Genomic DNA, 288,358 nt, shown 5'->3' on the forward strand with positions numbered 1-288,358 from the left:
TTAAAATAGCAAAACGAAAATATTTTGCCTTATGCCTGTGGTAATTCTTTTTTCTAAACCATTCTGACGGAAAACCAGAAAATAACAGTCAGTGAAATAACATATATTTGCTGAATCATGTTTCTGTTTTAAAAACAGAAAAGTTTCAAGCACTGTATTTTGCATCAGACATATCTTAAAGATAAGAAATAAAAGTAAATATGTGCCTTTGTATATTCAGTTGATTGCAGAGGTACTGCACTTCATTATACAACGGTTATGTATGAAAAAGAAGAATTGGTTTTTGTACCCCACTTTCAACCACCTTCGCTTCCCCTTCCACAGCACTTTGTGAAATAGGTGGGACTGAAAAAGTTCTGGGAGAGCTGTGACTGGCCCCAAGGTTATCAGCAAGGTTCATGTGGAGGAGTGGTCAATCAAACCTGGTTTTAACTACAACATCACACAGGGATTTGGTATTCACCCATTTGACACGAAAGTTCTCTCACGTAGACACGGAAAAACAAAAAAGGAGAAAAGTAATTAAAGATGTTGTATATAAGAGATTGCAGCCTTTGAAGGATGATGGTTTTTTACAAAAAGCACCCCGAGAACCAGGGCTGTCTCATTAACAGCATTATAGGAAAGATAAACAGAAATGGCATTGCAGGAATCAGTGTGGTGCAGTGGTTAGCATGTCAGACTAGGATCTGGGAAACCCATGTCTGAATCTCTCCTGAGCTATGGACGTTCATTGGGCTTGCCATTCTCAGCCTAACATATATCACAGGGTTGTAGTTGTGAGGAGAAAATGGAGGAACGATGTTGCAAGCTGTTCAGAGCTCCCACCGGACAGAAAATTGGGGTATAAATATTCTCCTCTCTTCAAGGAATATCACAGTTTGTACTTGCAGCCACTATTACATAACACATTCTCTGTTGAAGGAACAGCTTGTTGCAGAATGACTAGTAACCCAGGGGATGGGAAGGTCTTTGGCTAAACTAATGGGTTTACATTGAGTCTCTTCTACATTGCCAATTCAACAACTAGCAGTTCTGTAGTGTGATACTATCTGTGCTGATGTTGACCTTTTCTCCTGGATCAGCTGCAGTTTCTTCTCTCATTTGTTGATGGGAAATCCATGTGTAATCTCTGATAATATCATCATCTCAGATTTCTTCACTTTTGAGAAATAGGACTAGAAATTAGATCTTGGGTTCATGTCCTAACGCTGGCGGAGTGTCCTTGTTCTTTGTATTTGCAGAAATGAGTAGAGATAAGAAGCACTAGGAAAATTGTCACATGTCACTGACTTCTGAGATTTGATAGGCTCTGGCTAGCCTGAACCATCCAAAATTATACTCCCTTATAAAACAGGAGGCGCACAGTCTCTTTGTTGTTGTCAAATCACAACTTGGAAATGAACCAGCCTCTACTATGACAGTGGTGATAGTCAAGGGCATCAGAGTTTTGTAAAATGCAAGAACAATTGAATGTGTTTTCCACAAAAAGTACAACTGTTCTTATGCTTGCAGTGCATTCTACAAGGGAATATGAGATCACTTTATTTGTTGTTTCCTTCCCAGCTATTCGGTATGATGAAGTTCATGTCATTGGATACACAGTTTGGTCACTCATGGATGGCTTTGAATGGATCAGAGGCAATGTTCGAAGGGGTCTGTTTTATGTTGATTTTCAAAGTCATGATAAAAAATTGGTGTCAAAGTCTTCAGCACATTTCTACCAAGAGGTGATAGGAAAAAATGGTTTCCTTCCGTTACCAGAAAACCAGCCGATAGAAGGGATTTTCCCCTGTAATTTTGCTTGGGGAATTATTGAACATAATCTTCACGTAAGTCAAATTACAGAACCAAATCTTCCTTTTCATTTCCTGTGAAATGAGATTATCTCAACATATTTTATAACAGTTTGGTTGGGTGCTTCTGGCAACACATTATCATTTGGACTTATTCAGGCATTTTATGATGGTCATATAACATTGGCCAATCTTTGGATTGTGCACAATTTTCTGGGCAAAAAGTTGCTGTTGAACTCCTAAATGCAATATTGCATTTCTTAAACATATTATAGTTTTGGCAGATAGATTAAAAACAGTCCACATTCTGTCCAGGGGCTGATCAGGTGGTCATGACCCAGTTTGTACAGGAGAGTTTTAAAATCACTTTTCATTTTTCAAATTCTTTACTTCATAAAAACCCTTAAACATTTTGTGCTGCAGGCCTGAAGCTGCATGATTTGCAGGTGCATCATGGTGGAAAAATATTTCTGACAGCATTCCCACAGTGCTTGTGCAAATGCATGCTTTACTACTCTAAGAGGAATAATTCTCCAGAAAAGCTATTTCCCTGTGACATGTTTTTTTTATTGCTGTCCCTGTGAGCCCAACACTGGACTGTCTAGAAGAAACAGCAACTTCTGACTAGCAGCTCTGTTAGAATTCTACAGAGCCTAGAGGGGCTGATTCCTGTGGCTGTATTTTGGAGTGCATTGGCATTTAATGTTTCATCCATATGATATTAATAAAGCAGAATGACAACTTGGGAAAATAACAGGTTATAAAATCGAATTATAACCAGGGCAGCCATATTTACAGTACAGCCCTAGGAGAGTTACTTCTAAGCCATTGACTTTAGTGGACTTAGAAAGGTGTAATTTTGCTTATATTGCATGGTTAGTCTTTTAAGCAACTAGATTAAAGCCAATGTGATGTAGTGGTTAAGAGCAGCCAACTTTAATCTGGTGAACCAGGTTTGTTTTCCCATCTCCTCCAGAAGAAGCCTGCTGGTTGACCTTGGGCTAGTCCCAGTTCTCTCAGAACTCTCTTAGTCCCTTACAAAATGACTGTTGTGGGGAGGAGAAAGGAAAGCAATTGTAAGCTGCTTTGAGGCTCCTTAAAGGTAGAGAAAAGCAGGGTATTAAAACAATCTCCTCCTCTTCCTCCTCTTCCGCTTCCTTCTCTTCTTCTTCCCCCTCTTCCTCCTCCTCCTCCTCTTCTGATAAAAGGTGTTATGATAGTTAGTGACCAAACTATCATAATCTTACAAACTATCATAATCTTACAATACATAATTGGCTAAGGGTTCAAACGTCTGATGACGAACCCTTAGCCAATTGCTGTGCAGGACACACAGGGACCCAAGCCCTGTACATCCTGCCCCCCCACTGGCCATTGTTGGACCCACAGAGCAGCTGCTCCGCAGGCCTGGCAAAGCTGTTCATCAGTGCCCCTGCCCCACCACCCCAAAAGGCCAGCCAGGAAGTGGTGGGGAGGGCAGTCTTCCATATAGGAAACAGCTAGCTCTGACCCACATGCAGGATAATGCTTTCTCTCCCCCCCCCCCACACACTCTGCTTTCCAAGGCCCCCAGGCTTTGGGAAGTAGAGTGGGGAGGTCAATCTTGCATGTGGGATGGAACTAGCCGTGTCCCTCTTGCAGAATCATGCTGCCTTGGAAAGTGAGGTGGAGGGGGAAAACATTCAGCTTGCTGTCTTATGGCAGGTCTCAGGAAGAGAAGTAGGGGCCCCGAGTCCAGCATGCAGGATCGGACATGCTTCTCACCTCACTGTTCTTCGCAAGAGTCGCTGGTCTCTGAAAGGAAGGTGGGGCCCCCAATCCTGCTGAGTCCAGCATGCAGAATCATGCCCACATCTCCCCCTACATCGCTCCCCAAGGTCTCTGGTCTTGGGAAGGAAGATGGGGGCCTGATTGTACTTGCTGGACTCAGCACAGTGAGCCCAGCCTGCAGGATCAGCCCGCTTGCCCCCTCACCTTCCTTCCCAAGACCCTCAGGTTTTGGGAATGGAGGTGAGGTGATGGTTGGAATGTGAGGAAAGCGCTTCTACCCAATGGATGCGCAGGACTCACTTTCCGCCCATTGTGGGACATGCTAACCCTTAGTGAGTTATGTATAAGGATGGATGAGTCTGATTTGTTTGAAATTGAAATTCTGTTACAAAGGTTGCCTGAAATGTCTGAAATACAGCTTTTACATTCCCCTCCGTTCAAATGGCTTTCTTATATTATACACTCACTATGAGAATTCCTTGTCTTTGGGCACACTGGTGACCTTTAGCAGGGAAAGCATTTTTGTTCCCTTAGGTAAGACAAGGAGGTGGTTGAAGAAAAGGCAAGAGAGACTTCTGTGGAAAAAAGAAAAGAGTTCTGAGGAGCAATGGTGAAGAACAATTTTTTTGGGTGCAGAGAACTGCGTAGGCTCATGAGTAGTCAAAATCTGTAGCCTCTGCACCACATATGGAAAGTCAGCCAGCCTGCAGGAGAGATTGTGAGACCCCTTTGGAAAGCTCCTCTAGTTTTAGTGCTAGTTGTGCTGCACATAGATGAGGTTTTTGTATCTGTTTTCCTATGACGATTTCCTGCCCCTCCTTTTAAAAGTAAAAGTAATTAACTGCTGTTGAGTCACAAATGACTTTCCACAATTCCTCATGGGTTTTTCAAGGCAAAAGACAAGCAGAGGTGGATTTCCATTGTCTTCCTCTGCATACCAACACCAGCCTTTCTTGGTGGTTTCCCATCCAAATAGTACTAACTATAGGCAGTTCTGCTTAGCTTCTTTGCTTTGACTAGCTTAGGCTTATCTGAGCTCACCTGTTTTCTATTTATACCCTGTTTATCTTTTAAATGCTATTGGTGAAGGGATATAGTTTACTAGCAGATTTGAGAGTTCATTGTATCATTGTGTTTTCCTTTCTTTTACATACTGGCTATTGTCCCTAGACCTGATCTGGATAGCTTGAACTTGCCTGTTCTCAGAAGCTAAGTGGTTTCTACTTGAATGAAAAGTCAGGTTTTCTATGCAAAGGCAGGCAATGGCAAACCATCTCCGAATGTTTCTTGCCTCGAAACCCAATGGGATTACCATAAGCTGGCTTCGACTTGACTGCAAAAACCAACAAAAACAAAGTACCTAACTCATGAGAAATAGAAACTAGTGTTCTACCTCCACGGCTTCTTCCCTCTACTTTGTTCAACCCCCCCCCCCGCATTAATTACCTTGTTTCCTTTAATTTCTTTCTTCAGTTGGGATTGATAGTGGAAAGTGGGGTCATGTTAATGTCATGTATGGTTCCTGACATTTCGTGCTTTTATACACACATAATCACATTATCCATCCAGCTGGAAGTTCAATATAATCTCCTCCCAAAAAGTGGTGATAGAGAAGATTGTTCAGGCAAAGGTTGAGGAATCCCTTTATTTGCTGTTGCAAGATACTTAATAGTAACATACATTTGTAACAGATTGGTGCTTCAGCTACAGTGAGGCAACAAATCTCCAATTGCCTCTACATCGTATATACTGAATAACAGAGTTGACATCAATTTTTTTGATACCACAAAGAAATAAGGATAACAGATAGACCTTATTCCAGTTATTTTGTGTATGTTGTGGCAAAGGGGCAATCTGTTCTTAAGATGATTTCTTCTGTGCCTATAATGTCTCTAGCAATATTTGATAATTAGTTAAATAATGAACAGTTAGAAAGTTAGCATAATAACAGATCATCTCTTGACATCATCTGAAGATCACATCATGTGGTGGTGGACAGTACTGTCAGGTTGCAGCTGACTTATGGTGACCTTGTAGAGTTTTCTGAAATGATTTTTCATTGCTACCTTCTGTGTTGCAAATCAGGACTTCCTTGGTGATCTCTCAACCTACTAACCAGGGCTGACCTTGCTTAGTTTCTGAGATCTGATAAGATCAGGGCTAGCCTGGGTCATCCAGGCCATGTGCCATACAGTATCTATTCCTTTTCCCCCTGAAAATTTGTAGTTTCCCTTATAGCATAGGTCTCAAACTCGCGGCCTTCCAGATGTTATGGACTACAGTTCCCATCAACCCCTGCCAGCATCATGCTGGCAGGGGATAGATAAGCTGTAATCCAGCCTCTGGAGAGACACCCCTTATAATACCTGTGCCTTATAGCGTGTAGCTGGAAGGAAAAAGAACTGTACTCCCACAAATACTGGATAAATATTCAATCCAAGCATGAGAGTTGTTATGTGAATAGCAGATATTGCTGTAATCTATGATTGAGATTACCCTAATATATGTGAAGAAATATGGATACATGAAATCTGTTAATGCACTGAAATGATATCAGCAGACAATAGCCATGTTCTTGTAAAATCCAGTCAGTTACTTGAACTTACTGCCTGCTTATGTTTTCCCCTTTCTGACTAATTGAATCTATTCCTTTATTCTCCAGATTGATACAACTCCATCCCAGTTCCTTGACCCCAGTGTTTATGTTTGGGATGTCTATCGAACCAAGACCTTAATTAAAGTTGAGGGAGTTGATGCCCCAAAACGCAAGCGACATTGTGCTGACCTAGCTGCCATCAGACTTCAGATTTCTTTACTTGGACAAACACACATCACACACTTCTATTTTTCATTGAAGTGGTCTTTGATTCTCCCTTCAGGTAACCTGTCTTATGTTAACCACACACTCCTGTTTTATTATCACTGTTTTGTTAGTGAACTACTTAGAGTTAATATAACTCCTGTAGTTGCTCTGTGGAAGCCTGTAGGTGAGAATCAAGGACTTCCTTTTTCTCTGGCCAAGCATGGTGGTTGGGAGAACCCTTTAACGGTGCGTGCCTTTGAAGAGTACGCAAGACTTTGCTTTAAAAAGCTTGGCCAGCATGTCAAATTTTGGATCACAATAAATGAACCTTACACGAAGAACCTGACGTTCTCTGCAGCTCATAATCTACTAAAGGGTCACGCTAAAGCCTGGCACCTTTATGACAGAGAATTCAGGAAAATTCAGAAGGGAAAAATATCGATTGCCTTACAAGCTGACTGGGCAGAGCCAGCCTGCCCCTTTTCTGAAAATGACAAAATGGCTGCCAGCCGAGTTTTGGAATTTGACTTTGGCTGGTTTGCCGAGCCCATCTTTGGAAATGGTGACTATCCGGATGTGATGAGGAAGTGGAAAAATGGAGATATATGGGATTTCTACTTACCTTTTTTCTCAGAGGAGGAAAAAAAGCTAATTCATGGTTCATTTGACTTTTTGGCTTTAAGTCACTACACCACAGTACTTGTGGATTCAGTGAACGAAGACCCAGAGAAATACGATCAAAGGCTCAAGGTCCAAATGCTCAATGACATCACTTGGCTGGAATCACCCAGTGGAAGTAGAATAGTTCCTTGGGGGTTACGCAAGCTTCTCCAATGGGTAAAGAGTAAATATGGTGATATGCCAATTTACGTCCTAGCCAATGGGATTGATGACAAGCCAGATGCAGCTGAAGACAAGCTGAGGATATATTACATACAGAATTATATCAATGAAGCTTTAAAAGGTAAGGATCCTAAAAATCTGATCCAAGTTTTATAATGTGTTTTCTGAATTGGTTTGTTTGGTAAGTAATGGTTGCTGGCTTTCATATAGAAAATCTAGGTTTCACATAGCAGCTGTATCCTGCCAAAAGTACAGTGTGGCTAGAATGACGCACTTCAGTAACATTTCAAAATGGAACAAGCATAAAGAACAGTTGGTCCATTCTGGGCTTAGTGTACTCTTCTTACCCAACCTGGTGACTTGTTGGTCCACCACAAGTGCCTCTTGTATTTACAAGTCCTCTCCCCCACAGTAATTTCCCTTGGAATATTCTCACTTGATATCTTCTTTGTCTTTCAGCTTTGGGTTCTAGGAGAATGCTCATTGTTATTCCTGCTGTTACTGAAGGTTGCCATTTTCCTTTCTGTTCCTCTTTCATCTCTTGCTGTACAAAAAGATTACAGGACGTGTAGTCAAAGTAATGCTAGGAACCTGGTGCCTTGTTGCTATGGAATGAGAACTTATTACAATGTTTTGCTCTAGAATCTAGATAAACACTGAAGAACCCCCCCTCCATGAGATAAATATATTAAGACTTCATTGCAAAAGGAGAGATCACCTCAAAAGGTAACTTCTGAGGCTGACCTCTTTGCAAGGTCTGTTTCCTTCTGATGGGAGTAAACACTGAAGGCTCACAGTATCTTTTAGAAATTCTGTATACAAATACTTACATGGACAATAGAAGAATACACAGGCCCCAAGATAGTTGTGGAACAGGGGTTCCCATTGTGGTATCCATTGGAACCATGCTGCCTGCTGCCACCTTTGCTGACACCTGCCAAGTATTTTAGAAATTTGGTGGGGCCAGGTGAGACTTTCCCTGCCGGGGCATTTGATTGGCCTTTGGAGATCTGATTGGCAGTGCAGATGTTAAAAATAAAGTTATTGCTTTGGCAGTTGCTGCTACCATAGCAGAAGGATCTGTGCTGTGTGACTTAAAGTAAGCTATGTGTTTAGGGGTATGCACCATTTTAGTTTTTTTTTTCAGATTTGCATTTAATAGACACAGAACTTTTTGAAAAATCAGGAAAAATCTGAACTGCCATAATGGTATGGGTGTTTCTGAAATACTTGGCAGGTGTCACCAAAGGTGCCAGCAGGCAGCATGGTTCCAATGGATACCATTGGGAAAATTCCTATTTTGAGGGGGTGGGGGTCTATCCAGTGGCGTAGCGCCCAGGATGCTGGGTGGTATGCAGTGCCCTGGGCCTTGTGGGGGCATGGCTGTGACGTGGTGGGGGCATTCTGGGGTGGGGCGGGGGTATTCTGGGGCGCAGAATGAACATGCACCCCTTGCTCCACCTCTGGGTCTATCAGTTTTGAACCTGAAAAAAAACTCCATGACACTCTGAACTCCATGTGAGTCTCAGCGTCTCAGGTAGCACAGAGCTGAATGCTAGGCTCTGTGCTGCTGGCTACTCTCGAAACCCATGTGGAGTTTGGGGACAGCTACACAGAGCTGAATGCTGGGCCTTACCAGACTGAACCCAGCCTTCAGCTATATGCCACCTGCTGCCTCTGAGACCGAGCCAGCCAACAAGGAAGTGAGGGAGAGAAGGAGGGAGGGGGAAAAAGGGGATTCTCCCCCCCCCAGTCATTTTTAAAAATGACAGCAGGGCTGAAGTGACCTAAAAAATGCAGCAAAAAATTGACATTATTTGGGACTCTCTTTTCATCACCCTTAAATCACTGCCATATTTTTTGGGTTTGGCTTTGTTGAATTCACATTTCTAGTGCTGTTAGCTGAGTAACACAGCAAAGGTGTGCATCTGATTGGAGTGTAAATACAAATATTTATTAAGTGTTATAGCCACAAGCCTTAACAACATAACATAAACCGAATCAATAAAAGCGATAAAGTAAAACAAAAATATACAAGAAGATAAAATACAATGATTAATTCCATAGACAAAAACAAGACTGACAGATCTATTTTTGTGCAGTAGAAAGCACAAACCTTTTCCTTAATTTAATGGATAAATGCATAAAAGAGACAATCCTATATGTAATTGCCGGGTTTATACCTGCCAAAAGAAAACAGATGCAATCCTCATCTGACTCCACAGACTGGAATAGCTTGGCTTAGTCTTGATTGAGACTAAGCCAGCATTTTTCCTTTTGTATGTGTATGTTAAATCTATATATAAACTATATTTACTAACTGTGGATTTTCTTTATGCAACCGATGAAGTAGGCTGTAGCCCACAAAATACTGCAATAAATTGGTAAATCTTTAAGGTGCCACATTGTTTTGTTATGTTTTTCTCTTGTAATTTGTCACTTTTTGGTCCTAATAGCTGTTATATCACCACTGAAGGATGCACTTTGTACACACTTAATCCCATGAGTATTTAATCAGTGGATACTTTTTTGTATGCAACATCGCGTCACATCTTCATTGTTAATGTGAAGGAAACAAGCCTAGGTTTGTATGATGGTTAAAGAACTGCTGTTTAAACAAACACAAAACTAATTTATTTTCCTCCCTCCCCTCTTATTTTGTTTTCTTTTGCAGCCTACACTTTGGATAATGTCAACATCCAAGGCTATTTTGTGCATCGTTTCACTGATAGGACTGATCCTAAATATGGCCTTTTTCATTATGTTGTCAACCGGTATGAGCCAAGACCTTCTGTGAAACGTTACAGGGAGATAATTGACAAGGGTGGCTTCCCAGGCCAGGAAACCCCAGAACTGTTTTGTCCAGAAGAAATTGCCTTTGACCCAGACTACATTGCTTTCCAGCCCCGAAGATCTTTTCTTGCATTTGTCTCTTTTATATGTTTTGCTTTCATTGTTACTGTATTTATGATAATTAACTATTCCAAGAAGGCTGACAGAAGATACAAATAGCATGTGTCCCTTGTAGCCTTCTCACCTACATAACCTGGGAAACTGGAAGTAATTCAGTATTCCATGTTTTGATTACTGTTGCACTAAAAAGCCATTTATGCTGCCTAATGCTGTAGTGCACTAAACGTGTGTATGGATTGTGTCCATGGATCTTGCACAACTCCTTTGTGTGTTTGCACTTGTGGCTTGTAGGAGCTCTTGGCCTGCTGATATTGCTATACCCCCACCACAAGTTAAGTGCCATCCAGAGTAATCCGAATTACTTCTATATAAGCCTGTTGATTTCAGTGGGGTTAGAAGGAATTGACAGTAATAGGACTGTACAGATGGTGGACAGAACGCTTCTTTTCATATAGCCTGTGTGAGCCAAATGGCATGTTACTGTTTGTTTGAAACCACTCTGGAGAGGAATATTTGCTGCAATAGGGGACATTGGTGGGTGGGAGGGCGGGAGAGGTCTTTGGGGTTGGGAAAAACACATAAGGGGAATGTTGAAGCCAGATCTGACCTTTGCACTTGGAAAACAAGGTCCCCTGTGTCTGACATCTGACAGTCAAAGAAGATCAGGTCAAGCAAACTGAGAAAGTTTGTGTTACAAATTGTAACGTGTTGTTTGGACTTAAATGATAGCCTAATGAGTGCTAATTTCGAGACCTCAATGAATAGACTGCATGCACTTGTTGGAGGATGTCATTCCCATTTGGGGCCAGTAACTGCTGCATGTGACCACACCTGGATGACAGCCTGTATTTTGAAAATCTGGTGTTCTTTTGAAAATTTAAAATAGTCTGATGTATCTCGTATAGAGTCGTTGATTTTGAATGGCTGTTATTAATATTTGATTACCAATATCTCAGGATAAAATGAAATTTTTGTGGGACCTTTTCTGTTCTACCTGTACTGAAAACTAATTCAATGCTGACTTCAGACATTTTCATACCTGAAAGTGAAAAGTCAGATCACCCCTCTTCTGACCCACATCTAATTCTTTAAAAGAATATATGTATGTGATGATAGATATCTGCACACACACACACACACACCCCATTGGTGCTCAGGGAGCACCTGTCAACCCTTTGTCAAAGGCAGCAAAATTGTATTTCCCTCTGGAATTCATTGCTCATAGAGCTTCCTGGTGAGATCATCCCTGAGCTAATTTTAGGAGATGAGAGAATAGTTAGAATGAAAACAAGCAACAGCATTTTACAGTAGACAGAGGAGAGCTTTGTGGCCAAAGAGGAATTGCTATAATGACATTTTGTGATTCTGTTCTAGTTTTCAGGTGAAGCTATTGGTATATGCATAAGAGCAGGCTGCTGACATGATCATAGTGTTTGTTCTGCTCTTGTTTGATGGTTTTACTGCCATATTAATGAACTGTGGCCTACCTTGATTTTACTATGTTGAATCATGTTCTTGTAGGAAACCAGCATTAATGGCTTCTGTCAATGGGCATAGTCAATGGGACAATAAAGGTAGCAGTGGCTGGGAGGTTTGTAAAGGTCTTCTGATTTAGGCAGTGAAGAAGGACCTAAAGTGTGAGGGTTACATTTACAGGAAATGCATAGGAGTCCAACAGTCAATATAGTGACACCTCTTGTAAAGTGATGTCATTTAAAAAATAAGTTGTGTTGTAGGCAAGAAGAGGGAAGGTGGGAGCTCCACAAATGACTGGCCCAGCCAAAAGTGATGTGGCACAAATATTACATGGGACAGCTGCCTCCCAACGGTGACAGAGATGTATAAAAGGCCTGTATGACTAAGTGGAGCCTCAGTAGGAGCCATGGGGCTGACAGTGAAGGCATTTGCAGCTGTTTTTGGAGGAAGCTCAACATAGAAGGCAACCAGGAGATTCTTTAAGATAAAAGAGGAAATCAGCTGGTGGTTGTTGGCTCCTCGTCCAGTTGCCGCCTCTTATGTCACTCGTACCTCAGGAATGGCAACACTGTGAACCCATACCCCTTAAGACCAGTGTTATCAATACCTCTTACAGAGTTTGTTTTGCTCAGCTCTTTTTTCAGGAACATAATTGTAGTGTCAGAGGAGTGCTGTATTAAATGTACAGTAAAGTAATGAATTTGCATCATTATTTGAAAAAATTGTTCCACATCTCTCCAAAAATCAGAATTGTGAAACCAAAATGTAAATATCTTACAGCAGGAAACTCTGAGGCTTCTTCCACACAGGCCCGGGAAGCAGCGGGGCACTGGTGCACAATGATACTGGTGCAGCTCCGAGGCCCTTTGCACACTTGTGGTGGGCGACCCCGGAGCTGCCGCGGCCTGCAGCAGGGCCTCTGCACAGAGGCGCGCCACTTAAAAAAACCACCTTCTCTTCCCTTTGTAGCTCTGTCAGAATGAGGGGACATGCCCCCATGGCCCTGGCAATGCTCTGGGGGAGGAAGGCAGGAGGTGTGTCCCCTTGTCCCCACGGAGCTACACAGGGAAGAGGAGGTAAGGTGTTTTTTAAGTGGTGCGCTGAAAAACAGCGCCTTCCACCCGGTGCCGTTTGCTCAGCACCGGGAGGACGCTGCTGCTTTCTAAAAGACTCGCTCATTTAGTGAGTCACATCAACACCATTGTGGGGGATGTGTGGCTTTGCACCACCACCAGCAGCTGTGTGAAGTCCTCCCCCACAACAGTGTTTTTACTGACCGCACACTGCTGTATACGGCCCTTGCGGAGTGGGTCTGGGTGTTTCACGTAGGAGAAAAGCGAACTCTTCATTAAAAAGCCAACTTGAGGGTTAGGAACTTGTTAGGTTGTTTTTTTTTTGAGTGACGATTTTTAATTTGTATTTTAAAGTCAAAATCCAAAACATACATAAAAACAAAACATAAACAGGTTATAAAAGTGTTTGGGTGCTGTGTGGTTTCCGGGCTGTATGGCCGTGTTCTAGCAGCATTCTCTCCTGACGTTTCGCCTGCATCTGTGGCTGGCATCTTCAGAGGATCTTCAGATGATCCTCTGAAGATGCCAGCCACAGATGCAGGCGAAACGTCAGGAGAGAATGCTGCTAGAACACGGCCATACAGCCCGGAAACCACACAGCACCCAAGTGATTCCGGCCGTGAAAGCCTTCGACAATACATATAAAAGTGTTTATTTCATAGAGATTTCCAGTTCTCTCTGCACCAAATGTTAATCTTACTATGCAATCTGAAAGGGAGGGCTGAGGCCACATTGGAAGTGGTGGAAGAATTGTGCCAGCATTTGTACCACATGCACAGCCCAAAATGGGCTCAGATGCCAGTGATGAGGGACGTTTGGCAGCTGGCCACAGTGGCGACCAAACCCAGAAGTTTGGCCCTGTGGCAGCAGGTCTCCTGTGAAACAGCCTCGGCTGGGGAGTATTGTGTGGTGTTCCTGTGGGCAGAGCTGACTTTAGTTGGCTCTCAAAGGACTTTCAACTCAGAAGCGTCCTCCTTTAGTGGTGCAGACTTCTGCCACCAAAAAAAGTGGCTCAAGTTATTTTCCACTATGTTTCTCCTCCTTGGGCAGCACAGCATCGTTCCTGGCTACAGCTCTACTTCCCTCTCACTTTTTATTGGACTGCTAAGCCCTAAACTTTCAGCACTTGGCTATTGAACATCAAAATAAAATTAAATATTTAGTCTCTTTATTGCTAAAAAGTCTCACTTTCCTCTATTGGATCTTATTTTAACAGTACTTAACCTTCAAAATGACTAGTCATCACATTTTCTCCCTTTTCTGTCTAGATATTTTTCCAATTGTCCATTCATTGTGAATCTTATTTCAGCAGTCCTTACCCTACAAAACCACTAGTCATCATTTTTTTGCCTAAATATTCTATTAAGGGTTTCCAATTGCTCCTGAACTTGAGTTCTTTAAATAGTGAAGTTAATTTGGCTGTCTCAGCCAGTTCTTCAATTATATGTATAGCTGGAGTTTTCCATTTATGCACATATAATATTCTTACTGCTGCCATATAACAGTTGATAATATGACTGTTATATGTGGTCAACATGTTCAAAAGCAAAGAATTATTGGTCATGGTGGGGGAGGGTGGCCACCCATATTGGGGGGGGGGGGGGCGCAAAACTCAGTTTTCGCCCCGGGCTTACTATATAAACAGTGCCTGATTTTATACAAGCTTAGAGTAATTAGAGGAACATTATTCGTGTAAAAAACCCTCTGTTGTTGGGATCTTGTACCCCTAAGAAGGAATGTGTTAAATGTTCCTTAATAGGCAACCTAACAAACACATTCCACAAAATCTCCCCATTTCACAAAATATTCTGGATAAAAATATACATTTGAGAGTTCCTTAGAAGTGTTAAATTTGGATTTCAGAAAACTGACAATAATCTAAATAATCTAAATTTATCAGAACAAGAGAAAATACATTTTCTTATAGTTGACACATAGCAGCTACATCTGCTGAATCTGCATGCAGATTTGTACAACAGGTTTAAAATGAAACTTTCTTGCACTGCCCATCCAACCAGTGCTTCTATACAAGGGCACTATTTTTAAAGTGCAAAATCACTATTTACTTGGAATAGAATAGAATGTGGTGTCCACAAATAGTGTGGATTTAGCTTATAGGAACATTGCGCCCCCTGCTGGCCAACAAAGTAAAAACACTAAAAATACCAAAAAAATTAGAAATGAGCCCAAATTTTTCCGCGCCCCCAATGGTGTCCCCGGATGTCCCCATTGTAGCTAGGCCTCTGATAGTAAGCAACAAAGAACGCTGGAATGACTGGACATTCCTGTGGTTGCTATAGTGGGAAGACACTGATCCTCCTGTGGATGCACCAGGCAGAAATTCATTATATGCACATGCAGCACATTAGGGAAATGGCACTTGCTGAGTTTCTGCCCAGACTCATCCTCCAAACTTGATGTTGAGCTAAAAGCCCAAGATAATGTAAGTGCATGGAGCATGGAAATGAAGACATGGCTTAATTTATTATTTCCATTCTTTCCGCAGAATGAATACTTTTATAAGTGGTTTAACTGCTCTTAAACAGAAGCTTACTTTGATTCTAGAACTTCCATATTCTTTTTCATTACATCACCTTTACTTAGAAGCAAGTCCTAATAGGTGACTCCCAGCTTTAAGTGTAAATACGTTCTGCCCTGATATACATCTTCTTATATTGGCTAACAAAATGTGAGTTCTTCCTTTGTTCTTATTTTCCTGGAACTTTTCAATAAGAATGTTTCAACTTTGCTGCTACTGATCCTCCTTGCCCCCACTGTCACTCTGCAGTGGTTTCCAGTCCCCTTTCCTTTGGACTGGTTGAGGAGTTTGTGTTGTGGAAGCTTGTTTTCTGATACCCTGGAGGACGAGACATACCTGGTTAGATTAGCTTACAAGTTATTGCTCCTGGTTCCTTTGTGTACTTTCTCAGAAGTGAGGTCCATACAGTATAGATGGATGAACATTGGCTTACAGTCGAAGCTGCTAGAAATCATTAAATTAAGGGCAGGGGGATAAATAAAACTTGCTCAAGCTTACTGAAATCAGTCAGACTATCTCAGAAACCAGGAACACTGGATGAAACATGACATTGTGGAAAAGTTCTGGGGTCTGCGTTTGGTAGAAGCAAGATCTGAAAAAAATGGTTTGTTGGCACTTTAGGACAACTTGTTGACTGCTGTGTGGAACAGGATGTTGGAGTAGATGGATCACTTGTCTGATCCAGCAGGTCTGTTCTTATTCTAATTGGAATTCTGATTTCTCTTTTTCATTCTGTTGCTAGGCCAAAAGCAAACAGAATGTACACACAAGGAATCTTGACACCAAGTCCTCCATCTTTTGTTCTGCCATTTCAGGACATTATCTAAAAGGGTTGGTTTAGGACTTGGGAGACAGCAGTCGCAGTTAGTATGGTGTCTGCAAGGAAACATTCAGTATAAATGTCAGGCATCGGTGTAAAATTATATTGGCTTTTGTGTGTGGCTATATTTGTAGAGCTGAGGAATCATCTTCCTTGGCTGTTGTAGCTGCTTGTTCTTGTGTGTGGTTTTCCCTGCAGCCTCACCCACTGAGAATGCTGCATCCATTAAGGCTGCCTAGCCTTTGGTTACTAAAGCGAGAAGGAATTTCCACGTCATTCTCTGGATAGGTAGCCAGGAACTTTGCAGATTCCATACTTGTACTCGAGAATCATGCATAAATAATGTGTTTGACACACCATGGTGTGACAAAAATGGTACCTAAAGGAATTAATGTACTTTTGTAATTCTGTACTGCGGCAGTCTTTTTCTGAAGTTCTGCAGAGTAGGTTCCTTAATGTGGGCCATTATTAATGAGGTTTGTCACTGTACTGTAGCTCTTGGCTTATCAGTGACCCATACAACTAAATCCAAGTTGACAGAAGGTTTCCACAGCCAGCATTTCCCTGGAATAGTTCTATTTTTGTCTTACAGCATGCATTTCTCTTTCTTTGGGTCCAATAACACTTGGGCTAGGGCTGGTTTAGGGTGTATTATTCAGAGGGGTTAGCACAGGGGTAGGGAACCTTTAACACTCAAAGAGCCATTTGGACCCGTTTTCCATGGGAAAAGAAAACACTTGGAGCCGCAAATAATTTTTGACATGTAAAATAAAGATAACACTGTATATATTGGGTTTTTTTACCTTTTACTCCGCTCATTCTGAGAAGCGCAGGGATGTGGCAAGGATGGGGCCAGCGGCTCGGCCTCGCCGGGCCACCGGGAAAGCGCCCGCCCCGCTCCAACGGGGCAGGCAAGAGGGGAAGCCCGCGGCTGCAGGGTGGGCAAGGGTGGAGCCAGTGGCTCGGCTCGTGGAGCCACAGTGCAAGGGCAGAAGAGCCGCATGCGGCTCTCGAGCCGCAGGTTCCCTACCCCTGGGTTAGCAGGTAGATGGCCACCAGAGCAAAGAAGTCTTTGGATGAGCAGGAGGGAATATATCCTCTTGGGTTTTCAATTTCTGGCAGGGCTGTTGGGTCTTGAACATAATTGGGTCTTGAACATAATTGTTGGACAGTAATTAATTAGGAGAAGCCTTTCATTGTATATAGATGGAGTGATGGGGGAATTGCCTGCTGGGTTTCCACTTGCCTGGTGGAATCCAGCCAGCAAACAGTTGGCAGTTTTAGGAGTCTGGTTAGTTTAATGGTATATACCTATGTTTTGGGAAGACAGTGGAGTAAGGCCTGTATGAGTTTTCAGTTGAACCTCAAACTCTATTACATTGAGATGAGCAAAGCATATAAACACTCCAGATTTTGAGAAGGGGGTAGAATAGCACACTGATTGTTCACTGTGATCTGATAAATGTCAAACCATGGGAAATAAATTTCCTCTTGAATGACAGCCATCTGATTACATTTTGAACTATATATGTTAAAATCATATTACCCTGTATAAATCATATATTGGCTGGAATCTGGATGAGTATCTTGGGCTAAGGAGGAACCTTTGAAATATAGGCCCCCTCTGTCCAACCAAGATACACCATTGGTTGCAGGTTACCATGCAGATAGCCACTGAGATCTCACAATTTAGTGTGGCAAGATCTCACATTCCCTAAAGAAACAAACATTACCTGCAGACTCTAGAAACTGGTAGTTTCATGTGTTTAGTAATTTCCAACCTGTGAAAGGCAGTAAAAGCCTGCAGTTTCTTGGCTAGCACTTTAAATATTTTATTAATAAGGCTACTGTACCTGTGTGACAAGCTGAAATCCAGTCGGTGAATCTTTTCCCAGCAGAAGTCTAATCTGCTAATTTTCTGTTTGTTCTGCAGCTTTTAAAAGCAAATCGCAAAAGCCGTGCGGCAAAAAACCTTAAGCTGTCCTGCTGTAGTATATGACAGTATATACCTGCTGTAGTATATGACAGTATATGCTGTAGTATATGACAGTCTACAGAATCAAACTCACCAGTACATCTCAGTTGAGTTAAAGGAATGAACTAAACACTGAATAAACAAACTGGTTTATTCAAATTCACAAAGCCAATATGAATCTGACTTTAATCTTATCTGTATGAAAACAAATGTACATTTTAAAGTATATTGAGAACAGAAACTGTATTTTTTTCTTGTTGCAAGCTGGCTTTTTTTTTAAAAAAAAAACCTATCTCCATAAATTAGTGTAAAAATCATTTTTCTTTAAAGCATTCTTCCCTGTAGGAAGAGAAGAAGTCCCTGAATATGTTCAGTGGACCCAGATGGTCTTCTTCTTCAGCACCAGCAACTGGTCCTTTTCTCGCTAATTAGAAACGACGTGACATCCTGAAGAACGATGCTACCCAACACGCTTACTTGGAAGCTCAGGAACAAATGACATATATTACATAGGAGATTCATGATCCTGCTGTTTGGTTTAATATTAAAAGCAGATGGGAAAGTGCATACAATTCATACCGGGGCTGAAGCGCTAGAGAATTCAAACTTGACCCTACTTCTCAAGCCAATATTAGCCCAGGAGGGGACAGACAGCATTCTCTGTGGACGATGGCATCTGGGGATGGGGTGAAAAGAAGTACGGGGTGGTGGTGGTGTTACCACAGCTTCTTTTTATGTATTCCAGATCTCCCATACAATTTGACCCCCAGTTCCACCAAAAAAGAGAGACTGCCAAGTCAAGTGTTTGGAGTCAAGGTCAAAGGCCAACGTACAGCAGCAAAGGTGTAGCTCCAAGGGGACAGGGGTGCACCGAGCGTGCACCCTGGTGGGTGTGTGGTGGGGGGGTGGCACATGGCGGGACGGAGGACGCACCAGTGCACCGGGAGCTTTCCCCCCTTGCTACACTTCTGTACAACAGAATATGAAGACTCCTAAGAATATGCTTTCTTCTGAGTGATTACCGTCTGTGAGACCCCTTTCATTTATGAAATTTGTTTAGAAAAGCTTATTTTAAAAAAGTTTAGCATAAAAAGCTTATTAAGACATTTAGTCAATATTGAGGATATGCTGTGTCCAGAAACATGGCTCACCATGATTTCTAGCAGGGCTGTTAGCTTGGTTTATATAGGCAGAATTCTAAAGCAAAATGTAGACCGTGGGTCTTAATATTTGACAACAAAAGACTGTATGCTTACTATTGTTCTAAGGTGTTTGATATTGATAGGAAAAATGTTTCATTTATTACTGCTGTATAATTATTATGGATTGTTACGTTTAATGCTGTAAAGCTAATATAACATGTTTAATGGCACTGGAACAAGTGCTGGTAAGCTCTAAGGCCTTATCCCAAAGACAGCAAGTTATACTAAGTTACATTAAAATCACTGAGAATAATCAGTTGGGCGTCTAAGTGAAGTCCCATTAATTTTACTGAGATCTAAGCTTCTTTGGGTCAGGACCTACAATGTGAAATGATGAGATGGCATATGATGGGGATTTTCAACCATGGCCCATAAACTATTTATTATTTGCTCTACAGCAGTCCTTTGGATGTCAAAGGGACTGTTTGGGGATTAATGGATCAAAGAGCCACCCTTACCTTCCAGTTCTGAGCAACAGTTTGCTGGCATCTGTGTATTTTTGATGACGCACAGACGGCTGACTTCAAAGCACCTTTTTTTTTAAAGCACAGCAAGCCTACAGATTAGCCCACTAGAGTTTAGGAAATATTCTGAATATTGCAAACAGCAAGCTTTCAGTTGATCCCCATAACTTACCTATTCTAATATTCAAGGCAACAGGTGTGGTTTCTGGGCTTATAGCTGCCACCTTTCTGCTTGAACAATGAAAGCTAGCCAAATGATAATATTTACAGGCCAGCCCTGGCAGCCAGAGACACTAGTGAAGGAGGTTCCATGCCACCTTCAAAGGGATTTTGGGTGGTGCAGGAAGGAGAGAAATTCAAAAACCCTTCTGCCACCCGAATAGCCCCATAAGCCAAACAAGTTTATGCCACACATTTGAGTGACATAAGTCTGCGGCTAGGGAGGGAGTGTTCCTGGGCTCAAGCCCCAGTGGAAGTTGACTAAAGTCAGCTTCACCCCTGGAAATACCCCGGCCCTGCTGCACTGGCATGCTCTCCTGTGACTGTGGGCTCTTCTGAGTTGGCATCTTTGCCCTCTCTGCCGGTATAAGTGCCAGTTACATCTGAGGGGTGGGCAAACATGCTGGTGTGGACCCATCCCATTCCCAGGACATATTTCACCCCCAATAGGGCAGATGATAACATCTGGATAGATTTGTATTCTGTTTCTTGCTGCTTTATGTGGTTCTCCCTCCTTTTTACAGCCCCTTCCCAACTTTGTGTGCCTGCCTCTATGGACTTTCTTGTCATCTGTTGTGAACATGGGGACAGCGTCCAGTTGTTGCTAGTCATGTTCTTCTTTGCCCACTGTGTTCTCCTCTGTTGCAGTGCTCTGGTGTGGAGCATCTTTCTCCCAGGGTGGACTCATTGGAAGACTTTGGTCTTACATACACTTCTGAAATGCACTCTGCAATAGAGCAGCAACTCTGCATCAGGACAGTGCAGCAGCAGCAGAAACAGAAGAAAGGGTTAATGCCCAAGCAATTGTTTTCAGAATACAAGGGCCATTATACAACAGCTGGGAGATATGAGCCTAACAAGGTGAAAAAAGGTTTCAAACGGACGCTAGCAGTTTCCTCTAGAAAGCAACAGCTTATATACAATACAAATATACATATTTCTATGTACAGTATACACATATCATAGATATTATATATAGCAAAGTATGTACACTTTTACATCTATTTACACTTTTAAAATAAGCTTCTTAGAAGCTTTTAAATATTAGAATTATTCAACACACACACACACACACACACACACACAGAGGCAATAGTGTACTTTTAAAGTATGAAGAAATGCTTGGCAAAGTGTTCTTCAACAAAGGAAACCAGATAAGGGTCATGGAGGTAAGCGGGCAACTTTTCCAGACAAGGGCAACATTTCCCAAGCAATCCTTGCTTAGCTATTGCACAAATGTAGGTTGAAATCCAGTGGCTTTAATGCATGCAGAGAATTCCTCCATCACTCAGATTTTTGTTTCTGGTCCCTCAGCGATAAGGGGTTGAAATGAATTTCTGATATTGGCAACTTCTGCTGCACAGAGATGTCCAAATCCTTTACTGTACCACTCCAGTGAATGACCTCTGAAGGGAAGGGAAGAGGAAAAGTTATTGTATTCCCCCTATCCACATGATATGTCACAAATGCTAACAAACAGAAATAGAGGTCATGCTCTCATGCCTTCTGTCAGCATTAGAGAAAGCAGTACAAACCCAGACCTGATAGATCTGTTATAACTGCCAGAAATGTATATTCTGAAAAATTCATTGATTGGAACTAACATTTCCACTTTATTCCTCATGCACTGGAAGGAAACATGGACTATAATTTAGATAGTGGGACTTGGGGTTCCAACTCAGATAGCCTTAAATATACGGTCATTACCAAACCTGCCTAAATAACAATAGCAGTGAAGGATATAGTTGGAAATGAAATTATGGATTACATGCACCTTGAATATATCTTTTACCTATTACTGAAAGAGCACCTGTTTACCTTTACAAACAGCTATATTCCTCACTGTGGACCTGATTTCCTTTCTGGACCTGATTTTCATTCTGAACCTTTTCGTGTTCACAGTTTCCATAGTCAGCCCTATCCTATACATGGTTACTTGTAAGAAAGTTCCCATACAGTCAGTTGGACTTACTTCCCAAAAAGTGTGCCCAAATTTGCATGTTATATCATTTTGCTCCATAAGGGACTACTTTCTTCCACGAACAAACAATTTAGGATAGGATATATACCCCTGGAAAAGAATGCATATTCCTGCCAATGCATTTAAAAATCTGCTAGAGAGTACAGCCCATGAGTGAGTGCTTTTTAAAATTATTTCTGCATAGTTATATTGTCTTTTTGAGGCAATGTATTTCATTGATAGAACTGAACCAGCAGATTGTGTTATTAAGCTATAGCATTTGTTCATAACATGAATTGAAAAAACACACACACCTGAATCACATTTTAACAGTTCTGTCCTTGGTGAAGAAGAATCCAGTATGAGCTACTGTTACTATTATGAGCTCCTCTGACTACAAGTAATGTACATCAGTGGAATATAATTTCCCAGTTGGAATGCTTCTAGTCAATTAGAGTTCATGGCTTATAGCATTAAAAGCACTGCTGAACTTCAGACCAAATGTACTCAAGAGGTTTTCTCAGTCTTACATTCATTTATTCTCTATCTTACATTCATTTATTGAAATTCATTTACTGGGGGAAACCAGGGGCATAATGTAAGGAATTCCATAGAAGCAGAAATAAAAGGCTTTTTGGGTGTAAAAGACCGTTTATTCAGACATCCTAGAAAGCTCACGTACACGCCGTGGCAGGAATAATATCTCCCGCCAGAAGCACAGGTTATAACTCTGTCCATCCCATCCCCCCTCCCGGATTCCCATGGGAACGGAGGTCTCATCTCCCTCGCAGAGATAAGGTCTCCGCCGCAGAAGCTGGCCCATCGCCCGGGTTGTGGAATGTAGTCAAGGCCAGGCGGCTGACCCGCTCATCAACACCATTGAATCCTTTACACTCTGCCTCCCTTAAAAAAGACTTCTCCCCAGGTTTGTGCGAGAAGCAAAGGTCACGATTTTTGGAAAGCAGAAATGAGGGCGGGGGCGTCAATATTTGGAATAAACCCATTGATTATACCCAGAGGGAATAATTCCCCACCAAGAGACTAAATATTGCAAGCGTTTGCGATTATAAGCGAGAGTCCAGGATGGCGTCAATTTCGTAAATGCTTGTGGCCATCAATAATAGTCGGTGGGGGTCTCTCCCGGCGAGGTCGTGCCAGGCATCGGAACCGAGGAGCCTCCTTGAGTAAAACCTGGAATGGAAGTACAGGATGGATATTACTTTAGAGAATTAGGCAAGTCCAATCCGGGCAGTGGACATCATTAATCACTTTAGTAATCCTGAAAAGGTCCCACGAATCTTTGCCTCTAGTTTTGAAAATTTATGTACCGCCTCTGAGATTTTTGGTAGACAAATACACCCAGGCGCCCACACGCAAAGGGAAATCCGAGCCGTGCTTATCCGCTTTGAAGTTTTGGGAGTCTTTAGCCTGCTGTTAGGCGGCAGTTCCTGGACCATTTTCCACCCCTCGGCCAGAGATGAAATCCACTGCTGAAACTCCGAGGAGGATCCAGAATGCCTTCCGCAGGAATAGCGTTGTGGCTTAACGGAGGGAAGGACCCGACCAGACACAATAATTCGAAGAGGGTCTTTTTTTTTGTACCTGCTATGAACTGCATTATTATAGGCGTATTCTGCAAAGCGGAATTAGCTCTCGCACCAATTGGTTCTTGGTGAGTAGTTGGTGTAACAAACGTAAATACTCGCTCCAGGGTTCTGTTCGTTCTTCTCTGACTCCACCCTGTCACTTTGAACGTGGTAGGGCGGCAACCGCCGGGGCGGCCCCCAACAAACCTAGAAAAGCCTTCCAAGAACTTTGAAATGAATTGGGGCCCATGCTGTCGGAGAACCACCTTAACGGGGCGGAGTGAATTAGGCCAGGCGATAAATATGCTGAATGAACAGATGCCAAGCTTAACTTAGGAGCTGAGGAGGGATGGAAAGCTACTATGGGATGAAATGGGCTCTGTTTAGAAAATAAGTCCACCAAATTTCACCCACAAGACCGTGTTGCCTCTGACTTTCTGGCAAATCCGTAATAAAATCCATGGAGATGACTTCCCAGGGCGGGAGGCCACCGAGAGGTTTCAACAGACCATGGGGTTTTCCCGAATGTTCTTGGCTTCCTCGCGACAAACATCAGAGCAACCTTTATGCTATACGCCTCAATGTCCTTGCGCGCATCACAAGCGCCACCAAAAATTGACGGCATGGGCCAAATGCAGAGTTTTTAGGAAGCCAAAATGTCTCAGCTGAGCGGAGCATCAGTGACAGGCCTCGAGAACCTGCTTCTACGGATGGGGGAGGCACGCATTACCAACAATCCCCCCGCCGCCAAACACCATTCTTCCAGACGCAATTGGGAGTCACTCCTTCCTCCGGCTGGTGGCTTTCAGCGCAGCCCCAGCCTCCTCGAAGTTCCCGTGAGGGAAAAGGGATGGAGGCACCAGGCTGGGAAATGTCGGGCAGAGAAGGAGGAGTGGACGCCTGAGATCGGGTGACGAGCCAGCCCCAATTGGGAGTGGGAGAGAACAGTGCGCCGAATGTCCCGTAAGGTAGCTCCACCCTCCGGTAGGCGCGAGAGCGCATCAGCCAGTTTATTGGGTTTTTCCGGGGAAAAAATGGACAGTGAAAGAGAAACGAGAAAAGAAATCGGAAGCCAACGAAGTTGTTTTAAGCTGGACATCTTGGAGGGGGGGTGGAGAGGGCGGCCAAGTTCTTGTGATCCGACTCAAACTTCTGAAAGGGGTGTTTAGCCGAGCCCCTCCAGCCAGTGCGGACGCCAAGTGGAGAGTGCTACTTTGATGGTCGCGCCAGTCTCTTTATCCCCAACAGTCCAGTTGGAGCTCAGCACCGGAGTAATTTCTTTTGATAAATAAAGCTACTAACGGAACCAGCCTATCATCTTTATTTCTCTGGCAACAGGGCTGCCCCAAAGCGCTTTTGTCCGAGGCATCCACGTGAACCACAAACGGAGATCTGGCCAGTCAAGGGTGTTTCAGGATAGGTTCGGTAGTAAAAGCAGATTTTAAAAGCTGAAAGGCCTGTCCTGACATTCTTTAGGATTCAGGAAAGGGGGGCCTCCGGCTTCTGGCAGTCTGTGGATCTTTACCCTTAGTGCGTAAGAGGCTTTTTCTGTGAGTGGGAGAGTCAGTTCAGCCGACCATTGAGGGTATAAAGTCAACGATAGAAAATTAAGCAAAACCTAAGGAAAGATTGGAGTTCCTTTCGGTTGGTAGGGGCAGGCCATTGGAGGACTGCATCAATCTTAGCAGGATCCACTTTAGCCCCTACGGGCTTGAGATCCGTAACCCAAATAGTCGATAGAAGTTTGGGTGGAAACAACATTTAGAAAGTTTGGCAAAGAGGGAGTTAGTTGAGCAAACGCTTCTTAAATACTTCGAACCAATGCTTCATGCTCTTCCATGGGTTCTAATAAATTAAAAGCGCCATCTAAAGTATACCACTACCTCCCCTTGTACACAATAAATCATGGAGAACTTCGTTGATAAGGGCCATAAAAGCTCGGGGCCCTGTAATTTTAACCCGAGAATGGCATTATTAAGTATTTCAAACTGTCCAAACTTCGTGGTTAAAATGCAGTCAAGTGTTCATAGCCTTCCGCCAATTCTGACCCTCTGTAGTAAGCTTCTCTCAAGTCCAACTTTAGTAAAGATGGCGTCCCTTTGCCAAATGCGTCTAAAAGGTCCTTGATTAATGGCAAGGGTATTTATTGGACAGGGAGACCGCATTGAGTCCTCGGTAATCTGTGCAGAGCCGTTTGAAAGCGACCCATCCTTTTTTTTAACAAACAATACAGGAGACAGCATGTGTGTGTTTGGTAGCCCAACGTATGAACCTTGTTATAGGTTCTTTGTCTTAAGAAGGCACGAAGTTCCTTCTCCCCTCATTGGGGACTCATCGCGGTGGACTTCTACTCTTTTGGGCAGTTGCGCCCCTGGCTGTAGTGCACGATTTTGCAGTCAGTGTCTCTATGGGGAGTGGCAACTGATCGTGATTCTTGCTCCTGAAATATTCTTCTGGCTTCTACAAATCCTGGTAAGCCGGTGGAATGCCGGTAGAATCGGGAGCATATTAGAGCTTGCATCGCTGATGAAGCCAGGGGGGGGGTATGTCAGGAGAGGTCGGGTTTTCCCCCCAATTCATGTGTTCTCCGCAGGGAGGGTCAGTGAATTCTAAAGATCCTTTCTTTCCAAATGAATTTTTGGTTCATGCAACAACAACCATGGCATGCCCAGAACTATGGAGATGTTTGGCCACTGGCGCCAGAATAAAACTAATTTTCTCCCAATGGTCAGCGCATGCTGAGGAGAACCGGTATGCTTTTTGAACTGGGCCGGTCCTATCGGCTCCCGAAAGAGGACTGCCGTCCATTTGGGTGAATGGTATGGAGGCTTAGCCAGGGGACTTCCCGGTCTAGACCTAGTTCCTCTGGCCACCCAATGGGGCCGTGAGATTAAACAAATGGGGAGCAACCCCAGAATCTACAAGGGCTGAGGCTATAATCACTCGAGTAATGCTTAGCGGGGTTGGCCAGAAACGCTTTTGATCAGAATGGGAGCAGCTGCCTTCACTCACCCGGCTAGTCTGGAGTCGAAACTCCATATCCATGGGGGGCTGAACAGCGAAAGGCAAACAGCTGCTTTCCCCTCTCCTCTGGGTGTCGCGCTTCGGTAACTGCCTTTAGGACGCAGCCTGCTGTTAGGCTGACCCGGATTTGCGTGGTGGCTTGGCAGATGGGGTCTTGTGCGCGGCCGGAGCGCCGTTGGCTTCTGTTTTTTCGGGCAGTTGGCAGCTAGATGACCCGGTCCTCCTCGCAGTAAAGACACAATCCCAGTCGGCGACGGGCGCTCGGAGGTGGTCTCGGTAGAGGCTGCTGGGCTTGGCTTGGTGGTCGGAAGTGGTGGTAAATGAGTGGCGGGTTTTGGGCGGGCGCCCCGCTACGAGCGTGCGCTCCAAACGGGACGCCACCTGGGGATCCCAACTTCGATCCAATCAGCAATGAGTGCGGGGGGATCCGACCTAAAACACCGCTTTCACGAAGTTTGCCATCGGACATTGCATCCGGAGAAGTATTCACATTTCATGCGCTCAGGCCACTCAGGAGGGAGCTCGAGCAGCAGCGCGCCACGAAATTCACCGGGCAAATCTCTCTGGGCAAACGAAGCGGTTGCCTTGCTGAATAGATTTGATGGTGCGAATAGCTTCATTTTCAGCACCCGGATCTTGGAAGGCGAGCTCCTTAAGGCGTTTGGAGGAACGCCCGGCACCGTATGCAGGAGTATCTTCATCTTGCAGGTTCAAAAGAGTCACAAACCAGTCGGCTGCCGCCCCATCCAGGACGGAGCCGATGTCCCGTATTTTTTCGCGTTCAGACCGGTATAAATCGTCATAGTCCTCCATGTGGGCATCGAGTTGCAGGATGAAGTAGGGAAGTTTGGAAGCGGTCCCATCAAAACGGGCAGGTATTGGAGGTCTGTAATATCCTCTCTCCACGGCCCTTGGCGCCCGCTGGGGCGGCGGTTGCGCAGGTTGAGGCAGCGGCGCAGGGGGGCCCGGAATCGGTGGAGGTACCAACGCCGGTGCCGCTGGTGTTCCGGTGGGAGCCGGTCCTTGGAAGGTGGCAGGACCCAGCAGCGTCCTTCCTCTGGCCCGGCTGTACCAGTGACAGCGTAGACTCCAACCGGGGGCATCCTGTTCTGCTGCTTCTTCCGTTCCCTCTCCAAGGCGGCCAGCTCTCTCTCCTTGCGAGTCAATGCATCTTGGTGCGCATGCAAAGCTGCTTTCTCTCGTTCCAGTTTGGCCAATTCGTCTCGTTGAACAGCTGCAGTTAGTTCACTTTCGCGTCGCGCCAAAGGCCTGAACGTTTTCACGTTGACGCTATAAGTCCAGTTTGGAGTGTTCCAGGACTTTATCATGGACTGATAGGTTCTGCACATATTGCCGTTGCAGCCGTCTTTGGCACGGTCCAATTCGAGTTGGATTTCTTAGCTGCTGTTCCCGGTCTCTTTGCAGGTTTTCACGCTCTTGCTGCAGCTGCTCTCGTTCCTCTTCCCATAGCTGGCGTTCACGGCCCCATGCTTCTTGGGCATCTCGCAGTCGGCCTACTTCCTCATCCCAGCTCTCTTTCGATGGGAGAGGGAATAGATCCGGATGGGAATGCAGGCTTTCTTCGGATTCCTCTTCATCTGAGCGCAGGACATCGTGCCCACCGGTGGCTCCACGGGGCATCTCAGGTGCAGCTGCTGGTCCGGGATCTGGGGGGTCCGACCGAAAGCTGGTACGGACACCCCTCCCAATCCCCGACATAGTCCCGGTTTCAACGGTGGTCTTCGGACGGGCCCCAGTGCTATGCCACGGTGGATTCTTGGGAGCATCACCAAAATACGAGTCCAGGAATCGTTCAATGGACTCCTGTGTTGCCGCATGAAAGGTGGTCAGACCCGTCTCCTCCGTGACAGGTTGCATCTGAGGTTTGTAATCCATACGAAAACGGGCAGATATCCGATCCACAGGCGCTCGATCCATAGACAGCGCCCCAAACGACTCATGTAGGTCCCCATGGTCGTCTCCTCGTCCCTCGTCCCAACAAAGTAAGGGAAGACTCGTGTCGATACGAGGACGGGAAAGAGTTACCAGCGAGACCCGTTCTCCCGTCGGTTCCTCCAAATCCAGAAGGGAAAGCTCGGAGCCCTCTTTGGGGGCTACCGCACCTTCCACAGGAATATTCAACCTCTCCATGCCGAGACACCAGAGGTCCACTGCACTAGGAAGATAGATGAACGATTGATTCCTGCCACAATGTAAGGAATTCCATAGAAGCAGAAATAAAAGGCTTTTTGGGTGTAAAAGACCGTTTATTCAGACATCCTAGAAAGCTCACGTACACGCCGTGGCAGGAATAATATCTCCCGCCAGAAGCACAGGTTATAACTCTGTCCATCCCATCCCCCCTCCCGGATTCCCATGGGAACGGAGGTCTCATCTCCCTCGCAGAGATAAGGTCTCCGCCGCAGAAGCTGGCCCATCGCCCGGGTTGTGGAATGTAGTCAAGGCCAGGCGGCTGACCCGCTCATCAACACCATTGAATCCTTTACACATAACAAGGCAAATTGTAGCCCTGGCCAAAACCTGAGTTGGATTGCCCCCCACCCCCCCATTGGCGGCCACTCCACCACGACCAAATTTTTTTGCACCAGGACATTGGTGCCTGCAGGGAGTGCATTTTTAGACATATCAGCACCAACATTTCAGCGTATCATCAGGAGACTGTCCTTATGCTACCCCCCCCGGTTTGGTGAGGTTTGGTTCAAGGAGTCCAAAGTTATGGACTCCCAAAGGGGGTGCTCCTTCCCCCATTGTTTCCAATGGGAGCTAATAGGAGATGGGGGCTACAGTTTTTGAGGGTCCATAACTTTGGCCCCCCCTGCACCAAACCTGGGAGGTATCATCAGGGCAGTCTCCTGATGAGACCCTGAAAGTTTTGAGACTGTGACTTCAGAAATGTGCCCCCCCAGCCTGCAACCCCCATTGACAGCAATACAGAAAACTCAATGCAGAAAAGATTCTTGGGCAAATTTCTGGGATGTTCCTGCAGAGGGTGCATTTTTTTGATTTATCGGCACTAAAATTTCAGGGTGTCATCTGGAAACTGTCCTGATGGGACTCCCCAAGTTTGGTGCAGTTTGGTTCAGGGGGTCCAAAGTTATGGACCCTCAAACGGGTGCCCCATCCTTCATTCTTTACTAAGGAGATGGGGGCTACCCTTTTGAGGGTCCATAACTTTGGACCCCCTGAATCAAACTGCACCAAACTTGGGGGGTCCCATCAGCTGCCCACCTTGCCCAATGGGCATTACGCCCCTGGAAACAATCATTGTATGGTTGTTTTAAAGGATATAGAACCTGAAGAAGTATTTCCCAACCACGTAGTCTCATGGGGATGCCCAGAAGGAAACATGAACCAGTAGACAGGGTTCTATTAAATACTGGGAATCTATAACAGCCTACATGCATGCAGATGATTTTCTTGAACCCAAGTAATCCCAAGAAAGCTCTAAGAATCTGGGAGGTGCACAAAACCTTTGGAAACAAACTAGGGATGATATAATAGCTGAGAAAAAGTATGACAAAGCCTTTATCAGGTGTGCAAAATCTCTTTTATGACCACTTAACATCAAATCAATGGGCAAATGTAACCTTTTCTTTTTTCTTTTTTACAGAAGCAGTTGTGCTTTCCCAATTAAAAACAATGCCCAGAAATGTTCCCTTCATTACTGACCCTTTTCTGGCACCTGCGGTACTTACTTTAGGTCAATCCTGCAGATATGTGTCAGGCGAGATTTCCCGGAGCCACAGGGCTCTATTAAATACTGGGAATCTATAACAGCCGCCCGCACACCTCCCATCAGAGGCGCTTCTTCATGTTCCACAGAAACAGTCACTAGCACGCACATCCCCTTAGGGAAATCTGTTCTCCACGTCCTATTGAAAATGGGTTTTTAAAATAAAATGTTATTTAGAAGAGAACAACATTTTAAAAAGGAACATCGCATAATATCTATCGGTCTTTCATTGGCATACTTGCCCCTGAGCTTTAGAAGGGACTCCTGCATTGAGTATAGTATAGTATGCATTGAATACATTCACAGAAATAATGTGGACTAGATGGAGGGTGGAATTAGGAGCAAGTGCTATTTTTTTATCCTTTGTCCCGATGTAAATGTGAGATTGGTGGTGACACCTGCATAGCAGCTCTGCACTGGGAGCAGCACAGTTTAAGCAAGACGTCGGTGATGGGCAGATTCAAACAACACTATGTTTAAACAAGGAATTAGGTAGCAATTGACAGGCAGATATGTGGAATTAGAGAGAGCTTTTGCCACATCGGCTCAGTTTATTTTGACTATGGTTTATAAAAGGAGGGTTTAAAAAACTCATAGACATAAGCTGAAATCCTGTTTTGCCTCAACCAATGAGGGTGATATGAGGGACCATGCGAAGTATTAAATCGGCGAGTCTGCATTCATACATCAAAGTTAACACCAATCGTGTTTAATAAACCATCTTCTAATTTTGATTAGGCGCCAGCATTTGAAATATGAGCAACATTTGGCATGCATGTCAAAAGAATACACAACAAAAAACACAGGACCCCCTGGCTGAATAATGAAGTCCAACTGTGAACAAGTACAATATTTATGAGAATCAGTAAGGTGCATACAGGTGCAGCAAACACAAACTTTACCCAATAAACAATAAGAAAGTCTCTATTTAGGGATGGCACAGTAGTCTGAAGTGCATTATAGCAAAAGTGTCCAATCCAAGAGAATCCAGAACAAGTTTCCAGGTACGTACTTGTTTTTGTGGAGTCAATATCCACTTCTTCAGCAAGTGCATGTCACTATGCCCATTTCTAAACCTGCAACAATCTTATGAGTTCAAATACACTTTGCCAAAGTATGTTCCATTTCTTGCAGGCTGACATGCACTACAGCCAGTTCTAAGCCCTTGGGACTTTTGTTGTTGTTGTCTTGTTTCATGGTCCATCTTGGATTAATGCTCTCTTTTGGCCTCAGGCAGCGAACGGGGGAGTCAATCACTACCATATTCTACCTTTTTGTTCCCCCGGTCTAGCCAGTGTCTTCTTTTCTCAAGGCTTTAAAGATGATAGGCATGCCCAGTGGCCTCCCTCTTCCAATAAGCAATATGGGGGTGTGGCCAAACCTATAAGGGACAATAGAAGCCTTGGAGCAATCTCTCCCTTGCCACTACCCTTATCTGCTTCCAAGTTCAGCTGCAAGGCAGCTGATTGACAGAGCCTTGCTGTTGAATGGCCAGCTGTTCCTAGTGAACTGATGGATGGATCTTTACAGAGAACTTTAAATAGCCAGTTGGAAGACCAGCCATACTCCAGAGAGGGGGAGCAAAACCATCACACAAACAGCTGCATTTGTGTTATACCCAGCTGGACAAACAACAGCTCTTGACATATACCTGGCCTGAATAAGTAACCTATGTTTATGGTTTTATGTAAGCATTCCTTAAGTTCTACAGGATTTGGAAGGAAAAAAACTGAACAAAATGAAGCCCAAACACAGGTGACATGCTAAATGTTAATATGGTTAAGCAATGAAGCAGCTACCTATTCTCTTTTGTTTCTGCAGCACATAGGCAGTAATTCGAGTGGAAGTGAATTTACCTCAAGACTAAAAAGTCTCTGGCAGGATGGGGAGCCATGCTATTCAGAACATATTGGTAGATCTCAGTCTGCTTGTCCAAGGTTTCAATGACTTTCCATTGCAAGAAATCCTCATCCCACAGATGGCGCTCTCTTAGCACTCTGTTCAGCACAACCGAGGGAGGAGCCTCGACTTCCACAGATGCCTTCCACAACCTTAGTGGATTGCCATCTCCAACCTTGCTTAAGGGATGGGGGAGAGGGAAGAGAAGAGAAGAGAAAATGTGGTTATATGTGCAGAACGGATCATAACCCATACACCTAAAACACTTAAGCATGCATGTTAGAGTCTGTGCTAACTTTCTGGTCAAAATACCTCCTGCTGCATTGAATGTAACTTTGGAATAAGGGGCCCTCAAAGATCTAAGCTGAGATGAAGCTCCTAAAAATCTCTTCGGATACAGCCCAATCTATATATATAAAAAGCTAACCGTGTATGTGTTGATGACAGGGTACCTCAGTAACTGCTGGGCCAATTCCTCTGAAAATTCCCAGCCACTATAGTCAGTCAGGCGAGAGTGTTTTCAGATGTTCACATACCTGAAATTTCATACCTGGCCCAGGTAAAAATGCCTTTTTTCCCATGGCTCCCTGAAAGTGAAGGACAGGGGGAGGGGCCTGTGTGCTAACTGTCACTCTTAGAGATGTTACGTGCCCCTTAGGAGATGTCTTTACTCAGATGGCCAAAGATGAGCGAAGTGGAAACAGCACATAGGCAGTAACTCGAGTGGAAGTGAAACACATACACACACATACACACGAGGGAGAGGGGAGGAGGAGGAGGAGGAGAAGAAGAAGAGGAAGAGGAGTAGTAGTAGTAGTTTGGATTTATATCCCCCCTTTCTCTCCTGTAGGAGACTCAAAGGAGCTGACAATCTCCTTGCCCTTCCCCCCTCACAACAAACACCCTGTGAGGTAGGTGGGACTGAAAGAGCTCCGAGAAGCTGTGACTAGCCCAAGGTCACCCAGCTGGCGTGTGTGGGAGTGTACAGGCTACTCTGAATTCCCCAGATAAGCCTCTCCCTACGAGCTCCAGGCGGCAGAGCGGAGAATCCAAACCCGGGTTCCTTCCAGATTAGATACACGAGCTCTTAACCTCCACTGCCACTGAGAGGTGAGGGATGGCATCAGAGATGGGGATTCCAGCAGTTTCTCACAGGTCTCGCAGAGTAGGTTACTAATTATTTGTGTGTGCCGCAGAGGGGGTTACTAATTGAGTGATTTTGTCACGTGATTTTTGCCTTAGTTACGCCCTTCTCTCAGAAGAGTAGCGGGCGAACTTGAAGCAGTCCTAGCAGGAGATGCACCCGCGTGCGTGGCAGCCACCTAAACGCCATCTGCGATGCATTCATTTCCCACCCAAGGACCCGGCACAGCGGCTGCGCTCCTTGCCACAGCCCAGCCCAGTAATGCCCCGCCCTGGAATGGCCGGCCAGGCTCCCCGGCGTCTGCCCTGCCCAGCCCCATTGGCAGCTACACCCACAGTGCTTGAATCCCCGCCACCATGGGAACTCTGTTACTAAGAATTTTTTTGGATCCCACCTCACTTTGGGTGGGCATGCAAGTGCGAAGAGAGGGAGGGAGAGAGGAAAGGGACGGTGATTAAGGGGAGGAAGGCATGCAAGGGAAGAGAAGTGAGAGAGGGAGACAGTGAGCTGTGTGGCATGCAAGGGAGGGGAGGCAGGGGCCCAGCATCTTGATACATGACCCACCCACACCCTAGCAAAGGGAGAAGGGAAGGGAGGGAGGGAGGAGGGGTGGCATGCAAGGGAAGAGAAGTGAGGGAGGAGAAGACAGTGAGGGGCGACTTGCAAGGGGCCGGGAGGGAGGGGCCAGGCACCCTAAGATTCCCTGAATGCACTGCCGCAGTTACAAGTTAAGAAAACCAGGCACGCATTACTCAGGAGTAAGCTCCAGTACACAGCAACCATGACATACTTTGAATGGCTCGCGTCGCATCCCGAATCAGAGGGGTTTTCCTCAGAGCGACACCCATTGCCACCAACCAAACTTACTCCCAGGTAAAGGATCATGACCAGCCAGCCTAGATGTGTGGGAGGGGTGCCTTTCCATTCCCCCCCCCCCAAGGAATGCGGGCACACACATCACTGACATTGCACAGTATCAGGCTGCATGTTTGCATGAGCATGTACTGCTGGCCTCTGCAATTGATTTGCTGCTACTGTTCCTTTCCCATTTCACCACAATAAGCCACGCTAGTAATCTATATATATATAAAAATCTATCAGTGCGTTTTTCTGCTGACAGGTAATCTCCCAAACTACTGGACTGATTGCTTTGAAATTTTCACAAAATGTCACATTCACGTGCGGCCAGGTTTCCATACTGTTTCCACACCTCCTGTTGTGTACATGTCACAACTGTGCCAGTTATTGTGTACATGCCACACCTGCGACAGTTGGAACCACAGTTCTGTTCCACAACAGCGCCATCTGCTGGCCGTCAAAGCAACACCCTCTGATACAAGGGAAACAACCATGCCTTCCTCGAAAACCGCTGCCTTATGGAGTGAAAGGAATGGGGCCTGCCATCTGGACATGGCCCACCCACCCTAGTAGAGGAAGGGGAATGTTAGGGAGGGACCAGCTGGGTTGCCATGCAAGGGAATGGGAGAGAGGGAGGGGAGCGAGGGGCCCCTTGCCACTCCCCTCCCTTGCAAGCATTGTGCATTGACACATGCTCGAACCTTTGGCTTCCCCTTTTCTTTCTTTTCCACTTCACCAGACTCAACCACAGCAACGCGTGGCCAGGCCGGCTAGTTCTCCATAAAAACAAAGGTTTAAAAACAACATACAGCCTACCAGTTGTCATGCGGAGCTGACGGGCATTTTTTTGGTTGCAGTAATTACCTTTTTGTAGGAGAGGTCTGTATTTTCTATGCTGGAACAAGCGACCCATCCTTTGAATTTCTCCTTGGCTTCTTTACAGAGGTTCTGCATGACACTTTCAAGGTAGATCTGGTAATTTCCACCTTCGTCCTCCATTTGCTTCCCCAGTTCCTCCAGAGTTGGAGAATGCACTTCAGCATCCACGTACGAATTCCGAGACTGGGCAACCATGTCATGAGGGATCTGCTCCAGAGAATCGTGGTGGTAGGGACAGATTAATGGTTTTGAGCAAGACTGCTTCCTAGAAATTCATTTATTGATGAATTAAAATACTTGTACTCTGCCTTTCCTCCTGATTCAAGGGGTACTACAGATAAAAACTAACTATTACAGATTAAAACCAAATAACATTAAACTCTCAAGTACCTCCTTCCCCTCAGGCTGTTCATACCCCATCAAAAGCAGTGGCAAAACAATCAAGCCTTGTCATTCTGCTGTGTGAATGCTTGTCAGGAAAGAACATGTTGCTTGCTATATTTTGCCTAGCACTATTTTTTTGGGCTGCCAAGTCAAAGTGGATTTAGGGTAAACGCATAGGGCAGTGGTGGCGAACCTCTGGCACGGGTGCCAGAGGTGACACTCAGAGCCCTCTCTGTGGGCACGCACAAGTTTACCACCAGGCTTACTCCTGAGTAACGCGCACCTCGGAGCCACCTGTTTTTTCTAAACTAAAACCTCAGTATTCAGGTTAAATTGCCGTGTTGGCACTTCGCAATTTATAAATGGGTTTTGGGTTGCAGTTTGGGCACTCGGCCTCAAAAAGGTCCGCCATCACTGCCATAGGGTTTTCATTACAAGAGATGTTAAGAGGTGGTTTGGAATTGCCTGCCTTTGCATCACGACCCTGGTATTCCTTTGTGGTCTCCCTTTCAAATATTAACCATGGCCAACCATACTTAGAGATCTGGTTAGCCTGGGGCTAGCCAAGTCAGGGCCTAACTCTAATGGACACATTCAAATGAAAGTTAGATCTTCTGGATCTAAATTCAATCTTGTGAATTGCCAAGTAGGATTCTTTTAACTTAAAGAATTCTTGCGTGCACTCAATTTTATTTATTTATTTAGAACAGAGCCCTTGTGGATAGGGCGGTATATAAAACTAAACAATAAATAAATAAAATAAATAAACATTTTTGCGCTGCAAATTTAAATGGGATTTGCTTCATGTTTTCTTATTCAAATAACAATAAAAAGACAACAAAACAGTGCTGTGGAAAGGCTAGGAAGAAATAACACAGAGAAGTTTCTTCTGGAACAATGGAATAAATAACCCAAACCTAAGAACTATTTATTCCATGGCCAAAGTGAGGAAAAAACTAAACTGGTTGACTACTTCAAAGTATGCTCCCTTATGGATATTGCCTTCATGAATAATGCTGTCTGAATCTTTCACTCACCTCGAAAAGTTTATCACATTCTGTTATCATATGAGTAAGTCCCTGAGTTGCTGCCAGGTTTTCACTCAGATCTTTCTGATCTGGCTTCCCGTTTGCATATTTTTTCTGCATTGCTCTGCAAATGAATTCAGAATCTCAAGTAAGATAAAGGAATAGAGACTTTTCTCAGATGAAAGTAAAAGTTGTGAGACTTACAATTTCTGAGTACCAAACTAGTGACAGTTCTTTATACTTGACTTTCATCACATCACAGAGCTGAAGAAAGACCCCTTTTATTGCTGAGGAGCAATGTGCACCTGAAGTAGTCTCATGGCAAAATTATAAAAAAGCAATAAAGGCTGAAGAATGTGCATCATGGCTTCCACGAAGTAAGATGGCAGGAAGACTACCTGTCTGTACAATGAATTAAACCCCCCTTAGACTACAACATTCCTGAGAAAGCTGCTATAGATCAGTTGTGGTGTACAGTGATACCATCAGTGTTTAAATGAATCTCTTTCCCATTTAGTAATGTCTTATCAGGTGTAGTCTTCCCTGGAGGGGAGAGAGAAAAAAGAAGAGGAGGAGGAGTTTGGCTTTATACCCCCCCTTCTCTCCTGTAAAGAGACTCAAAGGGGCTTACAATCTCCTTTCCCTTCCCCACCCCCACAACAAACACCCTGCGAGGTGGGTGGGGCTGAACTGCCACTACTGGCCCCTGTTCTGTCTGGAGCATAGGTGTCAAACTCGTGATCCTCCAGATATTATGGACTACAGTTCCCATCATCCCCTGCCGCGAGTTTGACACCTGTGGACTGGAGCATGGACAGCTGTCTTGGAAGCAACTGCTTGTGCCCTCTCTGCTTGAAGTTCAGGTATCTTGCTTCAGGTATCTTGCTTCCTGTGGCAACCCACCTCAGTGCCTGGGGCAAGTGGGAGTGGCAGTGATTCTGGGGTCCCATCCTGGACTTTTACTCAGGGCCCCAGAATAGCTATTTACCATATTGTTTACAAAATCCATGTTGCAAGTTTGAAAGTGGGAGAATGATACTGCCAGATTAAACAAAATCACTACACAACAAGGCAGGTTTTAGGGTTTCCAGTTCTATTTAGGATTCCCAGCTATGGGTTGGGAAAATCCTGGGGATTTTTTGGGGTGGAACCTGGGCAGGAAAGTCATAGAGACCACTTTCCAGAGCAGCCATTTTCTTCGGGCGGTGGGGGGGGGGGAGGGGGCTGATTTCTACCAGTAATTTCAGGAGATCTCCAGCCACCACATGAAGGTTGGCAAGTCTAGGGATCAGAGCTATGATGTTTCTGATTCAGAACGAGAAACTGCACAGTTGTGACTATTACACCTTTTAAAACAGAATTTAGATGTTATGCTGCAGTAGTCTTTAATTAGAAGACTCAATTGTAACTTTGTTGGGGAATCCACAAAAATTTACTCCTGAGCTTCAACCCTGCACTTCCCTGCCCCCTCCCTCTCCTTCCCTTGTATGCCGCCCCATTCCCTCTCTCCCCTCCCCCTCCCTCCGCTAGGATGGGTGGGCCATATCTAGCTGCTGGGCCCGCTCCCCCTCCCTCCTGTGACTGGGCTGAAGGTCTTCTCAAATGAAAGCTTAGTCACTTCTGAGGCTGGAGAAGTGGTAGCTTCCTAGATCTGGCACTCTCAGTGATCAAGATGGAGAAGGTCTGCAGGTGAATAGATCTGAGGCAGGTGTTGGGATAATAAGTAGACTGATGAATTGTGAAAATAGCTGTGGTGTGCATGCAAAGGGCCATCAACTTGGAGCTGACTTGAGGTGACCCCTTCTGGGGTTTTCAAAGCAAGAGATGAACAGAGGTTAATTGGCCATTGCCTTTCTCTGTGTAGTGACCCTGGTGGTCTCCCGTCCAAATACTAACCAGGCCTAACCCCAGCTAGCATAAAATCAGGCTCACCTGGGCCATTCAGGTCAGGACAAACCAGCTCACAATTCGGTTCAGTTTATTGTGCACTTGCTTCCACAGCCAGGAGAGCTCCCATAAAGGTGAAAAAATCCTGTATGACTCAGCCTTTTATTCCTTATAGTTTTATGTTATTCGTGCCCATGTTTTGAGGCTGTCAGTCAGTTTAGCAAAGGACTGAACAGATGCCAAAGCAAAAAAAACAACTCCAATTTATCCAATAATCAAATTACTTAAGCATTCAACTCCAGCCTGCCAGAATGGAAAAGGCAAAGTGAACAAGCAAGCAAGTGCTTACCGTGGTGAGCTTTCTTTCTTTATTATATTGAGGTGAAAAAGAGAAGGCGCCAGACACACAGCGATATTCATGGGGGTCATCTGATTCTCTTCCACTGAGGTGACATCATTCAGGAAAAAGAGCAGGGTCTGCAGAACTTCCCTGTTTTCATCCGACATCAACATAATGGCAGCCTGTACCGTCTGAAGCTGCTGTTCTTTTGGAACATCTGAAGAATGATAGGTTCTGTTTTTAAAAAGTTGATCATAAATGAAAACAAGGATGTTGGAATGCCATATAAAATTAACTTCAGAAGTCTGGATTACCTCTGGAAGACGACTGCACTTTTCAAAGAAACACACTTTCTCGCTTTATTCTTGTTCCTTTATTGTGAGGCTTTCTGGACACTGCTGTTTAATTGGCTTGGATCAGAGAATGGCTACCTGCTGCCCACTGCACAGGCTTCACTCCTGTTTAGTCAAGTGGGCAACGGTCTGTGTTAAAGGCTTAGAATTCTCATTTGGTGCAGAATTAATACGGATGTGTAACCCGACTGTCTGCAACTGAGAAACGACATGACACTTCTGGATTGGCCAAGCTTGGTACCAGAGCAACTGGCCCAGTCAACAGAAATATCTTCTGCCAGTTGCTGCTTCCAGGTCAAACTTCCAATCTCATGCAGTTGAACACAACTTTTAGATCTATTTTGGTTACCGTAGTTTGAGATCTTAGCCTAATCTTGGCAATTAAACTGCATTCCTTTAACAGATATTTGCAGCCCTTCTGCAGCCAGTGCTATGAAAATAGTAATCAGCTAACTCTAGAATACAGCAAGCAGTTCAGCAGCACAAGTACCGTATAAATGCAGTCAGCAATAGAGACTCCAAATAAGCCTGCCAAATCAGCTCCAGTGTCTGGCAAAATAAGGTTTTAATAAGCCTTTCCGATCCCTGCAGGATTTGTCTTGAGCGTTTTACTACTGTGCTTAACTCTTAAGGAAGTGGAGAAGGTGCACAAGTGAAAAGGGACCTCATTTCCTTTTTGAGAGTGCAGATCCATAACTTCGCATGCTCTATTCAAAAGGCTGCTCCTGGTCTGTTGTCACAATGGCAGACTATAAAAAAATCTGCACAAGTCAAGGAAAACTTTAATCAATGGACAAACAGAGGAATCCTTCAATATACTGCTGGATATAAATTACTTCACAAGCTAACTGTTATGCTTGCTCACACTGTGTTGGAGGTTCCCCTGGGTGAATCAGACACTAAACTAAAGAAAGAACAAGATAAACAACTTTATACTACACTGTTTCTAATTTCACTTTGCTTGAAGGTTCATGGAACACTTTATTTGAAGTTTGTAGGAGTGGGTGAAGTGAATATATTGCAATTCCAAATTGCTAAGCTGAGGAAAAAGTTAAGTGCTTTGGAACAGGGACTTGGAGGAATTCCTCTTTTGTTGGAGTTATAGAGCTCACCAACTAAAGCCAACCATAAAATGGTGGATCAGGGAGCACAGCAGGTAATAATTATCTGCTACCACCCATAAGCTCTATGATATACCTAGGAGACTCATATCACCTTCATGTATCATGTTAATATTTATGCTTTGCTTCAATTCTGATTTTAGCTCTCTGGTTGATTCTACAACCTGAACCATATAGCATGGTTTATTTAATGTCCCATCCTGCTGATTGTATTGATTCACTCTGTGTAATCTACCTTGCATCTGAGAAAGGTGGATCATAAAGAAAACAATAAACAAACACACAAATAAAATTAGGAATCCTAATTAATGACCCTTGTTTATGAAGATATGCACTGCCTTGCATGTAATATGTAATATGTATGTCTCATACAGTTTCCTACAGTGTAGGGAAAATTATTTCAAATAATATTGCATTATTCAAATTACAGCTATAGCATGTGCAAGGGTGTATCCTATGTTCCTTGATTATTCCTGCTGGGCAGCAGCTGAATTTGTTCACTGACTGGTCACCATAACTGAATGGCTGCAAGAGATTTGGGATGGGGGAAAGGCACGGCGACACGGCTTATAGGGTCACATGCTTTAAACAGATTGCATTAAATGCTGCTGATCATCTGCTGAACCAATGACTGATGCTATTTAGCATGATTACATCCCTGGCTTTGGCTCTCAGTGAAGGGATGTGTGTTGCCCTGGGATGTGTGAACACTTTGTACAGTGGAACCTCGGTTTTCGTCGTCAACTCATCCGGGGAACCTCTGTGAAAACCGAAACCAACGAAATCCGAAGTTGACGAAAATTGAGGTTCCACTGTATTAGTTTGGGACCAGTAATTTTATGAGTCTGTCAAGATTCTTCCCTGTAAGATGGCTGAGTTATTTTGTTTAGGTTGTTGCTATGGACTAAACCAACACATAAAGCCAGTATTCATTAATTTTAAAGGCCTTGATTTTCTATTTATTAGTTATAGCTGAAAAACAACATACAAATAACAATAATAAATAAAACAATAGTACTTACATTGATAGATATGGAGGAAAGTTTCTCCTAGTTTGCTAGTGAGAAGAGGTTCTGGAAGGTCCCTGAAAAATTGCTTTACCATATCTGCCACATCATATGCTGACTGGTCTTCATAGCTGACATTTTCAGGGGAGCTTTCATTCATATGACGTAGGGCTTGTATTCGAGATTTCACACCTGACTTCCGAAAAAGGCCCACCTAAATCAATTAGGCATTTTGTCATTAATATCACAAATAAAAAATAAGAACATAAGAAAGAGCCTGCTGGATCAGACCAGAGTCCATCTAGTCCAGTACTCTGCTACTTGCAGTGGTACACCAGGTGCCTTTGGGATCTCACACGCAGGAGGTGAAAGCAAGGGCCTTCTGCTGCTGCTCCCAAGCACCTGGTATGCTAAGGCATTTGCAATCTCAGATAAAGACTGGTAGCCATAGATCAACTTCTCCAAAAATCTGTCCAAGCCCCTTTTAAAGCTATCCAGGTTAGTGGCCATCACCACCTCCTGTGGCAGCATATTCCAAACACCAATCACGTATTGCATGAAGAAATGTTTCCTTTTGTTAGTCCTAATACTTCCCCCCAGCATTTTCAATGTATGCCCCCTGGTTCTAGTATTGTGAGAAAAGAGAGAAAAATTTCTCCCTGTCAACATTTTCTACCCCATGCTTAATTTTATAGACTTCAATCATATCCCCCCTCAGACGTTTCCTCTCCAAACTAAAGAGTCCCAAATGCTGCAGCCTCTCTTCATAAGAAAGGTGTTCCTGTCCCTCAATGATCCTCGTTGCCCTTCTCTGCACTTTTTCTTTCTCTTCGATATTCTCTTTGAGATGTGGCGACCAGAACTGAACACAGTACTCCAAGTGTGGTCGCACCACTGCTTTATATAAAGGCATGACAATCTTTGCAGTTTTATTATCAATTCCTTTCCTAATTATCCCCAGCATAGAGTTTGCCTTCTTCACAGCTGCCATGCATTGAGTTGACATTCCCATGGAACTATCAACTAAGACACCCAAATCTCTTTCCTGGTCTGTGTCTGATAGCACTGACTTATGAATGAGCCGTCAGTTTATTTTGATTTTCCACATGAACATTTACGTAGTTTACTTAGTTTACGTACGTTTACATACAATTACGTTTATGTAGTTTACGTAGCTTACATTGTACATAGTTTATGTAGATCCCTGTGCATGTGCAAACATTCCTATTTTTCTGACGTTCTGATTGGCTGTAGCTGTGGGGCAGGGAGATCAGGTGGCGAGGTGGGAAAAATAAACTGGTCAGTCTCCTGCAGGGTTTGCATGGGAGTGGGATCAGCCAGGGCTTTTTAACCTTCAATGTTATTTTTTGAAAGCCTCGGGATAAGAGAAATCTTGCGGGGCGGGCCTGATTTAGGCCTGGAAGCCATGTGGAAGTCATGGCTGAACCGGGATGTCTCACCTCCTTATCCCAGGATATACTGGCCGTGCGGAAAATGCCTATGTTTATCTATGGTATCATATACTGTACAATTCTGTATCAAGGTGGATTCTCCAGTATACTCTATATAACTATTATCCACTGCATTCATCTAGAGTTCTATGCTGTTGGCTTTGCTATATATGTTTCCTCGAGGACCTATTCCTTTTTCTTTCTTTCTTTTTTGCATGTGTGAGTGAGAAATAATGGTGTGTGGAGTGAGAAAGAGACAGACAGCATGTCATTGATGTGCATAACAGAGATATTTTTGTAATTCTCATCTATTATATGGGAAATGACCTTTTAGAGAATGGTATTGGTTTTCTCATGTTCCAGTAATCCACAAAAGAACGCCAGTTGTTCAGATTCATTGGACTATTGCCTCCCCTCAAAGACTCACACAGCTAGAAAAAGATTTCCATGGTAGCTATTTCTCATAGAATGGGATGACACTCATAGTTATCCTCATGAATATGAATAATTGAGAAACCTCCTATAAGCTGAGGTAGGACTAAGGCTGGGGAGATGTGATTGAAATCTCTACTATGGCATGAAGCTCGTTGGCTGAGGCTGCATGTTGGATTTAACTCAGCTGAAGGAGGTTTATTACATTTATTTCCTCAAGGCAGTCACACAGGCGAGAATTTGCAGTAACAATTTAAAACAAAATGGGAAAAATGGAATCACAGACGACATTCTGAGATTCTTGGAGGAAGGTTCAGATTTTTTTAAAAAATCAATAAAATAAATCTGCTTCTATAGTTGTAACAAATCTGAAGAAAAGAAAAGCGAAGACTGATCAGTGTACTGTCCTAAGCCCTTTGGAGGGCTTTCTGGTGGGGTTGGGGTGTTTCTTGCACCACTTGAAAACCCTCTGGTGGCGGCAGGGCGGTGCTACAGAAACACCATCCCCAGCTGCCTCGGGCTGAGGATTGGGCTGTTAAGTCAATATCATTTCCATGTATATAAAGGACATAAGTCAATATCATTTCCATGTATATAAAGGACATAATTGATATAAAGGACATAATTTCCAGATAGGTTTCTCTTGTCCTTCTTGTTTCCTCCCTCCTTTTCTCTCTTGTTGCCTAGAGTGGGAAAGTGAAGATTGTAGAGGGAATATTTACATACAGTTTCTGAGATGTATTTTTATCACATACTTTTTTTCAGCAAGGAATTGAGAATCATTCAAATGAGCTGTCTGGTGTATTTGCAGAACGCTGTCCTTTTACAGCGAAATGGAATCCCCTCAAGGCAAATTCCCTTGCACAAACAGCATTTTTTATTCCCAAATGAAGTTCTGTTATAATACTTGGAATCTATTAGTGATGTTTCCCCTCATTTCACAGTGTAAGAAATGATGTAATGAAAGGGGGGAAAGATGGAGAAAAAAAACCCAGTTGTGCTTTAAAATTACATGGCTTGATTTCTCTGTATTTCCCATATATGCTTATACCATTGCTGGACTCTTCTCTTACTGCAAGTTTCATGATAATTTTTTAAAGAACCCTCGTTTCTTTTTCGAAACGAATTCCTAATTGATCTGATTACAACCAATTTTAACAAAAAAGCTCTAAATTAATTCGGCTCACTAATATCCAGATATATAATCCACTAACAGGCACTCACGGAGGCACCACGGAGCAAAAATCCATAATAACTAAGTGCAAACCCAGATGTATTACAGCAAATGACAAGCCGGGAGCTTTAATGAGCTCTCCGGAGCTTGAGCAGGCTAATTTCTCTCATTCTTTTAGACTGCTCGTAACACTCCCTGATCCTTGAGTGCACTCAGTTCTCAGCAGGCCTTTTTGTTTTGGCCTTTTGGTAAGCACACAAAGTCATATTGTTCCTCATAGCTGGGGTGTTCTCTGAGAATGTCATCTCTGGAAGTCTACATGTTTACCTGGAATTATCACCTGATTATTCTGACAATTCTAGGTAATCGGTATTTGGTATTTGGGAGGTATTTGGGAGGTATGATATGGTGATAAATAAGGTCCCACACATTTTTAGCTGCAACGGAGTAAATTCAATTATAGTCTGAAATGAAAACTGTTGTGCCAAACCTGTAATAGGTTTAAATTCTGCATCTAAAAGCAACAAGTCTGTAATAGTTCTGTAAAGTCTATCTAAGATTTCCATTCAGACCGTACCCACCAAAAACTGGGGGACAGGATATTAAAAAAAATGGGGGAGGGAGAGAGGTTTTTCAGGGGCAAATCTCGATGCAGACCACACGATCCCTATATGCAACAGACTGCGCAATACCTTATCCTCACAAATAAATTGTAGAAAACCTAACATCCTTTATGTTACCACTAGCCAGTGGAAATGCCAGTATTTTTCCTTGTTACTGAGTTACTCAGCAGTTCCTTTCTCTCCAACACATAAAGCTTCTCAATAAACTTAAATTTAATCCAGCACACAACTGGAAATAAGTGATCTATGTGCAGCTAGGCTTTTAACTGTCACTTCCAAATAATGGCCCCAGGGGAACGTTTACAGAACTGCTTGTGATGAGGGACAGGAACAGGGCTGTTGTTTGGGAATGACAGTGAACTAAGCTTGTCTGGGTTATGGCCAATATGCATACACATGTTGGCTCTCGTTCTCTTGTCACAGTTTCAATGTTTTTTCCTCATCTGCCAATGTCAATAATAGAGGAAAAACACTAGCCTCATGCACAGCCAATGTTCTGAGGTGCTGGACAAAAGGTCAGAGCACAATAAGGCAATAGATGGTTATTGATAAAAGTGTCCCTGAGTAAAAAGCTTTAATGCTTCCGCACTACAATCAAAACAAGACATCATAGTGCATTAAGACAGGGTAAGATCCTGTGAAGGATAACTTTCAGACGCTGCTAATCAGCCATTATTTAGTGATGTTGGTCTGACCTTTCATCTTCTTGGACAATGCTAAGCTACAGCCCCATGTAGAAAACCAAACCTGTAACTATAATGAAACCAAGTGGTTTCACTTGACCTCTTCAACACATGGATCGCAATTATTACTGTAATAGGTTTGATTAGGTCAGAAGTCTTATCAGACATATGCTATTGGTGTAGTTAACTCTTTTTTTTAGTCAGGAACATCCGCTGCAACCAGATTTCAGAGATGGAAGTTCACTGCCTTTCAAAACAGACATTGCCCCCCATTTGTGAAGACACTGGTTGGATCTGATGAATGGGCATCAGATAGTCCCTGCAAAAGAGTGTCTTTTTTCTTCCTCTAAATCTTCTGTCTGCATAAGATCAACGGTTCTAATGGGCTGTTGTGCAAAGAGAAGTTTTACAGGAAAGATGAACTGTGCTCCTCATCAGAGACTATCTAATGTACAGAGAACTCATTCATAGGATCCAGTCCATAGAATCCAGTGCTCTAATCTTTCTTAGATTGTCCACTTTATTTAAAAATGTCTACATCCTCTATATAAGACTGAACTTTATGGTGACTAACATTTAATTTTAAGCAAAGAAAATATACATTAAAATTGGATTAAAGCAATATAACAGCAGCTGAAATAATCAGATGTTATGTATAATTTGCTACCAAAGATTTGAGAAAACATGTCAGTGTTGGTGCCAACTAATGTGACAGTGGAGGGCGTTCTACAGTCAGGGCACCACCTCAGAAGAAGACCTGCCTTTTTAGGAGACTTTTGATTTGAACATAGAGGAACATAGAGATCAATTTATCAGCATGCCCACGATTAAATTTTGTAAATTTGCTTAATTTTATGTTGTATGATCTGCTGTTGGGAACAGCCATGTTGGGAGCCGCCTCAAGCCCTTCGGGGATGAGGTGGCCTACAAATTTAATAAATAAATAAATGAATAAATGAATAAATAAATAAATACATACATACATACATACATACATACATACATACATACATACATACATACATACATGCATGCATACACACACACACACACACCCCACCCACACACAGGAGCAATAACTCTTCTGTATACACAAGATTCAAGAAAGACTTGGCTGTACTTCTCTAAATAACAAGGATGATGCTACAGAGACCTCTTATAAATGCATAAGGAATGCATACCCAGTAGGGAAACAATAGTATAGCTCAAGGACAAACTAGATGACATACTAAAGTGCCATATTCAGAATTTCCAAACATTTCCTCAAACAAAAAGGAGCTGCCTAGTTCAAATTAGGAACAGTCTGGAGCTGCTGTTTGCCCCCTCCCTCCCCTCCTTTGCACTGCTCTCCTCACTCTCTCCCTCCCCTTCCCTTGCATGCAAACCCCCCTCCCACTGCTAGGGTGGGTGGGCCATGTCCAGATGCCGGGCCCTCTTCTCCTCCCTCCCCTTCCCTTGCATGCCACTCCTCATTCCCTCCCCTCCCTCCCCCGCTTCCCTTACATGCCAACCCTCCCCCTCCCCTCCCTCTGCTAGGGTGGGTGGGCCACATCCAGATGCCGGGCTCCCTCCCCCTCCCTCCCTTGCATGCCTCCCCTCCCTCTCCCTCCGCTAGAGTGGGTGGGACATGCCCAGATGCCGGGGCCCCTCCCTCCCCTCCCTTGAATGCCACCCCTCCCCCTCCTTCCCTCCCTCTCTGCTAGGGTGGGTGGGCCATGTCCAGATGCCGGGGCCCCTCCCTCCCCTCTCTTGCATGCTACCCCTCACCCCTTCCCCTCCCTCACTCCCCTTCCCTTGCATGCCACCCCTCCCTCCCTTCCCTCTCCCTTCGCTAGGGTGGGTGGGCCATGTCCAGATGCCGGGCCCCCTCCCTCCCCTCCCTTGCATGCTACCCCTCACCCCTCCCTCCCTCCCCTTCCCTTGCATGCAAATAGCAGTTCTGCATCATTAATTCTGGTCAGGAAAATGACACTTCAAAAAAGTCAAATGCTTTCATTCCGATCTAACCAGTTTAGAAAGTGGGGAGACATCAGAATACTAAGGATTATGTCTAGCTGGACTCTATAAACAAATGATACAGAACAGTTCTACAAAGCTTTCTGAAATGTGGAAATGAATGTTCATATTCCACTATATGTGGATAGTTAATGAACAGTGCAATCCAGATTGGGGCGGGGGCAGCGCTGTGGTGGCAGGGGACTGTGCTGTGCGGCTTCGAAAGGGGATTTGGGTGGCATGGAAAGGAAACCCTCCTATCACCTGAATCACCCTACTGGGGAAACAGATTTACACTGCACTTTTGTGTGGTGTAAGTCTGTGGACTTGGAGGGTAGCATTCTTGGACTGGAAAGCTGGTGGAAGCTGATTACAGTCGGCTGGACCCCCTGTACTAGTGTCCACTCAGGTACCAGTGTAGCTCCCAGGAGGTACCCACTTCTGGGTTCAGCCACTGTGGAGCTGTGCAGCACCTGGCATATTTGCTCTCTTTGCCGTTGTGGTGCTCCTTACACTGGCAGAGGGGGCAAATGCACTGGTGGGGTTCTCCATCGCTCCGAAATGCCATTCCCCCTATCTGGATTGGGATGTAAACCAGTGAAGATTGGTCAAAAAGGTTTCTAGATTCTCCATGTGCAGATCATGTATCCTTGGCATATGACACCTATGAAAATGAATACATACTATGAACTCTCTACCCACATCTTTGCGCAGGGAAGAACACATGTCTGTCCTCAGAAATGGGTAGGGCAAAGCAGTAATTTTCAAGTACGTAACTGAGAGCCTTTTGTGCCAGACTGACATTTTCAGCAGGGTATTCTTACCTTCTTCTGCAACTGGAGCCTACCTTAAAAGTTGGGAAACTTTCAAAAGAAACTTGGAGAAAGGTAGGTGGGGTGGAAAGGAGGAATGCTGGTGCATTATGAGAGATGAAAAAGAACCAGCGTGCACAAGGTCATTTAATGCAAGGGCTCAGGGTCATTATTTCTAATTTAGAGTAAAAACAGTTCCAACTAGCTAACAGTCTCTTTCCATAGGTCAGACTAAAGTTGAGTCCCTAGATCTAGGTATGAGCACCATCTCTGCCATGGACTCACTGTGTTGCCTGACCTTTTATCTGTAAATAGGATAACAGTACCATAGTCCATAGATAGGTTCTGACAGCATACTTAGTAAAGATCACAAGCATTTTGCAGGTAAGATGCCCTGTACCATTACTTACAAAGGGCTGCATAGAGACCGTGAAGAAAGATAATAAGGTTATTTGTTGTTAAATTTTACAATCCTCAAAATGTCAAGGCCTCTTAGCAATGGGATCACGATCATCATTGCGCAGTTCTTGTGTAACTAGTTCCTCGCCCAGTGTTTGACAATGATAAACGTCTGCAGCATTGTGAAGTTGGCAAAACAGAGTGCTTATAAAGTAAGTCTTTCCAATGTGCGCATTATATTTTATGTGCTGCGGCTATACTAATCACTGTCAAACAGAAGCAAAAGCAAAACAATAAAACCCAAAGTCATAAAAAACCATCATTTGGCATTTGAGCTAGGAATAAAACTGCCCGGAAGGTTTTGCACAGCTATAAACCTGCAGAAATGAAAAACCTACCTGATCCAAGCAGTTGTTGCGTAAATAGCATAAGGCTTGCTGGATGCTTTGTGGAAGGGGTTGTCCTGTTCTCTGCACATGGACTATTAAAGGCACGCCAAAAACCTTCTTGTCTTTGTAGTCTGGAACTTTCATTCTCTTCATGAATTTTGGCACTGACCTGAAATGTGTACAAATATGCTATTAATACAAATGTGCGCATACATTCTCGTTCTACTGAAACAACTCAAGTAAATGTTATTTAGTATTTATTAATTTATTCTGTTAGATTGCTGTACCACTTTCCAGGAGTATGTGGTGATCTCCAATTGACATAGATGATGTTCTGTCATACATTTTCCCAAAACATTGTAATTGTAGTTCTCAATAGCCCTCAATAGCTTATGTCCACCTTTTCCATGAATGAGGAGGGGGAGGGGGGAGTAATGGGGGAGGGAAAGCAGAGTGAGATAATATTTATTTAGGCTAGTTCAGGGGTTTGCAACCTGTGGCTCTCCAGATGTTCATGGACTACAATTCCCATAAGCCCCTGCTAGCATGGCCAATTGGTCATGCTGGCAGAGGCTGATGGGAATTATAGTCTGGAGAGCCGCAGGTTGCAGACCCCTGGGCTAGTTTATATGCAGCCCTAGATGAAAATTCTAACTCCAAGGTCTCAAATTTCTATCCTGCTGGTACCTTCTCACTTTGATGTGACATTTGAAGAACTCTTCCTCCCTTCTGTGCATTTTTGCTTCTGGCAGCCCATACTCTTTAACCTAATCATGAGTGGCAAATCACCATAAAATAATGAGTGACACACTCCCCCTGCCCCCCAAACATCTGGATGCTTCTTCAGCAAACCTACCCAGCCATCTCACCTCCCCGCCCCGCTGTCCGCCCCCCTGATCTCCCCACCTGACATCATGACAGTTTTCAACTCTGCTCAGCTGCTGACTGTTGCAGCCTGCTCTTCCCAAAACATTCCCCCAAGCACATTTTCTGCTCATGGGATTGACAGGGTGGCATTTCGCCTGGGTTAATAAAGAGTGGAGTTCCAAAATGTCCCCATTTTCTTTAATAAACATGAAGAAGAAGAAGAAGAAGAAGAAGAAGAAGAGGAAGAAGAAGAAGAAGAAGAAGAAGAAGAAGAAGAAGAAGAAGAAGAAGAAGAAGAAGAAGAAGAAGAAGAAGAAGAAGAAGAAGAAGAAGAAGAAGAAGAAGAAGAAGAAGAAGAAGAAGAAGAAGAAGAAGAAGAAGAAGAAGAAGAAGAGGAGGAGGAGGAGGAGGAGTTTGGATTTATATCCCACTTTTCTCTCAAGGTGGCTTACAAGCTCCTTTCCCTTCCTCTCCCTACAACAGACACCTTGTGAGGTAGGTGGGGCTGAGTGAGTTCCAATGAATTGTGACTAGTCTAAGGTCATCCAGCAGGAATGCAGGAGTGCGGAAACACATCTGGTTCACCAGATAAGCCACTCAGGTGGAGGAGTGGAGAATCAAACCCGGTTCTCCAGATTAAAATTCACCTACTCTTAACCACTATACCACTGGTTGCATAGCTAGGGAGATGTGCACTTTGGGCCGAATGTTAGTGAGCATTATCATAGGGCGGGGGGGGGGGGGGGGCTCTTGTTTTCCACAAAAATATGAGAACATGAATGGGAATGTGATGTGTTGCTGTGACCCATTGTTTTTTGCGCCGCTTGCCAGGTTCATTCAAGTTGCCGCCCAAAAACAACAGCCAATCAGAACGTGGGACACTGAGAATGTTTGCGCTTGCGCAGATACTCCTGTGGTGAAAATACAAAAGGCCCTGGCTTATGCGAAACAAACTGGAGTATTTTCTCCTGGTCTTCACTCTATTCCTTCACAGAAACAGGCAACCATGCGAAGGGAGAAACTGGGATAAAATAGACCCGAATTGTAAGATACTGATTGTAACTCGGTATGATTGTCCTGTGCGGAAACGGTCATAAAGGCATAAAAAGGAGCACGTTTGATTCAGGAGGAGGACAGATTGGGAAAGAAAAGGGTTAACAAGCAGCAGATGTTCCTTGTTCCTATGGAAGGATATAAGAGGCTTTATATTGTGCACAGTTTTATGTCACCAATATATTGCCACTGGCAACCAGACGTTTACTAATAATTTGTTCTACAAGAAAACATTCTCCTCAGCATAAGTTTCCACTAGCTCAGTCCAATACATCTTCCTTTAAAAATAAGCTTGAGAATTCAAAAACACAATAAATAATGGCAGAAGATTAAACTTTGTAAGCACACCGAGTTAGTTTCCTTAGTGTGACCCATTATGTCTGTAATCTCAAATTGCATGATTTATCATGACCATTAATTCACAATATCACAGCAAGAAAACATCCCGTGTCAAATTCATCTCTGGCTGGAGCTCTGAGGAGGGATTATGATGTTCTCCAATGTAGCAGTTTTAATTTCTTTAGCAAATAAATGTGAGGGAAGAAGAATGATTTACGTGAAACTGAAGCACAAGAAAATGTAGGTTGTACGAGGTAGGGAGCCCAACAGGGTGTGGTGTAATAGTTGGAGTGCCAGGCTAGGATCTGAGAGACCCAGGTTCAAATCCCCACCCTGCCATGGAGCCTTCCGGAATGACCTTGGGCCAGTCACGCACTCTTAGCCTGATCTGCATGATGGGTCTATTTTTGTGAGAATAAAATGGAGAAGAAAGAGTTATGTAAGGCACTTTGGGTCCTCTCTGGGGAGAATGGTGGGGTGTAAATGAAGTAAATAAACCAAATGAATAAAAATGACCAACATTATTTGTGTGGTGAGTAGAGGATGTTTGCCTAGGGCAGCTTCAGGTAATGGCAGTGCCAGGGAATTGCTGAGGCGTGGAAGATGAGCCATCACAACAAATTATCAGCCTGCAGAATAAAACTATAAATCCAATGAGAATGTCTAGGTTCTTCTATGACCTTTAATGAGGGATCCCACGTGAGGCAAGCAAGTGTACTATCATCCATCCATCCATCCATCCATCCATCCATCCATCCATCCATCCATCCATCCATCCATCCATCCATCCATCCATCCATCCATCCATCCATCCATCCATCCATCCATCCATCCATCCATCCATCCATCCATCCATCCATCCATCCATCCATCCATCCATCCATCCATCCATCCATCCATCCATCCATCCATCCAATTTGTTTGTTTGTGTGTTTAGTTAGTTAGTTAGTTCCACTTCTAAACCACCCTACCCCCAGATGGCTCAGGGTGGCGTACATTCACATAAAACAATTCACACTCATATGAAACAATAAATATAATAAAACCACTTAATATAACTTAATTTAGAAAGGTCTCCTCTGTGTTTCAGATCCCATTCATCAACAAGACCTATATCTGTGGCCAGTGTATTACCGGTAGTTCTGTACGCTAAGTGACCATTGTTGTAAGCAATTAAACTAGGTTGCTAGTTTAGGTATGCATGCCAAAGGCACACACCTCTTGGCTTTTAAAAAAATTGCTACACTTTGGTCTGAGTTGCTCATTGCTACAGCTCATATTTTAGGAGAGTGAGAATAACGGATGCCATTAGTACAAACTGCTAGTTTGCAAATGCACTTAGAATATTTGTGAAAGCAGTGATTTTCCCTTCCTCACCACTACTAAATACAAATTGGTAAGGAACCAGAAGGTTTGTGTCTGCTGCAGGCACTGAGAAAGTGGGAGAAAGATAACAGCAAGTGGAGGTTAGTACTCACTGTACCAGTATATCCTATTCTGGTGTGGAGAGAAGAGCGTGACAGCTTAAGAGGACAGAACCTGTGAAATCTCTTTGGGTTCTGTGAGCACTGCCATCACCATTAGTCCTGCTCTAGTTTTTGGCACTTCCTTTTTCTCTTTCTCTTCGCTAAACTGGATGGTTATTTCTTTTTACAGAGCATACTGTACATTTTCTAGATAGTTAATACCTAGAGCCAACTTTTAGGCATTCCTTACCAGCTGAACAAGTGCTACATGGTATGTAATTAAAGAAGAGTTGATTTGAAACATACTTTGACTTCTTATGACTGTTTTTTTGGACAGAGCTTTACGATTAATGCACCCCAGGGAATCTCCTGGCAGTGCCCAGCATCTGTTCTCCTGGATTATGTTGCTCTGCTTTGTGAATACAGACTTTAAAAGTAACAACTTTGCTGCAGTTACCTTTGGCTGTAAAATTAGAATTACAATTTTGGGCATCCTCACGTGGGCTCTTTGGAAGCCGACTAATGCTACAAGGTACTCAGCGGGAAGATGTCATGTTGATAAAAATCCAAAAGTAACAAATTTGCTATCTGTTTGGTTTCTCCCACACACCATGCGCAGTACTCACCATGTCCAGCCATGCTTATTTGTCATGGAGTATTTTTCCATGATAGCAGTAAGACGAAGCAAGGAGAATTTTTGAAGCAGATTTAGCTGAGCAGCTGACTGATTGCTGATCTGTAATGATCCTATGGTATGGCTCAGCTGGTGAGGGATCTGGAAACTATGCCAATGTAATCGCCTGTAGAGAAAAATACAACAATGGTGCATAATAAGCTGGATCATGGCAATAGGAGTGATACCTGTAAGAGCCTGAAGACAGTTTCTGTATTTGGTGAACAAGTCCTTGTGCATTTTACACTTTCAGGAATACATTTTCTTCTACAAGGTGCTTGTTGTCAACATTTAAGTAATATAATACCAAAAACTCACACGACAACTCTTATGCCTGAAAAATGTTACAGATATAGGTAAGATGGATTAAGCATAAAACTGCCACCAGCTTTTGCTCAAATAAATCCAATTAATATTTATGGCTCCTGTGTATGAGAAGGACACACAGAATCAGAGTTTAACTGTACAGTATTGGCATGAACCTTGGCAGTATCGGCAACCAAGACCTAACAATGTCTGGGCTGTATATGGGGATATTGACAAGGTCAAAGTGAGAAATCAACATAGAAAAAACCCTCAGAATGGGCCATGTACTACTGCTAAAGTGGCTACTTGCCCTCTGTTGGGGTGTATGTATGTGTGAAGGCTATGATGTCATACAGATTGAGGGCAGTGGTTTCCAGCATTAGGGCATGATTCTATGAACTTACCAAATATCCTAGGCCTTCTAATGTAAAAACGTTATTGGGTAAACCTGCTTGATTTCTATATTTCATCCTTTCTCATATCCAGCTCCCCTACAATTTGCTTTCTATTTCCCATTCTCTTATCCAGCTTCCTCATAGCTTCTGCTAATGGTTAGTGGAACCATTAACATTTTTTTTGACCTAGCACACTTAATACAGACATGATATAGATATTGTGACAAATAGGTACTCTAGAGAATGCCTATGGTTACAGTCAATGCCTATGGTTTTGTTCCATCAAGCTTGTAAGAAGACTCAGCATCACCATCCCAATGAACAACAGATAAGACATTTGTATATTTAAACAGGGTTGTTGTTTTTTTTTGCAAAACCTGCTCTGAAACTTAATATATACATATCAAATAAAAACAGTGATATTACAGACCTGTTTGGCCTGGTGAGAGATGCTCCAACACCAGAATCTCTTCTGTCCCTAACACCTGTGGCTTCTGATTCATTCAGAGAGGCCCCATCTCTGTCCATATCACTAGGCGTTGTCCGTCCTTCAGACACAGAGTTCTGTTCAAAGTCTAGTGCAATCTTACAAGGTGATTGGAATGGTAAGGTCCCATGCTCACTAACTGATGAATCATTATTTTTCAGCTCTGGCAATATATTTTTTGACCAGTCGTCCACAGATTCCTGAAGCCCATTGACATGATGCAAAATATCATCCAGATGTGGGAAAAGGTTTTCTCTTTCCAAGTCCAGAAGATCTCCAGTGCTGGCATACAAGTGAGAACCTGGAACGTTGTCGTAAATGCTAACCCGACTCTCTTTGGGACAGGAAGCAAGAGGGCTAGCCTGTCTAGGTGTTGAGCACTTCTGCTTGGTTAACGAAATGCTGCCTGTCCTCCAGTTGACACTGCTGCTATTGTCGGTAGGAGAAAGACTTTCAATGGAAAGTGCCTTAGGAAATGTTCCAGGTTTGTGGTCTTTGGGAATATGAACAACTAGGTTTTCTTGTGAATGAAATTCATTTTTGCGATTTTGGTCTACCCCTTGCCTGAAGACTGTTCCTGCAAGAACATCCAGGTCCTCCAGGTACATGCCACCTCGTTTACTTGCTTCATAATATTTATGTTCTTTGGAGCAAGGAGTGCTTATTCCACTACTGCTGATCTCTGATTGGCTGCTCTCACAACTGGACTTAGTGGAGAAGTCAAACCCATGCTTAGCGGCATCTAAGTTTATCACACCTTGGAGGTCTCCATTCTCTATTTGCACACATTGCATATCCTTCAGGGATTTTGGTTCATGCTGAAGAACAGGCTGACTTATTACTAAGCCACTAGTCCTTCCAGAGCTTTTCAGTTTTCCATGTGTACCTTTGCCTTTTAGTGTCTCCATGCGCTTTAGAAAGTTTTTAGCTCTGGTCCGTGTTGGTCTCTCATTCCCAGGGTGAACAGAGTCTTCTGGAGGCTGAAGGGGAGTACTACCTACTGAAGCAGAGTCATGGGCTATCGTGTTTTCAACACAATATTGTCCTGAACAGTCAAAAGTTTCCCTGAGAAGGTTGCTGAGTCCAGACTGACTCCTGTGGTCACTTCCCCCACTACTTTCACTGTGGACAGAGGAGATCTCAGGCTCACTCAGGTCAGTTAGCACACTTTCACTGCTAGTTGTGATTTTCATTTTAATGTCCCCGGAGGACCCATGTTTGTCTGACTGATGAATTAAGGTGTCAATGTCATCTACCCGAGACCATCGTCGGCTTGTCCTTTGGAAAGTCCATTTGTTACTGATAGCACAAAGATCTTCTTCATCAGAATCTTCACCCTGAAGAACAGCATACAAGGTAAGTGAGATGTATCCTTGGCTTAGTATTATAAAATGGCAATGCAATAAAAGCTTTATGGGCTAATTAATAATGTTCTTTTTCATGGCATAATGGAAAACAGCCTTTCTTTACTCACTTTTCAGAATGCCAATACAGTGTCCAACATGTACAAATGAATATAACTGATTTCTAACAAATCAATTTCCCTTAACATTAGCCCATTCAAAAGATTCATCTAAAATATATACTCTCTGGACTAAGAGGCTCACAATCAAAAATATCAGAGACAGTTACCAAATAACATCACTGACAATTGAAATGAAACAATGAATTACAATGCATCACTCTACAAATCACAATTAGCTAGTCATCCATATGACCAAGTGACATCATGTTTTTGTGCAATCTACTATACAATTAATCAACAGGTTTTCAATAATGTGATACCAAACCTTTAGAAATGAAATTTGACAACTAAAAGCACTAATGAACTCGTCTACAAAGTCATAATTGGGAGGCCCTAAGTGGCAGTTTACTTAGGTTCTGCAACAAGTCTAATTGTTATAACTGGATGCTCTGTTCAGGACACATTATGCTGAACACAGACACACACAATCTCAAGTGTGCACATTATGAAGGCTGGTCACACAGTTCCAGACAAGTAATATTTGTGGATGCTGAGAGGATTATAGCAATATTCTAAAAAAAAAGGCTTAAGAAAAGCATGGGTTCTTAGGAGGATATTATACCTTTGATAACTGACATTCTGACAGAAGAGTTAAAAACAATTCTGGAGTGTGTGTGGTTTCTGGGCTGTATGGCCATGTTCTAGCAGCATTCTCTCCTGACGTTTCACCTGCATCTGTGGCTGGCATCTTCAGCTGTGCCAAGATCCTCTGAAGATGCCAGCCACAGATGCAGGCGAAAGGTCAGGAGAGAATGCTGCCAGAACACGGCCATACAGCCCGGAAACCACACAGCACTCCAGTGATTCTGGCCGTGAAAGTCTTCGACAATACAAAAACAATTCTCCTGTGTTTTCCAAGCTTTCTCTAAATGCAATTTGTCTCTGTTTTATAAATCATATCTAACAATAAAGAACACAAGTCAGCTTCTATGAGCGATCAACTTTCTCTTTCAGCAGAGAAAATTGCAAAAAAAAAAAAGACAGTAATTACTGTAAAGAATAACGATCTGTTTGATTTTGTTCACTAACAACCCAGCAGAGACAAAAATAATTTATTTTCATACTGGACAGTGGTCTACCATCTTATAGTGGCAATTCTTTTTTTTAATAAATTGGATAAATGGCCAACACACAACAGTCGATTTCTACAACAGTACAACAGCGTTTCAGCCCAGCTTCACACAGCATCACTGTCTTAAGCCAAATATTATGGTGAGGTTCGAAAAGTGCACCTGCAGGAAGATAGCCATGTTGGTCTGATGTAGTCAAAATAATAAATCTCTAAAGGCAAAAGATTTTACTGCGGCATAAGCTTCCTTGAGTCAAAGCCTGCATGAAGTGTTATATTCAGTCAGAGGAGATAAAAATACACAAAGTTACATCCAGCAGAAAGTGGGTGGGGAAAAGGGGTGAGAAAGTTCAGCCATCAAATCTTCAGCCAGTGTTGGCTTTCATCCACACTGGGTTCTTCCTAAGAACCTAGGATGTCGTAAATTATTGGCACAATATATGTGTGTATCGAAGCCTTTTGTAATTGATAGATGGAGATTTTAGCTCAACTGCTGTCCAAGGTTTTTTGGTGTGGTACCCAGTATGCCAACAACAACAACAAGAATAATGATACTATACTTCACTTATAATCTCATTTCTTTCTAGTGGGGATCCCAAATGGCCCAATATTGATCTCCTCTATTCTACTTTATCCTCACAACAACTCCGAGGAAGGTAAGGCTCAGCCTGAGAATGTGTAACTGGCCCAAGAGCACCTATCAAGCTCCTGTGGCAAAGTATTAGGAGTTTAGAAAAGCGCGATGTGTTTCGGTCCTTGAGATCCCTGTACAGTGGTGGCGAACCTTTGGCACTCCAGATGTTATGGACTACAATTCCCATCAGCCCCTGCCAGGATGGCCAATTGACCATGCTGGAAGGGGCTGATGGGAATTGTAGTCCATAACATCTGGAATGCCAAAAGTTCACCACCACGGGACTAGGATCTGGGAAACACACGTTTGAACTCTGACACTCTAACCATTATACCAAACTGCATCTCAAGAGCATGCGGTATCACATTGCACATATATGAAAACAAGATCAATTCAAAACAGTAAATGGTTTACTCCTAATGGATTCAGACTGCTTATAACTGCTGCTGCATTTAGCAAAGTAGGATGAATCTGGATACTGAAAGAAGGGACAATTACTTTTTTGAACTGCCACAAACCCCCACTGAGTCCATGTCTGCTCATATGTAGATGTGATATTAATTCCAGCACAACAGCTTCTTGTGTGCATATTTGAAAATAAAAGCCTTCCGGAAGGTGGTACTATAATTTTAGATTCCATTTACTAAGAAATACACCTCTGTATCAAGGTTTGCTTGAGCCTACTGACAATTTCACTATATTTCAGTCAGTTTACCTCCAGCAGAGCTTGCAAGAGTGATCTTGGTGTGTAAAGGCAAATCTAAACGATTCTTTCCCATGTTCCCAGCAATGCAATTTAACATGCAACAGAAACTATCTTAGGGAAACAAAAATATATTTAACCCATGGGACCCCACATTCAGGGTTTTTCAGCATGCCTGACTTATTCCTGCTTTTCTTAGCAATTGACCCACTAGTATTGGAATTGTGTTGCAGATGGGGGGAGGGGGGAGGTCCTACCTAGGCATATCAAGAGAGCCAGTCACAAAGGCAAAGAATAAGGGCTGAGTGGCTGGAAAGAGAAATGAGGTTTCCTGTCCTGAAAGCATAAGAAAGCAAATGGCTGCAGCAAACAGGATTTTTTTTTCAAGGCAGAGAAATAAAAGGTATCACTTGGTACAAGTATGTAGGAAGAGCAATGATTGCTCCTGTGCCTCCTTACACTGATACACTTCTATCAGTTGAGTGTCTTTTTGCTTAAAAATTTTGGAAATTTGCTGACACAAGAAATGTTCTTGTTTCAGAGGAAGAAAAAATAGAGAAGATGGCAGGGTTGTCTCTTTCAATTAGACGGTATCCAGAAAAACTACATGTTTAGAGTCCTCCGTGATGAATGAGCAGAAGAATTTAGTCAGAATGGATGCTAGTGTTTGCCCAATGGAACGCTTTCTATACTTAGGTTTCATTAAAAAGAGAAGAAAAGTCAACTAGAAAACATTATTTCTTACGGATGCCAACTACATGATCAATGTAGTTTTATTTTAATGGATGTTCCACCATTTTTTACTCACCAGGGGTATGACCCCACAACAGCAGAAGACAGTTCTTCCAATAGCAACTCTATGTCTATCAAAATAATAAGGCTATTTTCTCCCTCGCAATCTAAATGGAACTTGTATTTTCAAAGGTAAAGGCTTGCTTATGTGGAAGTACATGTGAATTTTGCCTTTGAATTCCGTTTGTATCTTCCATTTGAATCCCCCCAATGCCTCACAGTTGTTTCCTCAAACCTGTCACTTTTTGGGTGGGTATCAAGGATAATCCACTGCGGCAGCTAACTTGGCTGTTTCTTTTCTGAAATGCTCAAGAAAATGTGGAATACAAGTGTGCCAAGCTTTCTAACTAAGCAATGTTTGTTTGGCTTTGAGCTCCAGGCCTCATAAATGACAAAAGTTGTTAAAAGAAGTAACAACCACTGGGTGAGGAAACATTTGCCAGTTCTGCAGTTCTACAGTGGATATATTTTATTAAGTCTGATAAACTTCACCAAAGTGGAACAGTTTTAACATGTTTATAGAATTATTTATTGATATTTATTGAAATTGTATATGTTTCAAATAATTCCAAATGTTTGGAATAATCTTACTTGCTAGCCACCCTGAGCCTAGCCTCGTGCTGGGAAAGGGTGGGATACTTATCTAATTTTTTTAAAGTGAGAACTGCTATCTATCCAAGAATTGGTAGCCATCTGTCTCCCATCTGACTCCCAACCTGCTGCTGACTTCCAAGACTTTCTCACCCAAACGATAGCTTCTTCCTAGTTGCTGCAAGCATTAAATATCAAGGAAGAAGCACCCGATAGCAGATAGATCTGCATATGCTACCACATTGTTCCACCTGTACAGATTGAGATGGTCCTCGTGGTTGCATCTTTTGACCAAAAGATACTCACAAACCTTCCATCCAGAAGTACCATGCGTACCCTACAAGCATTTTTATTCTAGCCCTCTTTCTATTCCTGTAAATTTATTTAGACTTGTTTTCTTGGGTACATTGTAAGCCTAACAATATAACCCTGCTTGATTTTATCTTGCTAGCCATGAAGAAGAGAAGAAGAGTTTGGATTTATATCCCCCCTTTCTCTGCTGCAGGAGACTCAAAGGGGCTTACAATCTCCTTGCCCTTCCCCCCTCACAACAAACACCCTGTGAGGTAGGTGGGGCTGAGAGATAAATGTGCTGAGTAATACTTTTAATATAGTTGATTTATGAAGAGTATTTATACCCCACCTTTCTATAGTACGTATACAAGGCAGCTTACAAAATACAATAAAATCCAATATAAAACAAAAATTTAATAACAATAACATCCAATACAACACAAAATAAAATCACACAGTACCATAAAATGCACTCACAAAACCTAAATTGCTGCTTGCTAAGATCTAAATGTTAGACACTGACAATAAAAATGCCTTCACCTGGTGATGGAAGGATAACAAGGGAGGAGCACACCAGGTTTCCATAGGAGGAACGTTCCAGAATCTAGGTGCCACCACCAAGAAGACCAAGAGATAGCCCCTCGTGGTTAATCTTAGTAAACAGGCAGTTTTATACAGGAGTAGGTGGTCCTTCAGATAAGCTGCCCCAAGTTATATTATTAACTACTAACCTAAGTGAAGAAAGCAGAGTACTGAGTTTCCATGACTTGTGAATGATTGCCTGTGAACGACTAAATGCAGAGGAATATGTACCAGTATGCTTGCTTCTTGTACACAGCTGATTTCCAGCAAATGATCTTGTAACATTTTTACAATCAATTTTGCAATGCTTTTGAAGTCTAAAGATACTTCGGTAGTAGAAGGGTCACAAATGAATAGCAGGACTCACATATTCTGTATCTTGAATAATCAAATTTGGGGTACATTTCCTACATAGATGCCCATGCTTGTTCAGTGCAGACTTTCCACACCAAGGATGGAGGAATTGCTTCTTTGGCTGCAGAGGCATAACCTTGAAGATTTGGTACATTCTGAAGAGGATGAAGCACCTCCGTAGAATCTGGCTGCTCACTAAAGGGCAAAGCCAACTTTGTATTGGAAAGTAATTGTAGGTACCACATCAAACACAATTGGGATCATGACCACACCCTTCTACTATGTTTTATTTCAATTAAAGACCAGCATAAGACAAAGAAATCTGGAAATGTTGGCATGGATCCTAAGTTGCTGTCTGGTTGGTGTGACAGCAGTTCTGCTGACAGATGGCATTTCTGTTGGCAGAGAAGAAACAAGCAACTTCTGCTTCTTCACACACTGCCACTACAGGCGCACTTTGTAGTGTAGGGAAGGATAGGGGCAGCTGTTGGCAAGCATGGAGGTAAATGGTAAAGGAATGATGACCATGAACCACTGTATGATTCACTTATAGGCTCATAGGACAGTTTAATTGTTAGTTTGCAGTATTAGAAATGTACTGAGACCTTTCTTAGACGAGCATTTTGTCTGTATTCATCATAAGCATACTTAGGATTGCAGCCTTAACATGCCAATGGATTTTTGAAACCACTGATAGAATTAGTTAAGCATTCTAAAAGAGTGTCATAATACACAGAATGTTTTAAGGCAGTGGTTGGCACCACATGTACTGATTAGAAAGTGTCCCTGGGGCAAGAATATCTTGTAAACAGAATGTTGGCTTGCTCTGTTAACAAAATTCTCCTTATCAAATGGCATTTTCCGCATTCCCTGTTGAAACCCCTTAAGCCTTGCATAATGCCTTACATTACACAAGGCAGCTATCAACATGAGAAGACTTATTAAAATAAGTCAACACGAAACGGGATAAAGATTGTTGCATTTGAACAGAATGGAACTTCTCTTTAGATAGGCAACATGTATCACCTTGTCTGTATATTTTGAGAAATTTTTGCTTGTAATCTTTCCCTCATCACATACTGTTTGCTGCTATGTAACTGTGTTGGAGCCTCCAAACTGTTATTTGGGTGATGTCCAGAAGAGGCAGGAAGGAGTGGGTAGAACGACAACAGCCACACTGTGATAGTAATCGTAATGTCATTGGTGAACTTCCAGGTCATTTCACACACTTTAAGTGGCCACTGTGCTATTAAGTTACATGTGCAATTTCTGTTGTGCATTCCGGACAGTTTTCCTTTTGCAGCTGAGCCAAATAATGGCTAGTTATCTTTTTTCCTCTCACTGTCTGAAATCAAATCACTTGTAGTGGTTACACCAATTCTATCTCAGATTTCTGGAGATCTTACAGTCCTGGTCTGTACAAAGGGCAAACACCTATGAGTTCATGTATACTTGCCTTTTTCCTTTGGAAATTCACATCGAGTTTCATTGAGGCACATTTGTTCAATGTGTTCAATCGCCTAGAAAGCAATACAAGATCGAAAGATCAGCAGCTTGTTAATCAACTCAACTGGCAGTTTACAATTTCAGATATTGTTCCCTCTTTCATTCATATGGATAGAATTTGAAATATTTAAACAGCAATAGTGGGGAATAAAATATTTATTCCTATACAATAAACGGGAACTAGAACCAGGTTTTTTTTAAAAAAATCTTTTGATCCCAGAATTGTTGTTGGCATTTAAAAAAGTGGATATCATTAAGCCCAAGTTAGAAATGGGCTTCTAGACTAGATTTTAGGGGTATATTCTACTCTGTGTCCCCTTGAATCTGATTACTTATAAGGGCATTTATATAAAAATAAAATAAGTAATAAGCTCAGACTCAGTAACTAAGAACAAGTAAGAATAACAATAGGAATGTTTTGCCTTTTAGAAATATTGTGGATGCTTCCATCATTCAACAAATATCTACATAATTTATTACCCATAACTATAGTAAGTGATATAAACAGACGTGATTATTTTGCAGTGGGACTAATTTTAAAGACTGCAACCTCTAAAAAAACCAGTAGTGATTTCGACATTACCTCAGACCACAAGCTGGAGAAATGATAGTTTGGAGTAACACTGCAAGTTAAATGAGTGAAATATTTGGTGTCCACATGTATCTTTTGTCTCTTAATCATCAGTGGTCATAGGATTAGCAATTTTTTTAAATTCTACATATACTTATTTATTGAAGGTGATACTGGAACAATTGTGTATTCTCATAAACAACAAAGTCTGCTATGCTCACAAAACACTTTCATACTCTTTAAATACTCTTTAAGAAAACCCCACCAGCTGTCTTTACCTCAGTGGGAGAACTATTTGCTGTTGCAGAAATATTGTACGTGCATCAAAGATCTGCAGAGCACAGAATCAATATACTCTTTCCTCTACAGACCTCATCAGTGAATATCATGGAACTGATATCATCAAGATCACACATTGCAAAAGTAATTTCCTGACTACTTTACAAGGTAACCCTTTTCCAAGTTCCAAGATTATCTTTTAATATGGCCAGTGATGAAACCCCAGATTGCTGATTTAGCCATATGAATTTTAAGCAAGAAAAATGATGACATTTTCTGTGGCCCTTCCAATATTTTGAAACATATTGTGCCAGTGAAGTGAGAGGATTAATGATCATCTTTATGAGCTCAACTGTCTCCAGAGTCCCCAATTAAATACAGTCTGCCTGGATTTCTCACAACCTCATGATGTGCCAATGGTAGAAGACAGAGCTCTCCATCTGCTTACATCTGTCATTGATTGGAATGAGAGTCAAAGCTTCAGCAAGAATAATTCCAAGATGGAAACAATAGCCAATGACATTTTGATCAATGTTCGTAAGGACTGCTTTGTGTATTACATTTTATACTCAGGAATCTGTCTCCCAAGGAGAAAATATACACAAGCATTAGCATTCATGTATTGTACAAAATAGGCAACTGTGCAGAACGCAGCCCAAATAGGAGCCTGTTGTCTACATGCAGTTTGCTTAGCAAAATCTATAGATGTGTGTGTTCATTCTTGCAGTCTTGGAGCTTATTTTTAAACATTGGGAACATGTAATGGTTCAAAGGTCCAAATAATTGTCCACGGAGCAAACTCTTGGATAGATCAAACTATCTAGAGAAAGGTCTTAATACTTCATTTCTCTTTAACACTTCTTGACACATGTTAAATGTAAAAAATATTGCAGAGTAAAAGCGCCTAAACCAGGTTGTCTTCTGGGTGGGCCTTTGGCCCTGTTTCTATGTTATCTGTGACATGTTAATATGGTTCAAAATCTCAGCTCCTTATAACCAGTCTGCAGCTGTTATTGAGCAGCTGCAAAGGAATCCAGCCAAGGGTCAGAGGCAACAAATGCAGTGATATGGCAGCAATACAGGAAGTTTTCTGCATTTGGGTAGTTGTACAATCATAAATTGTTCCTTTCCACCAAGACGTGATAGTTTCCGGAAAGGTCTCTTGGTCCACTGACTCCTGCAATGGTTTAATTTACAAAATAAGTCCTTCATGGAACCAACTGCCAATCTCATACTATAGGATTTAGGCCTTGTGGTAACTTTGAACACACAGTGACATTCCAATGTCAGGTGAAAAAATTGTCTGAGAGCTCTATCTTATGCTCACATTTCTTCTGAATCCACAATGAACCATGTAGAAACTCCCCAGTACTAATGTACTACAGGATGATTTTTTTTACTTTATCACTGTCCTGAAAAACCTAGGAATCATCTAAAAAACCCAGCAAGGAAGGGGATAGTGAATCAGTACCACATATCACTTCAGCTTTAACTAGGTTTGCAACTGGTGGGAGTCTGGGGTGGGAGAACAGGGGACATTATTTGTTTATTATTTCTTTCCAATATTTCGATGCCAACTCTTCAGAATTCTGCTCAAGTTGGTTTATAATTAAAAACTACAGTATATAAAAACGAACCATTAAAAAACTAAGAAGCTGAACATAAGTGGCATACAAACTATCCGTAAAAGACAAGCAACCATTAAAAACATGGTAAGATAAAACCCCTAATTAAAAGTCTAAGGCCCCTTCCGCACACGCAAAATAATGCATTTTCAAACCACTTTCACAACTGTTTGCAAGTGGATTTTGCCATTCTGCACAGCTTCAAAGAGCATTGAAAGCAGTTTGAAAGTGCATTATTCTGCATGTGCGGAATGAGCCTAGGTTAAAAAAAAGTGGTTTGTGCTGACAACTAAAAATAGGCACCAGGTGAGCCTCAGGGAGGAGGGGTGTTCCGAAAAAGCGGTGCCCCGACGAAGGATGACTTGTCTTTGGTGGCTACATGCCTCGCCTCTGAAGGCTGGAGCACAGAGAGCTGGACTTGTTAAGGTAAATCTTAACTACTTCTTGAATATGGGAGAAGAGGTTCTGTCAGGTATTCTGGCCACTAGAGGTTTAGAACCTTAACAAGAAGAACCAGCAACTTGAGATGTGCCTGGAAACAGATGAGTATGCAGATCCTTCAGTGCAGGAGTGACATGGCCCATGTAATCAACCCCTGGCTAGCTGCTGTCCTGTGGACCAGGAGGAATTTCCACTGAACAATTGAAATGCATGATATTCAGGGGAGAAATAATAGGGAGGGCTTAATCCTTGCTCTCCTACTACTTTCCCCCATGCACTCTATCCCTCTCCAGATCTCCCATGCAGTAAGAACATAAGAACATAAGAACATAAGAACAAGCCAGCTGGATCAGACCAGAGTCCATCTAGTCCAGCTCTCTGCTACTCGCAGTGGCCCACCAGGTGCCTTTGGGAGTTCACATGTAGGATGTGAAAGCAATGGCCTTCTGCGGCTGTTGCTCCCGAGCACCTGGACTATTAAGGCATTTGCAATCTCAGATCAAAGAGGATCAAGATTGGTAGCCATAAATTGACTTCTCCTCCATAAATCTGTCCAAGCCCCTTTTAAAGCTATCCAGGTTAGTGGCCATCACCACCTCCTGTGGCAGCATATTCCAACCACCAATCACACGTTGCGTGAAGAAGTGTTTCCTTTTATTAGTCCTAATTCTTCCCCCCAGCATTTTCAATGAATGCCCCCTGGTTCTAGTATTGTGAGAAAGAGAGAAAAATTTCTCTCTGTCAACATTTTCTACCCCATGCATAATTTTATAGACTTCAATCATATCCCCCCTCAGACGTCTCCTCTCCAAACTAAAGAGTCCCAAACGCTGCAGCCTTTCCTCATAAGGAAGGTGCTCCAGTCCCTCAATCATCCTCGTTGCCCTTCTCTGCACTTTTTCTATCTCTTCAATATCCTTTTTGAGATGTGGTGACCAGAACTGAACACAGTACTCCAAGTGTGGTCGCACCACGGCTTTATATAAGGGCATGACAATCTTTGCAGTTTTATTATCAATTCCTTTCCTGATTATCCCCAGCATAGAGTTTGCCTTTTTCACAGCTGCCATACATTGAGTTGACATTCCCATGGAACTATCAATTAAGATGCTCAAATCCCTTTCCTGGTCTGTGACTGTTAGCACTGACCCCTGTAGCGTGTATGTGAAGTTTGGATTTTTTGCCCCTATGTGCATCACTTTGCATTTTGCTACATTGAACTGCATTTGCCATTTCTTAGCCCACTCACCTAATTTATCAAGGTCCGCTTGGAGCTCCTCGCAATCCTTTGTGGTTCTCACCACCCTACATAATTTGGTATCATCTGCAAACTTGGCCACCACGCTACCCACCCCTACTTCCAGGTCATTTATGAATAGGTTAAAGAGCACTGGTCCCAATACGGATCCTTGGGGGACACCACTCCCCACATCTCTCCATTGTGAGAATTTCCCATTTACACCCATTTACAGTAGGCCAAACATGCATTAGAAACCCAAGTCAGACTAAACACAGGTGACATTGCAATTGCAAGGTGACATTGCAAGGTGACATTGCAATTTGGTTAACCACCAAATCATGCCCATTGCTCTCCCATTTCAAATCTCTCCTACTGCTATGCAGCTGTTCAGAAGATTTCTGGAACTGGGTCTCCCTTGAACACATATTTTGCCCTTAGCCTTGCCATCCAGCTCACATGGTTGCTGTAAGGGTAAAAGGGCAGATAATCAGTCAATAGCAGAATGTTCAATGTATTTTAAAAAATGCCTTACCTACAAAGAGGTTCTACAAGATCCTTGTCAAGAAAATCATGGTCTTTCTTGACAGCTTCAATGTCAATAGGAAACTGGGAATCTTCAAGAGAAGAATCAGATAATTCTGGAGTTACATTTCTTTTGCCACCAAGATGTAGAGTACAACACAAACGTTCCTTACAACATGATCTCTAATATTACTTTATTTTCTAACTACGTGTAAGATCTATCAACAAAACTGAAAACATGTCAGATTCTGAATACTACCAGACCTCAGAATGTTCATTTTTCAGTCTTGTAAGAATCTTGAAACAATATAATCTGAACAGCATTAAAAAGTGTCAAAAGTATGTTATTTTGGTAGACAATATGGGGATTCTTTCTGTGTTCGTTTCCATGTTTCCTTTCCCAAACGGTACAGTTAAATTTAACATGATGCACAAGTGTGTGCAGAATGGAATCATACCAAAAGTTTTTGAAGGTTTTTTTAATTCTATAAACTCAGTTTTCACACAATACTGTTCTACTATTTTTAAACTCCAGAAATGCAAAACAGCCCCCCTTCCTTTTGAACATTCCTCTATTCCAACTTAGTAGCTTCACTCATTTGTACAGAGTCTATGGCCCTGAAGTTGTTCAGGTGGGCTTTTCTTTAAAGGCAATAGGGTTATCCTACAACAGAATGGTTCGAAAAGGACATTTAAATAGGGAAAAGTATTGTGGACTATGCCACAATGTACACAATGTGTATTATCTATATGCTACACATATTATCCTGTTGTTGCTGCATTGTTTTTTACTGATGCAGTACGCCTTTTCTGCATTGTATTTGTATTCTGATATCATGTCTAATAAACTATATTTATTCAGATTTCTGTAATCAAAGTCCGAGTACGTCACTTATTAGATGCCTTGTACTGGTTGTACCAATTTAAACTGTGTAATCCACTTTGAATCTCCTTGAGAGAGGACAGCTATAAATATAATAAATAATTACATGAACAAAAATAAAATAAAATGACCCTAAAGTCTCTTCAAAACAGTCACTTTGTTGTGCTACTAATTCAGCATTATGACTGATTTGTTGAGGATCCAGATCTCTTTTCTGAGGGTGCTCCTTCTATTGAGAGATTTTGAATTTCTGTTACACCCCAAACTCTATCTATATAGTGTCATTGGAGAAATTCAAATCCACTCCTCCTGTAAACTGCAGCTGTAGGCACGGTAGAAAATGAGATATAAGTGTTTAAAATAAACATGTTGTGGAATATAATTGCATAAGCATCACGGACTCTTCGCATTATTAGCAAGGAATAACACAAATCCACCCCTTCTCTCCTTCATAGGACTGCAGCACAATTTAATTATACTTTTCAGAATTGTCCTTCTGCTTAACTCAACTGGGATTCTTAATATTTTAAAAGACATGAACCACCTTTGTTCAGCAATGAGGTGATTATGATGTTCCCCCTGCAATACTCCTACTAGCACAGTCCATTATATTGAAACAGGATTTTGAATTCCCCCTTTGACATACCTTCATAGAGCTGTGTATATTGTGGAAATCCAGCAGCTTGCAACCAGTCACATGCTGATTTTGCTTCAATTTCTGAATAATTAGAAAAAACAAAACAAAAACAAAATTAGTTTAACAGATTTTCTTGCCATCAGTTACAAAACAATGGCCCAAACAGTATTCAAAATACACGTGATTTGCATGGAAAAGAAGGGTTCATTACAAATGTTACAAATACAGTGTGCTGACAAATGTTACAAATACAGTGTGCTGATAATGTGTGTGTATGAAGATGTTAAAAACCATGGTTGTGTTAAAAAAAACACCTGGCTGTCCCTGCCTCCAATTCCCTCACGTTTGGCTGTATATGAAGATATTGGGAGTAAACTAACAGTGATGATTCTGAAGTTTTTAATATTTACCTGTGCCTTGAGTCTACAAGTTTTCGTACTTAATCCATCAGCAACATCTAAGTTAAGAAAAGCTTTGCCAAAATGTATGGTACTTCTGAAAACATTTTTGATTTTTTAAAAGTCACACAGTGAGGTATTTTTATTGTCAGTTCCTCTGAAAATTGACTCAAACCAATAATTTTGTCACAATTTCAGTCACTTGAGGAAGAAATACTGTCAACTGCTAAAAGTAGAACTCGTCTATGGTAATTCAGTAGCTCAGTATCAGAATGGCAATATTTGGCCATTTAAAAGTACTTTCATGGATTCTCTGCCAGGTCATTTAAAGTCATTAGAATCAACAATGGTTAAGATGACAGCTTTCCTTGTGTCCCCAAGCCATTTGAGAGAACTTTTAGTTCTATGATGTACATGACAGAATGACAGGGTTGCAAAAATATGGCTTTTAACTGCTACAAATCTGTATGGTGGAAGGATGATAGCTCTATTAAAGCTTTATTATGCCATAATATTTTCATTATATATTTGGGGGAAAGGTGCATTGTATTTCTTATTAAACACAAGCTCACAGAACAATGTATTGGCCATGCTTGACAAGTTCCAGTAGGAAGATCCATACTGTTTATTTAATGCCCCAGTTCTTGCATACATAAGGGATTCCTGCAAAGCTCTCCTGTAACATGAGCAAGTATTGCATTCATTTCAGACATGTGGATTCAGCATACCCATATATGGCTCAAAAGTAGATATTTTCATATGAGCAATTGGTAGATTTTAAGACTGTAAGATTGAAGTCACCTGTTTCTTCTTTTGTATGACATAAAGTTTAACAATAGGTGAGATATATGAAATATAAGAGGATGTTGAGTTGCTAGACAACTTTGCAGCTCTTGACAGATGTCTCTTAAACCATTTTTAGTATACCAGGATAATAATATGACGTCCATTCTCAGTTAGCACAATGTGAATATTATTTGCTTGTTTATTTTGCAAGCCACCCATCCTCAATCAGGCTTAGAGTAGTATACAACATTAATTAAAACATCACTAGGTCAATAAATTTCACAATGTGTCTTATTGCCATTAATTCCACTGATACTGCTTTGTCTGTTGACAAGCCCCAATCTCTGTGCTGATCAAAAACCAACTGTAGGGAAACATTTTTGCAGGTAGGATCATGGTTGGGTCAACTAAAATGTGCCACAAACTGAAAGCAGGAACTAAAACTGCATGAAGATAGTCAGAGGTGTATTGGGGGGGATGGCGCCCAGGGACAACACCTGCTCTGGGTGCCCCCCCACCCCCTGTATTGGGAGATGGGGCTTGAGGGCAGCTTCGATGGGCACCGCAGCATCAGGTCGGCTCCTGGGCCAGCCTGCTGCTAAGGCACCCATCAAAGTCCCCCTGCCTCCCTGCAGGCTGCCTACTGACCTCCCCAGGCCCTGGAGAAGGCAGAAGCCAGCCTGCAGGGAGGTGGGTGAGGGCAAAGCACTGAAGCAGATACCTGTCGGGGGAGAGTCCTCTCACCTGCGCAGTTGGGCCCAGCCTCTCCCACAGCATGCAAGGCCTCTCCCCCACCAGGGGATTGCGCCGGTGTGAAAGGCCTCCCAGCCGCATGGCTGAGCCCAGCCTTGGGAGCTGGCGAGTGGTGCCCCAGCATGGGGGGAGCCTCTGGTCACCGGCTGGGTTGCCACACCGCAAGAGAGGTTGGGCGCGGGGACCCGGCCAGTGTCCAGTGCCCAGCGCCTCCCACATGACCCAAAGGTGTGCGCCTGGGGACATGGGTTACCCCATGTTCCTATAGCCGGTATGCCGCTGAAGATAGCTTCATCTGACAAAAGTAATGATATAATCCAAATATTGATAAATTATAGATGTATAAGCAGTATATTGCATTGCTAACATTTAGAGGAGATCGTGCTCCTCAGCTGTAAAATGTAAAAAAGGACCAGGCACAGTCCAACGATAAGCTGTGTATTGCTGACATGGAATGGAATGGAAGTTTTAAGCAGGTAAGTAATACTGAAGTCTATGAAGAATATTTTCTCCTCACTGCTTCTGCATTCACAGATTCCATCTATAAATGTTTTAAATAGTTCAAAATGTATTGTTGTTTTTATGTTCACCATCTTGGGAAAGGTGGCATAAAAATGTTTCATAGTATAGGACTCACAAAGACTTACAATGGGCAACTCCTTGCCCCCTCAGCCACTATTCCTTTTTCCCCTTGCTGCTTACTTCTCTCTCCTCTCCCAGCTACTTTTATCTGCCCTCCCCCATCTTCAGTATTCTTTGCTTTCCTCCTTCAGGCAGGCTCTACTTTGGAAAACTATGGCCAGGTGTATGGTGTGGGCTGCAGGCCTGACCCAGTTTTGTGGTAGGGGACCTGATTTTCCCTGTATCCCCTTCTCCACACTATTTCTTTTTTCCTCATACAGGCAACTTCCATATCCCCACTTTTCCTTGCTTCTTTCTCTACTTTTCACTCACCCACCAATTTACCTTTATCCAGAGGTGGAGCGAGGGGAAACTGCGCCCAGGGCATGCGCGCACCCTGCACTGAAGCAAGATTCTTTGCAGGAAGATTTCTTGCATCAAAGGAGGTCGCACCATTAATGGAATAGAACTTTTTGAAGCAACCCCAGATCAATCGGTTATGAGGCCAATATAGTCACCACTAGAAAGCAGTGACTCTTGTTTATGGGTAAGTCTACACATAATATCTGTTTTTGTGAAAATGCTTTCAGAGACAAAACGAAATTGGTTTCTTTCATCATTTGGACCACATAATCCTTTTTTGGACCATGGAGATTTGCTAACAGGTCTGGCAGAAGGTCATCATCTACAGACCAAATATGGTTGCATTGTGATTCCTAAAGTATTATTATTATTATTATTATTATTATTATTATTATTATTATTATTATTATTATTATTATTATTATTATTATTATTGTTGTTGTTGTTGTTGTTGTTGTTGTTGTTGTTGTTGTTGTTGTTGTTGTTGTTGTTGTTAATTACATTTGTATACCGCCCTACCCCCGAAGGGCTCAGTATTTAAGATAGGGTACACTTATTTAAGATAGGGTACACTTCAAGAAAGTAAACACAAGGAGATTTAAAACTATCATACATACTATAGCCTACCCATATCACCTGTGCTTTCTACACTGCAAAACTGATTTTCCAACTCAGGTAGCAAATCTGAGGTGAAAAGTGATATCCTCAATAAAATAGCAACCTCAGTAAAGTAGCAGCAACAAGGCAGAACCACATCAGCATGGACTGTGAAAAACCAGGGCAAACAGAAGTTATGTTCAGAGAGGAGAAGCAGCAGCAGTAAGTGTAGGTGAGAGTGCTTGGGCTCGAAATAGACTAATATGTAACAACATTTTGAAAAATACGCCTTGGATGACTGAAGTATTATTTAATTGTCATTACCAAAACTTCTTGCTCCATTGTCATTTCTTGAGAGTGGAAGGGAACAACAGATGTTAAAGGGAGGTATACAACTTGCAGCATAGCCTCATTACTGGCCGTTGCTGGGGTGAATAATAACATTCTTTTATTAATACCTAATTCCATGTGCTGCCAGCAATATGGGAATAACTTGGAATTAAGAAAAAAGTGCTTTTCTACATCCTGTCCTTGTTTGTTTGTTTTTTAAAAAGAAAATTAAGGAAGTTCCTCACACCCTTGGCCGGTCTGACCACTCTTGGCCATCAAGTAAGTTTTATCACAGACCTCAGAATGGGAAGAAGATCGGGTTCCAGCACCCAGCTTCTCTTCCTTCTCAGAACTGGCTATCTCTAGTGTTCTCTCTCTTTGTCCCAGATTCTGTTCATAGTCCTTCCTTCCTCACTGGTCAGAGTTTCCTCTTTTGTATGACTTCTTGGACCTGCTCCTTTCCAGGCTTGGACACAGTATGACCCTAGTACAAACCCACCTGGTGGGGATAAAACAAAAGAAGATGGGCTCTCTGTTTCCTTGAGCTGTTCTGCCTTCAGATCCCTTATATGCCAGCCAGGAACTGAAAAGAATGGTCTCTTCCTCCCATTTCACACTCTGGTCTGCCAGTGCTTGGCCCTGACCTGTTCCTACCCCCAGCAGTCACTGCCAGGTTACCTGGTATCCTTGTCTGCCTTTTTGAAGTTACTGTTACCTCTGGTCTCCCCTTTTCCCTCCCTGTCAGGCCTTTTCCTGCTCCCCACAGTCTCCAGCACATGGTCACCAGGTGATGGCATCAGCATCAGCCTTGCCAAGATGCCATCTTGCTCATGGGAGCCATCACTTCCTTTGCCCAGTCACCACCGCTGCTGACTCCTTGCTTGGCTCCTACTGGCAAGTGTGCTGTAGGTGACTAGGAGGCTGACTCTCATCCATTGGGAATTGGGAATGTGCTAAGCCCCAGCACCAGACACATATGTAACCTAGATTGATCATATTGCTCACCATCACAAAAAAATTGAGAAGAATAATTCTCTTTGGAAAGTTGCACTTCCTCATCAAACAAGGTAAATTGCTTGGCACTTCAGCGGTGCCCCTCTCTGGGCAAATAGCAACTTCAAGGGATTATTTAAGACTGGAAAATCAGCATTGGGAAAGGAGAGCGTGAATACAAATAGCACCAATACAAGCAATGGCCATTCCTCTATTGCACACATTTCCCAGCATCTTGCCTAATCTAGCTCACAATTGTAGAAATCAAATGTTTGTCCATTCAACAGACATACTCTTAAGAACATAAGAACATAAGAACAAGCCAGCTGGATCAGACCAGAGTCCATCTAGTCCAGCACTCTGCTACTCGCAGTGGCCCACCAGGTGCCTTTGGGAGCTCACATGTAGGATGTGAACGCAATGGCCTTCTGCGGCTGTTGCTCCCGTGCACCTGGTCTGTTAAGGCACTTGCAATCTCAGATCAAAGAGGATCAAGATTGGTAGCCATAAATCGACTTCTCCTCCATAAATCTGTCCAAGCGCCTTTTAAAGCTATCCAGGTTAGTGGCCATCACCACCTCCTGTGGCCATCACCACCTCCTGTGGCAGCATATTCCAAACACCAATCACACGTTGCGTGAAGTATGACCTCCACTAAATACCAGGATTGGGACACAGAGACAGGTAATGACAAACCACCTGGCTGAACGGCTGAAGTCTCTTGCCTTGACAACACCACCAGGGGTTACCATAACTTGATTTGATAGCGAAAAACAGAGGGCAAGTTTCGCGATCGGACAAAAAGGAGCCGCATTACGATGATGTCGTAGAATAGCAAGCGCGATCCAGCAAAAAAGCTGCTCTTCGCACAGACAGGTGGAGCTGCGTGTGTCAGGCGCCCCGCAGACATGTGACGGTTCACACGGAAGCGCTGCGGAAGCGGCGTCTCGGCACGCTCCGTTGCAGCTGCGCACTCGCGAAGCAGCGCGATTGGCTGATGTGACTGCCCTGATGTCCGGCCCGTCCCCCATCTGTCATTGCCTCCCCTCCCAGCTACTGTCAGTCCCAGTTCATGTTACCTGTGAGACCAGAGTGTGTATGGGCAGCCACCATTGGCACAGGCGACATGGATCTGGGAAAGCTGCTTGACCATGCAGGGAAATCACACCAGGGACAAACGTGTGTGTGTGTGGGGGGGACGGTGACCAAGCTTTGGCCTTTTGGCGGTCGCCACATTGTTGAGAACGGCTCTGTAGGGATGGCGGCGGTCTACGCGCGACTCGCGGCGTCGGTTAACGTCACATGTGGAAAAAGAGCCGCTTCCTGGCGTTTTGAATACGGCGTCTTCGCGCCGATTAAGTGTTTTCGCGACGGCGCGACTACGCACCTCCGCCGCTATGCGTGCGAATGCTCTCGCTCTGACGTTTCTTTTCCTGTTTCCACGACGTCATATTTTGCCCGTGCGGAAACGGCCAGAGAGAGCATAAGTCAGTCTTTGCTAACCTGTACCATGCATTAGAGCGCATCTAAATTTCTGATCATAGCAACACATCAGCAAAATTAAGAACTAGAAGCACCTTGTCCTATAACACAATGTTGGAAAATGAATATTGGAACACTATACTGGCTTAATACCAAATAAGGGGTTTGTGCATTGAAAACAGGTCTATAAAGAAGGACTTATGATCCAATAAGCCAAGCATAGCCACCAGCCATGTATTATGGCAAAATCGGGTTTATTGAGCCCCTGATGACCAGTAGGATGGGTATGGCTTACTGAACGCAAATGCTGATTATCTAATTTAAGTCATTTAATCATAGGGTTGTGCTGAATATCTCCTGGAAAAAGAATAAATTAAAAATTGGGAATGCAAATGAAAATTCCCAGCAGGTGGATCTTGCCAAGAGAAACACAGGTAAAAGACCCTGATGACCCCAGAGAACCAATCTGAAGCTATGCTACTGTGAAATAGAATCTGGCTAGTAAAACATGCTGAAGACGTGAGGAATTCTGTCTGCAGTGGAGTGTGTACCTAAGGATTAATAAACTACTTGGTGGGGCTGACAGCCTGGAGTATGGCCTCAGGCTGTTAACCTACAAATGACTGCTAATCCCCAGGAACCTGTGGCAAGGTTATTAACGATGTTATAAGATAGGCAGAAGGCAAGGGCACACAGTGAATGTAACAGATGGGCATGACATTTTCTCTCAGGAGGTAACACTACTGGTTAGTACAGGTAAGCTCTTTCTATTCAGCAGGATTCCTGGAACAATTTCTCAAACAGGATGTTTACATTTCTCATAAATATTATTTAAATTAAGAGCATGCAATTAATCCAAAGAAAAACGTTCTTCCTATTCTCGACATTCTTCAAACGGACAGCTGCATAAACTGAATTAAACCTGAAAATCCACCCACTCAGAAGTCTTATTCTTCCCCTTCTCCTGTTTCTTTCAATTTTTGGTATTGTAAGCCACTGGGAGTTCTTTCAGGGGAGAAGAAGAAATAATGTAATAGAAATAATTTAATTAACTAATTGAGTTACTGTTGTCTTCTGAACGACCCAGAACCAAGAAGATTATAGCCGTCTTAGACATGTAAGCTCAGCTGGGATTGCCAATTTGGGTTGGGAAATTTCTAGAAATTTGGGAGTGGAGACAGGTGGAACCTGGAGCCGGTAGAATTTGGGGAGCAATCTCAGTGAGGCAAAATGCCATAGATTATACCCTATCACTCTCTTCTAATCCTCCCAAACAATCCTTATTTCTTTCATTTTATCAGAACCGATGGGGAGACTGGGAGGTGGCACGGATATGGGGGGCACTGCCAGCAATTGCGTGACATCACTGCAAAACCTGAAAGAGAAGTGGCACATTCTTAGGAATTGCTGGAAATGCTATAGTAAAACTTTTATGGCAAAACCTTAGAGTTTCTGACAATTCCTAGAGAGTACTAAAATCATATCCAGGTTGTTCCTGGAATTAATATCACACTGTTGCCAACATTTTTAAAAAATATTATGTTTCTTAAAACAGGAGCTGAGGGGAAAGGATTCCCCATCCCTGGTGGACTTGGCAGTCCTATTAGAACCTGCACTGACCTAGATAGTACTGGCTGTGTTTTCTGCTACAGTCACTCCCTCTATTTAGCTCTAGTTGCTACAATATAACACTTTTTTTGTAGAATAATAATTTGCTACGCCTCATTTCACGCAGTTGTTGGTAAGCACAGCCACCTGTCAGAGTAGTATTTTGTAATATAATTTTAATTTTATATTTCTATTTATACCCCGCCCTCTCCATTTTAAGGGCTCAGGGCAGTGAACAATAACAAATGTTTACATAATAATAAAACAGCAATAAAAAAAATCCCACAGGACCCCTGAACTCACACACTTGCACATACAAATATACTAGATTGCCAGCTTTTTAAAAAAAGATGGTGAAGAAGCCAACAAGTAGTTTAAAAAGGATGAGACAATACCCAATAGAAACAAACACAATAAAGTCGTCAGTAAAAATGAACAACAGCACTATGCTGCGTACATATTGTTGGAATGATACATATTTCCTGAAAGAACAGTTTAAGACAAAGTGGCGGAAGATTCACAGGATAGGTGGCACTTTGATACAGAAATGCAACGTCTTAATTTAGATCCAGGGGTCTTCAAACCAATGGCTTCCTCAGATAGTTCGGCGAACTACAATTCCCATCAGCCCTGCTACTTGGCCATGCTGGCAGAGGCTGATGGGAATTGTAGTTCTTGAACATCTGGAGGGCCATAGTTTGAAGACCTGCGCTGGTTCCTGTTCGATCGGTGCCTAGGATTTGTTCCGGAAGCGTAGCACCAAGGGGGTGGGGCGTGCATGATGCACCACACGAGTGCCGTGGCAGGGACACAGGGCGCACGCATGCCCCAGGCGCAGTTCCCCCCTGCTACAGTCCTGGGATTATCTCATAATGAAATGAGAATTATGAACTGATGTGGCAATCCATAAAAAGGAATTGCAGTGAAATTTGACCAACGTTAGAGGAAAGTTTGCAGACACTGTGGACGGTCAATAAGACAAATAAGTGGATTTTCGATCAGCCTGAACTCTCCCTAGAAGCTAAAATGACTAGACTGAGATTATTGTACTTTGGTCACATTATGAGAAGACAGGAGTCACTAGAAAATATAATAATGCTAGGAAAAGTGGAAGGCAGCAGGAAAAGCGGAAAGTCAAACATTTGATGGATTGACTATATAAAGGAAGCCAAAGCCCTTGGTTTGAAAGACCCTGAGAAAGACCTGAGAAAGACCTGCTAACTATAGGATGCTCTAAAGGACATTAATTCACAGGGTCACCACAAGTCGGAAGCAACATGCAGCATTTAACACACACATACAACTCCTTAGGGATACTGAGGGGAAGAGAATTCCTTAAAAGGCTAAGGAGGTTTCTTGGTCAACATTTGATCAGTGTTCGATCAATGAAAGTCACACAACGTTCCATGAAAACAAAAGGTTACATTGTGCATTAACCTTCTTGCTGGAAAAATCTGATTTCAACCCATTTAATCGGAATTATTTATAGTATGATTTCATACTCCAGCCTCTGAGTGAGCATTATAACCCCTTGCTAAAACCTTGGTCTGAGTAATGTGGTCCCTCTATTTACCACACTTGGCTGTTGCTTCAGACCACCTTTCCCCTAATGTTAGCCACAAAAGCAAAACACTGAATACCGAACATTCATGACCATGGCATACAGCTTAATGAGTGTTGTTTTTCTCTCCAATTTGAATTCTTGTAATTCAGCCATATTTTTTTTAAAAACCCAGAATGATACTTAATTTCCAGGAAATGAATTTTACTGAGAGCTGGAATTATTGCTTAATTTAAAAAAATAATTGATGATGTGTTTAGTGGCCATTTGCTCATCCATTCTCCTCACCTGTATCATTTTTTCTTCCTCACACTCCCATATCATTCTTATAAATGCTCCTACCTTACATGACAAGGTATTCCTGTACTTTTAAAAATATTAGAAGGGGCAGAGTACAGCCCTATTCTGTACTTTCTGGAAAGCATCCGTAAATGTTCCCTGTATTGTGTTTTTCATTCTGAGCTAAAAAGGCTGGGGTAAATCATGAGGTAAATGGAGGGCAAATGTTGCTGCTTGGCTACTTGCATCTCAGATGAGCAGGAAAGTACCAGTTGGTATGTCTGATGCTGATAGTCATTTTCCATGAGGTAGACTGCAGGACAGGTAAACAAGATAAGAACGGCACCTTAAGGAATGTTTTTAACTGCTAAAAATCAGATTTACAGCATTCGGAATGCTTGATATAGATTATAATGTTTAATTAAAAAAAAGAAAATGTCAAAGATTCAAGTGAGTTTGGATGTCACATGCTTTAGCCTGAATTTCAGAAGCTTGGAGGTACTCCGCATATCTTAAAAGGCTACATTATTATGTGGTCAGCGCTACTGCAAAGTGCTTATTTGCTTACACTAGAGCTATGTACCAAAACAGTTTGCTTTGATCTAACAAGAACACCTTTTATATTTGTAGATCAAAGCGAGCTACTTTCCTATACTATCCACCCTTTGAATAGCCTTGCCAAGAACATCATTTAGGAAATTAAGTAAAGGTGAAAGGAGAACAAAGGCAACAACTGGACACCACAATTCAAAGCAAGGAGGAGAGATATCAGCATTAAAATCTTAACTTTCTTACTTCAAGTAAGAGATCTGGTGACACTCCGATCTCTTGTGTTGATTGAGTAGAAGTTGACAACTTTGAACCAGATTAAAATGGGGGAGAAAAGAAGGTGCATATTCACTGGTTATACAAACATTTAGATTTGTTTCCATGATAGAATGTATACCACATTTTCTTGTAGTATAATTATGTGAATAGTAACAGGTTTGGTAACTTGAAGTATGGTATGCAAGTAAACCAATTACATTGGAGTTCTTGAACTTTTCACGTGATATTTTATAGGTTTTATTAGAACAGAGTTTACTCTCAAGTGAATGAGTACTGGATTGCAGTCGTTCTGCTGAAATCTGAATCATAAAGTGCTGGATGTACAGTGATGTAATACTGAATCAACTACTAGAGGGAACAAAACATGTGCAGAAAAGGGAACCCCCTCCCAAAAAAAACATGGGACACAGAAAATGAGAATGGGGAGGAGCCACTGAACTGCACTGTAAATATTCTGTAAAGCATTATTAATAGTTATATTCACTTTATTTTTTATTTAAAATATTTGTTGGCCACCTTTCTACTCAACTTATGGTCCACAAGGTAGCAACAATCAAAATATTTAAACAGTATATAACATCCAGATGTATATATGTCAAATATTTAGAACAATTAAATAAAACAGGAATTGGGGCGAGGAAATTGGCCATCCTAAGTGTATCACAAGTGTATCACAAATTCAATCCAGGGATACACTGTGCCATAGAGAGAAACACATCTTATCGTGATATGCCTCTGAAGATGCCAGCTATAGATGTAGGTGAAAAGTTAGGAGCAAGAACTACCAGATCATGGCCACACATTCTGGAAAACCCACAACAACCAGTTGATTCCAGCCATTCCAGTACATATTTGCAGATCTACTCACATACCTGTGATTCTCAGAATTCTATAAGAGGATGCCATGACAGTTAAACCAATTTAGAAAACTGACCTGGATTTTTTAAAATCCCTACTTCATAATTGTTTCAGTTTGCACCTGACACTCACACAGTTTCCAGCAATAATTTCAGTCTTCCAGACTTACGACTCAAAGTTAGTTAGGAATGCATTCCTGAAGGAACAGTTTTTAAATAGTATACTGAGGGAGCTTGCACTTCGTCATTTATTCTGTAAGTACAATTACGTTATTTGACGGCACTCCCTACAAATCTTGCGGAAAGCATCATCCTTAGGACTGCAGCCAGGGTATATTGGTATTCTCTTCTCATATTTCAGTGCCTCCTTATCACTCCAGTATTTGAACTATTTTTTAAAAATTGATTATTAGAAGCACACATACCTTACCTTCTACAGGTTGTATGATTGGCATTTTTTAAAACTAATTTTCAGCTAAACTTTAAGCACTCCTAAAGGCATATGGACTTTGATTCAAAAGAGGCAGAGGCACTGTGCTGATGCAAAGCTGCATGTTCTGAAATAATCTGTCCATTTCCACAGGCCCCTCACTTCACTGTTGCGGTTGTACGTTAAAGCAGATATTTGTTATACACCAACTATTTCCTCAGATCCTGACTTTGACGTCACTGGAATCAGATTGCAGCATTTTCCAATGATGAATTGACAAGCACTATGCAGCACATGTATGTGTGTTTTGCTAATTAAATGTGTTGTTTCTATATTCAGAGGAACAAGAGAACAGCAGTATTTTCCCTCCAGGCTTAAATGGAAATCGCTCCATCGGAAAGTCACAAGCTAGAAGCTACAGAACACTTTGCTCACATAACTTAATAAAGCAAAGAAAAAGTAGGGGAAAGTAGAATAATGTGGCAATCTATCACACTGTTGTAGAGTGCTATGAATCAGCTCTTGAACATTTTAACAGTGCAATTCTTAACAGAGTTATACCCTCTTTCAATGGACTTAGAAGGGGTACCTCTGCTTAGAACTGAACTATAAAATACAGTTATTTCATGGCACTGATAATATCCCCATGATTCTGTGAGATATAATATTTATTCGTTATTGAGAGTCAAGTAAGTAAGATATAGTGTATTGTCGAAGGCTTTCACGGCCGGAATCACTTGGGTACTGTGTGGTTTCTGGGCTGCATGGCCGTGTTCTAGCAGCATTCTCTCCTGATGTTTCGCCTGCATCTGTGGCTGGTATCCTCTGAAGATGCCAGCCACAGATGCAGGCGAAACGTCAGGAGAGAATGCTGCTAGAACATGGCCAAACAGCCCGGAAACCACACAGCCTCAAAATAAGATATAGTGGCTAGGGCCAGAGTCTAACATTTTTGAGCCTGGTACCCATGCTATGGTATGGCATGGTGGGCACAGTAACAAAATGGCTGCCACAAAATAGCTATCACAGAAGGCGGAGCCAGCCACAAAATTATTGCTACAACTCAGCTTCACTAATACAGTGCAGATCCTTGAGCTGACGTGACAACTACTGCCAAAGCAACATTTTTTAAAAATCAAAAACATCTGCACAGCTAGTAAAATCTCAGTATCAATCAAAAGCCTTGCTGGGCAAAAGCCCTACCAGGCCTCACCCACTTCCTAAAAACACTTGGTGGGCACCAGAAAAAGGTGCCAGCAGGTGCCATGGCACCTAAAAGCTCCATATTTGGACCTTTAGGTCTAAGGCAGGGGTAGGGAACCTGCGGCTCTCCAGATGTTCAGGAACTACATGTAAGGAATTCCATAGACGCAGAAATAAAAGGCTTTGGTAGTGACCCCACCCCCATGCACTCAAGGTTACTTCACCATCAACACCATTGAATCCTTTACACTACAATTCCCATCAGCCCCTACCAGCATGGCCAATTGGCCATTACCCCCCCCCCCCCCCACCCCCCCCCCCCCCTACCTCTCCCCCCCCCCACCCCCCCCCCCCCCCCCCCCCCCCCCCCCCACCCCCTCTTTCCCCCCCCAACCCTCCTCCCCCCCCACCGTCCCCCCCCCCCACCCCCCCCCCCCCCCACCCCCCCCCCCCCCCACCCCCCCCCCCCCCCACCCCCCCCCCCCCCCACCCCCCCCCCCCCCCACCCCCCCCCCCCCCCACCCCCCCCCCCCCCCACCCCCCCCCCCCCCCACCCCCCCCCCCCCCCACCCCCCCCCCCCCCCACCCCCCCCCCCCCCCACCCCCCCCCCCCCCCACCCCCCCCCCCCCCCACCCCCCCCCCCCCCCACCCCCCCCCCCCCCCACCCCCCCCCCCCCCCACCCCCCCCCCCCCCCACCCCCCCCCCCCCCCACCCCCCCCCCCCCCCACCCCCCCCCCCCCCCACCCCCCCCCCCCCCCACCCCCCCCCCCCCCCACCCCCCCCCCCCCCCACCCCCCCCCCCCCCCACCCCCCCCCCCCCCCACCCCCCCCCCCCCCCACCCCCCCCCCCCCCCACCCCCCCCCCCCCCCACCCCCCCCCCCCCCCACCCCCCCCCCCCCCCACCCCCCCCCCCCCCCACCCCCCCCCCCCCCCACCCCCCCCCCCCCCCACCCCCCCCCCCCCCCACCCCCCCCCCCCCCCACCCCCCCCCCCCCCCACCCCCCCCCCCCCCCACCCCCCCCCCCCCCCACCCCCCCCCCCCCCCACCCCCCCCCCCCCCCACCCCCCCCCCCCCCCACCCCCCCCCCCCCCCACCCCCCCCCCCCCCCACCCCCCCCCCCCCCCACCCCCCCCCCCCCCCACCCCCCCCCCCCCCCACCCCCCCCCCCCCCCACCCCCCCCCCCCCCCACCCCCCCCCCCCCCCACCCCCCCCCCCCCCCACCCCCCCCCCCCCCCACCCCCCCCCCCCCCCACCCCCCCCCCCCCCCACCCCCCCCCCCCCCCACCCCCCCCCCCCCCCACCCCCCCCCCCCCCCACCCCCCCCCCCCCCCACCCCCCCCCCCCCCCACCCCCCCCCCCCCCCACCCCCCCCCCCCCCCACCCCCCCCCCCCCCCACCCCCCCCCCCCCCCACCCCCCCCCCCCCCCACCCCCCCCCCCCCCCACCCCCCCCCCCCCCCACCCCCCCCCCCCCCCACCCCCCCCCCCCCCCACCCCCCCCCCCCCCCACCCCCCCCCCCCCCCACCCCCCCCCCCCCCCACCCCCCCCCCCCCCCACCCCCCCCCCCCCCCACCCCCCCCCCCCCCCACCCCCCCCCCCCCCCACCCCCCCCCCCCCCCACCCCCCCCCCCCCCCACCCCCCCCCCCCCCCACCCCCCCCCCCCCCCACCCCCCCCCCCCCCCACCCCCCCCCCCCCCCACCCCCCCCCCCCCCCACCCCCCCCCCCCCCCACCCCCCCCCCCCCCCACCCCCCCCCCCCCCCACCCCCCCCCCCCCCCACCCCCCCCCCCCCCCACCCCCCCCCCCCCCCACCCCCCCCCCCCCCCACCCCCCCCCCCCCCCACCCCCCCCCCCCCCCACCCCCCCCCCCCCCCACCCCCCCCCCCCCCCACCCCCCCCCCCCCCCACCCCCCCCCCCCCCCACCCCCCCCCCCCCCCACCCCCCCCCCCCCCCACCCCCCCCCCCCCCCACCCCCCCCCCCCCCCACCCCCCCCCCCCCCCACCCCCCCCCCCCCCCACCCCCCCCCCCCCCCACCCCCCCCCCCCCCCACCCCCCCCCCCCCCCACCCCCCCCCCCCCCCACCCCCCCCCCCCCCCACCCCCCCCCCCCCCCACCCCCCCCCCCCCCCACCCCCCCCCCCCCCCACCCCCCCCCCCCCCCACCCCCCCCCCCCCCCACCCCCCCCCCCCCCCACCCCCCCCCCCCCCCACCCCCCCCCCCCCCCACCCCCCCCCCCCCCCACCCCCCCCCCCCCCCACCCCCCCCCCCCCCCACCCCCCCCCCCCCCCACCCCCCCCCCCCCCCACCCCCCCCCCCCCCCACCCCCCCCCCCCCCCACCCCCCCCCCCCCCCACCCCCCCCCCCCCCCACCCCCCCCCCCCCCCACCCCCCCCCCCCCCCACCCCCCCCCCCCCCCACCCCCCCCCCCCCCCACCCCCCCCCCCCCCCACCCCCCCCCCCCCCCACCCCCCCCCCCCCCCACCCCCCCCCCCCCCCACCCCCCCCCCCCCCCACCCCCCCCCCCCCCCACCCCCCCCCCCCCCCACCCCCCCCCCCCCCCACCCCCCCCCCCCCCCACCCCCCCCCCCCCCCACCCCCCCCCCCCCCCACCCCCCCCCCCCCCCACCCCCCCCCCCCCCCACCCCCCCCCCCCCCCACCCCCCCCCCCCCCCACCCCCCCCCCCCCCCACCCCCCCCCCCCCCCACCCCCCCCCCCCCCCACCCCCCCCCCCCCCCACCCCCCCCCCCCCCCACCCCCCCCCCCCCCCACCCCCCCCCCCCCCCACCCCCCCCCCCCCCCACCCCCCCCCCCCCCCACCCCCCCCCCCCCCCACCCCCCCCCCCCCCCACCCCCCCCCCCCCCCACCCCCCCCCCCCCCCACCCCCCCCCCCCCCCACCCCCCCCCCCCCCCACCCCCCCCCCCCCCCACCCCCCCCCCCCCCCACCCCCCCCCCCCCCCACCCCCCCCCCCCCCCACCCCCCCCCCCCCCCACCCCCCCCCCCCCCCACCCCCCCCCCCCCCCACCCCCCCCCCCCCCCACCCCCCCCCCCCCCCACCCCCCCCCCCCCCCACCCCCCCCCCCCCCCACCCCCCCCCCCCCCCACCCCCCCCCCCCCCCACCCCCCCCCCCCCCCACCCCCCCCCCCCCCCACCCCCCCCCCCCCCCACCCCCCCCCCCCCCCACCCCCCCCCCCCCCCACCCCCCCCCCCCCCCACCCCCCCCCCCCCCCACCCCCCCCCCCCCCCACCCCCCCCCCCCCCCACCCCCCCCCCCCCCCACCCCCCCCCCCCCCCACCCCCCCCCCCCCCCACCCCCCCCCCCCCCCACCCCCCCCCCCCCCCACCCCCCCCCCCCCCCACCCCCCCCCCCCCCCACCCCCCCCCCCCCCCACCCCCCCCCCCCCCCACCCCCCCCCCCCCCCACCCCCCCCCCCCCCCACCCCCCCCCCCCCCCACCCCCCCCCCCCCCCACCCCCCCCCCCCCCCACCCCCCCCCCCCCCCACCCCCCCCCCCCCCCACCCCCCCCCCCCCCCACCCCCCCCCCCCCCCACCCCCCCCCCCCCCCACCCCCCCCCCCCCCCACCCCCCCCCCCCCCCACCCCCCCCCCCCCCCACCCCCCCCCCCCCCCACCCCCCCCCCCCCCCACCCCCCCCCCCCCCCACCCCCCCCCCCCCCCACCCCCCCCCCCCCCCACCCCCCCCCCCCCCCACCCCCCCCCCCCCCCACCCCCCCCCCCCCCCACCCCCCCCCCCCCCCACCCCCCCCCCCCCCCACCCCCCCCCCCCCCCACCCCCCCCCCCCCCCACCCCCCCCCCCCCCCACCCCCCCCCCCCCCCACCCCCCCCCCCCCCCACCCCCCCCCCCCCCCACCCCCCCCCCCCCCCACCCCCCCCCCCCCCCACCCCCCCCCCCCCCCACCCCCCCCCCCCCCCACCCCCCCCCCCCCCCACCCCCCCCCCCCCCCACCCCCCCCCCCCCCCACCCCCCCCCCCCCCCACCCCCCCCCCCCCCCACCCCCCCCCCCCCCCACCCCCCCCCCCCCCCACCCCCCCCCCCCCCCACCCCCCCCCCCCCCCACCCCCCCCCCCCCCCACCCCCCCCCCCCCCCACCCCCCCCCCCCCCCACCCCCCCCCCCCCCCACCCCCCCCCCCCCCCACCCCCCCCCCCCCCCACCCCCCCCCCCCCCCACCCCCCCCCCCCCCCACCCCCCCCCCCCCCCACCCCCCCCCCCCCCCACCCCCCCCCCCCCCCACCCCCCCCCCCCCCCACCCCCCCCCCCCCCCACCCCCCCCCCCCCCCACCCCCCCCCCCCCCCACCCCCCCCCCCCCCCACCCCCCCCCCCCCCCACCCCCCCCCCCCCCCACCCCCCCCCCCCCCCACCCCCCCCCCCCCCCACCCCCCCCCCCCCCCACCCCCCCCCCCCCCCACCCCCCCCCCCCCCCACCCCCCCCCCCCCCCACCCCCCCCCCCCCCCACCCCCCCCCCCCCCCACCCCCCCCCCCCCCCACCCCCCCCCCCCCCCACCCCCCCCCCCCCCCACCCCCCCCCCCCCCCACCCCCCCCCCCCCCCACCCCCCCCCCCCCCCACCCCCCCCCCCCCCCACCCCCCCCCCCCCCCACCCCCCCCCCCCCCCACCCCCCCCCCCCCCCACCCCCCCCCCCCCCCACCCCCCCCCCCCCCCACCCCCCCCCCCCCCCACCCCCCCCCCCCCCCACCCCCCCCCCCCCCCACCCCCCCCCCCCCCCACCCCCCCCCCCCCCCACCCCCCCCCCCCCCCACCCCCCCCCCCCCCCACCCCCCCCCCCCCCCACCCCCCCCCCCCCCCACCCCCCCCCCCCCCCACCCCCCCCCCCCCCCACCCCCCCCCCCCCCCACCCCCCCCCCCCCCCACCCCCCCCCCCCCCCACCCCCCCCCCCCCCCACCCCCCCCCCCCCCCACCCCCCCCCCCCCCCACCCCCCCCCCCCCCCACCCCCCCCCCCCCCCACCCCCCCCCCCCCCCACCCCCCCCCCCCCCCACCCCCCCCCCCCCCCACCCCCCCCCCCCCCCACCCCCCCCCCCCCCCACCCCCCCCCCCCCCCACCCCCCCCCCCCCCCACCCCCCCCCCCCCCCACCCCCCCCCCCCCCCACCCCCCCCCCCCCCCACCCCCCCCCCCCCCCACCCCCCCCCCCCCCCACCCCCCCCCCCCCCCACCCCCCCCCCCCCCCACCCCCCCCCCCCCCCACCCCCCCCCCCCCCCACCCCCCCCCCCCCCCACCCCCCCCCCCCCCCACCCCCCAATTGTAGTTCCTGAACATCTGGAGAGCCGCAGGTTCCCTGCCCCTGCGCTAGCCGATTATATGAATGAAAGTCAAGAATAGCCACTGACTGAAATGAAGAACAGAAATTTACTGAAAGCCCCATGAACCAAGCAGGAGTACAAAAAAAGGTGATTAAAATGAGGACTAAAAGCTGCCACAACAAAGCATTGCATGGTCAATTTCTGAAGAAGATTAAGGACAATTAAAAGACCTGGCTATGGTTAACAACTGGAACTTTGAAAAAGGAAACTGAATCACTGATTTTAGCCACTCAAGAGCAGGCGATTAGGACAAATACAATCAAGGTCAGAACTGAAAAATCCTCTGATGATGCAAAGTGCAGATTGTGCAAGGAAGCCGACACAATTGTAGATCACGAACTCAGCTGCTGCAAAAAGATTGCCCAGACTGAGTGAAAACAAAGGCACAACTCAGTGGCCAAGATGATCCACTGGAATTTATGGAAGAATTACACATCAAGAGGACTAAAAACTGGTGGGAACATCGTTCAGAGAAAGTCTTGGAAAACAAGAAGGTCAAGATCTTGTGGGACTTTCAAATCCAAATAGACAAAGTGTTAGCGCATAATACTCCAGATACCACAGTGATTGAGGACAAGAAAGTGATCATCATCAACTAGCAGTACCTGGTGACAGCATGGTCGATGAAAAAGAACATGAAAAGGTCACTAAACATCATGATTTGAGGATCGAGATTCAGCGACTATGGCATAAACCAGACGAGGTAATCTCAGAGGTAATCGGCATCCAGGGCACCATTCCGAAAACACTAGAGCTGCACTTGAAACACATTCAAATCGACAAATTTACATATGTCAAATTAAAAAGGCAGCACTGCTGGAATATGCTGAATACTACATCAATGTCCGAGGTCTCTGGGTGCAGCTTGAATTGTAACGAAAGGCCAACAACCAGCTAAAGAATGGGCAGCTGTGATATTAAACAAAATTAAATGATGATGATGATGATGTAAAAACCATATGCCTTTAGGTTGCTTGGAGTTTTAAAAAACAGCCAAACTAACTATGATAATTTAAAGCTCCACGTGTCATGCACCCATGCTTGGTTGGAGATGCAACCTCTTCACAGGTATACTGCATAATATGAACACCTTGGAAAGCAAAATACTTACCTTAGAAGTCTTTGAATGCAAATCAGAGGACACTGCACTGATAAAACAATTTCTTTTTTTCCCCCTTTCCATTGATCTGGTTAGTAAATGACCACTAATGCTAGTAAAACCCTTTTAAGTGAAAATAATTGCAAGGGAAAATCTAGGATCCTTGGCTCCCTGGCTCCCTAAGTGGAAAAGAAAAGTGCAATTATATGTTTTATCGCTAAGCAGCAATCTGTTAGATCTATGCAATTGTCAGGAATAATAGATAAATGTGCCAAAAGTTTAAAAAGAACAGTACGTTAGGGACACTAGGCAGGATCAAACCCACAATGTTCCCACTGTTAGTATATGGCATTGAGACAGTACCAGGAGTATGATAGTCCCTAATTTGCCCAGTCATCAATAACAGGACTCCATCTCCCTAAGTAAATGACATCAGTCTGCAGGGAGTTCTGTAAAATGCATAAAACAGTCATCTAACAAACTCTACAGAAGATAAATGATTCCAGACATTGGACTGCAGCCATTTTCCCACACATGCTATAATGTTTTGTCATCCATATTGGGCCATAATGTTGAGCGTGTGTGCAGGTTTTCCCCCTTCTTCTTCCTAACAGTTTATAGCTATAGTTTGTGCTTCTGACTGAGAGGAGATAGCGAATTACAATAAATGCAACAAAACAGCACTGCTGTTCAAATTGTGGTGTAATTATCTGATGCCAAACAACTTCTAGCACAGTACAACGAACGACATCTTCTGCTTGTTATCTTCACCTCTTTCTAGGAAGTCCCATGCCATAAAGAATTAGACACCCACCACTGAACGTGGTATAATTTATGTTTTGTAGCTTTCACCTGCCACTGTGAAAATGTAACATCAGCTAACATCAGGTTGAGAAGACTGAATGCCCTCTGAATTTCAACTGTACCAAATAAAACAACACAATTATTTCTTCCCAAACATAATCAAGAGATTCCTCTTGATAGTAGTCACAGGAATAGTCTCAAGAAGGGCCACAGAATGTCTTTTGAAATAGCATATTCCTATCTTAAGATAAGTGAAGAAATAACTCAGTCCCAGGTCTCTACGTGCTGTAGCTTGAATTCACACATATTAGCATGCTATACCCCTCCATACCACCACCACAAATGACATTATTCTTTACACACACACCAGTCATGCTTCTGATAATCAATACCAGTGAGATCAACCACAGAAATATTCTTTTTGCATGTGGGAAAGTGGCCGTCAAGTATGATAATCAAAACCGCCCCTACAAAATAGACTGCCAAAAGTTCAAAAAGTTGTTTGCACATAATTTGAACAAGCAGCTCAAGATACGCTTATTTGCCTGTTGAACGTGAACTGAGAGGTTTTAAAGTAAAACAATACCAAGAAGATAAAAACAGACTTTCTTTCCCTGAAAACCGAAGAGCACTTCAAACACCATTAGTTACCGTACTAATAAACACGTACTATAGGATGTAAACTTACTTTGTGCACAAATATATTCTAAGATTCTGCTGTTCCTTGGAACAAAATCTCTTCTTTATTTCATTTTCTGCTTTACTGAGGTCTGTTTAGAATCTGACAGATGGTTTCTCTCTGCCACTGAGCATTCCCTCCTCCTTTTGGTTATCTTTGCCAGCTAATATTTCCCCGATGCTGTCTGCTGGGTTGTGCTCTACATCATTTCTGGTACGATCAATGCCCTGCCTGATTTTAGGTTGGTCTCAAGTCCCGCCTCCTGCTCTTGAAGAAATGAAACTCACAGCTGGACTTCTGCAAACCATCTCTCTTACTACTAGCTGCACGGCTCGGGTAAATTATGCAATTATGCTGCGAAAAGACCTGCCACTCCACTTGAAACTTGAAAAACAATTACTCATCTTAATGAGGTGCACATGAAAGTCGACCTTGTAGTCAAATCAATAATACTGAAAGGTAATGACAGGAGAGTGGTGACCTTCAAGGCTGAAGAGCTGCATCAATGTAATACAGCCCTGTTCCACCCTAATGTGAACATATGGCAACACACACTGCACATTTCATAGTTTGTTATCCTAGAAGAATCTTATACTCTCTGTGCAAAGAGCGATTGGCAATTATTGTTCTGAACAGGTACGCCCTTGCTCTGCTAACAGATGAATCTGAGGATCATTTGCCTTGCCTACTTTTGCCTATTTATAATTGCAGAATGTTTAAAGGGAACCACTGGAAATAGTTGAAACAACCAGCTGGCTGCTTCCTGTTCTGTTCTGCAACTATCCTGATGAGTAATTCAGCCATTAATACATGAAAACAGGAACAAAAGTCAGAATGAGACCACTGGTCCATCTAGCCCAGTACTGTGTACCAGAGGCATAGCAAGGGGGGAAAGCGCCCAGTGTACCAGTGTGTCCTCTGCCCACACCCTGGAACGGCCCTGGAACACCCCCACAGGGGCGTGCGCCTGGTGCGTCATGCCCCCCTTCCCCTTGGAACTATGCCTCTGCTGTGTACACTTAATTAGCAGAAATGCTCTCAGTGCCAGCACTTGCTTCCTGGAATCTTTTCATTTTTGACAATGCGTGGAAATGAACATGGGTCCTTATTTGGGGAAAGGACTGGCAGTACTACTAAGCTATGGTTGAAGAAACCTTTCTTTGTATTGGGAAATTCCTGGAGACTTTGAGGGTGGCAGCAGCCATTTTCTCAGATCTCCAGTCCCTGGACAGCAGCTGAAATCCCAGGAGAGCTCTAGCCACCACCTAGACCAGAGGTGTCCAACTCTGGTGCTTCAGGTGCTCATGGACTACAATACCCATCAGCCCCTGCTGGCATGGCCAATTGGAAATTGTAGTCCATGAACATCTGAAGTGCCAGAGTTGGACACCCCTGACCTAGACATTGGCAGCTTTTGCAGAGTCTAATCTGTAACATGTAAAGGAGATGCCATATCTTGGTGAGTACACACATTCTTTGCATGAGGAAAGTTCCATGTTCCGTTCCTGGCACCTTGAGTTAAAGCGGTAGTTATTCTCAAACTTCTGGAGACCAAGACCCTCTTCTAAACTTACTGTACTTTTTGTGACCTGCTTACAAAGTAAACTCCACATTACTTCACTCCTCAGTATACAATGCAGGAATCCTACATTACCTAGCATAAAACAAGAGCATCCTTTATTTCTCATCTTTAGTATTTATAAATATATAGCATATTTGAGCAACAGACTGTATTTCCCACGTTATTTAGCCCTGGTTAGTACTTGGATGGGAAATCACCAACTTAGCCCAGGGTTGATACACAGTGGCAGGTCATGGCCCACCGCTGTACATCTCTTGCATTGAAAATCCCATGAGGGGTTCCCATGGGTTAGTGGAGTCTCGATGGAATTTACTACTACCACAGAGCCAGACTCAAATTTGTCATCAAGAATCCCAGAATTCCCTATTCCAAGTTCTCCTGTTCCTACTACTCCTTCCTGCCCTTGTGATCCACCAGTGAGAATCACGAGAAACTTTTGGGTCCTGATCCACAGTTTGAGAACAAGAGTTTAAAGAGTCTGTGTTTCAGGGCAGAGAGGGAGGGGGAGAGACAGGAGGGAGGGAGATCTCTGCCTAAGGGTTTGAAAAAGAGACTATCAGTCAGGGCAGACATTTCTATGCTAGAGAGATAAATAGCCTGACTCAATGTAAAGCAAATTTATATTTGCTGTGAATCTTTCTGAGAATGGTGGAGTATAATTCTGGTAAAATAAAATATACCAGATACATTTTTCGTATTTACATTTGTTGCCATGGTAACATTGCCTTTACCCACTTTTCAGGATACTTCTTTACAAGAAAATTACAGGAAAATTAAGGTGGAAAGAAGCCCTACATAAGGCCATGTACAGTACAAGCCAGCATTTCTCTCTACATGAACTCTTCTCACATAACTTTCTCATATAAAACACTGCACCTATGATCAGCAGCTTTATAATTATAGGGTACATAAGAGTGTCTTGGGGAGGGTGTGTGTGACCCAGGCACACTTGCCTCGGTCATATGGGGGTGCATTTGGTCACCAGCTCTCAGCCTTTCCCTTGCAGGCCAGGAAGGGTAAGCAGGGGCCAAACAGGTGGCCACGTGAGAAATAGCTCGCAGACTCCTCTCTCCTTCACAGGCCTGGAAGGGCAAGAGGGGGCTGGTGAGAATGTGCAGGCCGGTGATTGAAGACCGAGAATGGCAAGTGGGTGAGCCGCAATCCGCAGCAGGACCTCCCTCTTTCCTCCCCCACCACACAGGCCAGGAAAGGCAAGAAGGGCCTGGTGAGAGTGCGCAGGCTGGCAATTGAGTGAGAAAGGCAGGCAGATAAGTCTCAGCCTGGTTTGGGCTGTCCCTTCATCATTTACACAAGGACTCCCCTCTGAATGCGCATCTCAACCAGGGCTGCTGCTGGGGCATTAGCCAGCCTGGCCAGACAGAGGGAGGAACAAGCCCAGGAAGAAAGGGGGCAGGGAGCAAACCAACCCTGCCCACCACTCACAGCCAATCAGGGGCCCACCCTGGACCAACTGTTCCACTGCCAGCCTATCCTTTCCAGCATGCCAGGTTATGGGGGGAGGGGGACGCAAATTGAGAGTTTGCCCGGATGCCATTTTATGTAGCTACGGCCCTGATAGGGCAATCGGCAAACATTCATCCAGTGTATCCTCTTGTGAGCAACTGGAAAGTGTTCTGTAAAGATTAATATATGGTCCTTAAAACAGATTAATTCATTATTGTCGAGAGTGAACTGGGGGGGGGGGAGTTTCTAGAGAAAGCTTTGCTTAACTGTTTAATTACTAATCAAATATTTATGGCTTTTAGTATACAGGGTGCTTGATAACCACACATGGTTATAATGCTGCCCCCTTCCACCTGGAACAACTGGAACATGGCCTAGTAGGTGTTGTAGGTCTACTAAATGCTTGCTGGTCCCCAACTATTCATTCTGCTTGCAAATCAACTTCAAGGGCTTTAATTTGTGTTCATTTTTAGATTCTGCTAGTTTCAATGGCTTTTCTCTGACATGGTTAATCATAATAATAAGCCTTTATTTGGCATAACAATAATCATAATACAAGACATGGTTAATATTACCAGTGTATGAAATAATAAATACTAGGACTTGTGCAGGACATGATGGGTTCAGTTTTCTCTGTCAACAACCTTAGCTGTAGCAAGTTTGGAATTTTTTTGGGGGGGCGGGGCGGCAGCAGGGACCTGGGGAAGAACTGTTTCATACAAATGCGTCTCCATGTGAATATGAGGCAGAGGTTTTTTATGTGCACTGGCCACTGATGACTTACGTTTTAGAAAATTTGACCTGACCTGTGGCAGCCTGCCATCTTTATTTTATACAGCCTCACAATTTCATCCACATAGTGCAAGCAGAATGGAAAGAGAGCTGAGGAGGGTTAGCCCAAGAATTTGGAGCCCTTATGTGAACGTTGCTGCCACTTGTGATGCTTCTTACCTCACAGTGGGCAAGATACCTACCTGTGGAGGGGAAAGGGAGTAGAGAAAGTTCTTGCCCCTCCCCCCCCAACAACTGAGGGAAGAATGGATGGAACAGGATCACTGAAGACTCCCCTCTGGGGCCAGGGGAGTTGTTGAGGCTGCAGCTTGTGGCAACTGACTCTGACACCATGAGTGGGTGGTGATAGGCTGGTTTTGATGTCCAGCCATCCTCTGGCACTCTAGGCAATGCTTAGGCCCATCTAATGGATAGGGCCAGAACTGAGACTGATGGTAATATACCTGACATGTTCACACCCAAGACCATACACTAGATGTCAATGAAAATTCTGGAATGCATTCTAGGTTGGGTAAGCAGAGCCTCTGCTCATAGAACCAAACTCCCCTGCCCTGCAGCTTGCTTGCTGTGTCCCTTGATACACCCCCAGGAGCAGTGCTGGGATGCGGGGAGTGAGGCTCTATAGTGGAAGGAGAAATTGACAAACACACCTCCTCCCCATTTCTGATGATTGGAAGTGCATCATCCATAAACAGTAGTAGGATCAACCCCTATTGTACTGAATCCAGCCTTTGAGGCCTATGTTGCAGTGGTACAGGTTCAACTCTGCTTTGATGGAGCTATTAAGGATTTTTTTGGGGGGTGGGGGGGAGGGTTCCTCCTAATATGCCATATCGGATGAACACACAGAGAGATCAGCATCAGAAACCTTCCCATGACTCCCCGGCAAGCATATCAAAGATCAAAAAATCCCTTTTGCTTTCCAGGTGTCCTAATGGAAAATAATGTCTACTTTGGAGCTTGGATTGTGCATTGAGAGAGTAGTGGGCTTCTGCAAAACTGATGCTCCATCAACTGCAAGTTACAACCCTCCTGCTGAGGCAGACACCCATGCTCCAGGTTTTAAGTGCAGCAGCAATAATAGTACTCCAAGGGGATGTGATGTCTAATCGACAGCGGTAGTTTGATGACAAAGAAATAACTGCAAAGTACCTATAAAAGGGTCTATTCCCAGTTTTTGAAGCAAACCTGAAACATTTTATCAGTTTTTCTAGTGTCCTTATTGATTTTTCCAATAGAACAGCAAGTTAATAATAAAGGAAAAAGTCAGAATTTAATGGTATGACAGAGCAGACTGCAGTTATGTTCTCTGCTTATGATACCCCTCTTTGGGAAATAGCCACATTGTTCAGAAACAATGAGCCGCTCCAACTGGAAATATCCTCAAGGGTATGTCACACAGAAGCCAGCATAGATGCATTTACTTGGTGGCTTCTGGGACAACAGCACCTCAGAATTGCATGTTACCCATGGAAAATACCTCCTTTCTGTGACTAACATGCCAGGAAAGACTAACATACCAGAAAAAAGAGATCAACACTTTCCTTTTCACACAGGGGACCATTCATATACTGGGCATACTCCAGTTTTACTCTGAAGTTGTCCTCCGGACTCAGAAGAACGTTTTGCCATGTTTTTTTTTTTTCTGACTGTGTAAGAGCATAATCAAGAGTAGCCCAAGCACACACACACATTCTGTGATGTCTACAGTTGGATTACTGTAAAATGTATTGTCGAAGGCTTTCACGGCCGGAATCACTTGGGTGCTGTGTGGTTTCCGGGCTGTTTGGCCGTGTTCTAGCAGCATTCTCTCCTGAGGATCTTCTGAAGATGCCAGCCACAGATGCAGGTGAAACAGGATCCTCTGAAGATGCCAGCCACAGATGCAGGCGAAGAGTCAGGAGAGAATGCTGCTAGAACACGGCCATACAGCCCGGAAACCACGCAGCACCCTACTGTAAAATGCTCTATGTTAGGCGACCCCTGAAGACGACCTGGAAACTGGCCAGAATGAGGCAGATCAACTATTATCAGGAGCTTGCCCAATTTGAAACAACCACATTGGTTATTTGTTTATAATTCAAGGTGCTGATTATGAATTTCACAGCCTGGGCCCAGCATATCTGAAGGACTCTCTCTTTCCATCTGTTCCTGTATACCAACTATGATCTTCATGCTGACACCTGCTGGCTGTTCCTTCACTTTGGCTTCTTCCGCACATGCAGAATAATCCACTTTCACAACTGTTTGAAAGCGAGTTTTGCTATTCTGCACAGTAAAATCCAGCTTCAAAGTGCACTGAAAGTGGATTGAAAATGCATTATTCTGCATATGCGGAAGGGGCCTTAGAGTGGCAATGCTGGCCTTAACTAGAGCCAGGCCTTTTCCACTGCATCTCCCACTCTGTGGAATGGGCTACCTGAAGAGGTGAGTGGTGCTTCCTTGTTGGAGATCTTTAAGTGGCACTTCGGGTTCTGTTGGATTGTCAGGGCTTTTGATGGGACTATGAATAACAGGCATGTTTATTTGGGGGGTGGGAGTAATCAGGGTCTTATTACATTTTGGTTTTAACTTGCCATATTTTAATTATTGCGAAGAGAAATGGAGAGGGAAATATTTTAATAAAATAAATCAGCAAACAAACCACAGGAAACTGCAGTTAACTCTGACTTCTCCATTCGTATAAAATGTGCATGCATGCAGCTAAACAGATGCGTTTGCAGTTCTGGGAAATGTAATTGTCCAGGAGCAGGCACATCCCTTTGCCAGAGCTGCCCAGGGACTTACCCAGAAGTCACAATATAACTCCTTGGCAACCCTCAGGGCTGGTATCAGGGAGCCTTCCAGGATAGTGGCAACCAAAAGAGCTGCTGAAACAAAATCTGCAAAGCCAGCCAGGGCAACAGCAGCAAGGAGGAATGCTGCAACAGGAGAATATGCTGCCACAGGAGGTGGTGATGGCCACTAACCTGGATAACTTTAAAAGGGGCTTGGACAGATTTATGGAGGAGAAGTTGATTTATGGCTACCAATCTTGATCCTCCTTGATCTGAGATTGCAAATGCCTTAACAGTCCAGGTGCTCAGGAGCAACAGCCGCAGGAGGCCATTGCTTTCACATCCTGCATGTGAGCTCCCAAAGGCACCTGGTGGGCCACTGCGAGTAGCAGAGAACTGGACTAGATGGACTCTGGTCTGATCCAGCTGGCTTGTTCTTATGTTCTTATGCAACAGAAGTAATGCAGTATGGGCCATTTAAGGACCCACTTCAACCATGCCCATAGCTGCTGGTGGATTAGGCTGGACAACGGAAGGGGGAATAAGCTGCAAGATTCCCCAGAGATCTCATGGGACTGCTAATTCTGGTGAGGCTTTCAAGGAATTGACTGAGTCTGTGCAGTCTCTTAAGTGGCTTCATAAGGGGCTTAGAAACAAGACAGGGAGGAGGTGGCTGAGGTCCCCCTCCAGGCTGTGCAAGGGAGATGCACTGGAGAGAACAGGGTTGCCAAATCCAGGTTAGGAAACACCTGGAGATTTTGGGGGTGGAGTCTTAGAAGGATGGAGTTTGGGTAGAGGACGGACTTCAATGGGGTATAATGCCATAGAATCCACCTTCCTAAGTAGCCATTTTCTGTAGGTGAAATGATCATTGTTGCCTGGAGACCAGTTATAATAGCGATGGACCACCAGCTGCCACCCAGAGGCTGGCAACAATAGGAGAGAAGGAAGAACCAGGTGCTGCAAATTCCCTCCCCTCCCTGTTTTTGAGACTCTGCAATCTCAAGCTAAGACACAAAAGGATGTGATGGATAAAGGAGCTAGGCAGTGGGCATGGAGGCCCTGAACCCTACACTAATACTGTTCGTTGCATGTGTACTATCCTAATCCATAGCATGGGAAAGAGCTCTGGATTGACCAGCACAGTGTATTAAATTAACATTGACTTTCTGGTATAGGGTTGCCAACTCTGGACTGGGAAATTCCAAGAGATCTTGGGGGTGGAGCCTGGGGAAGGTGGGGCCTAAGAAGGGGAAGGCCCTCAGCAGGGTATATTGCCATAATGCTCACCCTCCAGAGCAGTCATTTTTCTCCAGAGGAATTGATTTCTGTTTTCTGGAGTTCAGTTGTAATTCCAGGACATTTCCAGGCCTACCTGGAGGTTGGCAACCCTACTCTGGCAGGAGTTTATCCCACCAGCTACTGCTCATGATTGAAAGTATCTACTGCTAATTCTCTAGCTCCTCAAAACTCAAAAGTGGCCATAATATTGATCAAAAGTAGCAAGTAGTATAGTATTGCATAACACACCATGTAGTCTTGTCAACCTCCAGAATCTCCCAGAATTACAAGACTACAGAGATAAATTCCCCCAGAAAATGGCTGCTTTGGTAAGCAGACTAAGGCGTTATACACAGCAAAGGCCCCTCCCTCTCTAAACCCCACCCTTCCAGGCTCCACAAATATCCAGGAATTTCCCAGCCCGGAGCTGGCATGTTGAGAATGTCCCCTAATATGCACTCTCTGCTGATTTAGGACAATAGAAAACAAGATAAAGGATCCATTCTGATCTAATTGTGTTTTATCCACCATCAGGAAAATATTTAGCAGGAGAAAACAGACAATTACATTTCCCAAAACTACAAAATCATCTGTTTAGCTGCAGGTATGTACATTTAAGAAACACAATAGCTGCAGTCTACAGTAAGTACCTGCAACCATATTGGAACGCCAGTTTGAAAAATTGTTGCAGGTTAAAACAAAATTATCTACATTTTCACATGTTGTCCACTAGAGGCCACATAGAGCTTATATTGTTTTCCACCCAGATTTCAAGAAGTTTAACAAAAGAACAATCATGTGTCTAAATATTAAAGCAAAGTCTCCAAACTTGCTGATAAAAGTAATCCAGCTGTTTATGTGGCAACTGGTTTATCTGTCCTGCAGCAAAATCCCATCTTTTAAAGAAATAAGCATGAGGTAACTGACCAAAGCATTTTATTCTGGGCTCTATACAATGGAATGTTCCATCACACATTCCTTAGATATTAAATGACTATTCATACAATCTCGCTTTGTACTATTAATGTAACCCCATAACATTTCAAACTGGAACCTAAAGAACAAGGAGTTGCAGCTTGAAGAACATAGTGATGTATTGGCAAGGGAAAGGCAAAAGGAAAGGCTCTACTAGTATTTATAGCAGGAAAGGGCCAATTTACATGCTTTATATACTGCCCATTAGTTGCAAAGGCTAACGGTAGACATTCCAGCTGGCTGCTATGACATCATAGAATATTCTTAAATGGGAGCCTTGCACACAAACTGCAAAGAGCAGTAGAAAGAACTGTTTGCTGTTGTTGAAAAACAGATCAGAGGGGCAAAGAGGGCTGAATTTCACACACAGTTCCAGGTTTGATTCCTTCCTTGGCAGAATTAGTAGAAGAAAGACTGAGTAGAGTTCCATTTGTGGAAATGCTTTACCATATTCATACCTGTGATGGAGAGAACTCCCTTTTCAATACAGATCTAATTGGCTAAAAAACAGTAATTACGCAGCATAATAAAAGCTTATTTCGTGTCAAACTAATACTATCTTTCATCAGAAGTGTGATAGACAAAAGTGCTCAAGAACTATACAATTCTCAAATGAATTATGCTCAAGGCTAGCAAGGGAGAAAGTTGGGAATGTGTGCATTCCAGCTGAAGGGGAGCTGGGCTGAACTTATGCTCCTTCTGTCTTGCAGGCCTGTAACCTAGGTGTGCACAGAGGCATGAGTCTTTGGTCACAGCCGAAAGACTCCAGCTGTGAGGCAACCAATGAGAAAGAAAGCAGCTGGGGAAGTGAAGGTCTTTTCCCTAGAAAGAATTAAGTCCAAGTTTTTTTGCAACCTTCTCAGACTACCTAACTGAGTTACAAATTTCAGCCTATGCCTAGAAATGGGTTTAGATCTTATGACGACGAGTGTCTGGATATCAGCCTTGAAATTTTTGGAAAGACAAAAACTGCTATTTGGAATTAAGAGGCCTTGATCATTATTGAGCTATGGACTTCTTCCACCTGATGGATCCCTTCCGGCCTACTTCAAAAATCTCTCATCCCCATCACTGAGACGCTTCTTTATGCAATGTCGTCTAAATGTCCTTTCCTCTCCAGCTCTCCTGGCAGATTCCTTTAGGTCACATTAGCAAGAATTTGTCAATGTTCGCCCAACCAAGTGGAAACATCTGCTCATGTTCTCCTGTATTGTTCTCGCCACACAGAACTCAGGAGTCTCTACATTGAGCCTCATATTAATGTCTTGCCACTTGTGACCAAGACAAGCTACGTCTGCTTTTGAATGACTGCTGCACTAAAAGGACTGCAGACGTAGCAAGGTTTTTGGCAACAGCTTTATCAACAACTGCGCACTCCTGGTGATCACTTAATAACCTTTGCTATTGTTGTTATTGTCAGTCTGATTGTTGTTTATCCTATGCCTAATAAAGGTAATGAAATGAAATGAAAAAAAAGTGAAGATCTTTTCTCACCACTAACTGTTGGAAGGCAGCAACTGATGCATACATAGACCATGCAATGCAATCATTGTGGCTGCTGAATTCCTAGTAGGGTCAGCAACCATATGCTTGCACAGAACTGACTGGGCTTCTCCTAACTCCCTTGATATCTCCTGTATGATTACCAGAAACAGCTTGTCCCTGTTATTTCCCCATTGTAGTGACTAGTGATAGGCCCCACCAACTGTAGTGACTGGAGATAGTTTACTTATTTGTTTACTTATCCCTTTACTTTCTTACACAGCACGTTAAGCTGAAGCATCCTAAATAAGGAATGTTATTTAACCAGACCATTCTAACCCAAAACATTAATCCAAAAATACAAACAGAATAAAAATTCAAGCTAAGGAAAGCAAACTATATAAAAACACAGAACATGCTTAGTGAAAGAGAGCCTTTTGCTGTCAGTGATGTGAGTAAGCAATCTTCAAGACATATCTGTGGAAAGGGGCAGGATTCTTAAGGTTTTAGCTTTCATAGCAGTACAACAAATTGAGTAAAATTTATGGCTTCAATTTGGAGGCAGAGAAAGAAGAAGACAAGGTTACACGTAATCTAATCAAGCTTATACCTCTCATTCTTTCAAAATGTATCTTATGTTTCTGAGAAGTCATCCATTCAAGACTACGAGGTTAACAACACAGGGTCTTTCTAATCATGCCAGATGGAATATTGCATGGGTGTGAGGAGACTTATCACCTCTTCCATTGTGCCAAGAAAATGAAATAACACTTAATTCAAAAATCTGTTACTCCAAAGGCACTGCAGAAAATGTGCAAGACTTTTACTTGCCATATGACCCGACCGCCTTTGCTTCGATCACACACATTTTGTGCCAATTAGGTGCTGTTCTCCAACTCATGGGACACTATGAAGCAGGCACTTGGCATGAGCTGAGTTACTTTAAAAGCTCTTGAAAAATACCAATACGTTGGCAAATGTGCAATGAGGTACAAATACACCTCAGAATATAACAAGCTTGTTTTCTGCTGTTCCAGGGACTAGGACAAGGATTAATGGATTCAAGGTACAGCAAAAGAGATTCCGCCTAAACATTATGAAGAACTTCCTGACAGCAAGGGCTGTTCGACAGTAGAATACACTGCCTTGGAGTGTGGTGGAGTCTCCTTCTTAGGAAGCTTTTAAACAGAGGCTGGATGGCCAACTGTCAGGAATGCTTTCATTGTGTGTTCCGGCATAGCAGGGGGCTGGACTTGATGACCCTTGTCATCTCTTCCAACTCTATGACTCTATGGGCTGCTTCCCCATGGACTCAGTTCTCCATTTTGGTTTCATTTCTACTGTGAATGCAAAAGCATTTGTAATGCTAAAGTATCTTCAGTGGCAATGGAGCCTCTCACACGAGTGGAATCGCCCACATTTTCCCCCCAGGAGCTCTCCATCTACCTCTGCTTTGTTTGGTTAGCTTTTTGCCTTTTTTTAAAAAAATGGGTTGTTTGATGTACCTGCTACTGGTAATAACAAAAGTCAAAAAGACTCCCACGTGTGTGTGGGAAATGGTGCTAAATATGTGGGTAAGGAGATGCAGAAATTTACTCCTCTCTAATCACTCTCCAAACCAACTTGGTTACAATTTTTTTAAAGGAAAGACTATATCAAAGCAAGTTTGGGAAACTGTAGAGCAAATCTGAGGAAAACCCAGGTGGGAAATGACCAGGTAATAAAGCCTCCAGAACAATCATGGCAGTCTGAGGTAAAATGAGCAAACAATTAAATGCAACCATATTTGTAATGATAAAAGTCAATATTAAAATTTATAAAATTAATTACATAACGAGAGTTAAAACTTCTTTTTAGACACAAAGGGCAGATAATATTGGCAATCAATTGATGGGCACCAGCAAATAAATATATTAACTGAAACTGTACTGCTAATATGTCTGACCGAACTCATAGGAGCTTACTTCTGAGTAAACATGGGTCAACACAGACTGCAAAGAGGCTAAGCTAATTTTTTTCAAGATCTCATTTTTCAAGATCTTCCACCACTTTGAAACATGTCTCAAATTTTGAGTTTGGGGTTGAAGAATGAACACACACAGGTGTTCAAGCACTGTGTAATCCAATTAAAATTCTTAAAGGAAGCTATTTCTTGTTGTTGCCACAGAAGTTATACTTAACAGGCTTATAGTAATTAGGCAGCTTGGAAAGTTGCTTTGCACTTAGAAGTCTGTTGCCAGAAATGTAGTGAGAGATCAGCAATGCCGTCCTTGTGTGTCCCACAGCTGTTGTGACTTTTTCCATCTGAAAGGGGCTGAAAAAGAGCTGCCCCCAAGCATTTCAGAGGCACGCAAGCAGACAGAAAGTGTTCATTAGTATCGGCTATGAATTTGCAGTTATTGGAAGCAGATGGTTAATCCACATGATGAGTCTTATCCCAAATGCACTGAAGACTCCATGAAGTAATAAAACATCCAAAGACACAAATGGCCTTGATGAAACCTGTGTGTGTGTGAAGCCTGGAGGAAATACTTGGAATACAACAAATCAGCTGTTCTGTGGCAGGGGGAGCGGGGACAATAGTGGGATCCTAAGCAAAGTTATCTCCTTCTGAACCCACTGACTTCGATGGATTTAGCAGGGTAAAACTATGCTCAGGGTATAAGTTTACTATCAACTTACATCCTGTTACAAACAGCTGATCAGTGCATATTTAACTGGGGATCCACATATGCAGCCCCAGCTGTTGAATAAGGCTGTGGTGTGGAATTGCTTGCATGTGTGATTCCACATTTTACAGAAGGAATTTGTATCCAGCATTAAATATGACAAAGCTACTCCAGTTTGTAGTTCCTAAATTCTAAATACAAACTATGGTATCCTATAATATACCTCACTGATCCAGTGAGCACTTCAATTCAAAACTATCTGGATCAGACTGTATTGTATTTATTTTTCATTTATTAATAAACAGGAAGCTCAGGGTGCCTGGTTCTTCTCTTCCTCACAACTATTACACTATGAGGAGGGTTAAGTTGAAAATAATTGGCTCAAGGAAGGGGTGCTTCAGCAGAACCCCTCTCTGGCTATTCCTGCTGCCACTCAGCTGGGGGGTGGGATAAAATGGTGGGAAATCACATCACTTCCAGGGAACTGGAAATGACATTATGATGTCACCAGTGATGCTCTTGCATTCAGTAAACCACAGAGTTTAGGCTGAATGTTAGTGATATGGTGACATCACTTCCTGCTGCCCCAGACATGACATCACTGCATAACTGATGTTACTGTGTCATTGGCAAGGCCTCTCCTCCGACTGGTGAGTCTCTCAATGGTTGCCGGCGTAGCCCAAAATCACCTAGTGTGTTTCATAGTAAAGCAGCAGACTAGAAATCTGAACCTGAGTCTTCTAAATCCTAGTCCCACACTAACCGACAAGCTCTTCATGAGCTTTATAGCTAGACATTTGAACCCCCATTTCCCATGGCTACAATATTAGAATCAGTTTCTCTTTCACAAGGGTAAGTGGTTTGAATATCGCAGCCCAAATCAACATATTACTTGACATTTTCGCTGTCCCCTAACACCAAATTTACTGACTCTATTTAGAAAAGTCAAGCAACTGGAAAAGGCCTTATATATGAAAATACCTATACCAGTATCTCAAAGAAAAAGGGAAGGAGGTTTACCTAGGCTGACTCCCAAGATTCTAGATTCTTTTCTCATTCCTTGTTTTTTAACACTAAAAGCTGGAAATAATGTAATACTTCCCGCAATCCTACAGAAACCAACCACAATATTATTAAGGAAATGGGGCTTTGGCTGAACAACTCAGAACTAGTCTTTTCAGTGCTTCCAAGCAACATTAGGGTGGCCCCACTTGATCCAAGGTTTTTCACAGTGGTGTGATGTGACAAATGCATCCACTTAACGTGTTGAAACAGTGTACTATTGCAGCTGCCGATATTTCTTACTACACTGAACCAACTGTAGTTATCCTTTCCTGGAATTCAGGTTCCCTTGAAACACTGCAATCTTGTGCCTTCTGCTGTTACAAAACAATTCAGCGTTGTGTATACAGTGCTTCCAATCTGATAATGCCTAGGGGCCCATTATGGAGCTTTCTGGTAAGGACTTTGAACTTATGTCTTTAAGTCAACATTGTGAATGTTTTCTGTTCCTTTTATACATCAGAAGCATCATCATTCCAAACCTCAGATAGATTCTCTTGCTCTGTGATCAAAAGGGAGTTTTCACATCAACATTTTTGAAGTAGAAAAGTCATCTCGAAGCTTCTGATGCCTAGACAGTTGTGATTTTTTTTTCAATTTTCTTTGTGTGATATCTTAAAATTAAATTTTTGCCATGCTCAGATCGATTCTTCAATTTATCAGTAATGCCTATCTACTAGAGCATCAGCTACGCATTAAAAACATTACAGCCCCACAGAATAAGACGTTATCCCCATGCAGTGTCCAGGCTACTGTTAGGGGTAGGATACAGGGATTGTATCACTTGGGCCCTTTCCACACGGGCCAATTTACATGGGTTAAGGGTGGGATAAAACCTGGGTTGGGGTGAAACTTCACATGGATTCTGCTCCTAAAGAGAGTCTGCTGCGGATTCCCCCCAATCCAACCCAGGTTTTTCAAGAATCGCACTATCTTCAATTTTTTTTGTTTTAACGTTCCTCATAGTAGCGGCAAAGTGAACAGCCAGGCAGGAGGTGCATTAGGCGGCTGCACTTTCCCTTTTTTTTTAAACACCTGCTCCCATCTGCGGAGCCACACAGGCACTTCCAGTGGCAGGAGGCATCAGCATGGCTCTGGGGGTTCCTGTGTGCCTGCCTGCATAGCTGCGCATCGGTGGGAGGTAGGTTAAAAAAGCCCCGTGCCCAGTGGTGGGATTCAAACAATTTAACAACTGGTTGTTTACAAGTACCATTTTAACAACTGGTTTTGCCGAAGTGGTGCGAACCTGCTGCCTGCGCCTCCGTGTAAAGGATGGATGGCCAGCCATGTGAACAGCCCAGGAAAAGGACGGATTCATGTATCTTGCCTGCAGCCCGCTTTAAATTTGCTGAGCGGAAAGGGTCTCTGTGCTGACCAACCACCTATTTCCAGATATAGTACAAAGTACTGACTTTGAACTGTTAGGCCCAAATTACTTGGGGCCAGGGAACATGAAGGACCACCTTCTCCCTGACTCTCCAGCCCACCAGGTAAGATCTTCCTGCTCTCTGTGCCCACACTGTGTGTGTGTGTGTGTGTGTGTGTGTGTGTGTGTGTGTGTGTGTACTACTCTCTTTTAGGCACCAGACCAAAAATATGTATTTTTATCCAAGCTTTCAACTAAGACGATCCTTCAAAATCATTTTTATAGTTTGCTTCTAGCATTGGGTTCATTAAAATAAAACATGATGACAGCGGGCTCACATTGAACTCCATGGAGGAAAAGTGGATATATACATTCAATCAATGATAAATACATATCCTACAGAAACGTCCTGATATCCTCTCCTGGCATGGAACAGATCCATAATTAGTACAGTTGGTATCAGAGGGAATTTTAACAGGAGCAGCTTAGAGTTCTGAGAATTTGTACCTGCTGGAATTCTCTCCCTACGCCCAACTGTTAAAACTATAAGAGATTAATGTTGAAAGAATTATCATCTATGGCCTATATGACTGAAAAACAAAGGCATTCTGCAAATTTAGGTTTTTCCCTGCCTGCGTCTAGCACCCCACTCTGTTCTCTAAGAACTACTAAAGAATGTGATGAGAGAACTCCCAAAACATTCCTTTCTGGTAAATATGTGACTTGGTCCATATTTAGCCACACATTTCTGGAGTCACTTCAAATCACTTTTTCTGAATCTGATGATGATACAACTGAATTAAAGATGTACTAAAACACTGTATTCTATCTTAATATGGCTTGGGACACTGTTACGAGGCTGTGTTCATTTCACCAGAGATCTAAAACCTCCCATTTACATTCTTTCCTAGGTTGTCTTAGGCCACATGGATAACACATTTCAGCTTTATGTATGTTGTGAAAGCATCGAAACAATTTTGGTGACTTCCCTGAGGTGCTCAAGAAAACACAGCTTGTATCTCACTGAATTACTGAAGTATTTGAAGGGTGAACTAAGTTTGCAGTATGATTGAATGCTGATCACTATTACAAAGGAAGACTTTACATTACACTTCTTGATATTTGGAAACAAAATTTTTCAGTTTTCTGATTTAAGTGTTTTCATGGCATTCTTTGTATCTCATGTTTTATATGCCAGGAATCACCTTGCATAATTTTTGATTCCCTGTGAGTTACTGAGATGCAGGTTTCTTAGTTTATGTGATATCTCACCAACACTTTTAAATTTGCTTATTTCACAGTATGGTGTGAAAATTCTTACTGGTTATTATGTTGTCTTTACCACTAAACCAACTGGCCAGTCGCTAGTTTAGTCTGGACTGGAGCCTGCAGATCCATGTCACTAACAGCAGCAAAGTCTTCATGTGCCAGACGACTCCTGCTGATGTAAAGGTAAAGATAGTCCCTTGTACAAATGCCAGGTGATTATTGACCCTTGGAGTGACATCACATCAAGTTGTTTACTAGGCAGACAATGTTTACAGGATGGTTCGCCATCGCCTCTTCCATTGTTTACATTTTACCCCCAGAAACTGGTTTACCCCCAGAAACCAATCTCAGAAGGATGGAAGGCTAAGAGCAAGCTACTGGAAACTGACTTCCGTTGGAATCAAACTCAGATCATGAGCACAGCTTTGACTGTTGCACTGCAGCTTACCACTGTGTACTATGGGACTCTGTTCTGCAGGTTTAAGAGGCCCAAAAGCCCTTCTAGAGGACAGTGCTGGCATTAGTAGAACATTCACATCTGATGGTTGGACTTATCCTTTAGATACATATTGCAAGCAATAGGCATGTTCCAGACACAGGTTCTAATGACTGGCTTTTTCCTTTAGATACATATTACTAGCAATCAGCATGTTCCAGCCACATGTTCAGTGTATGGTTAATCACAGCTACAAAATAGCCTTGAATGAGGATCTTTAAATCTTTTCATTCAGATCCAGAACTTGGTGTATTTCTTGGAAAATGGAAAATCATAAGAATTGTTCTTGTTACTCCAGGCGGGAAAAGGTGGTCAGAATGGAGAGCAATGACTGAAATAGTGACCCAGGACATGATGCGTAGATTAGGATGCCACATCCAGGATAGTCTGAGTGATGTTGTTCTATACTATAAATGGTATTATAATTGGCCATGCCAGCAAGGGCTGATGGGAATTGTAGTCCACGGACATCTGAAGCTCCAGAATTGGACACCCCTGTTCTAACCCTACACCAGACTGATTCTCACAATACTATAGCCACTACAATGCAAATATATTGTTTCAGAAATGGATATCAGTACAGAAAACAAAAGGTGCAAAATGCCAGATACGTGGCATCCACAATTGCCCCAGGTATGTGGCATCTGCCCATTGCCCCGGACACTTTCACACTCACAGTTTCCAATTTCCAGGTAACAGCACTAATGTTTCACATGCTATTCTTGTCATTCTCTGGTAAAGGTTGGGATTTGACAGAAAAAGAAAACCCTGAACAGATGTCTGCTTTAAGCTTCTTTTATTCCAGATTACTGGAATTTAGACTTTTGCAGATGTTTTCCTTCTCTCTGACCCCTATTTGCCATTTCACTGTTATTGTGAAAGGCAAGATGAATCTGTCTTTCTAATATTTAGAAGTAATATTTTAAAAAGTACTCCAATTTTTTTTATTAAAAAAGAGAAGTCGAATTATAATGGCACAACTTTTCAAACTAACCAGTCCTTACAGTGCAACAACTGAACCAAGCAAAACTAAAAACACAAGCTAGTGAATGGCATTGTTTCAAAATTTTAATTAACATATGCAAAAAGATGCTGGGACCCGACATTATTTTGTCCTTTTAATGTGTTATTTCAGTGTGGAGACTGTCAAAAGCATTCATGTGGTAAATCATGCTAGGTGCCTGGTTCATTTTTTTTTAAACTTCATTTATATGTCACCCCTTTCCCCCAATGCAGAGGCGTAGCTCAAAGGGGATGGGGGGCGCCCCGTGGGGGTGTGGCAAGGGCGTTCCGGGGGTGGGGTGGGGGCGGAGGATGCACCAGTGTACCTTGCTACGCCTCTGCCCAATGTGGACCCAAAGTGGTTTCTCCTCACAAAAACCCTGTGAAGATCATTAGTCTGAATGGGGAACTGTTCCAAGTCACCTAGCAAGTGTCCATGGCAGAGTGGGGATTTGATCCTGGGTGTCCCAGATTCTAGCCTTCTAAACCACAATGGCACAAGGCTCAGCAAACTGTTGAAAACAGGGAGAGGTCTTAGGAACCACATATAAACCATTTTGAGTTCCATCCTGGAAGAAATGTGGGGCATAAATGTAATAAACAAAATGAATGTTGTGGAAGTTGAAATGGGTAAAAAATAACATGCAGATGTCATGTGTCTAAAACACACATAAACATTTTACAAATGAGTGGCTTTTGCCCACGAAAACATACAGCCTTTAATGTACCGCGGGGCTTGTTTCTGCTTTTGATGTGTGGACTCTGGCTTCAATTTCTGTTAATTGAAATTAGTTTACATACTAGTCATAAAATCAGGTGAGATAAAGTGATTCCCTTTCTGCTTATTAGTTTTGCCAACACAGAATGTTAAAAAGTCATCTATTAAAGATTAATACAATGTACACTTGAAATACTGAAACAAAAATCTAGAATAGTGTTGGTATGTATCTCCTATGAACACCACAAGAGGGAGAAGCATTGAAGTCACAAATAGCTGATTGAAGATCATGAGTCAGCATTTATCTATCAATGCAGATTACAGAATTGTGCAGCCTCAGATTGCTTTGGGGCTGTGCAGAAGGGATTTAACCCTACCAGCTCAATTGGTTTCATTAACAGAAACAGAACTCTCTAAAATAGGAAGACAACTCCTTAATAAACAAATAGTTTGTCAGCATCTTCAATGGAAAATCCTCATATTTTTCAAGCATACATCTCTTTCCCTTTAAAGTCCAAATAGCAGAGCAGGGGAAATACTTTTAATTGGTGAAATAAAGTGGAATTTGAGGGATTAAATGGTAACTCCCTATGCCTTCCCTGCACAGACCAAGGCAAATTAAGGATATGCATGCCTGCAATATCCTCTGCAATTTACATTCTAAACACAGGCAGAGTTGCATGAACTTAATCTTGTTTTCCCCCCCTAAGAAAGGACTGTAAATGTGGGGGCAGCAAGTAAAATTATTTCAAGAACTGTGAAGGCAGAGGACCTAAAGAGAGCTACCCAGAAGCCCAGCTCTGACCCCCTAAGTGATGTCAGCAACCTGTTGTTCCCAATCTACAATTTTACATTATAATTTTCTTCATAAAATGTAACTTGCTGTGGTAAGAGATACCTTTTTTATTACAGCAAAGTGCATAAAGGCAAAACACAGCGGAGCTTACCCCGGCATCCCAAAAAAATCTGAGTCAATTCATAGTCTCGAACTAATAAGAGGAATCTTCATTAGTGAACTCCATTCTGGGTAGAAAAGTGAAGAGATAGGTTCTCTATTCTAATCTATCTGGCTGGATGGTGAGAGAGGCTGTCTGCATCTCTCTGCACAGATGGTGCCAGATGGAGAGTGTGTGCAAGAATGGTGGGAGGCAGAGGAGAAGCAAAAAGAAAGGAAGTTCGCTGAGAGTAGCAATTCACACCACAAAGGGATAGTGTCAGAGGAGAAAAGGTGCCCAGGATCTTGACCCTCTGTAGTTATCTGACTCACTGATCAGACCCCCTCTGTCTTTGAGGCAGGAGGCAGTGTAAAGTGCTTCACTTCCAACATGCCTGTCAAAAGGAAATTACTTGAATCCACATCTGCAGAGTTCTCTGAGGATGCCAGAGTCCTTCCTATGGCAGAGGGAGCTATGTTCCTTGACTCTGCCTGCGGACAAGAGCTGAGTGATGTCAGAGAATCTATCAGCATTGGCGTGCCTTAGTTGGCTGCTTCTCTATATGGCCAATATAGAGGCATTGTCATTCTCCTCCTGGACTGCTTTGCGTAGGCGATATCAGTCTGGACGCTAGTGTAGTTGCTATGTTCACCTCTCCCTGGAGTTAGCGCCAGCCCACGGGTTTTCTGTGCCTTAGTAGCAAGTCACACCCTGCCCCTGTTGATAGCTGTGCAGGCCCAAACTGTGCTGCACTCCCCAGAAGCCAGTGCACATAGGCCTAGGAGTGCCTTCCTGACCCTCTGCACATGCCATGAACTTGGCACACTCACAGCACCAGCTGCATTACAGTTGCCCTGCACTAGGCCAAAGTGCAGGAACCTGGTACACTCACTGAAGCCAGGCAGACAGGGACATACACAACGACCCAAGCTCCTGTGTGTGGGTGCAACATACCCAAACCAGGTTCACAGGCTGTGTAGGAAGGAGATGCAGCCACATTTCAAGCCTGGAGGGTGGAAAGCCAGCCCAGCAGCTGCAGTACTGGCTACTGCCTATTTACTTTCCTCTTTCTCTCTCTCCTTTGTAGGGACTGGGGCAAAGAAAAAGCAAACTGGGGAAATAGTAGGTGGTAGTGGTGGGGTCAGGGTTGCTGCTGCTCAGGATTTCTGCTTGCCATCCCCTGACCTCCCCACCCCCCCGATACTCCAGGCAATCATCTAGATCAGGGGTAGGGAACCTGCGGCTCTCCAGATGTTCAGGAACTACAATTCCCATCAGCCCCTACCAGCATGGCCAATTGGCCATGCTGACAGAGGCTGATGGGAATTGTAGTTCCTGAACATCTGGAGAGCCGCAGGTTCCCTACCCCTGATCTAGATCCACCTAATGGACACTGAGCCCAACTGGTTGGTCTTTTTAAAAAGCTAACTAGTGACTTACGAAAAAAATAAAAACAAAACATTAAAAGGTATTAATTAAAAGTAGCAATAAAACTCCAATCCAGTATAAATAACACAAATAATTTTTTAAAAAACCCAGACCCCTGACATTTTAAAGCAGGGATGTCCAACTCTAGCCCTCCAGAAGTTCAACGGCTGGTGGGAATTGTAGTCCACGAACATCTGGAGGGCCAGAGTTTGATATCCCTGGTTTAAAGTAAAGACTTCCAGACTAAAATAGAGTTAAACGATTAATCCCTTAAGGAAACTGGGTTGCACATGAACATTTTGGTTTGGTGCCTAAAAGGAAGCAATGCATGTGCAAGATATAAGACAACCAACCTCCAGGTGGCAGTTGGAGATTTCCTGAGATTACAACTTGTTCTGCAGGGAACAGAGAAAGTGACTGCTTTAGACGGTGAACTCTAAGACATTATACCCCACTGAAGTCCCTTCCTCCCCAGGCTCAATCCCCAAATCACCAGGAATTCCCAACCCGGAGCTGGCAACCCTAGCCAGGTGAGCCTCAAGGGGAAGGGCATTCAACAAGCAAGGTGCCACTACTGAAAAAGCCTTGTCTCTGTTCACCATTTGCTTCACCTCCAGTGGCTTGGACACAGAGACCAGGGCTTGTGAGGCAGACCTTAATCAGCAGGCTAGATGATACTGGAGGAGGCAGTCCTTTAAGGTTCCAGGGATAAGATTGCACCGTCTATAACTTTTTTGGACCAATTAGCAAGAAATGCAAGGAAAAAAACTCTAGATGCAGAGTCCAAGCATTTGTGCTGTCCACTGTCTTAACCTGGGGGATTATATATACTATTTCATATATTTTTAATTTTTTTTAAATTATACTTTTCTACTTTTTATATGGCACACTACCAACTATTCTCTCCTCCTTCAAACTGTAACCTAGGCTGCCTGCATCATGCAGGTAGGCCAAGGCTAAAACACTGAAATAATTATAGTTCACTTTTTTCATTTTAAAAACAACTACCGTATATACTCTTGTATAAGTCGACCCGCATATAAGTCGAGGCACCTAATTTTACCACAAAAAACTGGGAAAACTTATTGACTCGCGTATAAGTCGAGGGTGGGAAATGCAGCATCAATTGAGGCATCGGTAGGTTAAATGTTTTTGAATATTTATTTCAAAGAAAAACAGTAAACTGGCTCTGTAAGTGGAAAAGAGGGTCAACAAGAACAATATGGTATCAACAATAACTTTAAAAGTACAAAAACCTTAGCTCAACCAGCAAACAAGCTAAAACACAAGAGTTAAAATCCTTCAAAACTGGATTCCTCATCATCATCTGTATGTCCAAATGTAACTCAACTTAGATTTTAAGAGGGATATTATCAGAAATGAAAAATCTACTATTAGCTTCTATTGTAAACAATGGGGGATGGGGCATTCCCTTTGGGGGTCAATAACTTTGGATCCCCTGACCCAAACTTCACCAAACCTGGCTGATATCATAAAGAGACTCTCCTGATGAGACCAGCCAGGTTTGGTGAAGTTTGGTTCAGAGGGTCCAAAGTTATGGACCCTCAAAAGGGTAGCCCCATCTACTAATAGCTCCCATTGAAAACAATGGGGAATGGGGGCAGCTCCTTTGGGGGTCCATAACTTTGGAACCCCTGAACCAAACATTACCAAACTTGGCTGGTACCATCAGGAGAGTCCTCTGAGGGTACCCTGAAAATTTGGTGCATCTAGCATAAAAACTGATGGCCGGCAAAGTAAAAACACACACAAAATTTTAATGACCCGCATATAAGTCAAGGGGAGCTTTTTCAGCATTAAAAATGTGCTGAAAAATTCGACTTATACATGAGTATATACGGTACTTCATAATTCAAACGACAAGTTTACTATTAATTTAAGCCAGCAATTCTGCAGATAGCTTTATCAAATTTCATTTCTGTATTTCATTGTGCTTTTAGTGCTTAAGGGTTTGCATTTTGCACTTCGTGTATTTTTTTCTATACTCTGAGTCGCTGTAAAAAAGCAGTACATTTAGGTTGATTTGGGGAAAAATGGGTTACTCGGAAAAAAAGGCCAGACAGGCATAATGATTTAATTAAGGAGCTGAAACTTTCTTCTTCTACTTTTTACTGTTCGTGGGAAAACTCTGATGTGTAAAGAATGAACTACTGGGAAACATTAAGTTCCTTGCTAATGTACTCAGCCTCTTGTTCTGGGAAGGGAATGACATTCTACAATAATTGAATCACGCAGGGTTGCACTCGGCAGATACCCTGAGGTGGTTGTGTTCTGAACGGAAGCTCTCGGAGTGTCATTTAGTAAATGAAAGTAGAGGTAATGGTTTATGCTTTATGGCTTTGAGAGGGGGCAGCACCGATGCGCAAAAGAGTGATTCGGGAGTTCACCCAACAAAACAGAATTTAGATTGTACCAGAAAATCAGGTTCTGATTTCCTGCTGTATCTAAAAGTAACTGCATCACTTTGTTTCCTGTGGATTCTTTAAAGTAAAATCTGTTTTTGATATATTTCCACAAACAGCTGCAAGTTGTCGTCATCTAAGGGAGTAAGCTTAAACAGGTCTACTCAGAAATAAATGCAGTGTTATTTAGTGGGGATTATCCCAAGAAATTGTCTTTAGGCATTCAGTCTCAGTTTCATAAAGCAAAAAGGAAACTTCTTGTATCAGAACAAATGTTCAGTCTTTTGTCATTTTTCCAGTGCCGGAAATTAATCTAGTGTGTTTGACTTTCATTTAATAAACAGGACTTTAATAAGTACGCCATGTCAATTTTATGTACAGCATAAATATTTCTAACATGTTTCCAATGGCCAAAAGAAATGGAACTTAATTTTTTTATTACAAAAGAGAAATCAACAAAGTACATTTAATGAGCATAATAAGTTTGAAACAGAAATTGTTACTATTGGCATACTTGTAAATATTTTAAAATGTGACAACTCAAGACTCAAAAGAGAAAAGATGCTGGAGGAACCTATGATTGGATCTTCCAAGCATCTTTTGGAGCCTGGGCCTTATATAGAAGGAATGGAAAAGGGTTAACTCTTTCACCCTACATAGGTTTTACAAATCAAAACCAGGTTCTCTACATTGCTGTGGCCCTTATAATAAAATAATGGGCAAAAGATGTTAAAGGGCTAATAACTGTTTATCTAGCCCTGTGCACGTGATTTCATACAATCTGTGTACACTTGATATTTGAAAGTATGTGCACTGAATAATTCTTATATTGGACTCAACACACATGCAGCTGAATGTGTGGCACAATCAACCAAGTACTAGTCCCTGGTTTCAGTTGTCCAGTGAATGCATCTTGGCTTACAAACAGATGTATTCATATATTGCAGGATGTACATATATTCACTGTGACATGTGAAGAGGGCTTGTTGGTTGGGGGCAGTAGTGGTTTTAATTAGTGAAATCCCAGTCCACTTCAAATAACTCAATGGATTTCAGTAGATAACTCTAGAATAAAATAGGCAAGCCCCCCCACCCCCATGTATAAAAATACATTGTCTCCAATGCAGTCGGTTGTGATTCTGTGCCAGCTGGGATATGATAAACTTTTTTCTCCTTTAAAAATATGACAATTATTTCCATTCAAGGCGGCACTGGGATGTATTTTCATTTAATTGAAACCATGAACATGGTAGAAAGATGAATAAAACAAAATTAATGCCTTTCCTCCTACATTTTTTTTACACAGAGCTATTACAGAGATTCTTAAAATTAATAATTTGTCAATAAATATTAATATTATATTAAAGAGAAGGCTATTAGGAGAAGGATGAGTATTCCACTGTAAAGCTATTATGCATCCTGGGAAGAGTCATTATGAGATGTAGCTACTGCCACTCAGTCGAATCTGGGGTAGTTGACAATTCCGCACCATTTATTCTGTTTATGTTCTTCTGCTGCTTACATACATCACTATTTATTAAACAACAGTTCTTGCATACTTAAAAATAACAGGGCAATAATAACCTCTAGTGTTGTGTTTTTGTGATCAATGCAAGGAATTAACCATAGCTCTGATACCTGGCAGATGGGTATAAAAATTCACCCTGATTAGCTGGGTGATTGGCATTCACACATGAGAAAAAGCAGAGAAGGAGGTTATTAGAGATTGCCCTGGGATGTGATGACTGGCAAGGACCACCTTGGCAATTTCACTCTGTTGAAGCTCCCGATCAAAACAGCCCATTAACACAGTCAACACCCAGATCTTTTCCATTTCCTAACCAGTATTAAATTGGCAGCACTCTGCAAGAAGGCATGTATTTTTAAGGAGATTTATAGATGTAAGAGGAAAAAATAGATCTTGAGCCAAATTTGGTTCAACTGGATTTCAGGGATACAGCAGACAGAAAGTTGAGGTGTTTTCACACCTTGAGCTTAAATTATTTTCATTTAAATCTGTTCACAAAAGGAGAATTTCAAACCCACCATGCCATCATGCACACCTGCAAATTAAAATCACATTTATATCTAACGTAAGCCATTTGCGCTTAGGGTACAAATGCATGTAAGACAGCTGAAAGATGCTTTCACAGTGCAGCCTGTTGAAGGCTTCATGGAAAGCACTACAAAATGTCCTGAGAGGTTGGGGTGTCCCATAACTAAATGTGGCCAATGTTTAAGTCTCTCATACATGCAAAGAGAGAGAGAAGAGGCTAAAACCTAACTATGCATATATATATATATAATGTGTGGCACCTCTCATCATGCCACTCCCAGATGCATTCCAGGATGGTACAATGTTATACCATAAACGGGCATGCCATCCAAATCTCATTTCATGTCCCTCTAATTCCTGCAATCTTCTATTTCTCAACAAAACCAATTCTTTCAACCAAACCAAGCATCAGGCATCAAAATACAATTTCAATTGAGGTAAACCTAATCCTCCTCTTTTCCATCTTGTAAGATTTTACATTTAATCTGAATATAATTACATATATCAATATATATAATTAAACATGTCTGTAGTCTGTTGTTCAAGTAAAAGTAAAGGGAGCCACCTGTTCAAGCACCAGGGGGTGGCATGCAAGGGAGTGGGAGGGAGGGAGGGGTGGCATGCAAGGGAGGGGAGGGAGTATATATATTATATACTAGAAAATTTATCTATGCTAAATTCACACTAGCTTAATTTCTCTTGGTTTCCGGCTTTGAATAGAAAAGTAAAGGATCTCTTCTATCAACTAACCAAAATCCACACAGTGCAAACCATCCTTTTCTTTAATAAAAAGGTTCATTATCAGAACAATATTGTGCCTCTTGGGAACTTCCACATATTAATAATATTTTATATACATTCTTGGATGACCTGTCTTGGGTCACTGCTCCTAGTTTCTGAGCTCTGGTTTGACAAGTGTTCATTAGAAGTCATACTGAACCATGTTCAGACAGACAGGTCTACTGTAGATGGAATGAGAGGGTTGTACTTTTCAGGTGATTTGTTTTTAACCTTTGTGCAATGAAAAAACTTCAACTGTCTTTTCCCACACATTCAGCTTCTGTTAAAAGGACAGGACATTTTTCTTTTGGGCTACTAGTAACCCTAATACAAATAAGGACAATGTGGCACAGAGTGGTAAGCTGAAGTATTGAAGTCCAAGCTCTGCTTATGACCTGAGTTTGATCCCAATAGAAATTGGGTTCTGGTCAGAGGCGTAACTCCAAGGGGGTGGGGCATGATGCACCAGGGCATGGTGTGGGCGTTCTGGGGTGGGATGGGGGCGTTCCAAGGCGGGACAGGGGCAGAGGATGCACCGGTGCACTGGGCGCTTTCCCCCCTTGCTACGCTTCTGGTTCAGGCAGTCGGCTCAATGTTGACTCATCCTTCCATCCTTCCGAGTTTCGTGAAATGAGTATCCAGGTTGCTGGGGGTACAGTGTAGATGACTGGGGAAGGCAATGTCAAACCACCTCATTATATGGTTTGCCTAGTAAATGTCATGATGTGACATCACCCCATGGATTGATAATGACCCAGTGCTTGCACAGGGAACTACCTTTACTTTTTACTGAGATATTTCCCAGGTGATTTATCTCCATGTCATTAAAAACTTCAACTGTCCTTTTCTACACATTCAGATTCTGTTTAAGGGACAGGACATCTTTCTTCTGGACTACTAACCCTAATACAAAAATTAGCAGTGTCACCTTAAGCAGAGTTACATCCTTCTATGTTTCTTGAAATAGGATTCCCCCCCCCCCCAAACTAGTTGGTAACTTTTGGTGTAATTTAGGATGACATTGTAGTTTGCCTAGTTTTCCCTTCTATGTAATCTGACGTGACTCTCGCAAAAGTGGTACACAGGAAGAACAGTGACTTGGCAGTGGAAAGGAGAGTGGATAAAACATATAGAGATTTTTTATTGCTACACTTCTATGGATTGGTACCAATCTGCTTAATATTTTCTGATCTATACTCAGTGAGGTCAGTTGTGATGCAGCAAAAGTGAGGTTAGTCGTGCAGCAGCAGAAGAGAAAGTAGTATGCTTCCACATTAGAAAATAGTCCCGAATGAATATGAGAATTTACATTCATTTTTAAGAGCTGTCTTTGTCAAAACCATTATTCTGTGCATTATTAAACATGGTATTTTAATACAAGATCATTTATTTGGGGTTAAAACAAGTGTGTGTCTTTTCTGTTGCACACACAGCACATGGCAAGCACAGTATGTTTCCAACACACACTTGATTATGTTTTCTACATTTAACCGAGCTATGTTTGAGATCAGGTTAAGTAAAATAACAGGACAATCCTAAACAGAGTTACAACATATGAAGCCCATTGATTTCAATGGGTTTTTAAAAAATATGATTGTGTTTAGGACTGCACTGCAAATGCGCTACAGATTTTCCATGTGTTTTACTACTAATTTTTTTACAAGCATCTGTTTTGGAATCAAAATATGCCTAGGCTTTCCAGCTGGTTAGGAAATTGAAAGCAAAGTTGATTCCTCATCATCAGAAAAGAATTTGATGAGGCTGTTGCCCTGTAAGCTACAGAAGAATGAGATGTGCTGTACGTGATGATGTCCCTTATTCATCTGTGGATACAGGGCAAGTCAGCCTTGGAGCTTTTCTTCGGGTAATCTATTTAGGTTCATGCAGAGACAGGTCTGAGTTCCTGCCTGAGACATGGGTCTGGGTGCAGCATGGAACAGTTCCACATGGGTTCTCCATACCCTGGATAGTGAAACTAATGTGAAATTATGCATGGGGTAGAAAATGTTGATAGAGAGAAATTTTTCTCTCTTTCTCACAATACTAGAACAAAGGGACATTCATTGAAAATGCTGGGGGGAAGAATTAGGACTAATAAAAGGAAACACTTCTTCACACAATGTGTGATTGGTGTTTGGAATATGCTGCCACAGGAGGTGGTGATGGCCACTAACCTGGATAGCTTTAAAAGGGGCTTGGACAGATTTATGGAGAAGTCGATTTATGGCTACCAATCTTGATCCTCTTTGATCTGAGATCGCAAATGCCTTAACAGTCCAGGTGCTCGGGAGCAACAGCCGCAGAAGGCCATTGCTTTCACATCCTGCACGTGAGCTCCCAATGGCACCTGGTGGGTCACTGCGAGTAGCAGAGAGCTGGACTAGATGGACTCTGGTCTGATCCAGCTGGCTTGTTCTTATGTTCTTAATGGGTGAGAAGCAGGAAAATTTTCAGGTTGGAATTTTTTCAAGGGGTGGAAGAAAACATGTGATGTCACCCATGAGGCAAGGAAAGAGGTGTTATTCATAGGAAAACATCCTGAATATACAGGGGTCAGAAGAAATGGAGTATGCTACAGTGGGAAAGGTCCACTAAGAATCCTACATCCATCAGTTATAAAACTGACAAGAAACTACTTTTTGGAGCCAGAAAGATACAGGTTAAGCTTGTGTTAGAAATAGAAACTACATTTGATTTTTCAGTATGACTTTGCACAATAACTTTTGCAAATTTGCTGCACATCTTCTTTAAATGGTGGTAAGCTGATTCTCCATCATTGACTTGGCTCCACAGGTCTAGAAATACAATACAACACAATATGTACAAAGGGTTGAGTTTTTTGTTTGTTTCTTTGCAAGAGGGAATGCCTTAAGACATGATGTTCAAGGCTACGTATATTGGATGCAGAGCAGATTTAAACAGTCCTGGTTTCAAGGTACAGTTACCAGTAGTTTTTTTCTGAGCAAGAGGCGATAAATTGGTTACACTCTGTGGACAAAATCAAATCCAACACCACTCTAACAGCTCTCTAGACTAGCAAACCTATAATCCCTTCTTGGAAGGCAACATTAAAATAACCTGGTAGTCACTGTATTATCTAGCCACACAGAGGCAGGCTATAGCAAACCACCTCCACTGTGATTTGCACATTCATGCAGTCATTGAATTAGCTCAGGCAATAAATTTCAGTTGTTGCATATGATATTCAGTCAATTGCAAAAATACTGGGTAGTTTCAATTCATGTTGCATTCTCATACACATACTCTCTTGCTAGTCACATTGTCCTTCTGTTGTAACTCTTTTTATTTGCTGACATTAATTATGATAAAAGTAGAAATAAATTGTTTTCAGCTGTGTTGGCCCAAAAGTAAAATCCCAACCCGAGAACACAGTCCACGTAATATCTTTTATTAGGACCAAACTATGACACACAACCGTGCAGATTGTGTTCTTGGTTTTAGATTTTGCTTTTGGACAAACATGACTGCAAATAACTTCCCTAAAGCCCCTGTATAACTGAGATCTTTCTTCACAATGGTCAACGTCACAGGTAGAAATACAATTCGCTGAAAGCAAAGAATAATCACACAGTGATCAAAATTAGTGTGCAAGATTGCATGGCTGTCATATGCTGTTGGCATAAATTTTACATACGGAATAACAACTCTAATGCTATAATAGTATAGTATAAACGACTTATTGGTAGAGGTGTGTCTCAACTAACAAGTCTCAATGCATATTTAGAGTGTCTGATTGCATAATCTGAGCATCCTAGGGTGGTACTTCACAGCTACAGGGGTACTACAATCAGCCCTGTTAGAATTTTACAATTGCCCGCTTCATTCAGTCAAGCAAGAGTTAACTGCTGAAGTCACATGCCTAGAATCACATGAATTTTTGGAAAGATCTCTGCTTTCTTCTTTCAGCAAAAGAGGAGAAGCAGACACGAAGGCAACAGATAGACTGAACAGACACCCAGACTGAGCACTTGCATAGATGGCATTTGCTGTTCCTATATTTAGTGTAAATTCATTTGTTATCTAGTAAAGTTCTACAAAACAACTCACTTGCTTCTCTGCCCTAATATCTGCTCCTCTAATTTATTAAAATACAACAGCCCCAGCTACAATCAGGCCAGAAGAGGCAAGTTTACACCAGCAGTTGTCGTGGTCACTGAAAAGGCTCTAAGGCTAAAGATAATTGTGGGAGAAAGGAGTCAAGGGAAAATATAATTGGAATTAGCAGCAGTCGTAGTCTGTTTTTACCTAGATCAATATGTGAAGGCTATTCATTAAATGGGCCCCAGCCAATTAAGTCATACTGTGGTATTTCCTATTTCCATGTATGGATGTGGAAGTTGGACAACGAAGAAAGCTGACAGGAAGACAACTGATTCATGTGAAATGTGGGGATGAATGAGGGTTTTATGGATACCATGAACCACCGAAAAGACAAATAAGTGGGTTCTATATCCATTCAAGCCTAAATTCTCCATAGAAGCTATCGTTTACATCGTGATGAAGACAAGAGTCACTGGAAAAAAACAATACTACTAGAAAAAGTTGAAGGCAGCAGAAAAAGAGGAAGAACAACAGGGATAGATTGACTAAATAAACTTCAACATAGGTGTCAAACTCGTGTCCCTCCAGATGTTATGGACTACAGTTCCCATCATCCCCTGCCAGCATGATGCTGGCAGGGGATGATGGGAACTGTAGCCCATAACATCTGGAGGGACGCGAGTTTGACACCTGTGAAGGAAGCCAAGGCTGTCAGTTTGCAAGACCTGAACACAGCTGTCAATGATCGCCAATGGTGGAGGCCAAAGCCACCAGCCAAAGAATAATGAACTGGTTGACTAAGATGCTGAAGGCAAGGAAGATTCCTCATCTAGAATTTTTTTAAAAAAAACCTGAGGCAATCATGTTGTGCTTGTGCCCACCATGATATGTCAGAATTCCAAAGATGCCTGTAGATTCAAAAAGATCCCTGGGCTAGAAATTCTGTAGCTGAGCCAGTCTAAGCAAAGAGATGGATGTCTCAGCAGAACCAGTGGAAAGATAACAGGGCAATTTGAGTCAATCATATAAGCTGAAAGGCCAATCTGAATTTCACTCTTCATCTATCATTAAGATTGTGAAGTATTGGCAAGGGTGGAAGAGCAGGGAAATCTGGCTATTTGTTTGAAGAGGGACAATTACGGTTAAAGCCTCATCTCATTAAAGACCCTTCACTGAGGGATAGAGTTTTATACAAATTTGATCTGCAGGGGTTTTCTGCATCCCAAACAAATATTGATTATTTTTTCTATTTGTTATTATTTCCAATGGATCTGACTGATGACTTCGTAAGAGTTATAACCCTTGGGGTCTTGTTGGGTCAGCACAGCTGGTGAACTATATTTCAGACTAGCTCCTCTGTCATTACTGACCATCTAATTGAGGGACATCTGATAAGCTTCTACAGAACAGTTTGAAAACTGCCAATTAAGACAAATGCTAAAACCAGTTAAGTGGAATATGGATTTTTTTTTAAGAACAGTTATCAAAATCATTAGGAACATTTCCCCAAAGTAGCTGAAGAACTAGCTTGTATATATGTGGTACTATAAGAACATTGCGAACAATGCCTTCATGTTCTTGCACTTATAAGTGCACCCACCCCTATCGACATCATTCAGAATCAGCAGTCAGGCATCTAGCAAGAAACAAATAGTTTTCATTATCCAGTGATTGTGTAAAACAGCTAACCAACATGTGTACTGAAAGTATTTGTCAACATCAGTGGTATAGAAGCAGATAATGGTGCCCGAGACAGCTACAGAAATTGCGCCCCCTCCCGCCAAATAGAGTCCCTCCCCCCAATTGTGCTACCTTCCTACCAAAATTATGTGGTGGCAGGTTGGTGGTGGGAAAGGGACTCTGGAGGGCCAGGGAAGGAGAGCGCACCTGGCCCTCCAGTTACAAACCCCGCATGCAGCCCTGCCACCCCTCTCCTTCTGTCCATTTAAGAAGGTATTGCTCTACATCCAGGGCCCCATCTGCCTTGTGGCCTCAGAGAAGGCGGAGCAGCTCCAAGCCTGGCCAGGAGCAAACAAAGCCAGGCAGTCAGGCAGAAGTGTGGGCATCGCTGCAGCGGAGGCTCTGCAGGTGTTGGTTTATGGTGGTGGCGGGCAGGCAGTGGGAAAAAGACTCTGGAGGGCAGGTAGCAGGGATGGGCAGCAAGTGGGTGGGTGGCAGGAGCAATCGAGCGGCCAAAAGTGCACCCATGTGACCCAGGTGAATGGTGCCTGGGTCATGAGCCCCCTGATGCCTCCCCAGATATGTCACTGGTCAACACACAACAGCCATTCAATATTAAATAGCACATGCTTTTTAAAATTTGTTACAACTTTTCAGCTGCTTCCAGGCAATCAGAAATAACCTTTCAGGCATACAGTGTTTGCGGACCTATTTTACAAGGGTTGCAGCCCCTTATGTCTTTACAATTATTAGCTCAGTGAAAATAAACTGTGATTGGTAAGGTTAGAGAACACCACGTGTCTCTGGGCTACAGTCCCAGAGATTGTATATTTTATTGATCAATTGATAGTCCATCTTTCTCACAAGGATTCAAGGTGGATTACAAATAGTGAGTCAGTACAATCGACAAAAGGGGCATTCAATAACTATTGCATTAGGACTTTAGAAGTCTGGAACCACCAGAAAAAAAACTGAAGCACAGCATAACATATTAAACGGTAGAGCAATTACATAACTAAGATCCTTTTTCAAGCTAAGTCACAATAATGAATACACTCCTGCTCATCAAGGCAGATTTCAACAAACTGAAATCTCAAGCTTAATATACATTCAGTGGAGAGGGGCAGAGTTGGAGCATGGTGCTGAAATGCCACATGAACAGAGGTTAATAAAAAGGAAGTGCTGCTTGTTAAAAAAACACCCCTGCAGCAATTTGTGCATGTCCATGTGTGAGGTACTTTTCAAAGAGTACCAAAATGTTCACAAAGATAATTCCTTTTGACTGACCAATATTGCCGGCTGCAGAACTGAGCCCTAGCTGAAATAGTAACTTATCTACTGAGCATTCACATCCTTCCAATTGCTCATGAAAGAGAATACATTGCAATCATACATACACTGTCTTGGGCAGAAAGCCTCTTGAAATAAGTTGGGTTTACGCAGTGGTGGGATCCAAAAATTTTAGTAACAGGTTCCCTCGCCAGCCCCCCCTCAGCAAAGGGGGCAGAGGCGTACCTAGGCAAACCTGAGCCTTGGGCAAAACCTGAGTTGGATGCCCCCCCACCACATTTTTTTTGCACCAGGTCATTTCTAAATCATCATCACATTATAGAAAATGCCCCAACTCACAAATGTGAACACAGCAATGGTGAAACGCACAGGTTCTTTGATAGAGACTGGTGAGATAAAAGGTACGAAAGACTGAGAATCAATGAATGGCATTACCTGAAAGGGATTAACCCAGTTCAGGGAGTTACATTATTAGTCGCAATTGCTATATGGAACCTTCACGTTCAAAGGCAGTATGCCTCTCGGGGAGGCAAGGGCGTGGAGATGGAAAAGCGGACCCAATTAGTAACCCCCTCTCGGCACACACAAATAATTAGTAACCGACTCTCAGGAACTGGTGAGAACCTGCTGGATCCCACCTCTGGGTTTATGTCTGAGGAACTCTATGTAGAACTTGTGCAAGTATCTTATTGTAGCTCCACATTCAGACTTAGGCACCAACTAGGATGATGTCTGGGTTAGTCATTGTAGTCTCACAGAGCAGAAACAGGTCAGTTGAGCAAAGAAAGAAGTAAGCCTTAATTTCTAATTGCGCATGTAGAGGACTGAATGCTGCAGCTTAAGATATCTTTTGGAAAAAGCAGGTTGCACCTAAAATGACTAAAACTGTCCAGAGATAGGAAAATCCTTAGACCAGATTGGTGGCTGCCATGAAGAGAATTTGTAAGTATAGCAGAAGATGTCTTTGTGGGTTGGATCCCATCAAAAATATCTACACATAAGGAGTGGGCAATTTTCGTTGATCTCCTCTGCCATGTTACTGCTGGGAGTCCTCCTCATTCCCCTGAAGTGGAATTGCAGGAGGTATTGTAGGATACAGTAAGGCCCCTTGTGCACATGCAGAATAGTACACTTTCAATCAACTTTCAATCTACTTTGTTGCTGGATTTTACTGTGAAGAATAGCAAAATCTTCTTTCAAACAAATGGGAAAGTGGATCGAAAGTGCATTATTCTGCACGTGCTAGAAGGGGCCTAAGAGGAGTGGGTAGGAAAATTGCTCTTCTGTGCATGGAAATGACAGATGAAATCCCACCTGAGCTGCGTGGTAAATCTCTGCTGCTGTCTTAAGAGTAAGGTCCATTGAATTAAGACGGACTTACTTCTGACTGAGTAAACACAAAGAGGACTATGGTACAGGTACTTTATTGTAGCTCTACAGGGCGCCAACTGTAGTGAGCAAATGATGAAGTATGCTGGACACATATTTTCTTCTGCCGCTCTGGCACATGACTAATCACAGAAGGAGTGAAGGTTTAAACAGCAGGAGAAAACAGAAAGACATACCACTTTCATGATAAATGGAATGGAACATTTTTTTTAACAAAGATGAAATCCAAGTGTATATGAATCACCTGCCATTTCAAGGTAGCTTAGGAAAAAAAAAGAAATGATGAAAGACAGTTCAAATCAAATAACAAAAGTAATATGTTGATGACTATCCCAGAAAAAAGGGAACTGTTGAAAAGCCAAGGAAAGGGAGCTGGCGTCTAAATGGGGAGCTGAGCAGCTGTGCTAAGATCAAAGGCCACCACCGTGGGGGGGGGGTGTGTTCGGGCAAATCACACCCTAGTCACACACAAAAACAACTAGCATGGGCGAAATGGCTGAGGAGACAATTCTTGAGGCAGCGTGGTTTAAGAACTAAATTCATGGTTTAAGAACTGAAATGAAAGTCAGAGTTTTTTCACCTATCAGAATGAGCCCTCAAATCTATAGAAACCAGGATTTCTCCAAACAACTGCAAAATAACATTGAGAAGGGTATCTGCTGTCGCCTCCTTCAGCTGTGCATCTTTATGTAGACTATTTTTTTCCATCTCAAGCGAAAAGAGGTATAAGAATTATGCCTCAGAAGTGGAAACTCATGGCGAGACCATCTATAACATGTTCCAGTCATTAATGGAAAAAAGGTAGCTATCCCTGTACAAACCTATTTCTATTATAGCAAATGGAACATCCTCCAAGACTGGATATGAAAGTGGGCCGCTAGCTTCCTACAGCAATGATGACCACTTTCCTGAGTGTTATATCTTTGCAGTGCATCAGCAAACTGTTATCAGCATACCTTTTGTGACAAAATCTAAACATGAATGATGCAGCAGGTATCACCATGTAAATAGCTAATTCCATCAGAGGTCACAAAGCAAAATAACTTACATCACAGACAGAACATAAATGTAAGCTAGCCAAGCAGGGAAAATTCTTTACACAAATTCAGGGACCTGCTTCCAGAAATCATGCAGTTTCTTTTCTCTTAAAGTGTAGAGTATACATGACTTGAAAATGATAAATGTCTGGACAGACCTGGTTGTCTTGGCTGACATCATTACTAAGCTGAATAATTGATCTGGAAATTAAAAGACAAAACTCTTTGAGAAAATAAGTGACTAGTTCTGTCCATTGTTTCAGAAGTAAACTGGTAGCCACTTTCTTCCACCTTCATAGAAAAAATCTCAAGAATTTTCCAAAGCATGTGCATTCACATAGGAGACATATATTAGAATAGAATAGAATAGAATAGAATAGAATAGAATCTTTATTGGCCAAGTGTGATAGGACACACAAGGAATTTGTCTCCGGTGCATATGCTCTCAGTGTACATAAAAGAAAAATACATTTGTCAAGAATCATAAGGTACAGCACTTAATGATTGTCATATAGGTCTAGTAAGCAATCAGGAAACAATCAGTAGTAATGAAAACATAAAATGTAAAATCATAAAATAAAATAAAATAAATATTAAATACAGTCGTAACGAGAAATTATATTTTAAACAGGGGGGAAGTTTTGCTACTGAATTTGAGAGTGGTTCCATGATTTCACACAGCATGCTGCAGTAGTCACATTTGCCGTGCTGAGGAGGGGATTGTTGGAGAGCACAGTGCTAAATAAACCACTAAGATAAGGTGCAGAATAGGAATGGATCTAGGTATCAGGGAACCTGCCAGTTGAACAGATGAGCACCGTATTTCCCCAGTTCTTCAGCTATGGAAGAAGCAAGGTGTAGCAAGTCCAGGGATCCCACCAGGCGCTGGCCTCTGTGGTCTCCCTTTCTACCTGGGAACGTAGGCCAAACTGGCAGGCCATAACTGGGCATGCAACACGTAGCCCTCCACACCCCCAAGGTCCCCTTATGAGAGCCCCCAATCTATTGGAAGGATGGTTCGCAAATACTGCCTCCCAAAAAAAGGATCCATTCCAACCCCCCCAACTGCCCATCAGTGATGAATAACAAAACAGTCCAACAGCACAAGAAATGGATTTTAACAATCATGCAACATAGGGTGGGAGGTTGGGAAACTCTGGGAGTGCTACAGCAAACAGGCTGGAGGTTGGATAGAGCTCGCATTTTGAATCCTGCATGGCCCTAGGCCCCGCCCCCTCCAGCCTGCATAGGCAGCCTACGCCGCCCAGCCAGCTGCCTCCAACTGTTCTGAGCAGCAGGACCCTGTTGCTGGCATGAACACTGCCCTCCCTCCCTCCCTCCCTCTCGGATGACAAGTTGGAACCGCATTTATGCACAAGTTTTGTGGAAGCATTGATGTGAATGATGGCACATTAAAAATAGAGTCTTTGTTTTCAGTTGATCCATCCATTATTGGAAACAAAGTTTTAGCTCTTCAAAACCTTCTGAATGCAATTTTATGGGATTTATTAATGAGGTAACATAACTATGCTCCAGAAGAGTAGCTACACACATAAAAATTCTGCTTACCTTTGTGAGTTTGTATTTCCTTCCCTGAATATAATCAAGCCCAATTATCATTCTAATCTCAATGAAGGACATCTGGACTGAGTCCAGCTGCCAGCAACCAATATTTCCATTTCTGAAGCCATCCAGATGCAGTGCAATGTAAGATTCGATACGTACATAAATATTACACTTATTTTCTTCATGGCATTAACTACCCAATGCAGATGGGGGGAGGCGGAATGGGATGTGGAAGTGGTGCAGGCCTGGGAAACTCTGGGAGTGCTACAGCAAACAGGCTGGAGGTTGGATAGAGCTCGCATTTTGAATCCTGCATGGCCCTAGGCCCCGCCCCCTCCAGCCTGCATAGGCAGCCTACGCCGCCCAGCCCACCCCACTGACATAAGTGGCACCCATGTTGGAAGGGAGGGCAAACAGGGCAATGGATCGGTGCCACAATGCTCAGTGGCACCTGACCCAGAAGAGGCTTCTGCCCCCAGAGCAGTGTCAGCATAAAGGATGACGCCAGCATGGCTGGAGTGGGCTAGGGGCGTTCCCAAGGTGGAATCAACAGTAGTTGGCTTCCAATGGGCTTTTGGTCTGGGAACAACCCTGACACAGGCTTGTAACTTAATGCCATGAAAATACATGGTGCAAGTCACTTTTTCAATGGATTTTTCAGGAAGCAGTGTTTGGGGGGGGGGGGGGGGTTCCCTGCTGCACTGCAAGTGTTTTGAAAAGAATAAAAGATTTATTTAACAGAGAGTGGAAATGGGAATGTGAGATGAATATCTTGGAGAAAGGAATGGATAAGGCAGCAGAAATATATATTTACAAATTACAACAGAGATCTTTGGCAGAGAAGCAGTATTTGTTTTCAGGCACAAACTCAAATAAGTTTGGTCAGTTTCATTAAGCTTAGATGTTCTTCAGATAGTACAGTTTTTTTAGATGGTATTGCTCTTTATATAAGATGATACCTTAGCTAATGCATTGCTTCTCACACAAAGCGTCCTATCAGGCTTAGTACATTAACTTCAGTACCCTCACAGGCAGAAAACCCTCAAAATAAACATAGCACACTCTCTTTAGAGGAAAATAAATCAAAACCCAATACAACAGACTAAGTGGGATTCTTCTCCCCTCCATGGAAGATCTATCCCACCTGAGGATTGGCAACCCGACTGATTAATAATTCTGAAGATAGGGTACTGACAGAGGGAATGCTTTTCCAGGTTACTCCTCAAGAAGCCTGTTTAGCTCCAGTCAGCATGACCACATCAGGTGTGGTTCGGCTTTCTCTCTGTCTTTTGTTTTATAATGGCCAACCTGTTTACTTGCTCATAAGCAAAATCATAGAGGAAAGCAGCCGTCAATACCAAGACAGAAGTGACAGGAATAGAATGATGGTAGCACGTAAACAGGATTAAACAGGAGATTTCTCTTGAGGCCAGAGCTCCTGAGAGGTCCCATTCAACTCACAGGAAATGTGAAGATCTGCATGCTAAACCAACAGCCTGCTGATTTTCTTTAGCAATGGTCTTATTCTCTCAGCCATGATTAAAAAGAACCAGCTACAATTCAGTGCTTCTTCAGGCACTAATATACTGCCGTGAAATCTGGAGCATTTGCTTTATTAATCCTAGAACAGGAAGATCAATTCACGCACACAAAAATTCATACTGCTGGGTATAATTTTCATTTTTAAAGGCACAATTTTTATAGGTCTTCAGTGTCTGAATAATTTCTCTTTTACCCCAGAGGATATTACTGATGACATGACCATCAAATTATTAGAGAATCTGAAATAAAGAGAGACTTTCAGCAAATAACTCTGCCATTATTAGGCTGTGAGCTGAGCTCATAATACACAATTCAGCTAAAACCAAAAAAGCACATGGCACACAAGATGATTAAAAGCAGAAAGATCTAAAAATGGTTGCATACAAAAGAGGCTTAAAATGTCACAGGAAATTTCTCTGCTTCAGAATGGGAAACCTTATGAATACTTCAATTCTTCCCTAGACAGATGGAACACTGTGCATTGTGTGGACTGCATGTACAAGTGCAAAATAGGCTTGATTCTGTCCCTTTTGCTCTCAGTTTCCTTAGGTCCTCAGGATTTGGTCACTGATGCATTCAGGCTAAGAAAGTAATGAAGATACTCAACTATTTGGAAGCCTGTACAGGTCATGACATTCTTTCAGGACGAGCCCTCTCAAGAGTGAAAACTTGGGGGCCAACTGATGAGGATTTCACCACATGACCTGTGCATTTATGTGATAACATAGGTAGCAAAATACTTATTCCAGTTCTAGCCATGATCAGTACTTGAACTCTGCAGAGATCTCTGAGAGTGCAAGCTTGTATGAAGATCTTGAATTAACTCTAGGTGTATGTTAAAATTTAGGTGTGGCATTGGACATGGTCTATATCAGGGGTAGGGAACCTGCGGCTCTCCAGATGTTCAGGAACTACAATTCCCATCAGCCCCTGCCAGCATGGCCAATTGGCCATGCTGATAGGGGCTGATGGGAATTGTAGTTCCTGAACATCTGGAGAACCGCAGGTTCCCTACCCCTGGTCTATATGGTGTAGTGGCCTAATCTGGATTCTAATTAGGAGAACTGGGTTTGATTCCCCATTCCTTCACATGAGCAGCGGACTCTTATCTGGTAAACTGGATTTATTTCCCTGCTCCTACAAAAGAAGCCTGCTGGGTGACCTTGGGCTTGTCACAGTTCTCTAAGAACTCTCTAAGTCGCACCTACCTCACAAGGTGTCTGCCATGGGGAGAGGAAAGGAAGAAGTTTCTAAATCATGTTGAGACTCCTTATGAGAGAGAAAGGCAGGGAATTGGGCAGAGTGTCCTAACCAATAAATGGTTAAGTGATGGAATATTGCAATGATGAACCTTCTACCAATGGTGAGCAGGACCATTGGTGGGTGACATTCCATTCCCTCCCGTTCTGCTGGCCCCACAAAGTCCCCTGCCTCCCCCCACCCCCAAGAGGTCATCCCAGCTGGTGGAGCAGTGGCACCTGGGCACTCGATGCTCTGCCAGCCCTGCAAAACCCTCCTGCCTCCCACCAACCCAAGTATCCCCATTCTACCCTCCCCCAAACCTCACCTTTCCATCCTCTTTCCACCCGAATACTCATCTTCCAACTCTCCCCCATCCCAAGGAACACCTTCCAACCCTCCCCTACTCCAAGCCACACCTTCCAATCCTCCTCCACCCAAGCCACACCTTCTAATCCTTCCCCTCCACAAGCCATATCTTCCAAAACTCCCCATTCCACCCTCCCCTACCTCAAGTCTCCCCATTTTGCCCTCCCACTACCCCAATACTCACCTTTCAACCCTCCCCCACCCCATGCCACACTGTCAAATCCTTCTTCATCCCAAGCCTCGCCTTTCAAGCCTCCCCCACCACAAGCTTCACCTTTCCACCTGCCTACAATCCTCAACTTTCCATTTATCCCAAGCCACACATTTCCCACCTCTCCCACCCCCAACTCATGACAAGGTAGGTGGGAAGCACAGGGGGGCACTTCGGCCCCAGTAAAGCCTATTATGGACGAAGGGGAATGCTTCCTCTCCCACTATTTGCTAGGGCCTATTGAATCACCTTGCAATGGGCTTTGCTGCCAGTAAATATAATAAAATAAAAAAATAAATCCAAATCTCCTTTCTTTTCCATATTACAGAAATCATTTAGCCAGATATTTTTCAAACTATGATTTAGTGAGCCCTGGGGAATTCGTAAGGGTACTCCCATGGGTCTGTAACTGAATGCTGGAAGTGCAGGTTTTTGCACTTTTTGTCTTTCTGTGAGCAACTCTGAAAGTTTTCTTTTTTTCAGAGTTTCTATGACTAACTCTGAAAGTTTTCCAGGCCCCTCTCCCACCTTAAATCAGGTGGCCTCTGGCTTTTGAAGTATAGCTGAGTTCTTGTTGTATTGCTCTAGGACAGTGATGGCGAACCCATGGCACTGGTGGAACTCAGAGTCCTCTCTGTGGGCATGCGCACGCAGAGTTCATCATGTGGGGGGCGGAAAATCACCCCCCCCACACACACATCTAGGTTGGTCTGCGCCACTGAGCACAACGTGCGTACACTGTGGTGAGCAGGGAGGACTTGGCTGGAGGGCCTAGTGCCTGTGCTCCAGATGGCTGCTGCCCAGGGGTGGGGGAGCGCAGAGGAGGCAGTGATGTTAGAGAGGCACAGAGCCGTGCGTGCAGGACTTGCTGGAGGCTAGAGCAGGCTGGCCCCTGCTCGAGTGGGTGGGGTGGAGGAACTGGGAGCCAACTGTTTTTTTCCAAATGAAAACCTCAGCATTCAGGTTAAATTGACGGGTTGGCACTTTGCGATAAATAAGTGGGGATTGGGTTGCAATTTGGGCACTTGGTCTCAAAAAGGTTCGCCATCACTGCTCTAGGACACTAGATGTCTCTATGGCATATTTGTGGTTTGGCATATTTGTGGTTTGCCACACATTCTGAAAGGGAACAGCCCAGAATGTAGCAGGTGCCCATGAAGGAGGAGAGGTGAGCTTTGGGGTCTATGAAAACCAAAACAAGTCATCAGATTGCTGAAGTTCGAGACCTGCTGACTTAGTCTATATGTATTTCTTTACTGTAAGTGGAAAACTGAAGTTGATCTGTTCTGTACCAACAAGAATATTTCCTGTATGAATAAGTCTAGTGGAGTCACATTCTCAAGTGTTTTCTCAGTTAGGCAGGGTTTCTAAGCCTAAAAAGCAACCATCAAAACCTCAAACCAAACAGCTGCTTCACTCCTTTGGTCAAGCTCTGACTTTCTGATTTTTTCCCCTACTGCCTTCTAAATGTGTTTACGGGAAGAATAAAGGAATTCCTTTCAAAGTACAAATGAGTGGTTATTTATTTTTATTTTTTATTTTATTCAATGTATACCCCGTCCTTTCCTGGACAAGCTGAGCTAAATAGCTACTATTTAATGGTATTTTAAAAATCCCTCCCTCCTATTAAATTCCTCATAAATTCTCTATAAAAGTCTGTTTCTGAATTAGCGTTGTTCCTTCTGAGCTTTAGATTTTTACATATTGCTGATCATGTTTATTGTTAGTGATAGAGATCTTGCAGTACACAACATGGTACAAAATGATCTTCTAGAGAAGGAAGCTTTATCCTGGCTGAAGTATTTTAATCATCGCACAGCAACCAAAAAAAATGCAATTAAGTAACCTCACTAACCAATATATTCCTCATTTTCGTCCCATCTTCAGATGCACAGAAAGGAGGGGATCTGAAAAGAGTCCGTAGACAAAATCATGTGACAGGATTTCTTCCTCCAGTAAGCAGCTTAACTGGGCATCGAGTGCTGTTACGTCTCAGCCTGGAGGCTCCTAGGAGCCTCCTTGTGTAACCTTTGATCCTTATAGTGACAAATCATGTTAGTCCCCTTGGCACACAATACAGCCCTGAAAGGACTGAGAAACAGTCTCAACCTATTACAACCACAGCTGAGCTGCTGGGGCCAAAGCTGGTTTGGAGGTTTAGCAACTGTTCACACCCAGGTTCATTAGATCTTGTAAATGTTAATGACAAGGGGAAGTTCCACTTTTTCCCTATGTGGCATACAGGAAAAAAAAATTACACATGCTCTGTGTAATTACACAGCTTCTTCCCTTAACCAGATATTCAACCGTACCTCATACCACCTCATGCATACATTCTACCTAGGTCACAGGCTGGCAAGTTTTAGTTAAACAACATACAGATTAGAATAAAGTAGAAGGAAATATGTTTTTAAAAGACAAACAAAAATGTAGCCCCGTTAACTTAAAAAAATCACTAGCTATCACTGGAAGGAAGCAAATCACAGCTGATCTGATTGTCAATTTTGCTTTTGAAAAACAAGGTCCAAAATATGAGGGTATCTTATGGCATCATCAGTATCATGTGACATGAATGTAAAAGTATGCATGTCTGTTTCCTGTGTATGAAAGGAGGGATGTATCATGGACTCTGGCTTTTAGATCCTACTAAGAACCATCCCCTCCCCAAATCCAACCTCTCCCCACAAAAGCTCCAGAAATTTTCCCACTAGATCTAGTTTTTACATACATACATAAGCCTTTATTGGCATAGTCAGAAAGAGTTACATAAATCAGGAACAATTGCATGAATACATGATAGATAAAAGGCCCCACGGGGAGCACAACAAATACATTCTACTGGGAACTCTCAACTATCTAGATCTAGTTTAAATGAAGTGCATCTAGGTCTTGGTGATTATATTGAAAGAGTTGAGAACATGCTTAACTTTTTCTGGTTGAAATCAATTAAATTTGAGAACTCTTAACTTTGGCTGCATGACAGTCAACATTTGTAACATAATAGCATTTTCAATCCATTAGTATTACCTTGTTTCCTTCAGGATAATGTACTGAAGTTTGTACTTAGGTCTTAACTCTCCATATAGTATTCTGTCCAGATTCCTGAGTTAAACAGCCTGATTCTGGAAACAGAGCCCAACTGAAAAGCTGGAACACATATTTGGACTGAGTCATAAATATTATTTTCAAATGTGTGATAATGCTTATCCCTAGAGTTATGTTATTTTTCTTCGCACTAATTCCAGAGCACTGTAGGCTCAAAGTCTACAGTGGGAGAAAAAAATATACTAACAAGAATATTGTAAAATCTGTCTGAGGACATCTGACTGTGATCTTGACTCACCGTTCTCTGTTGTAAATATGTCTACGTATAATAAATGAATGTGCCTTTAAGAAACTAGTTCCAGAACCAAGTACGGGTATGCATTCAGATATTAACTAAGCAAATAATGACCATATTTTTTCCATTGAAGTTTCAGAGGGCAGCTGTGTTGGTCTGCAGTGGAACAGTTAGTTTCAAGTCTAGCAAAACCTTTGAGGTTTACAAGATTTTGGGGGTACCATTCCCAAAATACATTGTTGGTCTACTAGACTCAAATCCAATTGATTATTAAAATTATACTAAAATGAATTTAAATTAACAATTAATACTAATAAACTAATCATTAATAAACTAATTAAAATTAAATAATTAAATAATTGAAATTAATAAACGAATCATACTGGAGAATGACCCAATGTCATGTCTGGTTTCTTCTCCAGAAGTGATTTTGTACATTAGTGGGCCTGCCCTTGTCTCCAAATCCTCGCATTTTTTACTAGGACATTTTCTCAAATTAATTTCGGGATTTGAGCATTGACAACTTGCACCAGATTTCATTTTTCCCCATTTCATATGAACCTCTTTTCTGCTGTTACATGTGAACCCACAAGTGCACAGGGAAAAAAAAAACCCATGGCAAGCGGCAAACATACACATGAGAATAAAGTGCATTATTTAGAATTTGAGAATAAGATTTGGGAGACGCAAGTTCAAATCCCCACCTGCCACAGTCTTGCTGTGACCTTGGGATCAGTCCTATACACTCAGCCTAACCTACTTCACAGGGTAGATGTGAGGATAAAACAGAATTATGAAAGTCAGATATTGGAGTTTTATATCAACATGTGCAACGGAATCTTCGTCAAAGAGAAAACCAAACAGAAAGGGGGAAAAGTGGATCTCTTCAGAATAGATAAGGGATAGTCTACATTTTAGACTGTATCCCTCTTTTTCTGTACCAATTATGTGCATTCCAGAAATGAGAAGCCCTATTTGCTAGTTGCAACTCTCTTTACTATACAGCCTAATCACAAGTGAAAAGTTCACTCTGTATGAAAGAGACACTTCTGTACCACCTAATCACAGATCTTTTCCACATACAAAGTTTACCACAGATTTTCCCAGTGATCAAACCTTGTGCCTTGGAAATGTTTTCTGTGAAATCATTTCATACACCTCTCTTCTCTTCGTCATTTTGCGTTCCCCCCCCCCACTTGTCTCTTCAGTTTCATGTATTCCCCACGCTACTGCTGAAAACATATTCTTGATGGTGGTGGGATGTCATCTGCGAGGCAGAACAACCCTCCCCCTTTTTTCCTTTTACACAGGCACTCAAGTGTTACTGTGCAGTTACATTTTAAAGTGGCAATACAAATACGTCTCCGACTGTATTTCTACAACTACCAACCCAAAACAGAAGCCAAAACAACTCCTGGAGAAGGTGCTATAATCTGAAGGAACAGAAACACATTAACCCTCCTCCTTGCTTCCACACACAAAGAACCACATTTTCCAGCAAAAATTAATCTGAAGTAACGCATGATTATTACTGCACCAGCCCCCAACTACATTCAGCAATTATTCCTAGTACTCCTTTCAATCGCCCAGTGTCTCAGCATTCTATCACTGATACAATCACCCCCACTTCAAAATTGCTCCCGTTCCTAACATTACATCACTAGTTCAATATGAAACTGATAAAGCTGATCCAATCCAATAAACCCTGCTTCTTTGTATCTCTGCCTGAATGTTACATTGCTAGTTTGGTATGACAAAGAGAAAAAAAAAACAAATTCCTCTTTGAAATGGAGGAGTAGGGGGAAGAGAAAATGACTGAAGGGGAAGTTGGGCAACTAACTGGACTGTGGATAAGGGCCAGGTGTTTGGTGTGGTGGAGAAATAAAGACATGTTATGATCGCACACTCAAGGGAAACTGTTTTCGAAACAGATCGAAAAACGTTGTAGTTAAAGTGCTTGAGAAAACAACAGAGGAAAAATGAAAGGAAACATTTCTGGAAATAACAAAGGCAAAAAGGTACACTATTCAAAGAAAAAAAGTACCATTTGGCAGCAAGATATGTTGTAAATGACTCATGTGGAAAAGGCCACTATCCAGAGAACAAAATAGTGGCTCAATTTAGCTTACTATTACTATAGCTTATTTGTTTGGTGTCTCTCCATACATAATACTAAGGCAGTTATACAAACACTGGCCTTTCCATCATATAAAATCAATAAATAATGGACAATATACAGTTGGCTCAATTTGTGCAAACATCTGCTCAACATTTTGAAACATGCTGGCAAATTCCAAGCAGAAACATACAAGGTGAAGGAACAGCATGTAAATCTCCTTCATAAATAACACATGAAAAATAAAAAATAAAAAACACATGAAAAATCAAAAATAAATTTCTTACCATTCCTGCGGCCTATACCTTCAACTATTTATTTTCAGGATTTCCACAAGTGCTAGCGCCACAAGGTAAGTCCTAAGAACTCTCGTGCATGAATAATCTAGCGCTGAGTCTTTCTTCCAAAAAAGTTGAAAGGAGTGCTAATTATGGGCTGCATAATAACAGAATCATTCCACATTGACAGTTACTGCTTGCAGAGTGTGAATCAAGCTATTCATTACTTCAAACCAAAGAAACTTCACAGCTCTGAAATGATCACAATCTATTTCCATGGACTCTGAAAGTCATCACATTGTGACTCATCTAACATGAATCTTTTGACAGTTACTACCTTATTTACTTTCAAGCGAACATGAGTAATCATTAATGAACCCACCCAGTTCCCTAGTACATAGTTTAAATAAATACTCGAAACATGCATGTTGCACCTAAATGATTTCAAGATGTGCAAACTCTTGTCAAAATATAAAATGAGATGAAAAAGGAATCAGGAAACTAATGTCTGAAAGGTTTAAATTTGAAAAAAAAAAAGAAAGTTATACATAACATCAGCCAGAGAAACACTTAATTCATTCTTAATTTAAATTAACCAAATAAAGTGACTTATTAAGAACTAGTGGCGGTTACTAGGACAAATAGGGCTGGGTCACTGTTCGGCTACCCAGAAAGTACATAATGAACAGCAGAAAAGCTTAAACTGAAGTGGCTACTAGCAAGATCCAGACTGAACTGGTACTTGCTAAGAGGCTGAATTCCAGAACTTCCTAGTCTGCATTGCCAGGCCAATCTATGGGTGACAATCACCTATGCCATGCCGTATGGAATTGGCAAAGAGGACACAAAGAACAGAGGGAACTATTTCCAAGTAGGAACGCCAGCCTCCAGATGGAATTGGGATCCCCCAGAATTATAGCTTATCTCCAGACTACAGAGATATGTTCCTCTGGAGAAAACAGATGCTTTGGAGGGTTGATGCTATGGCGTTGCACCCAACTGAGGTTCCTATTCTTCCCTGACTCCATCCCAAATCTCCAGCAGTTTCCCAACCTGGACTAGGAAACCCTGCTTCTATGCTTTCATAGCTCTCTACCAGTTTTGCCACAGTAGCTACCACTTCTTGCAGCTCAGTCTATGGCAGATTCCACATGGGTCAAAAACAGTGAAGAGTTGGATTTATATCCCCCCTTTTTCCCCTGTAAGGAGACTCAAAGGGGCTTACAAACTCCTTTCCCTTCCTCGCTCCCCATAACAGACACTTGTGAGGTGGGCGGGGCTGAGAGAGCTCCGAAGAACTGTGACTAGCCCTAGATTTAAAAAGGGCTTGGACAGATTTATGGAGGAGAAGTCGATCTATGGCTACCAATCTTGATCCTCCTTGATCTCAGATTGCAAATGCCTTAGCAGATCAGGTGCTCGGGAGCAGCAGCAGCAGGCGATTGCTTTCACATCCTGTAGGTGAGCTCCCAAAGGCATCTGGTGGGCCACTGCGAGTAGCAGAGTGCTGGACTAGATGGACTCTGGTCTGATCCAGCAGGCTAGTTCTTATGTTCTTATGTTCTTAGTGGTGTGAAACCAATGTGACACCGGTATAAAATGATTTAAAATGCTATGAAAGGGTTTACACTGTTTTCACACCGCCTTTTTTGGCCCATGCGGAATCCGCCTAGGGATGCAGAAGATCAGATCACAAGGCTGAGCCCTAGAAGGCTGCTTTCTAGGGAATTTAGGAAATGTGGCATTTCTCCTGCATACGAGTCTTTGAGTTCTTTCTGCCATATGCTGATCCATATGAGGTTTATTTTGTGTAGACCAGAGGTACTCTAAATAAATTGCCTTGTTATTAATACTCACTTTACAAATATTCTGGGAATGAGAAATGCTTTGTGACAGACAAGCCTCCACAAACTTTTCCACTGCACAGTACATTTCTTTAAATAAATGCATATCAAACAGAAACAGTTATTTTGGATTTTTCCCTACCATCAATACCATAATTTAGATAAGAACGGAATGTTACATTATATTATGCTATGAGACAGTCGTCATAATAGCTTCTCTGTACTGAATCCTCCTCTACTTCTCCCTCATAATTTATCCAAGACAAGACATTCCCTATTTCTCATTCTAGTGGATATCACTGGCAGGAGCAGGAAATAGGAAGTGCACAGTGTGCTAACGTCACAACACAACGGTAAGTGACGTGTTAAAGGAATTAGGAGGAGAACATGACACGGGGATAATAATTTTTGATTGGATATACCTCAAAATCACACAAGAATAATGAAATATCCCTCAACATCACAGGTGTGAGCTTGAAGTTAGAACTAGGGGACATTTTCCAGAGTTTTTTGCTTTTATGAAGTCCTGTTAATCATAAGTCTGCTCAGCTTACAACCTTTCTTTCTTCTTTGATCTCCTAAACTAGCTCCAAGGTCTGGAACAGCCAAGCAGATGCCCATGGTTCTTTTAATTTTAGATATACTAGGAAAGGGTCAGAAAAATTAACTTAACAAGGTCAGGTTTTCTATTTACAATGAGAGTCCTTGAATTAAAGCACGCTTTTAGCATTCTGCTGACCTAAAGCCACAACAAATGAACAGTTACTTACTTTTTATGTTAAAGTCTCATGATAAACTGTTCGTTTTGTACAGGGCCACTACGAAATGTTACTGTGTATCAAAACGGGATAACTCACTTTTACCACAATTGTCCTGAGGCCCTGGAATCACTACCCTAGCACTATAAAATTTGTGCGTCCCTAATGGCATTCCAGAGGGGATGTATAACAGCTATTTCCTGTGCCCTTGGGCAGTACAGTTGAATATGATGGCCATGGGTTTTAACTGGTAGAGTATTAATTTTTCTGTGGAGCCTTAACAATCTATTAATTATTGTGATTTCAGATCTTAGCATACAGTTTTAAATATTGCTGTGCTTTCATATGCACTGCTTTGACCTTATATACACTATACACATTAATAAATATTCTGAAAACCAATGTAATGTCCCAAAGAATGACAAAGTAAAATGAAAGCAACATCCCAACTTTACATGCATAACATGCCTAAATTCCATCCTCAGCTAATGCTTAGCACTACTGACAGGCTCCTTCCACATATGCAAAATAATGCACTTTCAATCTACTTTGCAGCTGGATTTTACTGTGCAAAATAGCAAAATCCACTTGCAAACAATTGTGAAAGTAGACTGGAAGTGCATTATTCTGCATGTGCGGAAGGGCCACAGTCTCAACATTTTAAAATAGTCAAACAACCTTTTTCCCCCCTATAGGCCATTGGTTAACATGTATCAGATCCAAGAGGCAATTCTTGCCACATCCAATTAAAAGAAATATACTAAGGGAACATGAGAAGACCTTTGCTGAGACCATAGAAAACTGCCAGTCATAATAGATTTTACTGAACTACTAATTGAACATAAACAATCACAGTAGAATTACCAACTCCAGGCTGGAGAATTCCTGGAAATTTGGGGATAGAGCCTGGGAAGGACAAGGTTTGGAGAGAGAAGGGACATCAGGGTATAATGCCATCCAGTCCACCCACCAAAACAGTCATTTTCTCCAAGAGAACTGATCTTTGTTGTCTGGGGATCAGCTGTAATTCCGGGAGATCTCCGGATCCCACCAGGAGGCTGGGAACCCTAGATGTATGATTGTACATACATACTGTGAAATGTTTATTTAGTGACCCTGGTCAGATATCTTATAATGCAGGGTATTAAATGTGCTAAATAACTATGTGCTAAATAACCTGATGGTAAATATGTAACATTTAGTGAATGCCAGAATTCACGTGTTGACAGCCCTGGACAAATATTGTAAATGCCCAGTAATTTACTGAGTAAACAATGGCCTGTTCCACATATGCTATTTACAACATTTTCAGGCTGGAAATAAAACATTTCCTCTGTAGAATTCCACATTGGTTCCCCCCCTTTGGATTTGAAAACATTTCCCAAACATTCTTTCTCTATGAAATCTGAATTTTTAAAGCATTTCTTCTCACTGAAACATTTCTGATCCAGCTTTCCTCACAGACAAATCTTACTGATACATTTTATTTTTGCTGCTGAAACCGTGGGCCGTTTTCCTGTGCGGTCACCAAACCTCAATTTTGGTGCTTCCTCTGCCATTTTTGGTTCTTCACCTCACAGATGCACCTCTCTCCTCTTAAAGGTGTTTAAAGATACTAACACAACACCAGAAACACTTCTGGTGTTTTTCTCTCCCCCTCGCCCCCCACCCCCACCCTTTTTGGTATCCACAAATCAGCAGTGCAATGTAACATCCCTACAGCACATGTGTGGGAGGGAAAAAGTCAGGAAACAACATTTTGAGAAGGGGAATGCGGACAAAATTTGGTGTAAACGTTGGGATCAAAAACATATTTGAAATCGCTTAAGTGGCATGTACAGAAAAGGCCTACCACCAAATCTGATCCATTCATCATACCACATCCATCTAGCATCTCATCATCTATTAGACACACTCTGATAACAACAATAGAGGTAAAAGAGAAAAAATTAAGTTTGATGGACACAACCACTGTACATCATTGGAAAGCAGAGTGAAGGAGGAACAGAAATGGTAACAAGGCACAAGGCACAAATCTTTTAAAAAATCATGTTCCAAGATGGCTTAGCTCCCATTCTTCACTTACATGTTGCCTTCTAATATAATTACACGAAGTCATTCTAGATCTCCCACTGAGATAACACAATGCAGCCAACTATGATTTACAGTGGAAACCTAAGCAGAATTAAATATGGATACTAACACAACACAGTGCTACTTCAGATCTTTCTGCTGTCAGTGAAAATAATTCAGGGACTGACTGATCTAAAAGTACAATTTCCTAATAGCTTTACATTTGCTAATATGGCAGTACTGGCATACTACAAACAGTGTCTATGATGTGAATGTTAATTTAAATTGCTCCTGATAATAGGTTTTCCACACAGCGGGTTGTTATACAGTAACAATATGTGGAATCAAGAGACCCCCCCACCTATGTATAACTTAAAAAAAAATCCAGTATTGGAGTTTGGAGGAGGAGAAGTTTGAATTTATATCCCCCCTTTCTCTCCTGCAGGAGACTCAAAGGGGCTTACAATCTCCTTGCCCTTCCCCCCTCACAACAAACACCCTGTGAGGTAGGTGGGGCTGAGAGAGCTCTGAGAAACTGTGACTAGCCCAAGGTCACCCAGCTGGTGTGTGTGGGAGTGTACAGGCTAAACTGAATTCCCCAGATAAGCCTCCACAGCTCAGGCAGCAGAGCGGGGAATCAAACCCGGTTCCTCCAGATTAGGTACACGAGCTCTTAACCTCCTACGTCACTGCTGCTCCTTGCAGTGACACAGAGAATATGGGCAATGAGCCACTATGCAACTTGCCACATTGAGGCAGCTCCCATAGAAGCAGTTTAAAGTGATCTGTTTCGTGTACACTGCCCAGATTCCCTCCCCAGCAATTTAAATAAAATCCACTTCTTGATAAGTGTGCAGAAGTTAATGTGGTTCACAGTATATAAATATGCTTCATAGTAAATAACAGCATTTGTCACAGTAAATACAAATCCAATTTCTTCAAAATCATCATACCACATATTAAATTCTTAACTTTTTTTAGATTGAGCAACTTCATGCAAAAAAAAAAAAGCCAATTTACAGATATCTAATCAGTCTGCAGAATTTTAGGTCATTTGATACAGAACACAAATATTTTTATGATTTATCCAGCAGACTCAAAGCCCCTCCATCATTTTAAAAAAATGCCCCATACATTTGGCTGAGTCTTCTTAGAAGGCGCTGCATTTTCTGTGGATAAGAATGAAATCATAAGGATTCAAAAGCACAAACCTTCCAAAGTAACTACAGCTAGGCAATTTTGTTTTTAAAAATATATTATGTAATTTTATTACGCTATTACTTCATGACATAGGCCACTAAAACTATTCTTACCTTTTATTTTATTTAAAACATTTCTGTGTTGCCTTTCCACCCACATAGGTTCCTCAAGGCAGCAAATATCAAATGATTAAAACATTTCAACATTAAAACATCCAGATGTTAAAACATTTAGTGTTAAAAGCAGCATTTAAAATGCAAGTGTATATAAAATATTTCAACCTTTTGATAAAACTTATAGAACTCACAAACACCCCTAACAACAGAAATCAAGTTTCCAATAAGCACTGTCACACATAAATCTACAGCAGAATTACAATTTCTAACCCTATAATACTTTGCTTTAAATAAACCCAGAGGGAAAGCTTAGTCTACTCCCATTCAATCAAGACTATAACAAGAAATATGCCATGACATAATATCCTTCCTGAAATCAGAACCATAGTAGGACAAGTAACTTCCACACATCACCAAAGTTGCAAACAACAGGTTTCCCTAATTGCCAAGAAAATAATCTCATCCATCAAACACTGGGTGTTGAAATAGCTATTGTTCTTTTATAGTTACACTTAAATTCCCATCATCATATCCTCTACCCATAGCTCAACAGCTACCAGAGATCAACATTTGAGTTTGTAAACCTATGCTTGTGTATTAGGAGTAAGTCTCACTAAAATCAGTGGGGTTTACTTTCAAGAAAATATGTGGAGAATTGCCTGGCCTGAGGATATAGCAGATTAAACCGGGGCGGGGGGGGGGGGGAGGTAACACTCATCCTTATATATATTAAATTAGTTTGCCTACTATGTATTGTCCTGACTAGAAGTAAGATGTTGCTACTTAATTGGTTTCCTCAATTTCCCATGTGGGATGTGGAAACTGACAAGAGGGAGAATTTCATTAAGAAACACGGTCTTCTAATTTCTGCTCACAAGTGAGAAATATATGGCAGTCTTTTGATCTTCTAAACTTCAAAAAGAGTCATACCTCTCTTCGTTGCTCTTTTACGTATATTCCCTTCTACCATACACATTTTAAAAATTATATGCAGGCCAAATTATAGGTTTAAAGGATGACCTTGTATCCTTTTAGGTGCCACACTTCACAGATACAAGAGGAAGAAACAGATATGTCCCAAAAGGTAGTTTGCACAGGGCTGTCCACATATCCTATGTAACACAGCTTTTAAGCCCTTTGGGAAAGAGGAATTCACTTTTCGTTGTAACCTATTCTGAATTACTGGAGCCGGAATTGAATTTTTTTCTGTCAGTGCTAGCAAACATTTTTCAACGATATGGAAAAGGACATTCGGTCTTACATGCTTTCTACCCCCACAAGAAGATTTGCACAAGAACACTTTAATAGCATTGAAACACATCTTTAAAGATCTGGCACAAGCTGTACAGAATTAGATGTAACTGAACAGCACCAGGAGCAATACAGTTCAAGCAGCCAGCACCTACAGACTTAGTACCTCTGAAATTCAGAGGCTTACGAAGAAGCAATCACACAGCTACATACTTTTTAGTGCGCTGCTATTAACATTTTTGCTGTCATTAACATTTTTGTTGTTGTCTTTCAGTGGAGGGGGTATCAGTAGTAACACTGGGTAAACAGCACAATACTGATTGCATAATTTTAAAGGGAAGAAAGAGACCTAAGGCAGTTCTTTCTGTGCAGAATTAGTTAAGAGCCTTTTGGCAGCCAGTGACTCACCTTGCTGAATTTTAGTCAGAAGCTGGTGGCGCAATAATATCCTACTTATCCTGTACGGAGAGCGTCTTCTAGTCTGGTCAAACTGCAAGTACATTTCTTGGCCTTCTGCTGACACAGTAACAGCCTGATTCTGAAGGGCTGCTGGGCACCTGCCTACAGATCTCCGTCCCTTTAAAAAAAAATCACCACCAATCCCATTCCTGAATCTAGTGAGAAGACTAAACGAAAAGAGGCAAGAAGCCCACAGAAGCTGAAAAGAGCAAGCGCTTTAGAAGAGGGGAAAGAGGAGTGCCAAAAGCTACAATTCAGGATTCCAACTCCCCTCACATGATCTGAAAGGGCCAATCAGTCAAAGTAAAGAATGTGAAAGTACACAGAGAGCCTTGCCGAGGGAAGTGAAGACTATTTAAGCATCTGCAGCCGCACATAATGTTAAAAGTAAATACAAATGACATGCCTGAGAGCTGACTAAGCATTGGTGAGCTGTGATAGGAGCATTTGAAGACATGCAGAAAGAAAAAGGAGGTAGGAGCAATACTTATTTCAGACAGAAATCATCTGTATGCAAGCTTGGGAAGTATTTCTCTCTCTTTTTTCTTGTGCCTCAGAGACCCAGGTACGGGATGCCTCTTTCCAAGGATACAACCATTTCCCTTCCAAGGATACAACCATTTCCTCCAAATCATACTGGCGCTTGCTTTAAATTGGCTACAAGATTCACAATAGAGCAGAACAACTGGAATTTTGGCAGCACAGAACTGCCAGAGCAAAGCGGAAGCTGAACACTCCCTGAAGGACCATGACAAAAGATGGATTTATCTGATGGCAAAATCTGACTCTTTTTTTTTGCAGGAAAGACTTCAAGTCCCAGCTTCCTTGCAAATAGAAGCCATTTACAATTGTGTTACCTTTCGGCCCAGGATTTCATTACACTGGCTTGTTCTCAGCATTGAGCAATGATTAAAAAACGCCCGTAAAAATGTGATGATGATTGCCATAAGTTTCTTGTGGTGCTGTAACACATTTGCTTGTTCCATACTCCTCCTTTTGTAATGCTTCCTGCCTCCCTTAGGATGCCAAGTACAAGCTACTATCTACTAAACAACTCAGCCTGCCTTCCTGGAAATGGCAACGACATGGAGAAAATTACAGATTGCTGTTCAAAGATCCTATGTAGCAAGGGTTGGAAGCAGCTTTCTCTGACTATAATCTCATAGAGCTGCTGCTAGGCATGCGATAATACTGAACTAGATGGACCCATGGTCTGATTCAACAAAACATAGCTTTGAATATAATAGGGGTGTCACATAGCTGAGCATCTGCTTCCATCAATGGCAAATGCCATCTTTTGCTCACTGTTCTGCCTGCCTTGATGGGAATGCCAAGTATCTTCCTCTCCGGCTTCTGCAAAAGTTTCTTGGCTTCTGGGATACCAAAATACATCTTTCTGCTCCAGAGGTGGGATCCAGCAGGTTCTCACAGGTTCCCGAGAGAAGGTTACTAATTATTTGTGTGTGCCAAGAGGGGGTTACTAATTGGTGATTTTGCCACGTGATTTTTGCCTTAGTTATGCCCCTCTTCTCAGCAGTAGCGCGCAGAACTTGAAGCAGTCTAACAGGAGGTGCACCGGGGTGCGTGGCAGCCTGCGCCTACATGCATTCGTTTCCCGCCCAAGGACCGGCACAGCAGCTGCGTCCTTGCCACAGCCCCGCCCAGAAATGCCCCGCCCCCATAATGCCCGGCTATGCCCACGTCGTGCCCCACCCAGCCCCATTGGCGCTACGCCACAATTTGAATCCCACCACCATGGGAACCTGTTACTAAAATTTTTGGATCCCACCACTGTTCTGCTCCCTGTGTAATCCTGCCTGTCTGCATCCTTTTGCCACACAGGATATTTAATTGACCCTGTAACTGAAACCCTTTCTCCCACACCTCTGAAGTCTGAGAGTGCTCCCTTGGGCAAAAGGCGTAATTGCTGGGAATTTCATTCACACTGAAGGAAAAAAGTAAAGGAAAAGACATTCCACCTGAACATCAGGAAAAACTTCCTGACATTAAGGACTGACAGTGAAATGCACTACCTCAGAGTGTGGTGGAGTCTCCTTCTTTGGAGGTTTTTAAACAGAGGCTGGATGGGCATCTGTCAGGAATGCTTTGATTATGTGTTCCTGCATTGCAGGGGGTTGAACTTGATGGCCCTTGGGGTCTCTTCCAACGCTATGATTCTATGAAAATAAAGAAATTATAACAAGAAATGTGTCTGTCAATAGTACAGTCCTAGGAAATGTAATCCCAAAAGAAGGTGCAGTTAGAAATACATTTCCTATCGAGACCAATGAAAATGAAATAATATACTAAAAATAAAGGGGTGGTAGTGGAGAGAAATGAATCTTCTGGCCTTCCATAAGTTTCCTTTCTGGCAACAGGACTGGTATTTGAAGGAGAAACATTAGACAAAATAATGTTTTAACTTAAACTACTTGTCCTACAGTGAACATGCCGATGAAATCTGCAATTACCACAGGCTTGAATACTTTAATATCAAACGACAGCTAATTTTCAACCACTTTGTGAAAGTTGCTGTGCTTTCTGGAGAAAAGACAAGTTTAGGGACACTCTGTTCTGCTTTACTGGACATTGCAGAAGTATTAGTGGCACCAGATGAAAATTTTGGAAGATGCTGAAAAATGTTGATGTTGAGAAATTATGAAAGGCATAGGGCAAAACATACTCCTCCTTGGGTTAGAACTATGTTACAGTTCAAGCATATAGGTTAGCCAGCTTATGGGCTACAACCAACCAGTCCGGGGGTGGGGGTGGGGGTAAGAATGGGAGGAAATGGAACTGTGCCAGTGGCACAACATCACTTCCAGGGAATATTGGTTAATATTGGAAGTGAGGCCACATTGCCAGTGTGACATTGAGACAGTGTTCTAGGATTTGAGCAGAACTCTGTCGTTTTATCTATAGCTTTGCCTTGTCACACTGGTGATGCAATACCAGTTTTAGGCATTCACAGGAAGTGATATCATGCCACCAGTGAAAAGTCATTATAAAAAATTCCTTCAGCAATCAGTGGGCCAGCAGGCAATGGTGGATTCCCCACTGAGAAATTAAGCTGGATACACCCAGGTTCCAAAAAGATACAACACCTTTTTATCACGGTTTCGCCTTCCCCACTGCAGCGTGTATCTAATGAGGACCTCGAAGTCTATCGCGGTTTCAAGCAATGCAGCACTCCCCACGAATGCACTATCTGCTCAGTTGATCTTTTCTTCCTTGTCCTGATTGGCTGTTGTGTTGTGTTGGGGCAGGAACCTTTTTAAAAAACTTTTTTGGGGGCGCAGCTACGTTGCTACTTTGATGCGTAGGCAGAATTTCCCCGCCTCTCTGTTTGAGCTGCTTTCTTCTGATCAGCTATTGTGTTGGAGCGGGAACAATACTCTGCCGTCGGCTTGTTTTTTGCGCCAGCTTCATAGATGTGCAGCTTCGTCATTCTACACCAGTCGTTGCTACGCATATGTGCACGTTTGCTGTTCCCCATTTTACAGAATTGTTTCTCCGTAGCCACAACCCAGCGCACACAAAAAAAGGCTGCACACGCTCTGCGCACAGCCCACTGCGCTCTGACTGGCTGGAAGGCTCCACATCACCCCCTATGGCGGGAAAAATAAGTCAACTCTGTCCCCTGTATCTCCCCACTGAACTGGCTTCGGCACGTGTTTTTCAAAAAGATGCACTTCCCTGCCGGTTTTTGAAAAATGCATGATAAGAGGGAAAGCGCACGCCAGAACCGGGATGAAGCTGAGTTGGGCACTTGCCGTGGGGAGTCCTTGCCCAAACTGTGATTTTTGCCGTGAGCATCACGGGATAATTTGCCCATGGGGAATTGACCAATGAAAAGGGGGAATAGGAGCTCTTAAGCAGGAAACCTGGTTTCCCTACAAGTGAGGCTGTCTACATGCTTAGGACTCTGGTGCCTGTCTACAGTTTTGAACATTAATGGCTTGACATGGCAATCATGGGTTTGTTTTTATTAAATTATTTGAACTATCCATGGTATGCATGCATGTGTCATAAGGGCTACCAGACAGGCAACCGTTTTCTTGCATTGCCTAGGCCACATTTTGTCACAACGTTTACAGGTTAAAAGCCTTTAACAATGAAAAATGGGTGAGAAACAAACAGGAAGTCACTATAATTCACGTGATAATTGTGACTATATAATTTTCTTTGGAGTGAAAGCCTGTTGCTGCCACATTCTGCACCAGTTAAAGTTTCATGGGCTCTTTCACCTCACAGACTATAACCAGAGGTGGGATCCAACCAGTTCTCACCACTTCTCTAGAAGTGGTTACTAATTTTTTCTGAGTGCCGAGAAGGGGTTACTAAAGCAACCTCCCTGCCCAATAGGGACTGGAGGTGCGTGTGTGCGGTGGCGCCACTGTTTGAATCCCACCACCATAGGAACCTGTTATTAAAATTTTTGGATCCCACCACTGACTGTAACCTTTCAGACAAAGGTCGAAGCCAAACAACAGATTATTTCCTGTTCCTATGGACATGACTATAGGTAGGATCAGCTTCCCTCAAATGTCCCAGTTGTATCAGCATAATCCATGCTCTGAAACACATTATAAAAGTAACAGCTGGATTTAGCAATCTCCATACTACTAATTTTTAAGTGTTAATTTTGGGTGTATTATCATTTAGTCCGACCACTGGAATGTACTTCTGTTTTCAAATTACCCTGGGCCGTAGATCTATTGCAAGAAAGGTGTTACATTAGTTCATTAGTTGTCCTGATTATATTACAAAGTTAATTAATGCCCGAGAGCATATTTAACAGGCTGCTTCATTCTTCAACGTGGTGGGATTTCTGCTTTTACTTAGTTATTCTAAAAGCAGTCATAGGATCAAAGGATTTCTATGGCCTTTACAAAGGCTTCATAGAAACTTAAGAAAATTCTTGTCTACACTATTTAATGTGCAAATTTAAGGGGGCTCCTGGGTCCAGTGATAGCTGCCAGATTTCTAGTCCTTTCCTTACTTTGGTATCAGTCCGCAGACTGAATGATCCCACACTCTTCCCTTACAATGTTGTTTGTACTGTGCTGTTCTTTGCGTATGCAGAGCAACCTCTTTTTAAAGAGGCCACGACAAATTCCTGTAATGGGCAGTGTGTGGCAATTCAAACATTTCCTCCCATCTTCCTCAAGTAATAAATAACAACCAGAATTGTGAGAGAATATTGTTATAATAAAACTCTGAAGGAATCACTTCTTTGCATTTACGCTGAGGCAAAAAGAAAGAATGTCTGCTGCTTTGCTTCAGCACAACAAACAGCACAACAAAGCTTACGTTAGTTTTCAAATGGAAGCCATTTTGAAAAATAACGGATTGAACATATACTGTAACATTCTTAATATTTTTCTGCTGTTGATTCTTGCTGTTTCTTATAAATCAGTTGAGATTTTATGGAATTTTTACATTACAGAAGTCTAACCATAAAGGAATGTTTTACTTTAGTTACCGTTATGTTAATCCTATAATTAGAAGATTTGCCAGCATCATTGATTTGCAAAGATTCAAACAGAGAGCCTCAGAATTCAATGCAGTACTAATAGCAGTTTCTAAAAGGTGTTAGTTCCAAGCAGAGGCATATCTGCCCGGTGATGTAAGGTACCCAATGTCCCCGGGTGCACGCCATCTGGTCACGTGGGGGGGCACAAAATCGGGGGGCCCCCATGTGACCAGTGAGTCAGATGCCCCAGGACTTGTGAGGTGACGAGGCAAGAAGCAGAAGATGCACATCTCGCAAGGCCGGGGGCGAGCTGGACCAGTGCCTCCAGCAGCGCCTTCCCCTCCGCTCGTGCCACCGTGTTCCCGAGAAAGTGAGGATCCCGCTCCAGAGGTCCACCATGCGCCAGAGAAGGTGAGGCTTCCACTCCAGAGGCGGCAACGACGACCATGTGTGCCCTGATGCACATGACTCCTCATGCCTTCCCATGGCGCCTCCAGCAGCGCCCTCCATTTGCACCGACACCAGCACCGGCCCTCAATGGCACGGGCGCTGCTGCAGCTCCAGCAGCAACTGCTTCCCTCTTTTCCCAGCAGGCGGGCTGCTCAGAGGGAAGGGAAATGGTGCGGGTGCTGCTGGAGCTCCAGCAGCGGCCGCTTCCCTTCTGTCTGAACAGCGGAGGAGCAGCCTGCCGGCTTCTCTCCCCCTCACCCGCGGCTTCTCTGGCACCGCCAGTGCAGGAATGGTTAAATAATAATAAACAATAAAACAGTTTAAAAAGCAGTAAAACAGAACCTATAATGATAAACTAGTGGGAATCTCCTCAACATCGAAAAATCTGAATGTGGGACAAGAAGAGGGTCTAACAGAACTGGACAATCCAAAACTAGGAGGCAGGGCATAAGTGACAACACAAATGTTATGTCAATACCTAATTATGAAAAAAGCAGGAAACAAGAATGACCACAGAAAAGCAGGAAACAAAAATGACCACAGAATGAATTACTGACATCCCCTTTTGTCAAAGACTTATAAAAGCCTCTGTAAGGTGATGGGTTGATCCAAGGGAAAGCCATTAAGTGCTCAGGTGCAACTCCTCACAAACCACAGGGTAATATTAACCCCACTTCCCTTAACTAACCTACCAAAACAGTTCTTCTGGTAGCTACAACAATTACGAATTAAAGTACTAGATTCACAAGGTACAATTAAAATGGTTTATTAAAGGAATGTGCAGGGATTTACAATATAGGAGCAATGAATAGTGAGGATAAAAATAACAAAGCTAAATATTTAACTTAAGTACATTTAAAAGCATTGATTCTAAATCTAGAAACCTGTCAAGACTGAGTCCAACAGAATCACTGCTTGGATGTGGCAGTGGCTTGCACTAGTGCCTTCACCCTCTCCACTGGCATAAGTGGAACACCCACTGGTGGAGAGGGCAAGGACACTGGTGTCCAACTGCCCTTCAACTCTGCAGCACCAAACCCTGGAAATGCTCGCTGCTGCAAAGCTACACTGCAAAGCTACACTGCTGCAAAGCTATGTCCCATTGGATGCCGGCATGTGTGGGGGAGGGCAGCTGGGGCATTTCTGGGGAGGGTAACTCCATTTAACTCTACGGAGGGCTTTCAGGTAGCTGGACGTAATTTCTCCTCCATGGGACAACATAAACTTTCATATAGTCAAAAAGAACATTAATTATTTAACGACTTTGTATCCTTCAGTTCTTCACCAGTGTGGGTTTTTGAAACTGCTTCTACCATATTTTTAATGATATAAAATGCAGGATATGTTTTTTTTAAATACACTTTTTAAAAAGCATCTTATGAAATGGACTTGTGAAGAACACAATGATAAGAATTCAGATTCAACCAGCCTCTGGGTGAGGGCTCCCAGGAACCTTCTGGAAAGCATAGAAGTATGCATTAGATGGGCAACGGCGTTTTCCCCATGGCCAATGTATCCAGGGATAAGGAGGTGAATGATCCCGGTTTGGCCATAATTTCCGCATGGTTTCCAGGTCTAACTCGATCCTGCCCCATGAGATTTCCCTTATCCCGTGCCTTTAAAAAAATGATGAAATTGGGCATTCTTTTAAAATAACCACGCCAATCCCGCTCTCATGCAAACACTGCAGGAAACGGACCGGTTTATTTTTCCTGCCTCACCGGCTGCAGCCAATCAGAACGGCAGAAAAATGGGACTGTTTGCACAGGTGTGGCAACGTCAGTGAGGAAAATGAAACTAACCTGGGGCAATGCAAATTCTTCCTCCCTGCCTGAACACACTGACGGGCTGGAAGGAGAAACCGAGATAGAAACATCCCGGAATGTATGATCCCAGTTCCCCTCCCCTGGGATATTTTGGCCGAGGGAAAAAACGCCAACAACACTTCTGTATCAACATCACTGATGTTCAGCAGAGATACAAACTGGAAACTTCTCAAGATTTGTGAAAGAAAGGTGGTGAGGAGATATGGGGGCTATGTGGCTGCATAAGATGTTGTACGAAAAAGCTGTGGTACAAGTAGGTTGGCCAGGGTGGGACATGAGGATTCCCAGGAATTACAACTCATCTCCAGCCTACAGAGACCAGATTTTCTGGAGAAAATATATGCTTTGGAAAGTGGGCTCTATGGTATTGCATTTCACCGAGATCCCTGCTCTTCCCAGGCTCCACCGCCCAAAGATCCAGTGGTTTTCCAGTTGGAACTGGCAACCCTACCTGCCCACTCAATATTGGTGGCCAGGGAGCTCTAAGGCTGGCACAACACTAAGGTGAAGATGTAACAATGAGGGGGATTTTCTCAGATATACCCAGGAGCAGTGGTGGGATTCAAATAATTTAGCAACCAGTTCTGGTGGTGGGATTCAAATAATTTAACAACTGGTTGCTTACAAGCACCATTTTAACAACCAGTTCTGCCGAAGTGGTGCAAACCTGCTAAATCCCACCACTGTCCAGGAGTCAAGATAAGGGTTTGATGAAGGAGAAGGTACAGAAGAATATCACCTCTTCAACAGACATCTGAGAATAAACTTCATAAGTATCATGTTTGTGGGACACTGTTGTGACCATGCTGTACATCTGTTGAGAAAGACAGCAACATGGAGATGTACAGAGAAGACTTATAAAAGAAAGAAATCTGATTCTGATTGCAGCTTTCTCCCCCCACCCCCCACCCTCCCGTCAGTTCTTGGAAGTGAGTTTTCTTTTTGGTTCTCTCATACTTTGAGGAGAGAAGCTTTATTAAGGATTTCAGACCCACAGAAAAGAGGAAAATCGCATAGTAAAGCTCTTAAAACATAAAAGTTCTCAGAAAGCCAGCAAGATAGCAATGTGTTTTGGAGGAAAGACAGCTGCTATGTAAACTGCTTGGCAGGGACCTTGTGAAAATATACTGCAAGGCAAGGGGCTTTGAACATATGATGATAAAGTACAAAGACACCGACTCAAAGTCCTCAGATCAGCAATCAAAATGATGTGTCCATTTCCCCTCAATTTGCAACATCAAGAGATTATCTGCATATATATTTTAAGAACCACCAGTTTAAAGGATAAGAATGCTCTAATTTTTCCCTAATATTCAAAGCATTAATGACTCAACCCAACCATGTGGAACAGCGGCTTTTTAAAAAAATGGGATTTGTATTGACATGATTATTTGGCAGGCTGGAATGCTTTTCACAGGAGGAAGGAATTGAAGCAATGACATTGGTTCCCTATAACATAGCCCAAGGTCAACAACAAAGAACAAGCAACCCAGTATTACTCAACAATGCACAAACGTAGTGAACTGGTACATATGGAATATAATTCTTAGACTGGAATAATTGACCTTATAATGGGGTCATAAAACAACAGATTTAATCACTGCCAGCTCTGTTTCATAGGAATGAAACAGAAACTGTATGAGATTCCCAGACAGTATGCTCTCTATCAAACACTGTTAAGTTATGAAGTTGGCTTGGTATGTATTTCTATTATCTGGAAAGATTTTGGCTACCTCCAGCTTGATGTTCTTATGGGAAACATGATGGTGTAATAAGGAGTATCAGGTGGTGAAATTACTCAGGTCTATGGACTGGCACATTTGGCTTTTATGAGCTTTGCAACTTTGCCTAACGGTTGATGAAAGTCCATCGTTCAATGGTAGAGCACATTTTTTGCAAGTGCATGGCCACAGCATCAATCCCTGATACCTTCAGTTAAAAGGCTCTCATGAAGCAGGGCTGGGAAAAGGACATATTGGTGGGGAGAACCAGCCCTAAAAGGACCCTACCACCAACTTGCCCTGGCACTACCCTTTCAAAAGGAGGAAAGAAACTCCTGCCCAGCCAAGCTGATGGCTGAGTGAACTAGTCTCATGTCTCACTATGGTGAAGTTGGGAGGGCATGTCCAATGCCTCACCATGGTGGGCCAGGCTGGTGCATCCCTCATCACAGCAAGCCCTCCTTCAGATTGTGCCCACCACTGGCCATGGCCAGGTAGGGGTGACCCCCGGATTCAGGTGGGGGACAGCCACCCACACCATCAGCCCACCAGAAATCTTTCCCGATGCCTTTATGGCAAATCTGCCTCTGATTGGGAATGACATCAGCTGTTACACTGAAACAGCTCCTTTCAGAGAGATCTTGTTCACTATCAGCCATATTAGAATATTTCAGATATTTATATAGGTAAGCAAAGCATATTATATCGCCTCATCACCTTGACAATAGGCCACACTGATGAAATTCCTCCAGTCATACAATTATAAAAGGCATCTGAATCCTCTAAGCACAACCTAAGTTTTTTGATGTATCAGGTGACTAGGAAAAAGTCCATCTTGATCAGCTCAAAAATGTTCACCTGATCATCAAGCAACAATGCTAGGCCATGGGGCATTTTAAGCTTCATTCTGATAATCAGTCTCTCCATCTTGTTCAGATTCTGCTTCAGTGTATATTGGCCCTCTTCTAGGGACTCTCCTGCTTCATCTGCAGTATACATGGTTCTTCCTTCTCTTTCTGTTATCATCCCAGCAGCTTTGAGTAAAGACAACTGGCCCAAGATCACCCTGTGTGCTTCTTGACATAATGCACATTTGAATCTGGATCTCCTTGTCCCCAATCCCAGTTACAAGGCTCCCCAAAGACACTGGTTCCTGTTGTCACAAAAATCACTTCACATGATCTCTTGGGCACCTGCAAGAAACTTGTAGAAGCAGCCATCCAATTTTAGCCCCACCTTGCTTCTGCTTCTGCTCCTCATCCCCCCTCTCTGTGTGCTTTCCCCATCCCCATCCCCATTCTCTGCAGCTCACCCAAAGTAATATGGACAGGCATGCTGAGTCTTTCCTCCCAAGAACCACATTCTCAGTGGCTCACCTGGATTGCTCCAGGTAGACTTGTTGAGGACCCCGTTAGAGGCTGCTGCAGCCGCTGCTGGGTCCAACACAGCCTGAGGTAAATATATTCTCTGTCCTTGTGCAGAGAATGCTGGGGGGGGGGGGTTTAAAACTCCCATTTTGCCAGTTTTCAGATTTTTCTGCAAACTTGGAAAGCATTCCAAGTTTGAAGAAACATCTGTTTGGGGTAAGCGTGTCCCCTATCTGCAGATTTAAGTATTCACAGATAAGGACATAGTTGGGAATCAGCTATATAGACAGAATCTTGTGGCATCCCACAGGATAATCTCTGTGGGATGGAAAAGCAATACCATCAAACCTAACAGGTAGTCCAGAAAGATCTCATTATTGATGGTATGGAAGACTGCCAAGAAGAAAATTATCACAGACATGTGCCACATCGCACTGAAGGTCATTAATGTGTAAGACAGCTTCTCTTCTCACAACCTGTATTGAAGCTAGGCTGAAAAGAATCACTATAATGAGACTAATTCAGGATTGTTGTGACAGCCATCATCTGCTCCCATATGTGCCAAATAACAAAGGTTATATAATAGCCAATAATTACTTAGATTTGATCAGTTTATAGGAGGCTTGAACCACTGCTTTCTTCAAAGTCATACTGTTCCATTAGCCAGGCTGCCCCCATTGCCCCGTCTGATCCATACAGCTTAAGCTGTCCCCATCATGATGGTCAAAGACCTTGGTGGCTCTTCATTCCTGAGTCCCGTCCACATCCTCAGGCTCCAATACCTCAGACAAATAACTTGTATATCTGAGTCTGACCAAATATGAGTGATCTACCAGCAGAGAGTCTTGCAAACAGTGGAAAACTGAGAAGCCTTCACCAGCAGCATCAAATGTGACAAGTACCCAAACAATCAGGAACTGTAGCAGCTTTCCTCAATGACACCGTACTATCAACTTTATTAGATTGTTTAAAGCCTGTCAGCATGCCAACAGGTCAACCAGGTTGCAATCAGAGTGATTTAATGATTAAGCACTCAAGGCAAGCAAGGAGAATGGGAATCCTAAATAGTAACCAGAGTATAGCCTACCCTCATTTTTTAAAGCCTTTGTAGAGCAGAGGTTCTCAACCTGTGGGTCATGACTCGTGACCCCTTTGGTGGTTGAACGACCCTTTCACAGGGGTCGCCTAACACCATCAGAAAACACATGTTATGAAGTAGCAACGGAAATAATTTTATAGTTGGGGGTCACCACAACATGAGGAACTGTATTAAAGGGTCACGGCATTAGGAAGGTTGAGAACCACTGTTGTAGAGCATTCCTAAGGGCAGTAGCATCTATATGCACAATGCTTTTCCATATTGGTCACTGTGGGTACCATCACCATATTTTTGACTGGCTTCAGTCCAATTCTATATCTTTTTCCTCTCCAATATTGTCATATTTTGTTCAGAAAATGTGAAAATGTTCTTGGACATTCTGTTGACAGGTCTGCAGTTCATTCACAATTTCTCAAACACTTCCCTTGTGACTATTAAGGACAAAAGATTAGAGAGGAACAGGGTAAACAAATGACTATCCAAAGTCAGTAATCAGGCGATGAATCAGTTTTCTATAGCCCAAACTCAGAATGCTGATCCTTTCAGTTTTTCTACTAGAACAAGAGGGAAAGGGGGAAGACAATTTTGCTCATCACTGCAGCTTCCATACAACACCGCTTTTAATATTCATTTATGTGAATATTTAAATCCAATGTTTTTTCCAAGAGCTTGCGACATTATTTTCCCCTTATCTACTTTATCCTTACAAGAACTTAGCCTGTGAGGTAGTTTACGCTTAGAGCAGTGATGGCGAACCTATGGCACGGGTGCCAGAGGTGGCACTCAGAGCCCTCTCTGTGGGCACTCGCACACAGAGTTCATCATGTGGGAGGGGGTGGAAAATCACCCCCCCACACACACACACATCTAGGCTGGCCTGGGCATGATCCTTTACCAGGAAGTAAGCTTGGTTGCTGGCAATGGGGCTTGCTTCTGAGTAAACCCTCCTAGGATCATGATTCACACATTTGAAGCGTTGCATGGTTGCTTCACTAAGCTTACTCCTGAGTAATGCATGCCTTGGAGCCAACCGTTTTTTCTAAACTAAAACCTCAGTATTCAGGTTAAATTGCCGTGTTGGCACTTTGCGATAAATAAGTGGGTTTTGGGTTGCAATTTGGGCACTTGGCCTCGGAAAGGTTTGCCCTCACTGGCTTAGAGTGTGTGACTGACTCAAGGTCACCACGCAGGCTTCCATGGCTCAGTGGGGATCCAGACAGGGCTTCCCAGAACCTAGTTGGACACTCTAGCTACGACACCATGCTGGCTCTCTTTTGTCCCCACCGGCCCTACAGTTTGTTCAGGAATCCAAAGAGGACTCTCTTTTCTCTTGTGGGCTTGTGATAGTTGGTAAGATCCAATGTACTGTCTGCACAAGTTCCTGTTCAGGGCTGGATATCCTTAGTGAAAACTTAGGCAATTCACACTGCCAGAGATAGTTCCAAATGCCCTAGGCATGAATTGGGATGCAAAGCAAGTAAAAAGCGGGAGATAGAGCATTTCCCCACTTACTCATAGCCCCCTATGCCGCGCGCTACTCTCAGCGTGCGTCATTTCTGGCGCGCGCCTGGGCTTCCCCACGACCCCGCGCTCTGCGCTCTGCATGAGGTCATCAAAAGGCGCCGTTTTGAAGAGTGCCAGGAATGACGCGCGCTGAGGGGGCGCGACAGTGGCAGCGTCAGGGTGACTGCGTTGTTGCCACCCCTGTACTGGGGAGTGCCGCAGGACCCCGCGCTACTTGGCTACAGTAGCGCAGGGCAGAAGGTAAGTGGGAAAATGGTGTCACATAACTGTTATTTGTCACTTTTTTCTCACCGGTAGACTACTGCTGCCCACAAGCTACAAATTGCATGACATTTGGTAAAAAGAAATTGTTAAAATGCTTTGGAAATGGTTTATTTAGTGTCAGGAAAATGCTTTTGTCGTGCACCAGTTTTGACTGTATCCCAACATAATAATAACACTTTTAATTTTTTTTCCTGCCAGTAGAAATCATTGCGCTGAGTCATTTCAAGCGGCTGTGCAGTCAAAATCACATGAACTATATTTGGTTGGGAGCTCTGCGAAGTGCTGACCTAGTATTTAACTGTAGATGTTCAAATCTATCCTTACCAGGAATTTGTTCAATAATCCTTCTGAATTTGTTAGTTTCCATGGAACACTACAACATGAGGATTAGTGCATACTTCTTAACTTGATAACATTTGTTCTGCTGTCATAGCAGCATTCTGAAGCTATTTACCTCACGAACATACAAAAAGCGAAATTATTGCTACAGAATAAGCTTCGCTTAAGCCTTTCACCAACCAGGGAGCCAACATTTCATTTGCTTTCTGTTCAATTCATTTTCCCCAAACTGAGTCTCCTGAGTTCAAGCGGATTTTTTTTTAAGCTGTTGGTCTCTTGGAATGAATTAAAAAAGGAAATAAATTCAGATAGCTCACCTGACTGCATACACATAGGATTTCTAACCTCAAGGTGGGGCAAGGAGATCTTCCAGAATTGCAATTCATCTTCAGATGACAAAGATCCTTTCCCCTGGAGAAAATGACTGCTTTGGACATTGAACTCCATGACACTGAGAACCATCCCCTCCCAAACTCCACTGTTCCAAGGTTCAAACTCCAAATTTCTAGGAATTTCCCAATCTGGAGATGGCAAACCTACACACCCAGTAATCTCAAGGCCAAAGAATCCTTTAATGTTCCATGAGGACGTACTCTGCAGACTACTGAAAACACATATGGGGTTATCTGCTGGCATTCAGCCTTGTCAGGCAGTATAGAATGGACAGGAGGAACCCTGCTTCGCAACCAAATCAAGAAACACACAACAAACACAGTCGGTGGGGAAGAGTAACTGAAGGAACAGTATTTTCCTTGTTTGACTTCTGCCTGGAAAAAAGACAGTAAAACACCTTAGAGCTTTGTTACTAGATTCCATGCTTCCTACATGTCAGTGACAGAGGAAATTAATCAAAATGCACGTACACATAGAGATACAGGGCAATATAACAGATTAATATTGCTTCCCTTAGAAACTCCCCTCTCCTTCCCTCCGCTAGGGTGGGTGGGCCAGGTCCAGATGTCGGATGGTCCAGATGGGCCTCCCCTCCCTTGCATACCACCCCTCCCTCCCTCTTCTCCCTCCACTAGGGTGGGTGGGCCATGTCCAGATGTCGGCCCCCTCCCCTTTCCTTCCCTCCCTTGCATGCACCACCCTTGCTCCCTCCTTTGCCCACATGCCACTCTCCCCTCCCCTCCCCTCCCTTGCATGCCACCCCTCCCTCCCTCTCCTCCCTCCACTAGGGTAGGTGGGCCATGTCCAGATGTCGGCCCCCTCCCCTTTCCTTCCATCCCTTGCATGCCACCCTTCACTCCCTCCCCTTCCCTTGCATGCCACCCCTCCCTCCCCTCCCCTCCCTTGCATGACACCCCTCCCTCTCCTCCCTCCACTAGGGTGGGTGGGCCATGTCCAGATGTCGGCCCCCTCCCCTTTCCTTCCCTCCCTTGCATGCCACCCTTCACTCCCTCCCCTTCCCTTGCATGCCACCCCTCCCTCCCCTCCCCTCCCTTGCATGACACCTCTCCCTCCCCTCCACCTTAGAGCTTTGTTACTAGATTCCATGCTTCCTACATGTCAGTGATAGAGGAAATTAATCAAAATGCACATACACATAGAGATACAGGGCAATATAACAGATTAATATTGCTTCCCTTAGAAACTCTCCTCTCCTTCCCTCCGCTAGGGTGGGTGGGCCAGGTCCAGATGTCGGATGGTCCAGATGGGCCTCCCCCCTTGCATACCACCCCTCCCTCCCTCTCCTCCCTCCACTAGGGTGGGCCATGTCCAGATGTTGGCCCCCTCCCCTTTCCTTCCCTCCCTTGCATGCCACCCTTCACTCCCTCCCCTTCCCTTGCATGCCACCCCTCCCTCCCCTCCCCTCCCTTGCATGACACCTCTCCCTCCCCTCCACCTTAGAGCTTTGTTACTAGATTCCATGCTTCCTACATGTCAGTGATAGAGGAAATTAATCAAAATGCACATACACATAGAGATACAGGGCAATATAACAGATTAATACTGCTTCCCTTAGAAACTGCTGTGGGTGGTTTTGGGCCTCCCCATGCATCCTGAAGACCTTTGGAGTGAGGCAGTATGGCGCCAGGATGTTCCCTGCTGCGCCGGGAGTTGCTGGGTTGATGCATTGCAGTATCGGGTGGCTCAGGGTTCTCTCAGCTGCTCTGCAAGCCACCAGGTCGATGTGTTGCAGCCTTGGGCAGCTTGGGACTCTCCCAGCTGCTCCAGGGGCCGCCGGGAGGCAGCTGTGTGAGTTGCTGGGTCCTGGGCCAGCTGTGGTGGCAAAAGCAGTGATGGGCAGGGATGGAAAAGGCGGCAGCTTTGAGTTCAGGGAGGGGGAGGATTAGGGGGGGGTACTTTTTACAAAGTGGAAGCATGCAACTTCCTGCTACACCACTATGACCACACTCTCATCTTTATGCTGAAAAAGGTATAGCCTAGCCCTAGGCCGTCCATGTCAGGATTCTAATGCTCTGCTACTAAGCTTTTCAGAGGCATCTGTGTCTGGCTACAATTTCAGACTGCATGCTGATCTGGATGGACATTTAGCCTAATCCACCCAAGAATGTAACATATATTCTGACTCAATTGGGTCTCCTTGTTTCATTGACTCACATGATATATTAATCGTACACAGATACATGTTTTGCACCCCTTTTACACACACAAAACATATAATCTCTTGGTTTGTATCCCTTTTAGACAACAAACATATAATCTCATAAAACTCATCCATCAAAAAGTAAAAACAACTGTATAAAACAGCTTTCCAAACTATTTCAAAACATGATATAGTCTAAATTCAGGCTGTTTACTTGTACTATTGTGTGCATATCTGAAAGAGTGAAATTGGATATTTTTTTGTACATGATCATTGTTTCTGCATGAACAGAAAGATAAAGGCTGTTTTGAGAAATGCATTCTGCTATCAAGAACCAATTTCCTTGTTTCCCTTGTCTCTGCTATTTCCAGACAGTCTCTTAACACCTCCTGTTTATTGTATTACCCTGTTCTGTTTCTGCACCTGTGCAGTACACAGTCAAAGTTATTGTAGGGACATACTGTCTCTCTGTGGCATGGGCAGTCATTTCTACAGATGGAAATTATTTTAGATGCCAGAGGGGAAAAGAAAGAGTGAAACCAGCTGCAGAAGATGTGCATTTCATTCTCTCTAAAGGCTCATCTCTGCTAAAGAAGAAAGTTGATTACATGAAACAGAATTGAGTATTGTGCATTTTGGGCACTCTGTGTTTCAGGGAACACCTCAATTATTCACAACACGTTCTTCTAAACTCTTGTCTTGCACCTTGATTTAGACAGCTCTAAATGTGCATCTGAAGAATGCACACCCAGTTTGGAAATGAGAGCTGTGAGGCGTTTGTTAAAGAAGGTTGTGAACAGTTCACAGACCTGTCAAAATCCATCTGTCTGAATCTCTTAACTGGAACATACGCAGCTGTGTCCCCCCTAATGTCCAAATGAGAGAATGCTTTTGCCTTGTTATAAACCTTATAACTCTTGAAATAGTTTATTTATATGTCTTGGCAGATATTGGCTTTAGAATGACTTAATTATTAACTGAAAACAAGGCCCAAACATCTTAAGTATTCTTCATGGGAAGCCATATTTGAGGTGAACTCTGCAGTGAACCAATGACAGGACTGGAAAAATCACTAAAGGATAACAATGGCTTGATCATGTATTAGGAAAAAAAATCTGAGCATTTTGCTGATATACCTGATAGAGTCTTTAGCAAGATCACTGTACATAAACAGTAAACTTTACAGAATGCCTTGCATGCTAAGGCACACTGGAGTCACAATAACCAGTACCTAACAAAGAGGGTACCACGAGGGTCATTTGGCTAGGCCCTCATTTGATATGCTTCACAACTTGTTTTTATGCACATCAGGGGCGGAGCGAGGGGAAACTGTGCTTGGGGCATGCACATGCCCTGTGCCCCTGCTGCAGCGCACCCCATCCCCGCCACACCCTGGAATGCCCCTGCCACGCCCTGGCCATGCTACCGCCACTGCTCCACCTGGGGCATTGCGCCCCCCCCGGTCCCTTTGGCTGTATACCACTGATGCACATCATGTGCCATCCTTTCCATTTTTAATAGCTTTTACCAAGGGCGATTCCGCACACGAGTAAAATAGGTTCGACCCAGTTCCCTGAGAAGGGTACTGACCTAGGTCGAAGCCATTGTTGTTCCCCACTGCAACCAGCTTGATCCCAGCTCGGAGGGCGGGATCATCCAGTGCCTCTTCACCACTCCGTTCCGATTGGCTACTGTTCTACGGCGGGAAACACGACCCTGCGTTTCCCTTTTTTTTAAAAAAAAACCTACGTAGAAGCTACGCAGAGGCGACGCGACAAAGCGCCGTACAGATGAGGGCGAGATTTGCATAGCTACCGCCTCTTGTCAGAAATTTGGCACGCTTTTCGCTGCGGTGGTTCTCCAGCTCTATGCATGCCCGAAACACTCAGCTGTGATTGGCTGAACGGGGGACTTTTGGCGCCAGAGATTCCGCACTTTACTGGAATCGAGCTGAGTTCGAGCGTGGTTCCCCGAAAAAGTAGTAGTTCCCAACTGGAGTCGGAAATTTGACCGTTACACTGGATGAAGCTGGGACTAAACCACGTCGATCCCAATGGTTGTGCGGAGCACTTAGGTCGAACGCAGCTCGAACTTAGGTCGATAACGCAAGTGTGGAATCAACCCAAGTGCCTCAAATGCTGAAAGCAGCCCAGGCTTCTCTGGACCTCTGAGAGGAGCTGACAACAACCATGGTTAGAACTAACTGTGGTGTCTGGCTGAACTCTAGCAAAGCCATTGAGACAGGAAGACTTGGGAGCCGTAACCACTCAGTCCTGGACCATGGAGTGCAGCAGCCATATGATTTGTTTTCATACTATGCTTGGGATACATGTGGATAGTATGAGAGTGATCCATCTTTGTCCAAGAATCAGGTGCTCAGGAGCAGCAGCAGCAGGAGGCCATTGCTTTCACATCCTGCATGTGAGCTCCCAAAGGCACCTGGTGGGCCACTGCGAGTAGCAGAGTGCTGGACTAGATGGACTCTGGTCTGATCCAGCAGGCTCTTTCTTATATTCTTAATCATGGCTTGCATATCTTTTTAATAATAATGGAATTTGGGAGTAGTGGAGGGCCGTGCTGACATGTTTGCCCCCTCTGCTGTCATAAGGAGCACTCACGCCAGCAGAGAGAGCTAGAACACTGACGTCTGGCTGCCCCACAGGTAGAGAACTCATGGGGCACAAGGCTGCCAGGTCGAGCCTCAACCTGGTGGCCTTAAGGCTCCTGACATCCTTGTGGGCGGTGGGAAGGGAGGGAAAGGAAGGGAATGCCAACACGTGACCTGCAACCCATCAGCCTTGTTCCTGGTGGGGGAGGAGGTGGGCAGCCAAATGCATCCCCCATGTGACAAAGGTGAGTGGTGTTTGGGTCACAAGTCCCCCCCCCCCCCCAGACACCCTGGTATGCCTCTGGCCTTCATCGCACCATCCTGGCTGCTGAAGCCCTCCCCACAACTGGATAGCGTTGTAGAAATAAAAGAATAAAGTGTATGTTATAGGAAAAGCATACAGAGATACATCAGAATGTACATATGTCCTGAAAATATTGTAGCCTGTTCAATATTAGTAAGTACGGTTGCCAGCCTCCAGACAGTGGCTGGAGATCTCCTGGGATTGCAACTGGTCTCCAGGTAACAAAGAGCAGTTCACATAGAGAAAATGACAATTTTCAATTGTCCCCAAACCTCAGGCTCTTGTCAGAAAATTCCCCAAAGTTCCAGGCAGGGGTGTAGCTGCAGTGGGAACATCTCGAGTGGCTCGCCCCAGGCACCATCATTGTAGTCATATATCGGGGACGGGGGCAAGGTGGGGAACAGGGCATATTGGGGGTGTTTCGGGGCAAGGCACATGGGCAGTTCATGCCCCGGGCGCAGTTTCCCTTCCCTTCGTCATTGGTTCCAGGTATTTCCCAAACCAGAACTAGCAACCATATTAGTAAAGTTTCCAAAGTGATCATTTCCCCTGGAAAACTACATCCAGCTAAGGCCCCTCCCCTTCTCAAACCCCTGCCTTCCTCAGGCTCTGTTCCCAAATATATTCTGAACGCATTGTAGCCCCAGTTTGTTTCAAGAACAAAATATAATTGTTGAGTTCTGAAGTCTTGGTAACTATGCAGAAAGAACTGTAGAAATGCAAATAATTTGTATGTAAATATATTCTGACTCATCCTCTTGCACTTAATGTGATCACAGAGATATGAATGAACGTACAGCACATCTGAGTTAGCTCCTTCCTGAAAGGTGCTTGAGGAATATGCCATGAGTTATAAACTTCTTGTCTAGATTTAGTGTTTAGTCTCCCTATACCAGCAGACATAAAAATCCATGTCCAAACTATACAAACATAGCTGGTAATTTACAGTACCTCAAAATGATGTGTGACTGAGTGAATTCTGGCAATGCATACAGTGAACATATTTAAAATATTTTTTCCTTGTATTTTCATATATACATTCCTCCCTCCACATATTCTGGCACACTGCTTATGTACCCATTAAATATATTTTTACACTAATGTAGACAGTGTCCTTATATGAATAAGACAGAGTCCTTATATGAATCGAAATATACAGACATTTGCAGTGTTTCCAAGTTATTCATGCAAATAGCTTTAGAAGAGTGTAACATTACTTGGTATTAGTGGTGTTCTTTATTTACCTCTGTATTCTCACTTTGCTAAACTTCCAAAAATCTGGAACACACCTTTGTAGCCTAAATTAAGGGCAGAGACGGAACAAAGATAAAATACACAAAATAAAATAACCAAAAACTCACTGAAAACTTTGGTAGACTCTGCATGTCAGAGGTCTGCATATGTGCCAACATTCCACAGATGAAAATAAGGACATACTAGTAACATCCTCAGTTCTCATAGCAAGGATCATTTCACAAACCTCACCCTTTCCATGATTATATATTGTTGAAGCCTTTTCACCAGCTGTACACAGTATTCATTTACTCCAAAATGGTCTTTGCCACACTGATTTAAAAGACAAAGAAGGTTTTGTTCTTTCAGCTTGAGAAACTAGTTGCCTGTTACTGTCTGTAATCAGACAATACATGAATACTATATGGACATGCCCCACTTTCCAATAAGGGTTCAAATCCACAATAAAATAATCTGAACAGAATGAAGTATCTTCCTTCCACCAAATCGCTTTTATGAACTGCTGACTTAGGTTCCCAAACCAGTTTAAGGAATGCCATAATTTTGGCACATTACAAGGGATAGGTATCAAAGGGTTAAGTTGCTTCTGCCAGCTTGAAAGGAACACTAAGACATGAATAGAGGGCAAGTAGAAATAAAAGTATCTAAGGAAATGGGACAAACATCTGGAGTGGGGAATTAGGAAACTCAACTAGTCTAAATAATACCAAGCTTTCAACAATAACACCCAATGCCAGAAACCAGTGTAAAGAGACTGTCATTCCAGGCATCCCAACATTGTGCAAGTTGCTCCACTTAAGAAACAGGCAAGACGTCAAAAATGAACAACAAGAGATGACACAGACATGGCTACTGCTTCCCATCCATACAGGTCCAAATGGATGTTCAAATCTCCAGGCAGGTAGCCAATCATCTAGACAGCAAACAGTCCAAAGGGAAGCAAAGCAGAGACCAAAACTGGATGTCAATAAGGAGCTCAGATAGCCACACAGCTCCTGTACTGTGAAGTCACAAAAAAACATTAAGCAAACAAAAAAAAAATCCATAACCTTTGATGTGAGAAAGGATAACAGTCAGATACCCAGTTCAAATACAAGGGATCTTTGATTTCCAGGCTCGGAAACATAGGAGAGGCCAAAGTGGATGATCAAGCACAGAACAAGACTGAACAAAAGGGGCCGAATGACGATGTTGAAGAAGAAGAAGGAGAAGGAGAAGAGGAGTAGTAGTTTGGGTTTATATGCCACCTTTCTCTCCTTTAAGGAGACTCAAGGTGGCTTACAAGCTCCTTTCTCCTGCTCTCCCCACAACAGACACTTTGTGAGATAGGTGGAGCTAAGAGAGTTCCAAAGAACTGTGACTAGCCCAAGATCACTCAGCAGGAATGTAGGAGTGCGGAAACACATCTGGTTCACCAGATAAGCCTCAGGTGGAGGAGTGGGAAATCAAACCCAGTTCTCCAGATTAGAATCCATCTGCTCTTAACCACTATGCCATGTTTGCTGAGTGGTTGAGTAAGGGATGGATGTATTTGTTGGCAACCTTCATAAAATCAGATTTTTGTCAGCAATTCATACAGAGTTTTGTCAGCAAAATCAGAAAACTATAGTTTTGTCAGCAATTCATACAGAGTTTTGTCAGCAAAATCAGAAAACTATAGTTTTGTCAGCAATTCATACAGAATCCAAGACAGGAAACATTTTGGGGGAAGATGCTAGTGTGCGGAATGTTCTTCCTATTTCAGTGTTAATGCATCATGCCCCTTCTATGACTAAAGGCACACTGATTATGCACTGACAGTCTTTGATTATCACTATGATGGCAAGGTAGTATGTGAAATGTAGCTTTTTATTGAGACAGGTAGTGGTCACTTACACACAAGCAATTTGCCTTGGGGCTTGGAAGTTATTAAAATTTGTTTTTTGCTGCTTTCCCACAGGACTGTGGTTTTTCTATGCAGCTCCTTGGACTTCTCCATCTTTCATGCAGTCTTTTCCAAACAAAGGAGACAAAGATGAAATAAAAAACGGAAGGTATTAGCACTGTGCCTACAACACATTACCAACTGTTCAAAATATACTTCTTCTGCTGTGGTATATAAAGTAGCAAGGAGTGCACTGTATGGTATTGATCTAGAGACAAGATATATACAGATATCCACTCAGACATTGAATTTTTTTAGTTGCCAGGGTAAGAGCTGAATCCTGAAGAATAACAATGGCAGCTGCTCATATTAATTTTTTGAACAACACATCCCTGGAGATTGCCCACTATTACAATAGAGGTAAGTTCCCCAGGAGGAAATGGCTGTTTTGGAGGGTAGACTCTATGGCATCATACCCTTCTTTCTGTCCTTTCTGTCTCCAAACCCTGCCCTCCCAGGCTCCAACCTCCAAAATCTCCATGTATTTCCCTACCTAGATATGGCCACCGCACATATCTGAAAGGCAAAAATAGCAAAAACAAGCACAGAAAGTAATAACTGCCCTTTGTTTCTAGGTAAATTGGAGCATAGGGATATTCAAACACAGGTTTCTAAAACTCCCTTGTTAATTTACTACCTAACTGCTACCGTGGCTAGAAAACAAATCCTTCTTCCCACTGATTGATGCCAGCCTGCACAGATGGCAGTGAACATAGTCAAACATCGCCAGCCAGCCATGTGTCGTGGCTTGCCAGGTGCTGCACTATCAAGGGGCAGCAAAAACAAGGCGTTTATTCATGGCTGGAGGGCTGCATTTGATGCGAACCATCTCAGGAAATGCAGGGCTGCATCAACAGCTGCCCTCTCGCAGGCTAAACTGTAATCCTGACTGTGACATGGAACATCCCTGCTCACGGCTGTTTATTTCAAGCCTTTAAAATCTTCCTTATCTTCTTTTAAAACCTTGTCAGTTTCCATCATCTTTCTTAGAACATGAATTCAAGAAGTGGTTGCGCATTTTTATTTCATCGCATCATATACACAAATATCTGTGGCATGTAATTAATCACTGACCTTTTGGCAAGTGGGACAATTTTGATAGGATTGAACTTCTCACAGAACTGTTCTGGCTGTCCTCATGAAAGGAGTAATCATAAGTAATCTTTTTCTTCCCAGAATCACCCAGGATTACATAATGAGACCCTTTCAGAAGTTCTGTCTTTGACAAAGGAGGAATTCTTTTTCCCACTCATGTGATGGAGAATATGCACATTAAACTTCCATCAAAGTTAATCAGAGTCAGTAGTCATCTTAACTCCGCAGCGCTCAGTGGGGAAAACAGATCATTTATAATATCTTTGGTTCACTTCCTTGAGACATAATTGTGTACAGTATGTAGGAGGGCATGTACTCAAAGTTCATTATGATAAATAGCATGCTTAGGGTATGCAGTTCTCATGTTCCCTTCTGAAAATAGGCTTCACTCTCAAATATCTTTTCAAAATATTCAAAATTTGAATGGTTTAGCTAATACTTACTCAAGGTTACATGATCTTCAGTTCCAAAAAAAGTAGAAAACCTATCTCACAATGACAGTACAATTAGATCAGAACCCAGACGCATCAAATGAACGAAAGTCACACCATCTTTTTGTTAACCAATGGAACTACTTCAAGCTGAATAAATATCTTTAAACTGGTTACCTGGCTTTTAACTAATTAAATGTGTACAATCTGTCATGTATTTTGGTTCTTTCATAAATGCACTTTCTGAAGACATGAATGAAGGTGGCATGTGTGAAAACTTGGAATTATAAAATAAGCAGTACTTAGTATTCATTATTATTTTCATAATATTTGTGAAACAGGCAGTGCTAAGACCCTCAGGTTGTGAGTTTAATTTCTGATTCCTTGAGCAAACTGAAGGTGGTAGCACAGTGTTTCCATTTTCCAATCAGAGGTTATTTTATTGACTTTTAAACTATCTAGCTGTTTACCAATGGAAGAGTCAACAAATATGCACAGCTTGTTCACAAAGCCAACAGTGAAGGATATCACTCTTTTGCTAGGGACTTACAGTGCAATCCTAAACAGAGATATACCTCTTTAAATCCATTGAAGTCAACAGCCATAAAAGCTTGTAATTGTGTTTAGGATTACACTGTCAACTGTGCAAAACTAAACTGTTAATAAGTCCGTTGAAGCCAGAATCTTAGAAGGCTGTAACTGTATATAATTGCTCTGTAAACTATGCAGGGTTCCTTTGATCAGATTCTCCCCCCACCCCTTTGCATTTTTTGTGTCTCGGAACACAAAAAGAAGCACCCGAAGTACAAGCTTTCTTGACGAGTTGTTTAAAAACCCAATCTGAGGCACAATTAGATAAGGTGAGACTAACCCATCTTCTGCGTTTTTATAAAATGCTAATATTACGTTGTGAGAACAGCACAATAACAGATAATTCTCTGCTTAATTATACACTATTTAGTAAAGAAAAAAATATCAGTTAATTGAGATCTACAAGATCTGTGCCAATCTTCAAATGAAAAGTATCCCCAAAACCAAACGAAGTCTAGAACCTTGCTCACTCCTGGGTATTACAGAGGCTTGTAGCGAAATGGATGAAGTGGGAAATGGACTTCCAGTCTCTGGAACCAGCAGAGAGGAGTGATGGCCACTAACCTGGATAGCTTTAAAAGGGGCTTGGACAGATTTATGGAGGAGAAGTTGATTTATGGCTACCAATCTTGATCCTCTTTGATATGAGATCGCAAATGCCTTAACAGACCAGGTGCTTGGGAGCAACAGCCGCAGAAGGCCATTGCTTTCACATCCTGCATGTGAGCTCCCAATGGCACCTGGTGGGCTACTGCGAGCAGCAGAGAGCTGGACAAGATGGACTCTGGTCTGATCCAGCTGGCTTGTTCTTATGTTCTTATGACACATACTGCTACTACTGCCCTGAATCCAGTAAGACCTACCAGTTACAAGCAGCCACAGGGAGAATCCCACTGCATTGGGAATAGCAATGCATAGGTGTTAACATTACCCCCTGAGCTTTCACAATTTAAACAGCCACCACCTCTGAACCTCCATTTGCTCCATAGGAAATAAACCCCAGGTATTATATTTTGATCCATGTAGAAAACAGCAAGCCTAGAGTGTGTATGTGTGCATGGGCAATTTAAATTGGTAAAAAGACACAGTGGGAAAGGGTTAAACATCCTTGTAATCTTTCTAATGCCTCTCCATGGCTTCTTTTAGATTTTTTTTAAAAGCTGCACAAGATGTAATCATGGGTCTCCTATTGCCATTTTTGGTTGGGCCCTGAGTAGAATCCAACAGACCTCTTGAAACCTTACCCCATTCCAACCAAAAAGCCTACTCATTACAGAACAATGTCACAACAATTCATAGCACATATTATTGTTCCAAGCTCCTCTGCTTTCTGCTAACTTACTCCAGCGTTTGTTTTTTATTATAAGCCAGGTCATGGAAGCATGACTGATGCAAAACCTTATCAAGCAACTGGAACCATAACAGAATTCAAAGCCATGTCTGAGATCAAGACCAAGTATCAAAGCTCAAGAGAGATACCAGACTTCAAGAGGGGGAACCGAATTCAGGAGGGGGAACTGAAACCCAACACCAAGCAGTCTGGAGCAGAATCCAGGCTGTATTTGCAGGTGGCAGACAGAGGCAAATGGAGATTAAGTCTCAGAAAGAAAGCAAAATACCAACTGAGAAGAAGCAGGAAATCAGAATTTGAATGATTAGGGAGCAGGGAAGGCAAGAAAGAGAAGAAAAGACTCCAGGTATATAAAATCAGGGACGCAACATTTAGCATGAGGAAAGTGCAGGAAGTTGAGATTAATAAGAAGAAGCCAAGCAAAAACCCTAGAAGTTACTTAATGGTCCTGGAAGAGTTTAGCAACTAGTAGCAGTACCAAGGATCAAATGCCAATCTTGAATGTCTAAAAAGATTGATCCCTATTTTCTTTCTAATCTTGACAATCTCCATAATAAACATACAATCTAACAACCCTTTTAGAAATCAGGCTATAGCAAACAGGACCATAACCTATCTAATTTGTAACCATTTGTGAATCAGGCCGTTTCCGCACGGCCAAATAACAGTGTCCTAGGGACAGAAAACATGCCGTCCCTAGGAAGCTGTTCACACAGGAGTCACTGGCCCTTTCCCCACTTTCCTTAAGCCCCTCTCCTCAAGTAGCGCGGGGTTCAGCTGCCTTCCCCACTTCAGGGGCGGCGAGAACGCAGCTGCCCCGACGCTGCTTCTCTCGCGCCCCCTCGACGCGCGGAATTTCTGGCGCGGGGTCGTGGGGAAGCAGGGACGCGCTCCAGGAATTGCCCGCAGCAACCCTCGGGCAAAGGTGAGTGGGGAAAGGGCCACTGCTGCATCGCAGCCTCACAGCATTGCAGGAGTCGCTGCTGCATCACGGTACGAAGGCGCCGCTTTAAACCTTGCTAAACTAGCGAGGTTTTTGCAAAGCGGCGCCTTCTGTGATACACCTCTGAAGATGCCAGCCACAGATGCAGGCAAAACATTAGGAACAAGATCTACCAAACCACGGCTACCCAACCCGGAAAACCCACCACCACAAGCTAAATAATTGTTTATCCCACTTTTATGCCTATAAAACCTTACCTCGTAAGATAGCCCCAGTTCAAACTGGGTCCATTGCAGTTGCTAATTTAAAATAAAACCCTTTAAAACTTGTTTACAGATTTCCTGATGTGAATTCTAGTTGAATGTATAGTCATGTTAATAATACCTATACAAAAAGTTCTCTGGTCATTTTAAAGTTGTTTCTAGATTATTAAATGCACATTAGGTGTTCTACAGATATACATTTGTGGACATCTAGAAGTGGTAAGTGGCAAGAACTTCCCAAAGGACAAAATTAGGCAATAAGAAGAGATGCAGAAAACATAAGAGCTACTTTAAGTTCTGCCATGTGGAAATAGCTTCAATCACAGTTTTACAATGAAGTGTGACAAGTCTGTCACTCAAGGATTCATAGGGAGCAGGGGAGATCAACTTCTTTTTTAAAAGTTTGGCAGCTGTTGATGTAATAAAAAAAGACAAGCAGCTGAGAACAAGCCAGAAATAAATACAATATTTAGTATCTACTTGCTAAGAATTATAAGAGTCGGAAAGATGCAAGGCTACTGACTACCTGATTAATATAAACAGAAAGAATTATAACATAAAAATACAAAGGAAACTTATTACGGTCAGTTAGCTCAACTATCTGGTCAAATTAGTCTTTAACCCTATGAATGGTATTGTTCCCATTACTATAAAATGTGAATCACAGCATCCCAGTATGTCAGTAGTCCAGTAGTCCAAGAAACTTGGCCAACAGCCTTGAGTCCTTCATAAGCAACTTCAAGGAATTGCCTGTAGCCTTCTGGCAGACCATGCAAGGCTTTTGCTCATTCAAGGACATCATTAGGGTATAATGTCGCAGAGTCCATCCTCCAAAGCAGCCTTTTTGTCCAAGGGAACTCACCTGTGTAGTGTAATTCTGGGAAGATCACCAGGCCCCAGATGGATGTCAGGAACCATCAATTTCATTTTCCTCAAGCTATAACGATTAATTTGCACAACTCATTTTGCCTCTGACTTTTGTAAACATTGTTTAATGCAGACTCCTGGGTTGAAAGCAACGAAAAGTTCCAGCAGCAACCCCACCAGTGTCCTATGTGTTATCAAAATCAGCATCACAACCAGCTTCCTTCATTATACATAATTAGGATACCTCCAGCCATCACCGTAATTTCTTCCCAACAAATTATGTATTTACTTCATTTATATCTCACGTTTCTCTCCAATGGGGACCATCACTCTCCTGTCCTTCACTGTACCCACACAACAACCCTGTAAGGTAAATTAAGCTGAGAGTGTGTGACAAGGCCAGCAAACGAACAGCAAAATGGATATTCCATCCTGGGTCTCCCAAATCCTAGCTCTGTACTCTAGCCACAATACCAGACTGGTAGATTGATTATCAATTAAAACACTGCTTACCTAGCCTGCATGGGGCCTGGGCAGCACTTTGTAATGGTGGTTGCCTTCTTGCCCAGCTGCTCTGCGTGAAGTTGGACCAGCTGGCTTACCACAGAAGCAGTGAAAGGTGAGAGGTAAATGAAAGAAAGGATATAAATGAAGTAAAAAAAATAACATCCACTGACTTGCCTTAGCAGTGGCAACAGGGGAGGGGAGATGGACCCCCAGGCCATTAGCCCACGGGCACTTTTTCAGGTGGCCTTAATGGCCAATCCACCCCATCTGGGAACATCTCAGCCATGCTGGGCCACCAACTGAATACAACTGAATTCAGTTGGGCCACCAAGTGAATACCAACAGCACATCCTGGAAGAAGAAACGTTCCTTCCCCCTTCTGAAGCTGCTTGTCTAGAACTGCCTCTTTTGCTCCTTCATGGTCTACTAATTTGAAATGAAATGGAGATCAATAATTGAGAAGCTGGCAAAGACAGAAGCTCACAACATTTTAAGGAGCTAAGAAAAAGCAGTTCAGATGGAAGGTCAGACAGAAACCTGCTCAGGGGACATGATTGTGAGCTGAAGCAATGTGTTTAAAAATAGCTTAGAAAAGCACACACAAAGAGACTAGCTGCACATTGCACAGATATATGGAGAGTCTTATAGGAATATGGCCACACAGACAGTGCTCCTAAGCAAGCGCATTCCATGGTACACTACATCTGCCATCTATGAGTGCGCAAGCATAACTGTGGCATTTACTTTCCTAATTGTACACAGATTCAGGTTAGGGTCTTTAGCTGGGTCACCATAGTGGACATGATGGGTCAAGGAACTCTGGAATGATGGAAGATTTTGTTTTAAACCTTTGTTGGCCAATCAGAATGCACTGCAAAGAATACAGTAGGTTTCTGTCCTTGTGGGAGTGAAAGTGAGACTAACAAAGAACCTCACCTAATGGGGGGACGGGACAAGGCATTGGAAACCAAAACTTTGGAAGCTCCTACTGTACACTGTCACATAAACTGTATGCTAATATCAATTCACACAAGGCCTCCAAATTTACAATGCATAGCAACATAAAATTCTCCTGGTTTCCTTGTTGTGACGGTGGATACAGTACTATGGCTGCCCATTGAACTATAGTAATCTAATGTCATCACATAATTTGTGTACAGTGGAACCTCGGTTTTCGTTGGTAATCCATCTGAAAAGAATCGATGAAAACCGAAACCGATGAAAACTGAGGCAAACTTTTCCATAGGAATCAATGTAAATCCAATTAATTCATTCCAGGAACTCCAAAAAACATACCCAAAACACATTTTTGGGTGAATAAACATAGTGTTTAATGCTGAAAACAGTAACAAACAATAACACTAGGACCAGCTTCAGAGCCAGTGGACCAATGTCGCACCAGAAAGCTGTCCAAAGAGGTCTGTTTCTGACGCCTCTTTAAGATTTGTCTGAAATGGGGCAACACATTGTCATTAAACAAGTTGCAGACACAGCCTGCAACAGCTTTGTCCGGGTGATTTTTCTCCACAAACCCCTGCACTTTACTGCAAATTGATGAAAACTGAAGCAAATCGATGAAAATCGAGACAAATTTTTCACTAAAAAAATCGACGAAAATTGAAACCGATGAAAACCGAGGTTCCACTGTATCTAGTTCTCTGAATTCTGAGTTTCTTCTCTCTTTTTTTTGGAAAAGTAAGTTTCTAGCCCCTTTAATGTGGAGATAGGATTTCCCCTTCATACCTCTGTAATAACCGCCCCCTCCCTTGTTTTAAATGGAAACTGGGGATTCACTGAACCTGGTACACAGATTATGATCACATCCACTTCAATATAACAATATTCTATTGCCAATTTAAAAAACCTGGTCACAAGAAGAGGAAATGCCCGCCATAGGGGCCAATCAGGAAAAATGGCTGCCATACGGATGGGATGGCAGGCCATATAGGCTTTAAAGTGATCTTCCCCAAAACTTCACAGCAGCACAAGTTTGAGAAAGATCAAGGGAAAACTGGGCAACCTCTGCGAGATGCACAAATGCACCTGATCCTGCCTTGTTGCAGGGAAAAAAACCCTGCTTCCCGACAGCCTGAACCCAGGGCAAATAAACAGTGTGGAAATGGCCCAGTGTCTCACTGACTGTGCGACGTCCATTAATCGGGACACAATATGCGTCCAAAACTGGGGATGCAGAAATGGATGTAGGATGCTTATAAACTCTAGTTAAGTCTGGCCCACAGACCTAGTAAAGCAGGCGAGTGTTAAATGCACAGTTTCACAAAACAGTGCCCTGAGGAAACAGAGAGATGTCTTACTCAGAGTCAGAGCAAAGGCCCTTTATCCTGATCAGGGACATAGGATGATTTAGTGAATCCAGGCCCAATCTGCTTTCCTGAATGCAGCTCCAGCATTCAGCAGTCTGGATGGACAAGGCCCTCAAGGAAACTTGCAAAGTCTCTTTTCAATCTTAATGGCACAGCTCAGGCCAGGGTCTGCCCGCCTCCAGTCTTGCCTGCCTTATGGGGGCCAGCTTGCCCCTGCCAACTTTCAACCTGCCAATGGGTTTCACCACATCCCAGCACCAGCCTGGCCCCACCCCCATCCCTACAGTGGGATCAAGCCCAGCTCCCCAAGACGCCAGGCAACACCGAGACCTCCCGGGCGCCGCTGCTGCCTGCGAAGCCAGACCGACGGCAGGAGGCATGATGCAGCCGGTGCCCCCCGCTTGACAGGGTCGGGAAACCGAAACGCCCACTTGCGAAGAAGGAGGAAGGCAACGTGAACATCGACGGGGACACAGGCAGCCCCGGGGGGAGGACGAGGCGCGGAGCCGACTGACCTGCCAGCCGCCTCTCGCGGACGTTCTTCCAGAGCAGATCCCAGGCTTTGGCCGTGGAGTCGCGGAGCTGCTCGCTGAAGGACCTCCGCAGCTGCGGCTTCTTCGCGGACCGGCGCTTGCAGCTCATCCCGGCGGCGTCCGCTTGGCATGCCGCCGGCGCCGGGCTCGCGGGCTCAGCAGCAGCAGCGGCGGCGGCGGGAGCGTCCCGGAGGCGCTCAGCCACATGGACCGGCTGCCGGGGAAGCCCCGCAGCCGCTGGCCCAAAAGCAGAAGCAGCGCCGGATCGCGCCCTCCCTCCGGCGGCGGGGCCGTCCCGAGCCCTGGAGGCGCTGCTCACTCGCTCGCTCGCTCGCTCTCCTGCCCCCTCCTCCTCCTCCCTCCGCCCCCGGAGAGGAGATCTGCTCTCGGCGGTCGCCTCCTGCCAAGTCCCCTCGCGGAAGCCGCCCCCGGGAGGGTCGTCGCTGGGGCGCCCGGGGGGCCTCCTCGTCAGTCGCTTCCACGCGGAGGAGCTCGACCTTCCTGTAGATTTGTTGGAAAGTGAGGCGGGTGGCCTTCGAGGTGCGGGAAATTGGCGAGGGGGGGGGGGGGCGTTGGTTTGGCTACAGCCCCTCGAGGAAAACCCCCTTTCCCGGGTGATCCTTTTTAGTTTCTTTTAAAAAAAATCTTGGGCTTTAAGGAACATCTGGGAAGCAGGCAGCCCCGGAAATGCTATGCCAAGAGCCCGGGAGGGTCAGGTAGGACGCCGCCAGGGCGGACCGCAGGAAAGACACGCAGAGGCTGCAGTCAAGTTTAGGATGCCAGAAGAGCATGTGTTTGTTTTCAAAGTCACTTGTAGCAAAGTCTGTGCTGTTGGTCCAACAAGTTCCAACATGAAAGCTATTTGGGGCTTTTTCACATCTGTCCCTAGAAGAGGTTTTGGCATTTCCCACATCTTCTGTAACAACCATTGAAAGTCTTCATGCTGAAATGCACGTTCGTTTTAAAGATGCCTCCCTTTGGTTTTATTGGCTGCTCTGGTTTTATTTAAAACGTGTAAGCGTCTCTGAGCCTGTTGCAACAGAGAAGAGAGGCAAAAAATTCAAGAAATAAATAAATGTGCACAAATAGGGCAAGCGAGGCTTGAGGATGCTTTACACTAGTTTGACAGCTCCAAACTTTTGTATCCCATTCCTTTCTCATCTAGCTACCCTTATGTCCTTGTTTTCCACAGGGTCAATTTCAAATATTCTGGTGACTGAACGATAATGAATTTCAGAGTATTATGTCAAAAGAGTTTCCAAGAATCGGTAGGATCAATTAGCAAGAAATGAACTCATCTACCAGAAGAGGCAATATACCAGTTATAACAGGAAATGCCCCCTCCATCTCAAATAGCTACTTAGACCAATTAAAGATGGGAAAGGGCTGTGGGCTCACGGCTCAGCATCTACTTGGCATGCAGAAGGTCTCAAGTTCAATTCCCAATAGGTTAAAAAAAAAGATGATAAATATTTCCCGATATGTAAAATAAATACCAGGAAAACATACCATAAATGGGATAGTTGGAATAATTATCAAAGTGGAAAAGATGCTAGTGATTTGTAGGGACTATTCTTTGAATAACAGCAATACAGTACGGGTAAGCAATATGAGATCATTTGGGTAAGCAAAATGGGACCATTAACTCTCAAAAAGGCGAACCTTATAAATTACATCATCCTATATTAAGATAACGTTGCCAGTCATTGCCACATCTCAACATAGTCTAGGAGTCTTACAGCCCAATTCTGATGGCCAGCACAGGGGAGCCAATGTGCTGTAGGCAGTGACGCACCACCTCCGGTGAGCTTTCCAATGGCGTATCTACCTAGGGACAAGGGGTACTCTTCTGGTCACGCGAGGGGCGCAAAATCAGCCTTCCACGTGACCAGGAAGTCCTGCTGTCTCTTCATTTTCACATGCCCCAACCCGTTTCGCGGGCCCCAACCCCTTCCTGATACCCAAGCCCCACCCCCCGGCCTCAGTGCTTATAAAAGAAGGTTTCCGAGGCCGGGACTGCAGTCTCTTCTGGCCTGCCTGGAGGGGAGGTCAGAGGAGACTGCAGGCTGCTGGCTGGGAGCCCAGCCGGCAGGGCGAGTCTGGAGAGGAGGTGGGCACCCTAGACCTTGCCCATGTCCATGGTGATGTGGGCGGGGTCGAGGGCAGTGGGGGTGGAGCCTGGGGGCATCAAGGGCGGGGGGGCATCCTGGAGACAATTTGTCTCCGGGCACCATTTACCCCTGGAACGCCTCTGGAGCTTTCTTGCCGGTGCAGGGAAGGAAGAAACTTGAAAACCCTACCCAACACTGGGACTTCCCCAATGGAGCCCTATGCATTTATGCCACCCCAAAGGGTGGCATAAGTGCAGGGCCAGGGATGGGACACAACTTGTGCCAACCAAGGGGATGCCTCTGCCATGTCTCCACCATACCCACATGGCTAGGGGTGGCGCAGGAGTGCCGATATGAGGCTGTGTGCTGTAGTTGGCTGTTGCACAGCACCACAGCAGCTGGGCATCAATGGATTTGCCCCTCCACCAGGTAAGCGCCCCAGGGAGGCATTTCCTCTGGCATAGGCCCACGCCACTTCCAGAGGGGGATCCCCCCCAAGTGGGTTGCCCAAGTTATCCTAGAAGACTCAATCAACTTGAGAGGAGCAAGCCTCACTGAAACTGTTCTTTTTCAGCTCTCCAAAGAACCAGCTAAAATGGGCAAGCATGCAAAAATAAGTAACTGCAAAGAAAAATAAATCTCTCTTTGTCAAACACAACGCAGTTTTATGTAGTGACCCGCCCTGAGCCCTGCGGGGATAGGGCGGGATAGAAATTGAATAAAATAAATAAGTTGATGGCCATTTCAACATACATTCTTTCATTCCTTCTTCTGTGCCAAATCTCAACAAGAGCTTCTAAGTTTTAGCAATGACACGATAGCCGTGCATGCACAGTTCTACTTCAAATTCAGTCTCACAGCCCAATCCAGAGCCCCTGGTGGTCAGGGACATAAGAACATAAGAACATAAGAACAAGCCAGCTGGATCAGACCAAGGTCCATCTAGTCCAGCTCTCTGCTACTCGCAGTGGCCCACCAGGTGCCTTTGGGAGCTCACATGTAGGATGTGAACGCAATGGCCTTCTGCGGCTGTTGCTCCCGATCACCTGGTCTGTTAAGGCATTTGCAATCTCAGATCAAAGAGGATCAAGATTGGTAGCCATAAATCGACTTCTCCTCCATAAATCTGTCCAAGCCCCTTTTAAAGCTATCCAGGTTAGTGGCCATCACCACCTCCTGTGGCAGCATATTCCTAACACCAATCACACGTTGCGTGAAGAAGTGTTTCCTTTTATTAGTCCTAATTCTTCCCCCCAGCATTTTCAATGGAATGCCCCCTGGTTCTAGTATTGTGAGAAAGAGAGAAAAATTTCTCTCTGTCAACATTTTCTACCCCATGCATAACTTTTGTAGACTTCTAATCATATCCCCTCAGCCAGCCTCCTCTCCAAACTAAAGAGTCCCCAAACGCTGCAGCCTCTCCTCATAGGAAGGTGCTCCAGTCCCTCAATCATCATCCTTTTAAGGTTGCCCTTTCTCTGCACTTCTTTTTCCTAGTCTCCCTCAATATCCTTTTTGAGATGCGGTCGCGCACCAGAACTGGACACAGTACTCCAAGTCGCGGGGCTCAGCATCCACTGCTTTATATAAGGGCACGACAATCTTTGCAGTTTTATTATCAATTCCTTTTCTAATGATCCCCAGCATAGAGTTTGCCTTTTTCACAGCTGCCATGCATTGAGTTGACATTCCCATGGAACTAAACGGATCCTTGGGGGACACCACTCCCGACATCTCTCCATTGTGAGAACTTCCCATTTACACCCACTCTTTGTTTCCTGTTTCTCAACCAGTTTTTAATCCATAGGAGGACTTCCCCTCTTATTCCTTCATTGCTGAGTTTTCTCAACAGTCTCTGGTGAGGAACTTTGTCAAAAGCCTTTTGGAAATTCAAGTAGACAATGTCCACCGTTCACTCCCCGGTCCACATGCCTGTTTACACCCCTTTCTCAAAGAACTCTCTAGTAAGTTTGTAAGACAGGATTTGTTTCCTGCAAAAGCCATGCCTTGACCTCTTTCTCAGCAGGTCTTGCTTTTCTACATGTTTTATAATTTTATCTTTAATGATAGATTCTACTCTAATTTACTTCAGGGAAACAGATGTCAAACTGACTGGCCTGTAATTTCCCCCTCGGGTCCCCCCTAGATCCTTTCTTAAAGATTGGTGTGACATTGGCCATCTTCCAGTCTTCGAGGGATGGAGCCTGATTTCAGGGATAAGTTGCATATTAAAAGTGAGAGGAAGACTCAGCAATTTCTATGCTTGAGCTCTTTAAGAACTCTTGGGTGAATCTGCAATCTTGGGCCAGGGATTTTGGTAACATTTAGTTTATCAATGGCTGCCAGAACTTCTCTCCTTGTCTACCACTCTATCTTCGCTGCTAGTTCCCTCGGATTCGCCTCCCTACAGAAGCTTCTGGTTCCAGGTGTGCAGGAATGTTCCTCCACCTCCTCTTGGGTGAAGACAGATGCAAAGAATTCGATTCAGCTTCTCTGCAATCTCCCCTGCCATCTTTTAGCACACCCTTTGTCTCCTTTGTCATCTAGCACGGCCTACCGCTTCCCTTGCTGGCTTCCTCTGCTTTTGATGTAAACTTGAAGAGACTGTTTGTTGCTGGTCTTGATGTTCATTATAGCCATCGCTCCTCATAATCCTTTTTTGCCTCCCTTTACAGCTAACTTGGCTTCTCTTTTGCCACCATTTGTGTTCCCTCTCCATATTCTTTCTATCAGCAGCCAAACTGACTTCCATTTTTCCTAAAAGACATATTTTTTCTTTTTTCTGATAATTTCCTCAACCTCTCTTGTTAACCATGGTGGCTTTCTTTTGGACTGGGTGCTGCTCTTTTTCTAACCTGTGGGAAACACATTCCCAGCTGAGCTTTTATTACTGTGTTTTTAAATAACCTCCAAGCATCCTGGACAGTTCTCTTTTGGACTCTCTTTGATTTTCCCTCTCTTTCAGCTTCCTATGCACTATCCCCCTCTATCTTTGAGAAATTTCCCTTTCTGAAGGCGAATGTAATCTACATTAGTAGTTGCCACTTGTTAGCATGCTGAGATACACTGGAATCTGACAGCATTGTGAGGTCGCTTGTTCCCCTATCGGCTCAACAACACTGGACTTCCCTGCACCAGGTCCTGGGTCCCACATAGAATTAGATTCCTAGGGATCACCTCTCCCCCTGGTTAGGTTCCTAACAACCATCTGCTCTAAGCCACAGTCATTTAGCATATCCAGGAATGCTCTCTCCCTTACTATGACCCTTGGAACATGCATTTTCCAGTTTATATGGGGATAGTTTAAGAAAGATCACCCATTACTCACTACATTTTTTTGTTTTTTTGTTGGCCTCTCTAATTTCTTTTTTCCATCTCTAGAATCCCTTCTTGTGCACTTTGGTCAGTGGGGACGATAATATATTCCCATTATTAAACTGTCCCTTCACACCTGGTATTGATATCCACAGTGATTCTGGAAGGGGAACCAGCTCCCCTTGCATTGTCTATTTTTATGTGATACTATGCTCTCTTGCTTTGATGTAAAGGGCAACTCCACCCCAATGCTCTGTCCTATTCCTCTTCCTATATAGAGCCTGTAGCCTGGAGTATAACAGCATCCCGCACTGGTTTCTCCTCTATTCCACCAGCATGTTCTCTGCTAATGCCCACTATCTCAAAAAGAGTCCCTCCTTCAAAACTCTGTACTCCAGCTCCCCATTTTAGGCCTGGAATGCTTCTACTATTAGCATAGAGACACCTGTATACCCTCGGTCTCTGTCCTTAACCTGGGATTTCATGTGCTTTTAATTCCTCAAGTCTTTTTTTGTAGACACTATCCCCTTTGTCACATGCACATTGCTATGTTCCTCGCTTGTATGTGGTTGGATTTTAGAAAAACCTCTCCTCTCTGTCTGGCATCCCCAGAGATACTTTTCAGTATTCAACGGGCTAAGTCTGACTCTCAGCTCCTGTCGTGGCTTTCCCCCAGTGATCCAGTTTAAAAGCTGTTTTGCCAACCTTTTTTATAATGTTGGAGCCAGCAGCCTGGTTCCTCTTTGGTTAAGATGAAGCCTCGGCCCCGGCTTTTGTATACAGGCCTACCTTTGTCCCAAAAGGTTCCCCAGTTCCTGGACAAATCTGAAAATCCTCTCTGCCTTGCTACACCACCTCTCTCATCCACGCATTGGAGACCCTGTATCTCTGCTTGCCTAGCTCTTCAAGCCTTCTCTTGCTGTGGAACGGGTAGCATTTCTGAGAATGCCACCTTGGAGGTCCTGGACTTCAACCTGTTTCCTAGCAGCCTAAATTTAGCTTCCAGAACCTCCCGGCTACATTTCCCAGTATGTCGTTCCAGTGCCAATGTGGGACCACAACTGCGCTGACTCCACCCCAAAGCACTGCTCCTAAAGCCTATCTAGGACTGTAAGCGTGACATCCATAACCTTTCTGGGCATCAGGGCAGTGTGCAAGTCACCATCACCCGGTCTATCACGCCTCTCTACAAACCCAACTCTCTACATTTCTAATGATCGAATCACCCACTACAAGGAGGCCCCCCACCTCCCCGAGGGGTATCACCTAGTGCAAAGAGAGGATATGCTGATCACCAGTTAAAGGCAAGGGATCCCATCTAAGGGAGACATCTTCCCCACCTCCAGATCTGGCACCCTCCATCCCCAAGGCCTTCATTCTCCACTTGACATCTTGGAAGAGATGCCTTCACCTTAGGGAGTGGGGACCCGGCTGTTAGGTCCCTGAAAGCCTCTGATCCTGTCACCCTCTCTGCCTCCTTTCGAAGCTTCTCCAGGTCTGCCACCTTGGCCCAAGAGAACGCTTTACATCGCCCTCCTTTTAGCGAGTGCTAGGAGCTCATTGCAGCGAGGCACACCCACGACTTCTGTCCTAGTGGCAGATAATCATACATGTGACACTCTGTGAAACCAGAGCTAAAACACTTTAGAGAAAGCCCCCATCCCCCCCAAGGCTGCTTGGCTCTCTCTCTTTGCCTTCATATCTGATTTGTTTTTAGATATTTAGATATTAAGCTTTCTTTTAGCTCACTGCCCCCCTGGAGCTATCTGCCATCGTACTATCTGTCAAATATGTTCTTATTAATTAAAAAAACACAAAAAAATTAAATTAAAAGAGTTGGAAATTGCATGCGCCGCCGGTCTCCCAGAAGACTGAATTAAAGCTCCCACCTCTCAGGGACAAAAGCCCCACCTCTTAGGACAAAGAGGAACAAGAGATGAACTCTGTTAACCCCTGTTAAGCCCCACCTTCCAGATTCAGCAGCCTTATAAGGAGAAAAAGAGATAACCCCTGTTAAAATAACACTGTTTTAAAAGCTGTGGCTTTGAGAAAAGAGCCTCTCCCAAAATGAACACCAGCAGGTCACTCTGCTCTTCCTGGCCAAGTCTCTTCTGCTGCTACTCCTCTCTGCTGGTTCCAGAGACTGAATTAAAGCCCCACCTCTCAGGACAAAAGCCCCACCTCTTAGGACAAAGAGGAACAAGAGATGAACTCTGTTAACCCCTGTTAAGCCCCACCTTCCAGATTCAGCAGCCTTATAAGGAGAAAAAGAGATAACCCCTGTTAAAATAACACTGTTTTAAAAGCTGTGGCTTTGAGAAAAGCCCTCCAAAATGAACACCAGCAGGTCACTCTGCTCTTCCTGGCCAAGTCTCTTCTGCTGCTACTCCTCTCTGCTGGTTCCAGAGACTCCTCTCTGCTGGTTCCAGAGACTCTGGACACTGCTTCTGCTTCTGTGGTGCTGCCCCATTGCCTCCAGACCGCTTTCCAGTGGTGCAGGGAGAAAGATAAAGCCCCCCAAAAGCCCCCAGAAAGTCCTCCATATGACTAAATGGAATTGCACCACCCAAAAGGGAGATGCAAGTCCCATGGCAAGTACTGCAAGTCCCATGGCAAGTAGCTGCAAACTCAGGATGGAAGCTACCCCTCCCCCCGGTCCATGCCAGTTTCTGATGGGGTGCTACTGCAGCTCTACGGTGGCCTGGACTTTCGGGTTTTGGCCACCAGCACCTTTGCCCCATTCTCTGGTGCAGGTGCTCCTTATACTGGTGGAGGGGGCAAACACACTGGTCACAGCCTCCTTGAGAGGATTTGTCCCCCACCCGGATTGGGCCTTTAGAGTCTGCAAAACTATGATATCTTTTATCTATTTTAAATCTCTTGAATAGTTGCACATAAAAGAATTACAGCTGTTTCCTTATATTAATTATTGATCTCTTGATTTCATTTTACATTCCCCTCGTAAGGAGTCTAAAATGTCACAGTAAATTCACTTGTTTTCAAATATCATTTTATGTTTAAATAATGCTTCTTGTGATGAAAACCCCAAAGGGTAGAAGTATATTCCTGTGGCTTTAAAGGTTTACCAAGCCACAGTAGTACAACATCTTCTGTATGGGGTGCCACTATGGATTGTCTCATGGAGTAACACAGTAGAGAGGGTTCAATCATGGTTGCTCTATAAAAATTTTGGGATACCTCACTGTGTACCATGTATGGTTTTGTGCTTCGGGCCTGGTTTGCACCACTTAATAACTAGGGCAGCTTAGGAACCTCGCGGCAGCTCTCAGATAGCCTAGAATTGTTTCCTTATCAGCCCTACCAGCATGGCCAATTGGCCATGCTGACAGAAGGTGGGCTGATGGGAATCTTCTGTAGTTCCCCTGAAGCTATCTGGGAAGAGCTGCGAGGTTCCCTATACCCCTGAACTAGAAGGCAATGGCTACTTCTACCCCTTTTAAGTTCTGGGTAACTTTATGTTTTCACACTGAGTCCAGTAGCCTACTCTATAGTGCTCTACCAGATCTCTAAGGCTGATTCCGCATGGGCCAAAAACAGCAGTGTGAAAACGGTGTGAAAACGGTGTAAAAGGGTTTAAAACGGTGTAAAAGGATTTATACTGTTTTCACACTGTTTTCACACTGCTGTTTTTGGCCCATGCAGAAACAGCCCAAGTTTCTGAATGGTGAAGGATAATTTTTGGCAAACTCGCCACTCTTGAAAACCACCTTTGCATTTTTGACAGGAGGTTCAAACTTATCTCATATTCTCAGAATGACATGCCTAATAAAATTATTATTAAAATATTTTTTATATGCCTGAAATTGAAAGATTCAAGAGACTTAAATTGTACATCAAATTCACAGGATTATTCAAAATGATTTGTGATTTGTATGCTGAAATTTTCCTGTATTTGAGAAAGAAAATCAAAGATTATTGTATGACTTGTGGCTGCAATTTTTAAAAATTAGCAGTTGTTAAGTTTTGTGCTTTTCTTTTTTCTACAGGACATCTGTTTTTGAAAATTGGTTAGCTATTGGTGTGTGTGTGTGTGTGTGTGTGTGTGTGTGTGTGTGTGTGTGTGTGTGTGCGCAAGTGGTGAGCCTTGCCGAAGGTGCAAAAAATCTTGGCACAGCCCTGACTGTGATATATATTCTGCCTGTGTTAATCTGGAAGATCTGGAAACATGGAGGACCCCACATTGGAGTGTTTTCTCATGCCTATGCCTTCCACTGAAATTGGAGCAGTGCTGAGGTGGAAAAGGTGGTCATTATGGGTCTCCTTGACCCACGTTTTGCAGTGTTTTATGAAAATAGAAAGGAGGAGGAAAAGGAGCACATTGCAGTGATTCCCACATCCAGAAGGGATTTTGATGGCCAAAAGGTGCTCTGCTACAGTCAGTCACTGGTTTTGCAGGCTGGACAGAATAATCTCACAGGGAAATGCCAACTGGCCATCCTAGTGCTAGGCTATTAATATACTTTCTGAAGCATCTGCCCACGCTCAAAAACTGAATGCTGGATTAAACAGAAGTCTTCTTTAAGCCAAATGATAGATTCTTTATTAATGACAAATCCTTTTCGTGATTCTGGCTCAAGTCAATCTATAGAATCTGCTGATGACAGGCAGCCGTGAATCATCCCTTGGTCTTTTAGGAGGCACAAACTCTAATCTCTGAAAAACAAAACAAAAACATGATAGAAGTAAGGTGGGAGCTTTTCCTGGGGGAGGGATTCAGTAGACTGGTTTCTTGTTTCCTGTTCCTCATAAGAAATACATTTGAGAATTAAAAAGAAATATTCCTAAAACTCTCCTCCATATTTGGGAGCAGAGAGAATCCTGCCGTAAATATAATGTTCTGGGTTTAGTAATTATATAAAAAGGTTCATGTTCTAATTATGTATCTTTTGAGTGCCTTCATCACCATAGTAATTAATGGCTAGGTTAATTGACATTGGATGGTGATTCTGCTATAATTAATATATATTTTTTCTCATACTGGCATTTGTTGTATGGAGCCTAGATGTTGTCTTCTCTGAAGCTAATAGCAAAACTGCTTTTTGATTACATGCGCAATACCTCCAAAGAAATGGCATGGTTCATGCACGCTTTACTTTGATGTTTTAATGCCATTTTTATTGCTTATTTTTTTCATTTGTATCTAATACAGCAAGAAATCTTGGATTCTGGTGGGTAAGAGCTAAGGTTCTGATAATCTATACAAGGGGGCTTTCTCTGGTATTATATTGTAACACTCGCTTCATTCAGCTATGGCTCAAAATCCAGATGTTCCCTCCATCTTGTTTCAGGAGGCATCTTGTCTCCCAGACTTTGGTGTCTTTGGTGTATTTTAAGCCCCTTCCGCACAGCTAAAGTACATTGGGTTGCAGTCGGCATAAAGCAACCCACTGTCCCACTCCCATCGGTGTGTTTGCATGCCTTCATGCATGCCTCCATGCATGCAGCGAATGGAGCCCACAGAAGCAATGTGGGTTGCTGTTGCGCCTTTGCATGGAAGCACATTTTTCTCACCTCCCTCCACTGCATAGCTATGTGGGCAGGCAGGCATGAACCTCTGCAGCCACGCTAATGCCTCTGTGTCCCTGAATGGCTACACAGCTGCCAGGTGGAACCTTGGAAAACGGAGGGAATCGCAGCCTCTGAAAGCGCTTCCCGGCTGCCATTTGGTCGCAACTGATCTCCAGAGATCAGTTCACCTGGAGAAAATAGCTACTTTGGAAGGGGCATTCTGTAGCATTATATCCCACTGAAATCCCCTCCTCTCCCAAATCTTCCCAACTAGTTGCCACTAATCCATGTGTAAATTTAAAACAGTGGTTCTCAGCCTGTGGGTCGCGACCCCTTAAATCAGGATCACCTCTTCACAGGGGTCGCCAAGACTCTCTGCATCAGTGTTCTCCATCTGTAAAATGGATAAATGTGTTAGGGTTAGCTCTCACAACATGAGGACGCCATATTGCCATTAGCCTCCCACACTGCTTTTGACAGCGATCTGGAAAATCAGGGGAATTATGTCGCTGAATGCTCTTTATGACTTTAGTTCCGTGATTGGTAATACAATCTCACACAAAGACTGGTGAAGCCTAAGAAACTTGTGGATCTCTTGGACTCTTACATTCAATCTGTTTGTGAGGCCAGGGACTTCTTGTCTGGACGTTCCCAGAGGGTTAGGACTGGAAATCGGGTTTCCCTCAGCTCTTACTCTAAATATGGGAACGCCACAGGCTGTTAATAATATTGAGTCCTTTACTGTTCAATTCTTTATACATATGACTGTATACTCCTGTCTATCATAGTAACACCATTACCAAATTTGCTGATGACATTAACGGTGGGGTGGGGCTCATCTCTGAGGTGATGAGTCTGCCCTATCGGAATAGAAGTGGACCCGACTGCTCTCATGGTGCAGGAAAATAACCTGGTTCTTAACACTAACAAGACAAAAGGAGCTCATAAGTGGACTATAGAAGGAATAGGGCTCAAGAAATTCAGCCTCTTGACTATAAATGGAGATCAAGCAAGTGGAAGCCGGTGGCTAGTTTTAAATTTCACTGGGCGTTGCTATGATTAAAGAGGATCTGACACTGGGCGCATAGACTGTTGGTGGTTAAGAAAAGCCCAGCAAAGACTCAAAATTTCTGAGACTTTACATGAAGCTTAACAACTAGATGGAAAACTTCTGGTGTCCTTTTACCGCTGTGCTATAGAGAGGTCCTAAATTTTACTTAGCACCTGTGCATGGTTCTCCAGCTGCACAGTGAAGCTAATGAGGAAGGCCTCCAAAGGGTGATCACTACTGCACAAAGGATTATCGGCTGCCCTCTCTTTCCTCCTTGGAAGAAACCTATAATTCTCGAAGCCCTTCAAAAAAAAGGCTCAAAAATATTCTGAGGGACCCGGGCCTCATCCCAGCACACTCTCTTTTGAACTGTTACCATCTGGCAGACGCATACAGGGCCCTCAGAACTACGGGACAAAGAGGCTTAGAGACAGCTTCTACTCTAGAGCTGTGGTTATGCTAAACTCCGCTGCTTCATATTGATGTATTTGGGGCTGCAATAGTAGGGATGGGTGGAGGAAGAGGGAAAGTGAGGAGCTGATGTATGAGTCTGAAATTGTGTGTGCATCGAGGAATGCTGCTGTAAATTTCGTTGTGCGTGCACAATGACAATAAAAATGCTTATTCTTATGCTTATGCTTAAAGGGTCGCGACATTAGGAAGGTTGAGAACCATTGATTTAAAACAATTGCACAGGTTGTTCCTATGAAATGTGTGCCACTTCCTAATACAGGACTTGCAGCAGCCTCCCCAATCCTCTCTCTCCAGGCTCTCAAATTTCTGCCCTCCTCAGGCTTCACCCCCAAAATCTCCAGTATTTCCAAACCTGAAGCTGGCAAACCTACTCCTGATTATAAAGTGGAAATCACCCACTAGAAAGTAATACACTCCTGAAGGTAGCCTTGTTGGTCTGCCATAGAACAGCTGGACTTGAGTCTGGTCTCTCCTTAGAGACCAACAAGCTTTATAGGTTATGTACCTGTGAATAAGCAGTGAAGTGAATGCAGATATTAGGAATCTTGCTGGGTGTCCTTGGGCCAGCCACTCTCTCTCACCCTAAGGCAGTGGTGATGAACCTTCGGCACTCCAGATGCTTTGGACTACAATTCCCAACAGCCCCTGCCAGCATGGCCAATTGGCCATGTTTTGCTACAAGTTCTCCAATTGGCCATGCTGGCAGGGGCTGATGGGAATTTTATTTATTTATTTATTTATTTTTTAAACTTTTATACCGCCCCATCCTCTAGGGGCTCTGGGCGGAATTGTAGTCCATAACATCTGGAGTGCCAAACGTTCGCCACCACAGCCCTAAGGTGTCTCACAAGACTGTTACTTTGAAGATATAATGGAGGAGAACAATGCAGTAAGGGATTTGTGGGCACTATTGGGGAGCAAAATGGGGTATAAATATTGCAACAAACAAATGTCACTATTTGCCTCTTCTGATCAGATCAGCAGACACAGTATGAATTAAAATGACTTGAAGCATAAGGTACTGCAACTCAAGAACTCTGTCCAAAAATATCTTCAGAGGTCTGTTTTTAAAATTTTTATGGATCTCAAGATGGTTGTTTTAAGATGTGCTGCCTTTTTAGATGGCTTGAGAGGCTGGCTGTGTTTCAGAGGCAGAGCATCTGTTTTGCTGGCCATCCTCATACCCCAGCATTCACAGTTAAAAGGCTGAGATATTAAGGGATAGGAAGGACTCTTTCTGAGGCCTTTGATGGCCACTGCCCGTCAAAGAACATGACACTGACTGGTTCATCCTAAAGCAACTTTCATGCATTTTTCATTTGTCAGGTCCTCTTGCTGCCCCTACATGTGCCTTTTCTGCTGTGGCTCTTACCTTGCAGGACAGCCTGACTGAGGAAGGCTTCCATTTTTCAGGTTTTCTGCAAACTATACAAAATGAGGAGTTATTCAAAAGGGCTTTTATATACAGGCAATAGCTGGACCTTTGGCTGGAATAGGGCGGGATATAAATTCAAATACAGTAAAGTGAAATAAACTGTTCTAAATGATTCACAACATTGGAAAAATTATCAGGGACTGTAGTTTATACTAGTGTATATAGCTTGTTGAAACGAGGATTCAGCTATAGAATTTGGCATCGTTTAATATATTACGTTAATACTAATGCTTTACTTCAGTTCTGTTTTGGTTGGTTCTACATCCCTAATCCTATTGCACTGTTTACTGAATGTCTCTGTATAATCCCCCTAGAATTCAAGTGAGAAAGGCAGACTATAATAAATAAATAAATAAATAGATAGATAGATAGATAGATGATAGATAGATAGATAGATAGATAGATAGATAGATAGATAAATATGAAATTGGCATATGGTTAATATGTATCTTATCCATAAGTGACACTCAGTACCATTCTGGGCACTTAGATGTGAGACTTACCTTAAATTTGAATAGGATTGTGTAGTTCGTCAAGAAAATTTTAAAAGGGTTTTAAGTGGGGAATTACTCACATGTAGTATCAGAATATGGTGAGAGAAAGGCTAGACGGATTTGCCTTCTGGTTTTGTTTTCAGGATCCCTAATGTGAATTCTGCAATCCTAAAACACTTTCCTTGGAGTAAGCCCTACAGAATAGACCCCAGTAGGATTCTGAGTAGGCCTGTTTAAGGTTGCTCTCTAAATCATTCTTTTTCCAGGTAAGGAATAATAGTATCTCTCTGTATTCTGCACAAAGGAATTATTCCTTTCTATTTGACTTTCATAGATTTGAAGTCTAGACTGGAAAGAAATCTGACATTTCATGATAAATTGAAACCTTCTTGGAATAAAATCTTCTATAAAATCTAGTTACACTTGTCAATCCCAATCAGTTAGTAGATGATAACAAGCAATACGCAAAGTAAACAAGTACCTTATACTCTCCTGGGATTTAAAAACAAAGAAGATCTAGGTTTCCTGGGTTTAAAAAGACGCCTTTGTTTTGTATGCGGCATACTGTGTCTATAAAAGCCTGAGGATGCCAGAGCATGAACAAACTGATAAGGAAATTGTCTGGAAGAATTCATTGTTGTGGTGACATTCAATAACACAGCCTAGTCAGATTTTGAGTTGCAGTTTTCTTTATATTATTGTGTGTCTTTGAAGCATTAAACATTGACAGTGTGATTTGCAAAGCTGATGGTTTAAAGATCTTAAGGCTGACAGATTTTAAAAAATGCAAGCAATTTTATGAACGCTTGCCCAGGTTGGGAGCAACTGTGGGAAAGACACTGTCCTGCCTTTCTCTCCCTCTCGGAAAGCTGAATATAATGTCACCCAAAGAATTATCATGCATCACCCACCTGCACAGCCTTTCTATGAAGGTAATATCTTCTTCCTTTTCTGCCTCTTGGTACTGCTGGCAAGAGAATGAGAATAGCCTGCTCAGCTTGTGAGTTACCAAGCCAAATACAGACTGCTTGCCATAACATCATGGCTTGCCTGGTGCCCAATAATCCCTTTGTTTTTACAGTCCCAGCCAGGTGCTTTAAAATAAACTTGAGGTTTATCAAGTGACCATATATTGCCAATTTACAGTGTTTCAGCTTGATGCAACACAAGCTGGCCATTCTACACTTCTAGGAAACCAGATTCAGAAATCTTCTGCTAGTCTTTGCTAGTTATTGGTCATCCTGGCCCGAAGGATATCCAGCTGGCCTTGACCAGGACCAGGGCTTTCTTGCCCCTGCCTGGTGGAATGCTCTGTCTGATGAGATGGGGCCTGTAGAACTACAGGGCTTGAAAGGCATATGGTTGAGGCATCTATGGTACTACCATCTAAGTTGCCTCCCTCTTCCTTGATTCCCTCAATGGGGTTTTTATCAGGGTAGGTAAGGGATAAAAACAGGTAATAAGAAATATGGGTTTTTATGGATTATTTATGGTTTCATGTTGAAGTGTATGTGGCCTTTTGACCCCACATTTTATATGGTAAATTTTATATGTTGTAAGCCACCCTAAGGCTGCAAGGTGAAGGGCAGCGTAACAATTTAATAAAACAAAACAAACAAACAAGTTTGTCTTGATGCTCAATTATTACAAGTCAAAGCTCTGACCAAATTAAAACCGCTACTGTCTGGGATCAGTACATTTATCCAAAACCAGATTAGGTCAGGTATAATGTGAAACCAGGGTTTTATTGAACTATGATAAGTAAATCCTGGTGTACGTTTACTTTGTAGACAGTCAATTCAAATATTTGCTGCAACAAATGCTCGTTGCAGCACCTGTGCTTTCCCCAAAGACATGCAGCAGGTATCCTGGACTGCATTGTGCATAGGGGCACCAAGAGCCATCATGATTTCTGTGTTTGTATGTCACACAAAACCATATATATTAAAAAACCCCACTGTAATTAATAAATCAAGTCAAGATTTCCGATTCTTATTTGATATATCTTCCAACCACAATTACTGGACTGATTGAATAATTAAACGATGGTTTTGGATGATGTCTGAATAGAGCAGCTTCTCTCTTTCTTTCTTTCTTTCTTTCTTTCTTTCTTAACCCCACAATTCTAATTGTTTACATTGGTTAAAGACGCATCCATAATGCAAGTGCCACTGCTCCACTAAATGTGATGATTATAGAAAGGATGGCTTCAAAGCATAAAAGTCTAGGATTGCTCTCAGATCCATTGATAAAACTTACCGCGTGCAAAAGTGATTTCGTATTAATGCATTGTCCGAGAAGGCTTTCCGGCGGAATCACTTGGGTGCTGTCGATAGGTTTCGGGCTGTATGTTGCGTGTTGCGAGGCTGTATGGCCACATTTCAGCAGCATCTCTCTCCTGGCGTTTAGCCTACCTGCATCTGTGGCTGGCATCTTCAGAGGATCTGAAGATGCCAGCCACAGATGCAGGCGAAACGTCAGGAGAGAATGTTGCTAGAACACGGCCATACAGCCCGGAAACCACACAGCACCCAATTTAAATGTGTATTAGTACAACACTAGCAAAATAATTTCAATACGATTAATCATACAATCGAGTAATGTAATCCATGCCTTAAAGACCCAGAAGAAATTTTTTAAAATTGGTCAATGATACTAATTGTGGTCTTAAGCTTTGTGGTGCCTTTTTAAAAACCAGGAAGAATATATTACTCTCCTAACTAAAATAAAAAAGTAGAAATACTGGAAAATGGTCTTCTTGGGACTTCCCTTGAAAATGTAGCAGACATACGCATGATGAGCCTTTTGTAGTCTTCAAGGCACAATTCAGGATACTAGTTTCAACCATTAAAGGCAACAGAAACTATCTATACATGCTTCAGAGACCATTTCCTTTCCTCTGTCCTGTCAAACCATGTCCCAGGTGAGACAGCCACTTCCCTGTAGTAAACAGGTCCCTGAAAAAGTGTTTACATTTGTAAAGCTGTTGAGAATGTTGAGTAAGGTACAGCAACTTTCCATTGGTTCATTTTACTGAAAAGCAGCATGTATCTGAAGCAACGACCTACAATACTGAGGTTGGGAGAAAGTGTACAGCCTTTGAAGTGAAGAACCCCAAGTGGAACGTTGGGTAAGAGATCACAGGATGAGGTGAGGAATTCTTCATACAAAAGTACAAATCTGGTTCCCTCTACTCGAAAATCCCAGCCGCTGTTCTGGATGTACCATAGAAAAAATCTGCAGTCCTTTCTAACAAAACAATACAGAATCTTGATCTCTGGGAACATTTTGGTAGGAATCAACAGCACCTGCATTCCATTAACTTTAAAAGCATTTTGCTGTTTACAATAACCAGGAAATGTCAATGTCTGTGTTATATTAACAAGTCAGCAATAACAAATGTGGTCTCAGTTTTTAAGAGGTAGCAAAGAACACTTCACCCTGACTCACTGCACACTTAACTCCATAGTATAAGTGCAACTGGATACAGTTTTATTTAAGTCACATATTCATTAACTCAAGTAGAGAGCCCAAGGAATTACTGAAAAGGAAATTATATTGAACCCACGTGAACTCATGATGCAGCCCTAGAGTGGAGCAGGTTACCGGTCCATCAAAGACAGTATTGTCTACTCAGACTGGCAGTAGCTGTTCAAGGTCTCAGGTGTGTATATTACTTATGTGAGTGGCAAACTTTTTAAGGTTTTCATGAGCAGGACAAAATGATTTTAGTGAGGGGAACTCAAAAGATAGGTGCTTCTGAAGAAAAGTCATACGTGGGCTGGTATGTTGGGGTAGTCTGTGCCAATAGAGCCAAGACATCTATGGCAGAATAAATTCATGTCCCTTATTTTTACCTATGGGCTCTTCCACACACCCCGAACAATCCACTTTAAGTCCACTTTCAATTACTTTGAACTGGATTTTATTTTGTGAAACGGCAACATCTACTTGCAAATACTAAGGTGCAGTGACAGTAGGTTGAAAGTACGTTATTTGACATGTAACGCGTAACAGAAAATAATTGTTCATTTGGAATGAAACTGCTGAAGACCAGAAATCAACGGTGAAGCATGCTGCCTTCTATACAGAACCTACCTCACCAGGTGGTTGTGGGGTTAAACCAGGGGTAGGGAACCTGCGGCTCTCCAGATGTTCAGGAACTACAATTCCCATCAGCCTCTGTCAGCATGGCCAATTGGCCATGCTGGTAGGGGCTGATGGGAATTGTGGTTCCTGAACATCTGGAGAGCCACAGGTTCCCTACCCCTGGGTTAAACTAAGAACCATGGATACTGCCATTAGCTCATTGAAGGAAGAATAAAAATGTGACAGACTAATCTATGACTAGCCCAAGATCACCATGAGATTCATTGCCTAGTGGAGAGAGATTTGATCCTCCATTTCCAGTTGCACATGCTTCTCACTTCCTAGCACTAGAATCCTCATCTAGCCTTTTATAAGATGCGGTGACTCACAGCCCCTGGTTCGGCTTATATTCTGCTCACCACTTATAAACAGGGAGTTGGTTTTTGACAAATTGGTTGGCTATTTTGTGAGTGTTACTTTTTCAATATGTTACTTTTTCAATATATAAACAATATGTTACTTTTTCAATATATAAACAGAGCAATACAGTACAATGTACAGCATTTCATGCATATGTATTTTTGCATGGTCATGGAAATCGTATTTCACCCAACTACAGACCTGTGGTCCCTGTTTGTTGTTCCACAAGTAATAGTTTTAATAAATAGTGAACAAAGCAGACATTTCAGTCATGAACCAAGAATAAAGAGTATATATTTTTAAAAATAGTTTGGTATTTCAAACTAAACCATTGGGGAAAACTGGGTTTGATTCCCTACTCCTCCACATGAGCAGTAGACTTTTATCTGGTGACCCTGATTTGTTTTCCACTCTTGCATTCCTACTGGGTGACCCTGGCCTAGTCACAGTTCTCTAAGAACTCTCTCAGCCCTGCCTACTTCATAAGGCAGAGGAAGGGAAAGGAGTTTGTAAGTCCCTTGAGTCTCTTTAAAGGATAGAAAGGGGACGGGGGTATAAATTCAAACTCTTCTTAATATATTAGAAGCCAAATAGGATTGATACTTGGCTGGGAGACCACCAAGGAAGACTTGGCAGGGGAAGGCAATGGCAAACCTTCTCTCCTTAATCGCTTGCCCTGAAAACCCTATGGGGTCTTCATAAGTTGGCTGCAAACACACACACACACACACACACACACACACACACACACACACACACAGAGTACATAACAATGGCAACTCTAATGAGTCTTACAGGCCTAATCAAGAATTTCAAGAAAAATGGAAAATGCATTTTTCATATTATTTCTAAGGGTATGAATAACAATGGGGGGCGCATATGGTTGAAGTTTGTAAAATCCGTTGAATATCTTATGATTTTATGGAACGTTATGTATAAAAACTATGTTAGCTTTCTCAGAACCCCAAACTGCAATCAAGATAAGATTTTGTGCTTTTTCTGTTTGGATTCTTTCCTTTTCTGTAATTGGTTTTTAAAAAAATAACTAATTTACAGAGCTGTGTGTGGTTTCCACAAAAAGAACTGTCCCCATACTATTCATAGTGTTGTCAATACTGATGATGATGTTATGAAAAGAAAATGTTCTGTTAGTGGTGTACATAGCACATTTGCTCTGTGTAAACTGTAAAATCAGTATTTTTCTTTTCTGAAGTATGTGCAAGTCTTTGCTTTTTGTTTAGTACTCAAGGACCTTACTTTTTTCTTTTTCTTTTTGCTTATCATACTTTATGCCATGTGGATGAATGGGGTTAAATAAATGCGTTCATCAATGACTGCCTTGTCCAAATATCCAAATTTTCAGTCCAGAAACCTTTTATTATGTTTCACCGCATCTTTGTGACATGGGCGGTGGGTTTTCTGTATTGCTATTTTTTTTGTTTTTAAGCACTCAGCACAGAGTGAAATACAAATCAACAGACGTTCTTAGATCCTGCCTCCCTCCCCCCAAATTCAACATTTGGGCAGACCCTCATTGTTTAACTGGCACATTATTGCTTTTCATCTCAGGCTCCTTGTGTACCGAGTTTATCCTCGGAGTAAACTGAAGTTACAACAGGATAAAAAACCCGCAACTAGCGTCCTGTAAAGTAACTACAGTCGAAAAAACATAGAAGGTGTCAGTGATAAGGAATAGCAGTGGTGAAAGGAACATATCTCCTAGTTAGTTTTGGACAGCTGACACTAATGCCTTTGTCAGATAAGTCTTACTGAGTGTGGGAAAAGCAGAGAGGAAAGACTCACACTAGCAAACTACCACCCCTTAACGGAGAAACAGATCTGGAAATTCTGACGATATCTGCACCCCGTCTCCCTTCCCTCCCGCTTTTCAAAGAAGCTATGAAAATACTAATAAAGTATCAGTTGCTTGAGTTCCTAGTCCAAACATGGATTTCCTCAACTGACTTTTTTGTTGTTTTGTTTTACTTTCAGGAACAAGGCAGGAGGGAGAGGGAAAGGGGGGGGGGGATCTCAAATGTTATGTTTATTTTCTGCCAAAGAACAGGAGCCGTTTCTCGGCATCATCAAAAAGATGAATCATTAAAGAAGTTAAATAACCTCAAGAATGGTCTTGGATCTCGGTTATAAAGGAGAACACCCATGCAGTGTAAATCCCTGTAGAATAGACTAAAATTCAGTGAGAGTTTTAATTCTGGCTCATGTGGAAACAAGATAACTTTTTTAAAAAAACTGATGGAAAAGAAAATATTTTCTCTATGCTGTAAGATCAAAATGTGCTGTGTATACAAATAAAAATCAAGCACTTTCAAGTACATACCTGAAAGCTGAGCGCATTTCCTGTGCCACATTCAAAATCAGAGGAACTAAAAAAATGAGATAACCAGGCTTGACCATTACAGCATCTTCAAACACAATTAAAAACCTCTGCATAAGAAATATGATGGATTGCATGCTGGATTAGTTCCATCTACTCCATGAATACTATTATAAGACACACTAATAAATTTCAGCTTGAATCATGTGGCTGTTTCTCTGAAACAGGGAGCTGTTAAAAAACCTTAAACGTCATATTAGGCCTCTACAATAACACTCTTATTGCTATCTTGTATTTTAAATGATTGTGTATTTTATGTATTTTTAAAATTGCTTTTAAATTTGTTATATGCTTTCCTGAGACTGATTCTGGTCAGAGAGGGAGGGATATAAATTAAACAAGCGAGCAAGCAAACAAACAACATTGGGGGTGAAGTCTGAAAATGGTGGGGGTTTGGAAGGGGAGGGATTTCAATGTGGTATAATGCCATAGAGTCCATCTTCTAAAGTAGCTATTTTGTCCAAATGAACTGATCTCTGTTGCCTGAAGAAAAAGAGTTTGGATTTATATCCTGCTTTTTTCAATGGTAAGGAGTCTCAAAAGTGGCTTACAAACTCCTTCCCTTTTTCTCCCCACATCAGCCACCTCGTGAGATAAAAGGGATTGAGAGTTCTGACAGAATTGTGACTAGCCCAAGGTCACTCAGCAAGGCTCCATGTGAAAGAGTGGGGAAACAAACTTGATCCACCTGATAAGAATCCACTGCTCGTGTGGAAGAATCAAACCTGGTTCTCCGGATAGAGCCACCTGCTCTTAAGCATTACCCCACACTGACTCTGAAGGTCAGTTATAATCTCAGGAAATCTCCATCCCCATCTGCAAGTCGGTAATCCTACTTTTGCTCATTGTTCATGCAATTCACATTGCTTGTTTATTTATATTTACTACAATTATTATATTTCACCTTTCCTCACGGCTGAAGTTGGCTTACAATATTAGAGTGTTGGGACATGATGATTCAGGTCTGAATCCTTACTCTGCCATGGAAACTTGTTGGGTCACTCAAACACACTTAGCCTACCCTACCTTGCAGGACTATTAGAAGGATAAAATAGAAGAGAGGGGAATGATGTAAGCTACTTTGGGTTCCCCTTGATGAGAAAGGTGTGTTATAAATGAAATAAATAAACAATAGCAATGTAAATTATACATAATAAAATAAAACTACTCCTGTAGCCTTACACTATCTGTGGAAATAATTCACAGAGTGAATATTTGATTAAAAATTAGCTAGATTCAGGTTCAGTAGCACCTTAGAGACCAACAAGATTTTGGGGATATAAGTTTTCAAGAATCAATGCTCCCTTCATCACTTGGATACATGCAAGTGTGTAAAATTCATTGTTTCCTGTGCATGCATTTGAATTTGAAACAAAAAATAATCATTTGGTATACTGCGATCACATACAACATTCAAATTCACACTAAAAAGCAAGTTATCTCACAAAGATAATCAAGGAAACAGACTAACTAGTGACTATTAACAGGATGAATTCTGGGAAATTTGACACTTTATTATAGCAAAGCATCAGAAAAAAGAACATGGCAGCACGCAGTCTCAAAGAAAACAGAATCAAAGCACGGCCGCGCCTCACATGCGGCCACCATTGCAGGAGGGGAGACCCAGCAGAGAAGCCGTTGGATCAGCACCGGGTTGAAGAGTCGACATGGTGGCCCCTAATGCGTATGTGTGCATGTTCTGGCGCATGTGCAGTTGGCTGCCAGGAAGTCATCTTGCCCAGAGAAGGGCAAGGTTGACATGAATGAGGGTTGGCGTGCTCTCGCGAGGTACGAGAGCATGCCGTTGGTATGGGGGCTGGGCTAGGACTTATTTAAAGCCCTGCCTTGTGAACTGGCCCCATTCGGAGCTGAAACGACACATTTTGGTGTTGGATCGAAGCGTTGTCGCCTTTTTGATCCGACGCGTCATCGAGTCAGTGCCAAATCAACGCGTTTTGGTGGCGGATCGAAGAGTTGTCACTCCTTCCGCAGGTTGTTTGGAACGGTGGGGGGGGGTTCATTCTAGAGAGGTTCCCCTAACTTGGTTGGTTTCTTAGCGGTTCCCCTAACTTGGTTGGTTACTTAGTGGTCAAGCCCAGCCAAAGAAGAGGAGTTCCCCCCCTCGGCTTAGAAGGCTGCCCTGGGGAGTTTAAGCCAGCAGGATGCAATTCAGGACTTAGGAGTCTCTACCATCCTGGCTGTGAGTCAGCAGGGTGAAGTAGTAGAGCGCAGGAGTGCCCTGATCAGGAGAGCTGGGTTCAGTTCCCACTCTGCCACTGTCATTTCTGCTTGGCAGCCACATTTTCTCCTACTACAATTCAGTTACATTGCTAGTGAGCCCTCCATTTCATTTGTACCTACCATGTTTCCCTGAATATAAGACATCCCTTGAAAATAAGATGTAGTAGAGGGGAGTATATTTACATAAAATCAAGAAGCTTCACCAGTCACTGAATTAGCCAACATGCAATAATGAGGCCATGTGTTTAAGATGTGCATTATTTACCTGACATTTATGACAAAGGAAATTTTAGAACTGAAACTCAGTTGGGTCCTTGGACTGCTCCATGAAAGCAAAACTTAATGCATCTGACTGAATCCGGAGAAAGTTAGCAACACTTGGAAACAGATGGAGCAATTTGAAATAAAGGTGATTCACATTTAAGTTAGCTTTGGATTTTTAACAAATATTTACTTCCTTTACCCAAACCATTAGCAAACGGAACCAACAGCCCATCTCCCATTTTGCCTGCCTCCTGTGCCTTGAACTGCAAAAATAAGGAGGTCATCATCATTACACACTTTATGGGTCATGACACGTTGTGGGTCACAAGTGGTGCAGATCGGATAATCCAACAAACTGATACATTAGTATAGCACTAAATCTACAACAATCTTCATTGATGTGTAAATGCCACCATGGGGAAATATGTGTGTTGAAAAGTACTGGTGTGTATCTGTTTAGCTATTTCATTTTCAGCTATGATTAAAGGTGAAACCAGTGAATTTAGCACAATTCTGCCAGCCACAGCAGCAATGATACATGGACTCTTGGCTTTAATTAAAATCTTCAGATACTGCAGCATAGCATTCTAGAGATTTAATGGGAATCAAGATATACCTGGGTTCGCCATAATTAACTACAAGCACAAAGTGGCTTGATTTCTTTTGTTTCCATATATATCAATCTATTTTAAAGCCCTTCCTCCCCAAGGCCTCTTATATATGCATTAAACATACAGCTTCTCTTTCTTTCCTCATCACTACAGATAAACTTGATGTATATACTTCATATTTTATATGCACAGCCCGTTCTTCTCTGATGCTGCATTTTAGTTGGCTTTGACAGTTCTGATTACTAATTAGACTTCCTTCTGCCAAATGCTTAATAAATGCAAGTAATTATACATGCACCTCTATCACAGCCCCACAAGGCTCTAGATGGAAATACTATACATTAATGGGTATGGCACGGGATGCTAACGTACTCTGGCAGAGTTCTACTGCTGATGCTGGCAGTTATCTTCTGACTCATTCTGTCCTTTCTATACTTTCTTATGGGAATAAAACTATCGGCAGCAGCTTCATAGAAAAATTCCAGTGCAAACTGGTCAAGGGCTTAAGAATGAGGATGTGCATCCAGCCTTAAATGTGGGTCCCATAAAACAAAAACAAAAAGGATACTATCAATCGTGGTTTTGCAGGCTGCAAATTCCTAAGAGTGCAGAATGAGAACTCCACAGAGGATTACTATGGATATCTCTTTTGAAACTACTGGAAAGCCACTGCACGAATCAAAAGATGGATGATTTTACACTTTTCTGGATGTTGTAGCAAAGAATGAGATTAGAGAGTTTTCTGCTTAACATTTAAGAAATTAGCAACACAATCCGGGGGGGCGGGGCTGAATCCTCCTTTGGATGCAGCGTGGGCTTCTGCCCGTGTAAATGCCCTCTCTGGGGCACTTATGACAACAGAGGAGCAGATCTGCAAGTGCCCAGCCACTATAGTGTCTGGCCTTGCACCGGTGCTTGCACACTGCCCTCAGCTATGCTGGTGTCCTGAGGGCATTCCAGAGGCATTCTGGGGGTGGGGCCAACTTCAGTCGGCCTCTAGATCCCTCTTGGCCCCTATATGCTAGCGGAACTGTATACACTGTGATTTTTGTAGCGTATTTCTGTTCTCCCCTATGGAGGAGTTGGAGGTTTGTTTCTTTTTAAAATAACCTTTTCTGGGGCTTCCCATGGCATAGGAAAGCCCTGTGGAGCTGCTGGGGCAGTATTCACGTGGTGCCGCCCCTGTCTGCCTCAGCTCTGGGCGCACTGTTAATCTTTCACTGCTTTGTAGAAGTAGTCATTTCTACTCTTTTGCATTGAAGTTAAATACATTAAAATCATTCAAAAACAGTATGGCTCCCAGTTATCCTCAGGAGGTTAAAGAATATATAGATGCGAATAAAGTAGTGCTTAAGATGAGAAGGGTTTATAAGAGCCTTGGAGCAGGAACTCAGTGCAAAGTAAGTCCAAAATATTCTGCATCAAGCTACTAGCTAAAAACACTAAAACAAAAAGCATTTCTTCAAATATATCAAAAACAGGACTCTGGCTACGGAGCCTATTGGGCCTTTGAATGATAAAAGAAGAAGAAGCGTTTGTCTTTAAGGAGTCTCAAAATGGCTTACAATTGCCTTCCCTTCCCCTGCCCAAAACAAGGTGTCAAAACAGACACCTTGGGGCAGTAGCATAGCACCCAAGGGGCGTGGAGGGTGTCTTGCACTGGGAACATGCCGGTGTGAGGGCGTGGTGGAGGTGGGCAGGGGCATGGCAGGGGCACAGGGCACACGCGTGCCCCAGGTGCAGTTCCCCTCGCTACGACTCTGCCTTGGGGGATAGGTGGGGCTAAGAGAGTTCTGAGAGAATTATGATTATCCTAAGCTCACCCAGCAGGCTTCATGTGTAGGAATAGGGAAACAAACCCAGTTCAACAGGTTAAAAAGGTAATGGTGCAAGAGCTGGTTCATTAATGACCCATGGCATTACGTCATATCACAATGGCAGACTATGTTTACAGGGTGGTTTGCCATTGCCTTTCCCAGTCATCTATACTTTACCCCCAGCAAGCTGAGTACTCATTTTACCAACCTTCGAAGGATGGAAGGCTGAGCCAATCTTGAGTCGGCTACATAAGAACATAAGAACATAAGAACAAGCCAGCTGGATCAGACCAAAGTCCATCTAGTCCAGCTCTCTGCTACTCGCAGTGGCCCACCAGGTGCCTTTGGGAGCTCACATGTAGGATGTGAACGCAATGGCCTTCTGCGGCTGTTGCTCCCGATCACCTGGTCTGTTAATTGATCTCTACCTGAGATCAATTTCTGTTGGGATCGAACTCAGGTTGTGAGTAGAGTTTTGACTGCAGTACTGCACAGGGCACTTCAGGGTTGCTTAGGAATGATGGAGAAATGGCAGAAATGCACCCATCTCTGCGGATGTACCCATGCCAGGATCATGGTTTTTGAGGAGGGGTGCCTGAAGAAGAGTCAAACTGAGGTGACAAGAAATGAAGTTCTAAGACTACTATTAAGATTCTGGATGGCAGACTCCCAGGGGTTCTTAAGAAACTCAAATGTGAAACTGTTCAAGGAAATTGGTCTGCTCATTATCTGATGCTAATCTTGAGAACCATGGCAAGAAATATACAAAAAGATCCAATCCCTGTAGAAAGGTCATAGATGGTGATTTTGGGCGGCAATTAAGCACGGGAACATTATGCTGGCTGTACAATATTCTGAAGCATTTTTTTTTAATTCTACCACTGAAGTGGCATAGAATGACATTTGCAAAAAGGTCAATTTGAAAAATACAGAAAACTGAAAACATTGCAGGGAGGTCATTTTCTAATCACACAGACACACAACTTTCATTCACATTCTGTAGATAGTAGCAAGAAATGACATATTTTTGTACTCCCCTCATTTTACTTTCACCACCATTCTCTGTGTTGGTTCACCTGAGGGATAGTGACTGGCTGAGCATCATTAAACTTGATTCCTGAGCAGCAATTTGAATGAGGGCCTTTCCCCCACAAACAAGTCTAGCACCCTAGCCATTACACAGTATAAACTACCTTGAATCCACATGCCTCACCACAAGAAAAACGTGTGAATGAAACTCATGAAGACTGAAAATGAGAAAATCATTTGTCGCCTTCTCTATTGCTGCTTGTTTGAATTCTCAAATCTACCCTCTTGGGATTTCTTTTGAGGTGTGATGAGCACCTCCAGGTCTTACAGATGGATAACAGGAATTCCAGGTCCTCAGTACCATGCCGAATGGGTGGCTGCTTCACACGCACGCACATGCGTGCACACACATTTAGCTGTGAATGTGACAAATGAACACACTACAAAGGCTCATTGTAGTGTGAGCACTACACACAGTGTAGTGTGTAGTGCTCATTGGGAGCTGGGCTGAGAGCCTGCCAGTGTATAACATTTGTAATGGCTCCCAGTTAAGCTTTTTATATCTCAAGAATTTGCTAGAGACTAATGGTGTGGAGAATCGTCTCAAGCCTGCCTTTCGAGCTCTCCCTGAAGTTAATTGGGGTTTAGCCTGGAAGAAGCACCAGAGGATCAGAGAAATCATTCGGACACAATTTCTCACACTGCAGCCCCTCAAGGGGGTGTTAGAGCATGTATTACAAATGGCCAAGGTCACTTAGGGACTTTGTTATATTACTGCAGTGCACCACCTCCTCTGCCAGCTGCTTGCTGCTCTGCTAAACACAACATTGCTGTTCATCAGCAAATATGCTGCATGCTGTTATGTTCAGTGCTTGAGACTATTGCAGAAATGGGCAAGCTGTTAGTGCTTTATTTTACTTCATCATTTTGTCAGTCAGGGAGAAGTAATCTTAATCCCTTTCCTTGAAACACAAATGCGTTTATGTTAACAACAGTCTTCTGCCGTTTAACAATGCTGTTTCCCTGTAAAGAAAATGAACAGTATAAAAAACAAAACAAAACTCCAGCTTCTCTGGACAGTTTTTTTTTTAAAAAGCTAAAGTGATACATTTATTTTGAATTTAATGCACGAAGCCCAGACTTATTAGAGGCTCCCTAAGTTTCCAGACTGTATGTGTTTCCACGATTGGCTTGCAGCAATAGCTAAGTGCCAAGTGCCCCCCCCCCCCCAATGATGAAAGGCATGCACACCAGCTGCACGCCGCTGAGCCCTGCTCCCCTACCTTGCTGCAGGCCGTCTGCTGCCATCCCCATGGCCTGCAGGGAGGTGAGGGCTGAGGGTTGGGGGCATGGCTTGGCATCCCTGAGTCACACCCCAAGTGAGGGGCACAGCTACGCCCCCTGAGCCACGCCCCCAACTTTAGTGCAGGCCAGGGGGCATGGCTTGGCACCCCTGAGCCCCACCCCAAGCATGGGGTGGCCCCACCCCCTGAGCCTCACCCTTTGGTGGGTGGGGGCGCCCAGAGAAGGAGTTGTCCTTGGGTGCCATTTTGCCCCCATATGCCTCTGTTGGTGAGGGCACTGGGCGGCCAAGACTTCAAGCCTGAATCGGGGGAAAGAGGGAGGGGGCAGAGATGGCTGGCCAAAATGTACCTCTCAAGGGTACCCAGGCAAATGGCGCCTGGGTTGTCTGCCCCCTCTGCCCCCTAGTTATGACACTGCATAGCCCCATGTGTGTCTGTGTTAAACTGTGACAAGGGAACACAGATCAGATCAGTCACATCTGTCTAACAATCCCTCAGAAAGCAAAACTTTCACTCAACCTCCTCCTCTCCAAAAATCTCCTCTGTCTTTTCTGTTTAAAATAACCAACCACTGATTAACTGGCACACTCTCCTCTAGCCAATCAGAAGTGATCTCTCTCTTATGCTTCAATAGCTAACTCTTTTGCTGCTGGGTGAGGATAGTATAATGAGTTCTACATCATGCCATTGTTAGCCCTTACATTGGCTCCTTCCGCACATGCAGAATAATGCACTTTCAAACTGCTTTCAGTGCTCTTTCAAGCTGTGCGGAATGGCAAAATCCACTTGCAAACAGTTGTGAAAGTGGTTTGAAAATGCATTATTTTGCATGTGCGGAAGGGGCCATTGACATAGTGAGACTATAGAAGCCCCATGTCCATCCTGCTGACAAAATGGGCTGTTCATCTCTCTACCGGCAGTATTTTTTTTTACATAAGGTTCACTCATAAAAATACGGATTGCTTTTGTGGATGTTAAACCACATGATTAGAATGCCACATTGAAATTAAATCCATTTCTAGGATGTGATCACACTTCCATCAGTCCTGGAATACCATAAAAGGTTTTCCCAAAGGAACTATAATGGCTGTGCTTAGAAAACATCTAAATATTCTGATAAACATACTGGAAGATCTGTCAGGCAGGGCAGGAAATGGTATGCCAAGAATGCTGGTTTATTTTTGAAATGTAAATGAATTTCTAATAAAATTGGGGATGCTATACAAAGAAAAGCATCTGCCTTTGATGTGTGTGATTAGGATTGGTTTGACTTGAATGGGCTACTAGCATAGGACTGGATTCTGCTCCTATCCAACTAATCTGCTGAGCAAAGTTTGAAGCTTTTCCATTGGAAGAAGAGCCAGTTAAATTGGAGACAGTTTCCATGGAAGACGGCTGAATACACCTGATTGATTAATGTCACTGAAGAAAGAAGCCAACTCTATTTTTGCTTACTGAACTGCTTTTTTGAGGCTTTACTGGCTTCCATTGAATATGTAGTCTGATGACTGGGTTAGCTGTGAAAGAGGAAAAAAAAACGCCGGCTCTTCCTTTTGCCAACATTAAATGTTGAGGCTATGTTTTGATGTAGTGTAGTGGACAAAAGAGTCCTTTACACGTCCATCCGACACTATGCGTGTGTGAATCCCACATAACTAGACCAACATTTGAATTTCCACTGCAGGCTCTTTGGGCGGTAATATCCATTCAGCACATATGTATTTCCTTGTACCTTTTTCACTCATGGCCAAATCCTATCAACTGGACTGTGAAAGGAAGTGCAGAGGGCACCGCCATTGGGAGATGGTCACTAACTAAAAGCGCAGTCACAAAAGATGACCTTAAAGATAGGGAGATTTGAGAAAATGTAGATCTTTAGATACCAAGCCATTTAGAACATTGAATCCAGCATTTTGAACTGTACCCAGAAACAGTTTAAAAGTGAGGAAAGGTTAATTCAGCTTGTTGGCACTTCCCTTGGCTTCTCCCAGCCTTTTCTGACATTTATGTTATGCCATCTGTAATCCCAGAATGAATAACACCAGTGTGTAAAACCCAATGTGGCACAATTTTACAGACTTCAGGATTTTAGAAGGGCTCTGCCCTGTTTAAACAGGTGCCAGTTCTAGATTCTGTTGACAGTATCAAGCTTCCAGGAAGACAGTTTCCCAACCATTCTCAGCTTTACAGGTGCAGATTCTATTCATGTAGCATGAGACTTCCAATTCTAAACAAAAGCCAGTAGAAAAAAGAAACAGTCTCCTCTGCTATGCAGTTGGAGGGAACATATGAATCTTTATACAGGTTTTTCCAGATGTTTGTGCATGAAAAAAATGAGTATTTAGACCTAGGTGTGACTGATGATGGGGTGGGAATATGTCTGCAACCCACAGTCATCACAGAATTCCATTGAATCACAACAGTAATAAACAAGAATGTTTGCCAACAATATAGGTAAGTATTCCCACTTAAATAAGAGAGCGGTGTGCTACCTCTCTCTCTCTCTCTCTCTCTCTCTCTCTCTCTCTCTCTCTCTCATGCGTGCACACACAAACATCCTTGAAGCCACATGCAGAGTCTCTGTGTCTGTATAAATATCATAACCACATGGATGAGATCAGTCATATACAACTTTCCAATATCAGGCTTGCCAGGAAAGGTGCAGGGTAGAAATAAAATCAAATAAGCAAGTACACTGATCAGGAAGAAAGAGCAATAGAGCTGTCTTAATTGTATTACTGCAATATTTATACATGCAGGGCAGGCTGCAAGTCTAAGAACACTTTTCTGGGGATGATCTCCACTGAATAATGTGGTACTTACTTCTGATGGGTGGCCAAAATTGGTACTGGTCCCACAATGTAAGTTCAAAACAGAGAAGTGGTTGTCATATGAGTAGCTGAATGTGTGTGTAAAAGGGATTTTTGGAGAAGAGGGGGCCACTGTAAAATTTTTCCTTCCAGTACCAGCAAACCACTTTCCCATAATGTTTTGCTTAATAGACATTCTTTGACCAAACATTCTGAAGAATGAATGGCTACTGCCTTCTAATATTTTCTTTTCATGTTTCCTCTCCAATATTTATCTTTAAAAAATTGTGTGACAACTTTGCACTTGGTTTCCTACCTCCTTTAAGTTTCTAAATCAGATTGAGAGGATGGAGTACTAGGGACCTTATCATCCTTACAAATCTAATATTAATCTTGGTTCTTTGTAGAAGCTATTCAGCCCAATCCAGGCTTTGATTGGCATATCAGGAAGTCTTCCCTTGCAATCCTATCATTCATTTGAATTTCACGTGGACCCCTCTTCACACATCCTATCATGCCTGCAAAAAGATGGGACCACCTCACAGTTTGAAAACCAGTGGTGTAACATGCATTTTGGCCTCAGATATAGTGAGATTTGCTAATCATAACTAACTTGAACATGAACAGATAGTTTTAGTACAGCACAATAATAAAACCAGTACACTGGAGTTGTTTTAAAAATTCTCTGAATCTAACTATTTCTTAACCTCTTAACCCATACACTAATTTTTTCCTTGTCCATACCAAGAAAACAAGGTGCAATACTAATGCTGCAATCGGGGACATAATTTAAGAATGAACAAAAGAAAATAATGACTCAATCAAAATTGTGCATTGGAGGAAAGCAGTTTTGCTTGACAGTATTGATGTATTTTTCATCTGCGGTATCGACCTGGCATACTAAGACAAGCTCATAACATATGGTAGATCAAAGTAAATATGCACAAAAATAACAGTTGGGACATTTATGGAGAGAGCTGTGCTTTATGATTAACAGTAACATTTTGTTGACATAATGGTAAAAGTGGCTCAGTTCACAAAACTACCAATTAAGACTTCAATTTTCCAGGCCTAAGCTGAGCTAATTCAGCATCTTTGCCAGCATATATTCCAACCCTGACATTGGCCACAAAATGTTTTTTCCCCTTCTGCTTTTAGCCTTATTATAGCTGTTCCTGTAAAGGGTGAAAAATGCCATTTTGAAACAGAAAGATATACATTGGCTGATGGCAATGTGAACTACACAAAACAACAGGGTTTAAGTTGCCTTATTCAAGTTGGTCCTCTGGCCCAAAATAGAGCCATCTGGACAGAAGTCAACTTAAACCTAACTGGTTTTTTGAACCTGAATTACCATGCTTTTTACATAATTAATGAGGTCAGCACGAGATAAATAATTTTATGGACAATCATATCACACAATCTTATCTTTTAAAAAGTTTTCACTAAAAGTATAATTAATAATTTTTCAAAAGTAAAAATCATGTTCAAGCACTGGGCAAGTGAGTTGTTTGCTTTCTGTTATATTCTGATGCAAGCACACATTCCTTGGAGATGTAAAATAGGTAAGTAGAGTAGAAGTTTTCAACACAGTGGCAACTGGACATAGTGTATCACAGTAGCCTGGAAGGGCTACTGTGATGGTTCTTAGAAGCAGGGGCACGTCAGAGATATGGAGAAGGATCAAGTGGGGAATAGATCTATTTGTTGATGTATGTATATGGCTCACTATTATGCATCACTGGGTGTCCAGAACTCAGATTTGTCCTCAATAGTGCCTCTAGTGTTCCCATTTTTGACTACCCTCATCACCATCTGTTGTGAGTCCTTTATTTGGTCTCTTTCATAAACAGCTATGGAATGCTGTCTCTTCATTTGAATCCTTGCATTGCAATTCTATGGAGAGTTACTCCAGTCTTAACACACTGACCTCAGTGGGTATATACTGGAGTAATTTACCATAGGACTGCACTATTAGTCGCTTTCCTAAGTTTGGAGCCTGTCTGTTGGTTCTGCCTCACCTAGGGTGCATCTTGGCCTGGAGATGTTCTCTGCTGCCTGATCTTCTTTACCTCCAGTCCCAGTCCCAGAACCAGCCAGCCAGCCAGCCAGCCCCTCCCTCTCTCTTTTCCTCTTTCATGGTCTCTGCTCCTTCACTAAGTGAGCCATATGTACAAAACAGAATTTTTCAGCTTGCTTATACCTGAGAATTCTCTCTGGCAGGCCATATCCGGCATACTTGAGGAAAATTGTTTAATTTTAAAGGGTATTTTTATTATGGGTTTTATGAAAATCTAATAAACAAACAAATAAATAATAAAATAAATGGCTTCTTGCCTTTCTACAAGAGCTCTAGTGCACATGAAACTTTATCATCCATCCATCCATCCATCCATCCATCCATCCATCCATCCATCCATCCATCCATCCATCCATCCATCCATCCATCCATCCATCCATCCATCCATCCATCCATCCATCCATCCATCCATCCATCCATCCATCCATCCATCCATCCATCCATCCAGAGAGTGTTTATAAAGAGTTTATAGTTCATGTGCAGGGGAACTATGGCTTGGGTATCTGCTTGGCATGCACCAAGTCCCAGCTTCAGCCCTCCAGAGAAAAGAATCAGGTGACAGATGATGTGGAAGACCTGTATCTGACACTCTGGAGAGCTATACAAAGTTGAGCAGACAATATTGACCCTGATAGACCAATGCTTGGATTCAGTATAAGGTTGCTTCTTGTGTATATCTATGTACATCTGCAGTTGACTCTAGAAATTTTCATGAATGCTATTCCAAAATGCCATCTGCATTTGACATCAGTGGCAAAAGCTCATGAATAATAAAACATTTATATAAAAAGCAAAGAACAACCGACCTACCTGCTTTTTCTCTGTTCAGCTTCTGAGACAGCATCTGTAAGAAATAATTCATTTTCTTAGTGAGCAAGAGGTTGTGCTTCCCCTCAAATGGCAGAGCTGTCCAAAGTAGGCGACAATTTTAAATTGTGAGACAACACCATGTCTGACTGGTTCTGCTGGAGATGATATATTGCTAATAAACACATTGCAACAGAAAGAGTTTAATAATTAAGATTTGATCAATAGCTAAGAAGCAGTATAGAATCCACTGAACTGTGGATTTCACCCACCCCTTTCTGTTCATATAGATGAGATGACAAGACTCTGTGACCTCTCTTCCAGGAATGGAGGGTTCAAGGATACGATCTTGTATAGTCAATACAAGATAACTTGTCATATGCACATTCCAGAATTTGATGCTAGTGCCTAAGTTGATCCTTTTCAATGCTGCACAAGGCTGAAACCTAAAATGCTCAGTGCCTACTAGTCTGAAATATTTCTCTACATGCAGAGGCTCTCTTTTTTTAAAAAAGGTTATCTTTTAATCTACATTCTTATCGTAACCATTTCCTGCCCATTGGCCTGAAATGCTTAAACTGAAGAATGTAGATTAAAATTTATCTATTTTTTTTGGTAGTGCATAGATAAAAAGTTGTATTTCACCTTTTACGATATATGCTGTAGCTTTTAATTTACCTTGGGATACAGTCACATTCACATGAGAGGGGCTTTGGAAATATTATGTTTGTGTTTCTATATGAACAAACTAAAACAGGCTATGCTGTGCTAAGTTCTGTTCAAACAACTGTGTCAACTCCAATCAGATTTTTCATCTGGTTTACAGTACAATCTGGTTTACAGTACAATCCTTTCTAAATCCATAGAAGTTAATGGACGCAGAAGATTAACTCTGAGTAGGATTGTACTGCTATTGTGCTACTATTTCAGATTCCTTTTGTAAAACTATGCAAAACTGCTGGTCACTTCTAGGACAACTGCAAATGGCAACACAAATCTGAGGTTAGGAGTTATTTATAGGAATAATGACAATGCACTATCTAACCAGCTTTGAAGGAGAAATAAATCCATGGAGGACTAATATGCCATTTCAGCTGTGCGGAAACAATCAATCAAGTTCAGAGAAATGAGCACAGCACAACTCAAATTAGGGCACCTGCAGCTCTTACAAATGCGTCCTCATGCCCATATCAATACACCTCAGTGGCAGCATTTTTTTTGTTCCAAAGATGATTCAGACAGGGGCAAGTACAGTGCATACAATGTGTGAGTGTGTATGCAAAGCACAATCAAGTCACAGCTGACTTATGATGACTCTGTAAGGTTTCCATAGCAAGACACTAACAATGGTGATTTGCCATTGCCTTCCTGAGGCCCCTTCTGCACATGCAGAATAATGCATTTTCAATCCACTTTCATCCACTCTGCAACTGTGCGGAATAGCAAAATCAACTTGCACACAATTGTGAAAGCAATGGATGGGAGCTGTTTGATCATCTCTGCTGAGTTTATAGACATTATCCAGAGTATTGCAGGGTCTGACTATTCTGCTTTTAATAAACCTTTCCCAAAGAGTAACATCAAAAAGTGAAAAAAACTCAGAGCATTACTTAATCCTAATAATGAAGACAGAACATTAAATAATTCCACGTTTTTTGAAGTTTTTAACTAGTGCAGTTTGTATCCAGATGCAATCTCTAGAATTCTAAAGTTCCACAAGGTGGCAACAGTAAATCAGAGTATAACAGAATAAGTATGGAGGGTTTCAAGAAGGCTGTGAAAATTTGTTGCTTATGTTAAGAAGTGGAATTTGAGATAAGGGCAGACTTTTGTTCTCACAGTCCATAGAAAATGGACATTAAAATGGTATGAAGCTGACTCTGAATAAAAACTGAGTCCGCCAAAGCTTTACCCACAGATTTTTCCACCGCCATATACTTTTACAGAGGGGTCCTTCAGCTGCCCATAAATCTCACTAAAATCCTCTTATCATCACAGCTGAAAGTCAGAAAGAGTTCCACATACCTCTCTCTGCCATGTGAGAAAATCAACTTAATTGCCAGCCTTTTAATTAGATTCTTGTTTGTCATGAGTTTTTATAAATCCAAGAAAAGTGTTTTGTAATCGAGTCCAAAGAGGAGTTCTTATACAAGTTGTTTTAATAATCCTTCAGTATTTCAGAAATCCTCTTGCAGATCCATTAAGACATACAAAGAAAACAAAACTAATAGACTGAAGAAGGGGGGGGGGGGTAAGAGAGGTGGAGAGGCTGCTTCTTTTGCCAAAGGCAAGTTTTTACTTTCTGATCCTCAATGTTACCAAGACTAGTGGATTAAAAATGAATACAAACTAGTTCACCTCTCCAATTGAAGGTCACTGGAGCTTCTTTGGGAGGCAAGTGCTAGACCCTGTTTAATTGACTGTTTTAGTAAAGTGTAGATGGGAACTAGCAGAAATTCAAACCGATCAGTGCCATATTCCCCAGAAGTCCCAAATCCATTTTTCCATGCTGCTAGAATGGCTGTATCTACATTGTCATAGATGGAAAAAGGTTCAAAAAACACAAGAAGAATGATTGTGTATAGACTTAATGATTGTGTTTGGGTGTGTTTTAATAACAGACAATCCAAGCCATTTGTTTGGCTGCTGGAATAATTCTCTGGCACTAGATTTTAAAAAAAAACCCTATGCAGGGACATTTTTTTTAACTGTGGGCTAAGTCAATGAGATACAAAGCTATAATAAAAGTTCCCATCCCTTTCTTCTCATGTTACCTTGTTGTAATGTGGTGCCCAATATTTCTTTACCAAACATCAAGCAAACAGAAGAGAGTTTTAAGTAGCTTTATGCAAAGAAAGGGGAGCTATCTTACATGGGCAGACTCCACCGAAACAGTGTATCCACAGCATATTTCTTCCCTTCCCTTCCCTTTGCCACACCCTCTCCATCCCCCCATTGGCTAAGGGTACTTGGAGTTGCCCCTTGATATATTCCCCCTCCCAAATTCTTCCTGTATGTTCATTATCGACGCCCCTTATTCAAGCTGGGACGTAAAAGTTAGTATGCATTAGCTAATTACGCATGTCTCCTTTATGGGACCTCCTGCCCTTTAGTTGTGGTTTATGTCTACTCAGCTTTATGACTTTCATTATAACTCATATACCTGGTTTTGCCTATATACTTCCTCTTCATCATTTGTTCTTCTTGTGGTTGTGAACCACACAATAGTTCTGAACAAACTTCCCACCCCATAGTTCTGAACAAACATCTTTATAGCACATATTATTCTCTTTATCATCTTATCTCATGGTTAGAAACTCTTGCACAAATATTAGTCTGTTAAAAACCTTTTACCCGTGTAGTTCCCATTCCTCTGATTCTAGTAGAAAAGTCATTTCTCCTGTTTCACAGTAATAGCCAACATCCATGTGAAGGACATCAACTTTATAACAGGGGTTTTCCAAAGAGACTTTGCAAGCTTTCAAAATTCACCACTTCAATCACTTAAATGAATAATTCCATGAAACAATTCAAATGTCTCATGCCTGCTTAGAATAGAAACACTGCAGAAGGACAGTGATGCATACCATGGAAGGATCCTTGGATGTTTCCCAGGAAGGTCATCGAGCTTTACTTGGAAAAAAAACCCTGCAAAGATGTTTTGTCTGCACTGCAGAGGGCCATAAAAGTCAGTCAATCACTTGGTTGCTTCCCCAAGGAGCAAAAGGTACTAAGGCTGATTTGTTTGGGCTTTATTTGCATTTGAAAAATGACAAAGGCAATTTAAAAACAATTTGAGAGAACATTAGGTGCTCCCCTGGCTTTTGCAAGTCAAGTTACTTCTCTGTGAATTCAAAATTATGGACCATTCATTTTACCTAAATGATAAATAAAGATAAAGTCAGCTTGCCAAGATCATGGAGAGCAGATTTAAAGCAGTAAGAAAAATAACCCCACTCTTTTTTTTCTTTTGCCTTTATATATTACATACTAAGTATATGTGATGGGAAAAACCTGCCTACCAAGGATCTCAAGGTCTGGCCAGAATCAGAGACCTCTTCCTTTCAATACAATACCAGTAGTGAAAAGTTTCTTTGTCTTTTGTTTTGTCCTTGACTCAGGCCATACTATCTCTCGGCCCTGTTTTCAGGGCAGAAAAATGGGAACAGCAACCTAATTAAGTTGAATTTTTCTTGGGAAAGGAGTGGTAGTAAGCAAGCAGATCCTTCTAAACCTCTGAGACACACCTACAGAACCAAGTACAGGCAGTACAGGGAAGACTTGGGGACAAGCATAGACATAGCTCCTATCAGTTACAGTCCCAGAATATTTAGCACTCTCTAGTGAATGAGTGGGTAATTTTTTTCTTGGGCTGTAATTAGGACAATGCTGAGTTATGTGGGTATTTTCCCCAAACCTTCGACATACTGTTTAGTTTCTGACTTTTAAAGTAACAGTTTACTTCATCTTACTTACTTACTTGAGTGCTTCACATGTTAGATAAACAAATGTGATGTAGTGGCTGGACTCTGCAGAAAACAAGGTTCAAATCATGGTTCATTCATGATTCATGGGGGCAGGATGACTTTTGGCCACTCATTGGCTGATTCCCCACGGTCCATTAATTGCGTGATACTCATGCGAAATATCAAGGTTTGAGCAAGAACTCCCCACTGCTTAACTGCTGAACATGGATTCATCCCGGTTCTGGCACTCCCTCTCCCCCTTATCATGTGTTTTTTTAAGAACCTGCATGGAAGTGCACCTTTTTTAAAAAACATGCGCCGAAGCTGGATCGGTGGGGAGGATCAGAGGTTGAATGTAGGTTTGTTTTCCCACCACTGGGAGTGACGTGGAGCCTTCAGCCAATCAGAGCGCAGTGGGCTGTGCGTGTAACCCCCATGCCCAGAATGGATTGGCCCAGAATGGGTTGACCCAGTAAGGGGTGGAGACTCAAAGCAGCAAGAGGCTGCAGGAGAGAGCTCTTTGGAGAAGACAAGGCTACCAGACTCGGACCTTGATTTCTATAAGCCCTTAACACCTTGTTAAGGTAATTGCAATATTGTTGGGAACTACTGGGAAGGTAGTTGTTGTTTTGCTGTGTTGTAAATGTTGGAGTTTATTGTTTCAGGGTTTCTTTTGTGGTTGTAATGGGTGAGAGTTCTCCTGGAGACCTTCATCATGTTGCAACCTGTTCATCAAGCCCTTGGAGTCTTCAGGAGCCAGCCAACTTGCAAAGAAGATTTGGACTTGGCAATATCAGTAGACTGTAAATAGAAGGACTTGAAATGCAACCTGAACAGGACCTTGAATTGTAACGTTAAATGTTGATGTTTTAAAAGTGTTAATTGTAAAGAAAAGTAAACCATTTTGTTGTTTAAATTTGGTTCTTTGCAACTCATTCCAGGTTCTGCCCCACAGAACCCACAGAAGCTGAGGTTACATGCGCACAGCCCTTTTTTTTTGTTTTGCGTCAGTGAAGGCTATATTGAAATGTGGCTGCATTTCTGTGCCAACTGTTAACTAAAATTAGACTTTTGTGCCTGCACAGTTGCATGGGTAAAGAATGCTGAAGCCATGCATAAATGTAGCTTAGTGCAAAAAACAGCTACTGTTCTATCTACGCTTGTGCGTGGTGACATAGCTGCTAAAAAAAAAGTTTTTTTTTAAAAAAATCCCACCCCTGGCTTAGCAGATCGAGCATTGAAGGGCTTCAACATGAAATGTGTTTTCACTTAGATAAACAGACTTGACAATATACGGCAAACACAAAGTAAATCTTGTGGGACCCAGATCAACCAATAAGCAAAAGTATATTGGTCACTCACCTCAGGAACCCATCTGAATAGTATTGTCGAAGGCTTTCACGGCCGGATTCAACTGGTTCTGGTGGATATTCCGGGCTGTGTGTGGCCGTGATACACAACCACAGCCACACAACCCGGAAAACCCACCAGAATCATCTGAATAGATTTTCCCTTTCAGTAACAATCATAATGATCAATGACCAATGACCTGTTGCAAGTCAGCAAAATGGGCGCACCTAAAGATAAGTTTGGGGTTCTGCATACTTGTGCATCTCCCTAGATATATATAAAATATTAATTGGTCAATTTAAAAAACACAGGCACACCTCAAAATAGCATAATGTGGGCTAAGGATTCTCACTGGTCTCCGTTTGTTGTGAATAAGATAAGGGGCTGAGGGAATGGGTCTCCTCAGACTCGTAACAGTGCATAATATCTTGGGCAGGAAGATTTGGGTCAAGGGGGAATTTATTTTAATTTTCTCTGCCTGAGTTTCCTCATGGCCTCCAATTTTTTATTCAGTAATGCTGGACATCAGTCTTTTTACAACTTTTATTGGGAAGCCACAATGAGAGGGGAAAAAAATCAAATTCCTAGCGAGTAGAATTAACCAAGTGGGACTAATAGAAGGTGGTCTGCCTAGTTACCCTAGTACATCTTTAATTTATACTACTAATGTCGTGTTTGTAAATACTGTGGTAACATACAAGGCAATGTCAGCTTTTAAACATTGGTACTATTATTAGCTAAGTGACATAGCATAGGCCAAGGGATTTATGCCAAGTTATTTTATTCAGTTTAAGTGCATTTAAAACAGATGTTTGCTGTCAAACTGCCTCAGAGGCAATAGTAAATGCCTGTGCCAGAAATTCAAAACCTTCCTGCTTCTAAAAGGATAGCACAAAATGCATAATTTAGTCTGCATAGTATCATTACATTCCCTTTACATTGCAGCCAACTGAGCTCCACTCACATTTTGTTTCTAGGGATCAGAGGACCCTCAGGAATAAAACGGGGAAAATTGGAGGTCTGCAGTAAATGAGGAGAACTGGAAAAAATGCTGCTCCTTCTTTTGAAGATTTTGGTATAATTAATAGTGCAATCCTAAACAGAATTACATTCTGTTAAGCAATACATTGATTTCAATAGACTTATAGAATGTAACTCCTAGGGAGTCCACTTGACAAACCAAAACTATGATGAAAAAGGCATGTCCAAGTAGCTTTTGGTTTTAGCTGCTTCCCCACACCACCTGAAAGCCCTCTGGAGGTAGTGGGGCAGCCCAGCAGTGGCACTATCCCTGGCCACTAGGCACTTGTGGATTGGGCTGTGAAGATGGGAGATACATTTTCCCATCAGCTAGTTCTCACAATAATTAGGCTGAAGTTTCCGAGTTGTCTTCTAGGGCATCCCAATGTAGAGAGCATTACAGTAATCCAAACCCCAAGGTTTTAAAAACATAGATCCCCATGGCCAAATCAGTCAGCGTTAGAACAGAGAGAGAGTTGGCAAACCAGATGCAATTGGTAGAATACTACTTAGCCAACCTGTTTTTCAAAGCCAATCTGTTTTTCAAAGGCACGTTAGTCCAAGAGTATTCCAACTCTTAACGTGTTCCACTAATGCTACTCCATCCACTATGTGAATCGAATCTCTTTAAAACATCAGCCTTCCAGACCAGACAGTTTCCTCCCCGCAACCCCATCCACGGGGGTCCTGGATGACATGAGGGTCTGATGGCTATCCCAACAGTTTGTTGCTTTGGGGCAGGAATGTGGATGAGCATTCCCTTACCACCACCACCACCACCCCGTAATGGCCATGTAGCTACGTAGCCACAAAGCATAGAGCACACACAAAAAAGGCGTGTTCCAGTTTTTTCCTTTGCATGGTCGTAGATTCGTAGCCAAGAAGGACACATTAAAAAGATGTGTTCCTGCTTCTCTGAGCATGCCCAGGCCACTGCACTGTGATTGGCTGCGGTTCCCTGAATGACAGCTTGAACAGAGACTCAGGGCAGGAAAAATAAACTAGGATAACCCTAACAATTCCCCACGATACCGGCCTTGTCCCAGGATCATCAGAACAGATTCTCCTGCCTGTCGATTTCTTAAAGTCCTGGGATGAGGAGGACATCACAGGGCAGGGCCAGGGCAGAGCCAGTTTTGGCCCAGGAGCTCTGGGGAGTCCTTCGTTGAACCAGGATATATAGGGTGACAATCCCAAGATATTTCCCCCGTGAGGAATCGGCCATAGATAACAGATTTTATAGCAAAAGGGATTAATCTAAGGATACATCTGATACTTGCTACTTTAACATCTTTTATAAAACATTTATGAGGAGGTTAGATAAATAATAGATATTTTAATAAAATGGCTAAGTCAATGCTCAAATATAGTCTGAAACCAATAGATTGCCTGGTTAATTGCAAGTCATGGTTTTAACGAGAAGATAAGCCATTATGTTTTTGTTCTTCTTTTCTCTTTTCCCATCCTAATTTTAAAAATAACCAACCTTAATTTTTCTTTTGATTGATGCAGGAGCAATTGCTTGCCTTAAACTTTGTTTCACACAATAAGAAATTAAGATTCATGTTAACATTTATCTAACATATGTTATCTACAGTGAAACCATACAGGCATATGCACCACATATAATTATTGTATTGTTATGCTAATTTTCTCCCTGTAGCCTATAGAGCAAAGTATGCTGTACAGTATTGTGAATGCCTCTGGTTACAAGACCTATCATATGGGTGTTGTAGAAGTTTAGTTAGTAAATTTGTTCCATCATCTTTGTGTCTTTATTCCAGGACGTGCTTTGCCTGCTAATTTTCTCCAGCATATGCAACCAGGAAAAAAGGACCATCCCATAAGTGTGTGGAGTCCATTATGTTCTTCTAACTATATAAAATATGTTTAACTTCCCTAAAATATACTTAACTGTTCTGCCACAGCTCCACAATACTCTGCAATACCTTTCTTGGAAGGTAATTAGTTAAGATATACTTGGACTGGTTTCTTGGATCTTTATTTGACCGGTTTCCTATCCCTATAATTGCTATAAATTGCTGCTGCAAACAGACTACATATGTTCAGTGTTACTTTCTCCTAAGCAATTCAGTGGTTGTAGCTTTAATCTATCTTTAATAGGTGGATAGCCAGACAAACTTTGGTGGCAGTAGGAACTGGAACAAAGATGCAGAGAGAAAAAAGCCACACGAAGGTTTTTCTCCTTGGTCATCTGTATTAAATTTTTACTACTGTACAGATTTGTAGTCACTCTGCATTTCTCATATGGCAAGCCAGTGGTTTTCCTTCTTGGAGAAGAAATACGGTTTTCACTGGTTCAGAAAGAACAGTGCTAAAAAACTGCATACCAATTTAGCTGAAGGATGCATGAGCCAGGAAAAAAAATATGCATCCAGATGTTTAAATTACAGACAACAATGATACTACTGCCTCTGTCCTTAATAAACATTACCTCTGTCTTCAGCTTCATATTGCTCTTTGTCTTGAATAAAAGATAGTTGGCTGCAATATTTTCCTCTCCTGCCTGTTTTGTCCCTACTTTTCTTCCCTACTGCTTTGCTTTATTTCACTCTTGATCTCCACATTATGACATGGGCTAAGGGTCTGCATCTTTATCGTTATTAGCTGAGTCAGAATTTGTGACCCAACATGGGAAAATCAGTCTTTATCCCTTCTTGTACAGATGTGGTGCAAATAATTGCTAACATGACTGTGCTGTATGCATTATCCTATACAGCAGCGGTTCTCGCGACCCCTTTGGGGGTCGAACGACCCTTTCACAGGGGTTACCTGAGACTCTCTGCATCAGTGTTCTCCATCTGTAAAATGGATAAATGTTAGGGCTGGGGGTCACCACAACATGAAGAACTGTATTAAAGGGTAGCGGCATTAGGAAGGTTGAGAACCACTGCTATACAGCCTTTTATATATCAATTTTTACTCTTTATGTTGTTGATTTTAAGTAAAGCTACCTCCATGATAAATTACAAGCCAAAGGCCAACAGGTCTTTCAGTTTCACTGATCTGCCTGCAGTTTCTGTCACACTGATCTGCCTGTGCAGTTTCTGTCACATTGGTCCTGTTTTGAGGAACTTGTTTCAGCTTTTATAGCCTAGCAGTGTGGCTAAGTTTACAACCTGTGCTTGTGCCATTTCCTTCATAGCACTTAGAGCTGCCAGAAGAGGCTAGCTGGGTATTGGGGCTTTTCAAGGACCCCTGAGAGAAACGGCAAAGCTCAAGGCACTGAAGCGGGCTGTAGTAAGGACATTCCAAGGAACTTTCTCAGTTATATCTATTTAAACAATTTCAAGCTACTCTCTAAGGGCCAATCTGCATGAGTGAACTCCAGACATGTAATTTGGCTCCCTAAAGCAACTGGATTTAGAAGCTATAATACTTTCCCCACTTTCCTTATCAGAACTGCCCCATCCTTGCTGCTTTAAATTCCAGCTGGAATGAAATAAATATGAATAATATGGGCACCTATCCTCCCTCCCCCCCAGGTGGGGATTAAAGCACTCTAGGGCCAGTGGTGGGATACAAAAATTTTAGTAACAGGTTCCCATGGTGGTGGGATTCAAACTGGCACAGCGCCAAATGGGGCACGGCGGGGCATGACGGGGTGTGGCCAGGCATTCCAGGGGTGTGGCAATCCTGGGAGGGGCTGTGGCAAGGACACAGCTGCTGCGCCAGTCCTTGGACGGGAAACGAATGCACGCAGGTGCAGGCTGCCATGCATGCCGGTGCACCTCCTGGTAGACTGCTTCAAGTTCTGCGCGCTACTGCTGAGAGGAGGGGCGTAACTAAGGCAAAAATCACGTGGCAAAATCACCAATTAGTAACCCCCTCTTGGCATACACAAATAATTAGTAACCTACTAATCACTGATCTAGGGCACCACTTTGTTTAGGAAAACAGCACTGAAGGGAAAGTTAATTCCACTCCCTTCTCCAGAACTGCGGCCCCAATCTGCACTCAGCTCCCTTATGTTAACTTTCTGGGGCCAAATTACATATCTAGTACTCCAAAACAATGGAACTCTAATATTTTGCTCTTAATTACCAAACTTGGCATTATGATCAGGGAGGTTGTGATGTCCTGAATTAGGCTGCCTCTGAAAAGGGCTCAGAATTACAACTGTATTATAATGGAAGAAACTTTCCCAAAATTTCCCAAAAATGTCAGGCTGGTTGCAGCCCCTTTTACAATACCCAGGGATAATAATGAGGACGTAGGACCTGTATCCTTTTAGTGCATTCAGAGAGAATTCTGTTCTCACCACTTTACCATTGCTACAGCAGCAGCCAGAGGCTGTGCCATTGGCACACTCAGGCAAGGAATTATGATGATAAAGGTTATCCTCTGAAGATGCCAGCAACAGATGCAGGCGAAATGTCAAGAGAAAATGCTACTAGAACATGGCCATACAGCCTGGAAACCACACAACACCCCAGTGATTCCGGCTGCGAAAGCCTTCGATAATACATTGATCAAGGTTATCCTTTGGGGTTGGTACCAAAAAAAGGGAGGGGAGATGTCTGCATGATTGCCTGAGATTTAACATCTTGGAAATTTACATGTACTGTGCTTACGAATGCCACCGGATCATGAAATCACTGCCCGCTTGAGTAATTAATGATGGCTACTATAATTAATGAGCTTGTGAGTAAACAATAAGAGTTCATCTAATTAATGAGAATTGGGTTGAGCAATAAACCATGTACAATTATCAAGACTGGGTACTTAATGAGGCTGTGATTACTGAGACTAGGAAGTTAATTAAGGAATGTATTAAAATATGATTATACATTTATTTAAATAATTAAAATATTCTTAGAATGAAAATTAGAAGTGGCAAAGGGCAGTATACAACCCAAATGGAAAATCCATGTTCAACTTACCTTTATGCTAAAGTTATTTGCCTCGGAGTGTAAAAGTATTGAATAAAAATATCTTTAAAAGCTCGAAGAAATTAATGAAAGGAGGTGAGAGAGAAACACACAGAGAGAGAAATGAGAGGGAAAATATTGAGGAATCCAACAGGAAGCAGAAAAAGGCATTAATGAACTAAATTTAAATGTCTGCTAGAAGTTATAGATAAACAGATTTACCATTCTGAAAAACTGGAATGAGAATGAAACAACTAGTGCTAGAAATCATGATAATTAACTGCAATCCTAAACAATTACACCTTTCTAATTCTTCAAAGGAGCTTAGAAGGGTGTCATTCTGTTTAGAACTGCACTGTAAGATGACAAAGAGACTAGGATACAAAACATTTTAAAAATCTGAAGGGTAGATGCTGAAATAAAGAGAAAATACTTGCAAATAAGGTTGTCACATTTCTGCTGGTCGTAGGTAGCTCCTGCTCCCTACTGCCCCTGCCTACTGCCACTCATCTGAGCAGAGGAAGAAAGATGGGGAGCAAAATGGGATGTGTGTGTATGGGCGGCAGGAGGGTGAGATCTGCTTGCCCTTTATGATGATGAAATTTCTGGTGCAGCCTGAAACTGATTGCATTGGGTGACAGTAGCATATACTCAGAGTTTTGGGTGAATTATGAGCGTTGCTTCCTGGTGTGATGATGCCACTTCCAGATTGTACCAGGAGTTGCATCTTTACACCAGGGATGGCAATTGTGATCCTTCCCCCACAGTATAAGTTCATAACTCCTTCCATGTCTTTCTGGTTGCCAGGCATGCAAGACTTTCCGAGATGTTATTCAATTTGCTCCAAATGGCAGGGGCTGATGGGAATTGTAGTCCGTGAACATCTGGAGAGCCACAGGTTGCATATCCCTGTTCTAGTCCCACAATCAGGGCTAAAGCTAAACTGGAAATGAGCCATTTTATGATGCTGACAGAATCAAATATAAAATTTAGAAAATGTTAATTTTATTAACATATTTTGTTAAGAAAAGGCTAAAGCGGATGGACCTATGAAAAAATAATAGTGGAACTGAGCCATATGCATTTAATTGCGAAGATTGGCAAAGAGTCAGCACAGAGAAGTCTGAGCTCATGAAAAACAAATTACAATGTGAGGCTGCCTGGCTCAAAACAGAAATTTCCCTTTCATGCAGAAAACAGGAGATGATCTCTGGAAAATGCTGATTGTCCTTCCATAGAGAACACTAACATCCTTAGGGTCTTCTGTTCTACTAACAACTGTTAAATAAATAAAGACTCAGGAAATGAAGAAAAAATGACCATCTGAGAAAACCAAGACTCATTCTGCACATGCAGAATAATGCACTTTCAAACTGCTTTCAGTGCTCTTTGAAGCTGTGCGGAATAGCAAAATCCACTTGCAAACAGTTGTGAAAGTGGTTTGAAAACGCATTATTTTGCCTGTGCGGAAGGGGCCCAAGTTACTTTAGAAATAAATATAAATAAAGTGCTGGGGGAGGGGGGGGGGCGGGATTCAGGATTATACTTGTAGTTCCCACGCCAAATTGTCCAAAATCAACAATGTGGTTTGGCTGAATATTATCAGGAATGGCTCACACCATGTACATTTACACGAAATGACTCACAAATCCTACACTTCCTGACCAAACTTCCTCTAGTTCCCAAGCCTCAGTCTACCTTTAGCTTGAATTAGTAATGATGTCATACATCTTTGGCACAGTCTACAGACTGTGGTACCCAAACCACAGAACAAAGCAACAGTAAAATATGTCCATTAATTGACTATTTAATGTATTATTTGGAAGGTGCATAAAATGTTGGCATGAATGAACTGAATTGTTCTTTGACCATCAAACACAGTCCATTGCTTGTCTTATACTGGGCACGCTGGTGCAAATGTATCATTCACTCCCAACTAAATGCCCTTTACACATGCATCCAGTGTCACAGAAGATACATCCTCGGGGTATGATCTGAAACTTCTGGAGAGTACAAATGAATGCAGCCATATAGTCAAGATCAATTGGCATATTCTCCACCCTTGAAGGGATGGGAAAGACTAGCACAATTGGCCATTTCCTTATGTGGTAAAATTCCCACATAGTCTTACTATGGGCATGCATGTGCATGCTTGTGTGTAAACAGATCCTCAGCAACAACTAATCTTGATTACTTCAGCCTTTTATACTTTATTGTCTCTTCTAATTAAAGAAAACAATTTTACAATGAATATCACTTTCTTCACTGAATAAAATGAATTCCTTAGATAATTTCATCTAAAACTTGACTGCATAGGAATATTCCAGATGCCTATATGCTAAGTGATCCTTAATGTGAGACTAGTAGGATGGTATTCTCATAATTGAAGCTGACGCTGAAGTGAAAAGAGCTTGTGCTAATAAGGGCATTTGAAATTCCTTATTAAAAACTTACAGTCAAATATAATTTAGTAAAAATTGCCTCCTAACCTTTATATGAACATTTTGGATACACTGTACAAAGGTTATTAAGAGATTCAAGACAAGCCCCCCCCCCCCCAAGTAAGAGTTTAACGAATTCATCAAATGTGTAACCCAGTCTTCCTTGAAGAATCCTTGAAGGATTTCCTGCCTCCATTTTACATTTTCAAAAAAACCCGTGGAATATAACAGTGCAACAGAACTATGTGCATCTAACTGCAAAGAGTGGGGAAGAGTTACCACAGAGAAGGCTGATTTCATGAAGAGGAAAGGCTGAAACTATAGGATTGGCCCAAGGTCATCCACTGAACTTCATGGCTACATGGGGATTTGAACCTATTTCTCCCCTGTCACAGTCTCATACCTCAACCACGCAAACTCAAGGAGTTTCTCACAACACAGAGATGTTGGAAACATTTTGTTTGCTTTTAAAAAAAACCCAGTTTATTAAAATTAACCACCATTTGTACAACATCCAAAATGAAGTCTATTGTTAAAGGTGGATTCTTTGTGAAGTGGCCAATTCATTGGAAGTTCCCAAAAGCTGTCTTGAAAGTGGTATAGTGACCTGTAATGTTTAGCTGGAATAAGAATTTGTAATTTGCCTGACAAAAGTGTGGATTTGCGAAAGCACTGTAAATGGCACTGTAACAAAAAATTCTTACATAGATCCTGCTTAAAGGTAAAGTTTCCCCTTCAGTCGTGTTCAACCCTGGGGTACCTCTGCAAGCAATGATTTCATAAGCAAGCCGTTTTTGTGGGGTAGTTTGCCATTGCTTTCCTCGGCTATTCTTTACCCCCTAGCTATGTGTTAGGTACTCATTTACCGACCAAGGAATGGATGGATGGCTGAGTTGACCATGAGCCAGCTGCAGGAGATCTGACCCACAGGGGGCTTGAACTCCTGACCGTGTGAGCAGCAGTGCAAGCACTTAACCACTACGCCACACAACTCCTAGATCCTGCTTAAGTATTAAAAACCATCTACTAATTTTCACCTGTCAATATTTTTTTTTATTGCTCTGTTATGATATCTTCCTTCTTAGGGCCATACAGAATAAATCATTTATCTTTTTGAATAAGTCAACAATCTATCTTTATTGCTACCAAGTTAAAAATAAAATTCCAGGGTAAGCAGAATTATTCTATAGAAAGAAAATACTACAATTTCAACCTTGCTTAAACCCATAAATCTTGCACCCAAGAGTTCAACCTAATTTTCATTTAAATCATGTAAGATTTATCATATATTTCAAGTGGATTGTAGATCACTACTCTCCAGTGCAATTGTTTTGTACTAATCTGCTATGCCTAGTCTGTTGGGAGCCAGCATGGTGTAGAGGTTAAGAGCAGCGGACTATAATCGGAGAACCAGGTTTGATTTACTGGGTGACCTTGGGCCAGTTGCTGTTCGTTCAGAACTTTCTCAGTCCAAGTGGAGGCAGGCAATGGAATAACACCTCTGAATATCTTGTCTTGAAAATCCCACAATGTTGCCACAAGTCATCTGTGACTTGACAGCACTTTTCACCCCATAAAGACTCAGTGCACCACAGTACCCAATTGCCTGAGCTCTAAACCAGAAAATGATGAGTTTAAACTTGGGTGACCTTTGACAAGCCAGCCTCCCTCGGCCTCAGTCCTTTCTCCCAATTCTGAGGAGGATAATGATGCTGACCTACCTTACATAAAGCCTACTGGGTGACTTTGGGCCAGTCACAGTTCTCTCAGAACTCTCTTAGCCCATGCAGAGGCAGGCAACAGCCAACCACCTCTGAACACCATGTTGGCTGCAACTTGACAGAACTTTACACCCCTCCCTTTAGTATTATCAGTTATGTTTTCCAAGTGTGTGCTGAAATATGTGTTTTATTTTTAGCTGAATCTATGCCCACCACACACACAAAAGGAGAGTCTCCCTCAATTATGGTTGTCTCCAGTTTATATACCTGAAATCTTAGCAAATTTGCTGCATACGGTAGAGTACACCAGAACTACATATTATAAACCAAACATGAGATCCGAACATTGTTTTCCCCTCCCAAAATACTAAGGTGGGACTCACAAACGTATTGGGGGAGCTTTGTAGGAAATATTCGGCAGGTTGTGTTCATTCCTTCTGCCAATTCTCTGCTGTAAATTATCCCTGGCTGTTTTCCTTTGTAACTGCTTTTTCTCCAACTGGGCTTCGTACCTGGAGGAAGCCCAGCTGTGGGGAAAATAAATTGGGGCCACTGGTACAAGAGAATTAACAGACATAATAGTAATTAAGAACCCTCCCTTCCATCCTCTGATTCTCCCCCACAAATTCTTCCATACATACCCATACTCCCATTAACCAGCAGACGTATGTCTGACAGTGTGCGTGCCCATCTTCTGGGAAGGAATACAAAGTCAATGATACAATAGTCTATAAATGCTACTCATCCCATCTCTGAATTTTTCAGCGTTTGATCACGGCATCTGCGATTTCTCAGCCTGTGATCTGGCAGCCTCTGTTCTGGCAAGCAGAGATGCCCAGGCAATTTTGTGTATGGCAAAAGCATCTCTGGCAGTCACCCAAACAAAAGGTAGAGGATCTGCAATATATCTCATAACTGTCAGTTGGTGAACTGGCAAAGGAATTGAAAAATGATCAAAACTGCAATCCACTGAGTGAAATCCACATTGAACTGCAAGACAGACCACATCATACTCAGAATTCAGGGTCACCTAAAGTCTAAATCCTAGGATATCTTATGGGAAGGCTGATGTGAGAGGCAACATGGGCAGTCATGTGATTAGAATACAATCATGTGATCGAGTCAATGGTAAAGCTACATGCCACAGGACTCCAATGGGAAGAGAGGTCCTCACCCTCCAAATATATGCATGTCTTATCAGTATATGATTTAATCTGGAATATCCCTGACAAGGCAACTTGAACCCTTCAATATTCTTCTATGCAAGCTCCTTCCCAGAAACCAAGAGTGTTGTGTTGTTCTAATATCTATCTCTGTTGTTCACAGGTTAGGCTTTAAAATTTATAAAATACATTTTAATTTGTATTCCTTCCCTATTTTAATGCACAGATATACAATGAATTGATCCATATTTCATTTTTTGTTGAACTACATCTCTTCAAAGTAGTTGGTATTTTAGAGTTTCCATATGGTACTCAATTTTTCTTCCATATTACATTTCATGGCTCTCTAGGGCTGAAGAATTTATGTTAACATTTGATGTCATTAAGTCTTCCCAGGATTAAATAAACCATTTTTATTTAATCATTAAGGTTTCAGTGCAGCAACTGACCCTAGGGAGAACTTGGTAATGTAATATTCTAAGCCTTTTCAGGATTGGGAAAACACATATACACACACACAGTACACACACACACACACACACACACACACACACACACACACACACACACACAAAACAACAACAAAAAGCCTACTCTTTGGAGCTGTTTCACCCACAAAATATGTTTTCTGTGTAACTGAAGTATATAATTATTACTTATAATACCAGAAATTAATTTCTACTCTGGCAAAGGTCCACGTTTTTCTGCAGACATTTGGTATTTCTCGACACCAAGTTTTATTTCTATTCTATCTAAAGTTTGGGAAGATCTCTCATACAGAATTTTTATTTTTACAGATTATTTTAAAACTTGTGATTACCTTTTAAAACAATTGAAAAAGAAAACTGGGAAAGTGAGAAGTACTTCAGAGTATATAGGTGAGATAGCATTCAGTTACAGCTTTTCCCAAATTAACTCCAGCTTGATATCTACTGGAAACCAATGGCTCCAATTACACAGAGATGGTAACAGACCAGGTGCTCGGGAGCAACAGCCACAGAAGGCCATTGCTTTCACATCCTGCATGTGAGCTCCCAAAGGCACCTGGTGGGCCACTGCGAGTAGCAGAGAGCTGGACTAGATGGACTCTGGTCTGATCCAGCTGGCTTGTTCTTATGTTCTTATGGAATTATCTCTATGTTTTTCCAGTCTCATCACAGAATGGTACTCAACCATTTAGCTTATTTATTCACTTATTGGATTTATAGCCCTTGTCAAGACGGGATCAGGGCAGCCTACAACAACCAAATTTCTACAATAAGTAAGATCAACAGGACCTCAGTGAGACTTAATTCCATAGAGTTTACCAGTTGTAATGTCAGATCCCCAGACACCACCTGTGGTTGGCAACTCAATAGTTTCCAGCAACCATCAACTGAATTTGTGGCTGGCATCTTCAGAGGATCCTCTGAAGATGCCAGCCACAGATGCAGGCGAAACGTCAGGAGAGAATGCTGCTAGAACACGGCCATACAGCCCGGAAACCACACAGCACCCAAGTGATTCCGGCCGTGAAAGCCTTCGACAATACATCAACTGAATTGTTGTGTATTGATTCTGGCTTGAATTGTAAGCTGCTTGGGAGCCAATATGGTTGAAAATCAGTGCATAAAATAAACATGGTGATTTGCAACGACAAACAAAAAGAGGTAACAACACAACAAACATTAAAACAACACCTCTGTGATGTTACAACAATCCATCAAGAAGTTAAAAGCCAATAAAAGCCTAGGAAAATACCAGTACATTTTCACCCAGCACCTAAAACCCTACAGAGCAGGTGCCAAACAAATAGATTATATAAAGCTGATAAAGCCCTTATAGTCCAATCCACTGCTCAGTGAAGGAAATAAAAAAAAAATGTAATATCTAAATAATCAGACTACCTGTGACTTATGGCTGTCCATCCTATTTATTCAAAACATTTTATCTACTTCAGCTTAAAGTTTTTAAGGAAATCAATATTATACTAGTATTTAAAGCAGAGTCAAACACATTCCTGTTGACTGTCCCCAAGGTATGGAAATTTGTCTCTTTAGATGCATAGAAACAATGTCTGAGCGAGCTTTCACAGCCCAGCGTTAATTTGGCAGGTGACAGGGAACACTAAATGGTATGTCTTTTCATTCTCTTTTGGTAGTAAATGTTAAGTTCTAGATCAAATCCAGCCTGAAATGTCCACAGAATAAAATGACTCAACTGAGACTACCTGTACTTTGGACACATTATGAGAGGACGCTAGAAAAGACAATAACTAGGAAAAGTTGAAGGCAGCAGGAAAAGAGGAAGACCTAATATGACTCTATAAAGGGAGCCTCAGATTGCAAGGCTGTTAACCAGAGGACTCTTTGGAGGATATTGATTTATAGGGACGCCATGAGTGGAAAGTGACTTGATGGCACTTAACATGCAAACACATAAATCACTGCTATGGAGTGTATTACTAATCTAAACAAGGTCAGATCAGGTCTAAGAATTCAGATTAATAACCACCATTAACAAGTAAATATCTGGTGTGATATTTGCTATGATAAAGTTCATCCAGTTTTACTGATTTACTGAACAATGTTTTGATTGCCTCTATTGGAATAATGTGACCAAACTTTATTATTGTCAAATGGGAAATTAATTCAAACCTGCCCCCATTCTATCTGTTTTTTCCAAGAAGAAGAAGAAGAAGAAGAAGAAGAAGAAGAAGAAGAAGAAGAAGAAGAAGAAGAAGAGTTTGGATTTATATCCCCCTTTCTCTCCTGTAGGAGACTCAAAGGGGCTTACAATCTCCTTGCCCTTCCCCCCTCACAACAAACACCCTGTCAGGTAGGTGGGGCTGAGAGAGCTCAGAGAAGCTGTGACTAGCCCAAGGTCACCCAGCTGGCGTGTGTGGGAGTGTACAGGTTAATCTGAATTCCCCAGATAAGCCTCCACAGCTCAGGCAGCAGAGTGGAGAATCAAACCCGGTTCCTCCAGATTAGATACACGAGCTCTTAACCTCCCACGCCACTGCTGCTCAAAACAATCATATTCTAGAGACCTATTTTGGCAAGTCACCCAAGTATACTGTTCATGGATGTGCAACTTGCTTCTCCATTAAGTTCTGTTCCCTAAGCCACCATTTTGTGTCTATTTTGACTGCTGTATAACAGAATTCCAAATACAAACCCAAATACATCATATAAGCCTAAATTCTGATACCCATACAACTGGGCATTATTTATTTATTAATTATTTATTTATTGTTTAAACTTATATACCGCCCAATCCCCTAGGGGCTCTTATTGCAAGCAAACATAAAGCAACTTATTGCAAGCAAACCTTATTGCAAGCAAACATAAAGCAACTTATGCCTCATATATTAAAATACCTTTAACCAAATTGACTGCCCTGCTCCCATATTATTACATGTAACATTTTCTTCATGCTTTTTTTTAAAAAAAAGAAATCAAGTATAAATTTCTAGGGAAGAAACTAGGTAGAGTGAATCTACAGAATTGGAAATCTTAGCAATCCCCTCTAGTAGGATTTTTTTCTATTTAGTTCAACCACTGTTTACTGGTAAATTGTGCATTAAATAAAGAGGGACAAACATGGCTTTCAGTATGCTGAAAGACGAAGCTGAATGGGTTCTAAATAAAATGGTTTTTGCTAATTGGAAATTTGGTGCCAAAGGTGCATTTGCAATAAGCCTCAATAGCTCATATGTTTTAAGGAGCTGCACCAAACCATTGCTGAACTGCAGATAAATTGATGGCACTAAATCTCTTGAATGTAGAACTTGCACATGCTCTGTAGTTCAATGATAAAACTTAGGTCCTAACACATGACATTTTTCCTACATGTTATTACTTCCACAGAAGCAAACCATCACTTATACAGTCAACCTGAAACAAGTCAGCTGTATGGTAGGAATCTGCCACAAGAAATAACAGCCTGTACTAATAGACTTTGAAGATCTATTGTCCTTAATAATAGAGTACTACCATAGTCTAAAACAGGAGAGTCTAAATTTGATACCAAAGCAATATTGCTTGGGACTTCATGACACTATGAAACGCTAATGACAAAAAGTATAGCTCTCTTACATTGAATAGTTTATGGATCAGGTAGCTCAAGAACTTCCACAAAGGATCACAGGCCCCTAGTTTATTTTAGATTAGCACTTAGAGACGGCAATTATGGTTAAAAGGTAAAGGTACAAACACTGTCCCATGGGGTAATGTTCCATCATGACATTTCCTAGGCAGACATATGTTCAAGGGGTAGCTTGCCATTGCCATCCCCTGGCATCTAATCTTTAATCAGTGGATTTTGGAATATACAGTAAAAAAAAATTCAGAAAGAAAAAGGACATATACTGCATGTATATTTCAAACGCTGTTATTCCCTCATGGCCAAAATGCAAGGCAATGTATCACTGTCAGTACACCAAATGATGCAATCCTTTTGAAAACATTTGCTTTCAAAGGCTAACTTTGGCCATTTATGCATGCACTACTTACCCCGTAGCTGTTTGCTTCACGGTGGTTTTTTTCCATGGTTTTTTGTTTACACAGGGATTTTCCTGCTGCGAAGTGTTCCTAGCTGAACAAAGACATCATTTTGCCTGCCCCCCCCCTTTCCTGTCCTTTCTACACAACCTCTATATGGGTAGGTTGTCTGACATCTCCCCTCCCGCCCCCCCATCTAGAGTCAATCTGCTAGACCATGTAAGTTAAATGTCTACTTCAAGGGTCCATCACTCCAGTGATAGACTCTCAGCATGAACTTTTTAAAAAACAACAGTCATTTTGATCCTTCTGAAGTGGTGGCTGAAACAGCAGGAGAAACTGTGAGCAGGTAAAAGTAGAAAAACCCAAAGGAAGCTAAATGTATGCTTATTCCCTTTGCAGGGAGAGCAAAAGTTCCACTTTGAGAGCTTTTGGAAACTGCAGAGATTCTCTAATCTGGGAGCATGCTGAGTTCCAAAGAGGGGGAAATGTGTGGTAGCTGAGAATCTAACTTTTCTGCAGCCGTGCTGGTAGACGTGGGAGAAAGGACATACTCAGCAAGGTGAAATGTGATGTACTGGTTAGAATATCTAATTAGTGTATGGAAGCCCCAGGTTCAAACCAGCTCTCTGCTGTGAGGTTCATGCAAGGGTGACCTGGAGCCGGTCACTCTCTCTGCAAAACCTACTTCACAAGGTTAGTGCACAGATAAAATGGGGATGCCCTGAACTCTTTGGAGAAAGGATGAGATAAAAATGTACTAAATAATATCATTAGCTCAGATAATCCTGCTGTTGCAGCTACTTGTAATTTTTTTCTCCAGTTCTGTTTTAATTACCCATATGACCAGTATTGTTTAGTTGTAGTTTTATCTGTTTTTATGATGCTTTGCAGGTGGTTTTATAGTCATGTGTTATCACTATTTTTACTATTCATTCTTGTTTTTAATGTATAAATGTATTCTTTTTATTCTTGTGGGGGCTGCCTTGAACAGATGTCTGAAGAGATCGCTAAGAAATAAACTAAAACAGTAATTAACTAATTACTAAAATATCTGCAGGATCAGTGAGATCTTCAGAGATAGGTATCTGCTTTGGATGAAATACAATGGACTGTAAAAATGAGAATTTTGTTTGGTGGATGAGGCTTTTTATACTCAAAACTTAAGGAACAGGTACTTCAAAAATCCCCCCAACATCGATCTAAAGCAATTTGGTATCTACTTTTTTTTTGTGGTTTGTACAGCAAGCATTTTTATTGAACTCCTTTGGTGGGGGTGGAGGTAAGACAATTTTGTCCTTGGACTTAATTATATAAGGAATTGAACATTAAATTGAAATGGACAACCATGCCCGGACAATTAAAAAAAACTCAATTTTAATAAATACATGTAGATATGTTCAGTCATATGGCAGACACCAGGGAATCAATGAAAACAAAATTTCCATTTGAATAGAAATCCATTCAGTAAATGAAAAATTGTCTGTGACTTGAAAACACATACATTACTAGTAAGAGTGAACTAGATGAAGGAAAACAGCACATACGTTTAAGTCAGAGTGGTTTTTTTTAACCCAAAGACATGCAGAGGCAAGCAAAGCTCCCTTAATAGGATGCTCATATTGTTCACTCATCTCACTCCAGTAAACACATTTCCAAGGTCTCTCTTTTTTTTTCAAAAATTGCCAGAGACTTCTTAAACAGATATTTGAAAAGGAAGTCCTGTGATCCTGATCTGTGGTGATGGGAAATGCCATCAGTTCACAACCAATGTATGGAGACCCCCATAGAGTTTTACAGGCAAGAGCAGTCCTGGATTCCTTGGACTCCTATCCAAATACTAACCAGGGCCAAACTTGCTTAGCTTCTAAGAACTGAGGAGATCAGGCTAGCCTGTACCATCCAGGTCAGGATAATTGTCTTATCCACTCCCAACAGCAAAATCAGAAACTAAAACTGCAGTTTTAAAATGACAAGAGCCAATGAATCTACACTGACGGGGGGGGGGGGGGCAGGGCGAAAGGGAAAGGAGACTGACAGGAGAGAAGGGGAGGGGTATAAATCCAAACTCTTCTTCTCTAGTTGAAGCTAACCATAGACTCCTTAACTTAACCACAAAGGGAAAATAATATTCATTAGCAGTAACAATAGGGTTGCCATAATATCCCAGCATCTAATACTCAACCCACAGAACATACATTGAAAAGAAATGCCCAAATACCAATCCAAGCAGACTTCCCCATGGTCAGGTGTACAGTAAATGTTTATACTGAATCAGGATATAGTAATATTTGTCCAGCAGTACCAAAAGCTGGAATAAATGTATTTTTCCCAATGCATGATGGAATCTAGGTTTGGGGATCCATGATCAACAGCAGTCCCATCAACAGAAACTGTGTGTGCCTGTGTGTGGAAATACTGCTGTTGTCTGTTGTTAACTAGTGCAGCCTCCCCATATTGAAGAGACAGAGATACTGTGTAGACAGGGTGTTTACATACTGTGGAGGGATGAAAAAATGCATAATTGTTATCTAAATTGGTGGGGTCTGCCCATTTTAGAGTGGGGAATTAGCAAAGGGGAGACCCAGTGTAGTGAGAGGCTGGGTAAGCTCGAGATCTTTGTTGCCAAAGTTTAGTAAGATGGATTTCTGCAAGAAATTCACAGGAACCAAGAGTAAAAGTTTAACAATTTTTATTGACAAAAAAGGTGAAAATAATAAATTTGCAAACAAACAAATCAAAGTGGCAGAGAATTTGCACAGGCCTAAGATTTAGAAAGTGTTGAGGGTAGAGATCTGGAATAGCTAGGGATTTGGGGGAATAAAAGGCTATAATTACCTAGTCTAGAAGTGAAATGATCCAATGAGCAGAGTCCAGCAACCCGTGCTGAGCTCCAATGGAAGAAGGAAGGTAATGAGTTGGGAATAGTATCAAACAGATAGAGAAATGTTCAGGAAAATACTGAACACTAGGTAGTGGACAAGGGGGCTAGTTATAGGAAAACATGGGCTGTCAGGTTATGCTAAGTGACCCTAATCTTCCCTGACAAAGGTAGGAGGAGAGACAAAAGAAGTTCACTTAACTTAAGTGGTGGATGCGTAAGTTAAGTAGTGGATTAATGTTTGATACTACTTAATGTTCTAAACCGAGGAGTTAAATTTAGGAGGAACTCGATCACAGCTTTAGAACAAAGCCAATGTAGATAAAGGTGGTCTTGGGAGAAGTTAGTCAGAAATTAGAACACAAGATTAGTATTTTAAAAGAATGACTAAGGGAACTCCTTGATGAAATTATATTAGCATACTCTTTGTTTCATGGAGGCAGGTATACTGAGACTGGAGCTAGGAACCCTTTTTCATAGCTGAAGGCATCATCTCCTTAATTTCATTAGGAAAAGGTGTGGCAGACTTGATTTGCAAACTAATGTTAGTGGAGGCTATTCCAAGCAGAATTCTGTCCTTGGGGCTGACACTTGACCAATGTACATACAAGCATACAAGAGAAGATACACAAGCCTTGATCTGAGGAGCAAAGCTGCTCATGGAAAAATGCACTGAGAAGTGGTCCTGCAAGTACATGAGCCCTGGACATAAAGTATTTTAAAATGTGCACCAGCCCCTTTAATTGGCTCATTTCAAAAATATAATGTCAACAATTTTCTACTGGGACTATAGTTTAGTTAATAGGATGTTGTTCAGAATGGACATTAATGATGACTACAGCATATGCAGATACGTTTTTTTCCCGTCATACTAGAAATGTACAACCAATGCACTTGTAAAGTAATGTTCTGCACAGGCAATGACAAGGAATTCCATTGGGAGGTTCACTTTGAGAACAATTGAGTTATATTACGAATAAATAGTTCGATAATTGGCTGACCAGAAATTTTATCCAGAGTACTTCTGAAAGTATATTAATGGAACAGACCCAGTACTGGAGAAAGTCTTTTAGTTATCACAAATAATGCATAATCCCAAAGTGTAATTTATGGATCATTCCCATTTCAGGTTAGGGAGATAACTGTCAAGATGACTTGAACCCAGACTGTTAGGAAGAACTAGCCCACACAAACAAAAAGTAACAACTGGAAAACCTCTGAAGGTATAGGAAACTGAAATACACATACAACTTTAGTAGTTAATCCCAATAGAAATAGAGTTACCATTATTACCATGCTGTTTTAAAGAGTTAACCATTATTTCATTTCACATAGGCCCTTCCACACACGCAGAATAATCCACTTTCATTCCACAACTGTTTAAAAGTGGATTTTGCTATTCCGCACAGAAAAATCCAGCTTCAAAGTGCATTGAAAGTGCATTATTCTGCATGCGCGGAAGGGGCCATATATACAATTCATAAAACAACCATTGTTCAACATGCCAACATACCAAAGGTATTAGAAGGCAATAGAAAGATGACAGAAAGACCAATTTCCCTTATAAAGGTGAAATAACTACAGGAAAGATTTTTTTAAAAAACTTAACAGAATGGAATGATTGAATGAGAGATAAAATGGAAGAGAGAAAACCCCCCAAAAGTATTAATCCAATCTAGAAGAAAAAAGGAAACATTCACTGGCCAAGTGAACTACAAGAAAAGAAGACCAGAGAATGTGAGTATGCAGTATAAACACTTGTCTCAAGTAATAATTTTTATCTCTCATGAAAGTTGTACAAATCTAGTATCTATCAAAGAGAACAATCGAAACAGTCAATATACATGCTCAAAGTGTCCTGTCGCTTTATGAATATTTTTTGGGGGTCGGGGGAATCACAAAACAATAAATAGAAAGGAAATCAGTTTGGACCAAGTTTTATTCAATATATCGGATACTGCTAAGTTTTGTTTTTTTCTAATGAGTTTATTTCCTTTCCTTCTGTTCACATAGCCTGAAGGAAAGAGCCATTTCTTTAACAAAGATTATGACAAGAAACAATGAATTTCATTATCAGGCTGTCTTCAAAGACAGTGCTGTTGACAGATGTTACAAAGTTGGCATCCAAACAATCAAAAAACTGTCTTGACATTTATTCCTGTTCAGGAGCATACATTGCCATTAGTTCACACATCCCCAGTCTTTTCATTGCTGATGACATCTCATAATCTATCCTCCCCCAGCCACTTTAAAATGACTTTTATTTTACATGCCATCCACACATTTCCAACAACTAGTTTGATGTCTGAGCATGTCTCTTTCAGAAATGTCTTAGTAGTGGATTCATATAGAACAAAAATCTTTCACTTTTTGAAAAGGCTGAACAATTACCAAACCGGATTTTCCTTTTGGTTTGGCATTTGGTTAGTTTCTCTGGAAACCCTGCTCTATAGCTGCTGGTCAAGGGGGGGGGGGGGGGGTAGGGTTATTTTAAGGCTATTTTTATTATAGTTTTAATTGTTATGTTTTATTGATGACGTTTTTATTATGATTTTTTTTGGAGTGTTGTGAGGTTTCCAGGCTGTATGGCCATGTTCCAGTAGCATTTTCTCCTGACGTTTTTGCCTGCATCTGTGGCTGACTATCAGATCCTCTGAAGATGCCAGCCACAGATGCATGCGAAACATCAGGAGAAAATGCTACTGGAACACGACCATACAGCCCGGAAATGCCACAACACTCCAGTGATTCCGGCTGTGAAAGCCTTTGACAATACAATTTTTAATTGTTTTTAATTTGTTTAAGCCACCTAGAGATGTTAGTATGAAGCAGGTTATAAATACTTATAAATTAAATAAATATTCACATTGCATTATCCTATTCTGAATTGATCTTCAATGATGATCAGACCTTTTCAGCAAAATCCAGCTCAGGTCTCACTGAATTCAATCGGATTTACAATAATGTAATGCTGCAGAAGTCTCTATGGCCGTTTCTGCACGGGCAATTCATGGCGGCCTGGAGACGGTAAAAACACCGTCTCCAGGCTGCCATTCGCACGGGGGGCGCAGCTGCAACGCATGGCAGCATGCCGCCACTTACCGCCTAGCCCGGCCTGAAGGCGGCGTTTCCCCAGAGCGCTTCCCAGCGCTCTTTTTAGAAACGCCGGCGTGAAAACGTTGCCCGGCCCGGCGGCAGCTTCGTGCCGCCTCCCCCACCCGGCACTCACCTTCTCCCCGGCCCTCCGGTGCGTCGCGAAGGCCTGGGGACACCCCCCCCCCTGCCCTGCGCGCCTGCTTCCGGAAGCGCATTGAAAGGGGGGCGTATCCCCAGGCTTCCGGCGGCGATGCCGGAACCAGTAACAGGCCGAGCTTGACTGCCCAACTGGCTAAAGGACCCGTCCATGCCCGGACGGTTACAGCGTCTTCAGGTCGGCGCGCAATGCGCCGACCTCGCCGTTTCCGCCGCCGTGCGGAAACGGCCTATGTTATGACCTTGTCCTTGGTAAAATTCGTTCTTGTTTCTGTAAAATGAAATATGAAAATCCTAAACAAAAGTGGTTATGCTTCTTTTATCATTTGTTCATAGGCACCAATGTCTTGTTTGCACACACTGGCAGAGGCAGGCAGGTACTGTTCAGCAATTGCTATACTTCCTTTCCCCAGTGAAAGGTAGTATAGCTTTGGGGAGCTGGAAAAACTGAGGGAAATCTTGTTTTCTTTCTTATGCAGGCAAAGGTGCCTCAGGTCGATTACATAGAAGCCAATTATGGCGCGCTGACAACTAAACCCCAGCACAGGGATTGAAGTTATGTGCGGAAAACCTCCTTGTAGCGATGTACAAGGAAGTTGCCGCGTGCCTGCTGCTCTTGCTCTTGGCTTTCCCTGATGCCATGGCGGGGCAGAGATGAAGTAAGCTCCCCTGTCCATAATTGGCCTTAATGTAATCAATACTACAAGAAATAGACTAACATCTAAACTTGGCAACAAACAGGAAATCAGTGATGAACTGAGACTGAAACGTCAGCTTCTTTTCAGATTTCTTAAAAATAGATGGGGAATGCTTTTATCTTGTACTGTTTACCTCCAGTAAAAAAAGGGGGGGGGGAGGCAAACACTTTCATAGTTCAATTCTGTGCAAAGTTGCTCCAATATGAGTTTGTTGGCCTAGTTTCAATTAATCCTGCATTACAGCATCATACTGATAGTTGATAGTTAACTAAAGCAACGGCCAAACTAGATGTGAAGGGTGGGGTAATCCTCATGAATGCTGCACATTCACATATAAAGAAAGCAGGGATGGTGGAACTTGTGATGATGTGATGGGAACTAAACCCTAAACCTTATATGTCTTACTGCACTTGAAACATTCTCCTCCTAGCTGGAGTCTGCTATCGCATTTTAGCTGGGTTTGGAGTAAAATGCTGAAAGAAATGGAGCTAGATGTAGGAAGGCAAGAGCCTCCTTACTCTTCCTTACTGACAAGTGTCTACAGTCCACTTTCTTAATGTGAATGAGCTGATTCATTAACACACAAGGACCCCCTATTAATGATTGGTTGCAAAAACTATTATCTACCTGCTATGCCTGTAAAATGGGAACTTCTAAAAATCTGTATGGAGAGTCCAATCCCTAAGAATTTCATTCCAATTGAAATGGAGAGGGACTTGCAGCTGGAAATGTGTTTCCCATCAAAACCAATGAAAATGGGGAAAAAAATTAAGACAAACTTATAATAACAAAAAAGCAAAACAAGCAAAACAAAGAGGATTAAAATGTATCATTATAATGCTCATCGGAGAATATGAGAAAACAAAGAAAAGTTTAACTGGAGTTTTTTGTTTTCTGGTTCAAGATCAAATTGGTGTTGTGGGCATAAATATTTTTCTGGTTCGATGGAGCAGGTATTTTTTCCTTGCTTGAAAAACCAAATGGTGGGCACCTGTTTTATTCAATCTGATTTTTTTTCCAAAGTTGTCTCATGCAATGACTTGAGGGGTTTTCCCTGTAACTATTTTTATTTATTAAATATAATTATTCATAACTTTATTTATTAAATTTAGTACCGCACCCTCCCCAGCCTAATCTGGGGTGAAGACGATTTATATTACATCACACAGTAGTGGATTCTGCACAGCATATTTATAACGAGTTGCAATCGTTACAAATGAACTCGCTTTTCCTTTTTTCAAATGGAAAACGAACTCACAATGATTGCAATTTGTTATAAATATGCCATCCGGAATACGTTCCAGTTTCATAACTGCCTCAAATGAGCATACCTTTAGGACTCCTGCTTAAAAACTTCCAATCGTTATCGGAAAGGAAGGAAGCTCGCAAAGGAGTCTATGAAAGCTGGGTGGAGGGCGAGGAAAGGGCGATGATGTTGACAGACATTTAAAAACAAAACCTCAGGAATGGAAAGCAACCCGCCTCACTGTCTCTAGCTTTGGGTCTTGACAGGTTTGCAAACGGAGCCAACCCTCTTCTCCCTCTCCCCTATTAAAGGCTGAAGAGCCTCAGAGAAAAGCGCGCTTCCGGCAATCAGCTCGCGGGCCCATTCCTTCGCAGGGCGCCCGGAGCATGTTGGCCAGCGCCCCATTAGGACGAGAGCGCGCAGGCGCGCGCCTTCTCCCTCCCTTCGCCGCCATCTCCCTCTTCTTCCATTCAGAGCATGCGCGGACATTTTTCGCTGACGTAGGAGATTTTATTTTTCCCCGACGCGGCTTTCGCCAGTCGGCTGACGAGGTTATGGCGCCATCTGGCGTCCTGCTTCGCCTCGCTCCCCCCGCCCATCTTCTTTAGCTTGCACGCGCTTTCCCGCGAAAGGGCGGTGACTGGAGGAAAGGGGGCGCGCGCGCCTTGGCCTCCTTCGTTCGCGCCCGCTTGAGTGTCACGCGGGTAGGGGCGGAGCGGCGGTGGGTGAAAGAATCTGAATGGGGCGTTTGGAGGTTTTACGTTTTCAGAGGGGAAGACAAGGGAGTGGGGTTGACTTTTGGGTCGCCTGGAGGCTTGTGAGGTCCCTGTGGGGGGTGTTATGGGCGAGGAAAAGCGAGGCGGAATAAACCACGTCGGGAGAAGTCAAGAGAAAGGTGATCTGAGGCAAAACTGGTCGCGCGCGTCCCTGTGCACACACAAAGAGGTGGCAGGAAGCTGGGCTGGACCAAATCGAAATGCAGCCTCTTCAATTAAGATTGACATAATTTAAGAATTCTCTGTCCTGCGAGAGGTTGCATAATTGCTTCAGAGGGCTCCTTGTAGCAAAAACTTTAAAGAAACCCTGTTTCTGCCAACGTAGTTGTAAGGAGCTGCAACACTTTTGACGTTTTTGTAGGTTTCAAAGTTGTATAAAGGTGCGTTTCACAAAATTGAAGATATCGTTTTTAGCACACGAAGTGACTAACAGCACAATCTGAGGGGCCCCTGAAACTGCTCAGGAAGTGGTGTGACTTCAGTGTTGGCATAAATGCCCCTTGCACTGGTGTAAGGGGCATTTATGCTGGTGCAGAGGCACTGATGCCAGTTCTGGGAACCTGTGTGGCAGGACATCAGCACGATGCCCAATCGCCAGCACAGCTGTCGTGTTCCTCCAGCATTCCTCCAGCAGATGATGAAGGGGGCATTCAGCTTTAGTTGCTTCCTGAGCCCTTTCAGCTTGGGAATGCCCCCATTTGCTGGCACAGACTTATACTGGCAGGATCAGTGGCGCAGACTCTTGTGCTGCACAGGCAACTTTTACTGCTTTCAGCTTGCTGGCTGCAGCACAGCAAGCCTCTTAGGAGGAGTTGTAGCTGCGCCATGGCTGTGCTGTGCCTGGCTGCGGTTGAGCTACCCACCTCCTGGATTGCACTGCCCAGAACCTGATGACTGAGAATAGGCCTAAAGTACAAATTGATACAGTATGGATTAAAGTGTTCGCAGACATTGGGATGATGTGTCAAGAAGATGTCCTCCTTCTGTGTAAGAGGGAGAATGCAACATATGTGAGACTCATTAGATATTCCTGACTATTATGTACTAAATTTGGCCAACAGGATGTGATCCCTGATTCGTAAGTAGAAGTTTGTTTCTTTTATGTCTACAGACTTGGGAGTTCCTTGAGATTAGAGATGTCAAACCTCTTTTTTGATAAACATCCTTAGGCAAAAACAGTAAAAGCAATAGCAGCAAGTGTGAGTTGAGCTTTCAAGTGAGTTGAGCTTTTATTCCTGTACTGAGGACTCTGTTGTCTAATGATCGACGAAAGCTTTGCTTTAGAAACTGGGCATTGTGGTCTGTAATAACTATGGTACGAGTAGTATGATACTAGGCTGTGATGTTTGCACTGTGGATGAGGCTGGAGAACACGAGTCTCAGTATACATGAAGCTGTCATATCAAATCAGACCAACAATATAACTGGTGTCTACTCAGACTGACTGTAGCTCCCCATGGTCTCAGCCTTTCCACATCACCTACCTGCCACCAGATCCTTAACTGAAGGTGCTGGGGATTGAACCAAGGATCTTCTGCATGCTGAGCGGATGTTCTAGCACCATGGCACCTCTCCCAAAATGAGAAGGCTTTGTTTAAAAGTGTTGTGTGCTCTGCATCAGGCTGTTTGTTGAGTGGTATTTTGCATGATTGGAAGAAAAAATCCAAAGTGTGTTGATTTTGTGTGTTGATTTTGCTATTGCAGCGGCTCCTGTGGGTTTTCTGAGGCTCCAGTCAGTTATCCAGTAGGTGGCAGTCAGAGAGCCTTTTCTGCGTCTCCTGTGCCATTAAACAACTGAAAAGCACATCTGAAGAAATGAGCCACAGCTCATGAAAGCTGGTGTTGAAATAAATGTTGTTGGTCTTTATGGCGCCAATGGACTTCCATTTTATTTTATTCTACTAAGCAGGCAGGTTTGTCGTTGAAGAGTGTTGCAGCGATCAGCTATGAGGGAAAGGATAGGCTGACATTTCTGAAGACCTGAATAATGAGTATTCCCTTTCAAGCTGGTAAATTTCTTCTCCTGCTATATGTGGATGATTTGTGGGTGTACTGACCTGTGCTGTGGCTGCAGTGGTAGGACAAATCACCTAAAACGACAGTAGTTCGTTGAATATGATCTGTGCAGCTGTAAATAATGATAGTAAAAATGTCTGCCAAGGCCTTGGTTTCATCTGCTTTTCATTTCCCGCCATAAAATTCCTAAAGTGAACAATTTGTGTTAGAAAATCCACAGGAGTCACTGTGGTAGCAAAATAAACCTGTTCTTCCTACCTTAAAAATACCATACATCTTAATAGAACCTGGATCTTCATGGATACTGTTGCAGTTTTGACTCACATTGTGAGGGTTTTCACACAGCAGGTGTACGATTTTTTCCACAATGTGTAAATCTAAGATATATTAAGATAACATCTCAGCAGTATTTCATTCAAAAATGATCAGGACCCTTTCAGCTATGACTTGAATTCCCCTCTCCCCCAGCCATCAAAACGTTTATTCAAATGCCAAGTTCAATGATACAACTAATTTGCATTCAAGTTTACTGTGTGGAATGTTTGGTGTTAAAAGTACACGACATTAGCATTTTAAAAGCACCCTAACAGCATCTGCAGAATGAAGCATTAAAATAAGCTGTAATGTACATAATGTTTTTGTGAGTCATTTTCCCCCATAAGATCTCCTAGCAAGTACAGTGGAATCTCGGTTTTCGTTGGTAATCCGTCCGAAAAGAATCGATGAAAACCGAAACCGATGAAAACCAAGGCAAACTTTTCCATAGGAATCAATGTAAATCCAATTAATAGTTCTAGGCGCTCCAAAAACATACCAAAAACACATTTTTGGGTGAATAAACATAGTGTTTAATGCTGAAAACAGTAACAAACAATAACACTAGGACCAGCTTCAGAGCCAGTGGACCAATGTCGCAACAGAAAGCTATCCAAAAAGGTCTGTTTCTGACACCTCTTTAAGATTTGTCTGAAATGGGGCAACACATTGTCATTAAACAAGTTGCAGACACAGCCTGCAACAGCTTTGTCTGGGTGATTTTTCTCCACAAACCCCTGCACCTTACTGCAAATCAATGAAAACCAAGGCAAATTGATGAAAATCGAGACAAATTTTTCACTGAAAAAATAGATGAAAACCGAAGGCAATGAAAACCGAGGTTCCACTGTAGTCAAAAAAATATCACATTCACAGAGTGCTTTAGAACACAGTAGCATGTTGTAATAAAAATTAAAGTAGCACAAGTAATAAAAGTATCATTAAACCTGTGATCCGACATTCTCATGCAGAAAAGTATAATTGGCGTAATTACTGCTACCGTCCTAAGGATATTTTCCTGAGTGTAAGCTGCAGATAATGACATGGGGCATACTTCTGAGTAGACCTGCTTAGGACTGCTCCCTATTTTTCTTATAATCCTTTTGGGGTTTGCCAGTGAATCTCTGGGGATGCTGCACTGGATCTAACATATTGGCTCTCTGGAAGCAGGATGCAAGAATGAACAGTCATGAAACAGTCCTTGGTGAATGAACCCTGGTTATTTGTTCATCTTGTACCACGGGACATCCTGTTTTTCAGTATGTTTGGTATGTCACTGATAAACATCAAGGTAAGGGTTCTTTTCAGCAAGGCTTTTTTATCCTCAAAGGGAGTTGCATAGCTTTTAACTACATACACCAACAAAAAAAACAAGAAAGGAAAGGAAAATATTTCAATTTGATTTTGTTTTTGATGAACAAATCCTATCAGGATTCTGGCAGCGGGTCCTGAGGCAATATTTATATAAGAAAACAGATTTCGCTATCTGAAGCAATATCTGTTTAATGGTATTTATAATGGCAGCTTGTGTGTTATAGTTCTTTAGAAACTACCTGGCTTAGTGTGGAGCTTTTGTAGGCATGATGTGATCAGAATATATAGGAGCAAAGGTTAAGATACAGTTTAGAATGATACCATTGATAAAAGTTGGGGAAAAGCCGAGAAGCCAGAACTGCTTTTACAATGGAGAAAAAAAGGTGATATCACCAGGTAACATTTCTCTTTACGATGAATTTTGCTATATTCCAGCAAGGCCTTTCATTTCAGTCCAGGAACAAGGTGACCTACTTAATGCCAACAGGAAAAACCCTGTTATAAATACAACTCTGTTATAAATATTCCTGAGGTTATGATGGTGCAGCATTTTGAATACTATATATTTCAGATATTGAAGAGAAAGCATGGGAAGGAATCTTGTTCTCTGTTTACATGAGGGAGTAGGGATAAAGAGGCACTATTTCTTCTTCCCAAACCTTCCCTGTCCCTACCTTTCACCGACTCGAGAGTGAGCTGAAGGAAAGCCCAACATGAGTTTGTTCCCATTTTTAAGCACCACGTGAGCAGGCCAACTTAACTTGCAGATTTGTATGCAACAAAAAATACACTTAATACATGACCGATATGGATACACCTACTGGGGAGTAGAGAGTGGGTCCCATCTATTTATCTTGCTTATTTCAGAAGAGACCTGACTGCCAGGCACAAATTAACACAAATTAGGAGGGTTTTTTCTTCTGTTACCTGAAAATATGCTACTCCAACCACTTTCATTCTCTTCCAGAGCTGAACATCGGCTCTGCGTTTACATGGTTGCTTATGCTAGATGTATGAGCTTAGTGCAAGCTGAAGGGCAACAGCACAAGGGCTTTTATATTGGTGCTGTTTGCCTGCCATGCACAGTAGTGGCCCAGGCACTGCATGCGACACTTGGGAAAAGGTCCTCCCGCTACTGGAGATAGCTACACCAGCAACATACCTGAAAACCAGGATCTGTACTGACATAGAGCAATACCTGTGGACGACTCTAACCTCAGCCCATCATAACTGTGTCCTTGGACTGTTGGATAGCTTCTCTGTGGACACTAGAATGCTCATTGAGGGGTATTGGGGGTTATTAATAGCAGTTGGGTAAATCATTAGGATGGAATAGGATGTTTTATAAATGCAGATATGGAAGTGGGATTTATCAAAGGTGGGGAGTTTTTGGCAAGGATTCTTGCTGCCTGTCTAATATCTGTAGCATCTTGACAGTTGATGATACAAGGGTCCTTATTTCCCCAATGTCTATACTAATACTGTGCAATACTAGATCAATGAAGCATGAACCTGGACACTTCTGTGAGATGTGTTAGGAAGAAGAAATTGAACTGGATTGCGTAACAGAAAATGGAAGAAGTGGTGTGTCTTCCTAAATAGCCTCGTTATGTGGTCCTCCACCAACCCCACCCAGGAGGGAGGCATGGCCATTATCCTCTGGGAGTCCTTTCAGACTTTCAGTGCAGACTATCATTGCCATTGAGTGTATGATTCTCACATTAGGGAGTAAGAAGAATGTTAGAGATTAAGGTTCGATTAGGCAGTTTTCTAATTTCCCAGTGGGCACTCTCTATGAGTTGGCAGAGATACTGTTGGGTGTGGTGCTGAAGACTCCAGACTGATGCTGAAGATAACTTGACAAGACCAGTTCAGGATTTTATAGCTTCTTTGGTTTGGGCCGCTCTCATATTGTGATTGGTCCAAGACGTGAAAGAGGTCATACTTTGGATTTTATTTTTTGCACTAAGCGTTTAAGGGAAGGCTTAGTTTCTGGGTGGGAGATTTGCCCTGAAGCATGGACTGACTACTTGAGCCAAATGGAGGAGTGGTCCCACTTGATGGAATATGAAGCTGCAGCAACAGTGACAAAGAAATGTTACTCTCTACCACTATATTATCAGCTTGTTCACAGCCATCCTAATTGTTCAAGGTAGCTCAGCATCTGCTAATGCCTAAATCTGAGCCATTGCTGTCCCAGAAACAGACAATTAGATATGATTCTTTGTTTTGTTTTGCTGACAAAACATTGAGAATATGCTTTGATCTAGATGTCTGTTGTAACATAGATGCACCCAAAGAAAGACCTAATACACCACCTTGTCTATTGACATGATGACCCAGTTTCCATGATGGATGTTGACCAGACCCTGGATCTCTGCCCAGCTCGGATGCTAAAACCATGTAAGGACTGTATCAACAAGCCCTTAGTATCTATTCTAAGTCAGTCCCTTACTTAAGGGACATTACCTCTGGCACTCAAAAAGGAGATTCTCCATCCGCTATTTTAAAAACGATCCTTACAAAAAAATGAGGTGGCCAATTATCACACAGTCTCTAAGCTTTCTGCTCTTGGCCAAGTGGTTGAGAGAGCAGTAACATACCAACTTCAGACCTTCTTGGATAACTCATCTGCTCTGGACTCTTTTCAGTCTGATTTCTGGCCAGGCTGTGGGGCAGAGGGCTCTGCTAGCTTTAGTTGACCACCACCACCTAGTGTGGACAACGACCATACCTCCTTGTTGCTCTTACTGGATTTATCTTTGATACAGTAGATCATGCCATCTTGTTGAGGTGATTGGAATCAGCAGGAGGAATCAGGGAATGCCTACTGAACTGCTTCAAATAATTTCTCGCAGATTGGATTCAGAGGTTAGTTATTGTAAACCAGTTTTTGGCGTTTTCTGCATGGTCCAAATATTGCGGGATGGGCAAGTGAAATATCCCAGTTTGTGCAAGATTTTTGCATGGTCCCCAGTCCTAAATTGGGACTCCTCGGGGGCTGCCCCGCGATATTTCCCTTATCCCAGGATTTTCAAAAATCGCCAAATTGAAGGTTCTTTTTAAAAATCCTGGGGTGAGCCTGCTAGAGCCTGCTACCATGCAAAAACCAATCAGGAGCAGATCCGGTTTATTTTTCTCACCCAGCCGCCTGATCTCCCTGCCTGACGTTCATTCAAGCTACCACTCAATAACAACAGCCAATCAGAATGTGGCACACTGAGCATGCTGATAGGTGTTTGTAGCTGTCACTCGAAAACAACAGCCAATCTGAATGCGTGACACCAAGAATGCTCATTACTGTACTTTCTACATGATTACAAAATGTGGCTGACACAGTATTTCAGTCAGTATTAATGCTGATTTCCCCAAATCCCCTGAATATTGGCCTTAACTAAGATGGCTGTTCACTTGGCTACAAATGCTGCCATTTCACAGACAAGAGGAGATTACAATGTGCTAATGGTCTTGTGAGATACGCTTGAAGCTGCCACTGAAAAACAACAGCCAATCAGAACACGGACACCGGGTATAAGAGGCTTTCAGCTTGCAGATTCCACTCAAAAACAACAGCCAATCAGAACGCAGTACACACGGCATGAGAGGCTTTCAGCTTGCAGCTTCCACTCAAAAAACAACAGCCAATCAGAACGCAGTACACACGGCATGAGAGGCTTTCAGCTTGCAGCTGCCACTCAAAAACAACAGCCAGTCAGAATTTGGAACGCTTCAATGTGAATACAGAAGTCCCAGGCTCATGCAAAAGAAACTGGAGTACTTCATCCTGGTTTTAACTTGATTCTTTCATGAAAACGGACAGCCATGCAAAGGGAGAAACCAGGATAAAATCGACCCGGTGCCCAGTCCTACCCCAGTGTAATTGTGGCGTGAGGAAAATGCCATTATCAGTGTGGGTTTCCATAGGGCTCAATTCTATCCCCTATGCTTTTCAATTTCTATGTAAAGTCCTTAGGACAAATCATTCATAGTTTTTGCATTAGTTATCATCAATATGCTGATGATACCCATCTCCCTTTTTAAAAATATGTACATATTGCCAAGTCACAGCCAACTTATGGGACCCCGTAGGATTTTCAAATCATAGAACATTCAGAAGTAGTTTGCCATTGCCTGTCTCTGTGTAGCAATCCTGGACTTTCTTAGTGGTCTCCCATTCAAATACTAGGATTGACTCTGCTTAGCTTCTTAGGTCTGACAAGATTGGGCTAGCCTGTGTATCCAGGTCAGGGCCAGCTGTGCACATCTTCTTTAAATCTCCTGCTGATGGAGTAGAGATCCTGAATAGCTGCCTGACTTCTATGGTTGATTGGTTAAGAGTGAACTATTTTAAACTAAACCCTGAAAAGAGAGAGGTAATGTTGGTTGGAAAGGACAGAAGTAATGTTGGTTGAACAAGATTACACTCCCCACTTTTAATTGAGTTCAGCTGACCCTTGTTGACTCATTTATAAGCCTTAAGGTTATATTGAATCCAATGTTGTTGCTGGAGAAGTACATTAATGCAGCTGCAAACCCCCCCCCCCCCCTTCTTCAAACTCAGCCTAGTTATATAATGGTTGTATGATATTTCTGATCTGGTCAATTGGACTCTCACCACAGTAACATCAAGACTAGACTACTGCAATGCACTGTACTTTGGCCTCCCTTTAAAATCAGTTTGGAAACTCCAGTTGGTGCAGATTATTGCCGGTCAGCTGTCATCAGGAGCTAGATAAAGCATGCATTTTACTCCCATTTAGCAGACATTCCATTGGCAGCCCATCAGTTACTGAGCTCAGGTTAAAGTTACTGGCCATCACACACAAAGCCCTTCGTAACCGTTGTCACTCATATCTGCAGGACTGCCTCTCCCCTTATGCTCCACCACTACAGCTTCATTCATTCGAGCAGATCTCTTGCTGCCAACCTGCAAATGGGCAAAATCAACAACTACTCCTGCATGTGTTTTCTCTATTGTGGTTTCCAGCTCATGGAATAGCCTGCCTGAGGAGGTCAGGAAAGTTTTCAGTCTCCTGGTTTCCCACAAACTGTGCAAACCTAAATTATTCAAGAGGGCTTTTCTATATAGGTAGTAGGGTTGTACTGTACAAAATGGTTTACAAAGTTACTTTGTTAAATTATTAGAGATTGTAGTCTATACTACTGTGTACAGGTTGCTGTAAATAGGATCCTATTATGCAATTTTTGCATTATTTAAAATGCCATGTGAATACTTATGCTTTGCTTCAGTTCTGTTTTTAGATTTCTGGTTGATTCCAGGCTTCTGCAATCCTAATCCTATTCCATTGTTTATTGAATGTACCATCCTGCTGATTGTATTGACTCTCTCTTGTATCCGCCTTGAGTCCCAGTGAGAAAGGCATACTATAAATAAATAAATGCACAATAGAGCTTGTCTCTTTGCTGCATAAAATATGAACAAATCCTTACTATATGGCTTTATGCATCTATAGCATTAGAACCCAATCAACTAATAATTTCTTTATATCTTGTAAGTAAAATTCCAAGAAGTTAGCTCTATCATTTATTTTAGTGTATAATTTCAAAGTATTAAAGCAAATATGCCGTTGAATAGTTTAAATGTAAGTCATAGCATTTTTTAAACTTTCCAAATGGCAGAGTTATTACTTAGTAACTCTACCCTAAGGCTAAAACTTGTGTAATATAATAGTTTCCATGATCACACCTCCTGTCATTCTGTATTACTTAATTGCAGAACCAGCTTGAAAAGTAACTCACTTTGCAGTTGTCTAATTCAGCCTGGAAATCGGTTGGTATAAATTGTGCACCCTATCCCCCGATCCCCTTTCACATGCTGTATTATTGGTCTGTTGCTGCAAATAAATTTTCTTCAAATGTGCAGTTTAAATAAATGATGTCATTTCCAGGTTACCTAAACTGAATTTCCAGTTATCAAACATGTCCATTGCAAGAAATGTGACTGTTTGACCTAGGGAACTGTGAAAAGCATTCCCACATTAAAATATTATTTGGTCTTAGATCAGAAGACTTATTTAGCAAATATTTTTAGCAAGGGATGAAAGGTGGCAATATTGTCATTATACACATATGCATGAGTTAGTCCGCAGACAAATTCTTTTAATCACTTCCCTCCTAGTGTGAACATCAGCAAAGACTGTGGTAACCTATGCTGGTGACTGACAAGGAGGCAAGATCATAGAGCTCTTTTCCTATTTCTATATTTGTGTAGGAGAAAATAGCTGAAATGCATATTGTGTATGTGTGTGTTAGGAGTTAACCTGGGAGCCCAGGGAAGCTGTAGTGTGTCCTTGGCCAGGCAGTTATCTAACCCTAGCCTACATCCAGTAATGTACATCCAAGCTACATCCAAGCTACGTCCAAGTAGAAGGAAATGCGTGTAATAATGGGAAGCTGTGTACAGATGTATCAATGTGCATTGCTGCCATTATTCACTAATGCAAAGGTTGGGAGGCAATACTTCCATGATTTCTAGTTCTTACTGTTATACTTGATTGTCCACTTGATGGAGATTTTTTGGGGGGTATAGAGGAGTCATAAGGTAGATGATGGATTCTGAACTTCTGAGCAAATCCTACTGAATAAATTAGAAGTCATGATCATTCCGAAACTATACGTACAAGCATCAGACTTGTACCAAGAGTTTGGCAGTAAGTTCAGTGGTTTTGGGTAGTAAAGCAATCCAGATCCACTAAATTCCATGCAACATAAGAGCATTGTTTTTGTAATATGACAGCTTCTTTCTCTATGCCAACAAATACTGGCTGTCTTAAAGTTGCTAGATAGTGGTCATGAAAATAGCAAAACAGATAGCATTGGAATGCAAATATTTTGAATCTTAGCCATGATGGCTGCTATGTATCTCCAGTGTCTCATATTGAACCAAGACCTTGATGTGTGGATCATTAAATCTGCACATTGGGGTAAGATACAGAAAAGGGGACTTTTTGTAGAAAGATTTCTTCACTGCCAACTGGAAAAGCTACTTAAAAATTGTAAGAATTGAGATTGCACTATTGACAAAAGTTATGAAGCCAAAACATCCTTTTGGGGAACTAGTGAGTAATTTCACAAATTGCATTCAAAAGTGTTATTAATTCCGAGACGGAAAATTACTCCAAAATTGTGTCTATGGTAGATTCTGCATGACCCAAAAACAGCAGTGTGAAAATGGTGTAAACCCTTTTACACCGTTTTAAACCATTTTACACTGTTTTCACACCATTTTCACACTGCTGTTTTTGGCCCATGCGGAAACCACCTATGGGCCACTCCCCACTTACCTCGTCTGAGTGCAACCCCGCAGCGACCCCTCGTAGAAAAGCCTCCGTGGCTTTTGACAATGGAGACATTTGTTCCCCACTCATTTTCCATTCAGGAAATAGCGCGGGGTTCCACATCAATAGTCAAAGAGGCAATCGGGCGTTCTGATTGGCTGGCACGCGTGTGCATCATTTACACGTGGGAGTTGCAGCCAGCCGAAGGCGGGGCTCCATTTTGATTGGCTGACCCGAAAAGTTCATTTGGATAAGCTGAACGCATTGTTTTGAGACGTCTGCACATGCTGACGTCACTGCCTGTTGCAAATTGCTTGGGCAGAAAAATGAAAGTAAATATTGGTTTCGGTTTACACCGCCGACAACCCTGTGCTCAGCGGCACTTTGCCAAGCTGCAAAACAGTGGAGCTCGAGCAAAAAAGAGCAAAAAAGAGCAATGTTGGCACGTCTTGTTGTGCACACGTCTCAATTTCCGAGCATTTTCTGACGGGGACACCCTCCCTAAACAAAATGGCGGTTCCTGTTTCCTGATTGGCCAGAAGCTGCGCGTCAGAGCGAATCAGCTGCGCGTAAACAGCCGAGGTTCCCCACCCCCCTGCGGCACCTGCGGGGTTTTTGAAAATGTTGCTCTTTTCAGAGGACCTAATTTGCCGCGCAACAAGGAGGTGGGAGAGCGGCAAATTAAGGGCAGGCGCGCAGTGGGCGCTGGTGACGTGGGGAACGTCCATCCTCCTGGTGTCTTTTAAAGAGGTGACCCCGCGGCTTATGGTGAGTGGGGAGTGGCCCTATGTGTGTGGGGTTATTACTGAGGATACACATAATAGCAGAAATGAACTGAATTATTCTTCAATTAATATTAATGAATAAAGTAAATGCACTGGGATAATTTAATGATGATATGATGTTCACTATATGAAATATTGCTATTCTTCTAGATTATAGCATAGCCATGTTGCCTGTACCAAAACCATAATTCAGTGGATGACTTCTTTGGGCACAGTTTCAGCATACTAGACTTGACTATTTAGTCTGTTCTCTAAACCTGCAGGCACAGTTCCACATACACTCAATCTGCTGTTAGATTAAATATGGATGATATGGAAAATCATAAACACATGGAGCTTTTTTTATATTGAGAATATACTGAGGATTTACACTGAGAATAAAATCTGAGCAAGATGCAGGGAAGTCATAACTGGATCTTCTAGCAGGAGCAGAGGGGCCCAAGTTGTACTGGAGAAGATTACTAGGGCAGTGGGTTAACATTTCCCCCTTGGTTTCATTCCTAATGGAAATTTGCTCACACAAGTGGCTGTTAGCCACAGCAGGAAACAAAGGCAGAAGACCTGTTGGGGTTTTTCCCCATAGTAGCTCATTAGGTAGGGGACTTCTGTCTAAGAAACTCCATGGAAGAAATGGTTAGTACCCACCCACTATAGTCATGATCCAAATTGATCCTGCAAACTGATTTAAATCTCTTACCTGCACAGATGTTTTGTATTCATTCCATTTCTTCTCCTCAGGATTGTTCTCAGCTATTCCAAGGAAGACATCTGTATTCACAACGTGGCCTTGATTTGCTTGAAAAGTGTACATTTTGTGCAAGTTTTCCAGAACCTCCATTGGCAGCTCGGTGGAAACATCATCATCTTCTGATGAGGATGCTTCTACATCTTTTGTCTCACCAAACTGAAAAGTAGAGTTAGTCCTCTGAGATGGGTGTTTAAAATCTGAACAAGTGATAGCTTTTAGTTTAAGTTTCAAGAGAGTGACTTCATGGGCTCTGCATGCATTCTTATCTAAATGTGGCCTAGAAAGAGGTTGGAAATGCTTATTTGGATTATCTGTTGTTTTGTAATCTGAGGTATCCATTAATTCTTTATCCAGTTGATTTTCCTCATGATGTTCATCAGTAGAAAACTGGCCAACAACTGTGCTACGTCTTAAAGGTTTCTCACTGTATATCAAATGTGTCACACAGGAAGAACTTGAATTAGTTTCCTGTGAATAGTAATGGCTTTCCCTTTTTGTTTCATTCTTTATCTTTGACATCTCAAAGGACTTGGCAGTTACAGCTGGTGTGGAATCAGGCCATTCCTTTTCTTGATCAAACAGTTGAGTTTCCATCTCTCCAAGTTTTATCCATTAGAAGAGGCCAAGCTCCACCTCATGTCGAGATGTCCTACAAATCTAAATTCATTATGCTGAGAATTCTTCAGTTTTTTGGAAGTTTATATCATTGTCAGGAGAATCAGGAAAAGTATCTGAGACTTCCTTGTGCCTGAAATGTAAAAAGTTTGGTTGGGAATGCAACTGTATTTTTCAGTGAAATGGTAAAAATGAATAAATATTTTAAAATCAAGAAACCTCAGACTTCTAGTTAAATGATGCCAACTATTCGACAAAGATTGTTTCTATTTTAATCAGATACCACTGGGCCAGTATATGTTATCATTCTGGATAAGAACAGAATGTGATCTTGAGCACTCAGTTTTCTGAGAACTGCAACTGTTAAAAAATATAAAACAAGTTTCTAAATTATTTTATTTATTTATTTACTTCAACTACAGCCTGCGTTTCTGCTCAAGGAGGACCCAAAGGGGCTTACATTTTTTTTTCTCCTGTCCTCTGTTTTATCCTTATGACAGCCCTGTAAGGCTGACTGTGGCTCAAGGTCACCTAAGAGGCTTTCATGACAGAGTGGGGATTCAAGCCTGGGTCTACCACATCCTAGTCCAAAATTCTAACCACTACACTATGCTGTCTCTCTTTAAGAGCAGGAAAAACTCATTGAAGATATCTAGACTTCATGAAGCCTCAGAGGACAGAAACAGTGTTAAATAGAGGCCATTTCCTCACTTTAAAAAAATGCAGAGGCAAAATGGTTTTGTAAGCTTCCGGTGTTTTTGAGCGTGCAGTCACGCTCTCCAGTTCAGGTAGTCACGCGGGGTTTCCCAAAAGGCGCTGTTCCAAACAGGAACAGAAATGACGCACGCTGAGGGGTCGCGAGGGCGGCAGAATCGGGGCGGCTGTGTTGTCACCACTCCGGTAGTGGGGAGTGCCGCTGGAACCCGTGTTACTTGTAGCGCGCAACAAAAGGTGAGTTACTTGTAGCGCGCAAACAAAAGGCCAGAGATGACTATAGACGTTACCTAGCAAACCTGACTATTATGTGTCCACACCTGTGTTTTCTGGTGCAAACATGTAAGATATGGACAATATATTTGTTTCATAAAACATCCATGTATGTTTGGATGAAAATGCAAACGAAAACAAAATGTGCAGTCACATACTTTCTCAGCTAGCCCACTTTGGACTGACTTACAAATTTGAGAACACCTGTAAAGCAATGCAGCCAGACTGAAGGATTCTGGACAGGGAAGGGGAAGAAGAAAAAGAATGAGAAGAAGAGTTGGTTTTTAAAGCCCCTATTTTTCTACCATTACGAGTTTCAAAGCATTTTGCAACTCCTTCGGTTCTCCTCCGTACAACAGACACCCTTTGAGGTAGGTGAGGCTGAGGGAGTTCAGAGAGAACTGTGACAAACCCAGCAGGCTTCAAGTGTAGGAGAGGGGAAGTGACCCCAATTCACCAGATTGGAATCCACCACTCATGTGGAAGAGCAGGGAATCAAACCCAGTTCTCCAGATTAGAGTCTACCACTCCGAGGCCCCTTCCGCACACGCAGAATAATGCATTTTCAAACCACTTTCACAACTGTTTGCAAGTGGATTTTGCTATTCCGCACAGCTTCAACGAGCATTGAAAGCAATTTTAAAGTGCATTATTCTGCATGTGCAGAAGGAGCCTGAAACACTACATTGGTTCTCTGTAACTTTGTATATACAATTTTGTACATAAAGATAATGTGGACAATATTATAGGCTTATAGGCTTCCCCATTTGTTAGTAAAATATTACTTTGGGAGACAGTATCATTCAGTTTGGGGGATATTTCTGAAAAAGTAAGTAGACTCCTCCATTAACATAGAACTTTGTAACCTAGTTCTTGAAAGTATGTGCAGAAGTACACACAGTCATGCACAAAATGTCCTACTTGTACACATTTGTTGTGGAGAGGTCTGATCCCAAACTCTCTGTACATCCTACATTTCTATAATTGTCTATGAAGCTGTGAATAAACCTAACGTTAACATCATATTTATTCATGAAATATTAAAACGAACCCTTACAAAATAATAATTTCATCCCTAACAAAACATTATTTCATCTTCTCTATTTGCTATCTAAAGGAAAGCAGATTATTTTCTAGTAAAGCTATTATTTGTTAGTGATTACTTTTCAGCTGTGACAAGTGTCACAATATTATTCTGATTTCAGTTGTCATTATGAACTTATTTTAAAACAGAACAGGTATTAAGGAACCTCTTCAACATGTTACATTTCTTCCAAGCCTGAATTGAAAAACTAAAAGTGAGGGGAAAAGCAAGTTGTTTTAATTTAATGGATTTAAACCCCCAAATGAGTTTTCCTCTTATTATTTCACTCTGCCTTTAATGGCTGCAGATTATAGAAAGCACTTTTAAAAAACCCTAATTAAATAAACAGAAGCAGACAAACTCATACCAAAAGAATGGAAATAACAGTATTTTATGGATAGTTTTACCTGTAAGGCAATCCCAAATCCAATTTTTCCATGCGTGCAATAATAGGAACTCAGCAGCTGGAAGGATCTTCCAAATGTTGGGGTAGGACAGAAAGGGACATGAATAGGTACTTAACAAAAGACATTTCAGCTTGCTTGCTACCCAGGAACTCTGTCAACAGAAGTATGTGTGAGAATCCCTGAGGCTAAAACAGCCTTCTGCAAGCAGCGGCCAAATTATTTTGAGAAACAGACAGAAAAAAGGGGGAGAGGGGGGGAAAAAGAGTAAGCATGCTGGAAAAGAACAAAAACACACACTTCTAAAAATATAATGGTGACCTGATTCTTCACACTGTGTGTCAGGCCCTTACACTTCACCGTCTTTTATCACTTAAAGCACCTGGAGTCAGTTTCAGATTGAATGCATCATTAGTTTGTTTCTGTCAGGTTTTGGATGGATGGCCAGCAAAATTCCTTTTCATTCAGCTCTTTCACATCTAGTCGAATTAGGTGGGAAAGTAGTGCAAACATTTCTCCTCATGCCACCAGACAAATAAAAATGAGAACTTTTTTGATGGACGTTATCGTTCTAATTTTATGGTGTCTTTTAACCGGGTGATGAAAAATCTCATTACTGCAACAGACTGTGAACATAATCAATAGATTATATCCTTGAAATTATACAGTCTTTAAAATTAGCCCTTAAAAACCTACAATGGATTTTAAAAAAAGAATACTATATGCTGAAAAGTCTATTTTCAGAGCAAGAAACATTTTATGGTAAACATTGACTTAAAAACCAACCTTTATAGTCTTTTATCTTGGCTTCAAAAGCCCTTTTCATCCAAGCTAAAACAATATTTTATTTGAAGTTTGCATTTTGTTAATGTTTATTCAATAGTTACTGAACGGATTTTTGTCTCTTTGCATATTGAAAATCTTCTCCCACATAATTTGTTTTCGACCAGCCGTTGGCAAACTTCATATATTTTCTGCCTTCTTCCCATGTTGTGCCATTTATATAGTAATCCTCAGAAACATGGATAGGGGACGGGGACACACACACCCTAATCTAGAATTGGTAAGAAAGCCAGTCCCCTTTACACTATCTCACATGCGTGATGATGTTATTTCCAAGTTTGAGAGCTACACACCTGGCATAATTTCAGGAGAAAGGATGGTTTTCATGTTGCATACAGGTTGCCTAGCGCTGTGGTACTGAGTGCAGGCCTCCCCAGGCTCCGTGGGGAGGTGGGAGGAGCGGGGCTCCACAGCAAGTGGCGGCGCTCCACCCTCCCGGGCTCCCTGCAGGCAGTCTTTTGCCCTCCCCAGGCCCTGGAGAGTGCAGGAGCCAGCAGCAGGGATGCGGGGGGCAGTGCTCCATGCTGCACAGGGACGGGGCTATGCACCATGTAGGGGGTGAGGCTCTGCAACCCATGGGGGCGCCCTGAGGAGGTTTTGTCCCCAGGCATCATCCTCCCCCCCCCCCCTAAGCCTCTGGTTGGACTCCTAGCTGGCCTGATTATGTTAGGTTTTCCCTGAGTTCTTCATGTGATAAAATATCCAGGCTAGGAATTTAATCCCAGGTATCTGTGGGTCCAGTTTGGATTGGGACCATGGCACACAGGGAGGGAGGACTGTGACATTTTTCTGATCTGAAATGGCCCTGAGGGCACTGCACTGGTGGGTATTGCTATGTTTCCATGATAGGAAAAAACTGAGCTGTTTCAGGTCAGGGAATTGGAATGGGTGGAGAGAAGATTTAAGCCCCCCTCTTCACAATCCATAATCCTGATACAAATCAAGATTAAGTTCCCAGCACAGAATTTGCAATACAAGTTTGGAGCTGGGGAGAACATGGGGAAAATATAGCATGCAATTAGCTTAGCCCTTTACAGTCTTCCCTTTTGCCTTGTAATTTTCTTCTCCAGCCTTAGCCCTCTTCTGTGGTTCGTTTTAGGTACAGCTTTACACAGCAGTTTTTTCTTTTATATAGGCTAAGCTTGCTAACTTCATGCCAAATTTGCGTTCCAAGGAAACATACATCTGTTTGGACAAATTCAATTTAATCCTTTAAATGAGCAACATTAGCTAGACTTCATTGACTGGTTTTTGTGCCTGCACAATCAGCAGTATCTCTCTGTTCAGGATGTGGTCATGTGGAATGGTTTATGGGCAGTTACAAAATGCATGCACTAAGACACTAAGTAGTAGGTCTCAACTTAAAAAACTCCACTCCCCCCCCCCCTTTTATTTTATGCCTTTTAAAATTGGTGGCAGAAGACGCATGTCAGGGTGGTGATTATTGTGAGAAATCTATGTAATCATATAAGAAAGCACTATAATCACGCAAACAGATGCATCCAAATAGAATGGCAAATGATTGGCTGTCAGCCTGTTAGTAAGATGTTAACCAAACTGGCAGGTGTTTGAGCATAATTAGTTGAGGTATAAGCAGTATGATGTCTTTTGGTGGACAGCATTAGAATTTTGGTCTTGAATCAGCAACCTTTTTCAGTAGATGAAAACTGTGGATCAAACATTCAGTCGGCTTTTGAGATATTTTTCATGCCTGTCATAAGAGTAAGGTAATAAAGGAAAGAAATTCCTATCACAAAACCCTAGCCTAACACGTCCAATATTTTTTTCCTCTTGGCAACATCTTTAGTCACACTTTTCAAGTGTCTTTTCACATATCCCCCCCAAAATATGATTTTTTTTCATCCTTCTGATATAGTCATACCATGTGTTATATTTACAGAAGGGATATTCCCTACATCACAGCTTCACAGCTGACAGTCATTAATCCAGTGTTGACAGTGAAGAGGGATAAAATTAATTAAATTGTTTCTTGTGAGATTTGAGAATGATGAATCTTAAGCATATCCCACCTGACAAGTGGCTAGAATCCAACTGAGATCTTCAGTAATTTGAAATAATAGCAAAAACATATTTCTGTATGTGGTTTTGACTCTCTCTCTCTCTCTCTCTCTCTCTCTCTCTCTCGTAGGAATTTCTTACAGGTGGATGTAGAAACAACCAAATGTAAGAATGGCCAAAATCCAAGGAAATGCACAAGAAAATCTAACCTGATTAGCACATGCTGCCCTTATCACCTGCAGGAATTTATTGGTCAAAAGCAAACAAAAGTTCTTAGATTTTTGCCCTGCCACGTGTTGACTTGGCCATCTATTCAGCATATTCTTGTGTTTTCCTTTGCAACTAGATTGCTAAGGAATATTGACTGTCACAGCAGAGAAGAGACCAAAACTGAGATCATGCAGGTTTGGCCCCCATGAACATTAGTTCTACTGTGTTACAAACTCTATTTTTGCATGCATGGAACTTTCGTATTTTTAAAAGCTGACTTGGACAGGTAATCAATAATGTAATCTCCATAGAAAAATCAGACTTTTTCCATTTTTGGTAGTGCTACTACCAGCCAATGTTCCCAGTCATAGATACTTCTATGTAGTACTAGTCATTCCCTCTCGTTATGCCCACACATTCATTTCCATAATGTCAGGATCCAGTAGTGTGCAGAAATGGATCTGGAGATGCTTCTAATCCCCTTATCCCCATGAACTGGTAAGAGGGGTAGAAGGGAAACTTCCAGGAGCCGTGGAGCTGAACAACTCATAGGATCACCTACTCTGCCCTGGGAAAATTCCTGAAGATTTGGGGAAGGTGCCCAGGGAGGGTCAAGTTTGAGGGGAGCTCAGTGGGGATAGTCTGTCCTCAAAAGCTGCCATTTTCTGAAGGGAAACTGGTCTGTGTGGTGTGGAGCTTAATAATAATTCTAGTAAAACTACAAGCTATACCCAGAAGTTAGCAACCTGAGCAACTTATGAGGTTTGCTTTCACATTATGTTTGAGCTGGGTCTGGATGGTGTAGTGCTGTGACGTGGGGGGTGGGTGGGCGGGTGGGCGGGGCGTGGGCATTTCTGCCTTAGAGATGCTAGTGGTTTTTGGTACAAGGTCAGGGAATCCTTGAATGGGAAGAGACAAATGATGGGAAATAAAATCAAAGATTCTATAATTCCGAGCTTTGAATAAGGACTGTCAGGAACCTCTAGTGTACAGGGCAGCACTTGGGTTCGTGTACTTTTGCTTTGCACCGTCTTTTTGGTTCAGCTTTTACCCAAGAGGCAGACTAGCCCACAGTTCTAATCAGTTCCTGATAGACCTGATCAATGGTCTACAGGTCCGTTGTATTCTGGGGGGGAGGGCGGGATATAAATGGAAAAATAAAATAAATTTTTAAAAATTCCCAGCCACTCATCACTGAATTTCAGTCTAAAATTTTCTGTTCCAGGAAAAAAAAAAGTTGAAGGGTAGGAGTGAGATTTTTACAACCCAATCCGCAGTCTGAGGCAGCCGGGGACAGTACTGCTGCCATGCTGCCTTCAGAGGGCTTCCAGGCGGCATGGATAGGCAGTAAAAGACCGCCCCCAGGCTGCCTGGAAGCCCTTCATAGGGCTTAATTGAGTTATGCCACTCTTTTGGGTGGTATAAGTCTGAAGCCCTGCCCACAATATTGCCGGCCCTAAAGCCCAGGTCGAAGTCAGCTAAAGTCAGCTCCACTCCTGGGTACACCCTGGCCCACCCATGCTAGTGTTGCTCCACAGTGGTGCTCACTTCCGGGTTTCACCACTGTGGAACTATGGAGCACCTGTCCATCAGCGCCTTTGCCCTCTCTGCCGACAGGGGTGCCCCTTATGACAGTGTAGAGGACAAATGCATTGCCGCAGCCCGGCTCCGCTCCCATCTCTCCCCCCACCTTGACTAGAGTGCCTGGCTTTAGAAATGGCAAATAATCCATTTGATAAATCCTGTATTATGATGTCACTTTCTTCCCAGATACTATAAATTGGTGGAGAGTCATGGAAAATAGTGCTATCAATGGCTATTAGCCATCCCAACTAGATTAATAGGATCTCCATGTTCAGAGAAAATATACCAGCTCCTAGGGAGCAACAGAGTTGACCTCTGTTTCAGATCTTCCAGGGAACCTGGGTGTATACTGGATTGCATGAAGGATTGATGTGATTTAGTGTGGCTCCTCTTACATTATTAGAGGCCAAGTTTGTTCTTAGGATTGCAGGTTTTCTGTCCTGTTTTTACTTCTGATGGAATCTGGATGGGAAAAACTGTGCTTGCTCAAAACATGAAAAGCAATTCTGCTAATCCTTGTGCTTTTAGTGAGCTTCTGTGAATGCATTTTATTTAGACTATTTCAATCCTGCATATCCAGGACACCGTGTAGAAGGGCAATAATTGTCTGTAGAATCCAAGTAATAAAATTCTAAGCAGTAGAACAACAATCGATAAAACCGGTTGTATAAACATTTGCAGACAGAGAGCAGGACAAATCAAGGGAGTTAAATATCAAAATTGGGTTTTAGTGTTTCTGTGGCAGAGGCCATGTTCTCAGGTTACCCATGCACTATTTTATTCATTAGAATAAGAATGTTGTCAGTATGGAGCACAGGTTCTCATAGGCCTCTGTGCACATTATCTGCGGATCAAGTCTGTTTCTTGCATTCTTTTATGGAATGCCTGCAGGATATGGGAGCTGATAAAACATTTTATTGTCAGTGCATAGTATTCCCAATAAGCAAGGCAGTTTCAGTCATTTAAATGAAAGGGCTTTCTATATGACGTTTTCTGTACATTTCAAAGGAGAAACAGAGGAAACTGTTACTGTCTGAGATGAATATCCGCACAGTTTCAGTTATACATTTAACCTTCCACATTTATAGTAAAAGCCACAATGTCAACAGACAAATATTCATATGCTGAGAACTTGCTATTGAAATGAGATAATAATGTGTGCTAAACTCCAAAACCTTTCCTCAGAGAAAATTATTAGACAAGATTTTATTTTCCCATTTTTGGAGTGCCCTTTATATGTTTGATTTAATAATCTGAATAATTTATAACTGGCTAATTTTTTCTACTTCGCAATTGTTTTGGTATTGTAAGTTGGTAAAATTATTTTGTCTCTAAGAGCATGTGCGTTTTAAAAATAATTTATTATGATTTTCAAATGTATAAATGGCATTTTTTGTTCAAAGTCCCCCAGGGAAAACTACAGAGACTTTAAACCATGTAGTAGGTTTCACTAAGAAATATAGGTGTTGGTGTTGTGCAACACAAAAGCCAACACAGTTGTTCATTTCAGAAACAGTTTGTATAGTTAGTTTTGTGGATTTTCTGCCAAATCAAAAACAAGTTCTTCTTTGCTGTACATTGATGTAGCCAAGCTATAATAATTTAGTCTTTCCAGCTATAGATGAAGTGAGCCAAATGTAAGATACCTTTGGACTGTAATCCTCACTTAGAGAGAACATGTAACCCCCATGCCCAGAATGGATTGGCCCCGAATGGGTTGACCCAGTAAGGGGGTGGAGACTCAGAGCAGCAGGAAGGCTGAAAGAGCTCTTTGCAGAAGACAAGGCTACCAGACTCGGACCTTGATTTCTATAAGCCCTTAACACCTTGTTAAGGTAATTGCAATATTGTTGGGAACTACTGGGAAGGTAGTTGTTGTTTTTGCTGTGTTGTAAATGTTGGAGTTTATTGTTTCAGGGTTTTCTTTTGTGGTTGTAATGGGTGAGAGTTCTCCTGGAGACCTTCATCATGTTGCAACCTGTTCATCAAGCCCTTGGAGTCTTCAGGAGCCAGCCAACTTGCAAAGAAGAATTTGGACTTGGCAATATCAGTAGACTGTAAATAGAAGGACTTGAAATGCAACCTGAACAGGACCTTGAATTGTAACGTTAAATGTTGATGTTTTAAAAGTGTTAATTGTAAAGAAAAGTAAACCATTTTGTTGTTTAAAAATTGTTGTTGCAACTCATTCCAAGTACTGCCCCACAGAACCCACAAGCTGAGGTTACAAACACACTAGGCAAGTCCGCTCAAAATGAAAATAGTAATTACCTCACAGCTAAAAAGAAAATGTGAGTCACTGCCCATAAGAAAGTTACTTTGCAGGGAAACAGAGACTGAGAAAGGTAATAAAATTGTGCATCTATTCGTCCAATACACAGTCGTTACCACAAACTTTTATGTCTCTAAAAATAAATTTATATCCATGAAATAAAAACTGCAGGATGTTCATAAAGTATGTTGTCTACATTCTCTACAGATAGTAAGGTACTTGTAAAGATTTTTCCCCAAACAACAAAAGGAACTGATTTCTTTTTAAGCAGAACACTTGTGTAACTCTCATAAAGTTAGGTAAAGTTTCCCCTTCAGTCGTGTTTGACCCTGGGGTACCACTGCAAGTAATGATTTTATAGGCAAGCTGGTTTTGTGGGGTAGATTGCCATTGCTTTCCCTGGTTATTCTTTACCCCCTAGCTATGAGCTAGTACTCATTTACCGACCAAGAAATGGATGGATGGCTGAGTTGGCCATGAGCCAGCTGCCAGGATATCTGATCCACAGGGGGCTCAAACTCCTGACCATGTGAGTGGCAGTGCAAGCACTTAACCACAACACCATGCGGCTCCTCTCATAAAGTTATAGGCACACAATATCCTATTCCTAAGAAAGACAGGTAGCAGTTCTGCAAATGCAGGAAAAGAGGTGGCTTGTTGCTTGAAAAAACTCCCAAGTAAACTAAAAGTATATGTGAGCTCAATCTGTATCTTAAATTCAAGTAAATAACCAAGTTGGCCAAATCTGGTGACTGGAGCTGTGAATGGGCAAGACAGTTCTTTCTACAAATCTGAAAAGGGCCCCAAGTTTGCGAAAATGTAGTTCAGCAGTGAAATTGGCTGCTTAGGGTGGTGGTGAGTTTCCCCTCACTGGCAGTCTTCAAGCAGCAATGAGCAGGGGGTTGGACTAGATGGCTCTCATGACACCTTCATGTCTGTAAATGGGGATAAATATTCAGGGAAGAACTGATTTTGTCTGTTTCATAAGGATAGATCTTACAAAAGTAGAATACTGATCCTTTTAAAATGTTCTATAAAAAAATTAAGCACTCACTTTAAGGCAGCAGTGTGGTCTCTAGCAATTAATATATTCTGTGTATATGCTGATCTTGTACAACTTTCTTTGTTCTGCATAAGCAACTGAAGAACCTATAGTAAAGGATCCAGAAACTGACCAACACTAGAATGCCATGACATTTGCTTAACTACTTGAGTTCCCATGTGCTTACCTCTTCTTCAGTAGTTCTGTACTTACTGATAAGGAATCACAAGACTGAACTTATATACCCATGTCATCTGAAAACTTCCAGATTTGCTTTATCTCTGAACTTGAAGTATGATTCAAGTGTGGCCAAACTCTCAGGGACAAGTTCATATGCATTTAGTATCAGCTCAACAGGAGCAAGTCTCAAAAGAATATTATTTTCTTGGCTAACTAAAGCAACTGAAAACAATGTCCAGTTAAGTGGGGCACTGTGACTATAAAATAACATGTACTAGTTTAAACTCATAATTTCTTCTGATGACTTGTAGTATGTATCTAAACAAGAATTCCCATGCATATATTTCCACACTGCATTGCTTTTATTGGAACATACACTCTGAGATGCATTAAAATGCACATTCTGCTGTCTAACAGTGATTCCTAATACCTGACAGCTCCACAGCCAACCTAATTCTATTCATCCATTAATTCTACTCATCCATTCTACTCATCCATTTTGCCCTACTGTGGTGCTTATCTATGTGTCTTCTGGCGCTGTACAGAGCACTCACAGTATGGTCTATGTCACAATATGGTCTATATCACAATATTTTGTAATTGTTCCTACAGCAGTCATTTTGTGATTGGGTTTGACCCTCATGGCAGCCATTTTGTGGTGCAGCCCATTATCTTGCTCAAAATTCCCAAAATGCCCACAGGCTGTTCAAGGTTGGAGACTACTGGTTTAAAGGGCCTTATGGGGGCTGGAGGTTTGGCACACAGAACGTACATATAAGGGAGCCTTCTGTTAGGGCCAATTTCTCTCTCTCCCCCTTGAGGTAAGTTAAAGAGGCATTTAGTGTGTCATGGGCCAGCCCTTTATAGAAGCTGGTTGTGAGTTTAATTGATAGTATAGAGATAACGTGTATTCTCAACCCTTGGTCCCATTGAATTTTGGCATCCATACAGTAAATTGGCCTCTCCCATGTTTTATTACCTAGTGTGTATACACTTGAGATAACTGAAATTAAAGCACAGATGAACACTATAGTTTTATTTGGATGGACAAGTTCCAAGGAAACCAGAGTTGTGATGTGGAGACAGGCAATGGCAAATCACTTCTGAATGTCTCTTGCCTTGTGAACCCCACAGGGTTGCCATAAGTCAGCTGTGACACACAAACACAATTTTCCTCAATGCGTGTGAAAAGATACTTAAAACTTCTAACACTCTGCACATTACTAAGTTATTGAGAAAAAACAAGACTTTGTCAAAAAAGGCCTCTTCCTCAAAGAACCTATCCATCTCCTAACCTGCAACTTTTCAGATATCTGAAATTAGATCACAAAACCATCCGCATGTTCAGCTTCATTGGAAGTCACACCTTAGGTCAGGGGTCCCCAAACTACGGCCCGGGGGCCAAATGTGGCCCCCTGAAGGCATTTATCCGGCCCACCAGGCATGGCGGCGATGGCTCCATTCATGTGCAGTGGGGGCTCGAGGGAGAAGAGGAACCGCCCCCAATGGCTGTTGATTGCAATTACATGATGGCACCCCCAAATCTCCATGAATTTTCTGACCCAGAGTTGGAAACCTAAAACGTGGCAACGCCTGCTCCGCCCTTCCCTCTCGGCTACTCCATGTGTTGCTGTCAGGCTTTCTGTTCCGCCTCACTCCCATTGGCATCAGCCAGGCTGGTGAATCGCTCGCTGGCTGCTAGGGAGGAAGAACCCAGGAAGATACCTGATCCTGGGTTAGATGGAATGTTTCATTGGGAAAGTTCTGCTTTTTTTTTTTTTACAGGGGAAGGTATTCCACAGCCTCCCCAACAATATTTGGAGCCCACCCTGTACTTGACATACTTTGGTCACTGTTCTAAAAATAGACCATGACAGAAAGGCTGAAAGGTGAAATCAAACATTTTACAATCATTTGTGCATAGGAATTTGTTCATAGTTTTTTTTAGTCCGGCCCTCCAACAGTCTGAGGGACAGTGAACTGGCCCCCTGTTTAAAAAGTTTGGGGACCCCTGCCTTAGGTATATACACATGAACTAATCACACACACACACACACACACACACACACACACACACACACACACACAAATCCATTTTATAAATATTTTAATGCAGAAAACAAAGACATGAGCTACATTCTGTAAAAATAGTTAACATTCATATACCCTTGTTGTTGTGGAACCTCAATTTCTGGTTTAGAATTCATTAAGGTCAGAATGAGTAGATAGAATCACAATATGGAGGCTTTCCTTCATCCATCTGAACACCATGCACAGTTTAATGCTATATTCTTTTCACTGTTCCCTTTGCTATTGTTGCCTTTCACTATCATCACTATATACCCAATTCCAAAGAAACACAGTGGCAAAAACTGACTTACCACAATGCAGTGAGAAAGCATTTCTGTTTTTCTTATACATTTCTCTCTTTACTAAGCGGGGAAAAATATTTTTAAAATTCTTAACCGTCTGGGAAGCTCACTGTCTTCAATAATTCCTATGCTTTGAGTCTGTATTGTTTAGTTAACTTTTTCCAATCTTGCAGACAATCAGGTTTGAATTCAAATGCAATGTTCATGCTACAACCTGATTATAACCCTAAGCTAAATTTCTAAGGGGCATCAGTCTATGGTATCTGAAAGCATTTGCCAAAAACATGTCAGGACTCTCCTGCAGTACAAATCGGTCCATAAATTCTACACTTACACAACATTTATGACTTCATCTTAAAATCATGCGTTAATGATCAAGCAACTGGAAACGTTCAGTAACTACATGGAATGCTTTACATTGTTATCAGTGGGTGTTCCTCCTGTCTTTTCAACAAGTGTCCCAAGTTTAATACAAGGGCAAGGAGGGCCAGCCAAATTAAAACTCTACAAGTTATTTACTGAACATAAATAACTTACACTCCATTTTACTTTGTCCACTTTGTATTTCGAAAAGGATTCCATGGAAACATTCAGGTCTTCTGCCCTAACCTCATCTAAACTCAATTTATATACCATGTATTAATTTAGATTACCTATTGCTTAACAGACAGAATTAAAGTGGACTCTTCACAAAATGAAAACATTCCATATAAATGCTCCTGTATTAATCTGAATAAGCTATTGTTTGTATTGGCCCAAGCTAGCGTGATCTGGCCAGATCTTACAAACTTAGCAGAGTTGATCTTGGTTAGTACTTGGATGGGAGACCACCAAGGGAACCCAGGGTTGTTACACAGAGGCAGGTGATGACAAGTGTTTATTGCCTTGAAAACCCTACAGGACTGCAATAAATTAGCTGTAACTTGGCAAGACTTTCCACAGCTATTGTTTGTATACAGTGGTGGGATCCAAAAATTTTAGTAACAGGTTCCCATGGTGGTGGGATTCAAACAGTGGCGTAGCGCCAATGGGGCTGTGTGGAGCCCGACGGGGGCGTGGCCAGGCATTCGGGGGCGGGGCATTAATAATTTCTCTGTTACTGTGAAAAACTCTTACTGTAAAAAAAAGTTCCTAATTTCCAGCTGGTATCTTTCTGTCCATAATTTAAACTCATTATAGCAAGTCCTATCGTCTACTGCCAACAGAAACAACTACTTCTCTAATTGACTGCCTGTCAAATACTTAATACTTTCAAATACGTAATTTTGTTTCTAGAAATCAAAAGAAGGATACTTTCCTTAAACAAGGAACTTTACCATATTTCTAAAACATGTTTTTAAAACAGCCCAACAGGGAGAATTATCCTGTTTTCTACCTTCACTAACCAGCCACATAGGGAACAACAGGACTTTATGATTTTTGGACCTAATGGGATTTCTAACGGAAAAGCAGACCCAATTAGCAACCCCCTCTCGGCACACACAAATAATTAGTAACCCACCCTCGGGAACTGGTGAGAACCTGCTGGATCCCACCTCTGTTTGTATATAATAAAGTGGGACTTTCACAAAGCCAAAAAAAAGTGTGCCACATACATTATTTGTTCTTTGTAATGATACTAGTAATCATGCAAGTCAGAAATAAGTTTTTCTTAGGCCATCATTTGTACATGTTAAACATGAAGCCATAATCGAGGTGAAAGGATCTGTTATTACATATTTTGTTGGAGTCCTGCATGTCAGTTGGTTGGAAGGACAACTTACACTCCCAACCTTCCAAAAACATGCCTGCTGCCTGCCAGCTTCCTTCCCATTCCCCTGCACCCTCCCCCACAACAGCACACCTGATGCTGAGCCAGAGGCACCTTGGCCACACTCCCTCCCCATCCCCCCACCTGACCTCTCCCACCCCCACCCCCACCCCCACCCCCACCCCCACCCCCACCCCCACACACCACCCTGGGACAGCACAAGCCCACCACAAAATCTCCCTCTCTCTCCAGACCTCCACACACCAACCTGGGACAAGCTGGGTAACTTATTGGTGATAACAAACTGAGGATTGAGTGGTGGGGGGCCCAGAGAAGTGGCAGCAGAGGTGACTGGGGGAGAGGGTGGAGAAGGTGGGCAGGCAGGAAAGGTGGTGTGCCTCTCCCTCCCCCCTCCCCAGCACATTTTATTAAGCCATTAGTCATCTAATAATTATGCTTAGGGCTATTTGAACACATCACGGGCCTTATGCTGAATTAGACTACTGTCTACCAAGGTCAGTACTGCAAGCCCTGCAGCCATTGTCGGGGGCAAATGATATTCCTGGTGCTGTTTTGAGTTGGTAACGTGGGGGAGGCCCACTTCCCAGCATAGTATGGTCACAGACAGAATTGGAGCCCTGCAGCAATTTTAGATGGTTTTCACTATAGGGAATGGCAGCTATGAGCAATGTATGACAGATGACAGTTTGGCACTTAGCAAAAGTAGATGACCCACTGAATTTGTTGGAGCTTTCCAGAGAATTAAATAAATTGGAGTTTATTCCTAGTAACTACGTACATGGTTGTTACATGTTGTGGTACTAATACATGTGAGTTGCTGAGTTGCAACCAACCAATGGCAACCTCTGGACCATTGTGTTTTCAAGGCATAACTCTCAGACATATAGTACTTCCACTTGCACATCCAGATGCAGCTTCTATTTTGTGAATTTTGACAAATGCTCTGTCTGTGACTAATTGCATCTTGTCCTGTTCTAAAATCTAATTGTTTCCCACTCTCTGAGCCGTTTCCAGCTGACACAAGAGAGGAATGTAAATGCAACACAGTAATATACAAATGTACAAACCAGCGATCTTGTTTATGTTCCATTATTTTCTGATGTATTTTATTTTCTGTCATCTTAGTGCATTACCATATGCAGTAAAGCACATTATGGAGTGGACAAGGGGAGAATTATACAGGCTTTTATCTAATTTTATGTTCTTTATTCTAGTGCAAAGCACATAATCATATCTGAGCCTTCCACACAACATCTAGCTGAACTTTAATTGGTAGCTTAATTTCCATTTCTCCCTAAAATTCTCCTCTATTTTCTTCTTCATGAATGTTTGATGCTGCATATTCTTCGAGTGCTCAGCTATTCTCATTTCTAAACTATCCATCATTATTTCTGTCAGGCATTTAAAGTTATTTCACACCTGTATTTAATTCAAGATATTGTTTGCAGTGTTTTATATCAGACAACTGATATTACAAAACATTTGATAATTTGACAGTATTGAGGGTGTGCCATCCCTCAAACTACCCTGAATTCTCTAGAGGAAGGGCAAGATTTAAAAAATAAAGATCTAAATCAATAACAAATCTTTACATCAACATATTTTGGAATGTTTAGAAGCTTCATTTATTTTTAGACACTAAAAAAATCAGTTTTACCGTTGAAAGTTTATCAGTTAAGAATATTTCTTGGTATTTAGCAGTATTTTATCTCCCTGTCAGTTCAATCTAGATGTAGAACATATAAGGAAACATGATTGTGGTGGTTTAGAGTGGTTTTGCCCAGCTTCAGCTCATGTGTCAGCTTCATCGATTCCTGGTTCAGTCAGAACTACAGTGATCTATGCCTTAATTACATCTAAACTGGATTATTGCAATATGTTCTGCTTGGAGCTACCCTTGAACAGTATTTGGAGGCTGAGCTGTGCAGAATGTTGTGGCTAGTCTGCTGGTTGAATCTAGCTATTGAGAACATATGACCTTGATATGACAGCAATTGCAGTGGCTACCCATCAAATCCTGAACCCAATTTATGGGTGGAGATTCTCTCATCTGTGGCTTACTATGTTCAGGAGCGGGGAGAAAGTGTGTACAACCAAGAATCTGACTCAAACGGATTGTATGTTCACTGAGGAGCAGACACAAGTGCATAAATGACCAATGTTATTGTGCCAAATTCAACATACAGCCTGAGATTTTATTTTTAAAAATTTGTATGTATAATTTTTGTAATTACATAAAATCATGGAGCCAATCCCCCCACCCCTTAAACAGCAGGATTTCCCCTTCACATGGAATCCTGAGAAAACTTTCCTTACTGAATAGAAGGGAACTTACTGAACAGAAGGGAACTTACTTCCAAATGAACCAGTTTTGGATTGTTCTTGCAGTTTCTTAATCTCTTGACAATATATTCCTTCCATCTGCATGAGGCTTTGGGAGAGCTGTGTTGTCTTGTGACCCACTGCTGATACTACTGGTCTAGATGTGATATGTAGGGCTAAACCAATGTAAGATGGCTACTTTAGAAACTTGAAATTGAACTCTTTTTTTACTGCTTCCATATTTATAAGATCTACATCAATTTCCCCAGACTTCCATTGCCTTCTGAGAAGACTCAGTCTTCTAGAAAGCAATATAACGTGTCATTTAAGAAGCTGACAAGAAATCAGGGGTAAAGTTAATTTTAAAAAAATACACAGCCTAACAGCTGCTCTGGTAACTGATTTTTCTACCTTGTATAGGGGCACACTGTATTTTGAGTGTTATTAAGTGTTTAGCCAGCCCTACGTCATTGTAATAGCATTGTGCCAGCTGTTAGAAATGTTTGGCTATGGTGCAAGTATGATCTGGCGAACCAACATGAACAGCTGACAAGGATGAAGAATGACAGTTATGTGCAAAAGAGAATGGCAGACATATGGTGCCAGCATTATGCTGCTCCTTGAGGTCTCTGGCATTATTTGGTTAGACTTAATTGGAATGCTCCACATTTACAGACAATTTAATTACTGTGCAATTTTATACCCAATTAAATTTGATCTTCCATCTTGTAACAACAGTAGACTTTCCATTTAACAGGGATGGATAATGAACAAAACTGCATCGGTGTGAGGCTTATGGCCTACCATAGCTCTCAATATCCAAGCCTGCGTCATCGTTTGAGATTTCTGCTCACATTTAATTTTTATTTAATTTTTTAAAATACTGTAGATTTTTTTAAAAAAATGTAGGTTGCTTTATACTCTTGTCTCCATTCCACAGTTCATTTGAATAGGCCAATTAATTTAGAGTTCATTTGAATGGAATTTTATAATGAATTTGTTCATCAGTGGATTAAAATGGATGGGGATGGTTTTTTAAAAATAGTTTTGTGATGGTTTTTAAGATTGTGGTTTTATGAAGTTTGGTTCAGGGGGTCCAATGTTATGGACTCCCAAAGGGAGTGCCCCCATTCTTCATTGTTTCCAATGGGAGCTAATAGGAGATGGGGGCTATACACTTGAGAGTCCATAACTTTGGATCCCTAAACCAAACTTCACCAGACCTGAGTGGTATCATCAGGAGAGTCTCTTAAAGATACCCTGAATTTTTAATGCTGCTAGCCTAAAAACCCTGCAGGCCCAAAACAGAAAACGCACTAAAAATACAAAAAACCCACAAACAAACATGGGGGGTGGGCGGGGGCGGCAAACTCAGATTTCGCACCGGGCTCCATTTTCCCTAGCTACGCCTCTGCAAGTAGGCCAAAGAGGGTGGTTTTCCTGCTGAAACCAATTTCTTGTTTTCTCTGGCTCATTCCGCACATGCAGAATAATGCACTTTCAAACTGCTTTCAGTGCTCTTTGAAGCTGTGCGGAATGGCAAAATCCACTTGCAAACAGTTGTGAAAGTGGTTTGAAAACGCATTATTTTGCGTGTGCGGAAGGGGCCTCTGACTCTTTTCTCTTGTGGAAATAAACAGTTGCCATGGTTTCAGGGTCTCCAGTTAGAACAGACATTTGCCTCATTTGGAAAACCTTATAGACAGGAAACCAGACAGAAAACTTTTTGGGGTTTTCCCTATGGGCGAAATTACAGCTCTATAGCAACTATGTAGGAGCAGGAAAGGGGCATAGTAGGAAGCAGAATATCATTTGGATGATTCCCATGTATTTAGTGTTTTGTTTCTGTAGATATGTATACCCCACTTTTGTTTCCACTGAGGACCCAAAGTGTTTTACTACCTCATCTCTTTCCCTTTACTTTATTTTCTCAACAACAACCCTGTGAAGTAGATTAGACTGAGAGAGAGAGAGCGAGAGCGAGAGAGAGAGACTAGCCCAAGGTCACCCAGTAAGCTTTGGCTGGAATTTGAACCTGGACCCGCAAGCTTCTAGTAGAGCACTCTAACTCCTCCCCAGTAATGTTATTATTTTAGTTCTCTGGATATAACTATAAGCAGCCCTCTACTGTTTAGACATTTTTCCAATCAGGGACAGATCACCATGTTCTTCCCCTGCTTTCCCCCTAACTTCTGCTTTCTTATTGTGATCCTTTTTTGCTCTCCAACTGAAAGCTACTCTGAATGTTGAAGAATCTACTGGATTAAGATTCAATAGGTTTGAAAAAGATACATTCGGAAGGGAAAATGTACCCCCCACAAAAACCAAAAACCTAGGAGGACAAGGGCTGATTCTCACCCTCATAAATGCTGGAAAGCTCCAATATAACGTGCAAATAAATAACTTAATGAATGGGGGTTCAAACTACCAATCATAAATGCTAATCCTGAGTGTTTGGATTGAAGGGTTAAGAAAACAGCTTTTTAACACCTTTGAACCCAAAGCACAAACTGAATTTGTTTAAAAAGTTTTCAGCAAAATGGGACATTCCCCTTGTCGTACAACCATATTGGTTAACTTTATGCGTCACTGTGTTGCAAAATCAAATCTAAATTGTGATGAGCTCCAATTTGCCAGCTAATTTACCCCAAGCACTATAAATCAGCTTGCTTGCCAACATCTGATCCAAAACAGTTTTTTTAAAAAACTTTAGCATCCTGGCTGTCAGATTGCCAACACAGATTAGTTTGCCTTCATCCTGCTTCATGTGTGAACAAGTGAGCCCCAAATTCTCCTCATGACAAAAACAAATACACATATAATATTCATGAAAATTTGCCTGAGATTCTCCTCTGGCTTGGTTTAGCTCTACACAGAGGACACAGATAATCTGAGGACATTTCAAAAGTAGAGTACATTCACTGAAACCAAGTAACAGAAGGTCGAACAAGAAAGAAGCATTCTTTAGTCCACTGGCACACTTAATATTAACACACCTCTCATCATAGGTAGCAACAGTTACATTATCAGATTGATGGTCCTTCATGTGACAATCATTCAAACAGCAGAATTAGTGACAGCCAAGCAGTCCAAGTGAACTCAGTGGAGAAGAATCAAAACATCATACCTGACAAACCCTCCAGATGCCTCTTAAAACAACAACAACAAAAATCTCTTCGCAGATGAGGTTTTGTTTCCTTTGATACAATACACTCAGTCATGGGAACACATACATTTTGACTTGCCAGACAGCCAGCCTCTTTGGATCGATTACACCAATAAGAAAACCAGGGAACCATGTGGGAAATATTTACTCAAATGCCTGTCACAGAATTTGTGACTGTGTCTGAACTATTCTTGACATCTGTGTCTTGCAGCACTTAACAGAGGAGGTTCTGTGAAGATGCATTCAACTGATAGATAACAGAAGTACTTGGGACCAGAGGAAAAATATTGACAGGAAACAGAAGTCTGCTTTTGAACAATCCCCTTTATGTGATTCTGGTGGGTTTTCTGGGCTTTGTGGCCGTGGTCTGGTGGATCTTGTTCCACCCGATCCACCAGACCACGTCCACACAGCCCAGAAAACCCACCAGAACCAGTTGAATCTAGCCATGAAAGACTTCAACAATCCCCTTTATAATGCTTGGTTAGTTTTTCTTATTCTTTCTTTGTCACTTTTTTGGGGGGGGGGGTTGTTTTCTTATACCCCATTTTTCTCATGGCTCAAGAAAGCTTACAATACAAACTTCCAAGTAACACTAGAAACCCAATTCATCCCCAACCCAATAAAATGCCATCAACTTATATTCCCTTTAGCAATTAAAATAGATATACAGAGCCACCTAAACATTTGAAATCCCTTGCTTCCATGAAATGCCCATTCCATAAAGCAGGAACGATCACAGGGTACTTTTCAGGGAACAACCAGAAGTTGGCAAGCAGAAGGCTATAACTTTTCTTTGATTTGTTTTCCAACTTCTTACCGCTCCCCCCATTTGAGGGTTCAGATTTATTCTTAAAATTCTTATATGCTGAGGCCAAAATCATAAAGCCTTACTGATTGATATAACACTTTTATCAGACAAAAGGCTTACAGTGCAATCTTGTGCAGTTACTCCAGTTCATGGCCAATGGTTTCAGTGGCTTGGATCCAGCAATGCATAAGAGGAAACATAAATGGACTCAAATAGTGCTTTCCTCCCTTTATATTATAGTGCCCAGGACTCAGCTGCAAAAGATCTTGAGCAAGCAGAAATGTAAGAGGGAATACAATGAATCTGACTTGGCACAAGCAACTTTTTCTTGCATTTCAGCTGGTGCAAAAGCTCTACCACAAATATAAATCTGTGCTAGATTCAACCCACTTGGTCTTGATTGGATAACTCTGCATTGTACTGGTGGAATCATTACTGGATCCCCATCAGGTAGATCACGATAGAACAATTATTTTGAAGATAAGAGACTTGGGCTGAGAGAAGACAACAAAAGGGATTCCAAGAGTTAAGACGGGGAAGAAGGTTTCCCACACTTAAGTCTGGTGCTGTTAGTCTACTAATTCCTATTCTTTTTGCCTCCCATAAACTACAGGGCTGAACTGTGCTCATATTATACAGTGCTCCATCTCGTGGCCAAGAATAAAAATGCATATTCCAGTGACAAAATAAACTGCTCCTTCTGTACATTTCTTGGAGAGCCTCCCTGGACCTGCAAGTGCATGAATAATGTGTTTATTTTTTATTGTTTGTTTCAAGCTCTATAGTTTCGGCCAAACTTGGTTGTCAGGCTTACAATAAAATAAGTAAAAAATTCAATAAACAAATATAAGTTAGGATATATACTTATAGATAACCGACAAAAACCTTTCATACCATCAAGTCTGGCAACAACAGATGTTTAATAAAAATAGAGACATAAAATACCTGAACACCAGCAAATCTAGCAGCATCGAATGGAAAATAAAAGCAGGTGACAAAAATACAAGCACTTCTTTCTAGCCGTACATCCACAATGGAATCCCACAACTGTAAGTAATTCCCTGTGGAAGAAAGGTGACCAGCTACAAGTTGGGAAATTCTTGGAGAGAAGTTGTTTCAGGAACCATGGTGATAGACAAGGGTTCTAGTTGACATACCGTTTCATCTGCACCTTTAATCTCCCCCAACTCAAGGTGGATGCTCCTGCGATCACTTATAATTGTGCCTAAAGTCAAAGCTCTTTTGCTTTGTTATGCAGTTAATTGAAATACTAACTAAGGGAGATACTTAGGGACATTTAAGAAAGAAAATGTTTAGGGCGTTTCTCATCCTGTTTTTACCTCCAATTGAGACCCCAAATGGCTAACAAAAATAGTGATACACTTGAGATTTAAAAATACAGTATAAATGCTGCTATGCTGAGGGATGGCAACTTTGTGAATGCCACAAGGGTAGTCAGAGATAGGAAAGAAAAATCTTCTGAAATCCTTTGTTGGTCTGGAATCTACTGGAAGCTGGAGGCAAGACCCTTTGACTCATGTGTCTGTCCATGCCCAGGTTTTAATACCTGCAACCAGGGACGTAGGTAAGGGTTTTTTTTCTCGGGTTCAAACCCCTCCCATTACATGTCCGGCTTACTTGAAATAATGCATAGAATGGAACAGCCGGAAAGCCCTGTCACCAAACCCACCCCATTAAAAATCTATACCTACGTGACTGCCTGCAACAGGAGTTTCTGAAAAACAAGCCTTCCAAACTAATCTTATCTCTTTTTCTGATAGAGTGACAAGTTTGGTAGATGAAAGGAATGCTGTGGATGCAGCATATCTTAATTTCAGTAAGACCTTTGACAAGGTTCCTCCATGATATTCTTGCAAGCAAGCTAGTAAAATGTGGGCTAGACTGCACAAATAAAAGTCTATCATTAACAGCTTTGCTTAGGTCTTGCAAACTGAGGACCATGGTTTGCTTTATTGAGGCAAACCAACTCACATTGGGCCTCTTCCTTTTCCTACTTTTGATGTGAGTGTATATGCTTATTATGATATGATGATGAGCAACTGGGGAATGATTGCCACTCTGTTGTGCTGCAGGTTGGCCTCAGAAGCATCCTCTGTTGAAGGAGATGGAGGCCGAATCCCCACTGAAAATAATACAGATACAGCCAGGTTTCAAAGAAATGGCACCTTTTCATCAAGGTTTCACCCTCCCCACTGCGGCGTGTGTGTGATGAGAACATCCATCTCAATCACGCTTTCAAACAGTGCAGCAATCCCCACTGCGTGATCGAACACACAATCTGCTCAGCAGCTCTTCCTTCCTCGTCCTGATTGGCTGTCATGCCGTGTTGGGGCGGGAACTTTTTTTGGTGTGAAATAAACATGCTAACATTGGAGTATGGTTCTTTTGAGCACATGTTTAAGCAACTACGGTTCTCTCGTGCACACGTTTAAGCGAGTAATGTTCTCTCGTGCACACGTTACAACTATAGATTCAGTCAGTGCGAAACAAAAAAAAGGCTGCGTGTGCATTGCGCACAGCCCGCTGCACTCTGATTGGTTAGAAGGCATTTGCGTCACATTCTACGGCGGGAAATTTGAAACCACATTAGACCCCCAAACCTCCCCACTGATCTGGATTGGAGACGTGTTTTTTTAAAACATTCAAGCAGGTTCGGGAAAAACACGGGATGGGGAGGGGGAAGAGTGCCAGAATCGGGATGGATCTGTGTTCGGCTGTTCAGCTGTGGGGAGTTCGTCTTGAAACCTGAATATATTTCGGGTGAGTATCCTGGGATTAATCAGCAGTAAGGATATCGCCAGAGTGGACTGGATTGTGCCTTGAACCAACATCAGCAGTCCTCATGGTACCCAGCATGAAGAGACACTCTCATCTTAACCTACCTCATAGGGTAGTTGTAGAGATAAAATGAAGCAGAAGAAAAGGAGGACAGCTGTCGTGGGTCCTCACTGGGAAGAAAGGCAGGATATAAATGAACCAAACGAATGAATCATTGATTGCACAAACAAAAGCCAACAGAAGTCCACTTTCTTTGGTTAGTGATTTGAAAATCTAGTCTGCCTCCTGTTGCTGTTACTTTTACATAGTCTGACAGTTTGCTGGAATGAGGCAGAAAAAAGTGATTAGCTGTCTCAACAGATTAAAATGTAAATTCCATTGAAGAAAACAACACAGCAAAAAATTATGCTTCTGTATAATCAGGGTGATTGAATGTTACTTGTTTCAAAACTAATGCTTCTGTCACTTTCAATTACAGCTTTTGGAGGCTTTATTCCACATCATTTAATCTCCTTGAATGACTTTTTTGCTCCATTTTTACAGAAACTGGCGTACTTAGCACAAGACAAAGCACTCCAAACAATTAAAAATAAATCTTCTTCCTCATTTACAACAGATTTGCAGTCAAATCTGTAAGTCCTCATCCCCTGAGTCTTATAAAATATGAGAATGAGGTGAGGAACAAAGTTGAGTTCCCTTCCTCTCAGTTGGTTTTGCAAGAACCAAAGTTGCATATATTAAGAATTGTTTATATACCTTTTGTGCCAAGAGGGGGAAAATACAGAAGCTTTTCAATGTTAGTGCAGCCCAGTAACTAAGTAACTAAGGAGATTAGATGTATTCTAGAACCTACCTAGTTTAAATCTCACCTCCACCCCATCTATCCATTCAGCTAGCCAGGCACATGACAAAACAGCTTCTGTATTTGTATCTTGTAATCTTTAATGTACACGAAAAACTCTCCGAATGTTTCAGAATGTTATTTTGGGAACATCTCTAAATCGTTTTGTTTCTTTTAAAATCCCAGAAAGCATTTGTGCAATGTGAGCAGATGCATGTATTCATTTGGTGCACTGGTAGCAAGCAAGTGAGAAGGATAATCTGAACCTCTCTAAATTTCCAACAGGCCACTACTATTAAAGACACAGTAACCATGAGCAAAGAAGAGTCTTGTGGCACTTTAAGGATGAACACAGTGTTAAGGATGAACACGGTACAGCCCACTGAGGTCGATTCCCTACTGAGGATTAGATGTGTGCTTGTCACACAAAATATCCAGGTTTCCCCACTGCACCAGCGCCAAACACGTTTTTTATCCCGTTTCTGGTGCTTCCCCCCACCCCCCCAGCATATGTTATTTTAGAACCTGGAAGAAAGTAGACCTTTTCAAAAAATGTGTAGGCAATTTGGAGCGATGGGGAAGTTGTGGGGGTGAATCTGGATTCGTTCTTCCTGCCACTGGTAGTGACGTGGAGCCTCCCATCCAATGAGAATGCAGTGGGCTGTGCGCAATGCGCGTGCAGCCTTTTTTTAATTTTGCAGACCAGAGATCCACATGGATACGAAGCAACATGGGGCTGGTTTTGACTGATTGACTGAGTAGAAGGCAATACAAAGCAGTGCTACACGTCATATCCACGTGAATCCGACTACATGGAGATGCACGGAAACAGGGCTTTGCTTTAATCACCCATTTCTTTGTCTCCGCATAGAGTCATTCTGGGCATGCTTGTGCAGACGTGGATTTGCAAGGTTAAAAATAAAAAAAAATCCCGCCCGAACACAATGCAGCAGCAAATCAGGGTAGCTTGATCGCGTGTTCAATCCGCCTCAGTGGGGAATCCTTCGTTGCTGCTGTGTTTCTGGGAACAAGGATTGTTTCTGGGGCAGAAGCTGCAGTGGGGACACTGAAACCATGCTCAGAAGGTCCCGGTTTTCCCCAAACTGGTTAGTATCTACATTCATTTTTCTGGTGGGTAAAAGGTAGCATATATACCTCAAAAGTAAAAGGTAGCATATATACCTCAAAAATTCCTCACAGCTGCTGTGTGACTGCAGGGAAAGTGAGCTGGGTCCTGGGAATGTGGACCTGACTGACCAAAAATCATATCACAGAAGTTTGTCCTTATTTGCAAGTTAATGTGCCAAGGTGCTGCCGAAATGTAATGTAATGTATAGCCATGAAAGCCGTTGACAATACATTTCGGCAGCACTTTGGCACATTAACCTGGAATCAACTGGCTGTTGTGGGTTTTACTGAGCAGTGCAGCCGTGGCCAAACAGCCCATAAAACCCACAACAGCTTGCTGCCTAAATATTTTCATCTGCAATACTGAATAGCAAGCTTGGGTCTTAGGGCTGCCAACCTCCAGGTGAGAAACAGGTCCCTGTCTTGGACTACACAGGAAGTTCTTGACTCTTTAGCCCTAAGGTGGAAATTTTGTCAGAATTATAGCTACTGGTGTACCTAACCCCATACTTGAATGATAGGCTCCAGGTGAGGCCTGGAAATGTCTAGTAATTAAAACTGATTTCCACACTATATAAATTAGTTCTCCTGGAGGAAATGGTAGCTTGAGAAAGTTAACTGTATGGCACTATACTTTGCTCACCAGGCTCCATTCTTAAATTTCTAGGAATTTCCCAACCTTGCATTGGCAGACCAGCTCCTTAAAATGCTGCAGAATTCATTCTTTGCTTAATGAAGAATTCTAGAGCTGATGACTTGTAGAAAATAGCTCCTCCGAGAAAAAAAAATGTAACAAGACTAATACAACCATATTTTATATGAAAAAGGAGAAAACATGTACATTTTATAAATCAACTTGTAACAGAAAAAAAAGAAAGAAAGCTTTATTTGCTTGAGGTACTGAAGCAAAACAACTCACTCCAAGGAGAGTGGTGCCACCCTGTGGTCATTCCAGGATGTACTTTGCACAAAGGGGAAAAGTCAATTGTTAATACAAACAGGAGTAAAATACAAGTGAAACTAAGCTAGTGGATTTTTCTAGCTGCTAGTAATTGTAATAAATTGTTCCATTGTGGCTTTAGTAGATTTTTTTCTGACCGAAAGATGGTGGAATGTTTTTTGCTGATAAGATGTCCATTATGCAGTCTGATCTAGATGTTAATTGTAATATAGGTCCCACCAGTAAAAATGCCTAATACACTGCCTGGTGTATGTATGGCCCCTTCTGCACGTACAGAATAGTGCACTTTCAATCCACTTTCAATGCACTTTGCAGCTGGATTTTACTGTGCGAAATACCAAAATCCACTAGCAAACAATTGTGAAAGTGGATTGAAAGTGCATTATTCTGCATGTGCGGAAGGGGCCCTTGACCCAATTTATATAATAGATGGAATCTGTAAAGGCCAATCCTTGTGCCCTGAATTATTTCCCAATGTGGCTTCCTAGATGTAAAGGTCACTTCAACAAATTCATAGCATCGATTCTACATTAACCATAACTCAGGGTACTTTTTTCATTCTGGTTTCAGGCTAGACGATAGGACTGTGATGACTCTGCTCCCTATTGCATTGTCTATTGAATGTCTCACCCATCGATTGTATTGACTTATACTGTATTATCTGCCTTGAGTCCCAGAGAGAAAGGCAGACAGTAAATAATGTAAATAAATAAAAATAGCACAGTTTTGCTTTTGTGCTGCTGTTTTATTGTGCAAATTTTGATTTTCCTGATGTATTTTTCAGTTATTTTTAAATATCAAACTGCCTCAAGAATTTTTACAAATGAAAAATAAAGTGAATTCACTTATAAGTGAATTCAGAGTTATAATCCTGCTGAACGATGCGTTGATCAGGTCTCACCTGAAGTATTGTGTTCAGTTCTGGAGACTTCACTTTGAAAAGGATGTGGACAGAATGGAGCAGGTGTAGAAAAGAGTGCGCCCCCCAGGGGTGCACCCAGTGTGTGGCACACCCCTCCCATCCCCTTGTAGCTCCGCCACTGAGGATCATCAAAGGCCTGCAGATCAAGCCCTTTGAGGAAAGGCTGAGGGACTTGGGAATGTTTAGGAGAAGAGGAGATTGAGGGGGAACATGATCGCTTTCTTTAAGTTGTTCCAGTTGGCAGCAGAAGATAGGACTCACAATGATGGGTTTGTACTATGCGCAGAAGGGATCTGAGTGGATATTAGGAAACATTTTTTACAGTTAAAGTTGTTCATCAATGAACTCAGCTACCTAGGGAAGCAGTGAGTTCCCCCTCATTGGTAGTCTTTATGCAGCAGCTGGACAAACACTTGTCTGGGATACTCTAAGCTTCTCCTGTATTGAGCAGGAGGATGCGCTAGTTGGCCTGTCGGCCCCTTCCAACGCTTTTATTCTTTGTTCACATTCTTCAAATCAAGAACTAATGGAGTCCCCAAAGGTAAAAGGTATTCTCCATCTGTTCATGCCTCAAACACCAGCTGTTGTACTGATTGTTACAACTCAAATTCTATCTATAGCCCAGAAGTGGGAGCAAACCTACTCCTCCTTCAGTTGCATCTTCTAGACAAGCTCCCATCAGACATCTAAGATACGATCAGAACTAATGCTTATATCAGGCTCGTGAAAATCCCAGTTTGTTTCCTCACTCGCTGGTTGTTTACTAAGGATAAATTATTTTACTGAATTAGAATTTAAATTGCTATGCAGTTTTGATCTCTGCAGTTATCAAAATATTTTTAAAAGTAGATAGAACGAGATTAAGGTAAATATGTGGAAGAACATAACATCTCAGGAATATACACACCTGTTTCTTTTTTTGGTAAATTTTCTCAGCAATTTTTTTGGCACCATTCTCTCAGTAATATCTCCAAAAAAGGAAGCTGAAGGAGTTGAAAGGTATGAACTTTAAGAATTTTGAATAACTGATAAGGAAAGGCAGATTTTTTTTTAAAAAAATGAAAACTGAGTAATGTCTGCTGCCTTTCCCACTGAAAACAGCTATATCAAAACATTAGCAGATATTGCAAATTTCTAGAAAAGTCTAATTTAATCAGTTAATTATTTACATGGCTATTTTGTTCTTCCCCCAACAACCTGAGGATGGTACCCTTAAGAGCCAGCATGGTGTAGTGGTTCAGAGAAGGTGGATTCTAATTTGGAGAACCGAGTTTGATTCCCCACTCCTCCACATGAGCGGTGGGTTCTTATCTGGTGAACCAGATGTGCTTCCACACTCCTACATTCCTGCTGGGTGACCTTGGGCTAGTCACAGTTCTTCAGAACTCTCTCAACCCCACCTACCTCACAAGGTGTCTGTTGTGGGGAGAGGAAAGGAAAGAACCTTGTAGGCCACCTTGAGTCTCCTTACAGGAGAGAAAGCTGGGATATAAATCCAGACTCTTCTTCTTTTAACATGCCCTCCTCCCTTCATTTTAACCTCACAACAATCCAAAGTAAGTTAGGCTGACTATTCTACAGAGATGGTATCCTCCAGGAGGTAGCTGGAGATCTCCCACTGTTAGGCCCCTTCCGCACACGCAAAATAATGCGTTTTCAAACCACTTTCACAACTGTTTGCAAGTGGATTTTGCCATTCCGCACAGCTTCAAAGAGCATTGAAAGCAGTTTGAAAGTGCATTATTCTGCATGTGCGGAATGAGCCTTACAGTTGATCTCCAGGCAACAGAGCTCAGTTCTCATGGAAAAATGGCTGCTTTGGAAGGTGAACTCTATGGCATGATATTGAAGTCCCCATCTCCCCAACCTCACCTTCCTCAGGCTCCACCTCCAAAATCACTAGGTATTTCCCAACCCAGAGCTGGCAACCCTACTCATCCAAGATCACCCAGTGAACATTGCATAGTTGTGCATTGTGGTAAGTCTTTTTGTGGTATAGCTAATTGTGGAATCCTTAAGTTGCTTTCTAAACCATGATAGAGAACAAAACATTTTAGCTGATGTTGTAACATCGGTGAATACTGTAAATCAGACCGCTTTTGGCTTATATTGTTGCTTATATTTACTTTTTGCAATTGCCATTTGATAGGTCTACAATTACAAGATAACACTTCCAAGGGAGGGGGGAAAGTCTATTTGAGGCACAGATCAAGAACAGAAAATATTTGTCTGATGAGCGTCACAGCTGGATTTTCTGAGGCGATGTGGCAAGAAGGTAAAGATTTCTGTATGCATCCAACAAAACAATTACCTTAATTCATTTCTACAGATTGAAATGGAAAGGAAAACACCTAGGTGTTGAGAGAGATTTGAGAGTGGATGTTGAGAGAGATTTCACTGCGGAGAATGGCAACACAGCTTTGTTTGTTTATTTGAGAATTTATATACCCCACTTTTCTTCCAATTCAATCAGGATCCATGGTAACAGCAATAAAATAAATATAAAAGTAATAATATATTAAAAGTATTCAATGATCTCATTAAAACAAAAAAAAGCGACATAAGCTCTTTTAAATAGTTCTGTCTTATGGTCTCACTGGAAGGTCCCAAGGATAAGGCCTGCCTTAACCTTCTGGGAGACTATTTTACAGCATTAGACAACAACAGAAAATGTCCGTTCCTAAGCCATAGCTGATCATTCTCTTGAGAGGGAGGGGGTCTGCTAAATACCTTATTTTACTGCTGCTACTACTACTACTACTACTACTACTACTACTACTACTACTACTACTACTACTACTACTACTACTACTACTAATATAGCTTATACATAAGGGAGCCAAAGGTGTTTCCCCTCCAGCTCTACTTTATGTGTGCATGTGTGAATGTAAAACTATCCGCTCTCCCTCAGAACTGTACACACACGCATACCCACAGAGTTGAGCCTGAATAACTCACTTCCCATCTCATTTCCTCACACAGACTTAAAACTCAGGTTTTTTCCTCTGCTATCTCCACTTTGAAGGACTCAGAAGCAGCTTTGGACCTCTCCTAATATTCTCCAGTGCATCATTGTGTTGCAGCTGTGGAAACAGCTTTCATGAATGTGGAATACCACGTTCCAGAGCCAAGGATGGTTTTGAGCAGCCCAATCCGGAAGGGGGCAAGCCTGAATGCTCATAGGCAGCAGTTATGAATCATGCCAAATGCCAACACATTTGCCCACTCCACCGGTGCAAAGGGCATCCCACTGGTGGAGAAGACAAAGGTGCCAGTGGCTGGCCACCCTTCAGCTCCACAGTGACGAAATCTAGGCTGCTGCAAAGCAACACCAGCATCTGCTTGGATGCTGGCATTGGGAGTGAAGGGTGGGTAGGTCAGTGTGTTTCCACTGCTAATATTCCAGCCTGGGAATGCCGTCCCCTGAACCCGCAGACTTATGCCTGTTTGCCCTATGGAGTGATTTGGGGGGGAGGTTCCCCCCTCTCTTCTGTGCTGCACAGGCAGCAACACAACACTGTCTTTACCATGCCACCTCTGGCCACCACAGCACTCCCCTGCAACTGGATTGCACTGTGAGTCTCCAATGAGGAATTTTAAAAATCAAAACATCAAAATATGTGTTAATATTATCCTTCAGAATGAGTCTTAAGACATGCTGTGGGGAAGGAAGGAAAGAAAGCTGCTTACAGGGCAAATAAACCATTGGAAATTATTTATTTATTTATCGCTTCACATTTATAGCCCGCCCTCTCCCGAAGGACTCAGGGCGGCTTACAAACCAATGTATCACAACTAACAATCACAACATCAAATAAAACAATTTAGTAACCCAGCAAACAGATTCTAAAACAATATGGCAACAAATCCACCCCCTCCCACCTCACCCATGAAAGGCCAAGACAATAAATGGAAGCACAACATCACCTCGGCTGGCCAGGTGGAAAAGCTTGGGTGAACAGCCCTGTTCACTCAAGCCATTAACAGCCATTAACATGCACTGTAATATTTTTTTAATTAATACTGATTTGTAATACTTATTTCTTATTTTTTTCTCTTTTGTACAAATAAAGATACTTAAATAAAAAATAAAAAGCACTGAATTTGCCACAGTCCCTCTGTGGTAGCATGAATATTATGGCTTGCAAACATGATTTTCTCTTTTCTTCAGCATCCTCTAAAGACAGCTCCAATCTATACCCAGTAGTGCTATTACGGGGGAGCGAGCTTTGGCAAAAAAACCTGTGCCCACACTGCTTCATAAATTACTAGTTCATTTTGTGAAATAAAGACTGAAGTCCATTTTTCTTTGATGTATGAAACCTTCCCTGACATAAGGAGCAATGCTGCTGTACAGATAACTAAGCAAGGAATGTGGTCAAGGGACCAGATGTTGAGCAGTTAAGGATCAGAGCAGGAAAAAAAACATTCTGTTTGCTCTTAGATACTGTAGATATCCTCTTATAGAAGACAGTGGGATCATAAAACAGCCAGCTGGGTGAACACTAAAAAGTTGCAGTAAAAAATGGGAAGCACAATATGTCCCCCCCCCCCTTTTTCAAAGCAAAAAAAATGTGTGCAAAGGAGGGGGGAGAGATAAAATTGGAGTGTGGAGAAGCTTGAACTGGATTCTCTAATAGGACATTATATTGTGGTTGCATTAGAAAATCAGTCTGATAGTTATTCCCATTGGTTTCAATGGGAGAATGTATTTTTTCAGGTGTACCCCTTCACCCAAGGGATCCAGTCCCTGCCAAATTTCAGGCTGACGGGAGAAAGCATTCTGTTCTTTAGGCAATTATTTTTTTTTTTATTTACAGAGTTGACACTGGGAGACATAAAGAAGTATGTAGTTAAGCCTTGCCTTCATTTCCCATGATCCTCAAGTGGGTCATTTAAAACAAAATCAAAAACAGAGAGTACAATCCAGGGGAGCTAAACACTGCCTCTGTCTTGACTCACTGTATTCTAGTGCTTTCTGTATTTTTCTCCCAGGCTGCCTACAAGACTGGAACCAGTTGGTCTAGGGAAAAAAAGGAATATTCTGAGAATATTTCAGCTTGACATTGAGTGGATTAATTAGTGTGTCTTCATTTAGGGGTGACAAGCTGTGGAGGGGTTAGAGTTGCCTCAGAGTGAATCGGGGCCCAGATCTTGCCTTGTCTTTTGCTATTCTAGTTCTCAAGTGAATTTCCATGTATCCCTGGCTGTCACATCAGATATGTCTATTCACATCAGTGCTGGTAGAGCTGATGTGGTTAGTCACAAGTTAGTCCTCAGCCAAGCCTATATGTTTCCTCCACAGGTTTGCCTTAAAGTGCTGCAGCGTTGATGGTCTGTCCAATCCTAAATTGCTTAAACTCCAGATGGCACAGGGAGCTGGGGAAGTCTCCACAGGACCAGGCCATCCACATGTATGAAAGGCTGCTGATTGCCCTGTGTTGTACTGTTTGAATATGCAAAAAGCAACCTGGTGAACAGATCTGACCCCGCCTTCTTTCCACGAACCAGTCTTCAGATTTCCTTCCCTCCTGGTAGCCTCTGCCTTGGAAAACTATGGGTAACTTGCACATTGTCAATGCCTGGGCCCAGCTGCACCTTGCCAACTGCTGAGCTCAGCTGTATGGTGGTGAAGCTCCAATGACTTGCAGGAGACATCTCACTTTCTCCTTATCCTCCCCCACATTATTTCCTCTTTCCTTTCTCCTGGCAACCTTCATATCCTCACCTTTCCCTGCTTCCTCCCCTCCTTCCCAATCACTGACAAATGTATTGTTTATCCTCTCCCGCCCTCCACATGCACACACTTCAACTATAGTTACTTCTTTGCTTCATTTATACCCCACCTTTCTCCACAATGAGGACCCAAAGCAGCTTATATCTTTCTCCTGTCCTTCATTTTATTCTTACAACATAAGGATCCTTTATCCTGTGAGATTGGTAAGAGTGAGAATGTATGGCTGGTCCAAGGTCACATTGGGCGATTTCCCACTGGCGATTAATCCTGGGATAGTCACCCGAAATATCCAGGTTTCCTCGCAATTTCCCCACTGCTGAACCGCGGAACACCGATCAATCCCAGCTCTGTCACTCCCCTCCCCCTTATCCCGCGTTTCCCCAGTACCTGGTTGCTTGTGCAACTTTTTGGCAAAACACATTACCAATCCGCATTGGTGGGGACGTTCGGGGGCTAATGTAGTTTAATTTCCCGCCGTTCACAGTGATACAAATGCTGCCAGCCAATCAGAGGGTGGTGGCTCGTGTGAGATGCGTGCACAGTTATTTCTTTTTCTTTTTGTTTGATTTGGTTTGGTTTCACTCGGCTTCTTCTGTTTCGGTTTAATGTTTAACCTCTCTGATGAGAGAACAAGAGCAAGGGGACGCTCGATATAATGTTTAAACTCAGAGGGGGTGCCTTGCTCACAGTCTCACGTCTTCACCAGCTGACGGCACGACAGCCAATCAGGAGAGACCCGCCAAGACCCACCAAGCCAATCACACAGCAGTGGAGATTGTTGCATTTCTGGGACCCGAGGCAGGCCTACAAGTCTTCCCCAGACAAAAGGGCAGTGAGGATGTTGAATCCGCAATGAAAAGTTGCGGTTCATTTTGAAACTTGGATTAATCTAGGTCTAGACATAGGTCTTCCACTTTTAATTTTCAGTGGGAAATCGCCCATAGTGAGCTTCTATGGCAGATTGGAGACATAGGTCTTCCATATGCTAGCCTGAAATTCTAAACAATTACTCCATAGAGGATTTTGTAGAGTGGCTGCAGTTGAATAGTTGCAAGTGTCCAGTCTTGGGTGAGTCATACAAGTCATGTGGTATTGAGTTGTCTCATGGCTGGTGACAGGCCTGGCCTAGATGAGCTCTTCTTCAAAGTCCAAAACAACTCTGGAAAGGGATCTGCCCCTCCCATTTGGCTTTTACTGTCAAAAACCAAGGTTCAAA

General features: G+C 43.2%; 3 protein-coding genes and 1 long non-coding RNA gene across 8 annotated transcripts in view; 2 read left to right on the forward strand and 2 right to left on the reverse strand.

Moving 5' to 3' along the window:
• The window catches only part of KL (klotho), a 21,899-nt gene extending 10,826 nt beyond the window's left edge, over positions 1-11,073 (forward strand). The window contains exons 3-5 of the mRNA XM_048494045.1: positions 1,567-1,832; positions 6,229-7,333; positions 9,887-11,073. Coding sequence (XP_048350002.1) covers positions 1,567-1,832; positions 6,229-7,333; positions 9,887-10,224 — 1,709 coding nt within the window. The 3' untranslated portion in view covers positions 10,225-11,073. The remainder of the gene's footprint in view (positions 1-1,566; positions 1,833-6,228; positions 7,334-9,886) is intronic.
• A 7,217-nt stretch (positions 11,074-18,290) lies between these two features.
• STARD13 (StAR related lipid transfer domain containing 13) lies at positions 18,291-176,250 on the reverse strand. 4 transcript variants are annotated; one of them, XM_048494202.1, is made up of 14 exons: positions 175,913-176,243; positions 68,919-68,990; positions 67,400-67,481; positions 62,662-62,725; positions 54,605-55,998; positions 53,427-53,600; positions 49,085-49,244; positions 41,133-41,331; positions 38,646-38,853; positions 36,419-36,533; positions 34,983-35,204; positions 32,074-32,291; positions 30,180-30,356; positions 18,291-21,299 (listed from the first exon to the last, which is right to left on the reverse strand). In XM_048494202.1, exons 1-14 carry the CDS (start codon positions 176,037-176,039, stop codon positions 21,182-21,184), a joined length of 3,330 nt encoding a protein of 1,109 aa, XP_048350159.1. In that variant the 5' UTR covers positions 176,040-176,243; the 3' UTR covers positions 18,291-21,181. The 4 variants fall into 4 exon arrangements, with proteins under 4 accessions (XP_048350159.1, XP_048350162.1, XP_048350160.1 ...); XM_048494205.1 differs by lacking the exon at positions 175,913-176,243 and adding an exon at positions 144,265-144,501; XM_048494203.1 differs by lacking the exon at positions 175,913-176,243 and adding an exon at positions 89,948-90,131.
• On the forward strand, positions 144,656-145,249 carry LOC125431437. The gene is made up of 2 exons (XR_007244302.1): positions 144,656-144,789; positions 144,873-145,249. It is a non-coding gene; the product is annotated as an uncharacterized LOC125431437 (long non-coding RNA).
• Positions 176,251-244,201: 67,951 nt separating the features above from the next.
• LOC125431893 lies at positions 244,202-256,273 on the reverse strand. Of its 2 annotated transcripts, XM_048495087.1 has the most exons (3): positions 256,166-256,273; positions 253,022-253,820; positions 244,202-244,276 (listed from the first exon to the last, which is right to left on the reverse strand). In XM_048495087.1, the coding sequence occupies exons 2-3, from the start codon at positions 253,664-253,666 to the stop codon at positions 244,232-244,234; spliced, it is 690 nt and encodes a 229-aa protein (XP_048351044.1). In that variant the 5' UTR covers positions 253,667-253,820; positions 256,166-256,273; the 3' UTR covers positions 244,202-244,231. The 2 variants fall into 2 exon arrangements, with proteins under 2 accessions (XP_048351044.1, XP_048351043.1); XM_048495086.1 differs by lacking the exon at positions 244,202-244,276 and having other exon boundaries at positions 252,919-253,820.
• Positions 256,274-288,358: the final 32,085 nt, after the last annotated feature.

The sequence above is a fragment of the Sphaerodactylus townsendi genome, linkage group LG04 (assembly GCF_021028975.2).
Source record: "Sphaerodactylus townsendi isolate TG3544 linkage group LG04, MPM_Stown_v2.3, whole genome shotgun sequence".
Taxonomy (NCBI): domain Eukaryota; kingdom Metazoa; phylum Chordata; class Lepidosauria; order Squamata; family Sphaerodactylidae; genus Sphaerodactylus; species Sphaerodactylus townsendi.

Excerpts from the sequence above, each read along its gene's own strand:
- LOC125431893 (XM_048495086.1), bottom strand. The coding sequence starts at position 253,666 with ATGGAAACTCAACTGTTTGATCAAGAAAAGGAATGGCCTGATTCCACA.
- STARD13 (XM_048494202.1), bottom strand. The coding sequence starts at position 176,039 with ATGAGCTGCAAGCGCCGGTCCGCGAAGAAGCCGCAGCTGCGGAGGTCC. Across the intron at positions 55,999-62,661 it reads TGAATTTCCAAAGGAAAAAG|GGTGAAGATTCTGATGAAGA; the intron begins GCAAGTATACAT and ends GCTGTTCTTCAG. Across the intron at positions 53,601-54,604 it reads TCTCTCACCAGGCCAAACAG|GCGATTACATTGGCATAGTT; the intron begins GTCTGTAATATC and ends TTTTCTCTACAG.